We start from the raw sequence: 246,589 nt of genomic DNA on the forward strand, positions 1-246,589 counted from the left end.
TGGCACATTTTATAAAAATATTTTAGTGTAGGACTGCTTCAAATGAGATTTGCCGTGACGTGGCGAAGCAGCTCAAGAAATTGCAATTTTTTGCCAAAAATCTCAAAAAAATTTTTATAATGCAGTTTGGAATATTTGATGCCTTAGTGCACATTGGTGCTGGCTCTTTGTTGTTTCTTTGTTGAATTGGTCGGTGGTTGACCTCCACCTTGCTATGCACCCCAATTTGGGATGTATTCCATCTGTATAGATTTTGGCGTTTGGTGACTGTTCACATTGGGTCATCAGGCTTTGTCCACAGGCTATATATACTTCATGCAGCATTTGCTTGGACCTGTCCCGCCCACAGCCATGACTCAGTCATGGGTACGGGACTGCAATAGACCAGGTGAGTGCTGCTGAGAGCAGTTCTGCTATTTATATGTGAGGCCGCATGGCACATTTTATAAAAATATTTTAGTGTAGGACTGCTTCAAATGAGATTTGCCGTGACGTGGCGAAGCAGCTCAAGAAATTGCAATTTTTTGCCAAAAATCTCAAAAAAATTTTTATAATGCAGTTTGGAATATTTGATGCCTTAGTGCACATTGGTGCTGGCTCTTTGTTGTTTCTTTGTTGAATTGGTCGGTGGTTGACCTCCACCTTGCTATGCACCCCAATTTGGGATGTATTCCATCTGTATAGATTTTGGCGTTTGGTGACTGTTCACATTGGGTCATCAGGCTTTGTCCACAGGCTATATATACTTCATGCAGCATTTGCTTGGACCTGTCCCGCCCACAGCCATGACTCAGTCATGGGTACGGGACTGCAATAGACCAGGTGAGTGCTGCTGAGAGCAGTTCTGCTATTTATATGTGAGGCCGCATGGCACATTTTATAAAAATATTTTAGTGTAGGACTGCTTCAAATGAGATTTGCCGTGACGTGGCGAAGCAGCTCAAGAAATTGCAATTTTTTGCCAAAAATCTCAAAAAAAATTTTTATAATGCAGTTTGGAATATTTGATGCCTTAGTGCACATTGGTGCTGGCTCTTTGTTGTTTCTTTGTTGAATTGGTCGGTGGTTGACCTCCACCTTGCTATGCACCCCAATTTGGGATGTATTCCATCTGTATAGATTTTGGCGTTTGGTGACTGTTCACATTGGGTCATCAGGCTTTGTCCACAGGCTATATATACTTCATGCAGCATTTGCTTGGACCTGTCCCGCCCACAGCCATGACTCAGTCATGGGTACGGGACTGCAATAGACCAGGTGAGTGCTGCTGAGAGCAGTTCTGCTATTTATATGTGAGGCCGCATGGCACATTTTATAAAAATATTTTAGTGTAGGACTGCTTCAAATGAGATTTGCCGTGACGTGGCGAAGCAGCTCAAGAAATTGCAATTTTTTGCCAAAAATCTCAAAAAAAATTTTATAATGCAGTTTGGAATATTTGATGCCTTAGTGCACATTGGTGCTGGCTCTTTGTTGTTTCTTTGTTGAATTGGTCGGTGGTTGACCTCCACCTTGCTATGCACCCCAATTTGGGATGTATTCCATCTGTATAGATTTTGGCGTTTGGTGACTGTTCACATTGGGTCATCAGGCTTTGTCCACAGGCTATATATACTTCATGCAGCATTTGCTTGGACCTGTCCCGCCCACAGCCATGACTCAGTCATGGGTACGGGACTGCAATAGACCAGGTGAGTGCTGCTGAGAGCAGTTCTGCTATTTATATGTGAGGCCGCATGGCACATTTTATAAAAATATTTTAGTGTAGGACTGCTTCAAATGAGATTTGCCGTGACGTGGCGAAGCAGCTCAAGAAATTGCAATTTTTTGCCAAAAATCTCAAAAAAATTTTTATAATGCAGTTTGGAATATTTGATGCCTTAGTGCACATTGGTGCTGGCTCTTTGTTGTTTCTTTGTTGAATTGGTCGGTGGTTGACCTCCACCTTGCTATGCACCCCAATTTGGGATGTATTCCATCTGTATAGATTTTGGCGTTTGGTGACTGTTCACATTGGGTCATCAGGCTTTGTCCACAGGCTATATATACTTCATGCAGCATTTGCTTGGACCTGTCCCGCCCACAGCCATGACTCAGTCATGGGTACGGGACTGCAATAGACCAGGTGAGTGCTGCTGAGAGCAGTTCTGCTATTTATATGTGAGGCCGCATGGCACATTTTATAAAAATATTTTAGTGTAGGACTGCTTCAAATGAGATTTGCCGTGACGTGGCGAAGCAGCTCAAGAAATTGCAATTTTTTGCCAAAAATCTCAAAAAAAATTTTTATAATGCAGTTTGGAATATTTGATGCCTTAGTGCACATTGGTGCTGGCTCTTTGTTGTTTCTTTGTTGAATTGGTCGGTGGTTGACCTCCACCTTGCTATGCACCCCAATTTGGGATGTATTCCATCTGTATAGATTTTGGCGTTTGGTGACTGTTCACATTGGGTCATCAGGCTTTGTCCACAGGCTATATATACTTCATGCAGCATTTGCTTGGACCTGTCCCGCCCACAGCCATGACTCAGTCATGGGTACGGGACTGCAATAGACCAGGTGAGTGCTGCTGAGAGCAGTTCTGCTATTTATATGTGAGGCCGCATGGCACATTTTATAAAAATATTTTAGTGTAGGACTGCTTCAAATGAGATTTGCCGTGACGTGGCGAAGCAGCTCAAGAAATTGCAATTTTTTGCCAAAAATCTCAAAAAAATTTTTATAATGCAGTTTGGAATATTTGATGCCTTAGTGCACATTGGTGCTGGCTCTTTGTTGTTTCTTTGTTGAATTGGTCGGTGGTTGACCTCCACCTTGCTATGCACCCCAATTTGGGATGTATTCCATCTGTATAGATTTTGGCGTTTGGTGACTGTTCACATTGGGTCATCAGGCTTTGTCCACAGGCTATATATACTTCATGCAGCATTTGCTTGGACCTGTCCCGCCCACAGCCATGACTCAGTCATGGGTACGGGACTGCAATAGACCAGGTGAGTGCTGCTGAGAGCAGTTCTGCTATTTATATGTGAGGCCGCATGGCACATTTTATAAAAATATTTTAGTGTAGGACTGCTTCAAATGAGATTTGCCGTGACGTGGCGAAGCAGCTCAAGAAATTGCAATTTTTTGCCAAAAATCTCAAAAAAAATTTTATAATGCAGTTTGGAATATTTGATGCCTTAGTGCACATTGGTGCTGGCTCTTTGTTGTTTCTTTGTTGAATTGGTCGGTGGTTGACCTCCACCTTGCTATGCACCCCAATTTGGGATGTATTCCATCTGTATAGATTTTGGCGTTTGGTGACTGTTCACATTGGGTCATCAGGCTTTGTCCACAGGCTATATATACTTCATGCAGCATTTGCTTGGACCTGTCCCGCCCACAGCCATGACTCAGTCATGGGTACGGGACTGCAATAGACCAGGTGAGTGCTGCTGAGAGCAGTTCTGCTATTTATATGTGAGGCCGCATGGCACATTTTATAAAAATATTTTAGTGTAGGACTGCTTCAAATGAGATTTGCCGTGACGTGGCGAAGCAGCTCAAGAAATTGCAATTTTTTGCCAAAAATCTCAAAAAAAATTTTATAATGCAGTTTGGAATATTTGATGCCTTAGTGCACATTGGTGCTGGCTCTTTGTTGTTTCTTTGTTGAATTGGTCGGTGGTTGACCTCCACCTTGCTATGCACCCCAATTTGGGATGTATTCCATCTGTATAGATTTTGGCGTTTGGTGACTGTTCACATTGGGTCATCAGGCTTTGTCCACAGGCTATATATACTTCATGCAGCATTTGCTTGGACCTGTCCCGCCCACAGCCATGACTCAGTCATGGGTACGGGACTGCAATAGACCAGGTGAGTGCTGCTGAGAGCAGTTCTGCTATTTATATGTGAGGCCGCATGGCACATTTTATAAAAATATTTTAGTGTAGGACTGCTTCAAATGAGATTTGCCGTGACGTGGCGAAGCAGCTCAAGAAATTGCAATTTTTTGCCAAAAATCTCAAAAAAAATTTTATAATGCAGTTTGGAATATTTGATGCCTTAGTGCACATTGGTGCTGGCTCTTTGTTGTTTCTTTGTTGAATTGGTCGGTGGTTGACCTCCACCTTGCTATGCACCCCAATTTGGGATGTATTCCATCTGTATAGATTTTGGCGTTTGGTGACTGTTCACATTGGGTCATCAGGCTTTGTCCACAGGCTATATATACTTCATGCAGCATTTGCTTGGACCTGTCCCGCCCACAGCCATGACTCAGTCATGGGTACGGGACTGCAATAGACCAGGTGAGTGCTGCTGAGAGCAGTTCTGCTATTTATATGTGAGGCCGCATGGCACATTTTATAAAAATATTTTAGTGTAGGACTGCTTCAAATGAGATTTGCCGTGACGTGGCGAAGCAGCTCAAGAAATTGCAATTTTTTGCCAAAAATCTCAAAAAAATTTTTATAATGCAGTTTGGAATATTTGATGCCTTAGTGCACATTGGTGCTGGCTCTTTGTTGTTTCTTTGTTGAATTGGTCGGTGGTTGACCTCCACCTTGCTATGCACCCCAATTTGGGATGTATTCCATCTGTATAGATTTTGGCGTTTGGTGACTGTTCACATTGGGTCATCAGGCTTTGTCCACAGGCTATATATACTTCATGCAGCATTTGCTTGGACCTGTCCCGCCCACAGCCATGACTCAGTCATGGGTACGGGACTGCAATAGACCAGGTGAGTGCTGCTGAGAGCAGTTCTGCTATTTATATGTGAGGCCGCATGGCACATTTTATAAAAATATTTTAGTGTAGGACTGCTTCAAATGAGATTTGCCGTGACGTGGCGAAGCAGCTCAAGAAATTGCAATTTTTTGCCAAAAATCTCAAAAAAATTTTTATAATGCAGTTTGGAATATTTGATGCCTTAGTGCACATTGGTGCTGGCTCTTTGTTGTTTCTTTGTTGAATTGGTCGGTGGTTGACCTCCACCTTGCTATGCACCCCAATTTGGGATGTATTCCATCTGTATAGATTTTGGCGTTTGGTGACTGTTCACATTGGGTCATCAGGCTTTGTCCACAGGCTATATATACTTCATGCAGCATTTGCTTGGACCTGTCCCGCCCACAGCCATGACTCAGTCATGGGTACGGGACTGCAATAGACCAGGTGAGTGCTGCTGAGAGCAGTTCTGCTATTTATATGTGAGGCCGCATGGCACATTTTATAAAAATATTTTAGTGTAGGACTGCTTCAAATGAGATTTGCCGTGACGTGGCGAAGCAGCTCAAGAAATTGCAATTTTTTGCCAAAAATCTCAAAAAAATTTTTATAATGCAGTTTGGAATATTTGATGCCTTAGTGCACATTGGTGCTGGCTCTTTGTTGTTTCTTTGTTGAATTGGTCGGTGGTTGACCTCCACCTTGCTATGCACCCCAATTTGGGATGTATTCCATCTGTATAGATTTTGGCGTTTGGTGACTGTTCACATTGGGTCATCAGGCTTTGTCCACAGGCTATATATACTTCATGCAGCATTTGCTTGGACCTGTCCCGCCCACAGCCATGACTCAGTCATGGGTACGGGACTGCAATAGACCAGGTGAGTGCTGCTGAGAGCAGTTCTGCTATTTATATGTGAGGCCGCATGGCACATTTTATAAAAATATTTTAGTGTAGGACTGCTTCAAATGAGATTTGCCGTGACGTGGCGAAGCAGCTCAAGAAATTGCAATTTTTTGCCAAAAATCTCAAAAAATTTTTTATAATGCAGTTTGGAATATTTGATGCCTTAGTGCACATTGGTGCTGGCTCTTTGTTGTTTCTTTGTTGAATTGGTCGGTGGTTGACCTCCACCTTGCTATGCACCCCAATTTGGGATGTATTCCATCTGTATAGATTTTGGCGTTTGGTGACTGTTCACATTGGGTCATCAGGCTTTGTCCACAGGCTATATATACTTCATGCAGCATTTGCTTGGACCTGTCCCGCCCACAGCCATGACTCAGTCATGGGTACGGGACTGCAATAGACCAGGTGAGTGCTGCTGAGAGCAGTTCTGCTATTTATATGTGAGGCCGCATGGCACATTTTATAAAAATATTTTAGTGTAGGACTGCTTCAAATGAGATTTGCCGTGACGTGGCGAAGCAGCTCAAGAAATTGCAATTTTTTGCCAAAAATCTCAAAAAAATTTTTATAATGCAGTTTGGAATATTTGATGCCTTAGTGCACATTGGTGCTGGCTCTTTGTTGTTTCAATGTTCATCCAAATGATGTCTACAGAAAGACTAAGGGTATACATGTAGTCTGGAAGTCACCGACTAGACAATGGCTACTAACGTAATTACATTAGCAATACACAACTACAATACAATGATTACTGGAAGAGTCTGGAGAAACAATACGTCTGGCTTTCAGTGGCCAACACAATTACATGAGTCAACAAGAGTCTTGTAAAAACAATGAGGGACTTATCCCCCATCTATAAACAATCTATCATCCTGTCTGGCTGAATGTTAAGAAACTTTAACCCATGAGAGTCCATGTCGTCACATTCCTCCCCCTTCTTAATATTAGCCAGAAATGATAGGCTTCCGATCATCCTTCTAATCTTGACGGCATTGTCCTTTTTAATGGTGAGGTCAGCAACAGAGGCTTGCATCTATACACCTTCCCGATTACCTCCCCCAAGTTGGGCAGCTATATTGCGGACAAGCACTAAGGTGGGGTCCATGAGTTGGGCTTGCATACATTTCTTACTATCAATCTTTCCCCAGTCAATAGCCACAGTGTGGTTAGGCTTAAGGTACTGTCACACATAACGAGATCGCTAGCGAGATCGCAGCTGAGTCACCGTTTTGGTGACGCAGTTGCGATCCCGTTAGCGATCTCGTTATGTGTGACACCTACCAGCGATCAGGCCCCTGCTGTGAGATCTCTAGTCGTTGCAGAATGGTCCAGGTCATTTTCTTCAAAGGCGATGTCCTGCTGGGCAGAACACATCGCTGTGTTTGACACTGTGTAACAGGATCACAGTGACTGCTGAGATCGTTATACAGGTCGCTACTGCGATCTGTATTGTTCTGCATCGCTGGTAAGATCTGACTGTGTGACATCTCACCTGCGACCTCCCAGCGACTTACCTGCGATCCCTATCAGGTCGCATCGTTTTTGGGATCGCAGGTAAGTCGTTATGTGTGAAGGTACCATTACTCACGGTTCTTGGCTCAGAAGTGGATGCTGGAGACTGGGAATGTGAATTATCCTTGGAAAAGATGTTAGAAACATCCACATCAGGGTCCTGCTTGACTTGGAAGTGGATGATGGCTGCTTCAAACTGACTGGATAGTCCTTGTCCTAGGTCATTCTCCAAAATGACTGGTGTGAGCAGGTAATCCCTAAGCCCCACTTTCACTGCCCTCTGAGTGGTATCCGAAACAACAGGCTTGGTGGGGCCATCCATGAACCCGACTTCAATTTTCTCCTGGTTAGTCCCCAAAATAACAGAAGTGGGGAGACCATGCATGAGCCCTACATCAACTGCATCCTGGTTAGTCCCTGAAACAACAGGTGTGAGGAGGCTGTCCATAAACTCCATATGGACCTCTTCCTGATCAGACCCCAAAACAACAGGTGTGGGGATGCTGTGCATTAGCTCCACATCAGCCTTGCTCTAGTCAGTCTCCACAATGACAGGTATAGGGAGACTGTTCACAAGTCTCGCATCAACCTCTCCCTGGTCATTTCCCAAAATATCTGGTTTGGGGACGGTGTCCATAAGCTCCACATCAGCCTTGCTCTGGTCAGTCTCCACAATGACCGGTATGTGGAGGCTGTTCACAAGCCCCACATCGATCACTTCCTGGTTGGTCCCAAAAATACCAGGTGTGGGGAGGTTGTCCACAAGCTCCACCTCGACCTCTCCCTGGTCGGTCCTTAGGTCCAACTGCACACATGCTAGAGGGATGTCTGAGAGCTGGCCCTCAGCCAGGGAGATGGATAATTGGGAATCTGGTAAAGGGTCTTCTGGGGAAACAATAACTGGGCTTACCAGGGTAATGGAGGAACCAGTGTCTCATAGTCCCTGGCTCTTGACCGGCTGAGCTGGCAGATGGGCTCCAAGCATGCGGCCTCAGTTTTGGAGACAATCTTTATTTATATGTCCATGGCGCCCACATGTATAACAGAGCCATAGATTGGGCAAGTCACCGGCCCTGTTTGTAGTCCTTTGTTTTGGCGCTTCTGCTGGGTAGCGGGACCATCCTTCTCGAGCAGCTGGTGTTAGCAGTACGGCAGCTGGAATCCCATAAACATATTCCAGAACATAAGCCCTCTCTTCTCTTGAGGATTTAGGCCCCAATGCAGTCAACAACGCTGTGGCTTGGGCCATTTTGGACCAAGTTGATTCCCGATTGTCACTAGATCCATGATGTGGCACAGTTTAAATCCTCTGGGTCAATATCAGCGGGATCTTCATCGTCCTCTGCATCATTCAGGGAATCCCAACGGACTAATTTCTGGATCAAGTCCGACCGAGTCTCAGCGTTTCAGTAGATAATCTTTCGCCTCTGGCACAGATCCTGTAGCATCCATTTACTGCAGCGGTCGTAACTCCTCTCTTGTCCTTGTCCCATGGCTGAGCTGGTGGGCTTGGACATGGCAGCGTCCGAAACCTGAATGCCTCCCCTATGGCCTGCTGGGTATGCTTATGTGCCTCCCTGGTTGTTGAGCCCTGGACGGTGTCCACGAACACCAGTCCGCTGCAGCTCCCCTGGGTAAACCAGGCTGAGTAGTATCCCACCGCTGCCACCAATTGTGGAGACACGGGGCTCAGTGGGTGCTCTCGTCCGCTAAAACCCGACGCCTTTAGAAAGACAGCATGGCTCAGGACTCATCCCAACTGAACGCCGTCCTCCTTAACTGTGGGCGTAACACTACTCAGACAACACAGGGTGAGGGAACCACAATAATTAGACTTTATTGGATCCCCAAACAATTAACAGCACATAACACATAACCAGCAAAACACAAATGTAACAGGCAACAGAGTCTCACCCTTCCGCTGGCTCACCAGGGATTTAGAATGTCCATGCCTCAGAGGTTCCAGGGCTATTTACTCCAATCCAGCAGCACCCCGCTTTTGGCGGGCACCCACCGAGAAAGGAATAATGCTAGATTTAGGAAGCTGTCCGAGGTCTGCAAAGTCTGTAACAGGTGACTGAACTGTCCCAACCTGAGTGTCCTCCTTAGGTAGTCCTGGTATGATGTTACAATCCTGGCAGCCGGAGTCGAAATCCCTAGGCTGTGGATATGGTCTCCAACCGGAACTGGAGTCCCTAGATTTAAGCCATAAGATATCCTGATCCTCTAGTCAGCTCCTAAGAGCTTAGACTGGATCCATCAGCATCCATCAACAACCACCTGGTGACTTAAAGAAATCCCTTTTATAGCCACAGCCTTCCACTAGGATACACTGTGTCCTCATCGATTGGTTGGACAAGATCGCCTCTCCCATTGGATGAATCTCAAGCTGCATGGACAATGTTCATCCAAATGATGTCTACAGAAAGACTAAGGGTATACATGTAGTCTGGAAGTCACCGATTAGACAATGGCTACTAAGGTAATCATATTAGCAATACACAACTACAATACAATGATTACTGGAAGAGTCTGGAGAAACAAAACGTCTGGCTTTCAGTGGCCAACACAATTACATGAGTCAACAAGAGTCTTGTAAAAACAATGAGGGACTTATCCCCCGTCTATAAACAATCTATCATCCTGTCTGACTGAATGTTAAGAAACTTTAACCCATGAGAGTCCATGTCGTCACATTTGGTACCTTACATCATTACCTTTTCCAATTGGGCGGTATAGATAGTGCTTGCCATCACTACCAAACAACTTGAACTTGGATTCATCTGAGCAGAACACCTTAGACAAATCTGTCTCTTTCCATTGGCTGTGTTCTTTATCAAACTGAAGACGGACCATCCAGTTATTTAGGGAAAGGAAAGGTTTCTTGACTGGAACATGTGCATTCAAGCCTACTGCTCTTAGCCGTCGCACCACAGCTTGGTGACTCACTTTGACTCCATATACAGTACAGACCAAACGTTTGGACACAATTCTCATTCAAAGTTTTCTTTATTTTCATGACTCTGAAAATTGTAGATTCACATTGAAGGCATCAAAACTATGAATTAACACATGTGGAATGAAATACTTAAAAAAGTGTGAAACAACTGAAAATATGTCTTATATTCTAGGTTCTTCAAAGTAGCCACCTTTTGCTTTGATTACTGCTTTGCACACTCTTGGCATTCTCTTGATGAGCTTCAAGAGGTAGTCACCAGAAATGGTTTGCACTTCACAGGTGTGCCCTGTCAGGTTTAATAAGTGGGATTTCTTGCCTTATAAATGGGGTTGGGACCATCAGTTGTGTTGTGCAGAAGTCTGGTGGATACACAGCTGATAGTCCTACTGAATAGACTGTTAGGCCAGAATAACACTTGCTAGTGCCTCGCATGTTTCTCGCACGAGTCTCTCATGGTAGAACCCGGCATGGCCGCACACTCCCCTGACAGGAGCGGGTCGGTTGCATGTATCTCTATGCAGCTCAGACACTCCTGTATGCATAGTGTGCGGCCATGCCGGGTTCTACCATGAGAGACTCGCGCGAGAAACACGCGAGGCACTTACAAGTGTGATTCTGGCCTTAGAATTTGTATTATGGCAAGAAAAAAGCAGCTAATTAAAGAAAAATGAGTGGCAATCATTACTTTAAGAAATGAAGGTCAGTCAGTCTGAAAAATTGGGAAAACTTTGAAAGTGTCCCCAAGTGCAATGGCAAAAACCATCAAACGCTACAAAAAAACTGGCTCACATGAGGACCGCCCCAGGAAAGGAAGACCAAGAGTCACTTCTGCTGCGGAGGATAAGTTTATCCTAGTCACTAGCCTCAGAAATCGCAGGTTAACAGCAGCTCAGATTAGAGACCAGGTCAATGCCAAACAGAGTTCCAGCAGCAGACACATCTCTAGAACTGTTAAGAGGAGAATTTGTGCAGCAGGCCTTTATGGTAAAATAGCTGCTAGGAAACCACTGCTAAGGATAGGCAACAAGCAGAAGATACTTGTTTGGGCAAAAGAACACAAGGAATAAACATTAGACCAGTGGAAATCTGTGCTTTGGTCTGATGAGTCCAAATTTGAGATATTTGGATCCAACCACCGTGTCTTTGTGCGACGCAGAAAAGGTGAACGGATGGACTCTACATGCATGTGAAGCATGGAGGAGGAGGTGTGATGTTGTGGGGGTGCTTTGCTGGTGACACTGTTGGGGATTTATTCAAAATTGAAGGCATACTGAACCAGCATGGCTACCACAGCATCTTGCAGAGGCATGCTATTCCATCCGGTTTGCGTTTAGTTGGACCATCATTTATTTTTCAACAGGACAATGAACCCAAACACACCTCCAGGCTGTGTAAGGGCTATATGACTAAGAAGAAGAGTGATGGGGTGCTACGCCAGATGACCTGGCCTCCACAGTCACCAGATCTAAACCCAATCGAGATGGTTTGGGGTGAGCTGGACCGCAGAGTGAAGGCAAAAGGGCCAACAAGTGCTAAGCATCTCTCGGAACTCTTTCAAGACTGTTGGAAGACCATTTCCAGTTACTACCTCTTGAAGCTCATCAAGAGAATGCCATAAGTGTGCAAAGCAGTAATTAAAGCAAAAGGTGGCTACTTTGAAGAACCTAGAATATAAGACATATTTTCAGTTGTTTCACACTTTTTTAAGTATTTCATTCCACATGTGTTAATACATAGTTTTGATGCCTTCAATGTGAATCTACAATTTTCAGAGTCATGAAAATAAAGAAAACTCTTTGAATGAGAAGGGGTGTCCAAACTTTTGACCTGTATTGTACTTCGTTCATTTTATGCAGAATATGTACAGCACTTTTATGGATATCAGATACAGACATTTTCTTAACAATGTGATCAACTTTGGAGGAAATTTCCTCTGGTTGCCCACTTCTGGGTTTGCCAGCTGTTCCATAACCTTCTTTCTGTTTATTATACGTGACACTTGACTCTGAGAAGAGTTGAATTTCATAGCTACCTCTTTTTGGCTTTTTCTTGACCTCACTCTCAGAATAATAAGCTTCCTGACATCTGGTGATAAATTTGGCTTTGTCTTTGCCATGTTTCATACAAAAAACACTAAAAAAAATATTTAGGCAAAATTAGACTACCCATGACAAAATAGGCAAAAGGTTGTTCCAGTAAATGTGGAACACACACATAAAGGGATAAAACAATGTCAAACACAATTTTCATCCTTAGAGCTGAGAACCATTGGCTTGCAGTTTACTAAAATCACTAGGAAAATGTCATCACAAAAACCAGACAGAAGTAATCACACATTTAAATAAACAACAAAAAAAAACCCTAAAATTTTGGTCAGTACTATATATCTAAAAGAATTGATGCTGTTGTGGAGGCAAGGTGGGGGAAGAGCAAACAATGATTTAATTTAGTAGATTCCGCTTTTATTTACTTTTATTTACTTTCCATTTTGTTCATTGATATAAATAAACTATTAGGACATATTTAGCAGCATTTTTTTTCACACATACTTAAAACTTTTGCACGGTACAATACTTTTATTAAAGTCTTCTAGTAACACAACTTGCCTGTCTTGCTATGCACCCCAATTTGGGATGTATTCCACCTGTCTAGATTTTGGCGATTGGTGACTGTTCACATTCAGTCATCAGGCCCTGTCCACAGGCTATTTACTTCATGCAGCATTTGCTTGGACCTGTCCCGCCCACAGCCATGATTCAGTCATGGGTACGGGATTGAAATAGACCAGGTGAGTGCTGCTAAGAGCAGTTCTACTATTTCATACGTGAGGCCGTTTGGCACATTTTATAAAAATATTTTAGTGTTAGGACTGCCCCAAATGAGATTTGCCGTGGAGTGGGGGGGGGGTGGCTCAAGAAATTGCAATTTTTTGCCAAAAATCTCAAATTTATAATAAGTACAGTTGGAATTTTTAGTGCTGTTGTGCACATTTAGTGCTAGCTTTTTTGTTTTTTCTTTAATGATTTAATTTAGTATATTCCGCTTTTATTTACTTTCCATTTTGTTCATTGATATAAATAAACTATTAGCACATATTTTTCAAAGCACAATTACTTAGCAGCATTTTTTTTTCACACATACTTAAAACTTTTGCACGGTACAATACTTTTATTAAAGTCTTCTAGTAACACAACTTGCCTGTCTCAAGTAGGAAAATGATAAATTCAATTTGCTTTAAAGTTAACTAATTAAGTTAAGTAAAGAAAGAAGATGTCAAGTATCGTTGCTGTCTTTAATAGCTGTGTTAGTATTTTTAAGAACAATGAACTGGCAGCTAGCTAGAAGAAAGAAGAATCTTAAAAGTAAAAGCCCTGCTTTTGTATTGTGTAAGAATGGAGCATTTTTTTTCTGATGAAATGTGTGCTTTAAGAATTGTTGCAGAGCCAGCAGAAATCTATGAAGATAATCAATTATTCAGCAGATTACTCAGCAGGAAGATTGAATGGAGTCTCCTTCAAAAAGAGGTGGTATGAAAGTTGTAAATAAGAAATATTTTTCTTCCGGCTTCATGGATTGTCTCCCACAGCTGTAACGGACGTAATTTACTTTTGTGTGCAGTTTGTTTTTAAGAACTTTGTTGTCTGTTTGGGTCATATGTTTAAACCACGCAGCTAACTGGATTACCGTGCTACATGAAAAAAAGACATGTTCCCATCGACACTTATTTCTGCCTTTGTGTTCCATTCTTAAATATACAGAAAAATACAGAAGTGCTGACACTTTGCATGCAGTGCACCAGTGGCGTGACTATAATTGAGTCCATTTGATTTTTGCAATGGTGTGTTGTATTGTACCTAACAAAATCAGCACATCATAATATACTGTTATCTTGGTGATTTTGACCTGAGCTTTGAACAGAGCCTTGCATAGTTAATTCAGCAGTACCACGTGTTAAAAAAGGAGGTAAAAACAAATGCTCATCTCCTTTCAATATCACTGAAATATCAAGAACTCAACCATAAAGCCCGTTTCACACATCCGGCATTTCGCCACCATGCGGACAAATGCGTTTGTGCATGACGCACACAACCACATGGTGTCGCGCTTCCACTGTAAATTAATGTACTGTACTGCATGCGTGCTGGATCCGGCAAAATGCCAGGTGTGTGAAACGGGCCTAAGATTATCTCCAGGTGGTACAAAACCCCCGATATTTCGCAAATATTTTGACAAATCCCACTCAGCAAACTGCTGGAGATGCAACAATGAAGTAGGCCCCCCTCTCACATTTGGTATTTTGGTTAAAAAATTAGTCAAGGGGGGGGTGGGAATGAAAGATCATATTGAAAAAGTCCTCAACACCAAATTTAACTAAACTCTTGGCTTCATCCTACTCAACCTAGATACTTCGGGTCCAGTCACACGTAGCGACGCACCAAAGATCCCACCAGCGATCCGACCTGGCAGGGATCGTTGGTGCGTCGCTACATGGTCGCTGGTGAGTAGAGTTGAGCGCGGTTCGCGGTTCGAGGTTCTTTAGTTCTAGGCTCGAGTGATTTTGGGGCCTGTTCTAGATCGAACTAGAACTCGAGCTTTTTGCAAAAGCTCGATAGTTCTAGAAACGTTCGAGAACGGTTCTAGCAGCAAAAAAACAGCTAATTCCTAGCTGGCTTTCCGCTGTAATAGTGTAAGACACTCTGTGACTCACACTATTATGACATTTCAGTGTATAGTGTGCGTGAACAGCGCCTTCAGATCACTGCTGTTTTTTTCTTTTTTTTCCTTGTCTTCCTTCCCTAAGCGCGCGCGTCTTGTGGGGCGGGCCAGCATGTCAGCCAATCCCAGACACACACACAGCTAAGTGGACTTTTAGCCAGAAAAGCAACGGCATGTGTGATAGGATGTCCATGTCACATGTCCCTGCATTATAAAACCGGACATTTTCCTCCAGGACGCCATTATCTCTTCTGCGTCCTTGGTGTCAGACATCACTGGCGCAGCTCCGTCCTGAGTAATATCACTGATACAGCTGTATGCGCTCCATACACAGCACTGGACAGCATAGGGATAGCACTTTCCATCAGTCCTTTTAAGGGCTCGTACCGGCAGGGTCAGCGCCATATGTGTCAGGTCCTGAAAACAGCGACGGCGTCTGTGTAGCAAAGGTCAGGGATTTCCTCCCTGCATTTCCCCATTAGGAGGGAATAGAAAGGCAGGCTTCCTTTCCTCTACCCAGAGCCCCACAATCCTGGCACTGTACCCTCCTGTCCTCTGCACACTCCAACTCATTATAACTAAGCCATTATACTAGCAAACACTCAGTGTACCTAGTGGCATCCTAAACGTGGCTATTGGACTGTTGTCTAGTCACACTAGTGCAAAGACATTTGCAGCACCTCTACCTGCATTGCACACTCCAACTCATTATAACTAAGCCATTATACTAGCAAACACTCAGTGTACCTAGTGGCATCCTAAACGTGGCTATTGGACTTTGCTATAGTCCCACTAGTGCAAAGACATTTGCAGCACCTCTGCCTGCATTGCACACTCCAACTCATTATAACTAAGCCATTATACTAGCAAACACTCAGTGTACCTAGTGGCATCCTAAACGTGGCTATTGGACTGTTGTCTAGTCACACTAGTGCAAAGACATTTGCAGCACCTCTACCTGCATTGCACACTCCAACTCATTATAACTAAGCCATTATACTAGCAAACACTCAGTGTACCTAGTGGCATCCTAAACGTGGATATTGGACTGTTGTCTAGTCACACTAGTGCAAAGACATTTGCAGCACCTCTACCTGCATTGCACACTCCAACTCATTATAACTAAGCCATTATACTAGCAAACACTCAGTGTACCTAGTGGCATCCTAAACGTGGCTATTGGACTTTGCTATAGTCCCACTAGTGCAAAGACATTTGCAGCACCTCTACCTGCATTGCACACTCCAACTCATTATAACTAAGCCATTATACTAGCAAACACTCAGTGTACCTAGTGGCATCCTAAACGTGGCTATTGGACTTTGCTATAGTCCCACTAGTGCAAAGACATTTGCAGCACCTCTACCTGCATTGCACACTCCAACTCACTATAACTAAGCCATTATACTAGCAAACACTCAGTGTACCTAGTGGCATCCTAAACGTGGCTATTGGACTGTTGTCTAGTCACACTAGTGCAAAGACATTTGCAGCACCTCTACCTGCATTGCACACTCCAACTCATTATAACTAAGCCATTATACTAGCAAACACTCAGTGTACCTAGTGGCATCCTAAACGTGGCTATTGGACTGTTGTCTAGTCACAATAGTGCAAAGACATTTGCAGCACCTCTACCTGCATTGCACACTCCAACTCATAACTAAGCCATTATACTAGCAAACACTCAGTGTACCTAGTGGCATCCTAAACGTGGCTATTGGACTTTGCTATAGTCCCACTAGTGCAAAGACATTTGCAGCACCTCTGCCTGCATTGCACACTCCAAATCATTATAACTAAGCCATTATACTAGCAAACACTCAGTGTACCTAGTGGCATCCTAAACTCGGCTATTGGACTTTGCTATAGTCCCACTAGTGCAAAGACATTTGCAGCACCTCTGCCTGCATTGCACACTCCAACTCATTATAACTAAGCCATTATACTAGCAATTTTTGCTGCAAGTTGAAGGGCCGTAGTTGCATTGTCAGGGATATTTATTCTTTATTATTCTGCTGTTAATAAAGCTAGACCACCACTGCAATCTACACCACCTCTCAATTTTTACTACCACATTTTCAGTGCACAATCTTGTCGCAATCAACATGAGTGGCAAAATGACAGATGCTGGTGGAAAGGGGAAGAAGCATGGTGGAAAAGGCAAAAAAGGTTTTGTCCGTGGGGAAGGTGGCAAAGCTCCATTATCATCTGCTGAAGATAGACCATCTACCAGCAAAAGTAAGATGTCTACTACTTACCGTGGACAATCCGATGTGCTCCCTTTTTTACGGACACGAACAACAGGAACAAAGGTAGATGATGGCCAAAAAAGGAAAATGCTTGAATGGATCTCAAGTGGTCCAACAAGTGCCCTCTCAGCCACTTCAAGTACCGCATCCAAAAAACACCAGTCCTCTGAGTTGTCATCCCAATCAAACTTGCTTTCTCCCAGCTCTGAAGTCTCCATCAGCCCTGCACAGTATGGTGGAACTGAGATGGCTGAGTCTGCAGAGCTGTTCAGTCACACTATAGCCTGGGAATCAGAGGTCTGCTCCCAAGCTACAGTGAGTACAGAACAGGAAATGGTCTGCAGTGATGCCCAGAACCTTTGTGACTCTGATTCAGGCCGTGAGGACCAAGTTTCTGAGCATAATGTTGACCCTTTGTCACAAACTGTAACACCTGTGGTTATAGACAATGAGGAACATACTGATGAAGATGAGATGCAGATACCCGATTGGGATGACAACTTAAATATTCGGTCAGGGCAAGAAGAGGCTCGGTCTGAGGGGGAGGGGAGTGCAAACACAACAATTGATGAAGTTCTAGATCCCACCTACTGTCAACCCACAGTCAGGCACTCGAGGAGGTCAACAGAGGTGGTGGAGGAGGATGCAACTGATGACGAAGTTACCTTGCGCCTTCCTGGACAGAGTCGGAGTACTGGTAGCACGTCTACAACTGCATCCTCAGCCACCACTCTGCCTCTGAGCATTATTTGGGGTGGATCAACAGGTCGCATGGCCTCTAAGCCTTGCCTAGCCTGGTCCTTTTTTGACATAGAAAAAGATCGCCCAAATTATGTGATCTGTAAAATTTGTCATGTTTCTCTTAGTAGAGGTCAAAACCTCAGCAGTTTGACAACTTCTTCCATGAATCGTCACATGAACAAATATCATATGGCCCGGTGGGAAGCTCACCGTGCTGCAATGCGGCCTAGCGGAGCGAACCATCCACCGCCTGCCCCTTCTAGTGCATCCACGCGCTCGTCATCTTCTAGGACTGTGGGGACAGCTGTCACACCTGTTTTTCCACCCACAACTTCCACCACTGTAACCGCAACAGGCAGTTTGCTTGGTAGGTCGTCAGTTGGTTTGGAAGGGGAAACAAGTGAGTGTGTACAGCTCTCTCAGACATCGATAGCACCAACGTTGGATGAAGGCAACATCATGTCTCCGCCAGCACTTTCCTCACAAACATGCATTTTTCCAGGGGCACCCTACTCAACACCGTCTACACACAGCAGCCAGATCTCTGTCCCTCAGATGTGGTCAAATAAAAGGCCACTTCCTGCGACCCATGACAAAGCTAAGAGGTTGACTCTATCCCTCTGTAAGCTGTTGGCTACCGAAAAGCTGCCTTTCCGCCTAGTGGACACACAGGATTTTAGAGACCTTATGTCTGTGCTGTGCCCCAGTACCAGATGCCTAGTCGCCACTACTTCTCTAAGAAAGGTGTGCCCGCGCTACACCAGCATGTCGCACACAACATCACTGTTTCCTTGAGAAACTCTGTGTGTGAACGGGTGCATTTCACCACCGATACTTGGACCAGTAAGCATGGACAGGAACGTTACATGTCGCTGACTGGGCACTGGGTAACTATGGTGATAGATGGTGAAGGGTTTGCTGCACAAGTCTTGCCGTCCCCACGGCTTGTGTGTCAATCCTCTGTCTGTCCAAGTTCCGCCACTGCTTCTGCATCCTCCACCTCATCTGGGTCCTCCACCTCCGCCCCAAGCCTGCCTGGTCAGGCCACCAGCGTTCTCACAGCGCAAAAGGAATCACGCACCCCTCATTACTATGCTGGCAGCAGAGCGCAACGGCATCAGGCAGTCTTTAGCTTGACATGTCTTGGGAATAAGAGTCACACAGCTGAGGAGTTGTGGTCAGCTCTGCGGTCCGAGTTTAATAAATGGTTGTCTCCACTCAACCTGCAGCCTGGTAAGGCTGTGTGCGACAATGCTGCAAACCTGGGTGCGGCCCTTCGCCTGGGCAAGGTGACACACGTACCTTGTATGGCTCACGTGTTGAACCTTGTCGTCCAGCAATTTTTAACACACTATCCCGGCCTAGATGGCCTTCTGAACAGGGCACGAAAACTGTCTGCTCACTTCCGCCGTTCAAGCGCCGCAGCTGAGCGACTTGCATCGCTCCAGAAGTCTTTCGGCCTGCCGGTTCATCGCCTGAAATGCGATGTGGCGACACGCTGGAATTCAACTCTCCATATGTTACAGCGACTGTGGCAGCACCGCCGAGCCCTGGTGCAATACGTCATGACGTATAGCCTGGGCCAACGAGATGCAGAGGTGGGTCAGATCACCCTGATGGAGTGGTCTCAGATCAAGGACCTATGCACCCTTCTGCAGAGTTTCGACATGGCGACGAATATGTTTAGCGCTGACAATGCCATTATCAGCATGACGATTCCAGTCATTTACATGCTGGAGCACACGCTAAACTCTATTCGGAGTCAGGGGGTGGGACAACAGGAAGGGGATGAACTACAGGAGGATTCATATGCGCAAGACACAACAACATCACCAAGGTCCAGACGTTCATCATCACCAAGGCGGCAGGCATGAGACCATGGGGGACAGGGATCAACAAGGGCGCATGGTAGCAGGCGAGATGTTGAGGAAGGTGCAGGAGAACATGAAGAAATGGAGGACGAACTGTCCATGGACATGGAAGACTCAGCGGATGAGGGAGACCTTGGTCAAATTTCAGTTGAAAGAGGTTGGGGGGAGATGTCAGAGGAAGAAAGAACGGTTAGCACCTCTATGCCACAAACACAGCGTGGACTTGGTCCGCATGGCTGCGCAAGACACATGAGTGCCTTCTTGTTGCACTACCTCCAACATGACCCTCGTATTGTCAAAATTAGAAGTGATGATGACTACTGGCTTGCCACACTATTAGATCCGCGGTACAAGTCCAAATTTTGTGACATAATTCCAGCCATAGAAAGGGACGCACGTATGCAGGAGTATCAGCAGAAGCTGTTACTCGATCTTAGCTCGGCTTTTCCACCAAACAACCGTGCAGGTGCAGGGAGTGATTCTCCCAGTTGTAACTTGCCAAACATGGGATGGTCTCGTCATCTTCAACAGTCTACCCGTACCAGTAGGACCGTATCTGGTGCTGGTAACAGCAATTTTATGGAATCTTTTCATAATTTGTTTAGACCCTCTTTTGCAAGGCCACCAGAGACAACAAGTCTGACACATAGTCAACGGCTGGAGAGGATGATACAGGAGTATCTCCAAATGAACATCGATGCCATGACTTTGCAAATGGAGCCTTGCTCCTTTTGGGCTTCAAATCTAGAAAAATGGCCAGAGCTCTCCAGTTACGCCTTGGATATTTTGTCGTGTCCAGCTGCCAGCGTTGTCTCTGAACGTGTCTTCAGTGCTGCTGGGTGTGTGCTGACAGATAAGCGCACGCGTCTGTCCAGTGACAATGTCGACAGACTGACGTTCATCAAAATGAACAAGTCATGGATCCAGAAGGAATTTACTACCCCTGTGTCATCCTGGGGAGAGTAAATGCTTGTGGATTTGGAATGTGCTTGATGCAAATCAAAACATCCTGTTTGCAACTAGGGCACAACTGCTGCCACTGAAGGGGTGGGTGTGTGTGGGGCCCAATTTTTTGAAAAAAGGGATACTCCGCTTGGAGTAACCCTTGCTTACATTGTTTTTAAAAAGAGCCAAGATGAACAGAGCTGGGATCAGGAAAGACTTTGCTACCTACCCTGGTGTCATCCTGGGGATGGTTAATTAGGCCGTATTTTTTAATGTGCTTGATGCAAATCAAAACATCATGTTTGCAACTAGGGCACAACTGCTGCCACTGAAGGGGTGGGTGTGTGTGGGGCCCAATTTTTGGAAAAAAGGGAGACTCCGCTTGGAGTAACCCTTGCTTGCTGTGTTTTTAAAAGAAGCCAAGATGAACAGAGCTGGGATCAGGAAAGACTTTGCTACCTACCCCGGTGTCATCCTGGGGACGGATAAGAATGGCGTATTTTTGAATGTGCTTGATGCAAATCTAGCTGTGAATTGTACAACTGGGGCACAACTGCTGCCACTGAAGGGGTGGGTGTGTGTGGGGCCCAATTTTTGGAAAAAAGGGAGACTCCGCTTGGAGTAACCCTTGCTTGCTGTGTTTTTAAAAGAAGCCAAGATGAACAGAGCTGGGATCAGGAAAGACTTTGCTACCTACCCCGGTGTCATCCTGGGGACGGATAAGAATGGCGTATTTTTGAATGTGCTTGATGCAAATCTAGCTGTGAATTGTACAACTGGGGCACAACTGCTGCCACTGAAGGGGTGGGTGTGTGTGGGGCCCAATTTTTGGAAAAAAGGGAGACTCCGCTTGGAGTAACCCTTGCTTGCTGTGTTTTTAAAAGAAGCCAAGATGAACAGAGCTGGGATCAGGAAAGACTTTGCTACCTACCCTGGTGTCATCCTGGGGACGGTTAATTAGGCCGTATTTTTGAATGTGCTTGATGCAAATCAAAACATCATGTTTGCAACTAGGACACAACTGCTGCCACTGAAGGGGTGGGTGTGTGTGGGGCCCAATTTTTGGAAAAAAGGGAGACTCCGCTTGGAGTAACCCTTGCTTACATTGTTTTTAAAAAGAGCCAAGATGAACAAGTCATGGTTCAGCAAAGACTTTATCTACCTACTCCAGAGTCATCCTGGGGACGGTTAATTATGGCGTATTTTTGAATGTGCTTGATGCAAATCTAGCTGTGAAGTGTACAACTAGGGCACAAGTGCTGCCACTGATGGGGTGTGTGTGGGGCCCAATTTTTGGAAAAAAGGGAGACTCCGCTTGGAGTAACCCTTGCTTGCTGTGTTTTTAAAAGAAGCCAAGATGAACAGAGCTGGGATCAGGAAAGACTTTGCTACCTACCCCGGTGTCATCCTGGGGACGGATAAGAATGGCGTATTTTTGAATGTGCTTGATGCAAATCTAGCTGTGAATTGTACAACTGGGGCACAACTGCTGCCACTGAAGGGGTGGGTGTGTGTGGGGCCCAATTTTTGGAAAAAAGGGAGACTCCGCTTGGAGTAACCCTTGCTTGCTGTGTTTTTAAAAGAAGCCAAGATGAACAGAGCTGGGATCAGGAAAGACTTTACTACCTACCCCGGTGTCATCCTGGGGACGGATAAGAATGGCGTATTTTTGAATGTGCTTGATGCAAATCTAGCTGTGAATTGTACAACTGGGGCACAACTGCTGCCACTGAAGGGGTGGGTGTGTGTGGGGCCCAATTTTTGGAAAAAAAGGGAGACTACGCTTGGAGTCACCTTGCGGTGTTTTACATGATTTTAGAAGGGCGTGCCATGCCTATATTTGTGTGTCCTCCTCTTTTTCCTTGTCCAGCTGTTTTGTTTTCGCATGAGTATATGTCCTTGTCACTTTCCCATGTGGTTGTGTTGTGAGTTGTTTGTCACCTTTTGGACACCTTTGAGGGTGTTTTCTAGGTGTTTTTATGTGTTTGTGATTGCCTGCCATTGTTTCCTATGCAGTTCGAGTTCGGTTCGTCGAACGTTCGACGAGCCGAACTCGAACGGGACCTCCGTTCGGCGAACCGACCTCGAGCCGAACCGGGACCGGTTCGCTCATCTCTACTGGTGAGCTGTCAATCAGGCAGATCTCACCAGCGACTTGTGTAACAATGCTGCGCTTGTTAACCAGGGTAAATATCGGGTAACTAAGCCAAGCGGTTTACTTAGTTACCCAATATTTACCCTGGTTACCAGCATACACTGCTTACAGGCTGCCAGCGCTGGCTCCCTGTATACGTAGCTCGGGTACACATCAGGTTACTAAGCAAAGCGCTTGGCTTAGTTACCCGATATTTATCCTGGTTACCAGCATACGCTGCTTAAAAAGAGTCGGTGCTCGTTGGTCTCCCGCCGTCAAACACGCTGATGTGTGCTGTACAACGAGCAAAAAAAGGTTCTGATCGTTTTGTAAGGATCAGCGACCTCGCAGCAGGGGCCCGCTCGCTGCTACGTGTCACACACAGCGACATCGCTGGCAAGGTCGCTGATACGTCACAAAACCTGTGACGTTTCAGCAATCTCACTATGTGTGATGGGGGTTTTACAACCAACATCTAAACAAACACTCTGTAATCCCACATTTCCTTAACACAGCTAAAATCTCTATAGCAAGACACTGGAGAGATAACGATCCACCCTCTTTGTTCGATTGGATATTCATGAGAAAACCAGGTTATTCCATCCTAAGAATAAAAAAACTTGTAGAATTTTGTAACAAATGTACCCGCTAACAAAATGTATTAATTGTTAATTGACTACCTTTGCTTAACTAGAAGTGTATTTCCCTTTTGTTCTCTAGTCTCCCTGACTGAAGTTAACGTTTATACCATAAGTACTAATTAATGATTTACTCCCTATCCTAAGCATACTTTCCAGCTATGGACAGGACTTGCCATCCCACCCCACCCCAGTTTTTTTTTCCCTTCATACATGGTTGCCCCAATCCTGTCCATCGTTCCTTCCCTACCTTGCCTGATTTCCCATGCTAAATCTTGTTTATAAAACAAATGTTTATACTGTGCCATTATTTTGAATCAGTATTACTGTACTGCTCTAAAACATTCTAATTAAAGATTATATACAGAAAAAAAACCCTGATGAAAGAACCATAAAAACACATATTATATACAGTCAGTGAAGGGTTTTGTCTCAAAGGTTAGCCTATGATAAGAATCCCTTATTAGCAGGCCACAAGAGCGAAGATGACCATTTTCAGCAAAGCTTTACCCCTACACTTCACTTGGGCATAGAGACTGCAAACCAGCACAAGTTTTCAGATATGAGATTATACATACTTATTTTAATTTAAAATAAACTGTGGTCTTGAGCTTTGATAAAAATCTTACTTTCTAGTCGTCTTTGACTAAACCTGTGACCACATAAACATTGAACAGACTTGGAAATTTCTCGAACATTTTTGCTAAATACTTTATTTTAACGGTTTTCTAGTTTTGTACTTTAGAGCAGAAACATTTGAAAACCTGATGATATCTAAAAGATACATACAGTAGTTTTTTTTTTTTTATTAGTGTCTTACTGCCAAGATCTCTCATTGTTGGACTGTGAAAGGCTGCCAGATAGATAAGATAGGAGTACTACTCTAAAGGCCCCTTTACACACTGAGACTTTCAGCGATCCCAACCTGGCTGGGATCGCTACAAAGTCTCTGGTGAGTCGCTGGTGAGCTGTCAAACAGGCAAACCTGGCCAACGACGCAACAGCGATCCGGACCTGCAGAACGACCTAGCTAGTCATTGGGGACGTTGTAAAGCAGCTTTTTGAAAGGGAAGTCGCTAACAAAGTCGCTGTAAAGTCCCCTTTACACACTGAAACTTTCTAGCGATCATGCTGCACAGCGGGAAACAAAGGACCAAAGAATGGTCCTGAACGATTTGTAGCGATCAGCAACTTCACAGCAGGGGCCAGGTCGTTGATGTGTTTCACACACTGCAATGTCGCTGGGGAGGTCGCTATTACGTCACAAATCCGGTGACGTTACAGCGATGTCGTTTGCGATGTTGCAGTGTGTAAAGCCACCTTAAGGGTGCGCTCACATGAGCCGTATGACTCGCACAAGTCTCGCATCGCATCACTCAGCACATCCACACACTATCCAGACAGGAGCGTGTAGAAATTCATGCAGCCGACCAGCTCCTGTCAGGAGAAAAGCCGGTTGCACCGCGGGTAATACAATCCAATACTCGTGCAAGTCATACGGCTCGTGTGAGCGCACCCTAAGAGTAACACGTCACCAAACTGTGTCGGTAGTAAGGCCGCCTCTCTGGGACTGCTGTTTTTTTTTTTCTTTTAAATCATCTCGCCAGCATATTCATAACATAGTAATGTCTACAACTTCCTTAGGATTTTTATTGGTGTATGTATGGCATAGTTTGAGGTACATCCGATGCTTTAAGTTTAGATGCAAGTTCATGGAGAATCCACTCAATAAAACCCATTTAATGCCTCCGTTTAAAATCAGGAACTTTATTGAAGCCCTATAAAAGTACTGTATTATGGCTGTAGGATATTTAGCAGCAAATATATGCAAGTGTGTCTGTTTCCAAAAGTGCATACAATAATAGTTGTTTTATAGACAAGAAATTGGAAGAAAAAAAATAGAAAAAGTCAACCACAGCAACTTATAAAATCATAGTTATACCGTATAAAAGAAATATTACTGAAAATGCAATTACTAGATTACCAGGCAGATTTTATCTATGCTAAATGAAACGTCAGGCACATGTTTAGCATCAGTTGAAATATCAGTTTTATGACCTTCAGATATAAAACTTTTAATTTTAACAGTGGAACATATACATTTTTTTTGTAACAAAGATTCATATTTGAAATTAAACAATGGAACCTTAGTATTAGGCGATTACAGAACAGCAGCCGAAAGAAGAGTAAAGAAATAGATTGCAATTGTTTCCTATTAGTTTAACCTTCATCATGAATACAAAGTCAGACATTTTGATACACATCACTACAGAAGAACCTTGTATAATTCATTGCACAAAATCTAAAATAAAGTCAATCATTTATCAGCCACAGAACAGTGTTTCCCAAATGTTTTCCTTCCTCGCTTTGGAACACATTTCAAATTACATTTATGATTTTATTCCCAGGATGGACATTCAACAAAATCTGTCGACGATAACGACTTTATCAAATTCTTTTCTTCAAACGATGGCATGTCGAATGTGACTTTTATGCCAACCAGCTTTGTTTTAGACCATTTGATTAATAACACAATTGAATTTTCATCACCCTGGGTTCTAAAAATATTTTATATACTGAAGCGTGAACTACATTAAAAAAATATATAGATTTTAAAAAATAGTCTAGCTTCACAAAAAATAGGTTGCACCCAAGTTTGAGATGACAGAAAAAACAGTAAAAAAATATGTCATGCTAATTGACATGATGTTAGAAAAGTGGAGGTGTTCTTGTTCCTAAATCTGCATAGGTCACAAAGCAGAGGAAAAGTATGGAAAAAGTTACAAAATAGCCATCCGCTGCATGCAAACACACATATAACTCAAAGTAGGCAAAAAAGTAGCTACAAATAACCAACAAAGCAATAGCCTTCCCCATGTAGCTACTGTGTGCGCATACACACACAGAGTGATAGTATATCACAAAAAAATGTTTGTAAATATTTTATATGTTTTCTTGGGACAACACTGAAGATATGACACTTTGATACAATGTAATGTAGTCAGTATCCAGCTTGTATACTAGTGTAAAGTTGCTGTGCCCTCTACATAACTAAGCACACAAATTCTAAAAGTTATGTTTGGTGTAAAGCCAACACTGCGCATCAACAAAAGAACACCATACCCACAGTTAAGCATAGTGGAGGAAGCATTATGGTTTGGAGAGTTATTTTGGTAGCTGGAACGATTTAGTGAAGGTATAGGGAAATCTGAACAGTTTCAAATATCAGTTTTGCAACAAAACCTTCATGATTCAGCTGAACAGCTGAAGTTGAATTTCACCTTTCAGCACGACAATATCCTTGAGCATGCATCCAAGTCAACAAAAAAAAATGGATTGGACAGAACAAAATAATAGTTTTGAAATGATCCAGCCAGAGCCCAGACCTGAAGTCAATTGAACATCTTCAGGTTTGATATGAAGATGGCTGCACACAGGAGATTCCCAAGCAATCTGACAAATCTGCAAGGAATAGGGGGCAAAGAGTGTCAAATCTAGATATGCCATGCTGAAAATCTACACAAAAAGACTGGCTGCCAAAGGGTACTCCAAAAAAGTATTCACTATAAAAGGTGTGCAGACTTATGCAACCTGATTATTTTAGGTCTTTATTTTTCCTTTTGCACCAGAAAAATTTAAAGGGGTATTCCCATCTCCAAGATCCTATCCCAATATGTAGTAGGTGTAGTAATAATAATAATAACAAATTCCTTCAATTAGAAATGTAGTATAGTTTTCCTGATAAGCTATGTCTCTTATCCAATGTGCAGGGCATTGCAGCTTATTTATCCATGGTTACGACTATAAGCAACTAACTGTCACTATATGTATGGCCATTACCTTGGATACCTAAGCTACTGTAAAGCAGTAAGGGACACAGCTTTTCCTAAGTATTATACTACATTTGTCATTGGAGGTATTTGCTAAAATTCTTATTATTACACCTGCTACATATTGGGATAGGATCTCAGAGATGGGAGTACTCCATTAAGTTTATATTTCAATTGATTTGTACAGATTGGTGAAATTAAGGGTGGAACATTTTTGAAATGATTCTTCTTAGTAGGCTTTTTTTGGCATGCCAAAAAGCTGGCATCTTACTTTTTATATTCACTATATATATTACACCAGCGTGGCTGTTGAAAAATATAAGGCTGTTTGCTACTATTCAGTAAACTTGTACACATTCAATAACAACAGTTCAAGAACACAAAAACAGTTTATGAAGACATAAGAAATCTTTATTTTTTGATAATCAAAAGGAATTTTGTAAAAAAAAATACAAAAAACCCCCAAAACAGGTCTTTAATGTATTCAACACAAAGATATATGTTGAAAACAAAAACAACACTTAAGAGTAAGACGGAGAGATGGTCTGTGATTTTAATATTCATTGAAGTTCACTGAATATCTGCTCCATTTCTTCCATATCCTCTGACTTTATGTTCATTTCATTTATACTCGAGGATGAACTAGACGTGATCTGGCTTTGAGAAGTTGCTTGAGAACTTTCCATGGGTGTTTGCTCTTTCTTGACATCACGGCCACCAGTAAGCAGTCTTTGACTTTCAGCAAAATATTGATTTGGATGATTCAATGAAAACCCACAGTCATCAACCTGTGTAGAAAAAATAAAAATGACAGAAAAAAAAACCCAAAACAAATTGAACAAAGGAATGGGCTGCGCTGTCCATACATTGCTATATGGATGGGTTCACTCAGGGGTCCTTGCAGTTACTTTATACCAGTAAATAATGACAGCATTCAATATTGATACTTTCTCTAAATACTGTGGCAGCCCACTCCCTGACTTGAGAAAACGTGTAAGGGTAAACTCACACTGATGTATAAAAAAAAAAAAAAAAATAAAAAAAAAAAAGGTCAGATTTTCATCCAGAAAAGTTGTATGAGTGTCATTTGAGTGTTATATGAGTGTGTGATTTTTCTCTAGTATCCTTATGCCATGTGTATGCAATTTTCTCTCAGCAGCTATTATTCTACAATCATTTACAGGACCATTTACAGTGTTCTATGCTACAGAATGGCAATGTATCCATAAAAACAGATGGCCAGTGTGATGTCTGGTTTTTGTTTTTTACTCACTGACTTGTATTGCTGAGTCTCATCCATTTTATGTGTCCACTCATAGCATGCTGCAATTTTTTCCTCAGGCCGAAAACAGCTGAGGAAAAAAAATAATCACATATCTGCTCTGCCTCACTGAATAGCATTGGTACGAATGAAATCTGATTTTTTTTTTCTCGTCGGAGTTATACACCAATGTGAGCACAGCCTAACACTGTGCTTCATACCCTGCCCCCTGTGCTTGGACTGCAGGGAAGTACCATATTTTTTGCTTTGTAAGACGCACATTTTTTTTTTATGGGGGTGCATCTTACAAAACGGATGTGGCTTACCGGGGCAGCGGTGGTCAAGTGGAGTCATAGGAGATAGGCTCACACGACGCGCTCGGGGGTGTCGCGGCGGGCGGCATTGATTTGCAGGCAGGTGGGCAGGCAGCGAGGTTGCCTCGGCGGGGGGCTGCATTGATCTGCGGGCGGTCAGGCGGGCTACAAGGATGTCTCGGCGGGGGTGCATTGAGCCGACTGGAAGCTCAATTGAATAGCCCGCTGTTGACGCAATGAACTTCAAGAAAATGGCCGCGGAAGCGGTGGTTGCGCAGATTGACACGATTGACTTCAAGAAAATGGCCACAGAGTCCTATCTGCGCACGCGCCGCCTCTACGGCGATTTTCTTGAAGTCCATCTCGTCAACCATGGGCAATTCAATGGAGCTGGCAGTCATCTCAATGCACCTGCCGCTGAGACACCTCCGCAGACCACCTGCCAGCTGATCAATGGCACCCGCCGCGACACCCCTGAGTGCATCCTGTAACCCTGCCTCCTATGACCCTGCTTCATCAACCGTCACCCTGGTCAGCCACACTGGGTGATTAAAATGCCCCCGCCGCTACACCCATGAGCCTGCAGCATCGCCGATTCTCCTGAGCCACAACACCCCCTCCTCTGAACCCGCAGCATCGCCTGCCTGGTCTCCTGTGACCTTCCTGAGTCACTCCACCACCGCCGCTCCCCCTTGGTGAGCCTTAGGATTAAGATGCACTAGGAATATAAGACGGACCCCTCTAACATTAAAAATTATTTTTTCCTTCTCTAATTTTGGGGTGCGTCTTATAAAACGAAAAATATGGTAGATATAATCAGGGAGCTGGTAGTTACAACACTAGGAAAAGTCCATGCTCCTGATGTGTGATGTAACATCCCAGAGGGGAGGGGGACCAGCTCCAGTGTCACACAATTACAGATAAAGGAACAGCATTATGGATCTCATCTTAAAAGGACAGAGACAGTAGAAGACGTTTTTTTTTAATCTCCCGGAAGTTCCCATTTAGGCTATGTGCGCACGTGTGCGTAATTCATGCAGTTACGCTGCGCTTTGTAGCGCAGCGTAACTGCATGCGTCCTGCGTCCCCTGTATAATCTATAAAGATTGTGCAGGGGCCGTGCGCACGTGGCGTCTTTGAGCGCAGCGCTTCGGCTGCTGCCCGAAGCGCTGCGTTCAAGAAGTTACATGTCACTTCTTCCGTGCGCTTTGCCGGCAGCTCCTGCTCTGTCTATGGCAGGAGCTGCAGGCAGAGCGCATGGAATCGGCTTTTTTTTTTTCTAAGGACATTTTCTGCAGCGATTTGAAGTGCACGTGTGCTCTTCAGATCGCTGCAGAAATTTCTGCAGGGCTAGTACGCAACGTGCGCACATAGCCTTAAAGTGATTGTTCAGAAGCAAAATATTGATGACCTATCTGTAGGATATACAAACATAACAGAAATAGACAGTGTCTAGAACGGGTAATAACTAGGGATGATCGAATACCTCAAATATTCGGCTTAACGAATACTTCCCGAATAGGTCGCCGATATGCGAATATTCGATGTGCAATGTAAGTCTATGGGAAGCCCAAATAGTTGTTATTCGGGTTTCTCATAGTTACATTGCGCACTGAATATTTACGAATAGTCGAATAGCGGCGACCTATTCGGAAAATATTCGCGAAGCCAAATATTTGAGGTATTCGATCATCCCTAGTAATAACATATCAACCAGAATGTATTTTGCCAAACACATATCAGCTATGTTTCGTCCCATTGCATATATACTTAATAAAGACCTGTAATGGGTCAAAATGTTGCTATTATGCATTTGGCAGAATAAATTCAGTTTGAGGCATCATTACCCACTCTTGAAGCAATCTACATCTCTTATCCTTATGAGGTACCAAGTGGAGTTCCTTGGTTATCTGGTGGCTGCATCTATCTGAAGAATGAATGCTGTGGGCCAGCGTTGTCTATATTCAATCTGTGGAAGTCAATATGGGATAGATAAAGGTCCAACACCCAGCATCCCTACAATCAGCAGAAATCTGCACTGGCAGCGTAGGAACTAAGTGATGTATAGCAGAGAATGCAGAAGACCTGTACACAGCTTAGCGGCCACTGCTGAGTACTGTGCTTCAGCTACAATTCAGTTTAATGGTAAATAAAGTACAGTACATAGTTGAATGTAATATAAAGTCTAATACTCAGCAATGGCTACTAAACAATGTAGAGAGTGCTGATATATTCTAGGTCACACATCAATTTGTTCCGTCCATGACAGGTCATCAATTGTTTAGTCCTGGACATCACTTTTAAATTCATTCCTGGAAGTTAAAATCACACTATTCAATACATATATTTTAGAGAAAATAAAAAAACGTTGTGCAGTAAAGATTGCGACTATTTTAGTATTGTGCCAAAAGATTCTAAGAACCCTGGTCCAGTCACCACATTGGTAGAGTGGCACTGCCACACCAAAGCCCAATGAACCTCCTTTTACCTGTCGGCATCCACAGGGCCTCTTCTGATTAGTATGCTTGACATAACATCATTTTGGAGAGCATGACTTTGTGCTAAGCCTACTAATCATTGATTATTGGGGAAGCCAGCGTGTAGAAGGTTTAAAGGGCTCTGGCCTGGACTACTGAGGGTCCAGGAAATATTTTTGACAATTCTAGACCGACCACATTCTCTAAATCAGTAACTTCTCCAGACTTTGGAGCTTAAAACACAATGTGAACAGGGCAATAGACAAGTTGTGTTATCCAAATCAGTATTTAGTTCCTACATATGCACAGTCACTGCTTGTTTGGGATCAATATTCCCTATCTGATCTCATCCTAAAATTCAATTATACAGCCACATAAATGCTTTGGTGCTTTAGCTCTAATTGAGCAGAATGTTGAATCATGTAACAGGTCACACACATATTTTAAATATAATCACGCATCAGGGAAATACACAATCAATCTAATGGTAACAGCTTATATTACAAGGTGTTTTGAATTCTGTACGATATGCATGCCATCATGGCGGATCAATAAGAAGCTGCAGCATTTATCAGTCATATCGGGCCTCCTTACAACTTGTCAGTGATGCTATCTCTTTTCTCTGCACAATGACCTTCACACAAACACAAGTATCACATTTCAAGCTAGGACTAATGTGGTTTTCAAGCAATTAATGCACTACTGCAATACTTGGGAATTTTCTTTTGGGCCTAGTTAAGTGGTTTAGAGCAGGCAGCTGAAATGTTACAATCCACAATGCTTTGTGGTTACCGGTATCAATTAACAGGGTGACATACCTGGGTTTCTAGAGGACATTATTTTTATCTGCTCTTACACAATATACACAACACTGTGTCTTATCTGTCATTTCATTATATAAACAGTACGGTAGGAAATACAGACAGGTGGATAATACTTCTACTAGAAAATCTATTATTCTATTTCTCAAAATTGTTCCAGCAGGCAGAGCATGCTTACTATAATTAATGTTCCCTACACTTGCACATTAGGTTCCTTGGCAGACAGATGCCAGCCATTATAAAATGTGCTGCTAACCTGCTAAGCAGTTGGTTGCAGAGTCTAGCCGGAATGGCTGCCGGGCCAATTTACATGATTGCAAAAATTATTTGGGGGAACCAACTGTCTTTAAAGGGCAACTTGGAAACAATGTTAATAGACTTTGGTTTCATAGAGGAACCATTGGTGTACAAAGCAGTAATGCACTAAGGAAAAATTTGTAATGGCGACAAAAAAAAGAAAATCTCAATCTCTAACCAACATGACATTACATATTCATATAAAAAGAGCTTACATTGTGCGTTAATTCAAAATACTTCTGGCATGCAAGCTGGAAATGCATACCCTTTACCAGGTCCATTATCTAGGAAAAAAGGAGAATGGAAGAGTTTACAAAAGCAGGACGTATGAGAAAAGTAAATTACTCAGATTGTGTTCAGATCTGCATTGGAGACCCCGTTGCAGAGTTTGCTAAAACTACAGCAAGCTGCACTATATTGCTCAGCATGGACTACTTTATAGTGGATAGGGGCCAGCTAGCACCATTGTTTTCTGCTAAGTGCAGGTTCCAGCACTGCTGCAGATATGAATCAAGCCTTATAACACAGAATGGAAGAAGTGCCTGGAATAGAATGACCTGGACACCACATTTAGTAACAGCAGAGCAGCAGTGGGATATACTAAACAGGTCATCATATACCAGGGGGTATTGAAATTACTTGGCCTTGAATATTTCTAGCAGACAAAAATAAATCCTGTTGCTATGGAAACAAATATTAACCTTTTGGGCTAAAACTTAGCACGTGCGCTTGTCATATTAAAGATTGTGATTAAGTTAACCATGTCAGGTGAAGGTTGGAAGTTTCCAAAGCCTCTTGTTTTTGCAGGATAATGCATTCGCCCATAAGTCTCATATTGCGCTGCACAAACTCAATTACATCGGCTTTAAAATTCTCGATCCCCCGCCATATTCTTCTGACTTGGAATCACCTGAGTATTATCTCTTTCCAGCAACAAAAAAAAAATAATTGAGAAGGACAAAAAAGTATGACAACGAGATAGTGATTGATGTTGTGGAGCCTTGGATTGCAAAACAGGATTACTATGTTTTTCTAGAGGATTAGAATTACTTTTTGATCAATGCATTAAAGGGTTTGTCCCCTTTCAATTAAGTCTCTGCTCTGGCTGTAATTTATTATGAGACAACAAACCGCCGTATAACCTTCCCCAGGGCCACCAGCGAGTCTTCATCCCTACCTCGTATAAACACCTTCCCCAGGGCCACTGCCGAGTCTTCATCCCTACCTCGTATAAACACCTACCCCAGGGCCACCGGCGAGTCTTCATCCCTACCTCGTATAAACACCTTCCCAGGGCCACTGCCGAGTCTTCATCCCTACCTCGTATAATCACCTCCCCCAGGGCCACCGGCGAGTCTTCATCCCTACCTCGTATTAACACCTTCCTCAGGGGCCACTGGCGAGTCTTCGTCCCTACCTCGTATAAACACCTTCCCCAGGGCCACTGCCGAGTCTTCGTCCCTACCTCGTATAATCACCTCCCCCAGGGCCACCGGCGAGTCTTCATCCCTACCTGGTATAATCACCTCCCCCAGGGCCACCGGCGAGTCTTCGTCCCTACCTCTGATGTCTGGTATTGGCTGTGCTACTTATGTCACCTTGACGGCACGGCAGCCAATCAATGAGCATCGCGGCTCTATAGGGTGCGTTCCTTCTACACTGGCAGAGTCACCGAGTAAACTGATTGCTGCCAAGCTGACAATGTGACATCAGCACCTCAGATCAATGCCCACATAACTGTATCAATGGCGGAGAGTCGCTAGTGGACACAGTGAAGGTGACTAAAACACAATATGTTGTTTTATAAAAAAAACCTGCAGCTGAGGTAGAAAACTCTTTACATGTACAGAATTGACAGGTAATTATTTTGAATAAAAAAATAGTATTACTTTGACAACATGCAGGTTTTTTTTAAGCTAAACCAACTATACAGCTCTGGCAAAAATTAAGAGACCACTGCAAAATTTTTAGTTTTCCTGATTTTGCTCTTTATATGTATATTTTTGAGTGAAATGTAAATTGTTTTTTTTATTCTATAAACTACTGACAACATGTCTCCAAATTCCCAAGCAATACATTTTGTATTCATTTTCTGAAAATCAAAATGGCCAAAATACCAAAACAATGCATTGCTTTCAGACCTCAAATAATGCAAAGAAAACAAGTTCATAATCCTTTAAAAACAATACTAATGTTTTAAGTCAGGAAGAGTTCAGAAATCAATATTTTTTTGGAATAACCATGATTTTTAATCACAGCTTTCATGCGTCTTGGCATGCTTTCCACCAGTCTTTCACACTGCTTTTGGGTGACCTTATGCTACCCCTGATGCAAATGTAAGCAGTTCTTCTTTGTTTGATGGCTTGTGACTATCCATCTTCCTCTTGATTACATTCCTGAGGTTTTCAATGGGGTTCAGGTCTGGAGAGTGGGCTCGCCATGACAGGGTTTTGATGTGGTGGTCCTTGATCCACACATTGATTTACCAGGCTGTGTGGCATAGCGCATTGTTCTGCTAGAAAAAACAGTCCTCAGAGTTAGAGAACACTGCCTGAGCAGAAGGAAGCAACTGTTTTTTTCAGAATAACTTTTTATGCGGCTTGATTCATACATTCTTTGCAAAGTTTAATTTGACCAATTCCAGCCTTGCTGAAGCATCCCCAGATCATCACCGATCCTCCACCAAATTTCACAGTGGGTGCAAGACACTGTGGCTTGTACGCCTCTCCAGGTCTCCATCTAACCATTAGACGACCAGGTGTTGGGCAAAGCTGAAAATTAGATTCATCAGAGAAGATTACCTTACTCCAGTCCTCTATGGTTCAATTCTTATGGTCTTTGGCAAACTTTAGCCTGGCTCTCATTTGCTTCTCATGGATGGAAGGCTTTTTTCTAGCTTTACATGAATTGAGCCCTGCCTCTAGCAGCCTGTTACAAACTGTTTTTGCCATGCACTTCACCCCAGCTGCCATTTGCCATTCCTTTTGTAGGTCACTTGATGTCATCCGGTGGTTGCCGAGTGACATTCGAATAAGAGGAAGGTCATTCCGGTCAGTGGAGAGTCGCTTTCACCCACTGCCGGTCTGTAGCTTTGCTGTCCCCAATGTCTACTGCCTAACCTTGTTGTAATGGACCGCTGTCTTAGAAATTTTAAGGCTGGTCGCAACATGATGCTCATTGTATCCCTCTGCTAGTAAAGCTAGAATTGAGCTCTTGTTTTCCTCACTCAAGACTTTTCTTTTCAACTCTTTTGGCATGATTAAAAGTATTTTTTTCATTTCTATTACTTTTGGGATTTTACTACGACTTGTTTTGCCATCCAGCTTGTCCTATTGCAAGAGGATTGTGAAGACCACAGCAGTGTTGTTTATACTTTGCCTCGTTATATAAGATTTGGTTCTGGTAATCACCTAATCAGATGCACATTAAGTAGAATGAGGTGTACTCTGGTTGTAATTCAACCGATACTGGAATGGAATGGCTGTCAGACATGTAGAGAAGCTGATTTTTATAAAACTGTGCAGTGGTCTCTTAATTTTTGTCAGAGCTGTATATCAATATCTCTCTTATGAGAGCAGATTCCTTAGTGAATGTCATTTCGATAAATTTCGAAATATCTTAGACAAACCAAAGACTCCTACTGATCTCTAAAATGAAGAGAGAGAAGCGCTCAGACGCAAGAGTACTTAGATGAGTGTTGGACCCTTCTCCTTAGACAGTCTTTCTATTAAGTTCTTCCTTTTTAAAGGAGAGCAGCTACTGGTTAAGCACCTCTGCTTCTTTATTTTAGTAATTTTTGAAGGTCTCAAAATTCTAGATTCCAAAAAGTTATACTTCAAAAGGGGGTTACCTACATTTGCTAGTCCACTGGCTTTTTTTAATTAAAAATAAAAAACCCCAAAATAAACGTTACTTAACCCCTGCCTCTCCACTACTCCCTCTGATCTGTGTTAATATGTCTACAGCACATATTAAAACCTTCAGACAATCACATAGTTCAGCGTTGACACCAAGTTAGAGGACAAAAGATCACTAAGCCGAGTGACTGGCTGCAGAAGTCAAGTGTTCTAGACAGGTCATTATCACTGCAGGCATGTCAACAAAGACTGGGGCAGCAGTGCTGAGGCAGAAAGGAATAAGTAAAACAAATTTTGTTCGTTTTAGGCAGTGCAAGCCTGTGGACTAAATCTAATCATGGACGATCCCTTTAAAAGGACTCTGTCAGCACAGAATGACTGTTCACATCAAGTACAGGCGCTCGTGCAGCATGGTGAGGCTAATTATTTAAATACACCTTTCCACCTTCTAGATTTCCAGGAATTTCCACCCTTCCTTCTTTGGTTGACAGCTCTGGCTTCACGGATAGTAGGAAAATAAGCAAGTGGGAAGGTGTATTTAAATTATTAACCTATCATGGAAGCATCGAGTGCCTGTACTTGATGTGAGCAGTCACCCTGTGCTATGAGAGTCCCTTTAAAACTACATTAATATGTAGTTAATGTAGTAGATACATCAGAGTATGTATGGGTTTCATGGCTGCTAAATATAATTGAAATCAGAGTGACTAGACGTGTCGTTTTAGACTGGACAACCCCTTTAACCAGTGGATATCAGACTATTACATCTTCCAGGCAATGATGGACAGATGCTCTCCTTGAGACCATAGAGTTAAAGGGGAGCTGCATACAAAGTCTTTCTTCTATACAAGGTTGTGCCACAACTTGGTCTTATCTAAGTCCTCAACAGTACAATAAGATTGTTGAGAAATCACCTTTCCTCTACAAAAGAGAACTGCTCGTTCTGTCTTAAGCTGGTGTCACACTAAACGACAGCGACAACGACGTCGCTGTTACGTCACCATTTTCGGTGACGTAACAGCGACCTTGTAAGTCGCTGTTATGATCGCTGCTTAGCTGTCAAACACAGCAGAAGCAGCGATCATAAGGTCGCTGTGCTACATGTTCAGAGAGCAGGGAGCCGCGCTTAGCGCTGGCTCCTTGCTCTCCTGCAGCACACATCGGGTTAATTAACCCGATGTGTGCTGCAGCTACATGTCACAGTTCAGAGAGCAGGGAGCCGCGCTTAGCGCTGGCTCCTTGCTCTCCTGCAGCACACATCGGGTTAATTAACCCGATGTGTGCTGCAGCTACATGTCACAGTGCAGAGAGCAGGGAGCCGCGCGCACTGCTTAGCGCTGGCTCCTTGCTCTCCTTGCTACAGTATTCATCGGGTTAATTACCCGATGCATACTGCAGCCACATGTCACAGTGCAGGAGTCGGCGCTGGCAGCAAGAGCGGAGGCTGGTAACCAGCGTAAACATCGGGTAACTAGGGAAAGGTCTTCCCTTGGTTACCCGATGTTTACGCTGGTTACAGCTTACCGCAGCTGCCAGTGCCGGCTCCTGATCGCTTCATTTCGTCGCTCTCTCGCTGTCACACACAGCGATGTGTGTGTCACAGCGGGAGAGTGACGACCAAAAAATGAAGCTGGACATTCAGCAACGACCGGCGACCTCACAGCAGGGGCCAGGTCGTTGCTGGATGTCACACACAGCGACAGCGACGGGACGTCGCTGCAACGTCACAGAAAATGGTGACGTAGCAGCGATGTCGTTGTCGTCGTCGTTATGTGTGACACCAGCTTTATTCTGTACAACCAAGCTGACAAGTGAGCATTAGAAGGCAGGAATTGTAAGCTTATTAGAGGCCAGTGTGAAAACTCTAAATTTTGTATGTGACTAGTCATATATAAAATAAAAAATATTCTCATAAAAAACCCTAATTTAAATGTTATTTATTTTCGACAATACAGGATACATTTGTTCATAGGTTTCTCAGCTTTCATTAGTTGTGAAACGGCTGTATCGTAAAAAGTGCTACTGTGTCCAATCTCTTACCAGTGCATTAATGTTCAGTGAAACAGAACACATCAAAGAACGGATGCCTTTACACAGACAATCCCATAAATAATGTGGTGCTAAAGAACAGCCCTCAAGCACAGATGTGGTTTCATCACCTTTAAGCCTGAATTATTTATGAACACAGAGTGGAACACAACGCTGCCATGTAATCAGATTAAACAATGCTACAGCTAACCCAACGGAGCCCTGCCAAGTACCTGAGTGTGAAAGTTCCCTTTTCAACATCTGTTAAGATGACAGCCTGTTAAAAATACAATTTGCTTCTTAATTTTTACTTTATGTAATCTCTTCAGGGTTGAATGCTCTCCAATTCTTATCAACAAAATGCAATGATGGTTGACCTTTATAGTGGATAGACAACATCCCTCGCTAAGTCCCATACAACAATCAAAAGAAGTCCTTTGCCAGCTTATCAAGCCCAGGAAATTGCTGCTATGAAGAGATAACCTCTACTCGAGCACACAATTGAAGAAAGGTGACATCTTACCCCTCCTTTCTAGAGCCATGTTTTCCCATGTCAGACACAGCAATTGAGTCAGCCTCAAATCCCCGCTGTCCACATTATTAGATGCTGCCTTTCAGTTATTGAAAGCTGAAGAAATAAATTACGTTTACTGAATGGATTAAATCAGGAGATAAGGCCAGAAGTGCTAACTATTTGGTTTTCCTGTTACAGCCAAACAGATTATATATCCGCCTTACGTTTTACTTCTTAACATTAAGGATGTCCGCAGTACGGTTATACCCCTTCTCCTAAAAAAGAGCGTACACTAAATAAACATAATACAGTCGCAGCCACAATGTATAGTCATGAGCCAGCAGATGGAGGATCGGTCCTTGAAAAGTGAAAAAGCAGAAAATTCACACAAGTTATTTAGTGGTGGAGTATGTGATCGGGAGGCACTGTTTTACTATTACTTAGACACTAAAGACAGGGGACTAGTCCTTAGTTATGTTTTTCATCATTCTGTCCTGCGCTGAATATTACACATTCTTATACACCGGTTCACAGGTATATTTTACATAACTGTACTGTGTGTACACTACATATATTACATTACTTCTATTTTACCACAACTAAGGTGTTATTCACACATGTATATTAAAACACAGCGCTAAATTCACACTTGTATATTAAAACACAGCTCGCTAAATGCTGTGAGTGAAGTGTGAATCTAAATCTTGTTACCATTTCTCATCTCTGGAGTCATTTAGCCCTATCTAGATCTTAATCGTGTCAGAAAACACAGCCAGTACCCTCTGTTCACCAGCCAGCAATTCTGCTGTAACTCAGCCCAAATGTGGGAAAGAAAAAACACACCCCTTCATGGGCTAAGTACACGCTGCATTCAGCTTGGCTTTTAATGCTTCCTTCTGAATACATTTCTTTAAGGGATTCAGCTAGAAGGATTACGTCCTTTTACCAAGGTGTGCAGAATTATTAGGCAGCTTTTCCTTTCTTCAGGCAAAAGGAGCCAAAAGAGATTTAGTGACTCTGAAATGTCAAACATTGGTAGAGGTCTTCTTACAGAAGGATGCAGCACTCTTGAAATTGCTAAAATATTGGGGTGTGATCTCAGAACCAACTAAAAATTTGTTGCGAATAGTCAACAGGGTCGCACAAAACATGCTGAGAAAGAATAAAGCATATTAACTACCAAAGTTTGAGAAAATCAAAACGTGAAGCGACCAAGAACCCATTATCCTCCAGGGCCATCAAATTTCAGCACTGCAACCTCCCTGGAGTGTACAGAAGTACAAGGTGTTCAGTGCTCTGAGACACGGCCAAGGTAAGCCAGGCCAAAATCGACCACCACTGAAGAAGATATATATGGTGAAATGTAGACTGGGCCAAGAAATATCTGAGGACAGATTTTTCAAAGGTTTCATGGACTGATGAGATGTAAGACTTTTGATGGACCAGATGGATTGGCCTGTGGTCGGATCAGTAACGGGAAGAGATTTCTACTTTGACAGATGCCAGCAAGGTGGAGGTGGGGTACAGCTATGGGCTGTTAATAAAGATGAACTAGTTGGGCCCTGTTGGGTTGAAGATGTACTCAAAATCAACTCTTAAACCTTCTGGCAGTTTTTAGAAAACACTTTCTTCATGCTGTGGCACAGAAAGAGCTCTACATCTATCAAAAAAACCATGATTATGTAGAACAATCCTCCATTGCATGCATCGAAGTACTCCACTGCTTTGCTAGCTAGTAAAGGTCCAAAGACTGATGAAATTTTCATCTAAATCCCTATTTATTGCCCCAATTTAAACGAATTTCTAAAATGGCTGCATTAAACATTTCCTATCCTTCCCCCACTGGACTAACTGCAATTGATTTTTTTTTCTCTACATCCTGCCTGACAATCCCTTGTTTGAGAAACTCAGTGCATGCTGGGATACTTAAAGCGTCATCAGGAGGCAGAGGCTGCAGTTACTGCCACTGTCCCTGCCTGTAACAAAGCATCATCAGTGAAGCTCGTTTCAGGGGCTGGGCTGGTCCCGAGCTGTGATCCAAAAGGTTCATAATTCTGAATAAGAAAGTAAAAGTGAGGATTTATCTTTCTTAGGAGTAAAGCTATGTGTGCAGAATTACTGGGCAATTATTAGTGTGCAGAATTATTATGCAACTAAACAAAGCATCATCAGAAGGCGGAGGCTGTGGTCACTGCCACAGCCTCTGCCCCATCCCTGAAATGTCATCAGTGAAGCTTGCTTCAGGGGCTGGGCTGGTTTCTGCGTACTGTTATAGTGGGATTTACATAGTGCCAGTGCGCGCTGTGTTGCCAGCTCAGATCAGTAGACACGCATTGTCAAAATACCTTGTGACGTGCAGAGACCATAGACGCTGCCAAAAGTGACGTCACTTGCAAGTGCGGCACTGGTCTCTGAACGCCACCAAGAACTTTAACAATTAGTCTCTACTGATCTGAGTGGGCAGCACAGCGTGCACTGGCACTGTGGAAATCGCAATATAACCACGCAGAGGCCAGTCCAGCTCCTGAATTGAGCCTCACTGATGACAATTCAGGGATGGGGCAGAAGCTGTGGCAACGACCACAGCCTTCACATTCTGATTACGTTTTGTTTTGCTGCATAATTCTGCACACTAATAGTTGCCCAGTAATTCTGCACACACAGCTATTCTAAGAAAGAAAAAACCTCACTTTTATGTTTTTTTTATTCAGGTTTATGAACCTTTTCGATAGACCAACAGCACTGTAGTTGTTCAGCAATAAAATTAATAATCAAAATTACAATTTTCCTAATTGTGTACAAGGTGTATTTCATCTAATATAAGATCTATTCAGTTGTAGTGGGGTCCAGTATAAGAATGGAAAAAATTAAAACAATGACAATAACAAAACCCCCACAAGACAAACCGAGAAGGCACCAGATGGATCCCTTAAACTATAATGGTGAGTTGGGTGTCTATAATGACTATCATTTTAACAGACATATCGGCGAATCACAGGTAGCGATTCATAATCTATATATATTTAATTGCCTTATTCTGTCTGTCTTGCTCCAAAATTGTGTCACGTGACAGTGTCAACGTGTCATAAAAGTGACAACTGTCGGATTGGCCGTTGGGCTCGGCCTGCCCCCCCCCCCATGGATTGGCCGCTCGCCTCGGCCTGGCCCCGCCCCCCTCATGGATTAGCCGCTCTGGGCTCGGCCTGGCTCCTCCCCCCCACGGATTGGCCGCTCGACTCGGCCTGGCCACGCCCCCCACCACATGGATTAGCCGCTCGCCTCGGACCTCCGCACGCAGGGAGCCGACATACGCTGCGGTCAATAATGAAGTGTCATGCAGCGGTGAAAGAGTTAAAGACACTGCAAGACACTTCATTATAGGCAGAGGGCACCCCCAGAAGAGAGAAGACAGAAGAAAGAAGACCCCGCAGTCATACTCACCAGACGCCGACCGGGAGCAGGTGAGCACATCAAGGTCCTGCAGCGGCGGAACACACACACACGCACACACATAAGAACAGACACACACACATCAGATCACACTCACTCACTCTCACACACACCACACACACCACACACACACATCAGATCGCATCCACACACTGACAACATCCCGTGATATCGCTTACTTCTCGGCGGCGATACTGTGTGTGCAGTGACCTTCCAGGACCTCCCAGAAGATCACATGGCCGGAAGCATGTGGTATCTCCGGATGTTGTGAGTGTGTGAGCGCGTATGTGCAATATCGTCAGTGTGTGTGTGTGCGTGTATGCGATCGGATGTGTGCGTGTATGCGATCGGATGTGTGCGTGTCGGCAGAAGGCAGAGGAGCACGGCGTGCAGCACAGCTGCTGGGACCGCCCACCGGAGGGCACAGGGAGAAGTGGGGTGTGAGGGTATCCGATCAGATGTGTGACTGTGGAGCACGATGGGGAGTGCGCAGCATTGGGGATGGAGCACGATGGGGAGTGCGCAGCATAGGGGATGTAGCACGATGGGGGTGCGCAGCATGGGGGAAGGAGCACGATGGGGGGTGCGCAGCATGGAGGATGGAGCACGATGGGGGGTGCGCAGCATGCAGAATGGAGCACGATGGGGGGTGCGCAGCATAGGGGATGGAGCACGATGGGGGTGCGCAGCATGGGGGAAGGAGCACGATGGGGGGTGCGCAGCATGGAGGATGGAGCACGATGGGGGGTGCGCAGCATGGGGGATGGAGCACGATGGGGGGTGCGCAGCATGGGGGATGGAGCACGATGGGGGGTGCACAGCATGGGGGATGGAGCACGATGGTGAGTGCGCAGCATGGGGGATGGAGCACGATGGGGAGTGCGCAGCATGGGGGATGGAGCACGATGGGGAGTGCGCAGCATGGGGGATGGAGCACGATGGGGAGTGCGCAGCATGGGGGATGGAGCACGATGGGAGTGCGCAGCATGGGGGATGGAGCACGATGGGGGGTGCGCAGCATGGGGGATGGAGCACGATGGGGGGTGCGCAGCATGGGGGATGGAGCACGATGGGGGGTGCGCAGCATGGGGGATGGAGCACGATGGGGGGTGCGCAGCATGGGGGATGGAGCACGATGGGGGGTGCGCAGCATGGGGGATGCGCAGCATGGGGGATGGGGCATGATGGGGGGTGCGCAGCATGGGGGATGGAGCACGATGGGGGGTGCGCAGCATGGGGGATGGAGCGCAGCATGGGGGATGGATCACAATGGGGAATGCGCAGCATGGGGGATGGAGCACGATGGGGGGTGCGCAGTATGGGGGATGGAGTACGATGGGGGTGCACACCTCCCCCCAAAACACACAGTGCCACACGAGCACCGCACAACACACCACACACACACTGGGAACCACAAACACCGCCCTACACAGACACCCACACACACACAGACAACATCGCACACACACAACACCCAACAAACAAACACCGCGGCATACACAAATATACGCACATACCGCGCAACACACACTGCACAAAACATACCTCCCCCAAAACACACACACGCACTCCACACCCACACAAACCGCGCAACACACACAGCACCACACACACAGAACGCTGCAGACACACAGCGCTCCACAAAGAACGCAACACACACAACCCAACACACATACAACACCGCTCTCACACACCCCCACACCCAGACAACACCCAGAACATTTACAGCGCCCTACACAAACACTGGCAACTACACACAACAACATCTATATATATAACAAAAAACATACATTAACTACACAATAAATTCTAGAATACCCGATGCGTTAGAATCGGGCCACCTTCTAGTGTAATAATATAGAGTTAGGAGTAAAAGCAAACATCAAAGTGTGCACTCACCCTGTGTGGTCGTGTAAGGAACAAGCACAACACAGAAATGCATGGAAGAAAATCCTCACAGCTGTGATTGTCACCTATAGAACCAGCTTGAGTTCCAATCAACATTAAGAAGATTGAAGGTACAATAAAAAAAATATGAATTTCGAAGTAATGACAGATAGGATGGAAACGGTTTTCCTAAAGGCATGAAAATGTATTAGAAAGAAAATTTTCATGTCTTTTTGAATACGGTTTCCTTCTTATTTGGAAGCGCTTTGATACATCCCTATCAGACATAGCACAACATGCTGAGCTATTTTTTCCTCCATTTTTAGAGGAATCCGCAAGTGGCTTTCAGCACCTATGCTGACAAACCCTTAAAGAAGCCCTAAAGCCCAGAACTGTATTGATATTTCTGCCGTTTGGCCTAACATTTTAGCTTTGTAACTAGAATAAGGCAAAAAGACTGTACTGAATTCTAAAACTTTTATTTATTTTTTTTTAAAAAAGCAAAACTTTTACAGTGTGTGGCAGGGTTCCCTGAACAGGGCGATCAAATGTCTAACAATCCTGCGGATCATGCTTCAAGGCTTATAGTTGGCACATGGGGAGAAAACTGTTGTATTATTGAGTTAAGAGATTAGAAAACTCACACTGTTTGCTGTGTACTTCAGAGCTACATGCTGCCAACAGGTTCCCACGTTTAAATAAAAAAAAAAGCTTGTGTGACGTGCATAATATTTATTATAAAAGCGCTTATTTAGATAGCGATGATATGAGACACTAGGGTACAAAATGCACTGATAGGAGTATCAAAATAATGTGCTGCATCTGGCTGGTAAGAGCCATGCTAGTGAGTGCCAGGCTGATTTTAGATCATGGAGAAACACATACGCTAAGCCCAGATGGTCTACCCTCCAGCACACTACACAAAACTGGAGTCAGATGTAACGAGTGTGTTTCTTCCACTAGATGTTATGCATCTATCGTCATCCAGAAGAGCAATCTCTCCCTGTGCCTATAAACATATGTATGCCCAGTAACCAGGGGACCGAGCATTTACGAAGGATTCCTCAACAACTGGTATGAACCTGAAATACTGCAAGACTCTCGAATGACTACACAATGATAAAGACACTGAAATGTAGAGAGCACAGAAATGGTTGGTGCTGGGAACAGTAGGACATGTGCACACTAGTGGACTGGTGCAGGATTCATTGATGGGCTTTAGTAAGCAGAATGTGGGTGAATTATCCATTTATTTGGGAATACATTGCTCCTCTTACAGGGTACCCCAAACGCCTATCCTTTACCCTTTACATTCACTGCAACATACAAATACCAAGATACCTTTCTTCGATGGCTCAGTTAATACTTTTTTAGATCTTATAATTCCAATTTTTTTCAGTCCCACTAGTGCATTACAGCCCTCCTGATTGACAGATGAGAGCCTAGCAGACATTATTAATAATAATAATAATAATAATAAGACATTTGTGGTATATCGTGTTGCTGTGCCACAAATGAAAAGGCCCCCCCCTTAGAGCGTTCAGCGTGGGGGGACTCATGGGTTTGCGTCGCCTGACACGTTAATTCTTGTTTTTAATGGTTTTCTATTCATTAATTTGTACATTAATTGTGGTTGGTATGGTCTGTTCTGCACTCTTCTTCCCCCCCCCCCCCGCTTTTGTTATGTTTTATGGTACTTACCTTCGGGGTGATTCTGTAGCCAGTCAGCTGACTGCGCAGATTTGAGCAACAGATACAGGATTCGCTGATATCTTTTGGCGGGAAAAGCGAGTTTTATATATAGAATGTCATCTGGTGTCAGGTGTCAGTTCTGACAGGAAGCGGATTCAAGCAGCTCGCTGCCCGCCCTCCCTTAAGGTTTAAGTGGCGGTTTTATTAGTTGGGTAGTCGCCCAGCTAAGCCTGGGTGGACAGTGATTTTTTTTTTGAGATATTGTAAGATTAATTATTTATACAAGAGGTTATTTATTGGTCTAATTTATTTAATAGTTAAAATTATTATTTAATGGTTCAATTATGTAACCCATTAATAAACACCATGGCCTTTATTCACCAAGATATGTTTTCTGTGTTTTTATTGTTAAGTTATATTTTGTTATATAAGGGGTGTCTATGGCGTCTGCGATACCATGTCTGATGAGAATACCCTGCTGAGCCTTACCCTCTTGCATCAGTTTCATCCTCCCAGCTGTTCGGTAGAGCGCAACAGATTACACACCTCTGTTCCCGCCAAAGTTTTCGCCACAGAGTTTCAGGAGCCAAATACTGTCATCAAATGTATATTTTTTGGCATTATAGGGCTTATTTAAAATAAATAAATAAAAAAGATATGAGCCGTTGTGATTACTCGCTAATCCGGCCCCCCCGTCTATTACCAAATGTGGCTCCGCTTCACGCTCATTACCACAAGGAGCACCGCCTTCCGCAGCCATTATCACAAGCGGCTCCGCCCCCCAACCATTACCACACGCGGCTCCGCCCTTCCCCGCTCATTGGCACACGCGGTTATGCTCCCCCACCCACTACCACATGCGGCTACGCCCCCGCACATTACACACTCGGCTCCGCCCCCCGCACATTACCCACGTGGCTTAACCCCCCGGACATTACACACACACACACAGCTCTGCTACAGCCACACTCTAAATCCCTCCTGGCCCCACACATAGACTTCACCTCATCCAGCACCATGAAAAGCAGCACAGCGGTGTCCTGCATATGCTGATCATGCGACCCCCTGACTCCTCCCCTCCATGTGCAGTTTAGTGTCACGGTGATTAACCTGTCACAATGATGAACTCCAGCCCACCGGGAAAGCCAATATTCAAGGCTGCAGTATAGTGCCACGGAGATTAACCTTTACACCCCCAGCTGTATACAGCTAGCTGTATACCCTTGGGGGGAGCTGTATACCCTTTGGGGGAAGGACAGCTGTATACCATTGGGGGGAGGGGAGCTGTATACCCACTCTACTCTCCAGATCACATCTCACAACCTGCCTGCTTGATCCACTCCCATCCCACCTCATCCCTAATCTCACCACAGTCTTCATCCCGACCCTAACCCATCTCTTCAACTTATCACTAACAAGTGGTGTATTCCCTTCGTGCTTTAAACATTCCTCTATCACACCCATCCACAAAAAGCCCTCCCTTGACCCTTCCTCTGTGTCAAACTATCGCCCATATCACTTCTCCCCTATGTCTCAAAACTACTGGAACAGCATGTCCATCTTGAACTGTGCTCATACCTCTCTTCCTGCTTCCTCTTTGACCGGTTACAATCTGGCTTCCGACTCCACCATTCCACTGAAACTGCCCTAACAAAAGTCACTAACGACTTACTAACCGGAAAAGCCAAGCGACACTACTCTGTTCTCCTCCTCCTGGACCTGTCCTCTGCGTTTGACACAGTAGGCCACTCCCTTCCACTACAAATTCTCTCGTCTCTGGGCATCACACACTTGGCGCTATCTTGGATCTCCTCATACTTAACCAACCGAACTTTCAGTGTCTCCCACTCTCACACCACTTCCTCATCTCGCCCCCTGTCGGTGTCCCCCAAGGTTCAAATCTTGGACCCCTGCTTTCTCCATCTATACCTTTGGCCTGGGACAGCTCATAGAGTTCCACGGCTTTCAGTATCATCTCTACACTGATGATACCCAGATCTACTTCTCTAGACCTGACATCACCTCCCTACTAACCAGAATCCCACAAGGTCTGTCTGTTACTTCAGAGAAAAAGGATGCTCGATTCCTAAAACTGAACATGGACAAAACAGAATTCATTGTCTTTCCTCCTCCTTGCTCAACCCCCCCACCTGACATATAATATCTCAATGGCTGCTTACTTTCCCCAGTGCCACATGCTCGCTAACTCCTAGACTCTGATCTCTCTTTCAAGCCACACATCCAAGCCCTCTTCACCTCCTGCCACCTCCAACTCAAAAATGTTTCCCGGATCCGTACATTCCTTTCCCAATAAGCTGCAAAAACCCTAGTATATGCCCTTATTATCTCCCGCCTGGATTATTGCAACCTCCTGCTCTGTGGCCTCCCTTCTAACAGTCTCGCACCCCTACAATCTATTCTAAACTATGCTGCCCGGCTAATCCACCTGTCCCCCCGCTATTCCCCGACCTCTCCTCTCTGCCTATCCCTTCACTGGCTTCCCATTGCCCAACGACTCCAGTTCAAAACACTAACAAGGATATACAAAGCCATCCACAACCTGTGTCCTCCCTACATCTGTGACCTAGTCTCCCAGTACTTACCTGTACGTAACCTTCGATCCTCACAAGATCTCCTTCTCTACTAACCTCATCTCCTCTTCCCACCATTGCACCCAAGATTTCTCCCGTGCCTCCCCCATACTCTGGAATACTTTGCTACAACATATCAGACTCTCACCTACCTTGACCAGCTTCAAAAGGAACCTGAAGACACACCTCTTCCGACAAGCCTACAACCTGCCGTAACCCTCAGTCTGCTATAGCGCCGCACAACCACCTCTACCCTAACGTACTGTATCCTCACCTATGCCTTGTAGACTGTGAGCCCTCGCGGACAGGGACCTCTATCCTCCTGTACCAGTCTGTGCCTTGTATTTTTTGATTATTGTACTTGTCCCTATTATGTATATCCCTTTCACATGTAAAGCGCCATGGAATTGATGGCGCTATAATAAATAATAATAATACTCTTGCGGGGAGGGGAGCTGTATACCCTTGGGGGAGAGCTGTATACCCTTGGGGGAGAGCTGTATGCCAGGGAGGTGAGGTGTATACCCTTGGGGAGGTGTATACCCTTGGGGAGGGAAGCTGTATATCCTTTGGGGGAGGGGAGCTGTATACCCTTGGGGGGGAGGGGAGCTGTATACCCTTGGGGGGGAAGGGAGCTGAATACCCTTGGAGGGAAGGGGAGCTGTATACCCTTGGGGGGAAGGGGAGCTGTATACTCATGGGGGGGCAGAGGAGCTGTATACTCATGGGGGGCAGGGGAGCTGTATACCCTTGGGGGGGAAGGAGAGCTGTATACCCTTGGGGGGGAAGGGGAGCTGTATACCCTTGGGGGGGGGAAGGGGAGCTGTATACCCTTGGGGGGAGCTGTATACCCTTGGGGGGAGCTGTATACCCTTGGGGGGAGCTGTATACCCTTGGGGGGAGCTGTATACCCTTGGGGGGAGCTGTATACCCTTGGGGGGAGCTGTATCCCCTTGGGGGAGAGCTGTATACCCTTGGGGGAGAGCTGTATACCAGGGAGGTGAGCTGTATACCATTGGGAGAGAAGAGAGCTGTATACCCTTGGGTATAATAGTATTCTGCTATTTTGGCAATTTAGGGACTCTGCAAATGGGGTGAGCAAACTATTCTAGCAAAATCTACATTCCAAAAGCTAAATAGAGCTTTCTTCTGAGTCATGTCCGGTGGACAAACAGTATTGTACAACGACATATGGTGTGCATTTTCATCTATTATCCATTGGGAAAATAAAAAAACATGCACCTAACAGTGGTATAAATGTATTTTTTTTTATTTTCATAGCCCAATCTTATAGAATTCTGTGAGGCACCTGTGGGTGCAAAATACTTGCTGCTAAATTTTAAACCTTCTATCATCCTAACAAAAAAAAAAAAAGAATCGAAAAATGATACTGAGAAAGTAAATATACAGGAAACTAAGTGACACATCGCTGGATTCAGGGACTCTGTTCCTACATCATGCTCCCCTCAGATCAGGTAACAAAACCCTGCTGACAGATTCCCTTTACCCAGCATGGCTACTAGAGCTGTATTCAGCAATATGCCATCAGATTTTGTCCTAAACAAGTCTGGCATCTCAATGGAACGGTTCGTGGAACTCTAAACACATTGTTGTTCCAAAAGTATTTAACAAAGGAAGAGGATGGTTACGTTTTGTAGTTTGGGGAAAATTTAACTAGAAAATTAAAGGTTATTCAGAAACATATGTCCAACTAAAACTCACAAATAAGTGTGGACACGGCATCTGAGATACCACATAATTGCTTTTTCATGCAGAATGGCATGTGTCTTTTTACCTTCTAGTGGTGTAACCCTACTTTAAGCCTCCAGCAATACAATATCCAAGACATGTTATCCTTATGGCATGACCACCTCTAATAATAATGGGGTGACCCTGACCAAGTCCACAAACTGAACAGAAAGCTATACATAACCGAAAATACTAGTCCTTTTTAATTAGGGTTTATAGATTTATTACACTATGAAAAAATGTTAGTGTTGATAAAAGGAGTTTGGAAAGAATAACCAAAGAATAATAAAATACAAATTTTTACATACCTGGTTTATTCCTGCTGCGGAAACCTTAAATGACTGCAATTTCTGCTTCAGCAACTCCGGATCACTGTGCCTAAAAGGACACCCTAATAGAGGAATGCAATTAAAAAGTGAGAAAAAAAAACAAAAAAAAAAACCTCAGTTTACTCAAGGATGAGAGCTATAAACACTGTTGATGCTTCCTAAACTGACTAATTACTACTAATTGTCTAGAAAGCCCAGAATAAAAGGAAAGTTCATTCTTCATGCTTGTGTCTAGTACAATAAGTCTTGTGTGTTTATTAGAGCATTGCAGATTAAAGAATTCCAAGGAACAATAGAAAAATAGGAAGAAAACATTATCTTCCTAAAATTTAGTGTATGTAAGCTAATCACAAACAGAAGCCATGCTGGACTATGCTAGAAACCATTAGTAAGGTTAAATTGAGACAGGCCGACTTTGGGTGGCTCCATACAAGTTGATTGCTGGTCGATTAATAGCCTATTTAGACAGGCTGACCACATGTGCACAGATCATGTTCATTGCAGCACGTGCCGTTTACACAGGACGGCGTGCTGCCAAGAGTGATTTTTAAACCTGGGTAAATAAACATTTCATCAGATGTTTTGCTCGTTTGTTGGGTGATTGCTAGCATTTTAAGATGAGCCAATAATTGGGAAATAAGCATTCCTTGGAATGCTCACACTAATTATCGGCCAGTGTAAATAGCTCTTTAGTATTCTTTCCAGACTTCACATCTTTCGGAGTTCACAAATTTCTCACAAGTTACTTTCACATGGACTAAAGCTCGCATTGGTCTACATCAAGGCATTGTATTATTTACAGTGTCAAAAATTACCTTAAAATAAAGGTGGCCCACATTGAACAATAAAATATCATTAAGGCTACATGCGCATTTGACGTCCCAGTAAAGTCTATGAGAAGTCAGATTTGCTGTCAGCACATTGCAGTTTGTCAGCGCTTTTTTTTCTTGCGTTTTTTTTTGTCTACATTTGTCACCCATTGAAATCAATGAGGGCATCAAAAACACAAGGAAAAATGCATGCTATCAAATTGGTGCATTTGGCATGCGTTTTGCATACGTTTTACCCACGGTTTTGTCAACAAAAACGCAGCTCACCAATTTAGTTCCAGAATAACAAAATCAATGCTGGAGTGATTATTGCATGTTGGTGTCTCTCTCTCCTAGCACTACATACTCACCGATCACCGGCTGTCACACTGCTCACGCGGCCTCTCATCTTCTTCCGGATCCGCTCATTAGTCTCATACATATTCATTCCTCCCCCTGTCTGTGATTGGTTGCAGTCAGACGTGCCCCCATGCTGAGTGACACTGTCTGAGGCAACCAATCAAAGCCGCTGGGGGGTGTGTCTATATCATACAGTACACTTCAGTAGCTGCCTGACCCTCACAGCAGTGAACTAGTGATGTCACTGCTACAACACATGCCGTACTGTGGGACCCATAGCTATGATATGAGGGGTTCCCCCCAGTTGATTCTGATCAATGCGGCTCTGTCTCCACTCACAGCTGGCAGTCATGTTCTATGACGCTCGCTGTGACAGGACAGGGATGTAGCAGAGCTGAAATGCCGTGGGACCTAGAATGGAATACTCGGACCTGGAGGGGTCTTTGGGGGGTAATAAATGGCGAAAGAGGGGGCTTTTTATTCTATTTCAAATACAGGATTTTTTGGCTGTTTGTGGTTATTTACTTTCACTTACTGATAGGTGTGGGGTGTCTCAGACACCTGACATCACAAACCTAGAGCTTACTGGCAGCTATAAGCTGCCATTAACCACTTATTGTCCCGATTGCTACCGCACCAGGGCAATCGGGAAGAGCTGGGTCCAGCGTCAGAATTGGCACATCTCTCATCTCTCACGACCTTGGATGTACTGCTACGTCCAAGGTCGCTTCCCTCCCTTTGACTTGGGTTTGCACCCCGAGCCAATATCTTTCCCTGGACATGTCAGCTGATTTGATCAGTCAAAATGTGCATCTAAAGGCTACTTTACACGCTGCGATATCGGTCCCGATATCGCTAGCGTGGGTACCCGCCCCCATCTGTTGTGCGACACGGGCAAATCGCTGCCCGTGCCGCACAACATCGTGCAGACCCGTCACACATACTTACCTGCCCGGCAACGTCGCTGTGACCGGCGAACCGCCTCCTTTCTAAGGGGGCGGTCCGTGCGACATCACTGAGCGGCCGCCCAATAGAAGCGGAGGGGCGGAGATGAGTGGCCGGAACATCCTGCCCACCTCCTTCCTTCCTCATAGCGGCCGGGAGGCAGGTAAGGAGAGGTTCCTCGTTCCTGCGGTGTCACACATAGCGATGTGTGCTGCCACAGGAGCGACGAACTACATCGTTACTGCTGCAGTAACGATAATCGAGAATGGACCCCCATGTCACCGATGAGCGATTTTACACGTTTTTGAAACGATGCAAAATCGCTCATCGGTGTCACACGCAGCAACATCGCTAATGCGGCCCGTGACCCCAACAACTCCGCATTAGCGATGTCACAGCGTGTAAAGCCCCCTTAACAGGCGCGGGTGGGTCAGAGATCCACGCACACCTGTTAACTAGTTATATCCCATTGTCAATCTCCAACAGGGAGCAAGTCATTATTTGCCACCATCGGTGGCCTCATGACGTGATCACAAGGCGCCGATGAGTTGTCATTACAGCCAGGCATCAACTGATGACCCCTGTGTGCGTCATGACACAGTACCTAGAAACATTGGCTGAGTGCCAGCGTTCACAAAAGATCAATATTTCTGCTGTACAGAGCAGTGCAGCACAAGCTATCAGTATATTGCAGCTAAAAGTCCCCGAAAAGGACTAGTAAAAACAAGAAAAAGTGTATAAAAAAAAATTGAAAAAAAGAAAACCAAGTTTAAAACACCCGTTTGGTCCATTAAAAATTAAAACAATTTAAAAAAAACCCAAAACCCCACATATTTGGTATTGCTGAGTTCAGAAATACCCGTAGATCAAAATATAAAATGAATCTGATAAGTAAAGGGCGTAACAAGAAAAAAAATGAAATCCAAAGAATTACATTTTGGGGGGTGGGGGGGGGGTCGCTGGAACATTGCAAAAAAATGCAATAAAAGGCGATCAAAACAGCACTTCCACACCAAAATGGTATGTTTTAAAACGTCAGCTCAAGACGCAAAAGGTAAGCGCTCATCTCCAGATTCCGAAAAATGAGACTGTTATGGGTCTCTAGAATTGGCATCAAAAACACAATTTAATTTTTTTTTTTTTAACTTTCTGAATTTTTTGTTCAACACTTACATAAATTTTAAAAATACAAAACAACAACTGCATATGTTTGGCATCTATGTACTCATACTGACCTGATGGCATGATGCTGCCAGATTAGTTTTACCAAATAATGAAAGTGGTAAATAAAAAAAAAATTGTGGAATTGCTCTTTTTATTTTTTGCAATTTCACCACATTTTTAATTTTTTTCCCCGTTTTTCAGTACCACATGTGGCAGAATTAATGGTGTCAGTCAAAAGTGCAAATGGCCCCACAAAAAAAAAACCAGGCTAACATGGCTATATTGACGGAAAAATAACATCGTTATGGCTCTTGGAAGAAAGGGAGGAAAAAATGAAAAAGGAATATTGCTGGGTGATGAATTGGTTCAAATACATTCCCAACTTTTCCAGACCACCCAGCTCATATCTTATCTGTATACATTAACATTAAGGTAGTTTACTATTAAAAATTAGTGGGGTAAAACTTACAAGTATACATACAGTAACTGGCCTAGTGCTCTATGAGGGAAGTAGTGTGCCCCATAAATCAGTATACAGAAGACCCTTAAACCTGGAAATAAGATAAGGGTACACTTAAAGGAGGATACAGTCAGTCTGTGTGTATCACGGCCAACACACGGAGAGCACATGGACCCAGCCTGTGTGGCAGTGCACATGGCCAATTTTCCAAGCAGGCTGTTGGTCTGTTTTACAGACTAACATAATACATGCAATAAAAGGCAGCTCCAACACCTGTCCAAAATGAGATCGAGCACAGAGAGTTGCACACGGAGCCAGCCATGTCTGAAATTTGCAGTCGTGACTGGTCCAATTGTCCAATTTTCAATGCAGCTGTCTGAACTCGGCCTTACTCCAGCAAAACAATCAGAAACACAAAAGAATCAGAATATTCTTTTAGCGCCTGTAGTGGTGAAACAGCCCTACACATGTTTATTAATTTGATGTCCACCCTCTCAACTCTTTTTTTTTTTTTTTGGAAACCATCTAGCATTGAGTGAAGACAAAAAATACAGCAATCTCAACTAACCGATCTCACCATCCCCTGCGGGTCTCCATACTTCCTTTTTTATGACTGCTGCAGTGACCAGCACATCAGCACTGTGGGCAATGACCGACTGCAGTGGTCACATCAAGACAGGATGTACAGGGCCAGTTTCTTAACATTACGCACTGGTTGTAGAAACTAAGGGGTACTTTGCACACTACGACATCACAAGCCGATGCTAGCGATGACGAGCGCGATAGTCCCCGCCCCCGTCGCAGCTGCGATCTCTTGTGATAGCTGCCATAGCAAACATTATCGCTATGGCAGCTTCACATGGACTTACCTGCCGGCGAACCGCCTCCTTCCTAAGGGGTGGGTCGTGCGGCGTCATAGTGACGTCACACGGCAGGCGGCCAATAGAAGCAGAGGGGCGGAGATGAGCGGGACGTAAACATCCCGCCCACCTCTTTCCTGCCGCATAGCCGGCGTGAGCCGCAGGACGCAGGTAGGAGATGTTCCTCAGTCCTGCGGCTTCACACACAGCGATGTGTGCTGCCGCAGGAACGAGGAACAACATCGTAACATCGGTCCTTCCGAAATTATGGAAATGACCGACGCTACACCAATGATACGATTTCGATGCTTTTGCGCTCGTTAATCGTATCAAAAACGATTTACACACTCAGATATCGACAGCGACTCTGGATGTGCGTCACTTTCGATTTGACCCCACCGACATCGCACCTGCAATGTCGTAGTGTGCAAAGTACCCCTTACTAGTTAGAAATGGAGTGAATCGGTAAAGTAAGTATGTGATGTGTTAAATTTTTTATTTTACAAGTCCCTGTAAAAAAAAAAAAAAAAAAACATGTTGACGAAGGCACACTAACACATTTCCAAACATAATCTTTGTACACTACACGGTCAGTAATAAAAAGCTTACCATGATAGTCGCCTTGACTTGGTGGGTTTGACAAAATAATTTTCATGCAGCTGTATGGTGTGTAATCTGTTCTCTTTCCCTCCCTTCCATAGTTATGGCGGATGGAATAAGAATAACTTTTGTCAAACTGAAAATGAAATGACATTTGTTAGACCACAAGGTAACGTTACAGAGCGACATTCAAAATGACTATATAACATATTTCAGGATAACACGTAACAAAATGTTTAACATTCTGCAAAACTAGAGTCATCTGGATGTAAAACGGAGTATACAAATAGGGTGGATACACGCAGCTTGGCAACTGCCCTATTCATCTCAATGGGGCTGCCAGATTTTGGTGAGTTGTTGACACAGAGCCTCACAGTGTCAGCAAAGTGGATGGATTTATAGAAATCTCACGGCCAGTACCTTTTTTTTTTTTTAATCCATGTAAACTGGCCTGCCGTGCATATTTCAAATCCACGACATGTCAATTTCTCTTACAGTTACGATGAGTTTTATGTGCGGATTTTTCCCATAGAGTTGTGTTAGGGGTAGAAGATACACAGGTAAAAAAAAAAACAACGCATTTTAGTGCATTTCTGTGGCAGAAACGCATCAAAAAGGCACATATCCTACATGACTATATCAATAAAATTTTATTAAACCTAAAAACCAGGCAGTGTCAAAAACAAAGCAGCTTTGATTAAAACATGACACACCAAGAAGATAAAGCAAAAAATCCCCAAAAAACTACAGCGTCAAACACGAGATAAGATCACATTTAGAAGAAAAGAAAAGCATTAAAAAATCGCAATGTAGGAAACACAAGTAACCCAATTTACATAGTAGGTGCAGTTCATCTGCAATATTTATAATAAAATAAAAAAAAAAATAAGCTTATTGTGAGAATGTAGCCTTACAGGTTCACCTTCTAGAAATACTCATCAAACTATCAAATAGGACAAATAGAACAGGGACTCCTACTAATGCCAGTCTGATGATATGTGTATCTGGTGTGGTCAGAACAGTGCCTCATTGCAGTTTACATTAATTACAGCTGCTGCTTCTTCTCTTGTAACTACCCATCTACTCCTTTGAAGCACTACTTCAGCGGTTTTTTCATTGCACAGCTGGAGTGGTGCTTTAAATTTAAGTCCCCTTCCAGCAGCTTCACCTTCAATCGTCACCGATCCGATCAGTCCTCTCTAATTTGTGACCTGCCGGAAGCTCCAGTGTTTCATAGAGCACACCGGAGGTCACAAATCAATGCAACTCTATGAAAGCCTCATTCTGGCCCTCACAGACTTGTATTGACCCTCATTCTGTCCCTATTAGACTTGTACATAACTTCATACTTTCAGCCAGTCAAAAGTTACAGTTACAAGATGGCGCCAAGTGACCGGAGTAGTGTCAGTAAAAGGTGAAGCTGCCAGAAGGTGAAGGGGACTAGATTAAAAGTGCCACTCCACTCCAGTGAAGGGGGCGACAAAAAAAACAACTGCTGGTGTGGTGCTTTAATTCATCGCCCAAAAAAATAACATAGAAGCTTTGTTTTTACATGTTGGACATAATTATTTTCATTGTAGTCCGGCTAAAGGATTTAAACATGCAATTTTCAGGTTACGTGAATGCCACATATTACAATGCCACATGTCATAATGGGCTACAGCCACACTGGGCAGGTTTACAGAAGAAAACATTCACAGCAAATCCAACTAAAGGGCCATTTACACGCTGCAACATCGCTAACGATATATCGTTGGGGTCACGGTGTTAGTGACGCACATCCAGCATCGTTAGCGACATCGCAGCGTGTGACACCTATGAGCGACCTTAAACGATCGCAAAAGAGGTATAAAAAAAAAAAATAAAAAATCGGTGGTGTGTAAGAGGTCGTTCATTTACCAAAAATCGTTGTCTGGTCAGTAGCGAGGTTGGTCGTCGTTCCTGCGGCAGCACACATCGCTATGTGTGACACCGCAGGAACGAGGAACATCTCCTTACCTGCGGCCGCCCGCAATGAGGAAGGAAGGAGGTGGGAGAAATGTTCAGCCCACTCATCTCCGCCCCTCCGCTTCTATTGGGCGGCCGCTTAGTGACGCCGCTATGACGCTGAACGAACCGCCCCCTTAGAAAGGAGGTGGTTCGCCGGTCACAGCGACGTCGCTAGGCAGGTTCTTAGCGATGTTGTGCGCCACAGCCAGCGATGTGCCCGTGACGCACAACCGACGGAGGCGGGTACGCTCGCTAGCGAGATCGCAGCGTGTAAAGTACCCTTAAGGCTATTTCACATGTGTCTCTATAGCGTTATTTGCTGTATTTGTTTTATGCAAATTTAAAGCTGCTTTTTACAATAGCAGCAAAAGCTGAGATTTCAGAAATATACACACAACTGATTTTTTTTTCTCTTTACTAAATTGGAAAACCGCTATAGTTTTTAATCTGCAGCATGTAAAGTCTGGGGTTTTTTTTTTGCCGCATTCTAATACCACAAAAAGCAATGAAGAAATGCAACAATGCTGAAAAAAACCCAACCATGCATTTTTGCTACATTTATGGAAAATAAAACTAACTTTATTAAACATATACTGTAGACAAATGACACATAATAAACATTAAAAATGCAGCAAGGAATTCTGCGTCCTGCAGGAGTGGGACAAATGATGATGCTGGAGCCATATTCCACAGTGAGCTGTCCACACTGCAGGGATGGTGTAAATGAGCCAATGGTGGAGATTTAGCCCACAGACGAGTGAAAACATTTATGCCCACTTCAACTGTGAGCACAAAGCCACTGCTGCTATGATGGGATGAGCGACTTCTACTTGTATAGTTATTATTGAACCATATTTGCTGCCAAATTCAGTTTACATCTGAAGATCCCCATTATGTGCTGACATTGGCCTATACAAGCTGTCATTAACTAACTGATAATTAGGCACTAGATATGCGAAGCAGCAGAATGATGTATTGTATAGACACACTCCGGAACAATATTTTACTCCATTTCTATTCACAATATTCAAGTACATATGGAAAACCTCCAAGTACAAGGGTATGATGTCACATCTGAATAATTGCATCCTTAAGTTTTCCATGGCTTGAAATTTCACTCCCCTCCCCCAAAACCAGTATTGAATAACTGCATAATGACTGACTGAGGTGACTCTGCCCATAGCGAAATACCATCACTAGACATCATCATCTGGAAGGCCCACAATATCTTGGCATATTCGATAAGTGTGCTCACATTTGGGGATCACGTTCCCATTAAAAGAATTAGATTCTAACAGAGAGAAATGCACAGATCACATCTTAAAGGGGCTGTCCACTCCTAGGACAGCCCTTTCTCATTCCCCATGTGTACCCCCATACACCAGGGACAAAACTGTAGACTTGCATAAAGCTGGGATGGGTTACAGGACAATAAGTAAGCAGCTTCGTGAGAAGACAACAACTGTTGGTGCAATAATTAGAAAATGGAAGAAACACAAAATGACTGTCAATCTTACACGGTCTGGGGCTCCATGAAAGGTCTCGCCTCATGGGGCGAGGATGATTCTGAGAAATGTCAGGAATCATCCCATAACTACATTGGAGAACCTGGTCAATGACCTGAAGACAGCTGGGCCCACAGTCGTAAAGATTACCATCAGTATCACACTATGCGGTCATGGATTAAAATCCTGCAGAGCACGCAAGAGCCAATGCTCATGCCAGCACATGTCCAGACCCATTTGAAGGTCGCCAATGACCATCTGGATCATCTGGAGAAAGCATGGAAGGAGGTCATGTGGTCAGATGAGAGCAAAATAGAACTTTTTGGTATCAATGTCACTCACCGTGTTTGGAGGAAGAAGAAGAAGGGTGAGTACAACCAGAAGAATACCGTCTCAACAGTGAAGCATGAGGGTGGAAACATCATGCTTTGGAGTTAGTTTTCTGCAGAGGGAATAGGACAACTGCACCGTATTGAAGAGAGGATGGATGGGGTCATGTATTGCAAGATTTTGGCCAACAACCTCCTTGCCTCATTAAGTTAATTGAAGATGGGTCATGACTGCATCTTCCAGCATGTCAGTAATCCAAAAGACACAGCCAGGGCAACTAAGAAGCAGCTTTGTAAGATGCATTTCAAGGTTTTGCAGTGACCTAGCCAGTCTTCAGACCTGAACCCAAAAACTGAAAGATCTGGAGACTATTTGTATGGAGGAGTGGGGTAAAATACCTGCTGCAGTATGTACAAACTTGTTCAAGAACTACAGGAAATGTCTGACCTCTGTAATAGCAAATAATGTTTTTTGTACCAAATATTGAGTTCTGTTTTTCTATTGTATCAAATGCTTATTTCATGCAATAAAATGCTATTTAATTATTTAAAAATCATACAATGTAACTTTCTGGGTGTTTTGGGGGGATTCCGTCCGTAACAGCTGAAGTGTACCTACAAATGAAAATTACAGACCTCTATTCATTGCAATTATTATTATTATTATTCATTGCAAGGTGGGAAAACTTGCAAAATCGGCAGTGTATTAAATACATATTTTCCCATTGTATATAGAAAGTTATATGGGGGTTCAATGTATATACAGTAGGAGGCTATGTGGGAGCTCTAATGTAAATTGGAGACTATGTGGAAGCACAAAGTATAGTAAGAGGCTATAAACATGTATGTATGTGTAAGGGCCCAGATGTTCCCTGCTATCCACCCCCACACAGTATCCACAGCTGATGGACAGTCCACAGAAACGGTCTTGGGGATAACAGTTGCTTTAATATAGCAGGAACAAAGCAAATCAATACGGAATATATGTTTCACAGTCTCTCGTGGGTTGGCCACGGCAAATACAGCTTGGAGTTGAATGCTGAAGTGCAATTAGGGTACTGGAGCTTTAAGTGCACGATTTGTTTCAGAATTAATTCTGGTATGCTTTAGGTTCAGAGTCTCTTGAGTTTAGAGGGTAGATATGATAAGATTGTACTGACCTGGAGTCCTGGGGTTAATTTCACTGCTAGTTCAGACACGTGCAGTACTTGTAAGCAAATGAAGACAGTTACCCAGCGTGCTACGGGGAGCGGACGGCTGGTGCGTGGACAATGGCATGAAAGCCACTAATATTGCAGTGGGGCGGGAGACCCTCAAACTTCCCCAATCTGCGTGCAGTAGGGTCTGGTATATAGTCAGTATGCCCTACTGTCTGAAGAGATGCACAGTGTCAGGATAGGAAGCCTTCAGCATATTGGCTGTAAAAATCAGGAAATGATGAAATTCTAGGCCTCGGGCCTAGGAGGAGTCTTGTGGTGAAGAGATTCTCCACATAATGTCTTCCCTCAGAGGAGACTCAGCCAGAACCAGCTCATTCCAGTTGTTTCTAGACAGAGGCTGAAGAATAGCTCCACTTATTGAGCCATGTGACCAAGAACTAGCCAATAGGATAACACCCAATGAACACTTCAGATTCTTACAGTTTTCACCAGTAGATGGTGCTAGAACACAACAAATGAAAAATGCTTTACTTATAACATATAGCATAATATTACATATAAGTAAATGTACTTAAAGAAACAGACACAATCTGGACCGGGCTACTACATATGTATGTATGTATGTATGTATGTATGTATTTGGGGGGCTCAAAATATATTATATACAAGGCTATGTTGGGGCTCATGCTATATATATGAGGCTAAGTGGGGCTCATAATGAATTTAGGAGGCTATGTGACAGCTCATGTTGTATTTAGGAGGCTATGTTTGGGCTCATACTTTATAAAGGAGGGTATGTGGGGCTCAATGTATATAGGAGGCTATAAAGGGCTCAGTGTATATAGGAGGCTACATAGGGTCCATAATGTATATATAGAAGCTATGTGGGGTCATACTGTATATAAGAGGCTATGTGGGGCCCATGTAGTATTTAGGAAGCTATGTGGGGGCTCACACTGTATATAGAGGGGCTATATTGGTGCTCACACTGTATATAAAAAAGCTATGTGGGTGCTCACATTTTATATAGAGGGACCATGTGGGGGCTCATATGGTATATAGGGGGATGTCAGCATACTTAATTCTGCTCAATGTTAAGTGATACAATATTAATATAATAATTAATCTGTTAATATTAAATATTGAGCTGAATAAACTTCAGCCTATTGGTTTGGTTCTCCTCACTAGTCAGTCTCATGTAACCCCTCAGGAAAATTAATTGCCCACCCCTAATATAGACGATGCCGTTGAATCCGTTTGTTAACTTGAATCACATAGAACTTTGGTTGCACAAGGGGTTAACCAGGGAGGAAATTATCCAGAAAATGCTGTGATATGTAAAGTGTTTCAAAGCCATGAACACCATCTGCAAATTGATGGATACTGATCAAAAACTTTCATTCTGCATTATTTATTCCTAAATGGAAGGGCATTCATTTCCAATTGTTTATTGTGCTGAAAACAACTCCGTCTAGAACAGCTGCTTAAAAAATTCCCCCGTCACAACTTCAACATTAAAAAAAACAAAACAATCCGGCTGTTTTTCTGCGTCCGTCACAGCCATTCCCCGCATTACTGAATTGGGATGACATATTCTGTTTATCCTTTTCCCGACTATCATCTTTGCAGGACGTGAAATTGATAATACCTTAATGCCATTTTAAATCCCAAGCGCACAACAGACTACCCCTTAAAAGCTGACATAAAAGCATTATTTTTCCTGCTCAATCGCGTGATATATAATACCTTAAAATTACCATAAGCCTTTGTATTTGCATGCTAAGCAGAGCAGGGAGAGAAACTTTTCAGTGTATCTGATTTAAAGGAAATTAATCTCCATATTAAGCGAGTGGCTAGCCGACTTGTGATCTCGGAAGTGAAGTTGTCACCCATAAAATGTCTGGCTATGCCTTTGAGCAGTCAACCTTTACCACAGATCTTCCTGGTGACTGCCATGAAGTAGAATTATTCTGTAATCTAATGAGATGTGCTGTACAAATAATTATCCCCAGAACAGAACAGCCGTACTCTGCTGAAACAGATGGGTTACTACCGTACTTATGAATATATAATTTACAGCCAGCAAAGGCATTGAATAAACAGCAGGAGAATAAAAAGATCCATTGCAAGTTGCTGGTTTAGTAGGAAAAACAGTCAATCTTGGAATTTTACACACTTCATCTCATAACATCTTGCATGCCACCATTTAAAGAGGACCTTCCGCTTGCACAAGAAAGAGATTTAAATACTTTGGAAAATTGACTGAGCTCCCCTGATTCTGCCTTTTTTCCGTTTTGCGCTGCATCACTCCCGTGCACATTCACAACATTTTGTTGCTTTATGAGTACAATATTTGTAATCTGTGCTTGCTATTCAATTGGGCGTTTCTTCAGTCGTCTCTGGGTTCGTTCGCTTTCACCCCTTCCTCCAAGATGCCGTCAATCAAAGCTCAGGTACTGATCCAGAGCACTCAAATGCTACATAGTTGTGTTTGGCATCATATGGGGTGAAAACGCATGCCCCCAGGGAAAAGTCAGAAAAAAAATGCAACTTGATCTACAAGCAGACACTGCACTTTAAAAGTGGCAAATGTAAATATTTCTACAATGGAGTAACAGAGTGTAAAATGGAAAAAAGCTGCAGAATCAGGGGAGTTAAAGAGGTGGTCTAAAACCTATAAAGCCCATCTTTAAGCCTTAACACTAGAAGTCCCAGAGAGGGGTCATTTAACATTTCTACCATTGAAACCCTATGGAGCTCGAAATTCCTGGGACTTCTAGTGTTAACCACTTTTACTACTAAATTCCTTACACGTTTCACTATCGTATGTCCTGATTTTGTGCTTGTTTTACACTTTCTGTGACGATGTTTCGCTTGAAAGAAGTCTCAAGTAGAACATCACATTTGCCTTCAAATACACTGTGAGGTGCTTCTCCACGGCGTACATTTGAATATGGTCACTGAACGAAGCATCACAAATGTACACAGATGCCACATGACGACGAATAAAGCCTTTTTTGTTTCTGTGGGAGAAGCGAGTGCAGCGGCAGCACTCGGCTTCCATCTCTGCTGCAGCAGCTTTTACCTGTGAAACAAGACATTGTCAGGAGGTTTGGATAGAAGCACAGTGACACCAGTGCTGCCCCACAGCTTCTAGCACCGCCCTCAAAATGAATATTTATTAGGGATAAGTGCCGGTGACTCACTCAGATTTTACCATCACCCCCCAGATGTCTATTTGATTGAGGATGGGGCAAGAAGCTGTGGGGCAATGCTGGTGTAATTTACTGCTGCTATCTTCGCCCTGCGATGATGTCTTGTTTTACAATTAGTCTAAGCTATGGTAGCAGAAATAGAAGCAAAGGGTGGGTTCTGCACTCACCTCTCCCACACCTTCCATCACCATAGATCCAGGACATCTTCAGAATGTGGTGATGCAAGAAACTCTAGTAAATAATTGCAGCTCCACCCACTAATTATGTCCTTTCCAGGAAGGGTGATGGATACTGCAAAGAAGCGAGTGCAGCCCCAGCCTCCTTTGACTTCGCATGTAAGATTCCGCTATAAAAAAAAAATAAAAAAATAAAAAGGAAGTGAAGTAAAAATAAAAACAGATTTAAGGATTAGTAGGATAGGGAGAAGTGTAGGGTATTAAATAATAAAGTTAGTTACAAAAGTGGTTAAGGTGTAAAAGTAGATATTTAGACCTCCCCTTTAATTCCTTCCATTGGGCAAAAAAACGAGATCATTTTGATAAATATAAACTTGAGAAATAACCCTTTAAATCTATTGATGCTTGCTTGTCTGTCATAATAAAAAAGTAATTACCATTCAATAATACAATTTTTCTTTGTTACACAGATAAAAAAAAAAAATTGGCAAGCCTTCTACAGAGGATATAAATAGAATTTTGTAAGGTCCGCTTTGGTTGAACACATACTACTGCATCTGCTTATTCACTAATAGTTTTTATTGGTGGTGTTTTAGCTCTTCCCTTTCCGGCTGCCATGTTTCAGAACCTGTACTATGAAATACTATGTGACCTTTGGCAGAACTATGCCAAACTATGGCTGCTGTGATAGATGATTGCTGAACCCAGCAGTGTGGAGAAGAGGATGTCAGGGGCACAAGTGGATCACAGCAGGCTCATCAGCCCACCTATGGATTCATTTTTATGAAAAAATAAAGCCAATCATTTAAATAGAAGCGAGCGCCCTGAAATAAACTACAGGATAAAATGTTGTACGTGAGATAATTGAACAGTGTCAACATTTACATAACTTGCTTAACCTTGGGGTACACCACTAAATGTAGTTATTTAGGGTCTCAGAAAAGGAAATACTTTTACAGTGAAATACGCTGAGGTATAATTAGCATTAATCGACATTCACATTAGCCGTGCGGAATAATTAAAAGTACATCACTCTGAGAAATCTACATAACTATGTCCTGGAGATATTCTCATTAGTAATACGTTATCTACAGCGCTACCAAAAGGGACCTTAGTTTACAAGGTCAAACGCCAAATTAGACAAACAGAAAATTGTAATTGCAGGAAAGTTAAACAGATGAAATTTAGATTTGCCGCCAAGGTTGTTCATGGGTATTTACGCCCTAAATGATCTTGAAGACAGGAGAGAAAAGCTCACCTTGCTTCTACATTCTTAGCAAAACATTGCCCACTTCCCACACCTTGCCTACTTTCCATAGTGCATCCTGGTACATGTTGTTCTACAGGTATGTGATGCGCACACCCAGCTTTTCACATAATGAACACCGCAACATAAATCATCAGACCAGAATGCCCATTTCCACTGGTCCATTGTCCAGTTCTGCTACTCTCGTGCCCATTGCAGGTAGTATGGCCACTGACCAGTCCTGCCTCATATGCAACGAGCTGGAACATACTGCAGGCACGCTTCAGCCATCAGTGGTATTTATCACCTGACTCTTCATGCGCTATTTTTATGGGCAAGTACTTGTGTACTTTTTTTTTTTTTTTAATATATCAGTAACATGAAAAATAAGTTAATAAGAGACACACCTATGGATGTATTTTAATCCAGAAAATAGACAGAAAGGGTCGCACTCCACAAGGATCTGGATAGATACAAATCTTTAATCCATGCTCAAATCAGGGATACAGGTGGTGAGGGAAGTTGAGGTTGTGCAGCGACGGACGACGGCGGGCCGTTTCGCAAACAAATTGCTTCTACGGGTCCAGTGAAACCAGGGACGTTGTATCCACCCTTTTATACCAGGTGGTGTTGAAAAACAACGTCACTGAGTGAATTAAAATACATTTTAAAACAAAACCCAGTTGTAATTACATCAAGCAGACATAGAATAATATAATAAACAAATGGCAGCAGCATTATAGTTCACAGAAGTTTAGAAAGAATACCATACATCACATTTCAAGGTATTTTGAAGAAAAATTTATTTAGGAAGAAATTCCCCCAAGAAAAAAAACTTTCTCCCAGAAAAAATTCTTTTCAAGAGAAAACTGTCCCCTTTCAAGAAAAAATTCCCTCAAGACAAATGCTTTTCTTTTTTTAAGAGAAGAATTTATATATATATATATATATATATATATATATTATATATAATTTATTCGTCATTAAAGCACCTCGAAATGTATGCAGAGAGGGGAGGTCAGTAAACAAGGATCTACAAAAAGACCGACAAATCGTTTTTATCATTCAGGCCTAAGGGGCCAAGAGCATTCAAATCCATAAATAATCTAGACTCCCTTTGGAGTAATGTACGATGGGTGTCACCTCCTGTAGGGCAAGGGTTACTTTTAACCACACCAGCGTATCTCAAAAGCCGCGGGTTTCCTTCATGGCATTCCTGCATATGCTTAATTAATCGTGGTGAGCCCACTCCAGATGTTATTGATTTAAAATGCTCCCTGAATCTAACGTACAGGGGCCGGATGGTTTTACCTATATAGAACCGCTGACAAGGGCAGAAAATGACATATACTAGGTAGTTGGATTTGCATGTTATGCAGTCATTAATTTTCATAACCTCACTACCAATACTTAAAGTATTGCCTATACAACGGTATTCGCAAAAGGGGCAGTTTCCACATTTAACATTCCCTTTCATTTTTCTGCGATCTAGCCATGTTCCTTCTTTTTGGTTGACAAAACGATTTTTAGTGGTCACAACAGGACTGCAGAACAGCTGATGAGTGGACGCGATTACCTGCAGCTAATCGCGTCCTCTCATCAGCTGTTCTGCAGTCCTGTTATGACCACGCGCGCTCCCGCGGTCACAACGGGATCTGAAGAAGCGAGGGAGCATGCGCCGCCTTCTCCTGCAAAATACTAAGTACAGCAGGCTTCAGAAACATGGCGCCGGAGATAAGCAGTATGCGCATGCGCCAACCCCGGCGCCATGTTTCTGAAGAGAGAAATTTACATACGGCCAGTGAGAGGGAGGAACAGGGGGCGGGGGAGGAGGTTGGGCATAAACGTCCATAACACGCCCGGACATTAGGAGAGAGGTGCACGCACGAATTTTCAAACTTTATAAAGTTGGATTTCACTGACTAAACACCCAAGCTGCACCCTAATGGTATGTACACAATGTGCCTGATAGTGCCAGTACTGCACCTTATACATGAAAATCCTGATGTTTGGTTCCCTTTAAGTGTGTGTGGCAGCAACCAGGTGAGGAGTACAAAGACAAGAGTGTCTTGCAAAGTCAAGCATAGTGGTGGGCGCATCATGGTTTGGGGCTGCATGAGTGCTGCCGACTGTGGGGAGCTGCAGTTCATTGTGAAAACCATGAATGCCAATATGTACTGTGACATACTGAAGCAGAGCGTGATCCCCTATTTTCAGAAACTGGTTTGCACGGCAGTATTCCTACATGATAATGACCCCAAACTCACCCCCAAGAAGACCATTGCCTTGCTAAAGAAACTGAGTGGAAAGGTGCAGGATCAGCCAACCATGTCTCCAGATCTAAACCCTACTGAGCATCTGTGAGGCAGCCTCAAACGGAAGGTGAAGGACCGCAATGTCTCTAACATTCACCAGCTCCATAATCTCGTCATGAAAAAGGGGAAGAGGATTCCAGTGGCTCCTCTGAAGCTCTAGTGAAATCCATGCCCAAGAGAGTTAAGGTAGTGCTTGAAAATAATGGTGCCCACACAAAATATTGACACTTTGGGCGCTATTTGTCCATTATCATGTATGGGTGTACTAACGTTTGCTGTCAATGGTTTAGATATTAATGGCTGTGTTGAGTTATTTAGCGTGTACACCAAATTTACAGTTATACAAGCTGGACATTGACTACTTGGTATCAAAGTGTCATACAGTGCCTTGCAAAATTATTCGGCACCTTTGAATTTTTCAACCTTTTCCCACATTTCAGGCTTCAAAAAAAATTAAAAAAATTTAAATTTTATGGTGAAGAATCAACAACAAGTGGGACACAATTGTGAAGTTGAACAAAATGTATTGCTTATTTTAAACTTTTATAAAAAATAATAAACTGAAAATTGGGGCTTGCAATATTATTTGTCTCCTTTAAGTTAATACTTTGTAGCGCCACCTTAAGCTGCGATTACAGCTGCAAGATGTTTGGGGTATGTCTCTATCAGTTTTGCACATCGAGAGACTGAAATTCTTGCCCATTCTGCTTTTACAAATAGCTCGAGCTTAGTGAGGTTGGATGGAGAGCGTTTGTGAACAGCATTTTTCAGCTCTTTCCACAGATTATCGATTGGATTTAGGTCTGGACTATGACTTGGCCATTCTAACACCTGGATACGTTTATTTGTGAACCATTCCATTGTAGATTTTGCTTTATGTTTTGGATCATTGTCTTGTTGAAAGACAAATCGCTGTCCCAGTCTCAGGTCTTTTGCAGACAGGTTTTCTTCAAGAATGGTCCTGTATTTGGCTCCATCCATCTTCCCATCAATTTTAATCATCTTCCCTGTCCCTGCTGAAGAAAAGCAGGCCCAAACCATGATGCTGCCACCACCATGTTTGACAGTTGAGATGGTGTGTTCAGGGTGATGAGCTCTGTTGCTTTTACGCCAAACATATCGTTTGGCATTGTGCCCAAAAAGTTTGATTTTGGTTTCATCTGATCAGAGCACCTTCTTCCACATGCTTGGTGTGTCTCCCAGGAGGCTTGTGGAAAACTTTAAACAACACTTTTTATGGATGTCTTTGAGAAATGGCTTTCTTCTTGACACTCTTCCATAAAGGCCATTTGTGCAGTGTACGACTGATTGTTGTCTTATGGACAGACTCTCCTATCTCAGCTGTAGATCTCTGCAGTTCATCCAGAGTGACCATGGGCCTCTTGGCTGCATCTCTGATCAGTCTTGTCTTCTTGTTTGTAATGAAATTTTTGAGGGACAGCCGGGTCTTGGTAGATTTGCAGTGGTATGATACTCCTTCCATTTCAATATGATCGCTTGCACAGTCTTGGGATGTTTAACGTTTTGGAAATCTTTTTGTAACCAAATCCGGCTTTAAACTTCACCACAAGACTATCACGGACCTGCCTCTTGTGTTCTTTAGTCTTCATGATGATCTCTGTGCTTTAAACAGAACATTGAGACTATCACAGAGCAGGTGCATTTATATGGAGATTAGATTACACACAAGTGGCTTATATGTATCATCATCAGTCATTTAGGACAACATTGGATCATTCAGAGATCCTCAATGAACTTCTGGAGTGACTTTGCTGCACTGAAAGTAAAGGGGCTGAATAATATTGCACGCCCCACTTTTCAGTTTATTCTTTTTTACAAAAGTTTAAAATAAGCAATAAATTTCGTTCAACTTCACAATTGTGTCCCACTTATTGATTCTTCACCATAACATTAACATTTTTATCTTTATGTTTAAAGCCTTAAATTTGGGAAAGGGTTGAAAAATTCAAGGGGCCGAATACTTTCGCGAGGCACTGTATCTTCAGTAATGTCCAATGAAAAGATAATAAAATATTCACAAAAATGTGAGTGGTGTACTCACTTTTACGATATACTGTATTTTTTTCATATTTTGTATGCTTTTGGATTGTGTTGCACATTTTTGTAAACTACCATAAACCGACCCGAGTATAAGCCGCGGCCCCTAATTTTACAACAAGAAACAGGGAAACTGTATTGACTCGAGTATAAGCCTAGGGAGGGAAATGCAGCAGCTACTGTGAAGTTTCAAAAATAAAAATAGATCCCAATAAAATGTATTGTGCCCCATCCTTGTCCCCCCTTGTAGTAATGTGCCCCGTCCTTCTCCCCCCCTCCCCTCATATGCCCATCCTTGTGCCCCGTACTTTTATCCCCTCCCCTTATTGTAATATGCCCATCCTGGTGCCCTTTCCTTGGGCTCTGCAGTAATGTCCTCTTACTGGTCCCCTTCTTGTCCTCTACTACAGAAAAAAAAATATTCTCACTTCTCCGTTCCCACGGTGACCTCAGCTGCTCCTTGTAGACCCCTCCGTGATTGCACGGGACGCGATCATCAAGGGGTGCCTCTTGCAGACCACAGGCAAAGACACCTCCGTGATAGCGTCCTGTACACGGGGCCGCCGCTGCCATCAGCGCTTTACAGCAGTTGACTGCTTTACTGCACCGTTGCATTCAACTGCATAAAAGACATGACGGCAGACAGCAGCCCAGTGCATCGGACGCGATCACGGAGGGGTCTACAAGGAGCAGCTGAGGCACCGCGGGAACAGAGGAGAGGTGAGAATATGAGATTTTTATTTTTTTTTGTGGGACCCTGACCCAAGTATAAGCCGAGGGGGGCATTTTCAGCTTAAAAAAAAAAATGGGCTGAAAAACTTGGCTTATACTCGAGTATATACGATATATTAATTCGTTTAGCCATTGTTTGTGAATTCAATTATTCTTGCATCTTTGAAGTCATTATAAAACAAGCACAAATGGACTTCTTGATTTCTAATGTAATTACCATGTCAGATAATTATCATTTTTAGGCAGGTTAACTATACAAACACAGTATTCACAATGCTTGGAGTGACTCGAGTTGTCCATTACAGCAGCAACTTTCACAATGTAAGAATAATCGTCATGTCAGCAGTAACAGACCACCAGCAGATTGTTTTCAGATGTCACTACAACACTTTCACACATTTTCTCTATTTTGAGGTTTGCAAGTCAAATTAACAAAAACAACTAAATGAGCTTGGTAACACGTCAGTGTATTTACTCATTACATTCATGATTTTTGTTTAATCAGAACAGTGAAATCCATATCTGTGACTGCACTCTCAAAACAATCGGAATCATAAACATATCAATGATTAAAGAAATAGAACCTAAAATCAATGACGGATTAGTGAAATACACACTTGTGTCACTTCTGCCACAAATAGCTGGCATCATATCAATTCGCATAATCGTTTTTACACTCAAACTGCGCTATGACTATAGGTAAAATTGCAGCAGTTGTAATGAATGCTGACACTTGGTGTACTTAATCTTGAAAATCTACGTGGAATGGATGCCCGATCCCGATATTAAGAAGAGAATTATATGAAATATGAAGAATGGAATAGGAATTTGTTAGTGTCTTCACTCTGTCCTCCCAGCCTGACAGCAGCAGCTTATATTAAGCAGTGTGAGATCTCAGCAGGAGGAGGGTCACTGAGGAAGTGTCAATCAGACTCAGTAAGGACTAACTTTACATTTTATAAATTAGATTATACAGTCATTCAAAAATGGATTCTCAAAGAAAGTATACCAGCCTCATCAAGTCAAAAAGGTTAATTTAATAATGCATGCAGTTTGTCCTTTGAAATGTGGTGACAGAGCGACATAAGTAATTTCAGCATGGATGTCAATTGTTCATGGTATAACGTAGCCAGGTGATTTCCCTATGACGGCAAAGCTCTTAGTTGATATTCATGAACCATGGAAACATGATGTTTCAATCATAAACAGCAGAAATGCCAGAACCAGTTAAGAGCAAAAAAGACAATTCATTCTATGGAAAGTAATCACATTGCATGCTCAGTCAAGACTTAACTAGTTGAAGTCAATATAGGAATACAATATGAACAAATACTTAAGACGCCGGCCAGTGAGGACGCAATTTTACATTTTAGTGACTAAGTGACCACAAGTATAAATAGAAAACAACATAAAAAAGCAAAAGACAACAGTTATCATTTTCCTGCTATATGGCCAATCTGGCTTCTAAGACTGGTTTAGCTCAATTTAATAGAAGTACAGAAAAAGTAGGAATTAGTGATCGGTGGACCCAGACTATAAAAGTCAGGATCCGCATGGGTTTAAAAGTACCCGAGCATTGACCCTGGGCCCAGAGTTCTCAGGGAACTCCAGGTAACGATCCAGGTCCGGCAACTTTGGTAATTAAAAAAATAAAGGGAAAAATAAAGAAAATAAAAAAAAGGGGAAAGCAGGCACATTGGTTGCAATAAGATGCACCCCCACCCTGTGTAACAGTGTGTCTGACTGCTTTCAAACATACACACTGTGTGTCTATATTGGTGTAAATGTAAAGAAATATAAAAAATTGGTATAGGGTGCTCACATATTATGATACACAGCCATGATAAAGCATACAGCCACAGGCTGCAGACCCTAGCAATGTGCTCATCTTGGCTGTGAAACAAAATAAGGACAGCATGTGGCTTTTTTAATAATTTAAATAATTGTTAAAAAACAGTGTGTGGTCCCTCCTAATTTTGATACACAGCCATGATAAAGCAGACAGCTAGGGGCTGGTATTCTCAGGCTAGGGAGACCAGTGCTTATTGCCTGCCCCGTCCCGCACCCCAGACTAAAAATAGCAGCTGCCCTGGATTGTCGCATCCAGTAGCTTAAATGTGAACGTCATAACAAGCCACTGATTGACAAATCATTAGTATGTCCCAATACCATAACCTGAGCCTAAGGACAAAGCTGCTGAACCTGAACTGTCACTCAATGAGCAGTGTTCGCTCCACCTGCATCAAGGGCATGATAGAGGCTGTAAAGCAGTGTGCTGCCAAGAACACATACTGAGAATAACAGTTAAAGCTCAATAACATTTGTAGTAACAACTATCCACTTGTGTGGAGCGAAAAATGGGATTTGGTTCACAGTAACATAAAAAGAAGTTCCAACTACTATTATAATAGTAGTTGGAACTTCTTTTTATATTATAATTATAAGTCAGATAAGCTTGTACAGGTTTCCAGCACAGAACAGCAATAAAACAAAAGGAAGGACTGACAAAACCAATTATAAAGTTCCTCAAGTTAGAAAAAAACAAACATACTGGAAAAACTTTTTTCTAGAGAGTTTCTCCAGAAGGATCCCAACTTTTATATATTTTTCTATAACTGTCTGGCCATGCAGCAAAATATTTGATAATGCGTCATTTCAGTCCTATTATAGGTCCTAATACGACCGAATTAAAGGGAACGTATTCTCAAATTACCATAATTCCTTTACGCCAAATTTTGAATATATTCATGTAAATAAAAAAATAACTACACACTGAAAACTTTACAGGTATTTCACAGTGAGAGTTATGCAACTTTACTACCTACTGTTGCTGCTATTTTTGCTGAATGCCATGAAATAAAAAGATACAAAAGAACCATTAAGATTACAAATAAAATACAAAATAATATGTTCCGATGATTAATAACACAAGAAAATAAGGGCTCCTTATATACCAGACAAGAACAGATTATTGGATTTCCATTAAAAAATAATTCTAGTGTACAGTACACTACAGTGGAGAAGAAAATGAATAACTGATTGCTCAAAAATTCAATACTGGAATGCTAGAATACAGAAAATGCAGCAATAGTGACATTTTGTACGTTTTTCTTTTTTAATTGCTAAACAATATGCAGTTCTGCAATAACATTCAGCACCAATATCAAACAGAAGTGTATTTAAAGAAAAATAGAGCTGAACATTCATATAGCAAACTCCCTTATATAAAGGCCAAGGTTACGTCATGTCTTTGAAAGCTGCTGATTTGAGTTAGAGACACACCTGTACAAGTACAAACAAGATGGGACTATCCAGCCATCATACCGGTCAAGAAGGAGATGGGTTCTGTGTACCAGAGATGAACATGCTTTGGTTAGACATGTGCATGTCAACCCAAGAACAAAAGCAAAAGACCTTGTGAAGATGCTGGCGGAAGCTGGTAAGATTGTGTCATCATCCACAGTGAAACGAGTACTGTATCAATATGGTCTGAAAAGCCACTCTGCCAGGAAGAAGCCCATACTCTAAAAGAAATATAATGCAGATAAATGTTTGCAAATGCACATAGGAACAAAGATCTTAATTTTGGAGACATGTCCTGTGGATTGACAACTAAAATTTAACTGTTTGGCCATAATCACTATCGTTACGTTTGGAGGAAAAAGAGAGAACTTTTGAAGCCTAAGAATGCCATCCCAACTGTGAAACACAGGTATGGCAACATCAAGTTGTGAAGTTGTTTTGCTGCAGGAATGACTGGTGCACTTCACAAAATAGATGGCATCATAAGGAAAGAAGATAATGTGGCAATACTGAAGCAATATCTCAAGATTGGGCCGAAATGGGTCTTCCAAATGAACAATGACCTGAAGCATACTGCCAAACTGGTTTGGTTACAAAGTGGCTTAAGGATAACAAATGGAATGAATAATATCAAACTCAGTACACTGATATTATTCATTCCATTTGTTTTGCTCCTGGACACCCTATACATTATTGGCAGTTGCAACAGGACTAATCTATATTAAGGATAACAAAGTCAATGTTTTGGAGTGGCCATCATAAAACCCTGTTCTCAATCCTATTGAAAATTTATTGGCAAAGCTAAAAAGGCAGGTGCGAGCAAGGCGACCTACAAACATGGCTCAGTTACACTAGTTCTGTCAGGAGTAGAGTTGAGCGCGGTTCGCGGTTCGAGGTTCTCCAGTTCTAGGCTCGAGTGATTTTGGGGCCTGTTCTAGATCGAACTAGAACTCGAGCTTTTTGCAAAAGCTCGATAGTTCTAGAAACGTTCGAGAACGGTTCTAGCAGCAAAAAAACAGCTAATTCCTAGCTGGCTTTCCGCTGTAATAGTGTAAGTCACTCTGTGACTCACACTATTATGACATTTCAGTGTATAGTGTGCGTGAACAGCGCCTTCAGATCACTGCTGTTTGTATAATGGCGATCGCCATTTTTTTTTTTTCCCTTGTCTTCCTTCCCTAAGCGCGCGCGTCTTGTGGGGCGGGCCACCATGTCAGCCAATCCCAGACACACACACAGCTAAGTGGACTTTTAGCCAGAGAAGCAACGGCATGTGTGATAGGATGTCCATGTCACATGTCCCTGCATTATAAAAACGAGTATCTGCCCGTCCGGACGCCATTATCTCTTCTGCGTCTTTGGTGTCAGACATCACTGTCGCAGCTCCGTCCTTTGTCCTATCGCCGATACTGCTGTATGCGCTCCATACACAGCGCTGGACAGCATAGGGATAGCACTTTCTATCAGTCCTTTTAAGGGCTCAAACCGGTAGGGTCAGAGCCATAGGTGACAGGTCCTGAAAACAGCGACAGCGTCTGTGTAGCAAAGGTCAGGGATTTCCTCCCTGCATTTCCCTATTAGGAGGGAATAGAAAGGCAGGCTTCCTTTCCTCTACCCAGAGCCCCACAATCCTGGCACTGTACCCTCCTGTCCTCTGCACACTCCAACTCATGATAACTAAGCCATTATACTAGCAAACACTCAGTGTACCTAGTGGCATCCTAAACGTGGCTATTGGACTTTGCTATAGTCCCACTAGTGCAAAGACATTTGCAGCACCTCTGCCTGCATTGCACACTCCAACTCATTATAACTAAGCCATTATACTAGCAAACACTCAGTGTACCTAGTGGCATCCTAAACGTGGCTATTGGACATTTGTCTAGTCACACTAGTGCAAAGACATTTGCAGCACCTCTGCCTGCATTGCACACTCCAACTCATGATAACTAAGCCATTATACTAGCAAACACTCAGTGTACCTAGTGGCATCCTAAACGTGGCTATTGGACTTTGCTATAGTCCCACTAGTGCAAAGACATTTGCAGCACCTCTGCCTGCATTGCACACTCCAACTCATGATAACTAAGCCATTATACTAGCAATTTTTGCTGCCAGTTTAAGTGCCGTAGTTGCATTGTCAGGGATATTTATTCTTTATTATTCTGCTGTTAATAAAGCTAGACCACCACTGCAATCTACACCACCTCTCAATTTTTACTACCACATTTTCAGTCCACAATCTTGTCACAATCAACATGAGTGGCAAAATGACAGATGCTGGTGGAAAGGGGAAGAGGCGTGGTGGAAAAGGCAAAAAAGGTTTTGTCCGTGGGGAAGGTGGCAAAGCTCCATTATCATCTGCTGAAGATAGACCATCTACCAGCAAAAGTAAGATGTCTACTACTTACCGTGGACAATCCGATGTGCTCCCTTTTTTACGGACACGAACAACAGGAACAAAGGTAGATGATGGCCAAAAAAGGAAAATGCTTGAATGGATCTCAAGTGGTCCAACAAGTGCCCTCTCAGCCACTTCAAGTACCGCATCCAAAAAACACCAGTCCTCTGAGTTGTCATCCCAATCAAACTTGCTTTCTCCCAGCTCTGAAGTCTCCATCAGCCCTGCACAGTATGGTGGAACTGAGATGGCTGAGTCTGCAGAGCTGTTCAGTCACACTATAGCCTGGGAATCAGAGGTCTGCTCCCAAGCTACAGTGAGTACAAAACAGGAAATGGTCTGCAGTGATGCCCAGAACCTTTGTGTCTCTGATTCAGGCCGTGAGGACCAAGTTTCGGAGCATAATGTTGACCCTTTGTCACAAACTGTAACACCTGTGGTTATAGACAATGAGGAACATACTGATGAAGATGAGACTCAGATACCCGATTGGGATGACAACTTAAATATTCGGTCAGGGCAAGAAGAGGCTCGGTCTGAGGGGGAGGGGAGTGCAAACACAACAATTGATGATGAAGTTCTAGATCCCACCTACTGTCAACCCACAGTCAGGCACTCGAGGAGGTCAACAGAGGTGGTGGAGGAGGATGCAACTGATGACGAAGTTACCTTGCGCCTTCCTGGACAGAGTCGGAGTACTGGTAGCACGTCTACAACTGCATCCTCAGCCACCACTCTGCCTCTGAGCATTATTCGGGGTGGATCAACAGGTCGCATGGCCTCTAAGCCTTGCCTAGCCTGGTCCTTTTTTGACATAGAAAAAGATCGCCCAAATTATGTGATCTGTAAAATTTGTCATGGTTCTCTTGGTAGAGGGCAAAACCTCAGCAGTTTGACAACTTCTTCCATGAATCGTCATATGAATAAATATCATATGGCGCGGTGGGAAGCTCACCGTGCTGCAATGCGGCCTAGCGGAGCGAACCATCCACCGCCTGCCCCTTCCAGTGCATCCGCGCGCTCGTCATCTTCTAGGACTGTGGGGACAGCTGTCACACCTGTTTTTCCACCCACAACTTCCACCACTGTAACCGCAACAGGCAGTTTGCTTGGTAGGTCGTCAGTTGGTTTGGAAGGGGAAACAAGTGAGTGTGTACAGCTCTCTCAGACATCGATAGCACCAACTTTGGATGAAGGCAATATCATGTCTCCGCCTGCACTTTCCTCACAAACCTGCATTTTTCCAGGGACACCCTACTCAACACCGTCTACACACAGCAGCCAGATCTCTGTCCCTCAGATGTGGACAAATAAAAGGCCATTTCCTGCGACCCATGACAAAGCTAAGAGGTTGACTCTATCCCTCTGTAAGCTGTTGGCTACAGAAATGCTGCCTTTCCGCCTAGTGGACACACAGGATTTTAGAGACCTTATGTCTGTCGCTGTGCCCCAGTACCAGATGCCTAGTCGCCACTACTTCTCTAAGAAAGGTGTGCCCGCGCTACACCAGCATGTCGCACACAACATCACCGCTTCCTTGAGAAACTGTGTGTGAACGGGTGCATTTCACCACCGATACTTGGACCAGTAAGCATGGACAGGGACGTTACATGTCGCTCACTGGGCACTGGGTAACTATGGTGATAGATGGTGAAGGGTCTGCTGCACAAGTCTTGCCGTCCCCACGACTTGTGTGTCAATCCTCTGTCTGTCCAAGTTCCGCCACTGCTTCTGCATCCTCCACCTCATCTGGGTCCTCCACCTCCGCCCCAAGCCTGCCTGGTCAGGCCACCAGCGTTCTCACTGCGCAGAAGGAATCACGCACCCCTCATTACTATGCTGGCAGCAGAGCGCAACGGCATCAGGCGGTCTTTAGCTTGACATGTCTTGGGAATATGAGTCACACAGCTGAGGAGTTGTGGTCAGCTCTGCGGTCCGAGTTTAATAAATGGTTGTCCCCACTCAATCTGCAGCCTGGTAAGGCCGTGTGCGACAATGCTGCAAACCTGGGTGCGGCCCTTCACCTGGGCAAGGTGACACACGTACCTTGTATGGCTCACGTGTTGAACCTTGTCGTGCAGCAATTTTTAACACACTATCCCGGCCTAGATGGCCTTCTGAACAGGGCACGAAAACTGTCTGCTCACTTCCGCCGTTCAAGCGCCGCAGCTGAGCGACTTGCATCGCTCCAGAAGTCTTTCGGCCTGCCGGTTCATCGCCTGAAATGCGATGTGGCGACACGCTGGAATTCAACTCTCCACATGTTACAGCGACTGTGGCAGCACCGCTGTGCCCTGGTGCAATACGTCATGACGTATAGCCTGGGCCAACGAGATGCAGAGGTGGGGCAGATCACCCTGACGGAGTGGTCTCAGATCAAGGACCTATGCACCCTTCTGCACAGTTTCGACATGGCGACGAGTATGTTTAGCGCTGACAATGCCATTATCAGCATGACGATTCCAGTCATTTACATGCTGGAGCACACGCTAAACACTATTCGGAGTCAGGGGGTGGGACAACAGGAAGGGGATGAACTACAGGAGGATTCATATGCGCAAGACACAACAACATCACCAAGGTCCAGACGTTCATCATCACCAAGGCGCCAGGCATGGGAGCATGGGGGACAGGGATCAACAAGGGCGCATGGTAGCAGGCGAGATGTTGAGGAAGGTGCAGGAGGACATGAAGAAATGGAGGACGAACTGTCCATGGACATGGAAGACTAAGCAGATGAGGGAGACCTTGGTCAAATTTCAGTTGAAAGAGGTTGGGGGGAGATGTCAGAGGAAGAAAGAACGGTTAGCACCTCTATGCCACAAACACAGCGTGGACTTGGTCCGCATGGCTGCGCAAGACACATGAGTGCCTTCTTGTTGCACTACCTCCAACATGACCCTCGTATTGTCAAAATTAGAAGTGATGATGACTACTGGCTTGCCACACTATTAGATCCCCGGTACAAGTCCAAATTTTGTGACATAATTCCAGCCATAGAAAGGGACGCACGTATGCAGGAGTATCAGCAGAAGCTGTTACTCGATCTTAGATCCGCTTTTCCACCAAACAACCGTGCAGGTGCAGGGAGTGAATCTCCCAGTTGTAACTTGACAAACATGGGACGGTCTCGTCATCTTCAACAGTCTACACGTACCAGTAGGACCGTATCTGGTGCTGGTAACAGCAATTTTATGGAATCTTTTCATAATTTTTTTAGACCCTCCTTTGCAAGGCCACCAGAGACAACAAGTCTGACACATAGTCAACGGCTGGAGAGGATGATACAGGAGTATCTACAAATGAACATCGATGCCATGACTTTGCAAATGGAGCCTTGCTCATTTTGGGCTTCAAATCTAGAAAAATGGCCAGAGCTATCCAGTTACGCCTTGGAGATTTTGTCGTGTCCAGCTGCCAGCGTTGTCTCTGAACGTGTCTTCAGTGCTGCTGGGTGTGTGCTGACAGATAAGCGCACGCGTCTGTCCAGTGACAATGTGGACAGACTGACGTTCATCAAAATGAACAAGTCATGGATCCAGAAGGAATTTACTACCCCTTTGTCATCCTGGGGAGAGTAAATGCTTGTGGATTTGGAATGTGCTTGATGCAAATCTAGCTGTGAAGTGTACAACTAGGGCACAAGTGCTGCCACTGAATGGGTGGGTGTGTGTGGGGCACAATTTTTGGAAAAAAGGGAGACTCCGCTTGGAGTAACCCTTGCTTGCTGTGTTTTTAAAAGAAGCCAAGATGAACAGAGCTGGGATCAGGAAAGACTTTGCTACCTACCCCGGTGTCATCCTGGGGACGGATAAGAATGGCGTATTTTGGAATGTGCTTGATGCAAATCTAGCTGTGAAGTGTACAACTAGGGCACAAGTGCTGCCACTGAATGGGTGGGTGTGTGTGGGGCCCAATTTTTGGAAAAAAAGGGAGACTCCGCTTGGAGTAACCCTTGCTTGCTGTGTTTTTAAAAGAAGCCAAGATGAACAGAGCTGGGATCAGGAAAGACTTTGCTACCTACCCCGGTGTCATCCTGGGGACGGATAAGAATGGCGTATTTTGGAATGTGCTTGATGCAAATCTAGCTGTGAAGTGTACAACTAGGGCACAAGCGCTGCCACTGAATGGGTGGGTGTGTGTGGGGCCCAATTTTTGGGAAAAAAAGGGAGACTCCGCTTGGAGTAACCCTTGCTTGCTGTGTTTTTAAAAGAAGCCAAGATGAACAGAGCTGGGATCAGGAAAGACTTTGCTACCTACCCCGGTGTCATCCTGGGGACGGATAAGAATGGCATATTTTGGAATGTGCTTGATGCAAATCTAGCTGTGAAGTGTACAACTAGGGCACAAGTGCTGCCACTGAATGGGTGGGTGTGTGTGGGGCCCAATTTTTGGAAAAAAAGGGAGGCTCCGCTTGGAGTAACCCTTGCTTGATGTGTTTTTAAAAGAAGCCAAGATGAACAGAGCTGGGATCAGGAAAGACTTTGCTACCTACCCCGTTGTCATCCTGGGGACGGTTAATTATGGCGTATTTTTGAATGTGCTTGATGCAAATCTAGCTGTGAAGTGTACAACTAGGGCACAAGTGCTGCCACTGAATGGGTGGATGTGTGTGGGGCACAATTTTTGGAAAAAAGGGAGGCTCCGCTTGGAGTAACCCTTGCTTACATTGTTTTTAAAAGGAGCCAAGATGAACAAGTCATGGTTCAGCAAAGACTTTATCTACCTACCCCGGTGTCATCCTGGGGACGGTTAAGAATAGCGTATTTTTGAATGTGCTTGATGCAAATCTAGCTGTGAAGTGTACAACTAGGGCACAAGTGCTGCCACTGAATGGGTGGGTGTGTGTGGGGCACAATTTTTGGAAAAAAGGGAGACTCCGCTTGGAGTAACCCTTGTTTGCTGTGTTTTTAAAAGAAGCCAAGATGAACAGAGCTGGGATCAGGAAAGACTTTGCTACCTACCCCGGTGTCATCCTGGGGACGGATAAGAATGGCGTATTTTTTAATGTGCTTGATGCAAATCTAGCTGTGAAGTGTACAACTAGGGCACAAGCGCTGCCACTGAATGGGTGGGTGTGTGTGGGGCCCAATTTTTGGAAAAAAAGGGAGACTCCGCTTGGAGTAACCCTTGCTTGCTGTGTTTTTAAAAGAAGCCAAGATGAACAGAGCTGGGATCAGGAAAGACTTTGCTACCTACCCCGGTGTCATCCTGGGGACGGTTAATTATGGCGTATTTTTGAATGTGCTTGATGCAAATCTAGCTGTGAAGTGTACAACTAGGGCACAAGTGCTGCCACTGAAGGGGTGGGTGTGTGTGGGGCACAATTTTTGGGAAAAAGGGAGACTACGCTTGGAGTCACCTTGCGGTGTTTTCCATGATTTTAGAAGGGCGTGCCATGCCTATATCTGTGTGTCCTCCTCTTTTTCCTTGTCCAGCTGTTTTGTTTTCGCATGAGTATATGTCCTTGTCACTTTCCCATGTGTTTGTGTTGTGTTGTGAGTTGTTTGTCACCTTTTGGACACCTTTGAGGGTGTTTTCTAGGTGTTTTTATGTGTTTGTGATTGCCTACCATTGTTTCCTATGCAGTTCGAGTTCGGTTCGTCGAACGTTCGACGAGCCGAACTCAAACGGGACCTCCGTTCGGCGAACCGACCTCGAGCCGAACCGGGACCGGTTCGTTCATCTCTAGTCAGGAGGAATGGGCCCAAATTCCTACAAATTATTGTGAGAAGCTTGTGGAAGGAGATCCAAAATGTTTGACCCAAGTCATACAATTTAAGGGCAATGGTACCAAATACTATTGAAATGTATGCAAACTTTTGACTTTGCAGAAAGTAATAAAAATGCCTTAAAACATTCTCTCTCATTATTCCGGCATCTGGCAAATATAAATATTTTGGTTCCTAATTGACCGAAAATGAAAAAGGTTTATTCTGATTTCATGTCAGATAGTGAGAAAAACATGCAGATGTGTCTTTTTGGATAGTATATGTAAACTTCTGGTTTCAATTGTATATCTATATGTATCTATATTTTTTTTATTATTATTATTATTACATTGATATACAGTGAGGAAAAGAAGTATTAGATACACTGCCCATTTTGCAAGTTTTTCCCACCTATAAAGAATGGGGAGCTCTGTAATTTTTGTCATTGGTACACTTCAACTGTGACAGACATAGAAAAAAATATATAAAATCACATAGTATGATTTTTAAGTAATAATTTGCATTTTGCACAATTTAAAAAAAAAAAAAAAAGACATGACTTGTACATCCCAAATTCATACTTTGATCTAAAAGCCGCTAGATAAAAATTAAATAATAAAACATTAGGTTCTTAGGATACCGTCTCACTAAACAACATACCAGCGATTCCGACCACGATATGACCTGGTTAGGATCGCTGGTGCGTCACTACATGGTCGCTGGTGAGCTGTCAATCAGGCAGATCTCAGTAGCGACCAGCGACTCCTGTAACTATGCTGCGCTTGGTAACCAGGGTAAATATCGGGTAACTAAGCAAAGCTCTTTGCTTGGTTACCCGATATTTACCCTGGTTACCAGTGTACACCGCTTAGCGCTGGCTCCCTGCACACGTAGCCAGGGTACACATCGGGTTACTAAGCAAAGCGCTTTGCTTACTTACCTGATATTTACCCTGGCTACGTATACAGAGACCCAGCGCTAAGCGGTGTATGCTGGTAATCAGGGTAAATGTCAGGTAACTAAGCAAAGCGCTTTGCTTAGTTACCTGATATTTACCCTAGAAACCAGCGCACACTTCTTACACAGAGTCGGTGCTTGTTGGTCTCCCGCCGTCAAACACGCCAATGTATTCTGCACAGCGGGAGACCAACGAGCAAAAAATGAACCAGAACAGTGTGTAACGATCAGCGATTTCACAGCAGGGGCCAGGTCGCTGCTTAGTGTCACACACAGCGAGATCGCTGATGAGGTCACTGGTACGTCACAAAACCTGTGAATCAGCAGCAATCTTGCTAGCGATCTCGCTATGTGAGAAGTACCCCTTAGTTTAACATTCTGATTAGATTGTATGAAGCCCACTGCCCCGTCGAACCTCTGAGTGGGTCCCTAATCTTTGCCTAGACAGTGTGGCACCGCGCGCCGACCACAGCAGCAGAGACAATGCACCAGCAGGGCAGGCGACCTGGTGCCTCACAACACCCATGCTGCAAGGCAGAATCCTCATGATGCCAGGTCACACAGCCCCACTGAAACAAAACCACCACCACAGCAGCCACCACACAGTCCCAGGACTCTGTCAAAGGAGCTGTACACCTCACCTAGGGACCCACTCAGAGGTTCGCGGTGACGTGGCAATGGGCTTAATATAATCTGATCAGAATGGTAACAAAGAACCTCATGTTCTATCATTTATTTTTTGCCTATTGGCTTTAGATCATTGTATTATCAGGGATGTGCGATCCATGTCTCTTTTTTTTCTTCTTAGTTTGTTAACATTCTATACCCCTCTGCTTTTTGTCTGGATCTGCACTCCCCCCATTCGGCACAGGTGATTTTAATAAGCAGGAGACTGCAAGAGGGGCCAGCCTTTGTTGCTCCCAGTTCACATATAGGAGCCTGTAGGAGGAAAGTGCGCAGCTCCTCTCACTGGGTGCTGGTACGGTGTGGTAGCCGCTGTTATGGTGGTTTTGTGTCAGTGGGGCAGTGTGGACTAGAGCCATGGGGACCAAATTACCTGCCCTGCTATTACTTTTTTGCTGCAGCAGTGGTTAGTGCACAGTGCCGCACTATAAGGTTTAGATTAGGGACCCACTCAGAGGTTCGCCGTGACGTGGCAGTGGGCTTAATATAATCTGCTCAGAATGGTAACAAAGAACCTCATGTTCTATTATTTATTTTTTGCTTAACTGCTTTAGATCATTGTATTATAAGGGATGTGCGATCTATGTCTCTTTTTTTTCTTCTTTGTTTATTAATTTGCATTTTATTGCATGAAAAAACTATTTGATACAATCGAAAAACATAACTTAATATTTGGTAAATAAACCTTTGTTTGCAATTACAGAGGTCTTGACCAAGTTTGCACACACTACAGCAGAATTTTGGCCTACTCCTCCACATAGATCTCCAGATCTTTCAGTTTTAGAGGCTGTCACTGGGCAACATTGAGTTTCAGCTCCCTCCAAAGATTTTCTATTGAGTTCTGGTCTGAAGACTGGCTAAGCCACTCCAGAACATTGAAATGCTTCCTACAGAGCCATTTCTTACTTGCTGTGTATTTCGGGTCATTGTCATGCTGGAAGACCCAGCCAAGACAAATCTTCAATTCTCTTACTGAGGGAAGGAGGTTGTTGGCCAAAATCTCACGATACATGATCCCATCCTCCCCTCTATGTGCAGTCGTCCAGTCCCCTTTGCAAAAAAGCACCCTAAAGTATGTTGTTTCCACCACCCATGCTTCACGGTTGGGAAGGTGTTCTTGGGGTTGTACACATCTTTCTTCCTCCAAACACGGAGAATGGAGTTGATATCAAAAAGTTCTATTTTGATCTCATCTGGCCACATGACCTTCTCCCATGCCTCCTCTGAATCATTCAGATGGTCTTTCAATCGGGCCTGTACATGTGCTGGTGTGAGCAGGGGGACCTTGCGTGCCTTGCAGGATTTTGAGCCATGACACTGTAGTGTGTTACTATGGTAATCTTTGAGATTGTGGTAACAGCTCTCTTAAGGTCATTGACCAGGTCCTCCCGTGTAGTTCCGGGCCAATTCCTGACATCTCAGAATCATCCTTACTCTACGAGGCAAAATCTTGCATGGAGCCCCAGACTAAAGGCTGCTTTACACACAACAATATCGCTAGCGATCTCGTTAGCGATGTGACACGCCCAGATCGTTGTTACGATTTGCCGAGAACGCTCCTAGGTCGTTTTGTAGCGGTCACACGTATACATCTCAGAAACGACGCTACATCGTTCAGCGATATATTGTTTGACTAAGGCGGTCGTGTGGATGTTGTTCGCCGTTGGCAGGGTGTCAAACGTAGCAATATGTGTGCTGCGTTCCAAACGACGAACAATATTTTGAAACTGAATGACGTGTCAACGATCAACGATTTTCACCCTATTTGCAGTCGTTCGGAGTCGCACGTAGGTGTCACACGCAACGAAGTCGCTAACGATGACGGAAGTGGGTCACGAAAACCATGACCCCACCGACATATCGTCAGATAAATCTTAGCGTGTAAAGCAGCCTTAAGTAAGTTTGACAGTCATATTGTTTTTCTGCTATTTTCTAAAAATTGCGGCAACAGTTTTTCCTTCTCACCAAGCTGCTTGCCTATTGTCCTGTACCCTATCCCTGTTTAGTGCAGGTCTACAATTTTGTCCCTGGTGTCTTTAGACATCTCTTTGGTCTTGGTCATGGTGAAGAGGTTGGATTGTGATTGAGTGTGTAGACAGGTGCCTTTTATACAGATAATGAGTTAAAAAACAGGTGCAATTATTACAGGTAAGGAGTTTAATGTAGGAGGACTTAACCCCTTAACGACCCATGACGTACTGGGCACGTCATGGATCATGTGCCGTTAATCCCCGCCCCCTGCCGTGGGCAGGCAGCGGCGATCCGCGCACATATCAGCTGTTTTCAACAGCTGACATGTGTGCCTGTTAGCCGCGGGTGGAATCGCTTCCACCCGCGGCCATTAACCCCTTACATTTCGCTGCCAAAATCTGGCAGCGATATGTATATGGGCGCCGCCATGACAGTTACTTACCCCGCCCCCACCAGAAGTCACGTGACATGATCACGTGACTTTCGGTGGTTGCCATCGTAGCACAGGGTCTTGTGATGACGCCTGCAGCTACGAAGTTTCACTTTCGTTTTCACCCGCCTCGGAGCAGGGTGAAACAGAAAGTGACTGTATCTGCTGTTTACAGCTGTATAGCTGTGATCAGCAGATAGATAAGAGCGCTCGGATTGCTGATCGCTATAGCCCCCTAGGGGGACTAGTAAAATAAAAAAAAGGGAAAAAAAAAGTTTTAAAAAAAAAAATAAATAAAAAACCTAAAAGTTCAAATCACCCCCCTTTCACCCCATTGAAAATTAAAGGGTTAAAAAAATTAAAATATACACATATTTTGTATTGCCGCGTTCAGAAATGCCTGATCTATCAAAATATAAAATCAATTAATCTGATCAGTAAATGGCGTAGCGGCAAAAAAATTCCAAACGCCAAAATTAAGTTTTTTGGTCACCGCAAAGTTTGCGCAAAATGCAATAACAGGCGATCAAAACGTAGCATCTGCGCAAATATGGTACCGTTAAAAACGTCAGGACGAGACGCAAAAAATAAGCAGTCACTGAGTCTCAGATCCCGAAAAATGAGAACGCTACAGGTTTTGGAAAATGGCGCAAAACGTGCGCCACTTTTTTTGGCCAAGATTGTGAATTTTGTTTAACCCCTTAGATACAAGTAAACCTATACATGTTTGGTGTCTACAAACTCGCACTGACCTCAGGCATCACATAGATACATCAGTTTTACCATATAGTGAACACAGTGAATAAAATATCCCAAAAACTATTGTACGATCACACTTTTTTTGCAATTTTTCCGCACTTGGAATTTTTTTGCCGTTTTCCAGTACACTATATGGTAAAACTTATGGTTTCATTTAAAAGTACAACTCGTCCCACAAAAAACAAGCCCTTATATGGGAAGATTGATGGAAAAATAAAAAAGTTACGGCTCTCGGAAGAAGGGGAGCAAAAAACAAAAAACGCAAAAACGGAAAGTGCCCGGGGGCTGAAGGGGTTAAAGAAAGAATAATAGGTCTGTGAGAGCCAGAATTCTTGCTGATTGGTAGGTGATCACACACATATTTCAAGAAATAAATGCAAATAAATTATTTAAAAATCATAATGTGATTTTTTGGATTTTTGTCAGTTCAAGTGTACCTCCAATAAAAATTACAGACCACTCCATTCTTTGTAGATGGGAAAACTTGCAAATTCAGCAGTGTATCAAATACTTCTTTTCCCCACTGTGCATATATACTTTACAGGGAACATCCACCCAAACGTTTGGCTATTCTACAGAATTATTATATTGTTTTTAGTTTAGCTGCCCAGACATGGAGGTTTCTAACCCAGATAGTGACATTTCAGGTTAGGTTCCCGGTATACAGAGATTACCTTGCCGTGGTGTCCGGGCTCACATGCATTGGCCAAGAAATATGCTAAATATCTCTTTTTTTTTAAAAAATATTCTTATAGCAGTAATGCAATACCAGAGTTCCCTTATTCATTGTTAGCATTTCAGTGTGCAGCTGTATATGTGTTGTAGAATTATTATATTGGATGTGACTTCTGAACTATCACTTCAGAAACAGATACACAATTGTTATTTTGCCAACATGTTCAAAGAAAAATGAAGTGACAACATTGTGAAATGTTAACTCAAAGGTAACAAGGAATATAGCTGCAGCTTCTCCACTCAGTTTTGAAAAAATGGCTGCATCAACGAAACAGAAAAACGCCAATATCCGTAAGTAAAAGAATGGTGTAAGATAGATTTTGGTTGCTACTCTTACTTCAATATGGTCATATATATTTACCTTTCAGGTGAAAAGCTTCTAACATCAGTGAAATTACATTGTCCAAATCAAACATAGATAACTATGTCTTGGATAATTAGAAATGGAGGAACGAGACTTGTCAATAGAGAATCTCCTGATTCGTAGCCTAACAATCCTGGGTACTAATGCCAAGTACGCACTACATAGAGAATTATTTCATTGCCTCAGTCCTTCGCTTTTATCTTAAACAAACCTATCAACACTATTAGCATTCTCTACCAGAAATCCATAATTCTCTGTTTCGTGAAATTGATTTTATATTACAGTCGTTTTGGACTGTTGCAGAGAGTCATTAAATTAGTGAACACTGCTCAATTCAATATAGTGATGTCACACACTAGCTGGGATGTGCATATTTCACTTCTGTTCTAACTATACTGGCAATAACAGTATAAAGCAGAAAAGTCATATAGCTCACTGCCCTGTTACATAGGACCTAGGACCTCAATAGTGCTTTTATTTTAAAGGGAATATAATATTAGCAAATACTTCAAATAAGAAATGTACTATAGTTCTCCTAATATAGCCATGTCTCTTACCTCGTGTCCAGGGCATTGCAGCTTAGGTATCCATGATTACGTCCACGAGCAACTATCTATCACTACATGAATGGTCATAGCCATGGATACCTAAGATGCAATGTCTTGCACATGAGATAAGAGGCATGGCTATATCAGGAGAAGTATACAATATTTCTAAATGGAGGTATTTTCTAATATCATTATTATTACCCATACTACATACTGGGAAAGTAGTTTGGAGACTCCTTCCCAACATTACATGTACTGTTATGTCCTATTAGTAAAGGTGTTCCTTCATGGTCATTTGACTTAACTGACAGCCGAGTTCCTGCAACAGCCAGGGCAAGATGTCAGCATCATTTGTACCTGTTTAACCCTCTATAGGCAACTGTTAATAGCAACCACAGTATCTGAAGATTTACAAGCGATATAAACAACAAAAAAAGGACGATCTTACAAAGCCCAGCCTTACGTTTGTCTTCAAAAGAGCACTGTCAGCACCCCGCGATCGTGTCATAGTTGGGAGGGCCACACAATGGGTTCATGGAACGGAGCCTCCCGGTCCACAAGTATTAAACTCCTATCTCAGAGATTGATAGCAGCATTTCAGGAGCTAACCGCAATAAGCAGAGCTTAGTTCCACTTGCTACTATTAAAGGTAGATGCTGGCTGTGTAATGGTATATGCACATGGCATCTTTTAGACAGCAGCGGGTCTGCATAGTTTTTCAAGAAGATGCTTGCAGCGTGATCCCTGCACGATCTTTTTGGGCAGCTTTAGCAGTGGCTTCCTTACCAGCGCTTTTTTCTTCTTTAAACACCATATAGAAAATATTAGCGACTTCCAAATGGAAGATGACTGAAGAATGGACCAATCACTTCTTTTAGCTGCTTTGTGACTTTCGATGCCTGCAGCGGTTAAAAGAAGAAGTGAAAATAGACAGACCATGGGCACAGTAAGTTGCTGTGCTCAGGATCCTTGTTTTGTGACTTTTCAGGCAGGTTCCAGGAGTAATCCATCTGAAAGAGACATTATGTGCACATACCATAACTCAAGCTGGCTTCATTCTCGGGGACCCAAAATAACATACCAGTATGTCTACTGTTGGAAAAAGTTAGCCTGTACAATAAACCTTGTTTACAAAAATTAATACATTAAACAAACATGTCATATACACTGTTTTGAAATGTAATGAAATACGATCAAAGTCACAAGTAAAAGAAAATCGGTGAAAAATTCATCATGTTCACAAAAAATCAAACCTCCACATCTTCACATGGATCTATTGGCGGAAAAATCAAGGTATAAGCTCTCAAAATATGGTTATACAAAAAAAATATATATTTTTTATATTTATAGGTTTACAAAAAATGTGTAAAAGTTGCAAAACATAAAAATAAAAAAAATAAAAAAACTCCTACTATTGCTGTAATTGTATGGACCCAAAGAATAAAGATGTCCCATTACATTTACTGAATGATGAATGGCAGAAAAATTATTATTATTAATAATAATAATAATAAGAAGAAGAATAATAATAACAATGACAATAATACTAATATTCCTAAACTGCTGTTGATTTGTTCATTCTGACTCCCAAAATTTGAAATAAAGCTCGGCTAAAATTAATCTTGTGCTCTTCATTGAGCATTTACATTGGAGATTTCATCTTAACATCTAAATCGCATTTTTGAAGATTTAGATAAAAAAATTATTAAATTATCGCATTAACAATCCCCGATACACCTTTTCACAGAGGTCATTAAGGGGTCTTAATCTTCAGCACCGTGAAAAAGAGGCGCTGAGGATTACGTTTGTCGCTGCCCGATGACGTCATCACTGTACACACGGTTCTACACAGGTCAGCTGGCACACAGACAGGAAGCGAGCGATGCTGCATGGAGTGAGGTGAGGTGAGTATACAGCGGGAGTCCTCCAGCTGTTACCGCAAATTCGTCCGCAGCTGAAGTGAGCGCGAGATCCGTGGTGACTTCAGTCAGGTATGTGCGGTGATAGATGGAGTCACCGGGATCACTTCACTTGTGGCCTGAACCACACAGAGAGCGGTCGTGTTCTATGGCTGCTCTCTGTGATTGTCAGATGTAGCAGAGCTGAATGTGTCGTGGAACATCTTGTGGATTACATCGGACCTGGGTGTTGTAGGGGTTAATAAAGTGGTGAAAGAGGATGTTTTTTTGTCTTTTATTTCAAATAAAGGATTTTTATGTGTTTGTGTTTATTTACTTTCACTTAGAGTTTGGTGATGAGGGGGTGTCTTATAGACGCCTGCCATCACTAAGCTAGGACTTAAGGGTACTTTACATGCTGCGACATCGCTAGCGATCCCGTTAGCGATGTGAAATTCTAGATCGCAACTGCGATCTTTCAAGATCGCACATGCGTAAAATGACCTATGTGCGACCTCAAAAGATTGCACTTGCGATCTAGAATTTCACATCGCTAACGAGATCGCTAGCGATGTCGCAGAGTGTAAAGTACCCTTTAGTGTCAAGTTTAGTGTCAGCTATGGGCTGCTGCCATTAACTCCTTATTACCCCGATTGCCACCGCATCAGGAAAATGGGGATGAGCTGGGAAAAGTCCCAGGACTGTCGCATTTAATGGATGCGGCAATTCTGGGCGGCTGCTGGCTGATATTTTTAGGCTTGGGGGGCTCCCAATAACGTGAGTCTCCTCATCCTGAGAAAACCAGCCCCCAGCTGTGAGACTTTACCTTGGCTGGTTATCAAAATTAGGGGAACTGCACGACGGGTTGTTTTTTTTGTTGTTTTTTAAATTACCCCCATACAGTGTTAGCAGCAGATCCTCGCCTCATAACTGTGTTATGACCACATTTTTTGCTTAAAAATTTCATTTTCCTATTTTCCTCCTCTAAAACCAGGGTGCGTCTTATAGTCCGATGCGTTTTATAGTCCGAGAAATACGGTATATGTAGAAGCATACCAGAGTTATTACCACAAAGTGACACGTCAGATTTAGAAAACATGCTTGGTCAGGAAAGGTGAAAACTGACTTTGGTGGACAGGGGTTAAAATCGTGAGTGTTTATAGCAGGGGTCTCAAACTCGGCTGGGTGTATGGGCCTCACACAGGGAAAAAATAATTTGAGGGGCCGCATTCCTTTAAGGACAAAGTGACATTGGTAGTGGTACCATTTTTTCTTGCTATACACCCTTGAATCACTGTTTTTGAACATTTTTCATTTGTCCATTATAACAAATGTGTGTGTGTATGTGTGTATATATATATATATATATATATACACATTATATATATATATATATATATATATATATATATATATATATATATATATATATATATATATATACAGTTAGGTCCAGAAATATTTGGACAGTGACACAATTTTCACGAGTTGGGCTCTGCATGTCACCACATTGGATTTGAAATGAAACCTCTACAACAGAATTCAGGTGCAGATTGTAACGTTTAATTTGAAGGTTTGAACAAAAATATCTGATAGAAATTGTAGGAATTGTACACATTTCTTTACAAACACTCCACATTTTAGGAGGTCAAAAGTAATTGGACAAATAAACCAAACCCAAACAAAATATTTTTATTTTCAATATTTTGTTGCGAATCCTTTGGAGGCAATCACTGCCTTAAGTCTGGAACCCATGGACATCACCAAACGCTGGGTTTCCTCCTTCTTAATGCTTTGCCAGGCCTTTACAGCCGCAGCCTTCAGGTCTTGCTTGTTTGTGGGTCTTTCCGTCTTAAGTCTGGATTTGAGCAAGTGAAATGCATGCTCAATTGGGTTAAGATCTGGTGATTGACTTGGCCATTGCAGAATGTTCCACTTTTTTTGCACTCATGAACTCCTGGGTAGCTTTGGCTGTATGCTTGGGGTCATTGTCCATCTGTACTATGAAGCGCCGTCCGATCAAGTTTGCGGCATTTGGCTGAATCTGGGCTGAAAGTATATCCCTGTACAATTCAGAATTCATCCGACTACTCTTGTCTGCTGTTATGTCATCAATAAACACAAGTGACCCAGTGCCATTGAAAGCCATGCATGCCCATGCCATCACGTTGCCTCCACCATGTTTTACAGAGGATGTGGTGTGCCTTGGATCATGTGCCATTCCCTTTCTTCTCCAAACTTTTTTCTTCCCATCATTCTGGTACAGGTTGATCTTGGTCTCATCTGGCCATAGAATACTTTTCCAGAACTGAGCTGGCTTCATGAGGTGTTTTTCAGCAAATTTAACTCCGGCCTGTCTATTTTTGGAATTGATGAATGGTTTGCATCTAGATGTGAACCCTTTGTATTTACTTTCATGGAGTCTTCTCTTTACTGTTGACTTAGAGACAGATATACCTACTTCACTGAGAGTGTTCTGGACTTCAGTTGATGTTGTGAACGGGTTCTTCTTCACCAAAGAAAGTATGCGGCGATCATCCACCACTGTTGTCATCCGTGGACGCCCAGGCCTTTTTGAGTTCTCAAGCTCACCAGTCAATTCCTTTTTTCTCAGAAGGTACCAGACTGTTGATTTTGCTACTCCAAGCATGTCTGCTATCTCTCTGATGGATTTTTTCTTTTCTTTCAGCCTCAGGATGTTCTGCTTCACCTCAATTGAGAGTTCCTTAGACCGCATGTTGTCTGGTCACAGCAACAGCTTCCAAATGCAAAACCACACACCTGTAATCAACCCCAGACCTTTTAACTACTTCATTGATTACAGGTTAACGAGGGAGACGCCTTCAGAGTTAATTGCAGCCCTTAGAGTCCCTTGTCCAATTACTTTTGGTCCCTTGAAAAAGAGGAGGCTATGCATTACAGAGCTATGATTCCTAAACCCTTTCTCCGATTTGGATGTGAAAACTCTCATATTGCAGCTGGGAGTGTGCACTTTCAGCCCATATTATATATATAATTGTATTTCTGAACATGTTTTTGTAAACAACTAAAATAACAAAACTTGTGTCACTGTCCAAATATTTCTGGACCTAACTGTATATATTATATATATATATATATATATATATATATATATATATATATATATATCTGCATACACACTTTTTTTTTTACATTTTTCCCCCTTTTTGTAAGTAATACAGTTTTACAATAACCACCGAATAGTAATTTTGGCCAACATCTTGTAGTAATGTGCCCCATCTTGTTTCCCATTATTCCCATAAAAATGTGTGCATCCTTGTCCCCTTGTAGCAATGGGCCCCAGCCTCAGCTAACACCCCCACACACACCCCCCTCCCCACCCTGTGCAGCCTCAGCTAACACCCCCCCCCACCCTGTGCAGCCTCAGCTAACACCCCCCCCCCCCCACCCTGTGCAGCCTCAGCTAACACCCCCCCCCCCTGTGCAGCCTCAGCTAACACCCCCCCCCCCACCCTGTGCAGCCTCAGCTAACACCCCCCCCCACCCTGTGCAGCCTCAGCTAACACCCCCCCCACCCTGTGCAGCCTCAGCTAACACCCCCCCCACCCTGTGCGGCCTCAGCTAACACCCCCCCCACCCTGTGCGGCCTCAGCTAACACCCCCCCCCACCCTGTGCAGCCTCAGCTAACACCCCCCCCCCCCCCCACCCTGTGCAGCCTCAGCTAACACCCCCCCCCCTGTGCAGCCTCAGCTAACACCCCCCCCCCCCACCCTGTGCAGCCTCAGCTAACACCCCCCCCCCACCCTGTGCAGCCTCAGCTAACACCCCCCCCACCCTGTGCAGCCTCAGCTAACACCCCCCCCCACCCTGTGCGGCCTCAGCTAACACCCCCCCCACCCTGTGCGGCCTCAGCTAACACCCCCCCCACCCTGTGCGGCCTCAGCTAACACCCCCCCCCACCCTGTGCGGCCTCAGCTAACACCCCCCTCACCCTGTGCGGCCTCAGCTAACACCCACCCCCCTCACCCTGTGCGGCCTCAGCTAACACCCCCCCCCCCACCCTGTGCGGCCTCAGCTAACAACACCCCCCCACCCTGTGCGGCCTCAGCTAACACCCACCCCCCTCACCCTGTGCGGCCTCAGCTAACACCCCCCCCCCCACCCTGTGCGGCCTCAGCTAACAACACCCCCCCACCCTGTGCGGCCTCAGCTAACAACACCCCCCCACCCTGTGCGGCCTCAGCTAACAACACCCCCCCCACCCTGTGCGGCCTCAGCTAACAACACCCCCCCACCCTGTGCGGCCTCAGCTAACAACACCCCCCCACCCTGTGCGGCCTCAGCTAACACCCCCCCCACCCTGTGCGGCCTCAGCTAACACCCCCCCCACCCTGTGCGGCCTCAGCTAACACCCCCCCCACCCTTTGCAGCCTCAGCTAACACCCCCCCACCCTGTGCGGCCTCAGCTAACAACACCCCCCCACCCTGTGCGGCCTCAGCTAACACCCCCCCCACCCTGTGCAGCCTCAGCTAACACCCCCCCCACCCTGTGCAGCCTCAGCTAACACCCCCCCCCACCCTGTGCAGCCTCAGCTAACACCCCCCCCCACCCTGTGCAGCCTCAGCTAACACCCCCCCCACCCTGTGCAGCCTCAGCTAACACCCCCCCCCACCCTGTGCAGCCTCAGCTAACACCCCCCCCACCCTGTGCAGCCTCAGCTAACACACACACACACACACACACACACACTCTGTGCAGCCTCAGCCAGCAACACAGAACCCCCCACACACGAAAACATTCTTCTCACCTGCTGTCAGCGGCATGCAGGCACGTGGACTCTGTGAAGCCTCAGCTACCCCACACACACACACACACACACACACACACACACACACACACACACACACACAGTGCAGCCTCAGCCAGCAACAGAACCACACACACACAGGGCATGCCACACACACACACACACACACACACACACACACAGTGCAGCCTCAGCCAGCAACACAGAACCCCACACACACGAAAACATTCTTCTCACCTGCTGTCAGCGGCACGCAGGCACGTAGAGCCGGTAATGATCACAGCTGCTGTCATCGCTGAACTTTCGGCCGGCGCCTGCCGTGCAGAGCAGTTCTCAATGCACAACAGCCACTGGCCAATCACAGGCAATCATCTGAGGTCATATGCAGCAGGTGCTTGCCTCTGATTGGCAGGCGGCTGTTATTGCGTTCTGCAGCGAGAACTTCACTGTGCGCGGCAAAGACAAAACTGTAGGCTGAAATAAATAACTGGCAGCTGCGGCCCCTGCACCAGTCGCCATCTTTACCAGGTCCACGGGCCTGCGGGCCGCAAGAAGCCACCTGAAGGGCCGCATGCGGCCTGCGGGCCGCATGTTTGAGACCCCTGGTTTATAGTGCTCAGTGCGCATAACGAGCATTTTGACACTCGGATGGAAGTCAATGGGGGACTATAGCATTTCTACGGAAGATCTTCCATGTTCCAACTAAAGAAGAATCACATATTCAATATAATAATCAAGACAGTATAGTTAATGGATACCTTTTCAGAGTCAACCTTTCCCTTTGTAAACTCCAGCTTCCAGAACTGTAGTGCCTGTTCGAGTGTCAAACCAATACCTTTTAGGAACAGCCCATATTGCATGCGTCCACCATGACGCAGGTGATGGTGCTCTCTCAAAGACTTGTGCAGTTGCCGCATACAGAGAGGAAATGATTTAGAAGAAAGCTGAAAAATATATATTTAAAAAAAAATCAGTATGATTGAAAACCACTAGATTTAGAATATGTGCAAATATTCAGTCTCTGTAGCAGAATATCTGAGTTAAATATGTGCTTTTTTTTTTATGTGGGTTTCCCCCACTCATTTGAATGGGTGAAATCGATACAAAAACACTGAAAGAACCGACATGTTGCACCTCTGAAACTACTTCAAAGCTGTAAGGAAAAACTAAGCAGAATTTGTATGAAATTTCAGAAATCTTATTCACTTTGTAAATACACAAACACTGCTTTTTTTTGCATCCATAAACAAATATCAAAAAAGCAACGTGAACACACCCTTATACCGGAATCTGATAGAAATCTAACACTGAACAAATTATGTTCTTATATAACAACTATTAATGTGCAGAAGCGGAGCTGAAATAGCCCAAGTGAAAAAGCAGGAAAAAGTTCTGACATGAACGGTTTCCAATACTTACCGCATCAAGCTGATCAAGAGAAATTTTTCCGGTATTTCTTTGTGAACTAAAGTCTTGTCCAACATATGAATGGCTAGGAGGAAGACGAAAAATAAAAGTTATCTGCCAATTCACTACCATATGTACACAGAAAATGGGAGTTATGACTCTACTGGAAATAAGAGAATAAGAGTCCGGCCACCTGGATTTGATAGGAAAGCCCAAATTTAGTCTACGATTCCTCTATCACAGAAGAGGTTATCCGGCTCCTCATCCACCTGCACTAATGACCCTACTCCCTTCACATCTCCTTCAGTCTCCCTCCCCAACAGTCACTACGAACTATGCTAAAATATTTAACTCTTTTCTTTATTCTCATATATCTTTTCCTCCTTATTTAAACATGCTGTCATTACCCTTTTGTTAATTCTTTGCCCACCAAGCCTGGTTTTCACCTTTTTCATTAGGCCAATTTTTTCAATTCTGACCAGGGTCACCTTATGGAGGTAAATAACCCTGGAACGCATTCATGGATCCCAATGATTCTGAAACTGTTTTTTCCTGACATTGTACTTTATGACAGTGGTAAATTTAAGACAATTTTTTTTGGTGTTTATTTGTTAAAATATTGGAAATTTAGAGACAATTTCATACATTTCAATTTTTTCATTTTTATGCCATTAAACCAGAGTTATGTCACACTAAATAGTTAATAAATAACATTTCTGTGATGCCGATACATTTGAAAGTGCGATCCTGGGCGGGGGGACCGATGCTGGAGCTGAAATCACGGGCAGCAGCCCCCGTGCCCCCCCCCCCCCCCCCCCGCTCACAGGCCCCATAGCAGTGGTGGTGTGGCCTGCCTCTATTATGACCAGGTAACATAATATGATTGATAGAAAAGTATACCCGGAATGGGACATGGACATGTGATAGGAATATCCATCAATTGAGATAGCCATACAACTAAGGCTATGTGCGCACTGGAAAATGGAATTTTCTCAAGAAAATTCCGCAGGTATTCAAAGATTTCCGCACCCGCGGTAAAAAACCGCGGCAAACCGCACCCGAAAACCGCATGGTTTGCTGCGGTATTGTTCGCGGTATTGCCGCAGTTTTGCCACGTGCGGGTTGGTATGTGCTTTATTGCATTCAATGCAATAAAGCACATTGAAAAAAAAAGTCATTTCATTCTGAGATAGTAGATAGATAAAGAGACAGAAGAATAGATAGAGGGATAGATAGATAGATAGGATAGATAGAGGACAGATCGCTGCATTTCCCACGGTCAGCAGTGAGTTCACATTACCGGCCGTGGGAAATGACCGGTAATTACCGCTGCTGTCTTGCTGCGAGGCTGCATTCATTCAGCGCTGTGTATCAGTCGCGGCTGGATGTAAGCAGCCCAGGAGCTGTGGATTACGCCGGAGCTTTGTTTTGGGAGGGGTTAATAAAATGGTGAACGAGGCTTGTTTGTGTTTTATTTAAAATAAAGGATTTTTTCGGTGTGTTTTATTCACTTTACTTACGGGTTGATCATGTCAGCTGTCACAGACGCTGCCATGATCAAGCCTGGACTTAGTGGCGGCGATCCGCCACCATTAACTCCTTGTATTACCCTGACTGCCACTGCTACACGGCGGCAGGAAGAGCCGGGGACACGCCGGAACTGCCGCATAATGCATGCGACAGTCCCGGGGCAGCTGCGGCTGATATTCTCGGCTGCAGGAGGTGGGAGGGAGGCGGGGGACATTAACCCTGCCCCTCTCCCTCCCCAGCCTGAGAATACCGGGCCGCCGCTGTGTGCTTACCTCGGCTGGACGGTAAATATACAGCGGAGCCCACGTGCTTTGTTTTCTATATTTCCGTTTGCTTTCTATGTGTATTTTATGTGTCTGTGTTCTATGTCTGTGATGTCTGTGTCTGTGATGTGTTTGTGTTTACTCTCTGCTCTGCTTCCTCTTCCTGTAATGACATCACTTCCGTGCAAAACCGCAGGCAAGCGATGTACATTACCGGAGGTAAACCGCGAAATACCGCAGGGAATAACGCAGGAAAACGCAGTGAACCGCACAGAATTTGCTGCCTGCGTTATTCCCTGCGGGATTTTACGATTACATTGCAGTGAATGGAGTGAAATCCCGCAGCGACGTGCGGAAAGAATTGACATGCAATTGTTTTTGCTGCGGGAATCCCGCAGCAAAATATGCAGCTGTCAAATTCCGCTTAGTGCGCACAGGATTTTTTTTTCCCATAGGTTTTGCTGGTGATTCACTGCAGAGATGTTATGAACATTTTCTGCAGCGAAACATGCAGCAAAACCGCAAAAAATTTGCGGCAAAATCCGGTAAGTGCGCACAGGGCCTAATAATGTATGAGCCTTAGGCGATTGCTGGGTATACGAGTTCACCTCCATATGTAAAAGTCATTATGATTGGTCTACTCAATTTAATAGGTTTGACTGACTTCCCTGATGGTGAATAAGAGCATAGCATAGGAGTGACTTTGTGAGATACACCAATGAATATGGGGATGCATTGGATGACCCATGGATGATGTCATCACCAGAACTGTAGTCTGATTGTCAGCTTATTATAGCCTCAGTCCCCTTGATGAAGACAGTGATGGTGAAACATGTTGGAGAGGCTATTAGCTGAATGGTTTTAGAGGTAGTAGGGCTGCACTAATCTGATGACATTGTAGGACAGTAGTCTATCGGTGCGTGGTGTCTGGTCCGCGGCCAGATACCTGACTTAGGAAATATATTAGGTCGCCTTACATGCTAGTTTTAAACTGGTCTGTTTATTTTGGTAATATCAAAAGTTAAGTTTTATAGATCTTTAGTTAGGGTACCTTCAGTTGCCCTTTGGGCAAATTGTGTTTGCATTATTAACCCTATGCTGATTGAGGTTTCAATGTTTGACATCATGAGGTTAGCTCAGTTCATTACCTGCAGTGAAGAACTCTGCTAAAATTGTGACGTCAGCACTCGTCACCGAGTTCAATGACCGCCGCGTTCTCTCGCGAAGAATGACAGGAGCCCGCAATGTCACCGCTAGTCGCAGCCTCGGGCTCCCGCGATACTAGATGTGAACGCGGCAGTCATGGAAGTCAGTGACAAGCACTGACGTCACAACTTCAGCAGAGATAATCACAGCAGGTAATGAACTTCACTGACGTCATGAGGTTAGCCAAGTTCATTACCTGTGGTGATGATCTCTGCTGAACTTGTGACGTCAGTGCTAGTCAATCCCGCAGGGGCACCCATAGACTGCAGGGGCACCCATAGACGGAAGCCACATGGAACTACTTCCATGTGGCTTCCATCTATTTTGCGAACCCACTGACTTGTATTAGATCACAGTCCACATTTTGCGGAACAAAATTGGATATGTTCCATAATAACAGAACGGACAAAGATGGCACACAGCAGCATTTTTGTGTGCCATCCGTTCCTACACAAAACACATTGAAAACGTGATCTTGTCAGTAGGTCCGCAAAAAAAAAGGAACTGATCAGGACAAACGGAATGGTTGTCTGAATGAGCCCTAATGAGCCCAAACGGAAGTGCTAGGCCCCCTTCTCTCTCTACACTACCCCTATTGGACAAAACAACAGCAGATTTGATTTCTGTAATATCCCTATTCTAATGACATTTAATTATACACCTGTTCTCCTGAAATCACCCTCACATTAAAACAAAATACCAGGTATTGGCAACCGAGAGCAGCGACACCCATTGGACAGCCCCCAAGGTGAGTATTATAAAGGTGATTTTTACGTTCTACAGAGGGCCTGGGCTCTTATATACAGCATTCTGGAATACTGTATATAAGAGCTCACTGGTGGTTGACACAGCTCGTAAGGGAAAAACCTGGTGAGATTCCCTTTAACCACCATTTCCTATGCAGCCAATCCAGTGCCGCAGCTCTGGTGGTAGTTGGCTTCCCTGCTGTTAGTCATATGCCATATGTGATTCACCTGACCACTGCTGTCTGTAGTGATGTGGGCTTTTACACCACAAGACCAGGGAGGCCCGTAATGACGTATAATATGTGACTAGCTGTAGGACTGGCGTAACCGGAGCAGCAGTGCTGGATTGGCAGAGGATTCGAAGAGTAAAAAAAGGTCTAAATTTACCATGTGATCTAACACAGGCAATATATAGTTATACGAATTAAGCCGAAGTTTTCAATGTTCAGAAATCAGCTTTTAGGCAAACGGCAAAGCAGATGGTGATGTGTAAATGTAACACAGACTTCAATACAAGTTATATCTGAATATGCTTATTAAAATACATTTCCATGGGTAAATAGTAAAAAGGAGAAATTAAAAAAGGTAAAAGTTTTTATTCACAACATTTTTTTTTAAGCCTATAAAAATCTAAAATGTATTTTAGTCCTGGGTGGTGCTCGGCTGCAGACAAAAACACTTATAACGAGCTGTATACATAAGAGCTATACACAAACTGATCAATATCTCATTTCAACTATTGCAATATCTGCTCAGATGGGTCTTCAAGAAAGAAATAGGTTAGTTCAAGAGTAAGAAATAATCACTGCCCAATTCACAGAACATTTTCAATCATTTCTACTTTTTTAATTAAAAACAGTTTAAACTTCTTAAACCAGTAAGTCACAAGGAAACTCAAGGTAGTCCAGTATTAAACTCAATTAAATTAAGCCCATATTTACAAAACAAGCAGCCGGGAGTGACAAATTAATTACTTGCATGCTGTGCTACAGTCCTTCCACTGCTCTCCCTGAGAGGCTTTTACTAATTCACAGACACACCAGACAGAAAAGAATACAGACAAAAACGATATACAAATTTTCCATTTTTAGTGTAACAACTACTAGAGATGAGAATCGGATTAGATCCTATAAGCAATGTTAGTGCTAACATTGGCACACTTCTCTATCAATGCCACATACTATAGATTATATATACCGTATCTTTCAATTTATAAGACGCAATGGATTATAAGATGCACCCCCAAATTCGGTGAAGGAAAAGAGAATTTTTTGTTTTTAATGTTAAAGTGAACCTGTCATCAGAAATGTAGCTATAAACCTAAAAGTTCCCCCCTCTGCAGCTCCTGGGCTGCATTCTAGGAAGCTTCCTATAGTTTTTGTGGCCCCTTTTATTCCAAAATAAATACCTTACAAACTTGTACCTTTTCGTATGCAAATTTCTTAAATCTTCCATGGGGGCGGGCTGCCTGATGTACGTTGCTGTCCTCCTGCCGATTTACGCCGCCCCCGAACGCTGAATTTCAAACCTCAGGACGCCGCCCCTGGGCACCCGTGGTCCCGCGCATGCGCTGTGCTACTGTAGCGGTGCCGTGCACTGCGTGCACGTGTGACCGCTGGTGAAGCTTTTGCGCGGGCACCGACTGCTCCGTCCGCTCCTCCCGTCTATTTCCTGCTGCTGAGCAGGATGGGAAGGAGGTGACGTCCGGTCATCTGGCCAGCGAGCGCTTGCGCAGAACGCTGGAGGAAGAGGGGAAAGTGCGGTCACGAGGTTATGGGCGGCACTTGCTAATGACATTCACAGCGCCGCCCATAACCTCGTGCCCGCGCAAAGTGTCACTAGCGGTCACACGTGCACACAGTGCACGGCACCGCTACAGTAGCACAGCGCATGCGCGGGACCACGGGCGCCCAGGGGCGGCGTCCTGAGGTTTGAAATTCAGCGTTCGGGGGCGGCGTAAATCGGCAAGAGGACAGCAACGTACATCAGGCAGCCCGCCCCCATGGAAGATTTAAGAAATTTGCATACGAAAAGGTACAAGTTTGTAAAGTATTTATTTTGGAATAAAAGGGGCCACAAAAACTATAGGAAGCTTCCTAGAATGCAGGAGCTGCAGAGGGGGAAACTTTTAGCTTTATAGCTAAATTTCTGATGACAGGTTCCCTTTAAATGGGGTCCATCTTATAATGCCAGTGTCCGTCTAACAAATCATACAGGGTATATGTCCCTCATAGCCCCCATCCTAAAATTAGCCCCCTTAATCTGGATATGGCCCTCTTATATTGAATATAGCCCCCTTGTGATGGCACACGTTCCCCTGTGTTGCCTATGGCCCCCTATGGATTGCACACGTTCCCTGTGCTGCCTATGGCCCCCTATGGATTGCATACGTCCCCCTGTGCTGCCTATGGCCCCCCATGGATTGCACACATTCCCCTGTGCTGCCTATGGCCCCCTATGGATTGCATACGTTCCCCTGTGCTGCCTATGGCCCCCTATGGTTTGCACACATTCCCCTGTGCTGCCTATGGCCCCCTATGGATTGCATACGTTCCCCTGTGCTGCCTATAGCCCCCTATCGATTGCATACGTTCCCCTGTGCTGCCTATGGCCCCCTATGGATTGCATACGCTCCCCTGTGCTGCCTATGGCCCCCTATGGATTGCATACGGTCCCCTGTGCTGCCTATGGCCCCCTATGGATTGCATACGGTCCCCTGTGCTGCCTGTGGCCCCCTATGGATTGCATACGTTCCCCTGTGCTGCCTATGGCCCCCTATGGATTGCATACGTTCCCCTGTGCTGCCTATGGCCCCCTATGGATTGCACAAGTCCCCCTGTGTTAGATATCGCCCCCATGCTGCTGCCCATAGTAAAATAAAACACTCTTTCCTTACCTCCTCCAGCGCTGATCTCCCTCCTGTCTCCCTCCGTACTTCTGTTCCTCCACTTCCTGGTTCTTTGTGCCGGTCATGTGATCGGCACAGCAGAGTGAGATCTCTGCGTGCCTGATCATGGTGGAAGCAGGGACACCGGGGAGAAACGCTGGAGGGGGTAAGCAAAGCTTTTTTATTTTAAAATGAGCAGCAGAGTGGGGGCCATATCTAACATGGGGGGGGGGCATGTGCCATCACAGGGGGGGCGCAGGGACATATAATATGCAATGCTCCCCCAGCCTGTCACGACGGTGCGGTTTCAGCACCACGGAGATGGACAGCGGCTGTGCATATTATATGACTGAATAGGATAACTGAAGTGAGCACTAATATATATATTATGAGTGCAAGCCAAAAAATACATACCATATAAGGATAAGGCTGCACATCAAACTTAGATAATAGTATAATGCCTCAAGCATATGGAAAAATATTGGAAAATACAATGAAAAATGCTACTTGCTAACTTGAACATGTGAATAATGAATTGCATACCTGCCATGAATATCAGGAAAAAGGAGATATTTAGCAATCGCATTGATCAATTTAACTGAGCCCCAAAACCTCGTCTAGGTATATCTCTATATATAGGACTTTCTTATATAGATAATGCGATTGCTAAATATCTCCTTTTTCCTAATATTCATGGCAGGTATGCAATTCATTATTCACATGTTCAAGTTAGCAAGTAGCATTTTTCATTGTATTTTCCAATATTTTTCCATATGCTTGAGGCATTATACTATTATCGAAGTTTGATGTGCAGCCTTATCCTTATAATGGTATGTATTTTTTGGCTTGCACTCATAATATATATATTAGTGCTCACTTCAGTTATCCTAATCAGTTATATGTAGTTTTTTTTCTGAATGTGAACACAGCTCCGCCCCTTTTGGCCATGTTTTTTCCATCTCCTATATAAGAAAGTCCTTGGTTACCCCTCTCCACCCACAGCAGTTTTTAATTGCAATGAGATGACACACAGTTAGGGTCACAGAGCTAGGGACCCCAATATAGAGATATACCTTGACGAGGTTTTGGGGCTCAGTTACATTGATCAATGCGATTGCTAAATATCTCCTTTTTCCTAATATTCATGGCAGGTATGCAATTCATTATTCACATGTTCAAGTTAGCAAGTAGCATTTTTCATTGTATTTTCCAATATTTTTCCATATGCTTGAGGCATTATACTATTATCTAAGTTTGATGTACAGCCTTATCCTTATATAGTGCATATTATATGAGCGGGAGCAGGAGATCAAAGGCTGCAGCCTGCAGCGTTCACCTGCGCTCCAGAGCTGCCCCCACCTCCCCTGGACCCTGCAGTGTATATATATATATCCCCCCCCCCCCCCGTATATTCGGCTTATAAGACGCACCCCCTACTTTCCCCCAAAATTTGGGGGAACAAAAGTGCGTCTAATAAAGCGAAAAATACGGTACATGTGTATATATAATTATGTATGTTAGAAAAACATTATCCAAGCATAAATTATTATTTCCTCTTTTTTTATGCTGTAGCATTCACTGGCATCAAAAATGCTCTTCATTTATGTCTTTAACCTTTATTTTGCACAAGCTACCATATATTCCATTAAAATTTTGCTAAAATTTCAAACAAACAAAATCATTCCATGGGAGACTGGAGTACATTAGCGCAAACGTTTTGGTACTTTTAATCAAAAAAATAAATAAAATCGCAAATTAAAAAACCAGCTGAGAATGTTTGCAATTTGAGAACTTTAAAGAAGTTGTCCAATTACCAAAACAGATTTATTTTTTTTCTCATAAATCTTGCTAATATGTGCCTCTCCACACATCTATTATGTTTTTTCAGCAATATTACCTTTTATTGTGCTCTAGCAGCACATCCTCATTGCTGGCTCCAGCTCTGATTGGGTTAATCTCTCTTCTGACTTCCTGGGTTCAGTTCCTACAACTCCCATAATTCTTTGTGGCTCTAGAGCTGTATCTAACACACCCACTCAGCTCTCCTCTCCACCCAAAGACTCCTCCCTGCCTCTTCCCTGTGGAAGCACTGAGAGCAATCACAGCAGAGACAGACGAAGCTCGCAGCTCTGCACAACCAGGGGAAGAAAGCGTCTATCTTCTACTTGTTCTCATATAGTTCATAGTGTGTGTGTGTGTGTGTGTGTGTACAGAAATTATAATTATTATCCGGCGCAACATGTGAAAAAAATAATTGGGGGGGGGGGGAAAGAAGGGGTCATGAGATTGCTTTTTTCCCCTCTTGCATAGTCTCTGTGTGTCATCCGTATCATCCGTGTGGCATGCATTTTGCAGGCTACTTTCACATCAGCGTTTTTTTGCCTGTAGGCAAACAACCGCAAACTGCATATGACCGGATCCTGTGGATTAAATGTGCAACGCATGCAACCGTTATTTTAACGGATCCTTCTGCAGCAGGACACAGAATTTATCGTCCGGCACTGGAGTCAGCTGACTCCTGATCTCACAGCCCGCACACGCTGCGATGGCTGCAGGTTAACAGCAGTCACTGCCTGCTGCCGATCACATGTGACAGTGTGTGGTCTGTGTGGTCAGGAGTTCAGATCAGCAGACTCCAGTGTCGGCCGATTAGGCTGGAGCCACACGGGGATTACTGCGATCCCCTGACATGGCACTCGGCTCACGCTGGTAGTACAGCAGAGCCGAGTGTCATGCGTGTGTCCCTGCGACTGAGGTCCGACTGTGCGAGCGGACCTTAGATGCGGTGGTCCGGCACTCAGGAGGGGCGGGCAAGCGCTGCGGAGGGGCGGGCGGGCGGGCCTTCACTGAGGAGGGGTGGGATTTATCTCCCTCTCTCCTCCGTAGTCTGCTATTGCGATTCTCGCTCTGCACTCGCGGTACACCGATGTACCGCAAGTGCAGTGCGATTTTTCTCTCACCCCATACACTTGAATGGGTAAAAGAGAAAGAGTCTTGCATTACAATTGCAGCATGCTGCGATTTTTCTCTCAGTCAGATTAGGGCTGAGAAAATAATTGCTCATGTGCGCTGACACACAGGCCAATATTGGTCTGAATAGAATGCAATGTTTTATCGCACTCCATTCGCACCGATTTTCTCGCCGTGTGGCTTAGGGCTTACTTGTTCTGTGTCCCCCTGCATCCATCGCAGCGTGTGCGGGCTGGAGTTCAGCTGAGTTCAGATCAGCTGACTCCAGTGCTGGACTGAACTCAGGTGACCTCACAGCCCGCACATGCTGCGATGGATGCAGGGGGACACAGAACAAGTAATCGGCCGACACTGGAGTCATCTGATTACTTGTTCTGCTGGCGCTGTGGTCAGGAGTAGGCATGAGTGAGCAGTAAAATGATCTGGTGCTCGATGGGCGAAGCCCATGTCGATTTTTTTTTATTTTTTTTTTTAAATTCATTCAAAATAAAAAAGCAAACAAACACATAACCCTAACCCTAGAGTTATGGGTAAAAAAAAACAGTGTGGGCTCCCGCTGCATTTTCTATTGCTAGGAGTAACCCAAGCAGCTACTGGCTGCTAACCCCTGCTGCTTGGTGTTACCTTCTCTGGAAATGGAAAATCCAGGGAAGCCTTTTTTTTTTTTTTTTAATTTTTGCCTAAAAACGTTAAAAAAAAAAAAAATGACGTGGGATTTGCCATATTTTTTTCTACCCTAGCTGCCCCCAACCCCCAGCCCCCAACCCCCAGCTGCCTATTTGTACCCAGCTGGGAACCAAAAATATAGGAAAGCCCTTTTTTTTTTTTTTTTTTAAATTATTTCATGGTATAATTAAAAACAAAAAATTAAGGGAGCTTCGCTAATTTTTTTTGTGTCCAGTCAGGTACAACTAGGCAGCTGGGGATTGGAATCCGCAGCGCAGGGTGGCCCAAGCTTTTGGGGGGTTTTTTTCCATGTTTCGACCGGGAAAGGAGATTTGCGGTCGGGAAGAGAGAGGTGACCGCAAATCCCCTGAGTGACCGCAGTTTGCCGTGCGATCAGCGGTGCCTTCACTCAGGTGACCCGCAGCCACAGCTGAAGTCCTCCACCTGAGAGCGGTGGCCGCGGGTAACCTGAATGAGAGCACAGCTGATCGCACAACTCACTTCAGTTGCTGCATGGAGGTGATAGAGAGCGGTTGTGTTCTACGGCCGCTCCTGTCAGCTTCATGTAGCAGAGCTAGATGTGTCGTGGGACATCGTGTGGATTACACCGGACCTGGAGGGGTATTTGGGCATTCATAAAGTGGTGAAAGAGGGTGTTTTTTTTGTCTTTTATTCCAAACAAAGGATTTTTTCGGGTGTATGTGTTTATTTACTTTCACTTACAGGTTAATCATTGGGGGTGGCTCATAGACGCCTGTCATGATTAACCTAGGACTTAGTGGCAGCTATGGGCTAATGCCATTAACTCCTTATTACCCCGATTGACACCGCACCAGGGCAATTCGGGATGAGCCAGGTAGAGTCCCGGGACTGTCGCATCTAATGGATGCGGCAATTCCGGGAGGCTGCTAGCTGATATTTTTAGGCTGGGGGGCTCCCCATAACGTGGGGCTCCCCATCCTGAGAATACCAGCCTTCAGCCGTGTGGCTTTAGCTTGGCTGGTATCAATATTGGGGGGGACCGCACACCGTTTTTTTTTTAAATTATTTATTGTACTGCACTACATAGACCCGCCCACCGGCGGCTGTGATTGGTTGCAGTGAGACAGATGTCACTCAGTGTGGGGGTGGGTCTGCAACTAATCATAGGTGCCGGTGGGCGGGGGAAGCAGGGAAAACGAGATGGAATAATGAGCGGCCGGCATTTTCAAAAGCAGGAGAAGCCGCCAGAGCAGTATGACAGCTGTGCAGCGCCACGCCAGTGATCGGCGAGTATGGGAGAAGGGGTAAGAGGGAGATACCGACCGACAGAGAGAAATAGAAATGCCAGGAGTGATTTTAAACTATTTAGATCGTTCTGCTGGACATGCTAAACATTGTTCAGTAGAAAGTGACGGAATCCGTCAGCCGATTCCGCCGCTTAGCGCATTGCAGCAGAATTTGCCACCATAGACAATCATTAGACACCTTGGCGGATTCTAACGGAATCCGTCAAGGTGCGTTATTTTAACGAAAAATAAAAGATTCCTTTGTGTCGCCATTTTCTGAAGTTCGTAACATTTTCAATTTTTAGGTGATAGAGTTGTGACGGCTTGCTGCCTGGTCTGATGGTTTTCTTGATACCATTTTGAGGTAGATGCGATGTTTTGATACCGCTAGTTGTAATTTTGTTCAGGTGTTGCAACGGCCAAAAAACAATTCTGCAATTCTGGTGTTTTAATTATTTTTTTCTCATTACGCCGTTTTCTGATCAGATTAATTTGTTTTATATTTTGATCAATCAGACTTTTATGTATGTATAAATACAATGAAAATGTGTTTTTGGTTTTTACGCTTTACCATATTTTTAAGTCCACTTAGGGGAATGGAATTAGTATTGCTGTATATTGCAAAAATCATGGTGTCCTATGAACGTCAGCAACAGGCTGGCTTTCAGAGAAGTACCGACAGTCAAGGGAGTCTTCATCAGACACCCGGCTGTCATGACAGCCTATTGGCGCGACGCGCTCAGGCATTGATGGCCGGTTAGAAATACTGCCATCACAGATTTCAGTGGCATTTATTAGATTAACAGTCGCAGGCAGCGCTCACTCCGTTTGCCGCTGTCAGAGCAGATGATGGTTGAATAACACAAAACAGGATCAGTTCCTGTCATGCAAAGTCATGCAAAGGTGAAGGCTCAGTTCAGTTTGAAGTCAAGGAGCCGACATATAACATACTAGTACATTAAATGTTAATAAGGAGCTAAAGGCACAAATGATAAACACCAAAGAAACAGAAAAAAAATGGAAAAAAATAAATAAATCGGCAAATAAGTAATAATGAATTGTAACGACAGAATATAAATTTGATAATTAGTAGAATTTTTGGTTTACTTATGGCAGCTACAAACAAAACAGCAAGGACGGGACTTGACAGAACCAGGCAATGATTAAGTCCCTCACCAGATTTTAGCTGTCTGATGCAAGTGCAGCATAATGTAGGTAACAAGACTTTAGTGGTGTATCCCTTACTAGGTTGCTTGCTGTAGTTTTGATGTATTCAATGTTTTCTCTGCTGAACATCTACCAGTTCTCTAATTCAGAGGTTCCCAACTGCAGTCCTCAAGGCACACCAACAGTGCATGTTTTCAGGATTTCCTTAGTATTGCACAGGTGATAATTTAATCACCTGCAAAGGTGCTGAATCCAACACCCATGCAATGCTAAAGAAATCCTGAAAACATGCACTGTTGGTGTGCCTTGAGGACTGGAGTTGGGCACCTCTGCTCTAATTGATAAGCTCTGACTAAATAATGAAAACTGCAGCCGATCAGGAGCTGATTGGCTGCAGCCGTCGTTTGACTTGATGTCACATGACTGCCCTAAACGAAAGCACAAATCGCGCTGAAATGGTGTTAGCCAAGGAAAAAAGCAATAAAAAAATTAAACCCTTCTACAGACACCATACCCTTTATGTACGGGTTGTCCATTATTGCAGAATGTGTCATTTAAGTATGGAATTACTAGAACCAGAATGACAACTCCCTGCACATCCATGTTGGCTTACATGCATGCAATGGTAGCTCCCCTGCTGTAAGAAAACACGAGGATAGCAGATCCCTGGAATCCTGAATCTACACTGTTCAGAGAGAATAGTGCATGGATTACTAAAGCTTCATTCATGACACAATCAGTGTTCAGTGGTTCAAACACACATTAGATTAACCAGCGTGTATCCTGTAATGCTCGCTTAATGCTGCACAATCTTCAAGAAAACAGACATGCATCTCCTAGTTCTGTGAATGACCATGTCAGATAGAACTTAAATCTTCTCATCTGGTAATACTAAAGTGTGCTCGCGTTACAGAAAGAACTGCCATCATGTTTAATGGAAGTAAAGTGGCACAGATGTAATCTTGTATGGAGATCACCATGGATAAACCGATACCTTACGTAACACACACATACCTGAGGTGGCTAAGTAAAGGCTGCAGTCGCTCATCTGATTGCACTATCGGCAGTGACCGAGCTGACAACTGAAAGAAATAAATCACAATCAGAGAAATTAAATGAATGTGATACACAGTACTATGTATTAATAATACCCATCAACAGCTGCATCCCTCATCCAAGCAAAGCCCCTCCTCATCCTTATACAAAAAAAGTATCAGGAATCTCCCCATTCATACATTACATAAGCACTGCCCACTTTGTAAGTCATTTTACAGGAAAGTAAAAATGTACACGATCAGGGGTATAATATGGGGGGTGGGGAGGTCTCATGTCTTCAGGAGCACAACGCTTTTCTGTCTCAGCGCCCTTAATTGATTGACAGTTGGACCTATGGCATCCTCGTGGTGGTGGCTCAATCTGTGCCATCTGCAATCACAGGCGGATTTGTGTCTGGAGCATGGGAGCAGTGCAGTAGTTGACCAGATCAATCAGTGCAGTGTGATAACAAGCTCTATAACAGTAAATATGAAACTAGGCGCTCCTCACCACTGAAGGTAGACTACAGTGGCTGGCGCAAACGTAAAGTAGCAAACTTAAAATTGCTTTATTTATTTATTTTTTTTTTTTTTACAAGTAAATTGCAAAGTTGTTTGTTTTTACAAGGACGTTGCAATTTTATTAATTTGGGAAAATGATAACCAATTTAATTAAAAGGAACCTGTCATATGGAAAAATGCTATTAACCTGCAGTTATTATTATTATTATTGATTATCATAGCGCCATTTATTCCATGGCGCTTTACAAGTGAAATAGGGTATACGTACAACAATCATTAACAGTACAAAACAGACTGGTATAGGAGGAGAGAGGACCCTGCCTGCGAGGGCTCACAGTCTACAGGGAATGGGTGATGGTACAGTAGGTGAGGACAGAGCTGGCTGCGCAGTGGTCTACTGGACTGAGGGTTATTGTAGGTTGTAGGCTTGTTGGAAGAGGTGGGTCTTGAGGTTCCTCTTGAAGCTTTCCATAGTAGGGGAGAGTCTGATATGCTGAGGTAGAGCGTTCCAGAGTATGCGGGAGGCACGGGAGAAATCTTGTACACGATTGTGGGAAGAGGAGATAAGAGAGGAGTGGAGAAGGAGATCTTGTGAGGATCTGAGGTTGCGTGCAGGTAGGTACCGGGATACTAGGTCACAGATGTAGGGAGGAGACAGGTTGTGGATGGCTTTGTATGTCATGGTTAATGTTTTGAACTGGAGTCGTTGGGCGATGGGAAGCCAGTGGAGGGATTGGCAGAGTGGCGAGGCTGGGGAATAGCGAGAGGAGAGGTGGATTAAGCGGGCCGCAGAGTTTAGGATAGATTGGAGCGGTGCAAGAGTGTTGGAAGGGAGGCTATGAGGTTAATTTGCAGGTTAGTAGCATTCTGAACCTGCCCGACGCCTGCACATGTAGAAGCATGTAGAAATATTTTAAAGTTACCAAGTGGCAAGGTAGTTATTATAAGGAGCTACTGCACACTGGTAATGAAGAAAAGGGAGCCAGCACGATCTGAGTGTGGCATGCATCACATAAAAAGTGCAAATTCACGGATTTATTCCAACTGTACTATAATACAAAATGACATTTTTAACAAATAATTGATCAATTTTTAGAGCCACCCCTGCCATTTTACGGCAAATCTCAATAGGGGTGTCCTACTCTATAATATGTATTTCATGTGCCATGCGGCCTCCTAGATAAATTAAAAGCAGAACCATATTGCAGCACACATACCTGTAACCTGTATATAACCGCTTCCATGTTGCAAAAAGAGGCAACTGCGGATAAAAGCTACCCAAGGTCCCTACGTGCGCAGCAGACGCCACACACGCGAGGACTATATCAGAACTGACCCTCACAGTGCCAGACCAACAACTATAAATCAAGGCAGACCACCACCTATTCCACGCACGCCTGACTTTGGTTTGTAATATATTCCCTCTGTTGGTAGCTGTTCACATTCAGTTGCCTCACCCTTTTCCAACAGGCAATGTTAATTAAGCACCATACATGGATCTGATCAGCCTTGATTTATGGTTGCTGGTCTGGCACTGTGAGGGTCAGTTCTGATATAGTCCTGGCGTGTGTGGCGTCTGCTGCGCACATTGGAACCTGGGCTGGCTTATATCTGCAGTTGCCTCTTTTTGCGACATGGAAGCGGTTATATACAAGTTATGGGTATGTGTGCTGCAATATGTGTTCTGCTTTTAATTTATCTAGGAGGCCACATGGCACATGAAATACATAATATAGAGTAGGACCCCCCATATCGAGATTTGGCGTAAAGTGGCAGGGGTGGCTCAAAGAATTGATCAATTATTTGCTAAAAATCTGAAATATGATGCATGCCACTCTCAGATCGTGCTGGCTCCCTTTTCTTTGCATACTGGTAATCCAAGAGGAAAATAATGCCAAAATATCCAATGGACTAGTACCTTCGCCGTGGTGCAGTGCCTTTACCCCCAAAATGGACTCACTATTTTATTTTTACTATAAATATATTTCTTGTTTCTGTTTTATATTTCCTTTTGCTACTTCAAAAACCAGTTTTGTGCACATTTTTATTTCTTATACACTCAAAAGGTTTAAAAAGCACATATTTCTATTTTACTTTATTTTATTTATTTACTTAATAAAATTTGCATTCACTTTTTAGTTCCTATGTGTAAGCAAATATATTTGAGACATTGTAGAATTTGAGATTTAATTTTGAGATGCAAACATGTTTCACTTTTGTGCCCTTTAATTTAGAGTGTGCACGTAACTGAGCACTACAATACTTTCATTCAATCTGTTAGTTCTGAAGAAGCCAAAGATCTCATCTGTGCTGAAACAGATCTCAACTGGGAAATTTACTGCATGACTGACCTCCCAATTCCACACCTCCCTGCGTGAAGAGAATTCAACTTCACACAATACAAGGAACTTCTGAGACAGATTGAAAAATGCATGTTTTGTTATTTACAGAAAGTTAGAAATCAGTAGACGACATTCAGAAACAGAGATTTTGGAACATACTAGACCATCAAATCTGCTGAAGCCTGCAACCGGGCATAAAGTGAACCTTACCTGAAAATTATACGGCACAGTCTGACCCTCTGCAATATACTCCGCTCAAACATGGAGCTCATCCACATTGACTGTTGCATTTGCATTAATGCGGGCTTCACACGGTACAATCGTGCGATTGCACGAGCGATCATACCCGCCCCCGTCGTTTGTGCGTAACGGGCAAATCGCTGCCCGTGTCGCACAAAGTCGTTAAACCGCCGTCACACGTAAGTACCTGATGAGCAAACTCGCTGTGGGCGGCGAACATCCACTTCCTGAAGGGGGAGGGACGTTCGGCGTCACAGCGACGTCACACAGCCACCGGCTAATAGAAGCGGAGGGGCGGCGATGAGCGGGACGTAAACATCCCACCCACCTCCTTCCTTCCGCATAGCCGGCGGGTGCCGCAGGTAAAGTGTGTTAATCGTTCCTGGGGTGTCACACAGAGCAACTTGTGCTGCCCCGGGAACGATGAACACCCTGCGCAAATAAGATTAAACAATTTTTTAAAAATGAGCGACGAGTACACAATCCACGATTTATAACCGATTTGGAGTCGCACGTAGGTGTCACACGAGACGACATTGTGAACAATGCCGGATGTGCGTCACGAAAACCGTGACCTTGACGATGCATCGCACGATAGATCATCTCGTGTGACGTCCGCATTACAGTCATTTCAATTCTATACCCAGATTTATAGTCAGAAACAGAACTAGATAGCAGCAGAGGCAAGTTAAAAAAAAACAATTCCTCTAAGATAGTTTTTTGGTTTTAATTTCAGACAGCATTTTGCCTATACTTTAGATTTACTCTTTAGCTGGATATTCTGCCTATAACTGAAGAGACGAATCTATGGCCCTGATTCATCAAAGCTTTTAAATAAAAAACTAGGTAAAAGTTTTAAAAAGTCAAAATTTTGCCAAAAGATTATGACTTTTGGAGTTTTCACACCAGATTCTTCCAGCTACTCTAATTTATGATGACCTGTGGTCTTCAGTATGCCACAAATCTCTCTGCAGTCCCTTATTGGCATTTGATTTCTAGCATAACGCAAGGAAGCACACACCACTTGTCAGACGTTCCAGGTTCATGAATCCGGCAAGGCTAACTCAACTACGTTCCATGGAGATTGGCGAGAAAAGTCAAGGCTTGTGTGTTTACAAGCAGTTTATAAATCTAACCTTAATTAGTTCAGTACAATCCTCATTTTCTTCTGTCCAAACATTTATATAATTAAAATTTGGGATTCGTTTTTGGCTTTCAATGACTAACAAGAAAGAAAGGTATAGCATACAATTGGGGCAAATTTCAGAATTACCAACCTAACCGATTAAGAATAATACTTATATAATTACATATAACACACACACACCCCGTGAGGAGTAAAAGGGTAACAATGTTTTAAACTTTTGACTTTCAGGCTCCATATCTCACCATCCACTAAAGCTTTGAGAATGACACTACCTTTATTTATAATCATCTTGGAGATCTCATACAAAAATGTGACTTGCAACTACTTAGCATATGATTAGTTCTGACTACTTAGCATATGATTAGTTATGCAGATTCTTCTCAAGTTACTAAATTTTACTGTTTTTGCTCCTGGTAAAAAAAAATTTCTTCCTGTATACTACAAGTTACAATCTGTTCTCCATTTCCCTAATAGCTCAGTGTGTTCTTAGGTTGATTCCGAAGCAAAATGTCATGGGTTCGAATTGAGGAGCATCTATGAAGAAGTATTCCCATGAAAAAAAGAGACATCATCATCCAGCTCCTCGATAGTGGTTACTAGGCCAGGAAAATTGCCAAACTACATCATGTGAGTGCCATGAAAGTTGGAAGAATATGAAATGAAGTCCATCCATCCATTAAAAAGCCAAGCTGTGGATGTTCAGTCGAAATATTGGAGTCAACAAGTTGGCTCATCACAAGGTCTATCAGTTCTGGTGCAACAAACACGGCAGTGGAGGTGTCCGTATGTCTCGTAACAGGAATATTCAGTATTTCGGCATAAGGCTTAAATGTAAACCCTACCCCGAAAATAAACCCTAGTTGCAGTTCAATAATGAAGTGTCCATGAAGCTAAGAAAGTTAAAGAATACTGCACACAGGGCCGTATTTGCCACTAGGCACCCGTGGTCCCGTGCCTAGGGCGGCACGTTGCGGGGGGCGGCACTTTCTGGCAGCAAAAATAAAATATATAATTTTTTTTTTTTTTTACATCCCCGCCCCCCGTCCCTCCCTCCGTTACACTCGGCTGTGTTCGGGGGGGGGGGGGTTGAGAGGGAGGACAGGCGCACTTCTGTATATTTAAATACATGGCGGGCGCCAGGCATAGTGAGCTGATTAATCCCGGAAGTTCCATCGCCTGCACTTCCGGAGTCAGAGGCGCGCGGGCGCGACAATCAGCTCACTGCCCCGTGCTGCAGCGTCCAATGCTGCAGACGACACACGCCGCGGAGGAGGACGCGTCTGAAGCTGGAGCCAGCCAGAAGAGGAGCCAGCCAGAGCAGGGCGGCGGGCACCAGAGCAGGTAAGGCAGAGCCTAGAATGTATGGGCACCTTACAGGTTAGTTGATGATCGTTGCGATGCCTCTTTTTGTCCACTATAATCATGCAAGGGGAGGCTGGGGGGAGAGAGGCTGAGGGAGGCTGGGAAGAAAGGGAGGCTGGGGGGAGGCTGGGAAGAGAGAGAGGCTGGGGGGAGGCTGGGAAGAGAGAGAGGCTGGGGGGAGGCTGGGAAGAGAGAGAGGCTGGGGGGAGGCTGGGAAGAGAGAGGCTGGGGGGAGGCTGGGAAGAGAGAGGCTGGGGGGAGGCTGGGAAGAGAGAGAGGCTGAGGCTGGGGGAGGCTGGGAAGAGGGAGGCTGAGGCTGGGGGGAGGCTGGGAAGAGGGAGGCTGAGTCTGGGGGGAGGCTGGGAAGACAGAGGCTGAGGCTGGGGGGAGGCTGGGAAGAGGGAGGCTGAGGCTGGGGGGAGGCTGGGAAGAGGGAGGCTGAGGCTGGGGGGAGGCTGGGAAGAGAGGCTGAGGCTGGGGGGAGGCTGGGAAGAGAGGCTAAGGCTGGGGGGAGGCTGGGAAGAGAGGCTGAGGCTGGGGGGAGGCTGGGAAGAGAGAGGCTGGGGGGAGGCTGGGAAGAGAGGCTGAGGCTGGGGGGAGGCTGGGAAGAGAGAGGCTGAGGCTGGGGGGAGGCTGGGAAGAGAGAGGCTGAGGCTGGGGGGAGGCTGGGAAGAGAGAGGCTGAGGCTGGGAAGAGAGAGAGGCTGGGAAGAGAGAGAGGCTGGGAAGAGAGAGAGGCTGGGAAGAGAGAGAGGCTGGGAAGAGAGAGGCTGAGGCTGGGGGGAGGCTGGGAAGAGAGAGAGAGGCTGAGGCTGGGAAGAGAGAGGCTGAGGCTGGGGGGAGGCTGGGAAGAGAGAGAGGCTGGGAAGAGAAAGAGGCTGAGGTTGAGGGAGGCTGGGAAGAGAGAGAGGCTGAGGCTGGGAAGAGACAGAGGCTTAGGTTGGGGGAGGCTGGGAAGAGAGAGAGGCTGAGGGGAGGCTGGGAAGAGAGGCTGAGGCTGGGGGGAGAGAGGCTGAGGCTGGGAAGAGAGGCTGAGGCTGGGGGGAAAGAGACGCTGAGGCTGAGGGGAGAGAGAGGCTGAGGCTGAGGGGAGAGAGGCTGAGGCTGGGGGGGAGGCTGGGGGGAGAGAGAGGCTAAGGCTGGGGGGGGGGAGGCTGGGGGGAGAGAGAGGCTGAAGCTGGGGGGGAGGCTGGGGGGAGAGAGAGGCTGAGGTTGGGGGGGAGGCTGGGGGGAGAGAGAGGCTGAGACGAGAGAGGCTGATGCTGAGGGAGGCTGGGGGGAGAGGGAGGCTGGGGGGAAAGAGGCTGAGGCTGGGGGGAGGCTGGGGGGGGCGAGAGAGAGGCTGAGAGGCTGAGGCTGGGAGGAGAGAGGCAGATGCTGGGGGAGGCTGGGAGGAGAGAGGCTGATTCTGGGGGAGGCTGGGAGGGGGAGGCTGATCCTGAGGGAGGCTGATGCTGGGGGAGGGGGAGGCTGAGGGAGGAAGGAGGCTGATGCTGGGGGAGGCTGGGAGGAGGGAGGCTGATGCTGGGGGAGGCTAGGAGGAGGGAGGCTGATGCTGGTGGAGGCTGGAAGGAGGGGAGGCTGATGCTGGGGGAGGTTGGGAGGAGGGAGGCTGATGCTGAGGGAGGCTGGGAGGAGGGAGGCTGATGCTGGGGGAGGTTGGGAGGGAGGGAGGCTGATGCTGGGGGAGGCTAGGAGGAGAGAGGCTGATGCTGGGGGAGGCTGGGAAGAGGGAGGCTGATGCTGGGGGAGGCTGGGAAGAGGGAGGCTGATGCTGGGGGAGGCTGGGAAGAGGGAGGCTGATGCTGGGGGAGGCTTGGAAGAGGGAGGCTGATGCTGGGGGAGGCTGGGAAGAGGGAGGCTGATGCTGGGGGAGGCTGGGAAAGAGAGGCTGAGACTGGGGAGGAGAGAGGCTGATGCTGGGGGGAGGCTGGGAGGGGGGGAGGGGGAGGCTTGGAGGAGGGAGGCTGATGCTCGAGGGAGGCTGATGCTGGGGGAGGCTTGGAGGAGGGGGGCTAGGAGGAGGAGGAGGCTGATGCTGGGGGAGGCTGGGAGGAGGGAGGGCTGTGCTGAGGGGGGAGGCTGGGAGGCTGATGCTGTGGGGGAGGCTGGGAGGAGGGGTGGCTGATGCTGGGGGAGGGCTGGGAAGAGGGTGGCTGATGCTGGGGGAGGCTGGGAAGAGGGAGGCTGATGCTGGGGGAGGCTGGGAAGAGGGAGGCTGATGCTGGGGGAGGCTGGGAAGAGAGAGGCTGATGCTGGGGGAGGCTGGGAAGAGAGAGGCTGATGCTGGGGGAGGCTGGGAAGAGAGAGGCTGATGCTGGGGGAGGCTGGGAGGAGGGAGGCTGATACTGGGGGAAGCTGGGAGCAGGGAGGCTGATGCTGGGGGAGGCTATGAGGAGAGAGGCTGATGCTGGGGGGAGGCTGGGAAGAGGGAGGCTGATGCTGGGGGGAGGCTGGGAAGAGGGAGGCTGATGCTGGGGGAGGCTGGGAAGAGGGAGGCTGATGCTGGGGGAGGCTGGGAAGAGGAGGCTGATGCTGGGGGAGGCTGGGAGGAGAGAGGCTGATGCTGGGGGAGGCTAGGAAGAGGGATGCTGATGCTGGGGGAGGCTGGGAAGAAGGAGGCTGATGCTGGGGGAGGCTGGGAAGAAGGAGGCTGATGCTGGGGGAAGCTGGGAAGAAGGAGGCTGATGCTGGGGGAGGCTGGGAGGAGGGAGGCTGATACTGGGGGAAGCTGGGAGGCTGATGCTGAGGGAGGCTGGGAGGAGAGAGGCTGATGCTGGGGGAGGCTGGGAGGGGGAGGCTTGGAGGAGGGAGGCTGATGCTCAGGGAGGCTGGGAGGCTGATGCTGGGGGAGGCTTGGAGGGGGGGGGGCTGGGAGGCTGATGCTGGGGGAGGCTGGGAGGAGGGAGGCTGATGCTGGGAAGAGGGAGGCTGATGCTGGGGGAGGCTGGGAAGAGAGAGGCTGAGGCTGGGGGGAGGCTGGGAAGAGAGAGGCTGGGGGGAGGCTGGGAAGAGAGGCTGAGGCTGGGGGGAGGCTGGGAAGAGAGAGGCTGAGGCTGGGGGGAGGCTGGGAAGAGAGAGGCTGAGGCTGGGGGGAGGCTGGGAAGAGAGAGGCTGAGGCTGGGGGGAGGCTGGGAAGAGAGAGGCTGAGGCTGGGGGGAGGCTGGGAAGAGAGAGAGAGGCTGAGGCTGGGAAGAGAGAGACAGACTGGGGGAAGGCTGGGAAGAGAGAGGCTGAGGCTGGGGGGAGGCTGGGAAGAGAGAGAGGCTGGGAAGAGAAAGAGGCTGAGGCTGAGGGAGGCTGGGAAGAGAGAGAGGCTGAGGCTGGGAAGAGACAGAGGCTTAGGTTGGGGGAGGCTGGGAAGAGCGAGGCTGAGGGGAGGCTGGGAAGAGGCTGAGGCTGGGGGGAGAGAGGCTGAGGCTGGGGGAGAGGGAGGCTGGGGGGAAAGAGACGCTGAGGCTGAGGGGAGAGAGAGGCTGAGGCTGAGGGGAGAGAGGCTGAGGCTGGGGTGAGGCTGGGGGGAGAGAGAGAGAGGCTAAGGCTGGGGGGGGAGGCTGGGGGGGAGAGAGAGGCTGGGGGGAGAGAGAGGCTGAAGCTGGGGGGGAGGCTGGGGGGGAGAGAGGCTGAGGTTGGGGGGGAGGCTGGGGGGAGAGAGAGGCTGAGACGAGAGAGGCTGATGCTGAGGGAGGCTGGGGGGAGAGGGAGGCTGGGGGGAAAGAGAGGCTGAGGCTGGGGGGAGGCTGAGAGGCTGAGGCTGGGAGGAGAGAGGCAGATGCTGGGGGAGGCTGGGAGGGGGAGGCTGATGCTGAGGGAGGCTGATGCTGGGGGAGGGGGAGGCTGAGGGAGGAAGGAGGCTGATGCTGTGGGAGGCTGGGAGGAGGGAGGCTGATGCTGGGGGAGGCTAGGAGGAGGGAGGCTGATGCTGGGGGAGGCTGGAAGGAGGGAGGCTGATGCTGGGGGAGGCTGGGAAGAGGGAGGCTGATGCTGGGGGAGGCTTGGAAGAGGGAGGCTGATGCTGGGGGAGGCTGGGAAGAGGGAGGCTGATGCTGGGGGAGGCTGGGAAGAGAGAGGCTGAGGCTGGGAGGAGAGAGGCTGATGCTGGGGGAGGCTGGGAGGGGGAGGGTTGGAGGAGGGAGGCTGATGCTCAGGGAGGCTGATGCTGGGGGAGGCTTGGAGGAGGGGGGCTAGGAGGAGGGAGGCTTATGCTGGGGGAGGCTGGGAGGAGGGAGGCTGATGCTGGGGGAGGCTGGGAGGCTGATGCTGGGGGAGGCTGGGAGGAGGGTGGCTGATGCTGGGGGAGGCTGGGAAGAGGGTGGCTGATGCTGGGGGAGGCTGGGAAGAGGGTGGCTGATGCTGGGGGAGGCTGGGAAGAGGGAGGCTGATGCTGGGGGAGGCTGGGAAGAGGGAGGCTGATGCTGGGGGAGGCTGGGAAGAGAGAGGCTGATGCTGGGGGAGGCTGGGAAGAGAGAGGCTGATGCTGGGGGAGGCTGGGAGGAGGGAGGCTGATACTGGGGGAAGCTGGGAGCAGGGAGGCTGATGCTGGGGGAGGCTGTGAGGAGAGAGGCTGATGCTGGGGGAGGCTGGAAAGAGGGAGGCTGATGCTGGGGGAGGCTGGGAAGAGGGAGGCTGATGCTGGGGGAGGCTGGGAAGAGGGAGGCTGATGCTGGGGAGGCTGGGAAGAGGGAGGCTGATGCTGGGGGAGGCTGGGAGGAGAGAGGCTGATGCTGGGGGAGGCTGGGAAGAGGGAGGCTGATGCTGGGGGAGGCTGGGAAGAGGGATGCTGATGCCGGAGGAGGCTGGGAAGAAGGAGGCTGATGCTGGGGGAGGCTGGGAAGAAGGAGGCTGATGCTGGGGGAGGCTGGGAGGAGGGAGGCTGATACTGGGGGAAGCTGGGAGGCTGATGCTGAGGGAGGCTGGGAGGAGAGAGGCTGATGCTGGGGGAGGCTGGGAGGGGGAGGCTTGGAGGAGGGAGGCTGATGCTCAGGGAGGCTGGGAGGCTGATGCTGGGGGAGGCTTGGAGGGGGGGGCTGGGAGGCTGGGAGGAGGGAGGCTGATGCTGGGGGAGGCTGGGAGGAGGGAGGCTGATGCTGGGAAGTGGGAGGCTGATGCTGGGGGAGGCTGGGAAGAGAGAGGCTGAGGCTGGGAGGAGAGAGGCTGATGCTGGGGGAGGCTGGGAGGGGGAGGCTTGGAGGAGGGAGGCTGATGCTCAGGGAGGCAGGGAGGCTGATGCTGGGGGAGGCTTGGAGGAGGGGGGCTGGGAGGAGGGAGGCTGATGCTGGGGGAGGCTGGGAGGAGGGAGGCTGATGCTGGGGGAGGCTGGGAGGCTGATGCTGGGGGAGGCTGGGAGGAGGGAGGCTGATGCTGGGGGAGGCTGGGAAGAGGGTGGCTGATGCTGGGGGAGGCTGGGAAGAGGGATGCTGATGCCGGGGGAGGCTGGGAAGAAGGAGGCTGATGCTGGGGGAGGCTGGGAAGAAGGAGGCTGATGCTGGGGGAGGCTGGGAGGAGGGAGGCTGATACTGGGGGAAGCTGGGAGGCTAATGCTGAGGGAGGCTGGGAGGAGAGAGGCTGATGCTGGGGGAGGCTGGGAGGGGGAGGCTTGGAGGAGGGAGGCTGATGCTCAGGGAGGCTGGGAGGCTGATGCTGGGGGAGGCTTGGAGGAGGGGGGCTGGGAGGCTGGGAGGAGGGAGGCTGATGCTGGGGGAGGCTGGGAGGAGGGAGGCTGATGCTGGGAAGAGGGAGGCTGATGCTGGGGGAGGCTGGGAAGAGAGAGGCTGAGGCTGGGAGGAGAGAGGCTGATGCTGGGGGAGGCTGGGAGGGGGAGGGGGAGGCTTGGAGGAGGGAGGCTGATGCTCAGGGAGGCTGGGAGGCTGATGCTGGGGGAGGCTTGGAGGAGGGGGGCTGGGAGGAGGGAGGCTGATGCTGGGGGAGGCTGGGAGGAGGGAGGCTGATGCTGGGGGAGGCTGGGAGGCTGATGCTGGGGGAGGCTGGGAAGAGGGTGGCTGATGCTGGGGGAGGCTGGGAAGAGGGTGGCTGTTGCTGGGGGAGGCTGGGAAGAGGGAGGCTGATGCTGGGGGAGGCTGGGAAGAGGGAGGCTGATGCTGGGGGAGGCTGGGAAGAGAGAGGCTGATGCTGCGGGAGGCTGGGAAGAGAGAGGCTGATGCTGGGGGAGGCTGGGAGGAGGGAGGCTGATACTGGGGGAAGCTGGGAGCAGGGAGGCCGATGCTGGGGGAGGCTGTGAGGAGAGAGGCTGATGCTGGGGGAGGCTGGGAAGAGGGAGGCTGATGCTGGGGGAGGCTGGGAAGAGGGAGGCTGATGCTGGGGGAGGCTGGGAAGAGGGAGGCTGATGCTGGGGGAGGCTGGGAAGAGGGAGGCTGATGCTGGGGCTGATGCTGGGGGAGGCTGGGAAGAGGGATACTGATGCTGGGGGAGGCTGGGAAGCTGGGAGGCTGATGCTGGGGGAGGCTGGGAGGGGGAGGCTTGGAGGAGGGAGGCTGATGCTCAGGGAGGCTGGGAGGCTGATGCTGGGGGAGGCTTGGAGGAGGGGGGCTGGGAGGCTGGAGGAGGGAGGTTGATGCTGGGGGAGGCTGGGAGGAGGGAGGCTGATGCTGAGGAGGCTGGGGGGAGAGAGGCTGATGCTGGGGGAGGCTGGGGGGAGAGAGGCTGATGCTGGGGGAGAGGCTGCTGCTGGAGGCGGGGGAGAGAGGCTGCTGTGGGGGGAATGGGAGAGAGGGGCCATGCTAGAGACAGAGGACAAGGGTTGAGGGATAGTGCAATGACAATATCGATGGGGGAGGGAGTGTAAGGACTCAGAATAAGAGGGGGGCAGCATTAGGAGCTCATTATGGAGAAGGGGCAGCATGTGTGGGCTCAGTATGGAGTGGAACAATGTAGGCGAGTCAATATCAAGAGTGGGGTAGTATGTGTGTGTGTGTGTGTGTGTGTGTGTGTGTGTGTGTGTGTGTGTGTGTCTCAGCATAAGCGCTAGTGTGGTGGTCTTAGTATGATGAGTGGGGCAGCATGGAGGTGTCATTATGGAAAAGAGGAGAAGGCAGCATTAGGAGCTCATGGAGAGGGGCAGCATGCACGGGACACTGTGAGGAGGGGGCAGCATGCATGGGACATTGTAGGAGGGGGCAGCATGCATGGACACTGTCAGGAGGGGGCAGCATGCATGGGACACTGTCAGGAGGGGGCAGCATGCATGGGACACTGTGAGGAGGGGGCAGCATGCATGGGACATTGTGAGGAGGGGGCAGCATGCATGGGACACTGTGAGGAGGGGGCAGCATGCATGGGACACTGTGAGGAGAGCGTGGGGTGACAGCTACTGCAGCGGGTCCCCTACAGCTCCACCTAACAAAATTTAAATTCATCTGACTGAAGTATCTATTTGAGTCAGGAACCAAATTTAACGCATTTGTGTTTATGTGTATATTTATGGTTTTGCACTAATCACCTGGGTTGGTGGAGGACACCCCTTGGCTAGAGATAGGGACAGGGAGGGACAGCCACCCGGAACGGGGAGTGCCCAGTAACTTAGGACACCCTCCGTCGTCAGGAAGGGTCAATAAAGGCTATGAGATCAGTAATCTGACGACTCTGTGAATATCTATCTATCGCTATCCTTTTCACGCTGAAACTATCTCCTCCCAACATCTCACTGGCACTGTGTTGTCCTTTATGTATTTTTAGAGAGACACTGTTTGTCATTTTTTATAATTTTCTAAATAAAACTTAAATATTTTTAGAGGTATTGTTTTTTCTGTGGTCTTATGCTGATACCATACCTCGGTTCTATATTTATTTGTGGTTCAAGAACACTGTGAGGAGGGGGAAGCATGCATGGGACACTGGGAGGGGGAAGCATGCATGGGACACTGTGAGGAGGGGGCAGCATGATGTGAGGACAATGTGCAGATCATATTTCATAATCGAGGAAGGTGTGGTGGATATAATTTATAAGGGGAGGGGCAGTGTGTAGTATATTAGGGCAGTGTGACAGTCCACAGTATATAAGTGGGGATGGTGGGAATATTTTATACTCATGCTATGTTTTGATGTGCCTGTGGTGATCCCCATGGGGGGGGGGGTTAGTTAGTGCCCTTCATTTCTCATTGATACTTTTTAAAGTGTTTTACAGAGTAGATCTGCCTTAAACAGATGTGTGCGAAAACTCAGTTTTACGTTGTCAGTAAGGGGCGCGACCACTTAAAGTGCCTAGGGCAGCATGACGGCAAAATACAGCCCTGACTGCACGGCACTTCATTATAGAAAGCAGAAACTAGCAAAAGAGAGAAAAAAGAAGATCCCGCAATCATAGTCACCAGATGCCGAACGGGAGGACCTGCGGTGGAGAACGTACGAAGGACCTGCGGTGGAATGCAGCGATGTGTTCCACCACAGGTCATCATGCTCCACTGCACTGCGTCCCAGCTTACTCTGCCAGCTAGAAGCAATCAGTATCGCCAGATATGGTTAGTGTGTGTGCGATATGATGTGTGTGTGTGTTGGCCAGAAGCAGGAGAGAACCGCATGGAGCATACCTGCTGGGAGCACCCGCCGAAGATCACAGGTGGACATGGGAGCAACGCAGATGTCGGGGGTCTGTTAGGAATGATTCTCCTTGGAGGAAGGGGGGTCTGCTTTTTGGGGGGTAAATCTATCCCAACCGTGTTTCCCAGAGAATAAGCCCTTCCCTGAAAATAAGTCTTATTTTTTTTTTTGCCCCAAAAAATGTGCTAAGACAGTGTCTTATTTTTGGAGAAACACGTTAGTGAGATCAACAGATTTGAGACGCACATTACACAAGTATGGAATGGTGGCCCGAAAAAGGCTGAAGAACCCTTGACTTCAATATCATCGGCTCGAGTTTGTAAAGAAGTATGCAGAGAGGACAATAGAAGATTGGAAATGGACAGTCAATAGACTAGGCTTTGATAGTGTAAATGGGTCTTAAAAAAACAAGAGGAAAGGGACTAACAGAGAAATTGCAGGAACTGTCAAGTTCAGTTGAAGAACCCTGATGATATGGGGTTATTTCTCAGGCAAAAAAGCATTAGATACATAGCCGGGATCGATGGTGGTAACAATGTGAACTATAGGAGTATTCTTAAAGATAGATAACTTCGTACACTCGAGTACTATGGCTATGAAAAGGACGACAGTGTTCCAACAGGACAATGACCTGAAACATACATCAAGGTTGGCAAAAAAAAAATGGTTCAATGACAATGAAGTAGAGGTGCTGGATTGGCCTCTGACAGTTCCTAGACCACAACCCAATCGAACACTTGTGGTTAGATTTGAACAAAAAGCTATATACATACCCAAATGAGTCGACCAGTATGCACCAACAATGGAACCATATAGAAGAGACCTGGGATCAGATTTCGATGGAGACATGATTGTATCTGATCAAGAGCATGCCCAGAAGGATTCAGGCAGTATGGAATCCAAAAGGTGGATTTACAAAATACTAACAAAAGATAATAAAAATTAAATTTAGATTTTTAGGAGCAAAATAGTAAAATGCAGTGACATAAGAATCTGCATAACGAATCATATGCTAAATAGTTGTAAGTCAAATTTACGCATGAGCTAGCCAAGATGATTGTCTATAAAATGAAGGTAGTCTCATGCGCAAAGCTTTAGTAGATGATGACATATGGATCCTGAAAGTCAGAAGTTCAATACACTGTTACCCTTTTACTGATTGCTGTGTGTATATATTATTATATATATTTTATATACATTATATATATATATATATATATATATATATATACACAAACAAATACACACACACACACACAGTTATGACTGTGTTGGGAGTCTTTGAAATTGTTCAGAAAATTACGGTAAGTATTTCTCCCAGAAAATTATTGCAATTACACCTGTTTTGTTAAACACATGTATATTTCCTTTGCACGTATTGGAAAAGTACAAGAGAAAAAAAAAAAAGGCAGATTGGACATAATTTCAAACAGAACAACAAAAATGGGCCAGACAAAATTGTTGGCAACCTCAACTTAAAATATAGTTGCACATTCTTTGGAATAAATAACTGCAATCAATCGCTTCCTATAGCAATCAACAAGCTTCCTACAACTCTCAACTGAAATTCTCGACCACTCTTCTTTTGCAAACTGCTCCAGGTCTCGCATATTTGAAGGGTGTCTTTTTCAACAGCAGTTTTAAGATCTCTCAACATGTGTTCAATGGTATTCAGATCCGAACTCATGGCTGCCACTTCAGAACTGTCCATAACTTGGTTTCCATCCATTTCTGCAAAGTACTGTAATGCGCAGGCGTGAGAAAAGGTGAAAGACCTCCCACTATCACGCACTACAGTACTTGGATCTGGAGCGCAACGGACATCTCTCTGTAAATGACGAAGGACATGTCATGCACACAGGGCTGGGCAGGATGACGGCGATCATAGCAGAGAAGAGGCGCTGGACCCGCGAGTAGCGACACCCATCAGACTGGACAACGCCCTAGGTATTCTAAAGGTATTTTTTACGTTATACAGTACAGCCTGGGCTCTTATATACAGCATTCTGGGATGCTGTATATAAGGGCTCTGTTAGGAACCGGCGCCGCCATAGCCGCAAGCAGCCTGCTGCGGTTCCTGTTGCGCCCAGGCGCCGTCTGCCGTTCTTGGCCGTGCCTCGGGTCGTCCAGTTGGCTGCTCCTTCCACCACGTCTAAGTGTAGAGAGGCGGCTAGTGCGCATGCGTGCGCCGATTTACCCCAGCCAGTCTAAGCCCGGTGTTTTGCCTAGTGAGCATGCTCAGCCTGTTTGTGTTATGTCTGAGACTAAGTCCTCAGTTCAGGCTACTGAGCATGCTCCCACAATTAACCCTAACAGCCTCTTTGCACAGGTACTTGGACTTCGTGCTGTGTCTAAATTCTGGGATGTGCCTACTGAGCATGCTCAAACTGATAGTCTGCTTTCTAAGCCTGTTGCTCAGGCCACTGAGCATGCTCAGGCACTTAGTGCATCAGAGGCTAGGTCCGGTAAGGACCTCACTGAGCATGTCCGTGAGGTGGCAGGCCCTGATAGGGCAGAGGCTGTCAGGTGTCCTGATGACGTGGCAACTCCGGACTGGCTCGCAGAGGCCCGCCCCTATGATCTGGCACCTCAACATTGGTCATCAGACGATGACTGGTGAAGTGTTTGGGGCGTGGCTGCCATGAGGTCACCAATGACGTGGCGGTTCCGGATAGGTCGCATGTGACGTCACTGATGACATGGCACTCTGCTATTGGACCTTGGTGGTTCCACCCTGGGTTTGGGGCGGACCCAGGTTATAAAAGGGGCTGGAGACAACATGGAGGTGCGCAGTATTCATTTAGAGTTCTTGGTGGCATAAGCCTTGTTAGAAGCGGTAGGTAGGGCTAGGCGAACGGTGCCTGTCACGCCAAGATTCGTGGCTCAGCACATGAGGGTCAGGCGCCGTGCTTCCTTGCTACAGTTCCTGTTGTGCTAGAGCAGTCCAGTAGCGTTAACTGGGCTGCGGCTGCTGCGTCACCTGTTCAGTGTTGCCTCCTACGCACACGGACAGAATACCTGTTGCGTCACCTGTCCGAGAGTGCCCTCTACGCACACGGACAGTGTACCTGCTGCGCCACCTGTCCGGTTGTGTCCTCCACGCGCACGGACAGCGCACTCCAGAACCCCTGTGAAGTTAACAGGGTGTTCCTGGATTGGGTGTGTGAACCCTATTATCCTCCTCGGCTTCCCAGTCAAATGCTACTGGTGTGACTACCTGGTCTGACGTGTCCTTTACACACATGGCCAGTCGAGTGGTGGCCAGAAACGCTAATCGGAGGACCGCTCGGCCTGACGTGTCTTACACACGTGGCCGACAGGGCGCTGTCGCAGCGGTCTTCTCTGTCAACGCTAACTGGTTACAATCTGGCCTGACGTGCTGTTACACACGTGGTCGGAGTAGCGTCCGCTCCATCGAAACGCTAACTGGGTTGTCGTCCGGTCTGACGTGTCCCTACACACGTGACCGGTTCCTTGAGTTATCTCAGAGCCATCCAGCTCTATAGTCTCCGCCTAACCCACAGGGTGCCAGCAGCTCCATTACCATCTGGAGCACGGTGGGCCACGACTGGCGATTGGGATATATACCCCTAGTCCTAATCTGCCGGTCCCCCCGTAACAGGCTCGCTGGTGGTGGCCACAGCTCATAAGGGAAACACCTGGTGACAGGTTCCCTTTAAGGCATTTTTATTACTTTCTGCAAAGCTATACATTTACATACAGTTTAAGGGAAATGTTACCAAATACTAATGAAATGTATGACTTGGGTCAAACGTTTTGGATATCCTTCCACAAGCTTCTCACAATAGTTGGTAGGAATTTAGGCCCATTCCTCCTGACACAACTGGTGTAACTGAGCTGTTTGTAGGTCGCCTTGCTTGCAACTGATTTTTCAGCTTTGCCAATAAATTTTCAATAGGATTGAGATCAGGGCCACTCCAAAACACTGACTTTGTTATCCTTAAGCCACTTTGCAACCAGTTTTGGAGTAAGCTTTCGGTCACTGTCCATTTGGAAAACCTATTGCTGCCCAAAGCTTTAAGATGTTGCTTCAGTCTTGCCACATAATCTTCTTTCCTTATGATGCCATCTATTTTATAAAGTGCACCAGTCCCTCCTGCAGCAAAACCACCCCACAACATGATGCTGTCAATCCAGTGTTTCACAGTTGGGATGGTGTTCTTAGGCTTCAAAGCTTCTCCCAGTTTCCTCCAAACATAACATTGGTCTTTATGGTCAAACAGTTCAATTTTACTTTCGTCAGACCACAGGACATGTCTCCAAAAATTAAGGTCTTCGTTCCTGTGTGCATTTCCAAACAATAATCTGGCTTTTTTTGTGTTTGTTTTGGAATAATGGTGTCACGCTGTACAAAGAGCTGGTAAGATGTAGCACAACGAATTCCCCACTAGGTGGCAGCAGAGTAGTGAAGAAGAGACAAAGTTACACTGTAACAGAAAGGAGGCTGAAGTAGAACAGAGTAACTTCAGCAGGCAGTTAACAGGCGAACCACCAGGGGGCAACAGAGTATTCAAACATTCAGGGTTTTAGCCAGGAAAGTAAAGTCCCTGTAAAGAGAGGATCAAAATCAAGTGAGAAAACAGAACCGAGGCGGAAGTCGGGAGATCAGGTATGCAGAGGGAAACACAAACAACAGACATGAGTGGAAAGTCAGGGACTGGACAGACGGACGAACAGGGGAGGGTTCAGGTCAGGGCACGGTAACAAGGAGTCAGATCAAACAAGAAATCTCACCAAAACCAGTTACAGGCTGCAGAGCAAAACTATAACCAGCACTGGAATGCAATTGTAAAGTCCAGATATAGTGTCTCCTGAAACCAGAATGAGGCTGATGGGAGTTAATCCCTGAAATGACCAGGCCGGGTCTGGGAAACTCTAGAGCGGAGAATACCGGTCCTGGATCATGACAAATGGCTTCTTCCTGGCAGAGTGGCCTTTCAGCCCATGTTGATACAGTACTCGATTCACTGTGGATAATGACACAATCTTACCAGCTTCCGCCAGCATCTTCAGGTATTTTGCTTATGTTTTTGGGTTGACATGCACATGTCTGACCAAAGAAAGTTCATCTCTGGTACACAGAATCCATCTCCTTCCTGAGCGGTATGATGGCTGGATATTCCCATATTGTTTGTACTTGTGTATGATTGTTATTCAGATGAAGGAGGCACCTTCAGATATCTGGAAATTGCACCCAAGGATGACCCAGACTTGTGCAGGTGCCACAATTCTTTACGGATATCTTGGCTGATTTCTTTTGACTTTCCCATGATGCTACACAAAGAAGCAGTGTGTTTCAGGTTTGCATTAAAATACATCCAGAGGTGTGTCTCTAATTAACTCATATATTGACAATAAACCTATCAGTAGCCTCCAAACACATGACACCATCATATAGGCTGTCCCATATTGTTTGAAGGCATAGTACTCTTCGTGTATGTACATTTTTGACATTGCAGAAAGTAATAAAAATGCCTTAAAACATTCTCTTTCCCTCATTATACTGGCATTTGGAAATATAAAGAATTTTGGTAAACCTAAAACAGGAAAGGTATATCTTGATTTCAAGCCAGATAGCAAGAAGTACATGATGCATATGTCTTTTCAGATAATGTATGTAAACGTACGTGTGTGCGTGTGTGTGTGTGTGTGTGTGTGTGTGTGTGTGTGTGTGTGTGTGTGTGTGTGTGTGTGTGTACGTGTACTAGAGGTAAAAATTATATTAATGCAAAAAATATTTTTGGATTTTCCGAGCTGTGCATTTCCAGGTGCATAGTTGCTGTGCCAAAATATTGTCCCCTTATGCATCAGGCCTGGCTGAAAAGCAAAGGCCAAATTTATCATATTTTTTCCTGGTTGCAAAGTAGTCAAGATGATTTATTACAACAGGTTTCTAAATGCAATCTACTGTCAGGGAAAATTAATTTTTGTTATTAAGACAGTTGTAAGTAAAACCTTTTGGTTGGAAATCATTAGTTACACATCTATAAGCCAGTACATAACCCTGCGTGTATATTTACACTCTCTAGTGACACCATGGTTGGCACTAAAAACTAAGGCTTTATAAAAATTTTTTGAATAGGATAAAAGGATATTAGCAAAAATAAAAAATGTTTAAAAAAATAAAAATAAAATAGAAGATCAAAACATGTTCCTTTTGCTTGCTATATTTCAATAGTACTCTAGGGCTATCAAACAAAATTGGCAATTTGACGAAATGGACAAGCATCAAGGTGGACAATTTAGACTACTGTAGTAAAAAGACTCATTAAAACTTCAATTACTTTTTTTTTTTATACATGTAAAACTTCCAGAGCCATGTCCAGTTCTTTTTCTCCTTGCCCCAGGTAAGGCACTTCTGGTGTTATCTATTGGTCAGAAGGGGCATGACACAAGGAATACGACAGTTGTAGCCCATGACCTGGATACGCCGGTGTGTGGTGGCTCTTGAAGCACTGACTTCAGCAGCAGTCCACTCCTTGTGAATCTCCCCAAAATTTTGGGATGGCCATTTCTTAATCTGATCAAGGCTGCGGTTATCCCGGTTCCTTGTGCACCTTTTTCTACAACACTTTTTCCTCCCACTCAATTTGTCATTAATATGCTTGGATACACCACTCTGAACAGCCAGCTTTTTTAATAATGACCTTTTGAGGCTAAGGTCCCTGTCACACATCAGTTTTTTGCCATCAGTCACAATCCGTCAAATTTTGAAAAAGCGGATCCGGCAACTAATGCCGCTTGATCCGTTTTTTCTTATCGACGGATGGCCTCATGTTTCATCCGTCGTTTGACGGCTCTGTCGAAAAATGTTTGTCCGTCAGACGAAGACGACGGCCAAAGTAATGTTGTTTATGTCGAAAAGACGGACAGTGATGGATGCGTCACCGTCCGTCATTTGGTAGAATGGAAGCCTATGGGCGCAGGATCCGTCGACATCCGTCAAATGACGGAATTCGGCGACATATTCCGTTTTTTGGGGGGGGGTTTTAACGGAGCATGCTCAAATTTATTATTTAGCCCCCAGCTAGTCGGATCCATCGCATCAGCTAAGCCACAATCTGTGACGGATCCGTCGAGAAAACGGATTGTGACTGATGGCAAAAAACTGATGTGTGAAAGGGGCCTTACCTTCCTTGTGGAGTTTGTCAATGATTGCCTTCTGGACATTTGACATGTCAGCAGTCTTCCCCATGATTGTGTAGCTTATTGAACCAGACTAAGGGGCCATTTTAATCGCTTAGGAAGCCTTTGCAGGTGATTTTGTGGTAATTATTCTAATTTTCTGAGATAATAACTTTTCGGTTTTCATTGACTGTAAGCCATAATCATCAACATTAACAGAAATAAACACTTGAAATAGATCACACTGTGTGTAATGACTATAATATATGCATTTCCTTTTTGTATTGAATTACTGAAATAAATTAACTTTTTGCGGATATTCTAATTTATTGAGATGCACTTGTATATACATACATAAAACACACGCACAATTTAGACATGCATACATAAACTTAACACACACCATATATATATATATATATATATATATATATATATATATATATATATATATATATATATATATATATATATATATATATATATACACACACACACACACACACACACACACACACACACACACACACGCACACGAGGGGCGATCCAAAAGTAATGATAATCGTTTATTTCTATTGCACACAGAAATTAAAATTAAATGTTTTCTTCTCTCTTAGGTACCCACTAGTCCAGGAAAAAAAAAACCAAAACACTTAAATAGGCCACGATTCCCGGGAGCTACATTCATTTGAATATGAACTGCCGAGGAGTGAACATCAAAATGGAAAAAAACGAGCTCAGAGCTGTCATCAAATACCTCTGCTTGAAAAAAATGACTACCAAAGACATACACAGGGACTTGGTGGAAACATTGGGGGACTCTTCTCCTCCATATTCCACAGTTGCACGCTGGGCCAAGGAATTTAAGCTGGGAAGAACATCGACGGAAGATGAACATCGTGAAGGGCGCCCATCCACGTCCCTCAATGAAGAAAACTTGAAAAAAGTTGAAGTTTTATTGGCAGATCGAAGAGTGACTATGAGGCATGTAGCTGAGGTCACAGGGATCTCATATGGCAGTATTCAAAGAATCCTTGCAAAAGAATTGCATATGAGAAAGGTCTCCGCGCGTTGGGTGCCAAAAATGTTAACCAACGAGCAAAAGAAGAAACGAGTTGACATTTCAATAGCAAATCTCGAAAAGTTCCAATCAGACAAGGAGAATTTTTTGTCACGTTTTTTGACCATGGACGAGACCTGGATCCACCACTTTGATCCCGAAACTAAACAACAATCGATAACATGGAAACGAGCCGACAAACCGACGCCGAAGAAATTCAAAGCGTCAAGCTCAGCAGGGAAGGTTATGGCGTCCGTTTTTTGGGACGCTGAAGGAATTATTATGGTGGACTATTTGGAGAATGGAGCAACTATTACGGGCTCCTACTACGCAGAACAAATAAGAAGATTGCGGGAGGCTATCAAGGAGAAAAGGCGCGGCAAACTGCGGGTTGGAGTGCTGTTTCACCAAGATAACGCGCCGGCTCATAAAGCTGCAGTTGCCATGGCAACCATTCAAGAAGTGGGCTTTGAACTGGTGGAACACCCCCCCTATTCGCCAGATCTAGCCCCCAGTGACTTCTCTCTCTTTCCTCGCCTCAAGGAACAGCTCTAGGGCAAGAAATTTGACGACAATAGCGACATGATAACCGCTGTTGGGGATTTTTTTGAGGGTCAAGATCAATAATTTTTTCTAAAGGGAATTCTAAGTTTGGAAAAGAGAAGGACTAAATGTATAGACTTGTTAGGAGACTATGTAGAAAAATATTTTTTTTTTTTTAATATATTCATTGTGTTTATTATTGATTATCATTACTTTTGGATCGCCCCTCGTGTGTATATATATATATATATATATATATCACAAACACACACTTGAAAACCTATTCATACCCTGTGAACGTTTATGCAATTTTTTTCACGTCACACCCACAAACTTAAATTTATTGTATTGGGATTTTATGTGACATAGCAACACTAAGTAGCAAGTATTTATGAGTAGTGATGGGCTCGTACGGAACACAGTGTTCATGCACACGATCCCGAACACAAGCTTTCCTGGGAAGCTCGTGCTACAATTCAGGGCCAGGGACTGTATATGTGTGTGTGTGTGTGTGTGTGTGTGTGTATATATATATATATATATATATATATGTATATGTATGTAAATATATAAATATATATATATATATATATATATATATATATATATATATATATATATATATATATATATATATAAAACACATTATTAAAAAAACATTATGATTATACTTACGGGTCTCGCGGCGCGTCCTGCAGACTCTGTCTCCCGGCCGCTTCTGCTCATTGCTGTGCCCCCGGGTAACCACCACTGACTACACGACCTCCCATGACGTCATAACCATGTGACCGGAACGAAAAAAGAGAGATCAGCTCACCCAGATCAATGGAGACTCCGATGAGAGACAGGTGCACAGTAAGGCCGGCCCAGGGAACTCCAGGAAAAGAGAAATATATCCTGGACACGAGTGCTGGATTCTATGTAAAACTTGATTTTTATTCAAAATTCCATAAAAAATAGATATAGATCATATCCAAAGGTATAAAAAAAAACATGTAACCAGTCTGCTGTGCATGTTACAGACTGGTCAGATGGCTATGACGTCATCGAACGTCTTGTTAACTTACGGGGGTATTCACTGCACTGCTCGTCACTCAGCAGTCTTCGGCCGTGTTCGCGGTGACGTCAGGGTTCACCCGAGTCCATGAGCTATGGACTCGACTGAACTTTGACTGTCACTGTGCGAGTCTCGCATCGGTATCACCCAGCACGGCGCACAATCTTCTGACAGGAGCGGATCAGCTGCATGTACAGTATTTCCATGCAGCTTAGGCGATGCTGTCCGGAGAGAGTCAGGCCATGCCGGGTGATATCGATGCAGTGTCAGCCTGCTTCTCTCTCTGTAGAGCTGACAATGCTATACCTGTGGACTAAAGATTTTTTTTTTTTATAATAAAGATGGAGTCTAAATTTTTTTGTTTTATTTCTAATAAAATTTGGTGTGACACCATGAATTTTGGGCTTAGTACTAGCTGAAAATACAAAGCTGGTATTAACCCCTTTATTACCCAGCATGCCACCTCCAACAGAGCCGCTGGACGAGGAGGGTAAAGCGCCTGGAAATGGCACTAAGAAACAATGCGCCATTTCTAGGGTCGGCTGCGGTTTTTAGTATGGGGGCCCAGAATGCTTGGGCCTTACCACGTAGAGAATCCCAGCCCCCAGCTGGATGGTTTTACCTGACTGGTGATCAAAATACGGCGGGAGTTAACACATTTAAAAAAATAAATAAATAAAGAATGGGCTTCCCTGTATTTTGATTGCCAGCCAAGGTAAAGCCACGCAGATGGGGGTGGCAGCCCATAGCTGTCCGCTTTATCTGTGCTGAGAATCAAAAATACTGCGAAGCACTATGTCATTTTTTTAAATTAATTTATTTTTACACTACTTTGTGAGTGAGGGACCCAACAGCCAATCACAAACACTTTCACGCAGAAAGGGTGTCTGTGATTGGCTGTTGGAGTAACATTATGTCTGCCCATACATTCTAGATGCAAGAATGTATGGGTTGGTTTCAGGTTACTCCAGCATCTAATCACAGACGCCCATTCTGCGTGACATCATCTGTGAATGTCTGTTATTTTAACAGTAAAATAAAACAACACAGAGAAAAAAAATATTAGGACTCCATCTTTATTACTCAAAAAAAACAAAACAAACCTTCGACGTAGTCCAAAGGCAGGCGCGCATCTTCAGCTCTGCTACATCTGTGCGAGGAGACAAACACGTCTGCTCACACAGACTCAGCTGAGAGCTGTCAGAGACTTCACTCGAGTTATAATAAGCTGAGGCCGGTCAGCTGTGCCCCGAATAACCAGCACTTACTACAGGACTTTCCATGACGTCATAGCCATGTGACCAGTCTGGTGTGAATGTTGTTTTTAACTCGAGGGTTACACCACCTTCCATGATGTCATAGCGATGTGACCAGTCTGTAACCCACGAGGTAATACAACATTCACACCAGACTGGTCACATGGCTATGACGTCATGGAAGATCCTGTAACCCAGGGGCACAGCAATGATCGGATCCGGAAGCAGAAGCGACTGGGAGTCTGCAGGACACGTCACGGGTTCTCTGTAAGAATAATTACAATGTTTATTATTAACTACATTCTTTATTTTACAGCCCTCCGCCCCATCCTATAACTGTAAAGTCCGATTTCAGTGTTCGGACAGAAGTTTGCGTTATCTCAGAACCCGAACTTGATTACAAAATGTTCGGGCGAGTTTCCCAAACACGAACATCGGGAGGTTCGCCCAACACTATTTTTGCTGTATAAAAGGAAATAATACCTGGTTTTCTAAATATTTTAAAAATATAAAATTTGAAAATTGTGATGTGCATTTGTATTCAGATCCTTGTAGTCTGATACTCTTAAACCAAATCCATAGTGATCAACTGACTCCAGAAGTGTGTAATTGCTAAATTGAATCCAACAAATTTACACTGTTATACAAGGTGTACACAGACTAATTTAGGCTATGTGCGCACGTTGCGTATTTGCATGCAGCTACGCTGCGATCTGCACCGCAGCGTAACTGCATGCGTCCTGCGTCCCCAGCATAATCTATGAAGATTATGCAGGAGACGTGCGCACGTGGCATATTAGAGCGCAGCGCTTCGGCTGCTGCCCAAAGCGCGCCTTCTAAGAAGTGACATGTCACTTATTCCGTGCGCTCTGCATGCAGCGCCCGCTCTGTCTATGGGAGGGGCTGCACTCAGAGGGCATGAAATCTGCTTTTTTTTTCATTACGGACTCTTTCTGCAGCAATTTGAAGCACACGTGTGCTGTTCAAATCGCTGCAGAAATTTTTGCAGGGACAAACGCTACGTGCGCACAAAGCCTTACATTGTACAATGTATCATTGTGTCATATCTTTTGTGTTGTCCCATGAAAAGATACACACACACACAAAAAAAAACCCCAAACACCTAGATCAGGAAACATTATACTCCACGCTCTGCTTTCACGCTCCTCATAATTAAATTATTCCCATAGGGGAATTAGTCAAGAGCTAAAAGAAACTGCACTACCCCCGCTCTGTTCCAAGCTGAAATCAGTAACATACGACACATACTGACAAATAGAAACTATCCCATTAGATCGCTGAAACGCACCATAGATATTGTAAAACATAAAGATCGATCAAATTTGATTGATAAAAAGTCCATTATTAAAAAACATAAAAGAAACCATAAAAATATAAAATCTAGCAAGCCAATATTAGTTCTTACATATTTTTTTTTTAAACCCATCGAAAATATCATTAAATGAAATTTGCATATATTGAGTGATGACACAAATACGGATACAATTCTAGAAGAAGGAATCAGGATTGTTTCACCAAGCATGTATAATGCCCAATATGAATATGAACAACCAAAATCTTGCCGGTCCGTTAGTGGTTTTTAGAAATGTGGTCAATTCCCTTGTAAAACATGCACAAATTCCCATGCACCTATAGTAATCATGCTAAAAGCAAAAGTTTCAATATTAAAAAAATTTCTAAACTGCAAAACAGACTATGTAGTCATTGAGAGCTAAAATGCAGTCTTAAATATATACTCTTCTATTAGAAAATTAAAATCTAGAATACAAGACAGCCTGTATGATATTAATGAGCCCACAAACCATAATACTTCCTACGCATCTAAACATTTTATTACTTGTCATAACCGTAACACACAATCTCTTGATATATGCAATTGAATATATTCCCGAACATGGTGATCGTGGTAAAATTCTGCACAATACAGAGACATGCTGAATTTTTTTCTTTCAATACTCTGGTGCCAATGGGATTAAATCTTAGAAGAAAAACTGTCACATTAAAGGGAACCTGTCAGGTGTAATTTCCTCCCAGAACCACGAGCAGTCCTGGGTGCATATTGCTAATCCCTGCCTAACCGGCCCTTTATCTAGTAGCATAGATAAAGAAATCTTTAGAAAAACTGTTTCTAAAGATCCTTTATGATTATGATATGCTAATGAGCGCAGGGACGAGTCGCAAGGGTGTTAGTTCCTGCTCTCATTCTGCCTTCTTAGCACAGGGACGTGCTAACATGCTATTCAATGTCGCGTCATCAGCAGTGACACGCGTACCAGTCCGTTGTCACCGCCTCAAAACGCCGGGCTTAGGGTCAGTGTGCATGATCAGAAGTCTGAGCACTTCCGGTCATGTGCACTAGACCTCTCAGAAGTCGGGACACAAACACCAGGCATCATAGTGCGCATGACCGCAAGTGCTGGGACGTCTGATCTTGCGCACTGGCCCTAAGTCTGGCGTCCTGAAGCAGTAACAATGAACACAGGTACGCGAGTCACCGCTGAGGACGCCGGGCAATGGGCAATGAATAGCATGTTGGCACACCCCTGTGTGCATACTAACAGGCTAAGAGGGCAGAATCAGCGCAGGAACCAAATGCCCTTGCAACTAGTCCCTGCGCTCATTAGCATATCATAAAGGATCTTTAGAAATACTTTTATAAACATCTCTTTATCTATGCTACTAGATACAGGGACGGTTAGGCAGGGATTAGCAATATGCACCCAGAACTGCTTGTGGTTTTGGGTGCATATTGCACCTGACAGGTTCTTTTTAATGATTTTTCCCATTTCTTTTTTTGTACTACCAATGCTTTTAAAGGGGTTGCCCACTATTCTTCTCATTCCCCTTGTTCGCCCCCATAAAAATAAATTAGCCTATTCTCACCTTCAGTGTGGCCGCGATGTGGCAGTGATGCCGGAAGCAGTGTTCCCAGGCCCACGTGACTTTATGACACCCGAGCCCTGCGACCTGGCTGCCGACAGTAAACTGCACAATCTGGCCTTTTTTGAAGAGTGGCCAGAATTAAGTCATTTTTGAATGCAAGCCATAACAAGTCCATTGCAGTTTGCAAAAATAAATGTGTTTGAATAGCCCAAAGTCCAGACATAAATCCCATTGATAATCTGTGACAAGACTTGAAAATTGCTGTTCAGACTCTCTTCATCCATTCTAGCTGAGCTACGGCTATTTTGCAAAGAAGAATGAACAAAAATTTCAGCCTTTAGATGTGCAAAGTTGGTAGTGAAATGCCCAAAAAAAGACTTGCAGCAATAATTGCAGAGAAAGGTGGTCCTACAAAGTATTGACTTAAGGGAGCTGACTACAAAATGCACATCACAATTTTCAGATTTTTTAAAATATTTGAAAACCATATAATTTCCTGTGTAGTTCACAAAAGCCAGAAGGGTTGGTCCCTGTAGCTCTACGGGCATTGACACTCTCCTCAGCAGCATGTACGCCGAGCAGCATTAGTTTGCCATGCACACGCTATCACACTGCTGATACCAGTAAGATAAGGGGGTAACGGGCTGTACTTTTCTGTGCCGCCCGAGCCTGCTGTGCAGTGCGATCATGTGCACAAGGCAAACTAATGCTGCCCGGCGTGCATGCTGGAGAGAAGAGTAGTGGTGATAGTAGCTCCCTCCTTTCCAATCAATTGTATTTGAACAGTGTAGTGCCAGGACTGTGCACCCAACGTCCACCAGCGTGATGAGGTCAGTACTTTTCTGATGTCATCATACTGCTGCTGGGGCCGCAGAGACAGGTCGAGCAGCGGTAAGCGCTCCACGGAGGAGCCGAAGATTAAATGTTTTATCAATGTGGATGAGTGAGGGAGAGGGTTAGGGCATGTAATGGGGGAACATTTGTAAAAGGGACACAGTTTTTCGAGAGGCAGTCGAGGAAAAGTACTTTAGGCAGTGTCGGAGGAATATTTTGCACCAGTGAAAACTACAACTTTCTTCCATTTTCCCCTCTACAAAAAGTACAAAAGTTATGGGTCTCAGAAATTGGTGAGAAAAAAACAAAATATTTTATTAAAAATTGTATATAATAAACGTAGTAATTTTACCATTGTATTGGCCAAACAAATATAGCTTGTCAGTTATAGCAATTGGTAAGCTGCATTAAAGCACCACTCTGGTGTTTTTTTATTTCAGCGCTGCAGTGGTGCTCCTAATTTAAGGTCCCTGCTCCTTGTATTATACTTAACAGCTCTTCCTGACATTGCTCCATTCTCACAGCGCCATCTTGTGACTGTAAGTCAAAGGTAACGTTCACAAGCGCTCAGTGAAAGCCTACTAGAGACTTGTTCTCGTCTTGTTCTGGTTCTCATAGACTTAGGCTATGTGCGCACGTTGCATACTAGCCCTGCAGAAATTTCTGCAGCGATCTGAAGAGCACATGTGCGCTTTAGATCGCTGCAGAAATGTCCGTAGTGAGCGCCGATTCCATGCGCTCTGCCTGCAGCTCCTGCCATAGACAGAGCAGGAGCTGCCGGCAAAGCGCAGGAAAGAAGTGACATGTCACTTCTTTTTGCGCAGCGCTTCGGCAGTAGCCGAAGCGCTGCGCTCTTAGACGCCACGTGCGCACGGCCCCTGCACAATCTCCATAGACTGTGCAGGGGACGCAGGACGCATGCAGTTACGCTGCGCTACAAAGCGCAGCGTAACTGCATGTTTTTACGCAACGTGCGCACATAGCCTTACTTTGAGTAGTGACCTTCAGTTCATCCAGAGAACAGTGGACAGATCCAGCAGGTCACAAACTGCCGCAGACCAACCGGAGTGGCACCGAGAACAGGTGCAGACGGCGACTGGTAAACATAACACCATAGTAAATATAACACTGGCTCTTAGATTAGTGCGACCAGTCTAGAGGTAAAATAACTTAAAAAAATAATAAAAAACACTGGACTAATTTTCATTGCACTAAACATTTTTATTTATAACTGTTCTTTGCACTTTTGTGCTTTTCATGTTAACTTATGACTTTGTAAAACAATTAAAAGATTTTGTTTTCTGGGGTGATTTAGATGCAGTCTATTATATTTTATTAAATTACTCTGGCCTTTAGGCCTAAGCCACACAACGAGAAAAACGGTGCGAGTGGAGTGCGATAAAACATTGCAGTCCACTCGGACCAATATTAGCCTGTGTGTCAGCGCACATGAGCGATTAATTTCTCAGCCCTAATTGGATCAAGAAAACAATCGCAGCATGCTGCGACTGTAATGCGAGACTCTCTCATACCCAATCAAGTCTATGGGGCGAGAGAGAGAAAAAAAAAAAAAAAAAAAAAATCGCACTGCACTCGCAGTACACCGGAGTACCATGAGTGCAGAGCGAGAATGGCAATAGCCGGCTACGGAGGAGAGAGGGAGAGAAATCCATCCCTCCCCTCCTCAGTGCCGGTCCTCCCCCCACAGCTGAGGTCCGATCGCACAGTCGGACCTCAGTCGCAGGGATACTAGCATGACACTCGGCTCTGCTGTACTGCCAGCGTGAGCCTAGTGTCATGCGAGGATTGCACTAGTGCCCCCGTGTGGCCCCGGCCTTATAGTGATGATCAAGGACGTGAAACTGAACGCTTATCTGTAGAATAGGTCATCAATATTTGTTCAAGGGGTATCTGACTTTTTACATCTCTGCCCATCAGCTATATTGAGAGGCCACAGCATTCTCTTCATTATCTACAAGACCCAGCTCTGCATGTATATGTATGGTTATGGCAAGTCCTGTAACTAAGATCAATAAATAGGACTGTGTACCTTCCAACGCCAGGGCTGAATGTTAGTCCCAGTCCGGGTCTGACCCGTGTCATATACTCCTCTTCTAGCAGCTTCATCTTCTATCACCGCCGCTCTGGTTGATCTCCTGAGATTTGTGACCTACCGTCAATTCTAGTGTTTGCTGGAGCGCGTTGGAGGCCGAACTCAAAACAACTATGACAGCACTGGTCTTGTTCTGGCTCTAATAGAGATACATTGGGAACTTGTGAAGTAAATTCTGACTTCCAGCAGTCAGACGTTACAGTCACAAGATGGCGCCGCGGGACAGAGCGGCAGCGGCAAAAGATGAAGCTGCCAGCAGGTGAGTCTATGAAAGGGGGCATGGTAACTAGATTTAAAACATCACTCCAGCGCTGGAAAAAAAAAATATCCTGGCGTGGTTCTTCAAGTATGTGGATGTAACCTGAAAAAATGTGTAGAAGCTCATGGGGTATGAATACTTTTCCAAGGCACTAATATATATTTTTATTACTGTCATTAGTAGACCACAATCCATAAATTCTATGACCCCCAAAATGGTGGCAATGAAAAATAGAATTCTTACACAAAAGAGTAGTCCAGGTACATTGATGGAAAAGTAAAAAATTATAAGGCTTGTGGAATGCAGAAATGGAAAAAAAAAAATAATAAAAATAAAAGAAAAGAAAGCACAGTTCTGTAAATTGTCAATAACGCTGCCCAGATGAGATCTATATGCACGGTGCACCAGACATTATGTTTAGTAACCGGTCAGAGCTGTTAAACAGGCCCAGAATATGAATGTTGATTCTGCTCTTTCTTATCGCTGTGCGCTCCGCTCTATAAATGTACTTTGTCATCTTTTTCAGGAAATCAATGAAGTAACATGTCAGGCACTTTGCACTGTTATTGTGCATATACTTCACCTTCGTATCTCTCAGGAACTTCGTGCGAATGATTGAATGCTAAAGCCAGTGTCCTTGACAATCCAACACTATAGGATTTATCTATCTTTGAAAAATGTGTGCAGGTTCTGCAAGATGTGATGCTACTCTTTCTGACAGTAAAAAAAAAAAAAAAAGACATCCCAGCTATCTTGATTTAGTCTCTCCGCTGACCCAGCATTCCTCCGAATAAATATACTGGCCACTCACAAGTAAAGAGGATGCATCCTGCACAATCTATAGAGAAACAGGAGGCAAATGAAGCAGGTGGATTCTCCACTGGTTGCTCCAGACGCTTCTACACATCTTGTAATGACTCAATTACATCCCGATAATCATCAGAGGAGCGCTCTGCATGTACACAGGGCTTTGTTCTTCTGCTTTCTTACCTTACTACAATGCTAAGGCACCAAAACTCTTCCTACTTATCAGATGATTGGATCAATAAAAAAAAAAAAAAAGCAACGGCAGTAACAGGACCAATTATGAAAAGGGAAAAAAGAAAAACAAAAAAAAGTCTAATTGGTGCACATCGCCAGTGTATGTGTGGAGCTGTGATATCTAGAAGTGGTAGGATGGACTGCCAAATTCATTAGTGGCACCAATGCCGGTGATTTTTTTCTTTTTAGCACTGTTGTTGCGCTTCACATCTAAGCCCCCTACCCCCATTCTAATACTCACCTCCAGCAATTTTCCCTTTTATCGGCGCCGCTCCAGTTTGGGAGCACCATCCTGTAACCACAACTTGTGACTGGTCGGGAGTCAGAAATTACGTCAAAAGCTCTCAATATAAGTCTATTAGACCCAGAAGGAAGCCAGAACCAGGCTCTCATAGACTTGTATTGAAGAGTGACCTCCGATGCGCACCATGAAACACTGGTGCTGTGTGTTGTAGGTTTGTGTTTATTGTATTCAAGAAAAATTTTACATTGTTCCACACTTTAGTTATGGTCTGGTGATCCCTCACTTCTTCTGGCACTTCTTTTTTCTCCCTCAGCTTGCACCATGAAACACTGGACCACCCGGCAGGTCACAAAGTGCCTGACACAGACAGGAGCGGCACAATAGGGCTATGTGTGCATGCTGCGTTTTTTATACCTGCGGATTTATCCACTGCGGAATTAATCAGCATGTCACTTCTTTTCAGCAGGTACCTGAGGTTTTTGGCCATAGATAATTAAAAAAACACAGGTACCAACCCGCAGGAAAATCGTGGAAATACCATGGTCAAATCGCGGTAATACTGCGGGTGCGGTATTCTTCCACAGGGTGCGGATTTTTCTTATGAAAAATCCATTTTCTAGTGCACATAGCCTAAAAGATGAAAATGCTGGAGGGTAAAAGACCGAGGCCAGGGGAATTAGATTAAAAGACAAAAAAAAATAGATGAAGTGCTGTTTAATGAATTTAGCACGTTTCAGGATTGTATTGTAGCAGAATCAAAAATGTCACTTTCTGGCATTAATTATGGTGAATTCTTTGAGCACAGTGTGGCCATGCTCCCTCTACTAAGCTCCATAAAACACCAACAGTGTGTCTGGTACATCTTTACAGGTCAGAAAATTGGTGTAAAATGAATGATGAATTCTCAGTATGTGTACTTCATTGGATCCTACAAAAGGGAATCTGTCACCAGGTTCTTAGCACCTAATGTGAGAGAATCATGTTGTACAGACTGAGACATGGATTCCAGTGATGTGTCACTTATCTGGCTGATTGCTGTTATTTTGATAAAATCACTGTTTTATCAGCAGGAGATTATCACCAAATTACTAGTAAACCTGCTGCCATGGACTCTGTATAGCCCCAAACCCAACACTGATAAGCAGCTTTCTGTGATCACAGTGCATAGGAAGAAAGCTGCTCATCAGTGGTGTGGGCAGGGTTGAAAGAACTGGTAAATCTACAACAGATAAAATTGATTTTGATCAAAACTAATGCAAAAAGCAGAGTATGTAACTTCACTGGAATCAGAGTATCTGACCCTACATTATGTTGCTCTCATATATGGAACCAAATACCTGGTGATGATTCCATTTGACATGTACCTGCCATTTCTGGAAAGCTTACAGCAGAATGTAGCCTCAGGCTTGGGCCACACGGGGTTTACTGCGATCCAATCGCATGACACTCGGCTCACGCTGGCAGTATAGCAGATCCAAGTGTCATGCGAGTGTCCCTGCAGCTGAGGTCCGACCTTGCGAGCGGACCTCAGCTGCGGGGGTATTTGTCCGGCACTGAGGAGGGGTGGGCGAGCGCTGCGGAGGGGCGGGTGAGTGCTGGGGGAGGGAGGGATTTATCTCCCTCTCTCCTCTGTAGCCGGCTATTGCCATTCTCGCCCTGCACTCACGGTACACCGGTGTACCGCGAGGGCAGTGCGATTTTTCTCTCGCCTCATAAACTTGAATGGGTGCGAGAGAGAGTCTCGCATTACAGTCACAGCATTCTGCGATTGTTTTCTCGGTCCGATTAGGGCTGACACACAGGCTAATATGGGTCCGAGTGGAATGCGATGTTTTATCCCACTCCACTCGCACCGATTTTCATGCCGTGTGACTTAGGCCTTAATCTGAGTCTGTCTTTTCCAGTTGGTCCTGAACAGACATACTTCTGCTAAATTGTAGGAGCATTAATGCAGCAACGTCAAAAAGACAGTGGGCTGTTGGGAACAGGTAAAGGATATGGTATGAACGAATTCTCAAGTTACAATGCTCATCCCAGAAAGAATACAGTAACTTGAAGGAGCATTAGGCTACTTTCACACATCCGGTTTTAGCAGTGCGGCTAAATCCATCTCTAAAACCTATGCAACGGATGAGGCGAAAAAAAACCGCATCCTTTGCATAAGTTTTTCCATGCGGCACGTCCGGTTTTTGCTGGTTACGGCACACTACTGAGCATGCGCAGTGCAAAAAAACGCATGTGGCGGCCAGATGCGGTTTTTGCCGCATCCGACATCCATACGCATGCATTGGAAAAAGCGCCGCATCGTTCGGATGCGGCGCGAAGCGGTTTTTTTTTTCGCTGGACAAAAAAACGTGCCAGGCAACGTTCCCTCCGGCCACCGCATGGGCTAAATATGCCGCATACGGCAAAAACCGGACCGAACGCAAGGCCATGCGGCACAATACGGCACTAATGAAAGTCTATGCGGGGAAAAAAACGCAACCGGCAGCAAAAAAAAGGTTGCGTTTTTTCTGCAAAGAGCCGGATTGTGCCGCAGAGCAAAAACCGGATGTGTGAAAGCAGCCTTACACTGCATTTTCATTGCCACAATACACAAAACAATGGCACTTTTGTAATGATTTGTTTCATAGAAAATGACACACGACTGTGCTGAAACAAAGAAGATTCAATTGTGGCAGCTCACAGGAACTAGGAAATCGGCCTGGAACAAAGTGAGATGTTTGTTCCTTAAATAAGTAACCGATAGAGTCACATTTCAATTAATAATATTCAATGAAACATATTTCACAAAAGTATTTGATTTTAGCAGCCCTGATGATACATTATGCAGTGGTATGATAATTGAATTCCTGCGGTAATGAAAAGAAAACCGCTTTTGGACTACTTATAATCAAGTTCAACCAAATGTATAATAGTCAAAGGAGAAAGTTGTGTTAATCATGTTTTATATTGCCCTGCCAAAGTTATTACCTTGCTAACCTTGTGTATGCATGTTATTATAAAAATCATCCATCTATGTTACAACGAATTACTCTGGTTTAACACTGAAGAGATAATACCTGGAATGAATTTCAAGTGACATGACTCTCATTAATCACAATTTTTAGACACCAACCCTTTAAAGAAGAAGCTGCCGTGCATGTCATGTCAACATGACACGCAGAGACGACATGGAGTGGACGCCTCATTTCATTTACACGAGGTGCTCATTTATTTTTTTTATTTACACCTAGCAGGCTTAATCTGTACACAGGTCTGGCATAAAAAAAGTAAACCAATACCTCCCCACTTCCCCAAAAAATAATGAGGAATTCACTTGACTAAAATAAAAAAAAAAATATAGCATAAATTAAAATTTCTAAATAAAGAGGAGTGCTAGAGAAGATAAACGGGGTTAATGCCGCGTTGCTGCCGAATGAAAATACTGTTGATTATTAATAAAACTTCTTTTATTTCATAGGACTACGCGTTTCAGGGATCCAGTCGCCTTCTTCAGGACAAGAAAAATCAACAATATCCTATTTTCATTTGGCAGCAGCGCGGCATTAACCCCGTTTCTCCTCTCCAGCACTGAAGTTTAACCCACGTGGGGCTGCAGCAGCCACCATCACTTTAAGGCTATGTGCGCACTAGGACGTTTGTGCACTTCTCAAAAATGCTACTTTTTGGCCGCAAAAAAAAAGCACAAAATCGCATGCGTTTTTACTGCAATTTGGTGCGTTTTTGGCTGCATTTTGCTGCGTTTTTGATTACTGCGTTTTGCTGTGTTTTTCCAATGCATTGCATGGGTGAAAAACGCAGTATAACTCTGCAAATAATTGACATTCTTTTTTTTTTAGCTCAAAAAACGCAGCTCAAAAAAAAAAAAAAGTTGTGTGCAGACACCAAAAATGAAAAGTCATAGACTTTGATAAGGAAGTGAAGTCATGCAGTTTGGAGCCCAAAAACGCACCCGAAAAACGCACAAAAATGCTGCGAAAAATGCTCAGTGCAGACATAGTTTTAGCCTTCATAGAGGTTGAGACTATCACAACCCTAATAGGCGAGTGGAATATCGTGCACATTAATAACCGGATAAGACCCTATTTGTGCTCTTTTGTCCTCATCTTTATAAATAAAAAGGATAAAATAAGTGTCTGTGTTGAATAAAAAACCACAGATTTTACTCAAATGGTCTTAAAGAATTAAAGTGACGGCGCCCCAAATGTCGCTCTTAAAAGGTGCAGCAACTATGTAGTCGCTAAGGTGGGGCAAACTGATAACTCGCTCTAAAATCAGTAATCATAGCAACAGCTGTCAACACCTAGTACACAAGTAAGGCTGCTTTCACACTGCATTTATTTAACATCCGTCCATAACGTTTTTTTAGCGGAAAAACGGATCCAGTGCAAATGCGTTTTCACTTCAATGCATTTGCAATGGACTCGCGTCCACCTGCGTTCGCATGCGTTTGCGTGCGTTAGACACAGGATCCGTACTTTTGCGTTATTTTAACATGTTTCAAAAACGCTACTTGTAGCGTTTTTTACCTTTGTCAAAATAACGCATCTCACAGGATCCTTCACATTGCGCCGCGAGCTGCAATGCATTTCAATGAGCGCTGGATCCTGCCTAGCAGAATGCGTTGAGTTGCGTTGTAACAGGATCCTGCTTTTGTACTGAGCATGCCCAGAAAGTACTGAGCATGCCCAGAACCAGTCTCGCGTGATCTGTCTTCTCTCTCCTCCTCCCTCCCTCACCCTCTCTATCTCTGTCTTTCCCCCTTCCTCTGCTCCCTCTCCCCCACCTGAGAGCTGCGGACACTCGTAACCAAGGTAAATATCGGGTAACCACTTCTCTTAGTTACCCGATGTTTACGTTGGTTACGTGTGCAGACAGCCCTGCTCCTAGCAGCTGCAGACACTCGTAACCAAGATAAATATCGGGTATCCAAGCCCGATGTTTACCTTGGTTACGAGCGTCTGCAGCTGTCAGAAGCCGGCTCCCAGTCTGGCACGTTTAGTTCCCCTCACTCCCGATCACATGACTCCAATGCCCGCCCCTAAACATCCAGTGACAGGATCCTGCAAAGTAAGACATGCGTTTACATGCGTTTTTTGCTGTAAAAGCAGGATCCGCTTTTGCAGCAAAAAAACGTTCAGGACGCATGTTAAATAAACGTAGTGTGAAAGCAGCCTAACTGTGGCCTCATTTATGAGAAACGCCTCACAGTAAGATTGTTCTGGTTGCCTATAGCAACCAGAGTGCAGCTTTCACCATTGAAGCTACTGAGGAAAAGTAAAAGCTGAGCTTTGATTGGCTGCTATTGGCAACTAGAACAGTCTGACTGTGAGGCAGTTTTCTTACCTGAAAATGTAAGTTTAGCAAGCGCAATCATTAGTGATGAGCGAGCAGTACAGTGCTCGGTACTCGTAATGCTGAGTGAACACTACGATGCTTAGTATTCGAGTGGAGCAGGTCAGACGCTCGGACAGGCTCATCTCGAGTACAGAGTTGACCAGCTTTTCTTTACTTAAAGAGGTGGAAAAAATAATACATTTTTTGATTGTGTTCCTATTTTCTAAGACCTGTATTACTTTCATTTTTCGGTTGATGGAGCCATGCGATGACTTTTTGTGGGGCATAACTATGTTTTTTTTTATGCCATTTTGCATCAGATATGACATTTTAAATGTTCCTTACAGCATTTTTGCAGTAACCAAAAGCACAATTGACTTCTTTATTTTTTTCTATTTTTATATTTTGAAAGAAAATCCAAAAAACACTCATGTGGTTTCATGACATCAGAGAAGAATGATCTATCATCATTATTTTTAATGTGAAACGAGGGGTGATTACAACTTTTTTTTTTTCGCATTTCTTTTTACTGCATTTTTTTAGTCCCCTTAGGGAATTTGAGCCTGCGCTCGTCTGATCACTTGTACTATACACAGCAATACTACAATATTGCTTCATATACTGTAGTAATTCTCATGATTTCCTTTAAAATCAAATCGATAGGCAAGATTTCAAAGAAGCTTCGCAATGACCTGCACAAAGCTCTTCAAAACACTCTGGCCTGGCATAGCAACCCATCGGCACACTGCTATCAGGTCACTGGGACGCAATGGGGCGCATACAATGATGCAACCCAAGTTAGCCAGCTGTTAGTCACACTGTCAACGTTTTAGAGCAACATTTAAAGTGAACCTGTCAGGTGCAATATGCACCCAGAACCATGTGCATTTCTGGGTGAATATTGCTAATCCCTGCCTAACCGTCCCTGTATTTAGTAGCACACACAAAGATCTTTAGAAAAAGTATTTCTAAAGATCCTTCATTATCTGCTAATGAGGCCAGCAACTAGTTTCAAGGGAGTTAAGTCCCTTGGCTAGTCGGCCCCCTTAGCATGTTAGCATGCCCCTATGGGTGTGTTAAGATGCTAATGAATGTGCAGCTTCAGCGGCATGGTCGATCTCACCGCTCTCTGCTGCTACGGCGCCCCATACTGGATTTCGGCTCAGTGAGCATGATCAGAAGTCCTGGACTTCCAGTCATGCGTACTATGAAGCCGCGTGTACGCGTCACAACTTCCAACTGGTGTAGTGCACATGACCGGAAGTCCGGGGACGTTCTGATCGTGCACACTGAATCGAAAACAAGCGGAGACAGCACAGGTGAAAGCGACCATGCCTCTGACGCTGCGCATTCATTACAGTAAATTTAGAAGGAACCGGGTATCTTGCCGCGCTATCACCACACCAGGATGTAATAAATTATTCCATGTCTATTATTAATGCACAGGTCAACGTGTTTCGGAGGTCGCAGACTCCTTCCTCAGTACAAGAGGCAAGAACACAAATAATCTTATAATAAAGTCCCCTAGGTTGACTAGTAAAAAATCTTTTTAAAAATATGAAAACATTTAACAAAAACTAAAAGTTCAAGTAGCTCAAGTGGTGGCAAATACAGAGAAGACTATAATGAGGTGTAGACACCATGGATAGTCTTCCGAGAGTCCTCGGAGGTGGGTCTCTGGTTGTGTCAGAAGTGGGGATATATAGTAAGCGTATGGGAGGGTAGAATGAGACGTTGGACCAAGTGAGCATGACCCCCTTTCCCTCCCACCCCCTCCCTCTTGGGATTCTACTCCCTTCCATATAACTCCTTTTCTTTTCTGCTTTTTAATCTTTTCTTTTTATATTATCCAGCCCTCTAAACTTTCTCTCTTTCGGTTTCTTTTTCCTTGATTCTCTAAAACCGGGTTTTCAATAACTGAACCGGAATACGGTCAAGGTCGGTCAAGTTATTTACCTATTGCAAAGTTTATTAGAAGTGTTAATTGTAAAAATCTGAAATCCTATATGATAAAGATTGTATGTGATTTGACTGTTTTTTGTTTCAATAAAAACTGATTTTCCCAAAAAAAAACAGTAAAAGTTCAAATCACCCCCATTCGCCCCATTGAAAATATAACCTATTAAAAAAAAAGCACACACACATATTTGGTAACGCTCAGTTCAGAAATGCCAGATCAAAATATAAAATCAATTAATCTGATCGGTACACAGCATGGCGGAAAAAAAAATTACAAAACACCAAAATTATGCTTTTTTTGGCTACCACAAATTTTTTTTAGAATACAAATAACAGGTGATCAAAATGTAGCATCCACACAAAAAAATTAAAAACACCAGCTCAAGACGCAAAAAATAAGCCGCCATTGAGCCCCAGATCCCGAAAAATGGCGCCAAAAGCACTACTCTATTTTTGGACAAACTTTGGAATTTTCTTAACCCATTAGATAGAAGTAAACCTATATATGTTTGGTATCTACAAACTCGTACCAACCTGAGGCATCACACCGATAAATCAGTTTTACTGTATAGTGTACACAGTGAATAAAATATCCCAAAAGCTATTGTGCAATTGCACTTTTTGCAATTTCACTGAACTTGGAATTTTTTTTTTTCCCATTTTCGGTACACCATCTGGTAAAACTCATAGTTTCATTCAAAAGTACAACTTGTCCCGCAAAAAATAAATCCTCAAATGGCAAGATTGACAGAAAAATAAAAAAATGTTACGGCTCTCGGAAGAAGGGGAGCAAAAAAACTTGCCCATGGGTGAAGGGGTAAGTATACCCCTTCACCATATATCAAACCATATATATAACCATACATCAAGCTGTGCAGAATTACTAGGAAGCTTTTTTTCCTCATGCAAAATGTTAGTTAGTTTCTAGTGGTCCTAATCATTGATACCTAAGCTACTGCAATTCTCTGCACATGAGGCAAGTTACAGCAAATCAGGAGAGCAATACTACATTTCTAATTGGAGATATTAGATAATATTATTACAACAGCTACATATTGGGATAGGACAATGGAGATGGGAATACCTTTAATGATAAGCTGCCAATGCGGGCCAACCAATATAGGTTCACATGGCTCCAATTTTTCTAGGACACAACAGTAGTAGAGTTTTTACTGTATTTTACCTCAAAACACAGCTTACACTGTCACACATACATTACAGCTTTAAGTACAACCCATTACTAGACAACACTATGTCTCTACATGTGCCTGAAGTTATGTTGGGCTATAAAAATCCTTCACAGACAGGCTGACAGATCCCAGGCTCTCCACCGCTGACCATGGAGCAATGTGCAGAAGCCAACACTTCACATGTGAAATCTACATGACAGCTTGTGGGACTTCCAACAAATGTGATGTGACACCTCCCAAACAGCTGTCACCGCAGTGGTGTGGACGTGCAGGAAAAAGGGAACAGCACCACACAAAAGAGGATGTACGGTACTTCATCAACATGCTGCTTCTTCATAACTTACTAGCAGCCATTATGGAATCATATGACCGGTGTACACAATGTACAAGGCTTTCTTCCTACCCTTCATCTGTTCTCACTGAAATGAACATTGAGTTATACAGGTCCAATGGATCTTTGCAATAAATCCTCCCTATAACTCCATTTCTGTGCTCCCCTTAGTGAGGGCTGTAATACGGCAATTACGCTGTGTTCCTAATTTACTACTGTACAGCCATTATTGTATTTTATGTGGAAATCCTCTCATGTCTTTACAGACTGGAATAACGTTAATCACTCGCATACGGCCTCATGTTGGTGGCTGACAATGCTATCTGAATGACCTGATGTCTCCGTATTTTGTGTTGATGCTGGAAACTATTAATTTGCATTGAGTCCATTATTTAATTAGGGTTTTCCCCCATCTCTTGTTTTTGTAGTCTCTGAATAGGAGACATCTTTGTAGATATTTAATAGATTTTGCTTTATAAAAAGTAAAAGTGTTAAAGAAGTGAAATTACAAGTAGGAAAACGCCATCCCTGGTCTCCTAGCAACAAGATTGTGCTGATGTTTTCTCCCCACTAGTGGGTAACGTGACTGAGATCTGTTTACGTGCAGCCAAGTGTCAGGAGCTGCGCAGAAGAGGCGCGTTCTAGGTCGAGGATTCAAGACACTCATAGCTATACTTCACCGCAGCCATGCTTACAAGCCACCAGAATCATTTCCTTATTAAATAACAGACCAGAGGCAAACATTACACTTGGTGGTCACTTCCCCTGCCCCTAAGGGTATGTGCACAAGCTGTGTCCTGGAAGCAGCGTGTCCTCTCCTGCGGGGCCACGAGTGCTTTCTCCAGGAGACTGCAGCAGCCTATGCCCACGGTCAGTGTTCAGGCAGCTGGGGACTCTCTCTCTATTCTCCCTGCGGAGAACACTTGCGTGTCCGCAGCATAACTTGACATACTGCAGCTCGGGAGCCCACAATGCAGGTCAGTTTACACTGCGGGAACAACAAGCACAGTGTGCACAGGGGTTTCTATAACTCCCGTCCACTGTCTGTACTTGTACTGTACAACGCAGCGTCTTGAGCGTGCTAACATGCTAATGAATGTGCAGCTTCAAAGGCACGGTCGATCTCCCCGCTCTCTGCTGTCACAGCCCTGACACTGGATTTCGACTCCGTGCACATGATCAGAAGTCCCGGACTTCCGGACATGCATACTATGAAGCCAGTATAGAGCCGATAAGGACCTCATCAACTAGTTTGGCCCCTGAGGTAGGCAAGAATCTTTTCCAAGTTCTAGAGTAAATGTTAGTGGTATACTCTGGAGCAAAGTAGCAATCAGGTTGGGAAGGGGGGGGGAACCCTTTCTTTTCTAGTAATGACCTCTCAAATTCCAAGTCATTAGGTGTAGGTTGGTAACTTGAAGATGTCTGACTGGTCCCTGCAAGAGAAGATCTGGGATCTCTGGAACCACCAATGGGTCAGTGATGGACATCTTCCTTAACCAGTAAAACCATGGTGTTTTAGGCCAAAAGGGTTCAATTAGGATGACCCTTGCCTGAACTTCCATGATCTTCCTTAGAACTGCTATAATGAGAATCACTCGTGGAAAGGCATGTGCCAGACTGAAGTCCCATCTGACCAGGAAGGAGTCTACCACATGAGGATGTTTTCTGGGTGTCAGGGAACAAAAAAAAAATATTTACTTTCCAGTTTTGTCTGTTTGCAAACAGGTCTATTTCCAGCCGACCCCACGAGTCCACTAGCTGAGTGAAAACGGACTGATTCAGACTCCATTCCCCAGCTTAAGAAGTTGTCTTCGCAGTTCTTTCACTTTTATGTGTAATGCTGTCAATGACCGTGGGGGTTTCTCTGCCAACTGAAATATATGGTCAGTCGTCTCCATCAAAGCCCTGCAACGTTCCTGCCTGATGGTTGATATAAGTTACAGTCACTGAATTGTCCGATAGGATACTATCACATAGCAGTTTGCTAAAAAAGGAAGAAGCGTGCTCCACCAACATTAATTCTTTCATATTTGAAGAACATGATTTCTCCATCTTTGAAAAATCTCCCTGAATCAGAAGGTCCTGAAAATGAGCTCCCACGCCTCTGGGACTTATGTCCATAGTAACAGTTTTGGAGACGATGTTCAACAAGGCCACACCCCTTGACAGATTTATGATTTGCAACCAAAGAAGGGACTGAATTGTCAACGGGCTTAGTGTTAACTTCTCTGTCAATCGTCCCTTCCGGGCAACCTCGCTCTTTAGAATATTCCATTGTAATTCTCCGCTACGTATCTAGGCCAAAAATACTGCAGGGATGCACGCGGTCAATGAGCCTAGCAAAGACATAGCCCGACTGAGTGACATGACGGGAGACTTTATTGCTTTTGAGACCTAATTGTGAATTTTTGCCATCTTGTCTTCTGGAAGATGACATTCCTGAGTATTTGACTCTAGTAGGAGCCCCAAGAACACCTGCACCCTGTATGGCTCTAGTTTTGATTTTTTCGGATTCAACAGCCAACCCAGGTTTTTCATGGAGGTGCAGATCTCTTGTATTTGAATCTTGCACCAATGAAATCAGGAAGTCGTCTAAATACGAGATAAGCAATATGTCTTTCTACCGCAGGTGAGCTGTCACTTCTACTATCAGTTTGTGACGATGCGAGGAGCTATTGATGACCCAAAGGGGAGGGCATTGTATTGAAAGTGTCTTACTGTCCCTTCTATGAATAAAGCCACTCGCACGTGATAATACGCGTACTTCAAGTCTATGATCGCCATATAACAAATCAGAACGGCATTTTAATTGTCGACCTGATGGTTTCCATTTTGAAGGTCTCTTTTTATATAACTGTTCAGGTGTCAGATTTATTATAGTTCTGTAAGACCCGTCCGGCTTCTTTATTAAGCAGAGAGGGGAATAGTAACCCCTCCCCTGTAGCTGCACAAGTACCTCCAAGGAAACTGATTTTTTTTTTTTATCAGGTCCAGTATTTCTGTTTCCAGTACCTGTTGTTCTATCAAAGATGTTTGGGGGGGGATGTTAACACGAACCTCAGTGGCGGAGTGTTCTGAAATTCCAGCCTTAGGTCGGATCTCTCTAATGTGAGGATCCACCTGCTGGCTAAAATCTTTTTGCAGACTCTAAGGAATAGGGAGAGCCTTCCCCTACCTGGGGACACCAGTCACTGGAAAGACTTCTCTTTTGGGCAAGGTCACTTGAACATAAAACCTCGGTCCTTCTTCCCTTGGTCTACATTCCATTTTTTTTTGTCTCTAGGGGTCTTCTTCGGGTTCCTCTTCGCTTCCAAAAGGATCTCCTATAGGATGGAAATTACAGGTTTGGAAACCCTTTTTATTTGTCACAGGCCTTCTGCAAGATGTTTTTAACATCAGACCAAACAAAAATTCGCCCTCGCATGCAATGGAACACAGCTTTGATTTAGCCTGCACATCCCCAGGCTAACACTTGAGCCAAAGAATCTTATGAACCACATTCGACAATGCTGCAGATCTTGCCGCCAGTCTCGCTGAATCTGATGACACATTTGATAGAAACGCCACTGCACAGAGCATCAAATAGGACAGTGGACAAAATATCCTCTCCAGCCCCCTTGCTCCGGAGCTGTTCTTTTAGATGATCCAACCAGATCATTAGAGATCTAGCCGTGCATGTTGCAGAGATGGCTGGTTTCAGGTTCCCTGCTAAAGCCCCCCAGGTCCCTTTATGGAAGCTATCCTCCCTCTTATCCATAGGATCTTTCAAAACCCTGACATCTTCAAAGGGCAAGGTGAATATCTTGGATACCTTTGAGATAGCCACATCTAGATTCGGTGCCTTATTCCATGACGTTGTAGAAGACTCTTCAAAAGGCCTACTTCCTTTTGAAGGATGAAGGAAAAAGACCACTTTCCTCCGGCTTCTTCCACTCCCTCTTGATAAGGGACTTAAAAGGCCCAACGCCTCCTCTGCTCTAGGCCCCTGAACATGACGTCCTCAACAGTCTTGCGGATTTCTCCTCAACTATGCCCATGGTTTACCTAACTGCTTTGACCTACCTATCTGTATCCTCTATAGGAAAGCAGTGACACTCCCCAGTATCTGTGTCAGAAGAGTAAGAGGACACGCATTCTCTTCCCGAACTGTTGACTCGCTCGATTGAGGGGGAAAGATCTTTTAACCCTCCTTTTCCCTTTCTCTTCATACCCCTGAGATAGGGATTTTAAGGAATTTTTAACCTCTGATGGAATAATGGCCCTGATGTCCGAGGCAAAGCTACAGTTTTCCTTATAGACAGTCTGCTGTATACACGACTAACACAGACTTTTGGGCCGAGAACTGGGTATATCTTCCCTACAGAAGGCACACGCCTTGTTTTTAGTCATTGTAAGACTTTCCTGGGCCTCTCCTAATGGAAACAAAATGGAAACCTTTATAAAGTGAACTTTCACATAGATCACTTACCATAAGGATGTTACTGAGGGTACCGGATAAGGAGGAGGAATCGGGACGGGTGACACGCCTCCTCTGGAGGCTGTGGAATCAGTTTTTTTCCCTGTTCTGCGGGCTCTGCTGGCTGGTTCTGCTGACACTCCGTATGCACTGCTTGTCATCAGAACAGACGCCAGCCTTACCACGATGCCCCTGTCGGGCCTTTTGCTGCTGACATGGTGTGGTCAAGACTTCCTGCTGCGGCTGTGCCTGTTCTTCCATCTTTGCTTGAGGGAATAACGAGCTGGAGCCAAAAGGCGCTCCACTGGCAGTTAGACCGTACTTTTAACCAATAACAGGACCTGCCAGGTACAGGCCCTCCTCCGGTCCCATCCCGCCTTCTGTCACATGATCCCAGGTGCACGCGTCATCGAGGCGCGCCCATATAGGCGTGCAACTCGCGGATGCGCACCCTGGAAACACGTCAGCCTTGCAGAACACCCCGGGGGTGTCGCGGCTCATTCCCACACATGACTTGAAAGCCCCCCTGGACTCACCACAGCGCCTCTAGGACCCCTTGCTCCAGCCGCTGCAGGGAACTCTCTGCTGCCTGCCAAGGCCAGGGAACTTCTTCTTGGTGAGTACCTGCTTCAGAGGTTCCCCCTCCAAGATTAGAAAACCAACTGATGATTTGATGAGGCACCGCCCATTTATGCAGGTTTCCTGACCTTGAAAGGCGGATCCCTTCTCTCCGTGGTGGTGTCATGGGTGAGAAGAAAAAAACGGTGCCACAAATATGCCATCTTTAACTGTCTGATGGCAAGTTGAACAATATGCCAGCATTGTTTAAAGAGGACCTGTCAGCAGGTCAAGTGTCTATTAGTTTCCCTGATTTTATTTCTGCTGTTCATTTAAGTATTCTGTTATCTGGGGTTGTTTTGTTTTTTTTCTCATTTAAATCCATCATACTGTTCCAGAGATGTGGGCCTTTTCATTTAATTTCAATTTTTATTGTCTTTAAAAGGAGGTGATACTCACTGTGTAATTAAGCAGATAATTTAGAGCAGCCTGAAGACCAGAAAATTAGAACTTAAAAGTCCCATATCTCTAAAACCATATGGTAAATTTTAAAAAGTAAAAAAAAAAAAGGAAAGATACACAGAATAAATAGTGGTGCCAGGTCCTGTTAGCCCTACACCCTAATTACACATACTGTCCTATAATGACACTACCATCCTCCTCTATAATGCAATGCAGTATAATACCCAAGTATTGCTGACACAGGAACGGTTTCTGGGTGGGGGTTCCTACAGAGGCTGACGCTACATCCTTATATCAGGTAATTACATCATATTTTTATTAGCTGAAATGCTTTCTTTATGAATAGGAGTTATCTGATAATAGAGCGGGAACGCTTCCCAGTAAGCCGAGCATCAGAGACAAAGTGTCTGTGTCTGCTTCTCCACGGGCAGAATACTGCCGGCTATAAACACCATGCTGCTTCCCTTCTCCATCATCGGGCATCCCTGCTAGGAAAAGACTCGGTTCCAAAAGTGCAGATGTATTTGGGAATTTCTATATACCAGGCCAAATATATAGATTTAATAAAACCACATATTGAAGGCAGACTGCTAACATTACAGAACATGAGCAATAAAGAATATAGTAGGCATGATACCTTTACCACAGGAAGAAGTGGCTTACATTTTTCAGAAACAGATAAAGGGGTATCCCCATCTTGTACATTCAAAGCATAGAAGAAGAATATGCCATACATATATGGTAGATGCAGGTCCCACATCTGAGAATAAGGTCCTGGCGCCAACCCCAATCAGTGGAGTTGTGGTCATAATTCTCATACACATGTGCGGCTCTCTCCATCCAATTCCATTCACCTCTCCTAAGAGCTGCACATAATGGGGCATCACTTCTATAGGTAAATGTGGGTCCAGGCAGTGGGACCAGGACCTACCATACATTTATAGCACATACACTTAGTATGGAAACAACTGTTTAGGGGATTTTCGCAAAGCAACGTTATTAGAATGTGTTTGGCTCTTGGATTTTAGAGAGAAAAGGTGCCATCTTTGCCCCACACTTGGTCAGTGTATAATTTAAGAAAGAATATATTTAACTCACGGCAAGAGCTTTGGAGAGTCTGGTCCTAAAGTCATTCAGGATTAAGGTAATGATATCCTTGTGTGGAATAAAGGCATATCCCTTTGAAAGGAACACTTTTCGTGGACGCACCAAGTCCAGTGCAGCTTGAAAGGGAACCTAACATAAGGAAGGAATCACAACAATAAACCAAAGGAGTAAAATGTGCAAGATCCAGAAAACATTCATCACATGAAAGGAGGACACTTATTGAAGACTAACTTATTAACTTATTTTATTCCTAACCTCATTCCATAAAGCAATGGACACATGAAAATAAGCCACTTTGTAACATCTTATTAGACAAATCTGCTTCTTCCACCTCTTGAATTCATCTGTTTGGTGAGGACAGACTTTTCCATTACGGAGATAGGAGTTTACAGTTGTATGGAGAGGGGAGGAAGGAGGAGCTAGAGGCTGACAGACATTCTGCAGCGTGTACACCTGGAGCCACAGCAATTTTGAGAATGCTCAGTCAGGCCAGGAGGAGAGAGAGGCAGAGTTCTCTGCTAAAACTTATTACATGATTTCTTATTTTCAGGTGTACTAATGATGTATGGATAAAATAAACAACAATTCTTCTTTAACCCTTATCTAGTACAATGAGATCAATGTATATGTAGTCGCCAACACATGTTGTTCCACATGATTATGGCATCGTATGCATTTTATTATCAAGGTTCAACTGATGTATTTTACATGCTATTACTTTTTTTTTTTTTTCTAAGTTTCTAGCTATATAACCATAGAAGACAGTGAGATCACTATGACCCCATGGTACTGTTTATGTAATAAGGCAATATTTTTTTTTTTATTTTAGGAGACAAATATGGTCTATTGTTGTACCTTTTGGTCCTATTGTTGTACCTAGGACTGACTAAAGATACATTATTGGGGCAATGGATGGGACTGGAAAACTGATATGTATAACAGGTATGAGCCAAAATGATTTTTGTTCTTGCTCTTCTGCTTACGATTTGATGATGCCACAACAAAAGAAGATAAAAGTGCTTCAGATAAGGTAGCCCAGATTCGGCAAGTCTATGATAAATGTGTGCTAGCATGCAAGTCTAAGGCGGGCTTTGCACATTGCGACATCGCAAGCCGATGCTGCGACGTCGCACGCGATAGTCCCCGCCCCCGTCGCAGGTACGATATCGTGTGATAGCTGGCGTAGCGAAAATGATCGCTATGCCAGCTTCACATACACTCACCTGCCCTGCGACCGTCGCTCTGGCCGGCGACCCGCCTCCTTCCTAAGGGGGCGGGTCGTGCGGCGTCATAGCGACGTCACACGGCAGGCGGCCAATAGCAGCGGAGGGGCGGAGATGAGCAGGATGTAAACATCCCGCCCACCTCCTTCCTTCCGCATAGCCGCCGGCGGCAGGTAAGGAGATGTTCCTCGCTCCTGCGACTTCACACACAGTGATGTGTGCTGCCGCAGGAACGAGGAACAACATCGTACCTGTCACAGCACCGGCATTATGGAAATGTCGGTGAATGCAACGATGATACGATAACGAACAATCGTTTTTGCGCTCGTTCATCGTATCATCTAGCATTTACACAGTACGATGTCGAAAGAGACGCCGGATGTTAGTTCTCCCCTCCGTGGGTAGGGGGTTGGTTGTCCCGGTGATGGGGTAGGGATGGAAGGCAGGCGGGTTACGGGGCCCGGTGAGGTGCAGGGTCGCGGGGGCAGCGCTGTGCCGCACGGCACGGTGGTACTCACTCAGCCAATGATGAGGACACAGTTTTCGGTAAAACACACGGCTGGATGGACGGGTCCCACAGACGGCTGCGGTGTTGTTTCTCCCGGCAGGTTGATGGTGACTGCCTTTCCCTGCACCTATGTAGTGTAACGGTTCCAATGGGTTCCCACCGGTAACCCGCTCCCCAGCTTGGATGGTTGCTGAAGGAGCCCCTTTTGCCCGCAAGCTCTGGCCCTGGGAACGGTAGCCTTGGCGGTGGCTGTGTTTCCCTCTCTCGGTTGGACGGTTGCCTTCTGTCGGGACTTAGCTGCTGGGAAACCCAGGAGGTTCCCTTCGCTAACGGATTTGGCAAATTCACTGCGACTCCTAGCCTTGCCGGGGTCCGTAAGCCCCTGCCAGATGGTGCTGACTTCTCTTTGCGTACCGGTCCGGTACCGCCGGGCCACCGCCCGTCCACGGTCCTTACGGAAAACTCCGATAGGCCACTCCTGCAGACGGTCACCACCGTCTGCCAACCTTACTGATCCGTCCGGCCCACACACCCGGACCAACTTCAGGCTGCTTAACTGCCACTTTCCTCCTCTCTCAACTCTACTCAAAGCTGATCTCTCTACTTTTTCCCGCCTCCAGGACTGAGTACTCCTCGGTGGGCGGGGCCAACCGCCTGGCCCACCCCCTGGTGTGGACATCAGCCCTTGGAGGAAGGCAACAAGGGTTTCTTTCTGACTTCGGTGTGCCTGACCGGGAGTGTGGGGTGTGTTGGTGTTGTTCTCTGTGGCCCCTAGCTTGTCCAGGGCGCCACACGTGCGGGCGGGCGGCTGTGCGGCAGGTGTCCCAGTGTGTCCGCGGTCCCAGTTTCAAATGATGGTGCTGTGAGTCAGCGTGTGCGCAAATGGAGCTCTTGGATGAGAGCTCTATCTGCGCATGTGCCACTCCAGGCACCATCATTTGAACCGGGACCACGGACACACTGGGACACTCACTATACCGGCCTGCTCCACCACTCATTCGCCGCCGCCGCCACGGACCCTTTGCAGCTACTGCCACGGACGCCGCCGCGCCTGCCGCCACGGGCCCGCGCTGATGCCACTGACCCGCCGCTGCCACCACAGACCTGCCTCAGCTGCCAGCACAACCTCTGCCTCCTGTAACTCCGCTTAACCATCACTGCTGCCCCCCTCGGGTAAGACAACACTGGAGTATAAGACGAACCCCATTTTTTTTTTTTTTACCTTTTTTTTTTCCTCTGAATTTGGGGTGCGTCTTATAATCCGATGAGTCTTATAAAACGAAAAATATGGTAGTTGTTCCTGCTATGTGCTGTGTAATGGCCGTGTGTGACTATACAGGACATGGTCTGATCATACCACAGCTCCTGGCCCGGGGAGGACGCAAAACAATAAACAACAGCATAGGAAAACAGTGGATTCTTTCTGCAATATAAAACATTTCCTTGCCTGTTTTTAAACATGTTCTACCTCACAGAAACCAGCAGCTATGATCCCGTGCCATAACGCTGGTATACTTTTTTTTACTTCCTCTTCTACCCAGGAGATGTGGTATGATCAGACAGTGTCACTGTACAGTGAGACACAGCACAGCCATTACACAGCACACAGCAGGGACACATTTATTAGATTATCTCAGACCAGGAACAATTTTTTTTTCAACACTTCCAATTGTAGAACTTATTATTACAAGATCTATTGATTAAAAGGCATTTTGTTTGTGGGAAAAAACCCTTTAAAGTGTACATGCTATAGACATGAGGCTTCAGTTGTTGGTTCAGGCTGGACACACACGTTACAACCCCACAGCCACAGCGTGTATGTGGCAAACCGGCATGGACTTTGTCTTGACTGGCAGCCTAAACTGCTTGTGGTTGCAAGGCATGCTACTACCCTAAGGCTAAAAAATGTGAAATTTCTTAGGTTTGGAACAATATAGATTGGACTGCATCAATGTGAACTACTGATGTGCTTTCATGGTCTGTCAGAAAAATCCCACTTTAGTGGATTTCCACTACAGGATCAGAACTGTATGCCTTACAACACCTAGACAAAAATAAAAAAAGTTATGTGTAAGATCGTAAGTTAAATTATTGTTAACATGTACATTTAATGCAGGAAGACATTAGAGATTAAATGGTCTTTCCTTTAAAAATCATACTGTAAAGGGTGAAAAAAAACAAATCTGATTTCTTTTAAAAACAGTGCCATGAGTTGTGCCTTGTGTTGTAGTTCAGCTCCACTGAAGTGATCAGTGAGCTGTAATACCAGGTACTACCTGGGAATAGGTGTGGTGGTGTTTATGGAAGAAAGCACGGTGGCTCAGTGGTTAGTACTGCAGTCTTGCAGCGCTGGGGTCTTGGGGTCAAATCCCACCAAGGACAACATCTGTAAGGAGTCTGTATGTTCTCCCCGTGTTTGCATGGGTTTTTCCCGGGTTCTCTGGTTTACTCCCACACTCCATAGACATACAGATAGGGAGCTTAGATTGTGAGCACTAATGGTTAAAGTGATTGTGATCTCTGTAAAGTACTGTGGAATATGACGACACGATATAAGCAAAGATAAATAATAAAGCAGCATTGTGTTTTATTCCTGCTGGGCAATACAGTAGAATGTTCCATCACCTGAATATCTGCAGATCTCTGACGTCAAATAACTAATAAGTACAGAAATCCTAGACACAACATTTGCCAAGAGAAAAAAAAAAAAATCCTTGAACTTGAAATTTTCACTGACCATTTTAGAAGTATCAGCTTGCTAAGAGTTTGAGGCCATAAGGAACCTACCTTATAAAATTCACAGTCCTCCAATTTTGTTACACTCAGGCCGAACGTAGAGCTGATCAGATCATCCTGATGCACCTTCTTCTCTTCTTCGCTTATCTAGAAGAAATCCATTACATTCATTTAAATATTCCATAAAGACTAGAAAACACATTAAACTTCTCCTAACAACCCATGTAGAACAGTAAACGGCCGAAACAAAAAGACGCAAGCTTCTGTGCAACCCTCATTCTTGTACAGACCTTGCTCAGGTTTCTATAAATGTAGTGTGGTGTAGTGGAAGGGACATGGCCAACCAATGCCAGACAGGATTACAGTAGTTTAGAGAGTTCAGACCAAAGTTATAAACCTTTTCACACATTACAGTGGCAGACTTGCTGATGGAGATAGGTGTGTGAAATGCCAGTCTCAATAAATTCCCACCATAATTCTTCAGTCTTTAAAAATAGACATATTTTTTACACTATGGCCCCGATTCGTCTTGGCCATTATGACCGGTTTGTGTTTAGTGTGTGTTTTGCGCTTTGTTCTCTCTATTTTCGCACCAAATTCATTATTTTATTTTATATGTGCTCGCTAGTGATGAACGAGCACTACTATGCTCAGGTACTCGTTCAGAGCAGTTGGATACTCAGATGGGCACAATTCGAGTACCCGAGTATAATGGAACTCAATGGGAGACTCGAGCATTTTTCCAGGAAATCTGCCAGCAAAAATGTTGCGTTCCCTAGTGGCTTCCATACCGAGCACCCGAGCAATGTAGGGCTTGCTCATCATTAGCGCTTGATTGCTTTTTTTCCTCTGTCGATGCAGTTTAATGAATCCTGATGTTCTATCTCCATTCATTAATTGAAAGTTTTGAAAAAGTCGCAAAATTTGGAGCAACTTTACTCCAGTTCACACCGATGAATTTTTGAATATGCCACAAATTTCGTGCTGGTTTGCAACTTATGGCGCCAAAAGTTGCAAAAACAGTTCAAGACAAGAAGAAAGTTTATTTTTGACTTTGTGCTAAATTCAAGAATTGAATGAGCCATTTGATGAAGCTGGGGCTAAAACTTTAACCACTAGGCAAAAAAAACCCCTCAATTAATGAAATAAGGGCCTTATATTTCAGCAGAGATTAACTATTCATAATACCAAAGAGTGCCGTGTGTGGTGCCGTCTAACACAGATTCTTGCTTTACTCGCCTCTTTTTCCAGACATTTCCTATAATCACATTATTTCTATTAATTACTATAAGCCAGTAAGGCTATGTTCACAAGTCCAGTAATGGATCCTGCAGCAATTTGTTGGTAAAAAGATTCTGGAAACTTTTTTGTCCATTTTTAAATAACTGATTTCAGCTGGATCAATTTTTATAACACTTAAGTCTATGGAAAACAAATCTGTTCATTAACCATTTGTTTTTCTTGAATTTGTAAGGACCCGTTTTTTGCTTTTAGAATCAGTTTGAAAAAAATAGCAATCATTTTACAGATCCGTTCTCCATAGACTCCAATGTTATAAAAAACAGAAATCAATTAAAAATGGACAAAGAGTTGTGTTTCTAGAACTTTTTAGCCCACGGATTGCTGCTGGATCCATTCTAGCGTATAACAGACATGTGAACTCAGCTTAAGGTAATGTATCCAGTCGCATACGTCTCACAGTAACCATCAGTTTGATAAATTGAACAGGTGCAGCACTAGAATACTATATCTATAGGATGCATCTACACAACCTAATAAGATGCCTCTGGTAGCCGAGGGTTAAGAAATCAATACAACCAATAACTATTTAATTTTCTAAAACTGTATTGATACGGTAACAATTTCATAATAAAAGGCAGTGGGCTCAAAAAAATAATTACGGATTGACCGTAGTTTCTGCTATTTTATATACGCTGCCTAATTGTGCTCATTCCAGACAACATATACTAGTGTTTCATTTTTTTACCCAAATCTGTTTTTTATCTAAAGGAGTCAATAAGTCATTGGCGCAATTTTATTACAGCCACCTTGTCCCTAAAGGAGGAGAACAATGTAGGAACAGAGAATGGATTTCAGGTTTAACCCCATGCACACTGCTGTAATACTTTAATGCACAGCAAAGCAGGGAGCTCATCGCCCCTTGTGTCACTACGGTGTGACGTATAAAAATCAACGAAATTGGAGCAAACATAAGCTCTATTGAACAGTGATATATAAAAATAGGAAGGGTACATACAGTGCAGTTCAGACACATTTTAACCTCCATACATCAGTATAGTGGATTCACGGGAAAGTCATCAATATGTGATTGAAGTATAGACGTTCAGCATTACATTTCTGTTTTACAAAATTAATGACCAATGTTAGTAATTACAGGCCTTTTTACATAGGTCCTCCATTTGTACAAAGTTAAGAGAAATTGTACAAAAAAATAATTGCAAGAAATGTAAGCGTCACACTGATTACCAGGGGCCAGTACTTTGCAGTCACTCACTGCCTGGAGCCTAGAACACGTGGACATCACTAGACACTGGGGTTCTACTGTTGTGATACTTTGCCATGCCTTTAATACATCTTTGTGGGTCTTTCCGCCATCTTCATCAGTTTGAGTCTAAGCAACAATGTTGGCATTTTTTCACCATTCCATCACATCCAGAAATTCTTACCCCATTTTTAGTTTCTAGGATGATTCAAAGAAGACACTGAAAAACTGATACCGTGTTTTTCCAAAAATAAGACACTGTCTTGTATTTTTTTTTGCCCCCCAAAAAAGCACTAGGGCTTATTTTTGGAGGAGGTCTTATTCTTGGAGAAACACGGTTGGGGGTAAGTTTACCCCCCAAAAAAGCAGACCCCCCCACTTCCCAGGAGACTCATACTCACCAGACCAGGATGTCTGCGTGGTTCCCAGGTCCTCCTGTGATATCCGGTCGGTGCTGCACGCCGTCCTACCCTGCTGCTAGCTGACACGCTGACACACACAGAAGATCCCAGACACACACAGCAGATCACACACACACACACACACACACACACACACACACACACACACACAGCAGATCGCAGATATACACAGTAGATCGCAGGCACACACAACCGATCCACAGATACACACAGCCGATCCACAGATACACACATCCGATCGCAGGCACACACACACACAGCAGATCGCAGATATACACAGCAGATCACACACATCCGATCGCAGGCACACACAGCCGATCACAGATACACACATCCAATCGCAGGCACACACAGCCGATCACAGATACACACAGCCGAACGCAGACATACACAGCCGATCGCAGAAAAACACAGCCGATCGCAGACACACACACCGCCGATCGCAGACACACACAGCAGATCACACACACACACACATCACATCCAGAACTTACGGCAGCAGGGAATGAGAGCAAGTCACGTGTCCGGCCGCAGGTCCTTTTCGTTGCGCTCCACTGCACTGCCTCTCAGGATTCTCCCGGCGAGAAGAGATCGGTGTCGCTGCATGAGGTGAGTGTGTATGCGATCCGATGTGTGTGCGATCCGATGTTTGTGTGTGTGATTTGATGTTTGCGTGTGATCCGATGTTTGTGTGTGTGTGTGTGAGAGCTGATGAGTCTGGGTGTGTGATCACTGCAGGTCCTGCCGCTAAGTGTCGGGTGAGTGTAATTGTCAGGTGCTGCTGTGTATAATGAAGTGTCCTGCAGTGTCTGTAACTTTTTTAGCTGCAGGGACACTTCATTATTGATCCGCGACTAGGGCATATTTTCGGGGGAGGGCTTATATTTAAGCCTTTCTCCGAAAATGCTGAAAATCCCTGCTAGGGCTTATTTTTGGGGGAGGTCTTATTTTTGGAAAAACACGGTAGCCTTGGTATTGATAACTCCAAGAACACAAATTTATTAATATAAAAAGACATTCTCAATGATTAATCTATGCACTGCAAGTGTCATAGAAATGGACTACTCTAGTGATGCATTTTCTCAGATAAATTCACAATGGGGGAAGATATGGGGCTAGATCAGAGACAGAATCTATACCCCAAACACAGGATCTGAACGAGCTGCGACAACGCATCACTAACAAGATCCAAATCCCGAGGATATGCTGGCACTCATCTGGACAGAACTGGACTTCCGCCTAGACATCTGCGGTGTCACCAATGGTAATCATTTTCTGCATTTGTAGTGTACAGATAAAACTTGAATACTGTGCCTTTTCATGTTAATTTGTGTTATGAATACAGAGGCTGTTATTTTGCCCCATCCTTTTTAAAATCAACCTATTAGATGTTAAATGCGGATATTGAAAACTACAAGTCCCGTCAGTGTCAAGTGCCTACTGAGTAAAAGGCCACGCCATTATAACTACTAAGCACGTCAGATGTAAAGCAGCATGCATATCTTTAGTTGTAGCAAGTTCACTAGAAGTTGTTTTTTATCAATGGCTCCTCAACAAATAAGTGTGACTTCTGGCTGTAAAGCAAGTCATTGCTGCCAGACCTGGCTAATATTTTTCTTGGGCTGGAAACACTTCAGCCCCAATTCATCATTTCTGTTTAAAGGGGTGGTTTACCCATATTTTTTATTGTCTAGTTCGATATTATATTGAGAAACAATGTTTCTCTCAAATACCTTGTGTTGGGAATAGTGCCTGTGAAGGCGCTATTGCAGACCGCTGTTCCCCGCTCTTGTGACGTCACGTCAAGTGCTGCACACGTCACATCCGTGCGGCTGGCTGCAGTTTTCCTGACTTACTGAGCTGTGAGTGACGTTTCACCGCTGTTACAGGCCATCTGCTCCCTCCTCCCTCATAGCAGAATGCTACAAGCAGGAGACGCTCTGAGCTGTGACAGCGGTGAAACACCGCCCACAGCTAAGTGAGTGAGGCCGCAGAGATGTGACGTGTGCAGCACTTGACGTGACGTCACCAGAGCGGGGAACAGCGGTCTGCAATAGCGCCGCTCACAGGCACTATTGCCAACATAAGGTATTTGAGAGAAACATTGTTTCTCAATATATCATCGAACTAGGCAATAAAAAATATGGGTGAACCACCCTTTTAACCCTTTCAGCCCCCGGGCACTTTCAGTTTTTGGTTTTTGCTCCTTTTCTTCCGAGAGCCGTAACTTGTTTGCTTGCTTGTTTTTTGCGGGACGAGTTGTACTTTTAAATGAAACCATTTTGATCGCCTGTTATTGCATTTTGCGTAAAACATGCGACGACCAAAAAACGTAATTTTGGCATTTGGAATTTTTTTGCCACTACGCCGTTTACCAATCAGATTAATTGATTTTATATTTTGATAGATCGGGCATTTCTGAACGCGGCGATACCAAATGTGTATATTTATTTATTTTTTAACCCTTTAATTTTCAATGGGGTGAAAGGGGGGTGATTTGAACTTTTAGGTTTTTTGGTTTTTTTTAAAACTTATTTTTAACTTTTTTATTTTTTTATTTTACTAGTCCCTCTAGGGGGCTATAGCGATCAGCAATCCGATCGCTGTTATCCATCTGCTGATCACAGCTATACAGCTGTAAACAGCAGATTCAGTCACTTCCGGTTTCCCTCTGCTCCGTGCCGAGGAAAAACTAAAGTGAAACTTCGTAGCTGCAGGCGTCATCACATGACCCTGTGCTACGATGGCAACCACCGAACGTCACGTGATCACTCACGTGACTTCCGGTGGGGGTGGCGGTAAGTAAAAAACCATGGCCGCGCGCATATAGATCTCGCTGCCAGACTTTGGCAGCGAGATTTAAGGGGTTAAATGTTGCGAGTGGAAGCGATTCCACTCGCAACATGCAGGCACACATGTCAGCTGTTGAAAACAGCTGATATGTGTGCCGACTGCCCGAGGCAGAGGGCAGGGCTTATCGGGACACGATCCTTGACAGATAGATCCGTCCAAGGTCGTGAAGGGGTTAAGTCACTTTTCTATTTTTTGTCTTGAGGTATTTGCCAACATTTATTGTGCCAAGTTCATCAAATGGTGCATGCGGTCCATTAATTTGGCACAAAGCTTCTTTCATATCATTAACCATTTCTGCAACTTTTGGAGCATCTTTTTCACAACGCTGCAATAGGATGCAGCTTTGACAACATACATAAAATTACAACAAGGTGCAAATGTAGTAGAGTTGTGTCAATTTTTATGACATTTAAAAAAAGTCGTAATTAATGATTCAGCCGAAAACATCCGGAATCATTAAATTCTGGCCACAAAACAGACAAAAATAGAAAAAAAAAAATAGATATGAAAACGCAAGGACTAGTGATGACTGAGTAGTACCATGCACGGGATTCATAACAAGCAGTTGGATGCTCAGATAGACAGGCTCGACTTATGTAACAAATATAATGGAAGTAAATGGGCAAAACAAGCATTTTTCCAGAAAATCTTCAGAAAAAAAATGCTTGCGTTGCATTATACTGGGTAAACAAGTCGGGCCCATCCGAGCTTCCAACTGCTAGTTTGGAGTACAGAGCACCAGAGCATGGTATTGCTCACTTATCACTAGTGAGCACATAAAATAAATATCGAAATGGCAAACACAAAAAAAAAAGCAAAAATAATAAGAGCAAAAGGCACAAAGATTGATGAATCGGGGCCTTCAGCTTTTAGATCAGACGTTTGCACATCTCTGGTATACTTGATGGTGCTTCATGTGCATTATAGTCCAATCACTCTGGTGGGAATTGTAGTGAAATGTAAACAGGATCTCCGAAAAATGTCAATTAACTGTAACAAGAGTACACTGCAATATCAATTTGGCTTTCAATATGGTCACTTTTTTTTTTATTTTTTAAACACGTGATTTTTAGCTACGATTAAGTTTGCACTTATTCACTGTATAATAAAGTCTAATATTACCACCAACCTTAAGGACAGTGTCTAATTTATAGGAATTATATGCTCAAAGTACCAATCCCTACCACAGATTACTCTGGAAAGCCTTTATAAGGCAATCTGTAAGGCTGCTTTCACATCAGTGGTATTCTGCCGCACTGCCGGATCCGGCACAAATGCAGGACAGTTCAGTCCAGTTCACAGGCATCGCGGCAAGCTCCGGTCACATGCCAGTGACCTGTATTGAATTGTCCTGCATTTGAATACCGCTGATGTGATAGCACCCTAAGCAAGATCAATCCCTGCGGACCAAATACATGGGCATGTCGGTCTTTAAAGAGAATCTGTCAGTAGGATAAACCATCCTAAATAGTCTATTTCCAAGCAAGATATTGAAAGTTGAATAAAATTATGTCATCTGATCATAGGTAAGGTATCACAGAAATCCACATTTTTCTTAAGTAAAGGAGTTAAGAATCTGCCCCCAGAGGTTATTTTAAATGACCTGGTGCGTTACCAGTATGAGACATGTAGATTAGGAGAGTAGATTGTTAGTGATTACATGTCTCACTATTAATGTTCCCTTTCATTGAAAATAAGGCAGATTGTCAGGGAGATCCATATGTTCAGCTCATAGATCCTAACAGCTCATTAACATATTAAGAAATATGTGGATTTTTCATGAATAAAACATCAGATTGTAGATAAATATATTTTATTCAGCTTCCTACTACCTACATGCCCATGTAGACAACTTAAGGAAAGTTGATCTTATAGACAGATTCCCTTTGATGCATAAATCTATAAACACCTTTACATCTTACATCTGTTGCTGCATTAAGGCTATGTGCGCACTAGGCGTTTTTTTCACGCTGCGTTTTTATGTGCGTTTTTGTCTAAAAAACGCACCCGCGGCTAAAAAAAACGCGGCAAAAACGCATGCGTTTTTGCCGCGATTTGGTGCGTTTTTTGCTGCGTTTTTGCTCACTGCGTTTTTAATCAGTGCACAATGCCATTAAAGATTGTTGATGAAAAAAAAAAAAAAAAAAAGGTCTGATGTCATTTCCTTCTTCAAAATGTTCATTGTATGCAGGAGAGCAGACAGCTGCAGAACTAGTGTATGCAGGAGAGCAGACAGCAGCTGCAGAACTACAAGTCTCAGCATCCTCCATTCATTAGTGTATGCAGGAGAGCAGACAGCAGCTGCAGAACTACAAGTCTCAGCATCCTCCATTCACTAGTGTATGGAGGAGAGCAGACAGCAGCTGCAGAACTACAAGTCTCAGCATCCTCCATTCACTAGTGTATGGAGGAGAGCAGACAGCAGCTGCAGAACTACAAGTCTCAGCATCCTCCATTCACTAGTGTATGCAGGAGAGCAGACAGCAGCTGCAGAACTACAAGTCTCAGCATCCTCCATTCACTAGTGTATGCAGGAGAGCAGACAGCAGCTGCAGAACTACAAGTCTCAGCATCCTCCATTCACTAGTGTATGGAGGAGAGCAGACAGCAGCTGCAGAACTACAAGTCTCAGCATCCTCCATTCACTAGTGTATGCAGGAGAGCAGACAGCAGCTGCAGAACTACAAGTCTCAGCATCCTCCATTCACTAGTGTATGGAGGAGAGCAGACAGCAGCTGCAGAACTACAAGTCTCAGCATCCTCCATTCACTAGTGTATGGAGGAGAGCAGACAGCAGCTGCAGAACTACAAGTCTCAGCATCCTCCATTCACTAGTGTATGCAGGAGAGCAGACAGCAGCTGCAGAACTACAAGTCTCAGCATCCTCCATTCACTAGTGTATGGAGGAGAGCAGACAGCAGCTGCAGAACTACAAGTCTCAGCATCCTCCATTCACTAGTGTATGCAGGAGAGCAGACAGCAGCTGCAGAACTACAAGTCTCAGCATCCTCCATTCACTAGTGTATGGAGGAGAGCAGACAGCAGCTGCAGAACTACAAGTCTCAGCATCCTCCATTCACTAGTGTATGGAGGAGAGCAGACAGCAGCTGCAGAACTACAAGTCTCAGCATCCTCCATTCACTAGTGTATGGAGGAGAGCAGACAGCAGCTGCAGAACTACAAGTCTCAGCATCCTCCATTCACTAGTGTATGCAGGAGAGCAGACAGCAGCTGCAGAACTACAAGTCTCAGCATCCTCCATTCACTAGTGTATGCAGGAGAGCAGACAGCAGCTGCAGAACTACAAGTCTCAGCATCCTCCATTCACTAGTGTATGCAGGAGAGCAGACAGCAGCTGCAGAACTACAAGTCTCAGCATCCTCCATTCACTAGTGTATGCAGGAGAGCAGACAGCAGCTGCAGAACTACAAGTCTCAGCATCCTCCATTCACTAGTGTATGGAGGAGAGCAGACAGCAGCTGCAGAACTACAAGTCTCAGCATCCTCCATTCACTAGTGTATGCAGGAGAGCAGACAGCAGCTGCAGAACTACAAGTCTCAGCATCCTCCATTCACTAGTGTATGCAGGAGAGCAGACAGCAGCTGCAGAACTACAAGTCTCAGCATCCTCCATTCACTAGTGTATGCAGGAGAGCAGGCAGCAGCTGCAGAACTACAAGTCTCAGCATCCTCCATTCACTAGTGTATGCAGGAGAGCAGGCAGCAGCTGCAGAACTACAAGTCTCAGCATCCTCCATTCACTAGTGTATGCAGGAGAGCAGACAGCAGCTGCAGAACTACAAGTCTCAGCATCCTCCATTCACTAGTGTATGCAGGAGAGCAGACAGCAGCTGCAGAACTACAAGTCTCAGCATCCTCCATCCAGGACTGTATGCAGTTTTTTGCCCAAAAAGAAAAAAAAAATGACGTAGGCTTCGCCATATTTTTGTATGCTAGCCGGGTACAGCAGGCAGGTACGGGCTGCCCCCAACCCCCAGCTGCCTATTTGTACCCGGCTGGGAACCAAAAATATAGAGAAGCCCTTTTTTTTTAATTATTTCATGAAATAATTAAAAAAAAAAATGACGTGGGCTTCGCCTAATTTTTGAGTCCAGCCGGGTACAACTAGGCAGCTGGGGATTGGAATCCACAGTGCAGGGTGCCCATGCTTTCTGGGCACCCCCGCTGTGAATTGCAGTCCCGCAGCCACCCCAGAAAATGGCGCTTTCATAGAAGCGCCATCTTCTGGCGCTGTATCCAACTCTTCTAGCTGCCCTGAAGCCGGGTGGCTAGCCAGGTAATAATGGGGTTAGGGCTAGCTGTATATTATCAGCTAGCCCTAAGCCCGAAATTCATGGTGTCACGCCAATATTAGACATGGCCACCATGAATTTCTAGTAATGATAAAAAAAAAACACAACACACAGAAAAATATTTTTATTAGAAATAAAACACAACACAATTAGTGACTCCATCTTTATTGAAATAAACCCCCCTCCGCAGTAATCCTGGGTCAGGGTCCCGCGCCGTCCAATCAGGATCCAATATCATCTGATCGGTTTGCTGGAAGGCAAAGCGATCAGATGATGTGTCAGGATCAAGTGCCTGAATCCCATCACACATCAGCTGATTGTATAAAAGCCGATTATACAATCAGCTGATGCATCAGTAGAAAAAAAAAAAAAAAAAATACTCATTTATGTGCTGTGGTGATTACCGGCAGCTCCTGGAGCGATCGATTGGACAGGAGTCTGATCCTATACGATCGCTGCCGGAGCTGCCGGTAATCAGCTGATGAAGTCCCCTGACGGCAGGATCAGCTGATAGCCGGCCGGGCGCGAAAAAGCCGGCGACACCGCGATCAGCTGATGCGTCAGGTGACTGCATCAGGTGATCCACCGCCAGGTCCTGCAAGCAAGGTCCTGCCCCGGGGAGACTGCACACAGCCAGAGCGGCGGGACCGGGAGGAGCTGGGAGCGGGCATGGCACCGGGACCCTGCGGACAGGTGAGTATATGACATTTTTTTATTTTTCTAGTGTTCACTTTTGTTTTCGCCGCTGCCTCCACCTCCCGCCCAGACATGGCGCCGCACGGAGCTGACATGCACAGGACGGGAGGTGGAGGCAGCGGTGACGGTACCGGGAGGATTCATGCTTCTGTGTTTACCAACAGAAGGAATCCTCTTCCTGTACACGTCACTGTAGTACCCACCCCTTGCGTTTATAGCTGCGTTTTTAGTCATAGAAACGCGGCTATATGCGTTATTCATTGCGTTTTTAACATCTCATTGAATTCAATGAGTGAAAAACGCAGTGGAAAACGCAGAAATAATTGACATGCTGCGTTTTTGTGGTCACCACAAAAACGCAGCTAAAAAAAAAACGCTGTGTGAGGACAGCACTTCTGAAAACCCATTGACATTGCTGGGGAAGCAATGTCACTGCGTTTTCAGCACAAAAACGCGGTAAAAAACGCCGCTAAAAACGCGGCAAAAACGCCTAGTGCGCACATAGCCTAATAGTACAGAGTGGGACACTAGCAATGGAGATAAAGGGGCCATTGCTTGAGTACTGTGTCACTTACGGACTGTGTACATTCTGGTTCTTTGCGGCATGTCTCAATAGTAAATGTGTACTTTTCTTTCATTTTAAAATAATGCTAAATGTTTTGTGCTGGTAACGAAGCTTGTGGCCATGCTCCGACAATATGCTATTTTCCCCATAGTGGTGTTTCTCATTTACTGGAACACTCACATTCTGGTGGATAATTGCTTGGTGTCACACTGTATGGATTTCCTTGTTTAATCAGTGCACATCGGTAAAATATTCATAAATGCGTTTCTGGGGGGAAAACATATGATAGACTGCTGAGTCTTTTGTAAAAGTAATGGACTCTTTCTGGCACTGTGAAATACAAGCTGCTATGTAAAAATGGACATCTGACAGACTGCAAATACTACACATAGGAGATATTTAGAATCCTACATGTAATGAGCTAAGCCATTAATGCTGCAATGTGGGGATGGAGGACGACTAGCAGTATCTGTTTATTATCAAGCTCTTCGGATCACTTCTACACCGAACACCAAATGTAGGTTTGTGGTAATGTGTATTAATTCCAAGGGAATTAATCAGTGAGATTAACCCTCCCAAACAATATGTATGGACATTCAGGTATTTAGAATATGAATCTACTTTATATTTTCTGTCTGTTGCTGGATTCCAGAGTGAGTAGCGTTTTCATTCATATAGAAATGAGGTGTTAAGTGCTCTATCATGGTCAAAGCACTTGACACTGCCTCACAAATTGTTTCCCCACTCAACCCAAGTGTCTTCAGCTTGATTCATAGCTCACTAGCTGAATTCCCTGCCTGGCACCTAATGTCGCATACAGTGAGCAATCAATCAAGATTAAAAGGCTGGAGTTTGGTGGGAAAAAATTCTGGGAAGTAGATAAGGGTCTTAGGTGTGAAGAAGCTCTCATTTGCATGTTAGTATAAATGATAATAACTCCAACTCCTTAAAGTATTGCAATGGAGGACTTCTCTTGTTTCTAAGGTGAAGCAAATGACAACAGCTATTAGCTATTAGTTACATTCTCCCTGAAGACCATTTTTATAAATATGATGTGTTGTCATAGGGCAGTGAGAAGCACAAGAGCTCCACCTACTGATAACTAGCAGAACCTGCAGCTTACACATCCTTATTCCATACTGTCATCTGTGCTACGTCTCCATGCTGGGACACAACACTGCAGACGTCAGTTCTTTTAAAGGAATTAGGAAATTATTATTATATATCGTATCATATAAATTGTGATTTAAAGGGTTTTGACACAGGTTAATGGAATCACGTGGATAAAACTGATGCAGTAGCTCTGACCACTATGAAGGAGGGAACACGAGTCTTCAGTCATTCCAAGAGCTGGCTGTTCAAGAAAGGCTCAAGTCAGTGAGTAGAGAGCATCCATTAAAAGCTATGATAAGAAGGAGGGCTGTGGAGTCGGAGTCGGAGCTCATTTTGGTGGAGTCGGAGTCGGTATAAAATGCACCGACTCCGACTCCTAAAATATATAATAAATTGGGTGCAGTAGTGCAATGCAGAATGTGCTGAATATTTTTTCATAGGAATTTGGGAAAGTTATGAAATGTCCTATAAATGTCTGTTCTATTCCTGATCTAAGGCTACATTCACACACAGCGATTTTGCTGCGTTTTTTGAGGATACGTTTGTCAGCTGCAAAAGCAGATCAGCTTGTTAAAAAAAACGCATCATCTGAAAGGTTTCTGAGCTCATAAATAATGTTTTCAATAGCAAAAGCAGATTAGAAAAACACCACAAGCTGACATGCTCATTCTTTGTGAGGATCCTCACAAAAGGATGTGTCTGAATGTCCTATCTTTCACCCATTGCCTTTGCTGGATGCCCAGAGTCACTGCATTTCACTGAATTATTTTGCCATCAATGTTCAATATGTTTGTGACAAGAAAGAAATTGTTAGCAAGACACTGGCAGTAAAAGATAGTAAAGCTCATCACACCGGCCAGTTTCTCCAGGCCTTAGTGGAAAAAGTTCTGCAAGATTAGGAACGCAAAAAAGAACAGGTTCTTGCCATTGTAAAGGACAAAGCTTCAAACATAAGTACAATTACACTGATGAATGAGAGTAATGAACAACAGCTAGAAGAAAATTTAGGATTCAGTATGTTAGAGATGGAGCCACAATGCTGTTCATGTAACTGAGGAGCAAACAGATATTACAACAGAAGAACAGAAAAATTATACTTTAGGATTAGATGATCTTGTTGAAGCTGCTTCAAAACACTTTCATATTCATCACATGCGCTGTGTTGTGCACACGCTGCAGCTGGCAATAAGATAGTCTGCAAGAGGGACCCCAATTTCACACATCTGGCTTTTTGCCGGTTTGGTGGATGCGGCACACTCCAGTAGTGTATACAGTACAGTGGCATCGCAACAAACGCCGGTCACATGCTGTCATGTAACCTGAATGTTGCGGGGCTGCCACTGTACTGTATCGTACTGTACTGGCGTGCGCCGCATCCGCCAAAAAGCCGGATGTGTGAAATTGGACGGACATGCTGGAAATCTGATTGGAAAAGTGAGGAAAATGGTTATTGCCACCAGAACCCCTAAAATTGATTCCATGTTGAAGAGACGTGCTGGGAAAGGGGCAATTGTTGATCAAGCCACTCGGTGATGCAGCACTTATTTAATGACTGAGCGATTGATTGAACTAAAATCATTTCTGATAGATATATTGAACTCTCAAGTAACCTTAAATGAAGGTCAATGGACACAGGTGGCTGAATTGAAGGAATTGCTTAATCACCCATTTACCGTGACTAAAAAATTACAAGCTGAGGATTTAACTCCTGGCATTTTCATAAGGGAGTGGAAGAACTTGCTATTTTGCCTGTCCCAAAGAGGTTTAATCCCAGATGGCATTTCTGCTTCAATGAAATGGAGAGAGACACAGCTATTGGAAAATAAAATTCTTCTGGCAGCTGTTTATGTGGACCCAAGTCATTGTATACTGCTTGATGATCAACAGCTTACTAAAAGGAAATGAAGCTTTGAGTGAGGTAGCAGGTAGGATGAGCGGCTACAGGACTGCCAGGCGCAAGAGGACTTGGGTCCTGACAGTGCTACTGCTGCCATATCTTCATCCTCATCAGATGAGGAGTTTAACTTTGACAAGTATTTGGATGACATGGAGCAGGCAAAGCGTTGCCGCAAGGAAAAATATTTCACTCAGTCTCCTATAGCAGCAGATTGACCAGATTTCAGCAAAATTTTTCACTTGCTCTCAAAGAAATAGAAAAATTCAACCATTCATCAAAACTGACTGCATGAGGCAATTCCTTTACACCCGGAAATTGTTAGAGATATTGCCCATGTGGTTACGGAGCTCCAACCCAAGTTAATGTAGAGAGGTTGTTCTCTAGCCTTAAAATTATTAGGTCAGATTTGAGGTCATCTGCGAAGGAGGATCTGATGGAGGTAATTCTATTTCTTACAACAAATTCATAGACTGCACAAATGTTATTTACTATGTTTTTGTTGAAAACTGTTTTTTTGCCACTTACATAGTGTATTACATAGTGTTATATTTAACACACACACACACATAACACTATGTAATACACTATGTAAGTGGCAAAAAAACGTTTTCAACAAAAACATACTAAATAATAACATTTAGTATATTGCTTATATAAGTGAAAAATGTATTGTAGTGCAATGTGAACATCAGACATTTAATCATTTTTATGATACAATAATCAAGATATTTAGATGGAACATAAAATATATTTATTGGAATACAACTTTAGAACACAAAAAACGAATAAATTGCAGATATGGTGATACAATATGTAATTTTATATATATATATATATATATATATATATATATATATATGCACACATACACACACACACAAGATATATGTGTAATCCACTGTATATTACATAGTGTATTACATATTTACAATTTATTCATTTGTGTTCTAAAGTTGTATTCCAATAAATATATTTTATGTTCTATCTAAATATCTTGATTATTGTATCATAAAAATGATTAAATGTCTGATGTTCACATTGTACTACAATGAATAAATTTAATAAGCAATATATGTGGGAGTCGGAGTTGGTGCAAGGGAAATTGAGGAGTCTGAGTCGAAGGTTTGGCTTAGGCGGGCTTTGCACACTACGACATCGCAGGTGCGATGTCGGTGGGGTCAAATTGAAAATGACATACTTCCGGCATCGCATGCGACATCGTAGTGTGTAAAGGCTTGATGATACGATTAACGAGCGCAAAAGCGTCGTAATCGTATCATCGGTGCAGCGTCGGCGTAATCCATGATTACGCTGACGCGACGGTCCGATGTTGTTCCTCGTTCCTGCGGCAGCACACATCGCTGTGTGTGAAGTCGCAGGAGCGAGGAACATCTCCTACCGGCGTCACTGCGGCTTCCGTAGGATATGCGGAAAAAAGGAGGTGGGCGGGATGTTTACATCCCGCTCATCTCCGCTCCTCCGCTCCTATTGGCCGCCTGCCGTGTGACGTCGCAGTGACGCCATACGACCCGCCCCCTTAATAAGGAGGCGGGTCGCCGGCCAGAGCGACGGTCGCAGGACAGGTGAGTCCATGTGAAGATGCCGTAGCGATAATGTTCGCTACGGCAGCTATCACAAGGATATTGCAGTTGCGACGGGGGCGGGCACTATAGCGCTCGGCATCGCAGCATCGGCTTGCGATGTCGTAGTGTGCAAAGTGCCCCTTACTGACTACACAGCCCTGATAAGAAGATATTTCCTGTGGAAGATTTATAGTTATAAGCTTTCCTAAAATCCTAAGAAAATAAACATCTAGTAATGCATTTCAAAGAATCTGTCACCAGGATTTTACTACCCCATCTGAGAGCAGCATGATGTAGGAAAAGAGACCCTGATTCCAACAATGTATCACTTAAAAGCTGCAGAAATAAAGTGAAAATCCAGCTCATCGATCTTGCAAACTACTTCTTATCCAGATGCATAGATACATGAGCATGTGGGTCATGAACAGAAACGGGATATCCAGTACTTCATGAAAGGATGGCAAAAACTTGTAACTTTTATTTTAGGAACAATCATGGACATAAAAAAGGCAGTGTCTAGTCAGGAAAAAACACGTTTCAGCTGTAAAGTCTTAGGCTATGTGCGCACATAGCGTTTGTCCCTGCAGAAATTTCTGCAGCGATTTGAACAGCACATGTGTGATTCAAATCGCTGCAGAAAGAGTCCGTAATGAGAAAAAAAAAAAAAGCCGATTTCATGTGCTCTGACTGCAGCCCCTCCCATAGACAGAGCGGGGGATGCATGCAAAGCGCAGGAAAGAAGTGACATGTCACTTCTTAGAACGCACACTTCGGGCAGCAGCCAAAGCGCTGCGCTCTAATACACCACGTACGCACATCTCCTGCATAATCTTCATAGATTATGCTGAGGACGCAGGACGCATGCAGTTACGCTGCGGTGCAGATCGCAGCGTAACTGCATGCAAATACGCAACGTGCGCACATAGCCTTAAACTTGGCTATATTTATTAGCAGAAAAGACATCCTTATTAGAGATAGGGAAACCCACAGATGTTCAAGATAGAGGGTCAGACGGGACGTAAAAACAAATTAAAAAAAATTCTGGTTCGGGACCGGACTTGACCCAGGACGCCAAGCCCATACAAGTCTAAGGGCCCTGAAAGTAAGTGTTTAAACAATGGTGTTAGTAAAGGTAGGGGGCTGCAAAAGGAAGCAAAATGGGGATTCAAGCAGGACAATCATAATTAAACTGAGTTTCCACATAGCTGTCACACGGCTTCCAGTTCCGCTCATTAAATCTCATGAATATTCACTGCTTCCACGCTCACCCTGTGACAGTGTCTGTGACTGGTTGCCCTTACACACGAGTCTGCCTGTGGTAAGGAATTTCTGGCCACAGATTTCCAGAATGTACAAGTAGTAATAATACAAGTATGATTATGGGCCAAATAAAAAAAAAAAATCACTACTTATATGACCGCCATATCAGATTCCTAAATGACGATAAAGTCATCAATATACCAGCCATACCAGATCATTCACCCCTTAACATGTCTGACACTTGCGACAAAAAAAAAAATCCTCCCACAAAGCTATGGAAATGACAGCTAAAGTTGGTGAAAATGTCAAGCTCATGCTCGCCTCTGTAGTTTGCAAATAATATTCTCAATCATGGTTATATTAGCAGAAGAGACATTTGCTACTTGATTCAGACCTTATATGTGAAACATGTTGGCTTTTGCTTTATAGACACTGCCATTTCTATGTTCATGTCTATATTCCTAAAAAGGTGCAAGGTTTAGTTTGTTTTGTTGTTTTTGTTAAGGCCATTAACGGAGAGCAGCATTATCCCTTTTTTCTTCAATTACAAAACGGTTTTATCTGCTGCAGAAATTGCACCTATCTGAATGTTGAGCTCTATAAAACCCCGCCCCATCACGGATTGGCTGCTTTTTGCCTATGCAGAGTATACACAGAAAGCTGCCAATTATTGGTGGGTGCAAGGTTATACCAGGCTCTTCAATTTGGAAGAATACCTGGCAGTAGGAACAATAATAGTCATTAGTGATAATCTTCTGCTGGTAAAACAATGATTAAAATTACAGGAAGCAACCCAGTAAGTGATACATCAGTTGAATCATGGTCTGCTTCTACATCATGCTGCTATTTAAGTAGCAAAAAATTGGGACCAAATCCCTTTAAAGGCCACTTTACACGCAACAACATCGCTATCGAGATGTCGTTTGGGTCACGGAATTCGTGACGCACATCCGGCCTCATTAGCGACGTCGTTGCTTGTGAAACGTATGAATGGCCGCTAACAATCAAAAATACTCACCTTATCGTTGATCGTTGTCTGGTCGCTCTATTCCCGATTATCGTAGCTGTTGCAGGACGCAGGTTGTTAGTCGTTCCTGAGGCAGCACACATCGCTATGTGTCACACCCGAGGAACATCACCATCCCTGTGGCCGCCCGCAATAAGGAAGGAAGGAGGTGGGTGGGATGTTCGTCCCGCTCATCACCGCCCCTTCGCTTCTATTGGGGGGCTGCTTAGTGACGTCGCTGTGATGCCGAACGAACCGCTCCCTTAGAAAAGAGGCGGTTCGCCGGCAACAGCGACGTCACTAAGCAGGTAAGTACGTGTGACGGGTGGAAGAGATGTTGTGCGCCACAGGCAGCGATTTGCCCGTGACGCACAACCGACGGGGGCGCGTGCTTTCACCAGCGACATCGCTAGCAATTGCTAGCGATGTCGCAGCGTGTAAAGCACCCTTAAGGATTCAATGTGAATAAGATATATCCTCAAAGTTGCTTATTTTCATGTGTACTATTGATTTATGAAATAAATATTAAAATGACAGTTACTCTAACATATTTGTTATATTTAGCTACTTTGTAAAAAAAAAAAAAACTTCTTTTGTTAAAAAATGAGCGATACGGTGAGGTGGGATACCTTATTTAGATACCCACAACTTTATATCCAAAACCAGGAGGATATATCAGTTGATCACACCGGGGAATAAGAGATTTATGCAAGAGTTACAGTTTGATTAAAACTTAAGGCCTTGTGCCCACAGGACTTTTGTCCTTGCTTTTTTAACCGATAAAAAGAAAGGAAAATGCATCCCAGCAAAGTCTATGAGAATCGTGACTTGCTGTGCCCACGCTGTTTCTTTTTTCTTTGCTTTTTTGTTGCTGAAAAATAAAGCAACGTCAATTGTTTATGCTTTTTTTTTCCCCCTTATCTCCATAGATAAGAAGCATAAAAAAGAAGCAAGAAAAGAAGAAAAAAAAGCATGAAAGGATGAAAAAAGCATTACAAAAAAAAAAAAAAAAGATTTCTTCGTGCCAAGACATGCTTTTTTGTGCTGACAAAAAGCACTGTGGGCACATAGCCTTAATCTTTATTGAAATAAATATAAAATAATAAAAAAAAATAAACACGGAAACGCGCCTGAGAGGTTACACTATACACCGTGTGCAGAATTATTAGGAAAGTTGTATTTTAGAGGATTTATTTTTTAACATTGATCAACAACTATGTTCTCAATCAACCCAAAAGACTCATAAATATCAAAGCTTAATATTTTTGGAAGTTGGGGTGTTTTTTTTTTTAGATTTGGCTATCTTAGGAGGATATCTGTTTGTGCAGGTAACTATTACTGTGCAGACTTATTAGGCAACTTAATAAAAATCAAATATATTCCCATCTCACTTGTTTATTCTCAGCAGGTAAACCAATATAACTGCACAAAATTTAGAAATAAACATTTCTGACATGCAAAAACAAAACCCCAAAAAATTAGTGACCAATATAGCCACCTTTCTTTATGATGACACTCGACAGCCTACCATCCATAGATTCTGTCAGTTGCTTGATCTGTTTATGATCAACATTGCATGCAGCAGCCACCACAACCTCCAGATACTGTTCCGAGAGGTGTACTGTTTTCCCTCCCTGTACATCTTACATTTTATGAGGGACCGCAGGTTCTCTATGGGGTTCAGATCAGGTGAATAAGGGAACCATGTCATTATTTTTTCATCATTTAGACCTTTTCTGGCCAGCCACACTGTGGAGTAGTTGGATGCATGTGATGGAGCATTGTCCTGCATGAAAATCATGTTTTTCTTGAACGATACCGACTTCTTCCTGTATCACTGCTTGAAGAAGTTGTCTTCCAGAAACTGGCAGTAGGCCTGGGAGTTGAGCTTCACTCAACCCAAAAAGGTCCCACAAGTTCATCTTTGATGATACCAGCCCATGCTAGTACCCCACCTCCACCTTGCTGGCATCTGATGGGAGTGGAGCTCTCTGCCCTTTACTGATCCAGCCTCTGGCCCATCCATCTGGCCCATCAAGAGTCACTCTCATTTCATCAGTCCATAAAACCTTTGGAAAATCAGTCTTAAGATATTTCTTGGCCCAGTCTTGACGTTTTATCTTATGTTTCTTGTTCAAAGGTGGTCGTTTTTCAGCCTTCCTTACCTTGGCCATGTCCCTGAGTATGGCACACCTTGTGCTTTCTGATACTCCAGTAACGTTGCAGCTCTGAAATATGGCCAAACTGGTGGCAAATAGCATCTTGGCAGCTTCACGCTTGATTTTCCTCAATTCATGGGCAGTTATTTTGCGCCTTTTTTGCCCAACACGCTTCTTGCGACCCTGTTGGCTATTTGCCATGAAACGCTTGATTGTTTGGTGATCTCGCTTCAAAAGTTTGGCAATTTCAAGACTGCTGCATCCCTCTGCAAGAATCTCACAATTTTGGACTTTTCAGAGCCCATTAACCTCTTCCCGACCGCTGACGGTATATAAACGTCGGCGCTTGCTGGGCTTTGTGCAGCGCCAACGTTTATGAACGGTCAGCGGTTTTGCAACGATCGTGACCGTATGGTACCTGTAAGCGCCGGGATTCCGGTGCAGGACGCTAGCTGCGACCCCTGACCTCACCAGGATCTGATTGGTTCAGGTCCTGGTGACGTCAGCGCCGCGCTTACCAATGAAAACGATCGCTGGGAAAGTTTGTTGTAGTTACAAACTTGCCTGGGCGATCTGCCGGTATAAAACACTGCTTCACCTCAGATCCTCCGTGTGTGACTGATCTGAGGAGAAACAGTGTGACAAGTGCTGCTGGCAGGAGCTCTGTCAGTCAGCGATTTTTCACACAGTAAAAAAACCCACATATTACATCTATAGAAATCAATTCCCCCTTTTCCCAGTTAGGCAGCATATAGGGTTAGATAGGGTAGATGTTCAGTATAGTATAGCATAGAATACAGTATAGTGTAGTATAGTATAGAATAGAATACAGTATAGTATAGAATACAGTATAGTGTAGTATAGTATAGAATAGAATACAGTATAGTATAGAATACAGTATAGTGTAGTATATAATACAGTATATAATACAGAATAGTATAGAATACAGTATAGATTACAGTATAGTATAGAATACAGTATAGTGTAGTATAGAATACAGTATATAATACAGTATAGTATAGAATACATTATAGAATACAGTATAGTATAGTAAGAATACAGTATAGTATAGAATATAGTATAGTGTAGTATATAATACAGTATAGAATACAGTATAGAATACAGTATAGTATAGTATAGAATACAGTATAGTGTAGTATAGAATAAAGTATAGTTTAGTATAATATAAGTTGATTAGATAAGTTAGATTATTAATAATTAAAATAATTTAGTAATATATAAAGATTAAAAAATTGATCAAAAATAATTTTTTATCAATCAGTAGTGTTAATCTGTCAGTAGCGTCAATCAGTTAGTAGTGTACTGTTGAGTACATTATATATATAAAAATCTAAAAAGTAATAAAATGGCTCGTCGGTTTTATACTGCAGAGCAGGTGTATGCCCTTTTATGCTCTGACAGTGAGGAAAGTGTTCAGTCAGGTAGTGATGAGGATTTTGAGGGCTTTAGTGGCAGCGCCAGTGATGGCTCAGAAATGAGCAGTCAGTCTGGTCCATCCTCAAAAACGACCAGAACCAGTACAAGAGAGGCAAATAGCGCTACTGGAGAAACGGCTCCAAATCAGGGAACGATGGCCAGTACAAGCGAGGTCCCTAGTACGAGTGAATTGGCGGATGCCAATGTACAAAATGCTTTGCCTTTTGATGTAGCATTTCCCAGATGGGAAGCTCCAGATTCAGCTACCCCTTTCATCCCTGATTTTACTGCTAGCCCTGGTATAAATGTGGAGGTGGAAGGTTTTGGGCCAGTTAATTTTTTTAATTTGTTTGTGACAGATAGGTTGCTAGAGCATATTGTCCTGCAAACAAACTTATACGCTTCCCAATTTATCACCCAGAATCCTCAATCCTATTATGCCAGATCAAATTCATGGAGGCCAACAAATTGTGCTGAAATGAGAACATTTTTAGGGCTTACATTTGCCATGGGACTTGTTAAAAAACCAAGTATTCGGTCTTACTGGTCCAACAGCCCTGTTTACGCCACCCCAATGTTTCCTGCCGTTATTCCTAGGAGTCGCTATGAAATTCTGATGAGATTTTGGCATTTTAATGACAATAGTCAATGTCTGCCTAGAAATGCCCCAGAACATGACCGACTATATAAACTCAGACCCATCATCGAAGAGTTCACAGAAACCTTCTTACGGCCTTCCACCTTCCACTATTTAAAAGCCTGGTTGAATGCAACATAGGGGCTTGTGGCACCATTCGTAAAAACCGTCAGGGGTTTCCGCAATCTTTGGTGAACGAAAAGTTCCAAAAGGGGCAGTCAGGAGCTGTTCGCAGTGGAAAGCTGCTTGCCCTCAAGTATAAGGATAAAAAAGATATTTATATCCTCAGCTCAATCCACACAGATGCCACAACGGCTGTTGAAGAATTAAGGTCCACTACTCCAAAGCTAAAGCCAGTGTCAATCATTGAATACAGCAAATACATGGGGGGTGTGGACCTTGCAGACCAGGTTCTACAGCCATACCAGGTATCAAGAAAATCCTACACCTGGTACAAAAAGTTAGTCATTCACTTGTTTCAGGTTGCCACATACAATTCTTTTGTGTTATATAAAAAAGCAGGACATTCAGAAACTTTCATTGATTATCAAGAAAAGGTAATCGAAAATTTACTTTTTGCAAATTTTGGCCCCACTTATCCATTAGAATCTGAAAATGTCAAAAGACTGACTGAGCGACATTTTATAGCACTCATTCCACCATCAGCAACCAAGAGGAATCCCCAGAGAAGATGTCGTGTATGTACCAAGAGAGGAGTGAGACATGATACCCGCTATTATTGCCCACAATGCCCTTCATGCTTCATTACCAGCCTTATGCCTCACTGAATGCTTTAAAATCTTCCACACAGAAGCACGTTTTTAAATAGTATAAAAGTATCCCCTTTTATCATTCAAATACATGGAAATAGTAAATTATACACGGTACAATATATTGAGCACTACTATGGCATATTTGCAAATTTTGCACTAAAAACATCCACTGCGTGCTTGTTTCTGGAAATAATTGATGGAGTGAAACTTGTCATTAAACCTAAATATGAATTTCCAGTGGGGTGTAATTTCCACAAAGGGGTCACTTCAGGGGGGATTCTGCTGTTATTGCAATTAGCAGCTCTGCAAATGGAGTCCTCAAACTAGTCTAGGAATACACATGCTCCAAAAGTCAAATGGCGCTCCTTGCCTTCCGAGCCCTGCCATGCATCCATAGAGTAGTTTTCCAGCACATATAGGGTATCAACGCATTCAGGAGAAATTGTACAACAAACTATATGGTTCAATTTTTCCTTTTACCCTTGTAAAAATTAAAGATTTGTGGCTAAAGTTACATTTTTATGGGAAAATTTCATTTTTTAATTTTCACGGTTTAGTGTTATTACATTCTGTGAAGCACCTGTAGGTTTAAAGTGCTCATTATACATCAATATACATTCCTTAAGGGGTCTAGTTTACAAAATGGGGTGACATGTGGGGGAGCTCCACTGTTTAGGCACATCAGGGGGACTCCAAATGAGACATGGCGTCCGCAATCCATTCCAGACAGTTTTGCATTCCAAAAAACAAATGATGCTCCTTGCCTTCTGAGCCCTGCCATGCATCCATAGAGTAGTTTTCCAGCACATATAGGGTATCAACGCATTCAGGAGAAATTGTACAACAATCTATATGGTTCCATTTTTCTTTTTACCCTTGTAAAAATTAAAGATTTGTGGCTAAAGTTACATTTATGTGGGAAAAAGTAAAATTTTCATTTTTCCCTTCCATATTGCTTTAGTTCCTGTTAAGAACTGGAAGGGTTAATAAACTTCTTGGATATGATTTTGACCAGTGTGAGGGGTGTAGTTTTCAGAATGGTGTCACTTTTGGGTATTTTCTGTCACTTAGGCCCCTCAAAGTCACTAAAAATAGGGTATGGTCCCTAAAAAAATTATTTGGGAAATTTTGTTGGAAAAATGAGAAATTGCTGATGAACTTTGACCCCTTATAACTTCCTAACAAAAAAAAGTTATGTTTCCAAAATTGCGCGGATGTAAAGTAGGCATGTGGGAAATGTTTTTTATTAACTATTTTGTGGGACATAACCCTCTGGATTAAGGGCATAAAAATAAAAAAATTGAAAATTGCAAAATTTTCTAACTTTTTACCAAATTTTCGATATTGTCACAAAAAAACACAAAATATATCGTCTTAATTTTTCCACTATCTTGAAGTACAATATGTCATAAAAAAACAGTCTCAGAATTGCCGGGATCCATTGAAGCATTTTAGAGTTATAACCTGTCAAAGTGACACTGGTCAGAAATAAAAAAATTGGTCCGGTCACGAAGGCAAAAACAGGCTCTGGTGCGAAAAGGTTAAATCTCTCTTCTGACCCATTTTGCCAAAGGAAAGGAAGTTGCCTAATAATTAACCACACCTTATATAGGGTGTTGATGTCATTACTAGAGTTGAGCGCGGTTCGCGGTTCGAGGTTCTCCAGTTCTAGGCTCGAGTGATTTTGGGGCCTGTTCTAGATCGAACTAGAACTCGAGCTTTTTTGCAAAAGCTTGATAGTTCTAGAAACATTCGAGAACGGTTCTAGCAGCAAAAAAACAGCTAATTCCTAGCTGGCTTTCCGCTGTAATAGTGTAAGTCACTCTGTGACTCACACTATTATGAAATTTCAGTGTATAGTGTGCGGGAACAGCGCCTTCAGATCACTGCTGTTTGTATAATGGCGATCGCTATTTTTTTTTTTTTTTTTCCTTGTCTTCCTTCCCTAAGCGCGCGCGTGTAGTGGGGAGGGCCATTATGTCAGCCAATCCCAGACACACACACAGCTAAGTGGACTTTTAGCCAGAGAAGCAACGGCATGTGTGATAGGATGTCCATGTCACATGTCCCTGCATTATAAAAACGAGTATCTGCCCGTCCGGACGCCATTATCTCTTCTGCGTCCTTGGTGTCAGACATCACTGGCGCAGCTCCGTCCTTTGTCCTATCGCCGATACTGCTGTATGCGCTCCATACACAGCGCTGGACAGCTTAGGGATAGCACTTTCTATCAGTCCTTTTAAGGGCTTGTACCGGCAGGGTCAGAGCCATAGGTGACAGGTCCTGAAAACAGAGACAGCGTCTGTGTAGCTAAGGTCAGGGATTTCCTCGCTGCATTTCCCCATTAGGAGGGAATAGAAAAGCAGGCTTCCTTTTCTCTACCCAGAGCCCCACAACCCTGGCACTGTACCCTCCTGTCCTCTGCACACTCCAACTCATTATAACTAAGCCATTATACTAGCAAACACTCAGTGTACCTAGTGACATCCTAAACGTGGCTATTGGACTTCTGTATAGTCCCAGTAGTGCACAGATATTTGCAGCACCTCTGCCTGCATTGCACACTCAAACTCATTGTTACTAAGCCATTATACTAGCAATTTATGCTGCCAGTTTAAGGGCCATAGTTGCATTGTCAGGGATATTTATTCTTTGTTATTCTGCTGTTAATAAAGCTAGACCACCGCTGCAATCTACACCACCTCTCAATTTTTACTACCACATTTTCAGTGCACAATCTTGTCGCAATCAACATGAGTGGCAAAATGACAGATGCCGGTGGAAAGGGGAAGAGGCGTGGTGGAAAAGGAAAAAAAGGGTTTGTCCGTGGGGAAGGTGGCAAAGCTCCATTATCATCTGCTGAAGATAGACCATCTATCAGCAAAAGTAAGATGTCTACTACTTACCGTGGACAATCCGATGTGCTCCCTTTTTTACGGACACGAACAACAGGAACAAAGGTAGATGATGGCCAAAAAAGGAAAATGCTTGAATGGATCTCAAGTGGTCCAACAAGTGCCCTCTCAGCCACTTCAAGTACCGCATCCAAAAAAACACGTGTCCTCTGAGTTGTCATCCCAATCAAACTTGCTTTCTCCAAGCTATGAAGTCTCCATCAGCCCTGCACAGTATGGTGGAACTGAGATGGCTGAGTCTGCAGAGCTGTTCAGTCACACTATAGCCTGGGAATCAGAGGTCTGCTCCCAAGCTACAGTGAGTACAGAACAGGAAATGGTCTGCAGTGATGCCCAGAACCTTTGTGACTCTGATTCAGGCCGTGAGGACCAAGTTTCTGAGCATAATGTTGACCCTTTGTCACAAACTGTAACACCTGTGGTTATAGACAATGAGGAACATACTGATGAAGATGAGACGCAGATACCCGATTGGGATGACAACTTAAATATTCGGTCAGGGCAAGAAGAGGCTCGGTCTGAGGGGGAGGGGAGTGCAAACACAACAATTGATGATGAAGTTCTAGATCCCACCTACTGTCAACCCACAGTCAGGCACTCGAGGAGGTCAACAGAGGTGGTGGAGGAGGATGCAACTGATGACGAAGTTACCTTGCGCCTTCCTGGACAGAGTCGGAGTACTGGTAGCACGTCTACAACTGCATCCTCAGCCACCACTCTGCCTCTGAGCACTAGTCGGGGTGGATCAACAGGTCGCATGCCCTCTAAGCCTTGCCTAGCCTGGTCCTTTTTTGACATAGCAAAAGATCGCCCAAATTATGTGATCTGTAAAATTTGTCATGGTTCTCTTAGTAGAGGTCAAAACCTCAGCAGTTTGACAACTTCTTCCATGAATCGTCACATGAATAAATATCATATGTCCCGGAGGGAAGCTCACCGTGCTGCAATGCGGCCTAGCGGAGCGAACCATCCACCGCCTGCCCCTTCCAGTGCATCCGCGTGCTCTTCATCTTCTAGGACTGTGGGGACAGCTGTCACACCTGTTTTTCCACGCACAACTTCCACCACTGTAACCGCAACAGGCAGTTTGCTTGGTAGGTCGTCAGTTGGTTTGGAAGGGGAAACAAGTGCGTGTGTACAGCTCTCTCAGACATCGATAGCAACAACGTTGGATGAAGGCAACATCATGTCTCCGCCTGCACTTTCCTCACAAACCTGCATTTTTCCAGGGACACCCTACTCAACACCGTCTACACACAGCAGCCAGATCTCTGTCCCTCAGATGTGGTCAAATAAAAGGCCACTTCCTGCGACCCATGACAAAGCTAAGAGGTTGACTCTATCCCTCTGTAAGCTGTTGGCTACCGAAATGCTGCCTTTCCGCCTAGTGGACACACAGGATTTTAGAGACCTTATGTCTGTCGCTGTGCCCCAGTACCAGATGCCTAGTCGCCACTACTTCTCTAAGAAAGGTGTGCCCGCGCTACACCAGCATGTCGCACACAACATCACCGCTTCCTTGAGAAACTCTGTGTGTGAACGGGTGCATTTCACCACCGATACTTGGACCAGTAAGCATGGACAGGGACGTTACATGTCGCTGACTGGGCACTGGGTAACTATGGTGAAAGATGGTGAAGAGTCTGCTGCACAAGTCTTGCCGTCCCCACGACTTGTGTGTCAATCCTCTGTCTGTCCAAGTTCCGCCACTGCTTCTGCCTCCTCCACCTCATCTGGGTCCTCCACCTCTGCCCCAAGCCTGCCTGGTCAGGCCACCAGCGTTCTCACTGCGCAGAAGGAATCACGCACCCCTCATTACTATTCTGGCAGCAGAGCGCAACGGCATCAGGCGGTCTTTAGCTTGACATGTCTTGGGAATAAGAGTCACACAGCTGAGGAGTTGTGGTCAGCTCTGCGGTCCGAGTTTAATAAATGGTTGTCTCCACTCAACCTGCAGCCTGGTAAGGCCGTGTGCGACAATGCTGCAAACCTGGGTGCGGCCCTTCGCCTGGGCAAGGTGACACACGTACCTTGTATGGCTCACGTGTTGAACCTTGTCGTCCAGCAATTTTTAACACACTATCCCGGCCTAGATGGCCTTCTGAACAGGGCACGAAAACTGTCTGCTCACTTCTGCCGTTCAAGCGCCGCAGCTGAGCGACTTGCATCGCTCCAGAAGTCTTTCGGCCTGCCGGTTCATCGCCTGAAATGCGATGTGGCGACACGCTGGAATTCAACTCTCCACATGTTACAGCGACTGTGGCAGCACCGCCGAGCCCTGGTGCAATACGTCATGACGTATAGCCTGGGCCAACGAGATGCAGAGGTGGGGCAGATCACCCTGATGGAGTGGTCTCAGATCAAGGACCTATGCACCCTTCTGCACAGTTTCGACATGGCGACGAATATGTTTAGCGCTGACAATGCCATTATCAGCATGACAATTCCAGTCATTTACATGCTGGAGCACACGCTAAACACTATTCGGAGTCAGGGGGTGGGACAACAGGAAGGGGAGGAACTACAGGAGGATTCATATGCGCAAGGGACAACAACATCACCAAGGTCCAGACGTTCATCATCACCAACGCAGCAGGCATGGGACCATGGGGGACAAGGATCAACAAGGGCGCATGGTAGCAGGCGAAATGTTGAGGAAGGTGCAGGAGAACATGAAGAAATGGAGGACGAACTGTCCATGGACATGGAAGACTCAGCAGATGAGGGAGACCTTGGTCAAATTTCAGTTGAAAGAGGTTGGGGGGAGATGTCAGAGGAAGAAAGAACGGTTAGCACCTCTATGCCACAAACACAGCGTGGACTTGGTCCGCATGGCTGCGCAAGACACATGAGTGCCTTCTTGTTGCACTACCTCCAACATGACCCTCGTATTGTCAAAATTAGAAGTGATGATGACTACTGGATTGCCACACTATTAGATCCCTGGTACAAGTCCAAATTTTGTGACATAATTCCAGCCATAGAAAGGGACGCACGTATGCAGGAGTATCAGCAGAAGCTGTTACTCGATCTTAGCTCGGCTTTTCCACCAAACAACCGTGCAGGTGCAGGGAGTGATTCTCCCAATTGTAACTTGACAAACATGGGACGGTCTCGTCATCTTCAACAGTCTACCCGTACCAGTAGGACCGTATCTGGTGCTGGTAACAGCAATTTTATGGAATCTTTTCATAATTTTTTTAGACCCTCCTTTGCAAGGCCACCAGAGACAACAAGTCTGACACATAGTCAACGGCTGGAGAGGATGATACAGGAGTATCTCCAAATGAACATCGATGCCATGACTTTGCAAATGGAGCCTTGCTCCTTTTGGGCTTCAAATCTAGAAAAATGGCCAGAGCTCTCCAGTTACGCCTTGGAGATTTTGTCGTGTCCAGCTGCCAGCGTTGTCTCTGAACGTGTCTTCAGTGCTGCTGGGTGTGTGCTGACAGATAAGCGCACGCGTCTGTCCAGTGACAATGTGGACAGACTGACGTTCATCAAAATGAACAAGTCATGGATCCAGAAGGAATTTAATACCCCTGTGTCATCCTGGGGAGAGTAAATGCTTGTGGATTTGGAATGTGCTTGATGCAAATCAAAACATCCTGTTTGCAACTAGGGCACAAGTGCTGCCACTGATAAGGTGTCTGTGTGGGGCCCAATTTTTGGAAAAAAGGGAGGCTCCGCTTGGAGTAACCCTTGCTTACATTGTTTTTAAAAGAAGCCAAGATGAACAAGTCATGGTTCAGCAAAGACTTTGCTACCTACCCCGGTGTCATCCTGGGGACGGATAAGAATAGCGTATTTTTGAATGTGCTTGATGCAAATCTAGCTGTGAATTGTACAACTGGGGCACAACTGCTGCCACTGAAGGGGTGGGTGTGTGTGGGGCCCAATTTTTGGAAAAAAAAGGGAGACTCCGCTTGGAGTAACCCTTGCTTGCTGTGTTTTTTAAAAATGTTCCAAGATGAACAGAGCTGGGATCAGAAAATACTTTGCTACCAACCCCGGTGTCATCCTGGGGACGGTTAAGAATAGCGTATTTTTGAATGTGCTTGATGCAAATCTAGCTGTGAAGTGTACAACTAGGGCACAAGTGCTGCCACTGAATGGGTGGGTGTGTGTGGGGCCCAATTTTTGGAAAAAAAGGGAGACTCCGCTTGGAGTCACCTTGCGGTGTTTTACATGATTTTAGAAGGGCGTGCCATGCCTATATCTGTGTCTCCTCCTCTTTTTCCTTGTCCAGCTCTTTTGTTTTCGCATGAGTATATGTCCTTGTCACTTTCCCATGTGTTTGTGTTGTGAGTTGTTTGTCACCTTTTGGACACCTTTGAGGGTGTTTTCTAGGTGTTTTTATGTGTTTGTGATTGCCTGCCATTGTTTCCTATGCAGTTCGAGTTCGGTTCGTCGAACGTTCGACGAGCCGAACTCGAACGGGACGTCCGTTCGGCGAACCGACCTCGAGCCAAACCGCGACCGGTTCGCTCATCTCTAGTCATTACACCACACCACTCCTCATTACAGAGATGCACATCACCTGAATTACTTAATTGGTAATTGGTTCTCAAGCCTATACAGCTTGGAGTAGGACAACATGTATAAAAAGTATCATGTGATCAAAATACTCATTTGCCTAATAATTCTGCACACAGTGTTTTTAGCCTGGAAAACCGTGGGAAGTTAGAGCATATAAGGTGCAAAGATGATACAACATGGATTATATAAAAAGCAACACATGTCATCATAATAAATGAATATCCCCTCCAAGGTGTATGTAGTCAAGCACCCATAGCTCTAACACACCCATAGGGAGCATAAAACATGCAACAAATAGTAGGATTTTTGTGTACTCACCGTAAAATCTCTTTCTCTGAGTCTTCATTGGGGGACACAGGACCATGGGTTATGCTGCTGTCACTAGGAGGCTGACACTAAGTAAACATAAAAAAGTTAGCTCCTCCCTAGCAGCATACACCCCGAGCCGGAGGCGGGCTCAGATCAGTTGGTGCACAAGCAGTAGGAGGAGTACCAGAATCACCATACATAAAGACAAGTTGTAACTAAAACAATGCAGCCGTGCAAACAAGAGGTCTATGAACATAAGACCACTGAAAAAATAGCAGGCAAATGCAATTGAATCAACCAAAAAACCAAGCAGGGTGGGTGCTGTGTCCCCCAATGAAGACTCAGAGAAAGAGATTTTACGGTGAGTACACAAAAATCCTACTTTCTCTATCGTTTCATTGGGGGACACAGGACCATGGGACGTCCAAAAGCAGTCCCTGGGTGGGAATACCGAAAAACCCGCAGAGGCAGACAACAACAACCTCCCTCGGCGGGCTTGCACTATAATTGAATGCTGCCACCCTATTACAGGTGCGCAACTGCTGCCTGCAAGACCTTTCTCCCAAAAATAGCATCTGCCGATGCTTGGGTGTGAACGTGGTAGAACCTAGTAAAGGTGTGCAGGCTAGACCAGGTGGCGGCCTTGCAGACCTGGTCGGCCGACGCCTGATGCCTAATCGCCCAAGAGGCGCCCACTGCGCGGGTAGAGTGCGCCTTTACCCCCCGCGGCGGAGACTTGTCCCGAATCCGGTAGGCCTCTGATATGGCGGAACGGATCCATCTGGCAATTGTGGCCTTGGATGCCGATTCACCCTTCTTGGGACCAGAAGGGAGAACAAACAGACCATCTGACTTACGGAACGGCGCGGTCCTGGAGACATAAATTCTAAGTGCACGCACTAGGTCCAGGGTGTGCAAGGACCTCTCCAAGCTGTGAGAGGGGCCAGGACAGAAGGATGGAAGGATGATTTCCTCGTTAAGATGGAACGGGGAGACCACCTTTGGGAGAAAAGCGGGATCTGGCCGGAGAACCGCTTTGTCCTGGTGAAAAATCAAAAAGGGGGAACGACAAGAGAGAGCTGCCAGCTCTGACGTCCTGCGAATAGAAGTGATGGCAACAAGAAACACCACCTTCCAAGACAGGTGAGACAGGGAAGATTCTCGCAAGGGCTCGAATGGGGAACCCTGAAGTGACCCTAGGACTAGATTAAGGTCCCACGGTTCTAGAGGCCGACGGTACGGCGGTGCCAGGTGGGCTACTCCCTGGATGAAGGTCTTAACCTGTGAACGAGCGGCCAGTGGCTTCTGAAACAGGATTGATAACGCCGATATCTGGCCCTTTAGTGTTGCGAGCGAGAGACCCGCATCTAGGCCTGACTGCAAGAATGCCAACAGGGAAGGAAGGGAGAAGGCGAGAGGAGAAGAAATATTCTGCTCTTCACACCACCTGAAGAAAACTTTCCACGTGCGGTGGTAAATCTTTGATGAAGATGGCTTCCTGGCCCTAATCATTGTCTGAATCACTCTTGAGGAAAAACCAGCCTTAGCTAGAACCCAGGATTCAATGGCCAGGCCGTCAAATTTAGGACCTGTGAGTTCTGATGGAAGAGAGGCCCCTGCTGCAGGAGATCTGGACGGTCTGGAAGGCGCCACGGAGCGTCTGCGAGGAGCTGAGTTAGTTCCGCGAACCATGCTCGCCTGGGCCAGTCCGGAGCCACTAGGATGACCGGTATCCCTTCCGCCTTGATCTTCTTGAGGACCCTCGGAATTAGAGGGAGCGGAGGGAAGATGTACGGGAGACTGAACTGGCTCCATGACAGGGTGAGGGCGTCGACTCCTAAAGCCAAGCGGTCGCGGCACCGCGCTACAAAGTGCGGAACTTGACGGTTGAACCGGGAGGCCATTAGGTCCACGTCCGGAACTCCCCATCTGTCGCAGATCTGGTTGAAGACTTCCCGGTTGAGGGACCATTCTCCGGAGGCGAGGCCTTCCCTGCTGAGGAAGTCCGCCGCCCAATTGTCCACGCCTGGGATGTGTACCGCTGAGATCAGGGAGTGATGACACTCGGCCCAGTGCAATATCTTCTTGACTTCTCGCATCGCCCCGACACTTCTTGTGCCGCCTTGGTGGTTGATGTACGCCACCGCCGTCGCATTGTCCGACTGGATCCTGACCGGGCAACCCTGTACTAGGTGCCGAAACTGCTGCAAGGCTAGCCGGATGGCTCTTATCTCCAAAATGTTGATCTGGAGACAACTCTCTCTCGGTGACCATCGGCCCTGCGCTGTGTGATGTCGAAACACTGCTCCCCAGCCCTGGAGACTGGCGTCGGTGGTCACTATCTTCCAGTGGAGCGGGAGGAAAGACCTCCCTGATGCGAGGTTGCGCTGATTGAGCCACCAACGGAGGGAGTTGCGGGTCTCCGGCGAAAGATGAAACCTGCGGTCCAGAGAAAAGGGAGATCTGTCCCACTTCTTCAGCAAGGCCAGCTGGAGTGGCCGGAGATGGAACTGTGCAAAGGGTACCGCTTCCATCGCCGCCACCATATGACCGAGGACTCGCATGCCGAACCTGATGGACACTTGGCGCTGACGCTGAAGAGCGCGGAGTCCTCGTTGTAGGGAGGAGATCTTCTCCTGTGTGAGGAAAACTCGCCCTTGGATGGTATCGAATACCATGCCTAAAAAGGTGATCCGACGGGCCGGGATCAGAGAGGACTTCTTCCGATTTATCAGCCACCCTAATCGTGAAAGGGTGTCGATCGTGACCTGAACCCCGAGACGACAGTCCTCGAAAGAAGAGCCCTTTATCAACATATCGTCCAAGTACGGGATGACCATGACACCCCTGGCATGCAGGACGGACATGGCAGCAGCCATGATCTTCGTAAAGACCCTGGGTGCGGATGCGAGGCCGAAGGGAAGAGCTGTGAACTGGAAGTGATCTTCCGCTATCGCAAAACGGAGGAACTGTTGGTGAGAGGTGGCTATCGGGACGTGAAGATAGGCGTCTTGAATATCCAGCGATGCCAGGAATTCGGCTACCTCCATGGACGCGATGACGGACCGGAGTGACTCCATTCGAAACGGCCGAGGTCTCACCGACCTGTTCAGAAGCTTTAGGTCGAGGACGGGACGGACAGAGCCGTCCTTTTTGGGGACCACGAAAAGGTTGGAATAGAACCCCTTGAAACGCTCTGCGGGAGGGACTGGTACCACGACTCCGGTTCGGAGGAGGGAGTCTATGGAGTGAAAGAACGCGCGAGCCCGCGCGGTAGACTCGGGAGGGCGAGATAGGAAAAAACGTCTCGGTGGCTTTGCCTCGAATTCTATTTTGTAGCCTGATGTGATGATCTCTCTGACCCAGGCATCGGCGGTCAGGGGGATCCACACATGCTGAAAACGAGACAGGCGCCCTCCCACAAGTCTGGCGCTGTTGCGCGCCGACCGCGAGTCACTTGGAGGAACGACGGCGGTAACCAGAAGAGGATCTCGTGGACTGGCGGGGGCGTGAACGCCAGGCGGGATTGGTCTTGAATGACGGGGTCTTCCTGTCTCTCGGAGGAGAGCGGCTTTTCCGCGGCTGGGGATTGGAGCTGAAGCTGCGAAAGGACCGGAAACGAGCGGTGGAGCGCCGATTCTGGAAGCGCTTGGGGCGCAATTGGGGGAGAGATGTACTCTTTCCTCCCGTTGCATCGGAGATCAGCTGGTCCAGCCTATCTCCGAAGAGACGCTCCCCTAGGAAGGGCAGGGAAGTTAGTGACTTCTTAGAGGCCGCATCCGCGTTCCAGGAGCGGAGCCAAAGGGCTCGACGGATGGCCACATTGTTGCTGGCGGCCTGGGTCGCGCAACTTGCAGACGCCAGGGCTGCATTGAGCAAGTACTCACCCGCGAGGGAAATCTGCGAGGCGATGGGAACCAGGTCCGGATTGGTAGGAATGGCGCGGAGACCGCCGCGTAGCGTGTCCGCCCAGGACATCAGGGCCTTCGCCACCCAAACCGAGGCGAAGGCCGGAGAGAGGGATGAGCCCGCTGCCTCGAAGGCGGAACGGGCCAACCTGTCAATAGTACGGTCCGTAGGATCTTTGAGAGACGTACCGTTAGTGAGTGGAAGGACTGTGTGAGAAGACAGGCGGGAGACTGGGGGGTCAACCACAGGGGAACCTGCCCAATCCTTTCGAAGACCCTCAGGAAAGGGATAATGCAAATCGATGGACTTACCGCTGGTAAATACCCTGTCCGGCTGTTGCCTGTGGCTGCGCAGTAACTCAGCGAATTCTGGATGTCCGCTGAATGTGTTCTGGGCCCGCTTCACCCGCTTAAAGGAGACCTGGGTGCTCTGGGAGGAGACTGGGTCCACCTGTACCTTCAAGGTCTGGTTTACTGCTTCTATCAGGCTATTTACCATGTGCCGAATATCGGCCGCCTGCTCTGAGTCCTGTAGGGGTACCGCATCGGAATCATCCTCGGAGCAGTCAGAAGCATCCCTGGAGGACTGACGGTCTGGACCTGGGGATGAAGGTGAAACCTGGGAAGAGTCTGAGGACGAGACCCGGCGGGTCCGTTTCTGAGCAGCAGAGGAGGACCCTGCAATGGGGCTCACCTGCTCCGGGGGCAATTGCGCCGGGTCTGCGGGAATCTGGGCGAGCGTCGGCAGCAGGCGTAGAGCTTGCGCGATGGTCCGAGAAGCCTCAGAGAGGGAATCTACGGACTGGGACAGGGACGCTAGCCAGTCGGGGGGGGGCGGGACGCAGGGCCCTGCAGCATATGGCGCTGTGGCGTCTGCGGTATCAGAAGCGTCGGCCGCGGAGTCCTGCGGAGGCTGCGCGTCTGTAGAACAGACGGAGCATAGTGGGGCGTCCTGACCCTGGGAAAATTTGGAGCTGCAGGAGGAGCATGCAAAAAATAGTGCAAAGGGGGCCTGCTTGGATTGGGTGGGCTTAGCCTTAGGCATGGTGCACACAGGTACTCTCCCTGGTGGCTGCTAGGAAGGAGACAGGAGAGGGTTAACTCGTCCCTAAACTCAGAGAATGCTACCTAGTGAGGGCTACTCCTTAGGAGCAGAGCTTACCCAGGTCCTGCGTGCTGCCCACCAGTCCAGAAGTGGAGTCCAGGAATGAGCTGGCCAGAAAACTCAGAACGCCGGCGTGCTGCAGCCTCAGGGGACCAGAGGCAGGCTAAAATGGAGAGGGGACGCTGGAGGAGGCTGGGGGAGGAGCAGGATTCCGGCGCGAAAAGTCTGGAGGATTCACAGCCCCCACCATCTGCCAGGAGGCAGAGCAGTGGGAGGTACAGAGGGAGACGACCGGCGGCCAATAGCATGCAGCGGGGGCGTGGCTAGGACGCAGGAGCGACTAGGCCGAAGCCGGGGACTAAATTTATGGAGGGGGCCGGGGGGAAAGAGCAGGGAAGTCGGATCCTACCTGCAATCGGCGGCGCCGGCTCAGCGATGGATGTGGTGCAGGCAGAGCTCCCTGGCCCTGCCTGTGAACAGCGCTGCTCGTCCAGGAAGGCTCCGGGGGAGAGCGTGCTGAAGGCAGGGTAGTAGGCATCATGATGGGGGTAGACAGCCCCCTATCAGGAGAAGGCAGCGTGACAGGGCCCCATCTATCACAAACGCTGCTGAGGTTCCATCCCTGCTGTATTCCCCTGTACGCCCTTTGGGGTGATACCTCAGGGCGAATCAGGGGTGCCCACAAAACAACCTGCCCACACGCGCACCCCCGGGAGTGGTACCACGGGGACGGGCGGGGGAGAGGGCCCCGAAGTCTCAAGCCCCTGCGACCCTGGGGAGCGGTACCCACGGGGCTGCGGAGAATGAGTGAAGCGAATACCTGCAGAGAAGAAGACGACAGGTATGAGAGCGATGAGCGGCGCCGAAATAAAGGAAAAAAGCGCAAAAACATACATGGCTGAGGGGGGCCGAGACGGCCCACATCAGCCTCCTACGACACTAAGCTAAAAACTGATCTGAGCCCGCCTCCGGCTCGGGGTGTATGCTGCTAGGGAGGAGCTAACTTTTTTATGTTTACTTAGTGTCAGCCTCCTAGTGACAGCAGCATAACCCATGGTCCTGTGTCCCCCAATGAAACGATAGAGAAAAATGGTTAGTACACTAGACTTTGATAAAACAGATGTGCGTTTGGGTTCCCTTCCCAAGTGGAGGAACACTCCACCTGGGACTCCAGAGGCACATCTGTATCAGGCTCTTTTTTGGATTTGCACAGAACACTACACTAGTCAAAAGAAATGGAGTATGAGCAGAGACCCACGACTGCCGAATTCCAGAAGTATGGGGGTCCTGAGAGTTGTAACAAAACTTGCTCTTTTAGCTGTAAAAACAGTGTTCTAATCGCCCAGTGTCCGGCATGTTTGCAGCATTTTTTGTGTGGATTATGTGCACTTTGTCTACAGTACATGTTTAATAAATTTAGTTTTATTCACCAAAAACACTGCAAAAAATGAGGCTGCGTTTTTGTAGCCATTATCACAATCTCACTGTCTTCTGCAAATGAATAAAAAGCAAAACACCAAACTGCTGAAAAAATTGACCTGCTGCAGACTTCAAGAACAGTTTTTCAATTCAGTCAAAAGCAGCTGTTAATTTGCATTCAAAAAAGCTGAAAAATAAGAAGTATGAACATAGACTTAGCGTAAGTGGGGCATTAACAGCAGATTTTTCCAGCAAAAAACTGCAGCATAGTACAGTAGCAAAACCGCACTATTTCAGCAAGTAAATTTATGGTGGTTTATGGTGCTGTGGATTTTCTCTTACATTTAGTTCTGTCAGGACATACCCACACAGACTTGTGTAAGGAATGCACTATTCCATTCGGCTTAATGGACCCTTAGTCTAGTTTCACACATCATCCTTTTTGCCGGACTGGCGGATCTGGTGCACGCCAGTACAGTGTATACAGTACAATGGGTGCGAGGCAACTTCCGGGTCACATGCTCCAGTCACATGACAGCATGTGACTGGACCTTGTCGCACTGCCATTGTACTGTATAAACTTTACCGGCGTGCGCTAGATCCACCAATCCGACAAGAAGAAGGATGTGAGGAACTAGACTTATCAAGAAGGTGAAAACAGCCAAAGGGGCTTAAGAGTTCTTCTTCAGTTCTTCTGTGACATGTAAAGCTCTTAGACAATGCAGTCCGGCTATTACAAACCCACAAGTTTACCTGGTCATTATATAGATGTATATAGATGGATTTTTTATAATAACATAACCAATTATATCACTGTAACCTACAGTAAACGTCACAAGTATTCTGCAGTGTAACTCTTATATTAGTTCCATTAACTATATACAAGTAAAACTGTTCCCAACTTCTCTGAAAGGTGAGGAAAAGTGCACTATATAAAAAGAATCCACCGTGCCCAGAATAGCGCTGGATTGTATTGATCTGAATTTCATAGAGCGAGATCTAAATCTGAGCTTTAGCTAAAGCTCAATAAAACTGTCTGGATGTTCCAGCAGATGTCAGGGATTGCCGTGTACTTCACAATATCAATTTCTCTTATGTTCAAAGAGTTATCACATTAAAACTCCAGAGTGTCATATGCTAGACTTGGCACAATGGCGGTCCTCGTCACCTAAATTTATGCTCGGAGTAATTGTGGAACCCAGAACAATAATTTAGAAGCATTAATACAGTCGGGTCCAGAGGTATTTGGAGGTTTACAGAATTTTTATAACAGCCTCCGAACACCAGCACAAAGGGTTTTTGGGGGGGAAAAAACTCCCAAAAAAACACACTACTAAATCTAGACTAGAACAGTCCCAAGGAGATAGACACATCACTGCCAATGTCCACCGTCAAGAGACTCAAGAACAGAAAGGGCAGATTAGGCCTTATTAAAAAGTATGTTAAGTCAGGATGCATGGTGTGCACATTGCCAAAAAATAGGGAAAGGTTCTGAGGTGCAAGTGAGGGGATCAAGGTCCAAACTATAAGTCACTAATTCAGACACTGCACTCTCATTCTTGAATAAAGTACTTTATTCAAGCATGAGAGTGCAGTGTCTGAATTAGTGATTAAAAAGTATGTTAAACAGCCGTCCAATTAAGGAACAACCTTGAATAATGGAAGCAGGGAGAAGGGGGAGGGGTGAAAGGAGAGATAGGGTGGATATGAGGAGGGAAGGAGAGAAAGGGGGCAAAGTAGATAGAGGGAAAAGAGAGAGGGAGAGGAGGGTAAAGGATGGTAAGGTTCATAATCAGAATCTAACACCACTTGCCAGACACCGTGGAGACCATGCTATAGCATAGACACGTATTGATGCCAATATAGCGTAATCACTGGCATTTACGGATGACGTGAATGTGGATAAAAGTAACAGGATGAATTCTGACATGTACAGTAGAGACAGAGCTTTACTTTTTACTCAGATTTACCCTAATGCTCTAATAGTGACAGACAACATATTGTTGTCTTTGTTAGGAGTCCACTGTAGTAGCGTATAGAGATTTAAGGGAACCTGTCACCAGATTTGGTGACTATAAGCTGAGGCCACCACCCGTGAGCCCTTATATACAGCATTCCAGAATAATGTATATAAGAGCCCAGACCGCGCTGTAGAACGTAAAAATCACTTTTCCAATACTCACCTACGGGGGCGGTTGCTGTCCTCCTTCTACCCAGCCAATCATGGATGACATGTCCTACGTCATCCACGCAAGCCAGCATTGTGGCAGGCACGCTTTGATCTGCCCTGCTCAGGGCAGAGCACAGTATTGAAGTGCGCATGTGTGGGCGGTCTTTTACCTTTCCATGTGCATGCACATTACAGTACTTTGATCTGCAATGCCGGCTTGTTTGGATGAAGCAGGATACGTCATCCATACTCGGCTGGGTAGAAGGAGGATGGCAATCGCAGTAGAGAGGAGACACTTGACCAGAGAGCAGCGACACCCATCGGACCAGAATGCCCCAGTAGGTGAGTATTATAAAAGTGATTTTTACGTTCTACAGCATGGCCTGGGCTATAATATATGGTATTCAGTACAGTATACAGAGCTCACTGGTGCTGACTGCAGCTTATAGTTGCCAAATCTGGTGACAGGTTCCCTTTAAAGGGAAGTAGTATCAGAAGTATCCTGTCTGACACCAATTTCATTACTTTAAGGGAATCTGTCATGACATTTGACATATCCAAGCTATTAATACCTGTCTGCCTCATATCAAATGCTTTGTTGTGGATAAATCATCTTTTCTCACTTTATATAAATGAGCTCTTCCAGGATATAGGTAGCACGTTGCAGGAAGATAGCACTGTCCCCTCCTTCATTATCAGAAGTATCGCCTCTCATCAGCATAGCTCTGTGACAGTGAGGTAGGGTGTTTGTCAGGAAATCTTGCGCCTGTGCAATTTATGTCCTATTGCTCCTCTTCAGTGTTCTGCCCCTGCTATGGGCATAGGCTTCACGTTCCTTCTGCGCAAGTGCCAGCAAGTCACTGGTAGTGGCCATAGTCTGGAAGAGCTCATTTATATAAAGTGATAAAAGATGATTTATCCACAACAAGGGTTCTATTAGGAGGCAGAACAGGACTTTTTTCAGCAGTCTATTACCTGTATGCGCATATTAATACTTTAGATACATCAAATGTGACAACAGATTCCCTTAAAGTAATGAAATTGTTGTCACAGACACAATATTTCTAAACCCAACTGTATATGCAAATGCTAGAAACAAGCGCCAAAATACATTGTAATTAGATATTAAAAAATCCAGAAAATATAAACCACAAATTATTTCAATCAAAGTGTATGCTCCACTACAGTTACTTACCGCAACATATTCCAGATCATTGTACTTCAGAAGCTCTTGAATCTTCTCTTTTGACAAAAGACTGAAGCGGAATTTGAACAGGTCCATTTCCTGCTGTATAAACCATCGTCTCAGGTCTTCCCTGCAGAGATAAACAAAAAAAGCAGGGCGGGTATTACAAAGGAAGAGCTCATTCATACATGTATTGAACATCCTGGTATCCTGGTCCTGTCCGTATGCGAAACTGAGGGCATACAAACTGCACACTGACCAGGGTTCACATGAACGTTTTAACACATGGACTAATGGTCTATGAAAGAAAAAAAAAAATGCAGGATGCACTACTCATCCATAGTCATGAACAAACTCACCCATTATAAGTCAATGGGTGCATAAACAACAAATCACATACAGGTTACAGTCTGTATATCGGGCTTTTCATGGATACACTAAACTCAAAAATATGAACCTGTATTTGACATTTTTATTAAATTGTTGATGTAATCAATTGGGTGCAGTATGGATAGAGAAAATGGGCATATGGATAGAGAAAATGGACATATGGATAGAGAAAATGGACATATGGATAGAGAAAATGGACACATGGATGGCATACAATTTGCATATGGATGACAATACAGATCAAAATATTTTTTTTTCTCTGGATGTATCATGGAGCCCAGCTGGAAGCGGACTAGTAGTTTAGCAAATATTCCATCTTCAATCCACAGTGACTGGGGAAAAAATCGTAATGTCCACTCCTAAGGCACAATAACACTGCTACAAAGGTTACTCACACTCACAGGGAGTTCTCACAGGGTTAAAAGGGGTGTTCTGGACAGATTTTAATAAATCTATAAAGTTGCCACCTGTGCAAATAAGCTCAGCAATACTCCCCTTCCCCTGCGCAGCTCTGCCTCTCCACCACTGCTCTGGTCTCTGGCTACAGATGTACCACAACACTAAGTAATTATTCAAGTCACCGTTTCTGCAACATTCAATAAACAAACAATCTTTCATGGTCTGTGTATAGACCACCCTGCACAAATAGGCTGAGGTTAGGCAAGAGAACCGGTCAGTGCAGTCCATATACAGATGTGTGAATGCAGCCATACAAGATTGTAGTGAGGAGTCTGAAAGGAGCAGAGATGAAGCCTGTGTGCTATGCACCACATTAAAGACATGGTGGTGATGGAAGCAGCCCAGATTCAATGAGGGGATCCTATTACAAGTTACTGGAGGGGTTTGACAATTTCTCGACATAAATTAAAGTCTTACAATGCGCTTCAGACTACAAACAAATGTACCTTGCCTGGCTACTATATCCCAGACCCCCATTTAGCAGCATGTTCCCTGTGTGCTGCCAGAATATTGGCACATATAGACAGGATAACTTCTTGCCATTGCTGCAAATTAGATGGTGCAGAGGTTCTACCTCTACCCAAAGATACTCCATGGTATTAAGACGTTGGGATTGTGAAGGCCAGGGAAGCAAGAAAAGCTCAGCCATGTTCCTGGAAGCAATCCATGACTGTTCAACCTTGTGACATGAGGCATCGTCCTGCCATCAATGTCCTTCAGCCATAGGATAAACAGCTACCTTAAAAGAGTGAGCTTGGTCAGCCACATTGCATAGATGGGTCTACGGATACCTGTGGTTGGACGTGTGAACAGTAGAACCTAAGGTGTGTCAAAAAAGGATATCCTAACTCCATTACACCACCTTCACCAGCCTACACTGCCTATGTAGAAGGAAGGGGACCTTCCATCATCAAGGTGCAACCACACCATGGATTCATCTGAACAGGTATTCTATCTCTTGGTTAGTGATTCAAACCACTTCTTGCCATCCTCTTCTGACCCCTATCATTGTACAGTGGTTTTGCCCACAGGATCCATTTTTATTGGAGGTTTTCCCTCACCACTCTTGGAATACTGATTATATTGATGTATGAGGAAACCCTACAAAGATGGTAGTTTTGGAAAGCCTGGCCCTGGGCTAGTCTATCACCGATGGCCATGCCTTATTCAAATCACTTGATGTTCTCCTTCTAAAGGCCTCATTCTCACATCCATGCTTAAACACATATGAAAAAATTGTACTGCGTGATCAGCATCTTTAGATCCCTGTATAAACATGTGAATAGCACCATAGATTATAATAGGCACCTGAGTCACACAAACTGATCCACTTGGTTTTATTCTGGACCCCGGAGTCACTTGTGTAGTCACCATACAATGAAGCTCACATTCACGGATAGTGGCCATTTAGTAGGAATTCTGCTGTAATCTACATTCTGCGGACCAGAACAGGTGGCTATATTTGTAAAAGAAAAATTGGTCTTTGCTCTGTCTTTTTAGCAGAGTAAAAAATGTGGGATTTTCAGGACTAGCAAACAGAGAAGAGTAAAACCGGTTAGAAAGATTTATAAAGATATCTTTGGGATGACTGTGGCCACATCACACAATGACACTATCTATGTAACCACATATATACATCACTGCCTGGTGACAGAATGTACAGGAGAGCCACCTGCTGGCTGGAATCCGTAATGCGGCACACAGATTCGACCCGAGTCACAACAAGCCATATTTCCTTTGTAGGAACAGAAACCTGTATGACATGTTAGCCATCATTGCCCTATAGTTGGTCCTTGTACAAGACTGTAAAAAATAATTACTACCAGCACATATATACCAATCAACCATAACGTTAAAGCCACCTGACAAATATTGAGGACGTCTCTTCCCCGACCAATATAAAGACTTTACCAGCAGATCCTAGAAATCCTGACAGTTATGGGATGGGGTCTCCAGGAATCAGCATTATTGCTCCAGCACACAATGCAAATGCTTCATCAATACTTAGCATTTCCAATTTTGCAGATTTAATTTGAAGTATTGTGCAAGCAATCAAATCACGGCAGGCTCACCTTCTCCTCATCCAAAAATAAAGAAATTAAAAATATTTAAAAAAAAATGAGCATATTTGGTATCGCAAAAGCCCAATCTAACAAACTATAACATTATTTAAGATAGAAATTGTTTTAAAAAAATAAATAAATGCAAAACATAAAAATATCTGTCACTGCACTTCTCCTAAAAATGCATTAAACAGCAATCACAGTTTTATATACACAAAGGATACCAATAAGGCTATGTGCGCACTGAGCGTTTTTGGGCTCAAAACTGCAGGACTTTGATTCCCCAGCAAAGTCTATGACTTTTCATTTTTGCTGTCCGCACACAATTGGTTTTTTTTGGCTGCGTTTTTGAGCTAAAAAAAAAAAACAAAAAAAAAAACATGGACATGTCAATCCTTTCCTGCGTTTTACTGCGTTTTTACCCATGCAATACATTGGAAAAACGCAGCAAAACGCAGCCAAACACGCACTGAAACACGGTAAAAACACGTGTTTTTTTACCAATGCGTTTTTGCCACGGGTGCGTTTTTTTGCGGCCAAAAATGCAGCGTCAAAAAAAACCGCTCAGTGTGCACATAGCCTTAAAACTACACAAAGGAAGCCCTAACAGAGCTCCAGCAACAAAAAAATGTGTCTAGAAATTGGCAACACTACTAAATTTTGTATTGTTCTACTCGTACTGTTGCCTGGTCCATTTACCATACACGGAGCACCATAAAAAGGAAACAAACAATGCTGCATTTAATTCATATACAGTGGAACCTTGGTTTACGAGAACAATCCGTTCTGGGAGTGTGCTTGTTAACCAAGTTACTCGTTCAGCAAAGCAAGATTTCCCATAGGAAATCATTGCAATGCAGACAATTCGTTCCACAAATGTTAAAATGTCCCATCCTGGTCCCCTATTGTGCCATTCCTTACATGAACAAACTCACACAAACCTACATGCACACACACATATTATGCTCACCTTACCTTCCATTCCATCGCCGGCCTGCTGGAACTTGCTGTTAGCCGATACGGGATGTGTATCAGGTAATCATCACGGCGAGGGAGGAACTTCCGATGCCAGAGCGCTGACGTCAAAGGCAGAAGCCGCTTGCCTCTGATTGGCCAGCACGCTGCCTTTGAGTAGCAGCTGACAGGGGAAGTTCCTGCCTCGTCGCGATGCTTGCCGATACACAGCCTATACCAGCGAACTACAAGACCCAGGAGGCCGGCGATGGAAATGAAGGTACACATATTATGCTCAGCTTACCTTCCGTTCCATTGCCAGCCTCCTGGATCTTGCCGTTCGCCGCGAGGATTCCTCCCTCTTCGCGATGTACCGGCGAACTACAAGACCCAGGAGGCCGGCGATGGAACGGAAGGTAAGGTGAGCATAATACTGTATGCGTGTGCGTGCGTGTTTGTGCGTGCTTGTGTGGACTGCAAGAGCGGGTTAGAGCCAGGGCTGTGGAGTCGGTAAGCCAAACCTTCGACTCAGACTCCTCAATTTCCCTTGCACCGACTCCGACATATATTGCTAATAGTTAAGTGAAAAATTTATTTTAGTACATGAACATGTGTATGTGAACATCAGACATTTAATAATTTTTATGAAACAATAATCAAGATATTTGGATAGAACATAAAATATATTTATTGGAATACAACTTTACAACACAAAAAACTAATAAATTGTAAATACAGTATGTAATACACTATGTAATATATAATAGATTACATATATATCTTGTGTGTATATATATATATATATATATATATATATATATATATATAATTACATAGTGTATTACATATTTACAATTTATTCGTTTGTGTTCTAAAGCTGTATTCCAATAAATATATTTTATGTTCTTTCTAAATATCTTGATTATTGTATCATAAAAATTATTAAATGTCTGATGTTCACATTGTACTACAATACATTTTTCACTTAAATATAAGCATTATACTAAATGTTATTATTTAGTATGTTTGTTTTTTGCCACTTACATAGTGCATTACATAGTGCTATATATAACACTATGTAATACACTATGTAAGTGGCAAGAAACAGTTTTCAACAAAATCATACTAAATAGCATTTGTGCAGTCTATGAATTTGTTGTAAGAAATAGAATTGCCTCAGTCAGACCCACCTTCATAGATGATCTGAAATCTGACCTAATAATTTTAAGGCTAGAGAACAACCTCTCTACACTAACTTGGGTTGGAGGCTAAACCGTAACCACATGGGCAACATCTCTAACAGTTTGCGGGTATAAAGGAATTGCCTCACGCACAGTCAGTTTTGATGAACGGTTGAATTTTTCTATTTCTTTGAGAGCAAGTGAAAAATTTTGCTGAAATCTGGTCAATCTGCTGCTATAGGAGACGGAGTGAAATCTTTTTCCTTGCGGCAACACTTTGCTGCTCCATGTCATCTAAATACTTGTCAAAGTTAAACTCCTCATCTGATGAGGATGAAGATGTGGCAGCAGTAGCACTGTCAGGACCCAAGTCCTCTTGCGCCTGGCAGTCCTGTAGCCGCTCATCCTAACTGCTACCTCACTCAAAGCTTCTTTTCCTTTAGAAGCTGTTGATCATCAAGCAGTATACAATGACTTGGGTCCACATAAACAGCTGCCAGAAGAATTTTATTTTCCAATAGCTGTGTCTCTCTCCGTTTCATTGAAGCAGAAATGCCATCTGCGATTAAATCTCCTCTTTGGAACAGGCAAAATAGCAAGTTCTTCCACTCCCTTATGGAAATGCCAGGAGTTAAATCCTCAGTAATTTTGTTAGTCACGGTAAATGGGTGATTAAGCAATTCCTTCAATTCAGCCACCTGTGTCCATTGACCTTCATCTAATGTTACTTGAGGGTTCACCATATCTATAAAAAATGATTTTAGTTCAAGCAATCGCTCAGTCATTAAATAAGTGCTGCCTCACCGAGTGGCTTGATCAACAATTGCTCCTTTCCCAGCACGTCTCTTCAAGATGGAACCAATTTTAGGGGTTCTGGCGGCAATAACCAACTTCCTCACTTTCCCAATTAGATTTCCAGCATGTCCGCCCAGTTTCACACATCCGGCTTTTCGCCGGTTTGGCGAATGCGGCGCACGTCAGTACAGTACGATATCGTACAGTGGCAGGGCCTCAACTTCCGGGTCACATGCTCCGGTCACATGACGGCATGTGACCGGCGAAGATCGCGCTGCCACTGTACTGTATACACTGTACTGGAGTGCGCCGCATCCGCCAAACCGGCGAAAAGACGGATGTGTGAAACCGGGGTCCCTCTTGCAGACTATCTTATTGCCAGCTGCAGCGTGTGCACAACACAGCGCATGTGATGAACATGAAAGTGTTTTGAAGCAGCTTCAACAAGATCATCTAATCCTAAAGTATCATTTTGATGTTCTTCTGTTGTAATATCTGTTTGTTCCTCAGGTTACATGAGCAGCACTGGGGCCTTCCATCTTACACACATACTAAATCCTAAATTTTCTTCTAGCTGTTGTTCATTACTCTCATTCATCAGTGTAATTGTACTTATCAAGTTTGAAGCATTGTCCTTTAGAATAGCAAGAACCTGCTCTTTTTTGCGTTCCTAATCTTGCAGAACTTTTTCCACTAAGGCCTGGAGAAACTGGCCGGTGTGATGAGCTTTACTATCTTTTACTGCCAGTGTCTTGCTAACAATATCTTTCTTGTTACAAACATATCGAATATTTATGGCAATATAATTCAGTGAAATGCAGTGACTCTGGGCATTCAGCAAAGGCAATGGGTTTCAAGATAGGACATTCAGACACAGCGTTTTGTGAGGATCCTCACAAAGAATGAGCATGTCAGTTTGTGCAGCGTTTTTCTAATCTGCTTTTGCTATTGAAAAAATTATTTATGAGCTCAAAAACCTTTCAGATGATGCAGTTTTTTAAAAAGCTGATCTGCTTTTTCAGCTGACAAACGTATCCTCAAAAAATGCAGCAAAAACGATGTGTGTGAATGTAGCCTTAGATCAGGAATAGAACAGCCATTTATAGGACATTTCAGAACTTTCCCAAATTCCTATGAAAAAATAGTTAGCACACTCTGCATTGCACTACTGCACCCAATTTATTATAGATTTTAGGAGTCGGAGTCAATGCATTTTATACCGACTCCACCAAAATGAGGTCCAACTCCGACTCCACAGCCCTGGTTAGAGCGCGGTGGATGTATGGAACTGGACGTGTGTGCGGGGAGTATTTTGCTCGTACAGCAAAACTATCTCGTGAACTGAGTTACAAATTTACAGCAAGCTTTGCTCGTTCAGGGAAATTATCGCTAACTGGGTTACTCGTTAAGCGAGGTTCCACTGTACTGATTTTACCATATTCACATCACTTGGAATTTTTCAGTCTTCAAAAGATGACAATATAATGGATAATTCTAAGCAATGTAATGAAAAATTTACAAAGTATTCCAGTGTCATAGATGATTAGTGACCCTGACAGGCCCAAACTAAAGAAATGTCTTTAACCACACACATCACAAGGCAAAGAGCTTACATTATCACAATATCATTAAAGAGCCACTAAAAACTACATTTTGTTTTATGTTGTGCAAAATAGAAATAAATGATAAAAAGAATTAAATATTGTATTCAGGGTTGCCATTGGACAACTGTGGTCCCATCACTAGAGTCGAATGTCATGATTACATACCAGATTTTTCAGATTATAAGATGTACTTTTTAACCAGGAAAGCTTCTGCTAAAAAATGTGTGCATCTTACAGCGAGGAGGCAACTTCTCTGATGGAGGAGAACACTGACACCATATCGTCCCCGATCACAGACAGCTGCTCTCTCTCTACCTGCTCTGCATTGATCCATGTGATCGGTGCAGAGGAGAGGCAGTTTACTGGGATCTGGAAGGAGTCTGCACCAGGTAGAGCAACTGATGTACCTTCTAACCTTTAACTTTAGGACTTGTCAAGTCATGCATCAGTCACATGACCTGAAAAATCCTAAAGTTAAAGGGAACCTGTCATCAGAAATTTAGCTTGAAACCTAAAAGTTTCCCCTCTGCAGCTCCTGGGCTGCATTCTAACAAGGTTCCTGTACTTTTTGTGGCCCCTTTTAAACCAAATTAAATACTTTATAAACTTGTACCTTTTGCTATGTAAATTTTGTAAATCGTCCATGTGGGCGGGCTCTCTGCTGACCGTTGCTGTTCCTCCAGCAGATTGACGCCGTCCCCCCACGCTCCATTTCATCCATCAGGACGCCGCCCCACTGCGCCCGAGGTGCCGCCCACGCCAGGATCGCTGGTGACGTGTGTCACAAGCACGAGATTATGGGCGGCGCTGTGATTGCATCACAAGTGCCCGCCCATAATTTCGTGGACGCGCTTTCCCCCACTGCCTCCAGCGTTCTGCGCAAGCGCTCGCCAGCCAAATGACCTGATGTCACCTCCTTCCCATCTTACCCTGCAGCAGGGCAAGATGGGAAAGAGGTGACGTCGGGTCATCTGGCCAGCAAGCGCTTGCGCAGAACGCTGGAGGAAAGAGGGGAAAGTGCGGTCACGAGGTTATGGGCGGCACTTGCTAATGACACTCACAGAGCCACCCATAACCTCGTGCCTGCGCCAAACGTCACCAGCGGTCACACGTGCACACAGTGCACAGTCCCGCTACAGTCGCACAGCGCATGCGCGGGACCACGGGCGGCGTCCTGAGATATGAAATTCAGCGTTGGGGGCGCGGCGTAAATCTGCTGGAGGAACAGCAACGGTCAGCAGACAGCCCGCCACCATGGACGATTTACAAAATTTACATAGCAAAAGGTACAAGTTTATAAAGTATTTAATTTGGTTTAAAAGGGGCCACAAAAAGTACAGGAACCTTGCTAGAATGCAGCCCACGAGCTGCAGAGGGGGAACTTTTAGGTTTAAAGCAAAATTTCTGATGACAGGTTCCCTTTAACTTTGTAGAAGGTTCTTCCACTGCTGAATTCTGCAGCCTCCGTTCAGATCCTGATGAGAGAAAACAGAGAGAAAGAGAGAGAAAACAGAGAGAAAACAGAGAGAAAACAGAGAGAAAGAGAGAGAAAAGAGAGAGAAGAGAGAGAAGAGAGAGAAAAGAGAGAGAAAGAGAGAAAAGAGAGAGAAAAGAGAGAGAAGAGAGAGAAGAGAGAGAGAAGAGAGAGAAAAGAGAGAGAAGAGAGAGAAAGAGAGAGAAAAGAGAGAGAAGAGAGAGAAAAGAGAGAGAAGAGAGAGAAAAGAGAGAGAAAAGAGAGAAAGAGAGAAAAGAGAAAAGAGAGAAGAGAGAAAAGAGAGAAGAGAGAAAAGAGAAAAGAGAGAAAAGAGAAAAGAGAGAGGAGAAAAGAGAGAGAAAAGAGAGAGAAAAGAGAGAAAAGAGAGAAAAGAGAGAGAAAAAGAGAGAGAAAGAGAGAAAGAGAGAGAAAAGAGAGAGAAAAGAGAGAGAAAAGAGAGAAAAGAGAGAAAAGAGAGAGAAAAGAGAGAGAAAAGAGAGAGAAAGAGAGAGAAAAGAGAGAGAAAGAGAGAGAAAAGAGAGAGAAAAGAGAGAAAGAGAAGGAGAGAAAGAGAGAGAAGAGAGAGAAAAGAGAGAGAAGAGAGAGAAAGAGAAGAGAAAAGAGAGAAAAGAGAGAAAAGAGAAAAGAGAGAAGAGAGAAAGAGAAAGAGAGAGGAGAAAAGAGAGAGGAGAAAAGAGAGAGAAAAGAGAGAGAAAAGAGAGAGAAAAGAGAGAAAAGAGGAGAAAAGAGAGAGAAAAGAGAGAGAAAAGAGAGAAAAGAAGAGAAAAGAGAGAGAAAAGAGAGAGAAAAGAGAGAGAAAAGAAGAGAGAAAAGAGAGAGAAAGAGAGAGAGAAAAGAGAGAGAAAAGAGAGAGAAAAGAGAGAAAGAGAGAAAAGAGAGAGAAAGAAGAGAGAAAAGAGAGAGAAAAGAGAGAGAAAAGAGTGAGAAAAGAGGAGAGAAAAAGAGAGAAAAGAGAGAGAAAAGAGAGAGAAGAGAGAAAAGAGAGGAAAAGAGAGGAAAGAGAGAAAAGAGAGAAAAGAGAGAAAGAGAGAAAAGAGAGAAAAGAGAGAGAAAAGAGACGAGAAAAGAGAGAGAAGAGAGAGAAAAGAGTAGAGAAAAGAGAGAGAAGAGAGAGAGAAAAGAGAGAGAAAAGAGAGAGAAAAGAAGAGAGAACAAGAGAGAGAAAAGAGAGAGAAAAGAGAGAGAAAAGAGAGAGAAAAGAGAGAGAAAAGCGAGAGAGAAAAGAGAGAGAAAAGAGAGAGAAAAGAGAGAAAAGAGAGAAAAGAGAGAGAAAAGAGAGAGAAAAGAGAGAGAAAAGAGAGAAAAGAGAGAGAAAAGAAGAGAGAAAAGAGAGAAAAGAGAGAGAAAAGAGAGAGAAAAGAGAGAGAAAAGAGAGAAAAAAAGAGAGAAAAAAGAGAGAAAAAAGAGAAGGGAATTTTGTTTACTCACCGTAAATTCCTTTTCTTCTAGCTCCTATTGGGAGACCCAGACAATTGGGGTGTATAGCTTCTGCCTCCGGAGGCGACACAAAGTATTACACTTAAAAGTGTAAACCCCTCCCCTCTGCCTATACACCCTCCCGTGCATCACGGGCTCCTCAGTTTTGGTGCAAAAGCAGGAAGGAGGAAAGTTATAAATTGGTCTAAGGTAAATTCAATCCGAAGGATGTTCGGAGAAACTGAAAACCATGAACCAAAGAACAATTCAACATGAACAACATGTGTACACAAAAGAACAACAGCCCGAAGGGAACAGGGGCGGGTGCTGGGTCTCCCAATAGGAGCTAGAAGAAAAGGAATTTACGGTAAGTAAACAAAATTCCCTTCTTCTTTGTCGCTCCATTGGGAGACCCAGACAATTGGGACGTCCAAAAGCAGTCCCTGGGTGGGTAAAAGAATACCTCGATAAAAGAGCCGTAAACGGCCCCTTCCTACAGGTGGGCAACCGCCGCCTGAAGGACTCGCCTACCTAGGCTGGCATCTGCCGAAGCGTAGGTATGCACCTGATAGTGTTTCGTGAAAGTGTGCAGACTCGACCAGGTAGCCGCCCTGACACACCTGCTGAGCCGTAGCCTGGTGCCGCAATGCCCAGGACGCACCCACGGCTCTGGTAGAATGGGCTTTCAGCCCTGAAGAACCGGAAGCCCAGAAGAACGGTAGGCTTCAAGAATCGTTTCCTTGATCCACCGAGCCAAGGTTGACTTGGAAGCCTGCGACCCTTTACGCTGGCCAGCGACAAGGACAAAGAGCGCATCCGAACGGCGCAGAGGGCGCCGTACGAGAAATGTAGAGTCTGAGTGCTCTCACAAGATCTAACAAGTGCAAATCCTTTTCACATTGGTGAACTAGATGAGGGCAAAAAAGAAGGTAAGGAGATATCCTGATTGAGATGAAAAGGGGATACCACCTTAGGGAGAAATTCCGGAACCGGACGGAGGACCACCTTATCCTGGTGAAACACCAGGAAGGGGGCTTTGCATGACAGTGCAGCTAGCTCAGACACTCTCCGAAGTGATGTGACTGCCACTAGGAAGACCACCTTCTGCGAAAGGCGTAAAAGATAAAACATCCCTCATTGGCTCGAAAGGTGGTTTCTGAAGAGCCGTTAGCACCCCTGTTCAGATCCCAGGGGTTCTAGCGGACGATTGTAAGGAGGGACAATGTGGCAAACCCCCTGCAGGAACGTGCGTACCTGCGGAAGCCTGGCTAGACGCTTTTGAAAAAAAACACGGAGAGGCGCCGAGACTTGTCCCTTAAGAGAGCCGAGAGACAAACCCTTTTCCATTCCGGATTGGAGGAAGGACAGAAAAGTGGGCAAGGCAAATGGCCAGGGAGTAAAACCCTGATCAGAGCACCAGGATAAGAAGATCCTCCACGTCCTGTGGTAGATCTTGGCGGACGTTGTTTCCTGGCCTGTCTCATAGTGGCAATGACCTCTTGAGATAACCCTGAAGACGCTAGGATCCCAGGACTCAATGGCCACACAGTCAGGTTGAGGAGGCCGCAGAATTCAGATGGGAAAAATGGCCCTTGAGACAGCAAGTCTGGTCGGTCTGGTAGTGGCCCACGGTTGACCCACCGTGAGATGCCACAGATCCGGGTACCACGACCTCCTCGGCCAGTCTGGGGCGATGAGGATGGCGCGGCGGCAGTCCGGACCTGATCTTGCGTAACACTCTGGGCAGTAGTGCCAGAGGAGGAAATACATAAGGCAGTCGAAACTGCGACCAATCCTGAACTAATGCGTCTGCCGCCAGAGCTCTGTGATCTTGAGACCGTGCCATGAATGCCGGGACCCTTGTTGTTGTGCCGGGACGCCATTAGGTCGACGTCTGGCATTCCCCAGCGGCAACAGATCTCTTGAAACACGTCCGGGTGAAGAGACCATTTCCCCTGCGTCCATGCCCTGGCGACTGAGAAAAATCTGCTTCCCAGTTTTCTACGCCCGGGATGTGAACTGCGGAGATGGTGGAGGCTCTGGCTTCCACCCACAGCAGAATCCGCCGAACTTCTTGGAAGGCTTGACGACTGCGTGTGCCGCCTTGGTGGTTGATGTACGCCACCGCCGTGGCGTTGTCCAACTGAATTCGGATCTGTCTGCCTTCCAGCCACGGCTGGAACGCCTTTAGGGCTAGATACACTGCCCTTATCTCCAGAACATTGATCTGAAGGGAGGACTCTGGCTGAGTCCAGGTACCCTGAGCCCTGTGGTGGAGGAAGACCGCTCCCCACCCTGACAGACTCGCGTCCGTCGTGACCACAGCCTCAGGATGGGGGCAGGAAGGATTTCCCCTTCGACAAAGAAGTGGGAAGAAGCCACCACTGAAGGGAGGCCTTGGCTGCCGAGAAAGGGAGACGTTCCTGTCGAGGGGACGTCGACCTCCTGTCCCATTTGCGGAGAATGTCCCATTGGAGTGGACGCAGATGAAACTGCGCAAATGGAACTGCCTCCATTGCTGCCACCATCTTCCCTAGGAAGTGCATGAGGCGCCTCAAGGGGTGTGACTGGGCTCGAAGGAGAGATTGCACCCCTGTCTGTAGTGAACGCTGTTTGTCCAGCGGAAGTTTCACTATCGCTGAGAGAGTATGAAACTCCATCCGAGATATGTCAGTGATTGGGTCGGTGTCAATTTTGACTTTGGGAAGTTGATGATCCACCCGAATCTCTGGAGAGTCTCCAGAGCAATGTTCAGGCTGTGTTGGCATGCCACCCGGGAGGGTGCCTTGACTAGAAGATCGTCTAAGTAAGGGATCACCGAGTGTCCCTGAGAGTGTAGGACTGCTACCACTGTTGCCATGACCTTGGTGAAGACCCGTGGGGCTGTCGCCAGGCCGAAAGGCAGTGCTGCGAACTGAAGGTGTTCGTCCCCGATGGCGAAACGCAGGAAGCGCTGATGCTCTGGTGCAATCGGCACGTGGAGATAAGCATCCTTGATGTCGATTGATGCTAGGAAGTCTCCTTGGGACATCGAGGCGATGACGGAGCGAGAGATTCCATCCGGAACCGTCTGGTTTTCACATATCTGTTGAGCAGTTTGAGGTCCAGAACGGGACGGAAAGATCCGTCCTTTTTTGGCACCCACAAAACAAGTTGGAGTAAAAACCGTGACCCCATTCCTGAAGAAGAACAGGGATCACCACTCCTTCTGCCTTCAGAGTGCTCACCGCCTGAAGAAGAGCATCGGCTCGCTCGGGGGGCGGAGATGTTCTGAAGAAACGAGTCGGAGGACGAGAGCTGAGCTCTATCCTGTAACCGTGAGACAGAATGTCTCTCACCCATCGGTCTTGGACATGTGGCAACCAGGCGTCGCAAAAGCGGGAGAGCCTGCCACCGACCGAGGATGCGGTTTGGGGAGGCCGAAAGTCATGAGGAGGCCACTTTGGTAACGGTTCCTCCGGCGGTCTTTTAGGACGTGGACTTAGACCGCCATGAACCAGAGAGCTCCTCTGGTCCTTCTGTGGCCTGTTGGACGAGGAGAATTGAGACCTGGCTGAGGGCCGAAAGGACCGAAAACCTCGATTGTATCTTCCGTTGTTTGAGGTCTGTTTGGTTTGGACTGGGGTAAGGACGAGTCCTTTCCCTTGGATTGTTTAATGATTTCATCCAATTGCTCGCCAAACAGACGGTCGCCAGAAAATGGCAAACCGGTTAAGAACTTCTTGGAAGCAGAGTCTGCCTTCCATTCGCGTAGCCACCCATGGCCCTGCGGACTGCCACTGAATTGGCGGATGCTACCGCCGTAGACGGCTCGCAGAGTCCAGGACAGCATTCATGGCGTAGGACGCAAAAGCCGACGCCTGAGAGGTTAAAGACACAACCTGCGGAGTAGAGGCAAGTGTGACTGCATTAATCTCAGCCTGACAAGCTGATATAGCTTGGAGTGCCCATACGGCTGCGAATGCCAGAGCAAAAGACGCGCCTATAGCTTCATAGATGGATTTCATCAGGAGCTCTATCTGCCTGTCAGTGGCATCCTTGAGCGATGAACCATCTGCCACTGCAACTATGGATCTAGCCGCCAGTCTAGAGACTGGAGGATCCACCTTGGGACACTCAGCCCAACCCTTAACTACTTCAGGGGGGAAGGGGTAACGTGTGTCATTAAGGCGCTTGGTAAAGCGCTTGTCCGGAAAAGCTCGGTGTTTCTGGACTGTATCTCTGAAGTTGGAGTGATCAAGAAATGCACTCCGTGTACGTTTGGGAAACCTAAATTGGAATTTCTCCTGCTGAGAAGCTGACTCCTCAATCGGAGGAGTTGGAGGAGGAAGTTCTAACACCTGATTGATGGACGCTATAAGGTCGTTTACTATGGCGTCCCCTTCAGGTGTATCAAGATTGAGAGCGGCGTCATGATCAGAGTCCTGATCTGCCACCTCCGCTTCATCCTCCATTGAGTCCTCATGCTGAGACCCTGAGCAGTGTGATGAAGTCGAGGGAAGCTCCCAGCGAGGCCCGCTTAGCCGGGCATGTTTATTGTGGTAATAGCATGAGCCATACCTAACAGTCAAAGGCATTATGAAACTATAGAATTTTAACAGACAAATATACACCAGAAAAGTGGGACAATCTGGCACCTGAGACCAAAGTTCAGCTACGCCTTGGACATACCGGCGTGAAACTACGGATAAGAGAATCATCCACCGGGAAGGCTTTGTCCTCATCCTGACACGTCTTAGGACATACCACCAGTGAGCCAATACTCCTCTATCTCATATATCTTTCAAAGTGACAGAAAGGATTCTATCAGTACGGAATTGCCAAAAAGAATGTTTTTCAAGACACAGTTACAAAGCCCCTGATGAGCCCTCAACTGTCTAAAGGGCGAAACGCGTCGGGCAGTCTTTGATACGGCTAAAAATTCTTTAGTCAGGCATTTCTTAAATAGTCAATTATTAATTTATACCTATCTCTCTATATCTATTACTGAGCACACAGACCTACTGACAGCTTCTGATCCTAAGGCCCCAATCCCTATAGGTCATACTGGTGATACAGACAAATTAGCCATTATTGACTGAGCACCTCTTCCTCACTGTGGTGTTACTACTGTTGGGGTAATTCATTCTTAAGAGGGATTGCACTCGAAAATCATTAGGGAAGGCGTCGTGGAACAGGGGCGTCTTTTTGATTAGGACGCCGACCCCCGTTTTTGAGGTAGGAAAAGGATAGGGCCAATTATCCTCCTTTTTCTTCCCTCTCTGTTTTTAATTCATGTATGTATGTGCATTTGTTATAATAAAGTACACGGTTTTTATAAAAAGTAGTAAAAAATATTTGGTTGAATACAATATCTACTTTAGCAATTGATATTGGTAGAGAGAACATGAACCAGTTACAAATATTTCTTTTAAATCAGAAATATGTTTTAAAATTGCAAAAACAAGAAAATGGTTTCAAATGGCAATAATCAATACTGCTGGAAATAAAATGTTCACTTACGACTGGCAGTACGCAAGACGCAATATGAAGTGAGAGATGTGATCTTTCCTCCGCTCGTCATACACTTTATCACTCATTTCATCCTTTGAGGCCTGCAGAGGTGAAAGATATAGCATGCTTATTAATATATCAAACTAGGTGCATCTGTACAATAATGTAGGGGGCTTCTGAGTACAACTGGACATACTCACAGAATAGGAAAACTTCAGCTTCCTTAGTTCAACTTCCAGCTTAGTGTTGTATTCTTGTGAACCCTTCACATAACTTACACCAAGGTTCTCGATGGTCTTCAAAACTGAAAACAGACAATATTGCATATTAAGGCAATTTCCAAAGGTTTCTTAAAATACAGGAGGCTTAACTTTTTATAAAGTGTCCCATTGGGCACAAACTCCCTCCCAATCCGACTCCAGGCCAAGTCTGGCAGTACAGCCCACCAAGCTCTATACTGCACCTCCTTCCAGCAGGTATCATGTCCGGTGCTACTCACTTCCAAATATCCACTGGAAAATAGATGGTGCCTACGGAACTCTTCCCTCCAACGTTCAGTCGAGTCTCACTAAATCACATGTTGGATTCAGCAGGAATATATGCCAAGAAAAACACTTTATATGGGGTTTGCTGGATGCAACTATTTTTAGTTTATGAACCCATGTTCAATTAAAATAATAAAAAAAGTAATTTACTCGATCTCCCCGGGTACACTGCTGCCTCTCTTCCAATCACACGGCCATATTACTGCCCGAGGATCACATTGAAATTCTCGGACTGGCCAGCGCTCTCTTGACCCTTGCTTTATGTGACGCCCTTGCAAAACCAGGTAGTCACAAACAGTTCACATCCTCCTCGTCACCATCAGAAACCCACACTTAGGCATAACACACAGCCATTAAACCCGAGCCATCCCCTCATGATAATAAGGACACACCAGTGGGCGGGATCAGGCGGTTGTGCACGCCCACCTAGGGGTCCTGAGGTGTCAGGGGCAGGAACATGACAATTGAAGTGGAGTTAAGTTGAAGTCTGACAGTGAAGTAGGGAAGTTGAAGTGTGGAGAGCTGACAGTGTAGTCAGGGGTCGTAGCCCTTGGACTACGTGGCTAGGTGGCAAACAGTGAGCAGGGCCACAGGCGACGGATATCCGGTCGCGGGAGACCTTAAGTGGACCAGGGCAGGGTTGTAGCCCGCCAGTGCCGACAGAGGGAATCCAGTCCAGAGGCTGTGCACAGTCGGGGTGCCTGGATCCTAGGACGAGGACGGTTGCAAGCCCCCCTCGTTAACTGACCAGCCGGGGACAAGGTTCCAGACATTGTCCCATAAACTGCCCAGATAGAGCGAAACGGAAGCCCAACGCGGGGGATAGGGTGTCCGCCAGAACCCACTAAAATCCCAAGGGTCAGCTTTCGCGGGCCACAGCTCCCAACACATACAGAACCGGGAGTGGACTTCTCCGTTCCATGCGAAGTCGTCCAGAAGGAAAGAGAAACACAAGGTGCAGGAGGAAGGGATACCTGTTCATTCACCTGGGTGCGGGACCCGAATGCACCCTCCTAAGGCAGCCGGCCACTGGCAACTTGGTTTACTACTGGACTTGTGTGAAATTACTGAACTGTGAGTACACCATTGTCTCCCGGTCCAGCCCGGCGCGCCACCTCCAGCAGCAATCACTCCCGTGTTCCATCCTCGAGCCCCAGGACTACACCTCCCCTACTCGTGGAGGGGATCCCACCTTGCTGCCCCGCTCCATCAGCCCCGTGCGCCCCAATCACCAGGCAGCGGCGGTGCCACCATCCCTCACCACAACCCACAGGTGGCGTCACAAACACAACAACTCCCCTGGAAATATCCCCTTCCTGACGGTTGTGAGGACAGGCGGCCCTGAGAGCCCGGGTCCGGTCACCACTCGAGCCGTAGCAGCGAACCCGGATCCGAGCAGGCCCCCTGAGAGAAAGAAGTGGCAGCCGCCGGCCACTTAGAGTATCGTCATGCGATCCTCGAAGTTATACGACTGTGTGACCTCGGCCTTAACCCCTTAACGACCGTGGGTCGTACTGGTACGTCCTAAGCGATATAGTTGTAATCACTTGCAGCTGCTGCGGTGAGCCTGCGGCGATCGCAGCACATGTCTGTTGATTTGAACAGCTGACATGTGTGCCTCGCAGGCACAGGTAGATCCGCTATCCGCCAGCACCTGTTAAGCCCTTAAATCACGCTGTGAAAATGTGACATCAGCGGCACCGTGACAATCACTGTGAGCCGATGGTTGCCATGGTATCACGGGGTCATGTGATGACTCCTATAGCTCATGACTCACTTCCTGTTTCAGCCAGCCAAGTGCTGCCTGTTTCAAGACACGAGCATTTTAGATGATCTGAGCTGTGTAGCTATGATAAACAGAAATGAATGAACGATCAGACTGCTAATCCTTATAGTTCCCTATGGGGACTAGCAAAATAAAAAAAATGTAAAAAAAATATATAAAACCTAAAAGTTCAAAATCACCCCCCCTTTCGGTCCATTGAAAATTAAAGGATTTAAAAAAGTAAAAAAGATACACACATTTGGTATTGCCGCATTTAGAAGTGCCCGATCTATCAAAATATAAAATAAATCTGATTGGTAAACGGCATAGCAGCAAAAAAATTCCAAACACCAAAATTACATTTTTTTTGTCAAGCAAATTTTGCACAAAATGCAATAACAGGCGATCAAAACGTAGCATCTGTGCAAAAACGGTAGAGTTAAAAAAAGTCAGCTCAAGACACAAAAAATAAGCCATCACTGAGCCATAGATACCGAAAAATGAGAACGTTACGGGTCGTGAAAAATGGTGCAAAAGTGTGCCACTTTTTTGGGACAAACTTCTGATTTTTTTTACCCGTTAGATAAAAGTAAACCTATACATGTTTGGGGTCTACAAACTTGTACTGACCTGAGCCATCATACAAACATATCAGTTTTACCATATAGCGTAATGAATTAAATGAGGTGTACCGCTTTAGTCATATACTATAGTAGCGGGGCTGCTCCATGCTTGTAAAATAACAGTTTAGAAAGAGAAAAGACGAAGCATAGAAGGCGTACACCACCATCAATCACAGTTATTCAATCTTATTTATACAAAACACTCGAGTTAAAAACACATAAAATCAATGAATGATGAAGCCGCATTTGCAGCGGCGATAGGCGTAGGAGGATGATTATGCCCCAGCAGCGCCATCAATAAACTAGCTACTTGGGTTCCAAGCATTGCTGATCTCTAGCCCACTTTTTGGATCCCTGGCACAAGTGGGCTTCACCCCTCTATTCACACTGGATTTTTCCCTCCTTTCCAGGGTACAACCAGCAGGTTTTAATTCATTTATTTAATGGTCTGCTTATTTAGTCAGACTTTTGGAGGGTCTGTTTGTTCATATATCCAGTGTATTATAGTAATATTTGTGGAGTATATATTCTTCTCATCTCATGATGGCCAACATTTATTCTATTTTTTTTATAATAATGGAGGAGGAAGTATGGTATCCCTTATAGCATTGCACTACTGATGGGGGTTACTTGTCATCTGCTGTTGGCTCATGTTTAACATCTTTGGCACTTAGTGATTTTATGTGTTTTTAACCCGTGTTTTGTATCAATAAAATTGAATAATTAATTGTGATTGTTGGTGGTGTGCTCCTTCAATGCTTTGTCTTTTTCTAAACATTTACCATATAGTGAACATGGTGAATAAACTATCCCAAAACCAATCATGCAATAGCACTTTTTTGCAATTTTTCTGCACCTGGAATTTTGTTTGCCATTTTCCAGTACTCTATGGTAAAACTTATGGTTTCTTTTAAAAGTACAACTCATCCCACAAAAGACAAGCCCTTTTATGCAAGATTGATGGAAAAATAAAAAAGTTACGGCTCTCAGAAGAAGAAGAGCAAAAAAACAAAAAGAAAAAACCGGATAATCGGCCAGGGGTGAAGGGGTTAATGTAAGCCCATCAGTCATTACTCTCTAGCTCTATCAGTCACTAATCTGGGGTCCCACTAAGTAGGAGTTGAATAGATCTTTGGTCCACATGTGCAGAGCACATACCCAATGAGACTGACAAAACAGGCGAGGTCTGAGCTAATGGCACCCGGCTCCAATTTAAGTCTATGGTGTGCTCCAGCCACCATTTGGATGAATAGAACGACAGATCCCGCCCAGCATTATACCTTCCATTATAGAAGGCGGTGAGGATGGAGCCACAAGTCATGGGGATGCCAAGTACAGATCTATTACAGAATTTATTGCCAGGTGCCGAGAATTTAATCCAGTTTTTTTTAATTACTCTGTATTTTTTTTTTTTTTTTTACATTTTTAATGGTTTCAATTTTGAATTCTATGAAAGGTTTCTTGCTTTGGTATCTGCTTCACTGACAACAGACGCCTTCCATCATATCTGGGGTGGCTCATGTAAATATGTGCCCACACCCCAGTCTGACCATCAGGGTATGTGCACACAATGTCTTTTTCAGGTGATTTTACCTGGAAAAGCTATAAAAACTGTTAAAAAAAAAATACACAGTAATGTAAACTATTTGCGGTACATATATTCCCTCCAATTAATTTTTTGAACCGATTCATGCATTGAAAGCTCATAGAAGTGACAGGTCCAATCTGGCAGCTCGGAAGACTCCATTAGATTATAATAATTAAATAACAACATTGGCAGCAAAGCTGCACAAAAGGTGTTCAGAGATAGAGATAAAGATTATTCAGTTTGCGGCTTCAAGGCCCTTTACACACTGAGACTTTCAGCGATCCCACCAGCGATCCCAACCTGGCCGGGATCGCTACAAAGTCTCTGGTGAGCTGTCAAACAGGCAAACCTGGAAAACGACGCAACAGCGATCTGGACCTGCAGAACGACCTAACTAGTCATTGGGGACGGTGTAAAGCAGCTTTTTGAAAGGGAAGTCGCTAACGAAGTCGCTGTAAAGTCCCCTTTACACACTGAGACTTTCTAGCGATCATGCTGCACAGCGGGAAACAAAGGACCTAGGAATGGTCCTGAGAGATGTGTAGTGATCAGCAACATCACAGCAGGGGCCAGGTCGCTGATGTGTTTCACACACTGCAATGTCGCTGGGGAGGTCGCTATTACGTCACAAAACCGGTGACGTTACAGCGATGTCGTTTGCAATGTTGCAGTGTGTAAAGCCACCTTTAGAAATGAGTGTATGGCGGAGTTAAAAAAACGTCTTGTGCACATAGCGTAGGTAGGGAGCACCTGTCAATCTAAAGGAGAGTGCTGGGGACAAGCTGCTGGGATCCTGCCTCATACTAGTCATCTGAATCTCCACCAGCCACCGCATTTCAGAATAAGGCCACGTGCACACGTTGAGTATTTGGTGAGGTTTTTTCCTTAGTTTTTGTAAGCAAAAACCAGGAGTGGGTAATTAATGCAAAAGTGGTGCTTGAATTTATATTATACAGTGGAACCTCGGTTTACGAGTAACTTGGTGTGCGAGTATTTCGCTATACAAGCAAAGCTTGCTGTACGAGCAAATACTCACCGCACATCCTTCCAGTTCCATACTTTCACCGCGCGCTGACCCATTCTCACAGTCCGCAAAAACACGCACCCACTCATATTATGCTCACCGACCTTCCGTTCCCTCGGCGGCCTCTTCCCTGGTTCTTGTAGTCCGCAGGTATGTGGGTTCTGTAACCATCACGACCGTTAAAGGCTGGCGCTATCAGTGCTTCCCAAAGGCAGCGCGCTGGCCCATCAGAGGCAGCGGCTCATGCGTATGACGTCTGCTGCTGAAGCGCTCACAGCAGCAACTCCTGCATCGGTCGTGATAGTTACTGGATACACATACCTGCGGACTACAAGAACCAGGGAAGAGGCCGCCTAGGGAACAGAGGGTATGGTGAGCATAATATGTATGTGTGTGTATAATGGCACAATAGGGGACCAGGCTGGGACATTGCACAAGTTGTGGAAGAAATTGTCTGAGCTTGCATTATTTCCTATGGGAAATTTTGCTTTGCTAGACGAGTAACTTGGTTTACAAGCACACTCACACAACGGATTGTTCTCGTAAACCAAGGTTCCACTGTACTTTTCTTCTAATTGTCTCACTTCTGGTTTTGGCTTACAAATATTGAGGTAAAAAAAACTCACCAAATAGTCAATGTGCAGCGAAATAAAATAATATTATTATTATTAATAATAATAATAATAAAATTAGTCAAAATGCACCTTACCAGACATACAGCCCCCGCTGGCTTTTGATGCCAGTAAACCAGTGGGGAATGCAATACTGAATGCAGAGCAGCGGTGCTAGTCCTGGAGGTGATGCTCAGTGATTTTCAACTCCATGGTCCCATCAATAAAGGGATGTCCACTAGTAGACAACCCCTTTAAGATTCAGGGATTTAATATGGTACCTTGCCAACTTATTGTAGACATCCATAAAAGGGGTTACATAGAGAATAACATGTCCTAGAATAATAACATTTCAGAATGTAACTCACGTTTAAGTCTCTCAATGGCAAATGTCTCAAACTCAGTGAGAGAAATGTTTTCTGTTGGTGGAAGCTGATAGAACTGAAGACTGAACGGGTAATGATCCCCCTTCCGATCTCCAGTTAATCTTGTATTAATCCTGTGATGTCTCGGGTTCCTGGAGAACTGCATTTCCAAATCCAATAAAACAGTGTAACTAACCAATTAAAGCCTGCAAATTCAGAGAGAAAACAAGTTAAAAGAAATGTCATTGTGTAACTTAAAAAAAAAAATAATCTTAATCACTTCATCCGGCCTGCAATGTCAATCTGTTAGGTCATGTATGTAGAGATCCAGCAGTGAAGCCCCCGCATATCTCCAAGCCTCCAGACAGAACACACTAATCCAGAGGTGGTCTCACTAGATGCTCTACAGAGCAGGTCACAGCCTCTCTCACAGCCACCTCTGGTTATACACCCAGATATTCTACACGCCCATAGCTTTCAATGACAGAAGTACTGGCCAAGATTGTCCTTATGCCACACATTAGTCAGGTTTATGAAAGGATAACCATGGCTCTGCAGTCACAAACCTTTTGGGGGAATTTTATCATTTTATGACAGTTCATAACAGTGAGCGGCATCCAGGGACATCGCGCTGACAGGGGGAGCGACTGAAGTGCCCCATAGCCCAGCTGCACCAGGCAAAGCCTCCACGGCTACCCCACAGTACAATGTTCACTGTATACAAAGCAGGGGGTTTATGGGTGAAGGGGAGGCATTTATGTATCGGAACATATCTGGAGAAAAAGACATGGATCCCAAGCTTTGATACATTGATCTTTTGCGGCTAAGCAAAATTTACAAAACTAAATACATTATTCTTAGATAAAATTTTGATCGTAAATCATAATCCCACTAGCACTTCTGACCGGGATCCATGGAGGCTTTGTCTGGCAGCATGGACGCTGTGGAGAACCCTGGTCACTTCTACTGTGCGGTGTCGGTGATTGCCGCTCAACACTGCAAATTACAGATAATGGAGCAACAGAGGTTCACCAAGACATGCAAAAAGATAATACATGCTCATCAAAATGTTACCCAAGAACCTTGTACTCAGTTTTGTAGATTAATATATAATATTTGGATGAACAGTCTGTCTTTTTCCCCAGTTCTGTTAGTTGCTGTATGTTTGAGCATTTATAGCACCTTTTTCAAAATAATAATAATAATAATAATAATAATATTTATTCATTTATATAGCACTGTTCATTCCACAGCACTTTACATACATTGGCTTGCAGCTAGTTCTAAGTTATGGCAATGTTCCCATAGACTTCTCAATAGGACTATAACAATAGGAGAAACATTGTTTTATAATGTTACATGATTAAGAATAAGACATTAACCCCTTAAGGACGAAGCCAGTTTTGTACTTAATGCCCAGGCCATTTTTTGCAATTTTGACCAGTGTCACTTTATAAGGTTATAACTCTGGAACACTTCAATGGATCCCGGTGATTCTGAGATTGGTTTTTCGTGACATATTGGGCTTCATGTTAGAGGTAAATTTAGGATGATATTTTTTTATTTTATTTGTGAAAAAATCTGAAGTTTGACAAAAAAAATAAAAATTTTGCAATTTTCAAACTTTTAATTTGTATGCCCATAAACCAGAGAGTTATGTCACACAAAATAGTTAATAAATAACATTTCCCACTTGTCTACTTTAGATCAGCGCAATTTTTGAAACAAAATTTTTTGAGGTTAGGAAGTTAGAAGGGTTCAAAGTTCATCAGCAATTTCCCATTTTTTTCAACAAAATTTACAAAACCATTTTTTTAGGGACCACATCACATTTGAAGTGACTTTGAGAGGCCTGGGTGACAGAAAATACCTAAAAGTGACACCATTCTAAAAACTGCACCCCTCAAGGTACTCAAAACCACATTCAAGAAGTTTATTAACCCTTCAGGTGCTTCACAGGAACTAAAGTATTGTGGAATGAAAAAAAATAAAATTTAACATTTTACCTAAAAATGTTGCTTTAGCACTAATTTTCTTACTTTTTCAAGAGGCAACACCAAAACTTGGACCTCACACTTTGTTACCCACTTTCTTATGAGCGCGCCGATACCCCACATGTGGTCAGAAACCTTTGTTTGGGTAAATGGGAGAGCTCGGAACGAAAGGAGCAATATTTGAATTTTGGAAAGCAAAGTTGGCTGAAACAGATTGCGGGCACCATGTTGCATTTACAGATCCCCTAAGGTACCTAAACAGCAGGAACCCCCCTCAAGTGACCCCATTTTGGAAACTAGACCCCTTAAGGCTTCTATCGAGGGGTATTCTGAGCATTTTGGACCCACAGGTACTTCACAGATTTTGATAACGTTACGTTGTCATATTGAAAATTGTCATTTTTTTCTCAAAAATGTTGCTTTAGCATCAATTCTCTCACTTTTTCAAGAGGTAATTACAAAAATTTGACCCAAATCTTTGTTACCCACTTTTTTATGAGCGCGGTGATACCTCACATGTGGTCTGAAACCTTTGTATGGACAAATGGGAGGGTTTGGAACGAAAGGAGCAATATTTGAATTTTGTAAAGGAAATTTCGCTGAAAAAGATGGCATCATGTCGCATTTGGAGGACCCCTAAGGTACGTAAACAGCAAAAAAACCACCACAAGTGACCCCATATTGGAAACTAGGCCTCTCAAGGAATTTATCTAGATGTTTGGTGAGTCCCCTGAACCCCCAGGTGCTTCACAGAAGTTTATAACGTTGAGCCATGAAAATAAAAAAATAAAATTTTACCACAAAATTGTTACTTCAACCAGGTAGCTTTTTTTTCACAAGGGTAACAGGAAATAAATCACCATGAAATTTATTGTGCAATTTCTCCTGAGTTTGGTGATATCTTATGTGGTGGAAATCAACTGTTTGGGCACACGGCAGGTCTTGGAAGGGAAGGAGTGCCATTTGACTGCAAAATTGGCTGGAATCAATTGCGGACGTCATGTTGCATTAGGAGAGCCCCTGAGGTGCCTAAGCAGTGGAGGTCCCCCACAAGTGACCCCATTCTGGAAAATAGACCCCTCAAGGAATTTATCTAGATGTTTGGTGAGTACCCTGAACCCCCAGGTGCTTCACAGAAGTTTATAACGTTAAGCTGTGAAAATAAAAAAAATACATTTTTACCACAAAATTGTTACTTCAACCACATAGCTTTTTTTTTTAACAAGAGTAAAAGGAAAAAAAGCAGCATAAAATTTATTGTGCAATTTCTCCTGAGTTTGCTGATACCTTATGTGTGGTGGAAATCAACTGTTTGGGTGCACAGCAGGGCTCGGAAGGGAAAAAGTGCCATTTGACTGAACATTTGGCTGGAATAATTAGTGGACGCTATGTCGCATTTGGAAAGCCCCTAAGGTGCCTAAACAGTGGAGGTCCCCCACAAGTGACCCCATTTTGGAAACAAGACACCTCAAGGCTTTTATCTAGGTGTATATTGAGCATTTTGAATCCACGAATACTTCACAGAATTTGATAAGCTTAGGTTGCCATATTGAAAATTTTCATTTTTTTCACAAAAAGGTTTCTTTAGCATCACATTTCTCACTTTTTCAAGAGGCAACAACAAAACGTGGACCCCACAGGTTGTTATCCAATTTCTTGTGAGAGCAGGGATACCCCATATGTGGCCAAAAACCTCTGTTTGGATTAATGGGAAGGCTTGGAATGGAAGGAGCACCATTTGAATTTTGGAAAAGTTGAAATAAATTGCACGCACCATGTCACATTAGCAGGGCCCCTTGGGTACCTATACATCAGAAACCCCCCACAAATGACCCCATTTTGGAAACTGGACCCCTCAAGGATTTTATTCAGGAGTATATTAAGCATTTTGAATCCACAGGTACTTCACAAAAATGTTGCTGTAGCAACAAATTTCTCACTTTTAGGCTATGTGGCCATGATCCAGCGACACGGCGTCTAGTACACAGTGTCAGCCTTCCTGCAGAGATGTGAGTGTTGTCCACGGGAGAACGCAGCTGCCCATGCCCACGATTTGGGTTCAGGCTGCTGTGGACTTTAGCTCTATTCTACCTGCACAGAACACTCATCTCCGCAGCATAAATTGACATGCTGAGGCTCGGGAAGCTGCGCCACAGGTCAGTTTATGCTGCGGAGAAAAGAAGCACAGTGGGCCTGAGATTTCTAAAAATCCTTCCACTGTGCTTCTACTGCACAATGCAGCGTTATGGACGCAGGGAAAACACTCTGCGCCCAAAACGCTGCAAACCCCGATTGTGGGCGCATAGCCTAAAATGCTACAATGGATGAATGGATAGATGTCAAACCAATATAACGTCCCACCCCCTGCATATTCTAAGCTGGCGCCCTTTAGTGCCTTTCATGTGGCACTAAAGGGTGCATAGCCTTGTATTTAGCCCAAAAAAAATAATTAAAATAAATGACGTGGGGTCCCCCCTATTTTTGATAGCCAGCTAGGGTAAAGCAGACAGCTGTAGCCTGCAAACCACAGCTGACAGCTTCACCTTGGCTGGTGATCAATTTGGAGGGCTCCCCAAGCTGTTTTGTGTTTTTTTTTAATTATTTATGAATAAATAATTAAAAAAAAAAAAACAAAAACGTAGGGTCCCCCCAAATTAGACCACCAGCCAAGGTGAAGCTGACAGCTGGGGTCTGGTATTCTCAGGGTGGGAAGAGCCATGGTTATTGGACTCTTCCCAGCCTAAAAATAGCAGGCCACAGCCGCCCCAGAAGTGGCGCATCCATTAGATGCGCCAATCCTGGCGCTTCGCCCCAACTCATCCCGCGCCCTGGTGCGGTGGCAAACGGGGTAATAAATGGGGTTGATACCAGATGTGTAATGTCACCTGGCATCAAGCCCAGCAATTAGTTATGTCACGGCGTCTATTTGATACCAGACATAACTAATTGACAGTAATAAAAAAAAAAAATTGACAACAAAAAAAAAATTTATTTGAAAAAACACTCCCCAAAAACATGCCCTCTTTTGGCCAATTTATTGAAAGAAAAAAAAAAAAAAAAAATCGGGTCCCTGTAATCCATTGTGAAAGTCCCGCGGCGATTCTGGACCTTCTAGAATATGGGGGGCACGTTCAGGGAACGTGACCCCCATTTTCTAGGAGTGCAGACCCTCCATTTGAGGAGAGTAGGTGCAAAGAATCTGCACCCACCCTCCCCGGGTCACAGCTGCAGACTCCGTGCAGCAGCAGCCAGCGTCTCTGAACACAGGAAGCTGACAGCTGCACTCTGCACATGTGACCGGCGTCTGCTGAGGAGCCGGAGGAGGGGGCCGCGGGGGATCAGCGCTCCGACAGGTATGTAGGACACCGGGGAACACCGGGGTGGGGATAGGGGGTGACTTGGCAGGGCCTGGGGAGCAGGTTTCTGTCGTATGTGTCATAGCACATGCGACAGAAACCATAGGAAAGGGGGAAATGCGGCCGGCGCGCTGCTGTGCGCGCCGGTATGTGCGGCGCCATGTTAGATTATCGGGAGGAAGGGGGGGTGGGGGGACACTTTGGCGACACCGGGGGACCGGAGAGGACCGGGGGATGAGATTTATCTCCCATCTAACATGTTTGTTTATGCCAGATGGGAGATAAATGATTTTTTACCGGCGCGGTCATTTACTGTAACCTGATCATCGGTATACGGTGTATACCGGTCATCAGGTGAGCGGGGACGGAAAAACCGGCCAGAATCATGATCTCCAGGGTCTCAGCTACCTGCAGCAGCTGAGACCCCGGATTTTTTCTGACTCGGGGGGGGCGCTAGACCCTTTTTTCCGACCGCCGTTAAAAAGCGGCGGATCGGAAGAAGTACCCTAATTTGTCGCCGTTAAAAGGCGTATCGGCGGTCGTTAAGGGGTTAAATATGCCGCTAAAAATCCTTGGCAATTAAAAAGCATTTAAAAACAGCTAAAACAAATTTCAAATAAAAAAAGTCAAAAAGAAAAAAAAAAAAACCTTCACACGTGCATACAAAAACATTCTGTCCATCCATGTGTGTGCGCGCCATCTACCCAAAAAAACTGTGTACCGCCGAAATGAATGGTTTGAATGTGTAAAAAGTGTGCAAAAATAGATTCAATTAGAAAAGACAGACTGACATCACTAAAATCAGTACACCTCTCAAAGTTTTGTAAATATTTTATATCAGTTCATGTGACTGCACTGAAGATTTGACACTTTGATACAATGTAAAGTAGTCGTTGTACAGCTTATGTAACAGTGTAAATTTGGTGTGCCCTCTAAATAACAACACACAGCCATTAAAGGGAACCTGTCATCAGAAATTTAGCTTGAAACCTAAAAGTTTCCCCTTCTGCAGCTCGTGGGCTGCATTCTAGCAGGTTCCTGTACTTTTTGTGGCCCCTTTTAAACCAAATTAAATACTTTATAAACTTGTACCTTTTGCTATGTAAATTTTGTAAATCGTCCATGGGGGCGGGCTCTCTGCTGACCGTTGCTGTCCCTCCAGCACATTGACGGCGTCCACCAACGCTCCATTTCATCCATCAGGACGCCGCCCACTTGCGCCCGAGGTGCCGCCCACGCCAGGATCGCTGGTGACGTGTGTCACAAGCACGAGATTATGGGCGGCGCTGTGATTGCATCGCAAGTGCCGCCCATAATCTCGTGGACGCGCTTTCCCCCACTGCCTCCAGCGTTCTGCGCAAGCGCTCGCCGGCCAAATGACCCGACGTCACCTCCTTCCCATCTTACCCTGCAGCAGGGCAAGATGGGAAAGAGGTGACGTCGGGTCATCTGGCCAGCAAGCGCTTGCGCAGAACGCTGGAGCAAGAGGGGAAAGTGCGGTTACAAGGTTATGGGCGGCACTTGCTGATGACACTCAAAGCGCCGCCCATAACCTCGTGTCTGCGCAAAACGTCACCAGCGTGCACACAGTGCACAGTCCCGCTACAGTCGCACAGCGCATGCGCGGGCCCAGGGGCGGCGTCCTGAGATATGAAATTCAGCGTTGGGGGGCGGCGTAAATCTGCTGGAGGAACAGCAACAGTCAGCAGAGAGCCCGCCCCCATCGATGATTTACAAAATTTACATAGCAAAAGGTACAAGTTTATAAAGTATTTAATTTGGTTTAAAAGGGGCCACAAAAAGTACAGGAACATTGCTAGAATGCAGCCCACGAGCTGCAGAGGGGGAAACTTTTAGGTTTAAAGCTAAATTTCTGATGACAGGTTCCCTATAATGGGCCTCTAGCAGCACAGAATGACTGTTCATACCAAACACAGGCACTCGTGCATCATGGCAGGCCTAATCATATATATTCACCTTCCCACCTGCTTGTTTTCCACTCTCTCCTCTTCTGTGATTGACGTGTCTGGATTCATAGAACCAAAGATGGTAGGAGATGGATAGATAGATAATGGATAGATAGATAGATAGAGGGATAGATAGATAATGAATAGATAGATGCCATCATTAAGCATCAAGCTCCTATACTTGGAGTGAACAGTCCTCCTGTGCTCATATAGTCCCTTCAATGTCTAAACTGCTGGCAAACAAGTGAGTGCACCCCATAAATGAAAATTGGCAAAATGTACAAGTGTTCATATTGTCTGTGGCCACCATTATTTTCAAACACTGCCTTAAACTCTCTTAAGCATGGACTAGCAATTCACATGAGGCACTGGAATCCTCTTCCATCCATGACAATATCCCGCTGCTGGTGGATTTTAGAGACCTTGCCCTCCACCTTCCATTTGAGGATGCCCCACAGATGCTCAATAGGGATTAGGTCTGGAGACATGTTTGGCCAGTCCAGCACCTTTAGGCTGGTTTCAGACGTCCGTGTTTTAGGTACGTGTGACATCAGTTTTTAACACGGATGTCACATGTACCCATGTTACCCTATTGTGCACTCTCACGCGGCCGTGTTTTCACACGGACCATGTGGCCCTGCTACTTCACACGGAATCATGCCCGTTTTTTCTCCAGCAGCATGGATGTCACATGGACCGCACACTGATGTGATCCGTATGACATCAGTGTGACACGTACTGGAAAAAACACTGGTTTTTAAATAAAAAGATTTTCTATAGTTACCTGTATCCAGCGATTCTGTCTTCGGCTCTGCTGCCTCCCGCTCCTGACCCCCGCTCATTATTTTCATTGATTATTCACCGCAGTGAGCAGCTGGGAGCAGGGGCATCGCGGTGACAGGGAAGGAGACAGCACCGCCGAGGACAGCATCGCTGGGGACATCGCTAGTGACAGATGAGTATCCTGCCAGCAGTGTGTGTTCAGGGACGTCCAGGAGGTCATCGGATTTCCCAATGAACTCTGATGACCTCCTGATGACACCCCTGCAACAACTGCGTTACAGCGAGTGTCACGATGGTGACTTCCAGGGGTTCATGAGAGTTCATTGGGAACCCTGATGAGTCCCTGGATGTCACTGCACAAACTGCTATATACTCACCTGTCACCAGCAATGTCCCCGGCGATGCTGTCCTCGACTGTGCTGTACCCAGCCTGTCCCCGCGATGTTCCGGCTTCCAGATCCTCAGGCAGTGAATAATCAATGAAAATAATGAGCGGGGATCAGGAGCGGGAGGCAGCAGAGCCGGACACAGCATCGCTGGATACAGGTAAATATAGAACATCTTTTCATTACAGAGACACGTGTTTTACCCGGTACATGTCACACGTATGCAAACACGGATGTCACACGTGTGACCATAACCATGCGTGTGACTGGTACCTGATTTAACACGGACGTCTGAAACCAGCTTTACCTTCTGTAGTAAGGCAGTGGTCATCATGGAGGTGAGTTTGGGATTATGTTGCAAGGAAAGGGCGTCATGCTCTGATTCAGTACACAGTACATGTTGGCATTTTGGTTCACATTTTTGCTACAACTTAAGGCAAATTTTTTATTATTTATAGTGTAAACTGAGACTGAATGGTCTAAAGATGCAGCAGGGTACTAAAACAGCCGGAGCCACTGTGATCGATCTGGTTCATTTCCACAATATGCACTCTAAGGCTATGTTAACACAGGGCAAATTTTGGTAAGTTTTTTTCCTGACCAAGACCTGATCTTGTGGTGGGAAATATCATTTGAGTCATTTGCGTTTTTGGTGCGCTTTTGGTGTGGTATTAAAGTGGCGTTTTTGGTGCGTTTTTTCTTCAAAATGGGTTGTATCAATGAAAAACATTGCAAAAACACTGCAAAGAATTGACAAGCTCATTCTTTGAAATCTGCAGCAAAAACGCAAGTAATTGACAAAGCAGGAAAAAACTCTGCAAGTGTTTGTGTGTGTGCATGAGATTTCAGAAATCTCAGACTTTGCTAGGACTGTAGAAATCAGCATTTTATTAGCATGAATTTGCATAAAACGAAGGCAAATCTGCAACTAAAAAACACAGCAAACACCAAAAAAGCCCTGTGTGAACATACCCCAAGGCCCCCTTCACACATCAGTGCTTCCAGTACGTGTGGTGTCCGTTTTCTCATGTACTAGAGAGACATTCACGCTAGTACTCATTAAAATCTCTACTGATCTTCACATCTGCGTGTTTTCACATGAACCATATGAACTACACTTGTGTCTGAGTGATCCACACTGAGAAATGTCCGTTTTTTATTGCCAGCATAGATGAAAAGGGCCAATAGAAGGCTATAGGTCCTTGGAAAACACAGCACACGGATGGCATCCATTTGACACATACCAGAATTAAAAGCCTTAAAAATACATAAAGACTTGAGTGTTAAAGAGGTGCAGAGATGATCGAGAGGGATGGATAAATAGAGAAAGATTGTACAGCTGTTTAGCCAAATAAAAATGGGGCTATTTAGTTAAACTACAGGGGACTCCCTATTTTTGATGACCAGCAAAGCTAAAGCAGACAGCTGGGGGCTGATATTGTCAGGCTGGGAAGGGCAATGTTTTTGGGCACTTTCCAGACTAAAAATAGCAGCCCTCAGACGTCCCAGAAGTGGTGATTCACATGAGATGCTCCTGTACCGCCCTGCGGGCTCGGCCGGCTGCCAAGCCGCTCGAAACCGTGCTCGTCGGTGGGTGGCTCAAGCTCTCCACGGACCCAGGGGTCACGTCGCTCTGAAAGGGGGGTTGGCGCTACACGCAGGGACTTCGGTGGGGAGTTCCACGGCCGGGGCCACGGTGGTTTGTAGGGGATTTAAGTTCGTGACGCCACCCACGGGTTGTGGTGAATGGATGGACACCACCGCTGCCATTGACTAGGCCTCCTGGGGACGGTGTTGCGCAGCTTGGTGTTGACCCCTCCGTGAGTAGGGGAGTGATGGTCCCGCGGGCCCGAGGGAGGTGCTGAGGCGGGGGAGCGGGTGCGTGCTGGGGGATGTCGGTGCGGCGCAGTGCGCGGCCCGAAGGCACTGTTGAACTCACTATGATGAAACACGCTGGAGTCTCTAGTAAACCAAACAAGATGGTGAACGGTGCCCGCAGCCGGCTGCAGTTTTCTCCCCTTAATAGGTTGATGGTTTCCGCCTTTCTCCTGCACCTCACTTTTGTAATCTGCATTGACTCCTATGCCTGAGCAACGGTAGTCCACTCCCCGGCTGGTTTGTGCCAGGGGAGCCCTCTTTGCCCGCAGACGCTGGCCCCTTGGGTCTCTATGCCTGAGCGGTGGCGTTATTCTTTATGCTTGGGCTGTTGTCTTCTAACGGGTCTTAGGTGGGATAGGTCCTTAAGTCCAGTCCTCAATCAGTTGATTTGACTTGACCCTGTTGGTTCTGGGCCTCGTACTGGGTCTGAGTACCCCTCCTGGTGCTCTGGTTTCCAATCGGCTCCCCGGTTCGGTACCGGCGGGCCACCGCCCATCCCCGGTCCCTACGGTTCCACCGGCTGTAATCCCAGCTCCTGCAGGCGGCCACCACCGTCTGCCCCCTTGCCAGAGGTGACTGGGCTCCAACCCAGAAACTTGGTAGACTATGGCAGGCCTGGTCACAGGTCTGCCCTTAAACTTGACTACTCCACTCCACTGTCAAAGCTAATCTACTTAGAACAACTGTTTTTCCCGCCTCCAGGCCTGTGAACTCCTCGGTGGGCGGAGCCAACTGCCTGGCTCCATCCCCCCTGGTGTGGACATCAAACCTGGAGGGAGGTGACAAGGTTTTGTAGTTTGGCTGCTGTCACCTTTTTAGGGAGGGGGTGTGTGTGTGTGTGACTACCTGGGATGACCTGACTAGTCCAGGGCGTCGCACTCCAACTCTGGCGCTTCGCCTCAGCTCATCCCAATTGCCCCAGTGCAGTAGCAATTGGGGTAGTGTCAGCTGGCATCAAGCCCTGGTGTTCGTAAAGGAGAGGCATCAGACACCCCTATTACTGACCCAGTAATAAAAATAAAAAAAAAAAAAAAACAACTTTATTGAAAATAAAACACTGCCTGACACTTTTCCTCCCCTCGTACACCACTTTATTTAAAAAGACAAAAATAATACAAGCATGTCTGCCATAGTCAAGAGAATCTGATGTAGTCCACGAAAGGAAACCTGAAAAACATAAAAAGAAAAACAAGAGACTGTCCCATGTTCACCAATTAATTAAAAGCAAAGTTCCCACGCAGCTACGACATAGTCCAGCAGTTCCCATGACTTTCCTCAATTATGTAGATCAAAGGCTACGAGGCATCAGAATGAGACTCCACAGGGTTTGACCAGCACCAACTCCTGGCTCACGCTGCGCGCCACCTGGCAACTATGATGAACATCACCGCTTAATACCGTGGTAAGCCAGGAAACGGGTCCCACTGGACTATGTTAGAGCTGGGTGGGAACTTTGCTTTCTAATAAACTGATGTCTGAGTGACAGTGTCTTGCTTTTTTCCCTCTATGTTTTTCAGGTTTCCATTTGTGGACTACAACAATTTCCTTGGACAACAGTGAACCTGTTATTTTTTGTTTGTTTTTTTTAATAAAGTAGTGAACAAGGGGAGGGAAAGTGTTGTTTCAATAAAATATTGTTTCAGTGTGTGTTTTTTTTGGGTTTTTTTATTACAGGGTTGGTAATGGGGGGGTCAGATAGACGCCTTTCCATTACTAACCCATGGGCTTGAATGTCAGCTACGTTTTTGGACAATTCACAGCTAACATCAGCTCCATCTACCATTACCCGGATTGCCAGCACACCAGGGTAATCAAGAAGAGACAGGAAAAGGGCCAGAATTAGTGCATCTAATGTGATGCTCCACTTCTGGGGTGGCTGCGAGCTGGTATTTTTAGGCTGGGGAGGGCCCAATAATCATGGACCTTCACAGCCTGATAACATCAACCCCCCGCTGTCTGCTTTACTTTTGCTGGTTATCAAAAAATGGGGGGGCCACAAGTCATTTTCCATTTAATTATTTGGCTAAATAGCTGTATTATCTATTGCTCAATCTATCCAACCTTCTCAATCATCTTTGCACATGTTTAACAAATAAAAATCTTTATATTTTTAATGCATTTAATTATTTTATGTATCACAAGGACGGCACGCGGATGTCTTCTGTGTGCTGTAAGTGTTTTTCATGGACCTATAGCCTTCTATTGGCCCTTTTCGGCCGTGCTATCAAAAAACGGACATATCTCAGTGTAGATCACACAGACACAAGTGTAGTTCACATGGTCAAGGTAAAAACACGCAGATGTGAAGATCAACAGAGATTTTAATGAGTACGAGCGTGAATGTCTCTCCAGTACATGTGAAAACGGACACCACACGTACTTGAAGCACTGATGTGTGAAGGAGGTCTTAGACAGTGCAGATTGTGGAAATGAACCAGATCGATCATAGTGGCTCCGGCTATTTTACAATCCTGGTGCATCTTTAGACCATTCAGTCTTGGTTTACACTATAATTTGCTTAATTTGTAACAAAAATATGAACCATATTTTAGCGCATAGTGTCCCTTGATTGGCCTTTCTCCTTTTCAACATGGCAAACCCCTGTGGAACAAGGTGCAGAAAGTGTTAAAATACGAGTCATGAAAGTTTGGCTGCAGTGGTCTGATAAGGGCGCTTTCACACTTGCGTTGTGCGGCATCCGTTACAATGCGTTGTGTGACACATGTGACAGATGCCTTGCAGATAGTGTGATAATAAAGGCAACAGATTCCTGTGAACTAACGTGTTGCGTTAAGTTTTCTAGCAGGCACTACCGCATTCATCATCATCACACACATCCCGGCACTACCGCAGCCATCATCATCATGACACACATCCCGGCACTACCGCCCCCATCATCATCACCGCACATGCATGCACTACCGCACTGATCATCATAACAGACACTGGCACTACTGCCCCCATCATCACCGCACACGCAGGCACTACCACACCCATCATCACCGCACACACCCCGGCACTACTGCACCTATCATCACCGCACACGCAGGCACTACCGCACTGATCATCATCACACACACTGGCACTACTGCCCCCATCATCACCGCACACGCAGGCACTACCACACCCATCATCACCGCACACACCCCGGCACTACTGCACCTATCATCACCGCACACGCAGGCACTACCACACCCATCATCACCGCACACACCCCGGCACTACTGCACCTATCATCACCGCACACGCATGCACTACCGCACTGATCATCATCACACACACTGGCACTACTGCCCCCATCATCACCGCACACGCAGGCACTACCACACCCATCATCACCGCACACACCCCGGCACTACTGCACCTATCATCACCGCACACGCAGGCACTACTGCACCCATCATCACCGCACACACACAGGCATTATCTCAGTGACGTTCCCGCTGACAGCGCGACTCCATTCAGTTTCTGCGTGGAGCTCAGAGGAGCGGCGATGTTCTACTGCCGCTCCTGTCAGCTTCTTGTAGCAGAGCTGGATGCGTCGCGGGACCTCGTGGATTACGCCGGACCTGGAAGAGTATTTGGTGATTTTAATAAAGTAGTGAAAGAGGGTGTATTTTTTGTCTTTTATTCCAAATAAAGTATTTTTTCGGGTGTATGTGTTTATTTACTTTCACTTACAGATTAATCATGGAATGTGTCTCATAGCCGCCTGCCATGATTAACATAAGACTTAATGGCAGCTATGGGCTGCCATTAACTCCTTATAATCCTCGATTACCACCGCACCAAGGCAATTCGGGATAAGCCGGGTAGAGTCCCGGGACTGTCGCATCTAATGGATGTGGCAATTCCAGGTGGCTGCGGACTGATATTTTTAGGCTGGGGGGCTCCCCATAACGTGGGGCTCCCCATCCTGAGAACACCAGCCTTCAGCCGTGTGGCTTTACCTTGGCTGGTATCAAAATGGGGGGGGGGACCGCATGTGGTTTTTTTAATTATATATATTTATTTATTGTACTGCATGATATAGACCCACCCACCGGCGGCTGTGATTGGTTGCAGTGAGACAGCTGTCACTCAGCGTGGGGACATGTCTGACTGCAACCAATCATAGCTGCCGGTGGGCGGAGAAAGCAGTGAATACTAGATGGAATTATGAGCAGCCGGCATTTTCAAAAGCAGGAGAAGGCGCCAGACACTTGCGTTACAGTGCGTCGTCAATACAAGTCTATGGAGAATAGCGCAGTGCGTTAACGGACTGCGCTATTCTCCATAGTGGCAGATAGCGCTGAACGCAAGTGTGAAAGCGCCCTAACTGGAGCAGGACATCACTCAGGGAGCATTCAATGTTGTCCTGTCCAGGTGCAGCGCATGCTGGGTGCGGGCCCCACAGGGGAAGGATGCAGGCATCTGCTTGTAAAGACAGCGACTGGAGTTGATCCTGTTTAACCATTTAAATACTGCTGTGCATCTTTTATAGAGGCTTCATCGGTCCTACAATGATGTTGAGCCGGTGTCTGGGCATCATAGGAAAACATAAGTTATCATAAAAATACAATCAAAATATAACGTTTTTAACCCTTGCAGTAAATACCATAAGCCCCACCTTCACCTGCCCGAGTGCCATATTCCTTCACACGATTAGTGAAGTTCCTGGGGGGCAGATCTAGTACTGATGGCCCACTCCAAGGATAGACCAGCAGTTCTAGAAATTTTGTAGCCCTGACATCCATGCGACCAATTACTAGAAGTGGCTCCCTCGGTCAACCATATGGGTTGCCACGACAGCCGAAGCATAACGAAGGCCTCCAAACCTTCCCCAGCCATAAATTATCAGGCCACATCACATATAACAGTGTGGATACTGGAAAAATGTTAAGAAAATACACACGTGGAATCGCAAAGGGCGAACAATAAAGAAAACAAGCACTGAAGAAAACAAAAAGGAAAAAAACAGAAGATGGGGTTCTTACCCTTTCATTCCTCCTCTCAAAAGAGTGAATAAATTACACGCATCACAAAAAAATATCTTACTGGACACATAGGCCCCTTTCACACATCAGTTTTTTGCCATCAGTCACAATCCATTTTCACGACGGACCCGTTGCGGATTGTGGCAAAACTGATGCAACGGATCCGAGTAGCTGAGGCTAAATAATAAATTGGAGCATGCTCAGTTTAAGAAAATGGAATCCGTCGCCGTATTCTATCATTTGACAGATGACGATGGATCCTGCGCCCATAGGATTCCATTTAACCAAACAACGGACGGCGACTGATCCATCGCTGTCCGTTTTTCAACGTAGACAAAAAAACATTACTTTGGCCGTCGTCTCCATGACAATTTTCGACAGATCAGTTGAACGACGACTGACACGTGAGGCCATGCGTCGCATTCTGTCGCTAATACAAGTCAATGAGAAATAAAAACAGATCCAGTGGCATCAGTCGCCGGATCATTTTTTTTTTTAAATTACGACGGATTGTGACTGATGGGAAAAAACTGATGTGTGAAAGGGGCCATAGAAAACAACCCTCATCCAGCACCGGAACTCAGAATATGTGAGGAAAGCACAAGAGGCGGATATGGGGCTGTGGGAAACCACAAACAAGGCAACAAGGGTTAATACCGTCCACATATGGGACACAATTCATACAGAACATCATGCGGTCGCTTAAACCGCACCTAGTCCTGAAGTGGTTAAGTGACCGCTGTGTACTGTGCCCAGTCCCCCTCCGGAATAATGCAAGGCAGCGATAGTGCATTGTATGTCGCGACTACAGTAGAGCACACGACACTGTACCTTCTCCTCAGCTGTCAGGAATCTCGCGCCGTCAGATTGAACGCGGGAAATGGATCGAAGACCTAGACAAAAGCAATCCACATGCCGAGCGGATCGATTGACGCCCAGCGGAAAGCTTCCCGTACTGCATTTCATAATCTCCTAGTGGAAACCCGAAGTGATGTAGTGTAAGAACTTGTCATAACCCGCTCACCTGCACATCTGCCGCCGCTTCTCACTGCGGACCGAGCGCGCCCCGGCACGTGACTAGTCACCTGACCCTGGACGGGCAGGCATTGTGGCTGATCCCAGACATGATGGATGGTGATGTATGAGCCAAGGCATGAAGGACCTGGTGATGGTGTGAGAAGAGAATTACTTCAAGGGTTATTCCATTCTATAGGTGATAAATGCATGATCCCTGGGTCCCACTATCGTTACTCTGAGTCCCACCAGTTACTTGCAAGAGGTTTCACCATCGATTCTCTGAGTCCCACTGCCACTATACAAGAGGTCCCACTGCCACTATACAAGAGGTCCCACTGCCACTATACAAGAGGTCCCACTGCCACTATACAAGAGGTCCCACTGCCACTCTGCAAGAGGTCCCACTGCCACTATACAAGAGGTCCCACTGCCACTATACAAGAGGTCCTACTGCCACTATACAAGAGGTCCCACTGCCACTATACAAGAGGTCCTACTGCCACTATACAATAGGTCCTACTGCCACTATACAAGAGGTCCTACTGCCACTATACAAGAGGTCCTACTGCCACTATACAATAGGTCCTACTGCCACTATACAAGAGGTCCTACTGCCACTATACAAGAGGTCCCACTGCCACTATACAAGAGGTCCCACTGCCACTATACAAGAGGTCCCACTGCCACTATACAAGAGGTCCCACTGCCACTATACAAGAGGTCCCACTGCCACCATACAATAGGTCCCACTGCCACTATACAAGAGGTCCTACTGCCACTATACAATAGGTCCCACTGCCACTATACAAGAGGTCCCACTGCCACTCTGCAAGAGGTCCCACTGCCACTATACAAGAGGTCCCACTGCCACTATACAAGAGGTCCTACTGCCACTATACAAGAGGTCCTACTCCCACTATACAAGAGGTCCCACTGCCACTATGCAAGAGGTCCCACTGCCACTATACAAGAGGTCCTACTGCCACTATACAAGAGGTCCTACTGCCACTATACAAGAGGTCCTACTGCCACTATACAAGAGGTCCCACTGCCACTATACAAGAGGTCCCACTGCCACTATACAAGAGGTCCTACTGCCACTATACAAGAGGTCCTACTCCCACTATGCAAGAGGTCCCACTGCCACTATACAAGAGGTCCTACTGCCACTATACAAGAGGTCCTACTCCCACTACGCAAGAGGTCCTACTCCCACTACGCAAGAGGTCCTACTGCCACTATACAATAGGTCCTACTGCCACTATACAATAGGTCCTACTGCCACTATACAAGAGGTCCTACTGCCACTATACAAGAAGTCCTACTGCCACTATACAAGAGGTCCTACTCCCACTACGCAAGAGGTCCTACTCCCACTACGCAAGAGGTCCTACTGCCACTATGCAAGAGGTCCTACTGCCACTATACAATAGGTCCTACTGCCACTATACAAGAGGTCCTACTGCCACTATGCAAGAGGTCCTACTGCCACTATACAATAGGTCCTACTGCCACTATGCAAGAGGTCCTACTGCCACTATGCAAGAGGTCCTACTGCCACTATACAATAGGTCCTACTGCCACTATGCAAGAGGTCCTACTGCCACTATACAATAGGTCCTACTGCCACTATGCAAGAGGTCCTACTGCCACTATACAATAGGTCCTACTGCCACTATGCAAGAGGTCCTACTGCCACTATGCAAGAGGTCCTACTGCCACTATGCAAGAGGTCCTACTGCCACTATACAAGAGGTCCTACTGCCACTATAGAAGAGGTCCTACTGCCACTATACAAGAGGTCCCACTGCCACTATACAAGAGGTCCTTCTGCCACTATACAAGAGGTCCTACTGCCACTATGCAAGAGGTCCTACTGCCACTATGCAAGAGGTCCTACTGCCACTATACAAGAGGTCCTACTGCCACTATGCAAGAGGTCCTTCTGCCACTATACAAGAGGTCCTACTGCCACTATGCAAGAGGTCCTACTGCCACTATGCAAGAGGTCCTACTGCCACTATACAAGAGGTCCTACTGCCACTATGCAAGAGGTCCTACTGCCACTATACAAGAGGTCCTTCTGCCACTATACAAGAGGTCCCACTGCCACTATACAAGAGGTCCTTCTGCCACTATACAAGAGGTCCCACTGCCACTATACAAGAGGTCCCACCAGCGTTAATCTGGGTCCCATCAACCACTATACAAGAGGTCCCACTGGCACTATACAAGAGGTCCCACTGCCACTATAGAAGAGGTCCTACTGCCACTATACAAGAGGTCCCACTGCCACTATACAAGAGGTCCTTCTGCCACTATACAAGAGGTCCTACTGCCACTATGCAAGAGGTCCTACTGCCACTATGCAAGAGGTCCTACTGCCACTATACAAGAGGTCCTACTGCCACTATGCAAGAGGTCCTACTGCCACTATACAAGAGGTCCTTCTGCCACTATACAAGAGGTCCCACTGCCACTATACAAGAGGTCCCACCAGCGTTAATCTGGGTCCCATCAACCACTATACAAGAGGTCCCACTGGCACTATACAAGAGGTCCCACTGCCACTATAGAAGAGGTCCTACTGCCACTATACAAGAGGTCCCACTGCCACTATACAAGAGGTCCTTCTGCCACTATACAAGAGGTCCTACTGCCACTATACAAGAGGTCCTACTCACACTACGCAAGAGGTCCTACTCCCACTATGCAAGAGGTCCTACTCCCACTATGCAAGAGGTCTACTGCCACTATACAAGAGGTCCTACTGCCACTATGCAAGAGGTCCTACTGCCACTATACAAGAGGTCCTTCTGCCACTATACAAGAGGTCCCACTGCCACTATACAAGAGGTCCCACCAGCGTTAATCTGGGTCCCATCAACCACTATACAAGAGGTCCCACTGGCACTATACAAGAGGTCCTACTGCCACTATACAAGAGGTCCCACTGCCACTATAGAAGAGGTCCTACTGCCACTATACAAGAGGTCCCACTGCCACTATACAAGAGGTCCTTCTGCCACTATACAAGAGGTCCTACTGCCACTATACAAGAGGTCCTACTCCCACTACGCAAGAGGTCCTACTCCCACTATGCAAGAGGTCCTACTCCCACTATGCAAGAGGTCCTACTGCCACTATGCAAGAGGTCCTACTGCCACTATGCAAGAGGTCCTACTGCCACTATACAAGAGGTCCTACTGCCACTATGCAAGAGGTCCTACTGCCACTATACAAGAGGTCCTTCTGCCACTATACAAGAGGTCCCACTGCCACTATACAAGAGGTCCCACCAGCGTTAATCTGGGTCCCATCAACCACTATACAAGAGGTCCCACTGGCACTATACAAGAGGTCCCACTGCCACTATAGAAGAGGTCCTACTGCCACTATACAAGAGGTTCCACTGCCACTATACAAGAGGTCCTTCTGCCACTATACAAGAGGTCCCACTGCCACTATACAATAGGTCCCACTGCCACTATACAAGATGTCCCACTGCCACTATACAATAGGTCCCACTGCCACTATATAATAGGTCCCACTGCCACTATACAATAGGTCCCACTGCCACTATACAAGAGGTCCCACTGCCACTATACAAGAGGTCCCACTGCCACTATACAATAGGTCCCACTGCAACTATACAAGAGGTCCTACTGCCACTATACAAGAGATCCTACTGCCACTCCCAGATGAAGGCTACGGCCGAAACACGTGTTGGTGTGGCTCAGCAGTGGCTAATGGCGACAGGTAATCTACCCCTATGATGGGATTTCCTTGGTATTTCTCCTTGTTTTTTTCTGCCTGTGTTTATGCCTTTTAGTGATATGCGAACAGTTAATTATATCATATGATCTGCCTGTAGATCAGATCCATCTAAATGACTGCTATACCCATGATGGGGACAGATATTTAGAATGTAACATATACCTGTATCCCTATGTAATCTATTGATTTTCTGTTTGCAAACCCATTTGCTGAGTCTTGTGGTGCCTCGGCACTTTGTTCATTACTCACCCTTGCATGTACTGTTTTTACTATTATCTTTAATAAAAATTTGATATTTTAGATCAAGAGGTCCCACTGCCACTATACAAGAGGTCCTACTGCCACTATGCAAGAGGTCCCACTGCCACTATAGAACAGGTCCCACTGCCACTATAGAAGAGGTCCCACTGCCACTATACAATAGGTCCCACTCCCACTATGCAAAAAGGTCCTACTGCCACTATGCAAGAGGTCCTACTGCCACTATACAAGAGGTCCTACTGCCACTATGCAAGAGGTCCTACTGCCACTATGCAAGAGGTCCTACTGCCACTATACAAGAGGTCCTACTGCCACTATACAAGAGGTCCTACTGCCACTATGCAAGAGGTCCTACTGCCACTATGCAAGAGGTCCTACTGCCACTATACAAGAGGTCCTTCTGCCACTATACAAGAGGTCCCACTGCCACTATACAAGAGGTCCCACCAGCG

General features: G+C 45.0%; 1 protein-coding gene across 2 annotated transcripts; it reads right to left on the reverse strand.

Annotated features, from left to right (window-relative positions):
• Positions 1-27,614: 27,614 nt before the first annotated feature.
• Positions 27,615-242,149, reverse strand: PRIM2 (DNA primase subunit 2). Of its 2 annotated transcripts, none has more exons than XM_075338448.1 (14): positions 242,107-242,149; positions 225,746-225,948; positions 219,422-219,525; positions 219,231-219,322; positions 203,381-203,501; positions 162,655-162,750; positions 158,128-158,265; positions 110,092-110,159; positions 96,387-96,459; positions 95,726-95,911; positions 55,700-55,826; positions 50,472-50,554; positions 32,611-32,679; positions 27,615-28,013 (listed from the first exon to the last, which is right to left on the reverse strand). In XM_075338448.1, the coding sequence occupies exons 2-14, from the start codon at positions 225,906-225,908 to the stop codon at positions 27,786-27,788; spliced, it is 1,548 nt and encodes a 515-aa protein (XP_075194563.1). In that variant the 5' UTR covers positions 225,909-225,948; positions 242,107-242,149; the 3' UTR covers positions 27,615-27,785. The 2 variants fall into 2 exon arrangements, with proteins under 2 accessions (XP_075194563.1, XP_075194562.1); XM_075338447.1 differs by lacking the exon at positions 242,107-242,149 and adding an exon at positions 241,914-242,088.
• Between the last annotated feature and the right edge of the window lie 4,440 nt (positions 242,150-246,589).

This window comes from Anomaloglossus baeobatrachus, chromosome 3 (assembly GCF_048569485.1).
Source record: "Anomaloglossus baeobatrachus isolate aAnoBae1 chromosome 3, aAnoBae1.hap1, whole genome shotgun sequence".
Classification (NCBI taxonomy): Eukaryota; Metazoa; Chordata; class Amphibia; order Anura; family Aromobatidae; genus Anomaloglossus; species Anomaloglossus baeobatrachus.

What these genes read in the sequence shown, in the direction of transcription:
- PRIM2 (XM_075338448.1), bottom strand. Translation starts at nt 225,908, where the DNA reads ATGCAGTTCTCCAGGAACCCGAGACATCACAGGATTAATACAAGATTA. An exon ending in AGCTGAAGTTTTCCTATTCT is followed by an intron (nt 219,323 to 219,421) that starts GTGAGTATGTCC and finishes TCACCTCTGCAG; the next exon opens with GCCTCAAAGGATGAAATGAG. An exon ending in CCTTTACTTAGCCACCTCAG is followed by an intron (nt 96,460 to 110,091) that starts GTATGTGTGTGT and finishes TCTTCCTCCTAG; the next exon opens with CCATTCATATGTTGGACAAG.